Source organism: Mobula birostris, chromosome 18, assembly GCF_030028105.1.
Source record: "Mobula birostris isolate sMobBir1 chromosome 18, sMobBir1.hap1, whole genome shotgun sequence".
Taxonomy (NCBI): Eukaryota; Metazoa; Chordata; class Chondrichthyes; order Myliobatiformes; family Myliobatidae; genus Mobula; species Mobula birostris.
Genome location: NC_092387.1, coordinates 7,514,114 through 7,789,113, shown reverse-complemented (window position 1 = coordinate 7,789,113; position 275,000 = coordinate 7,514,114). Strand labels below are relative to the sequence as shown.

The window sequence follows — 275,000 nt, the reverse complement described above, 5'->3', positions numbered from 1 at the left end:
TTTTTAAAGAGCTCTTCATGCACCAACTGCCTGATCCAGTTCACTAATGCACCAGTGAAGGACCATAGGAGGCTTGCCAAAGTGGCTGATAGTCCGCACTCAGCCAGGCACTGGTGCATCACTTCTCCACCTTGGGTCAGCAAGGCCCCAACGTAAGCACAAGAATAGTCGTACCACCAGCTCCTTAGTCTTTTTCACATTACTAACTACGGCCGGCCTGTGTTTCCCCGTATTCGCTTTGGTACAAACACCAGGAAGTGCCGATCACCTTGCAGCTTTAACACTACCTGCACTGGGACATCAGAGGTCTGTGAATACCATGGGTTCCAGCTGCCAGGGTTGCCTGCTGTTCATTATGGACACTCTTCACACCTATTCCTACCTCCCACCACGGCGGACAGCACTCCCGCATTCCTGTTGACCTACGTTCCACCTCGTTTGTTTTCATCCTCCAACATCCCCTTAGGCCCTCTTTCGATGGCCTGTTCCGTGCTTTGGAACGGGGGGAAAAGTCGTATATCATAGATAAGGAGGGGTAGATCTGAATGTGTTTCAGTAGATCACCTTAAGCTGGCCCACCAAGATTTGGAGGATCCACAACCATGCCCCTGGCGTCACGATGTGACCATGGTCGTGTGAAGGCACCTGCGGACGAGCCAGAGGCCTCTGCTGTTCCAGCACCCGTGGAACACAGGAACCGAGCCGAGCTCTGGGTACGCTCCAACTGTTGGCTTCAGTGAATCAGGGGAGTGGGGGCGCTGTAATTGAGTGGATGTAGGGTGATGTAATTGGTAGAAGTGTACATAATACACAAACACCAACATTAAGTTGGGGTTCACTTTAAGAGGCTGGTCTGACATGATGAAATAATTACATTAAGGGTTTCTTAGTACACTTTGTGTTCAGGTTTCAGAGTTCAATAAAATGTGTTACAGTTTTTCTTAAACATAAAATGCCTCGCTTCATTTTATTTGCGAAAACCTACAATACCATTGACCATTGTACCAGTGTCAGACAAATCTGTGACAGTCGTACCAGTGTCAGTCAAACCCATGACAGTCATACCACTGTCAGACAAATCTGTGACAGTTGTACCACTGTCAGTCAAACCCGTGACTATTGTACCAGTGTCAGTCAAACTTGTGACCATCATAACAATGTCAGACAAACCTGTGACAGTCGTACCAGTGTTAGTCAAACCCATGACAGTTGTACCAGTGTCAGACAAACACGTGACAGTCGTGCCAGTGTCAGTCAAATCTGAGATCATCGTACCAGTGTCAGTCAGATTCAAAACCATCATACCAGTGTCAGTGAAACCCGTGACCATCGTCCTGGTGTCAGTCAAACCCGTGATCATTGTATCAATGTCAGACAAACCGTGACCATCGTACCCATGGCAGTCATACCAGTGACATTCAAAACCGTGACTGTCGTACCAGTGTCATTCAAACACATAATATTCGTTTCAGTGTCAGTCAAACCCGAAACAGTCGTACCAGTGTCAGTCAAACCCATGACATTCAAAACCATGACAGTCGTACCAGTGTCAGTGTCAATCATATGTCATTGATGTCTGATTTGAAACAAGAATCACCGCTTTAAAACACACACAAGAGGGAGGGAGGACAAACAGTAGATATTAAAGATAGGAATAAATCCAAGACTTGACCAGAAGGTCACTCAAATAAACAGAAAACCTAAAACAGGGATTGTTTTGGAACAGGGTGATAGAGAACTAAGATAAAGGTAAAAAGGGCAGAAAGGTAGGAGAGTAAACTGCGAGTGAGCTGGAGGAAGAGTATGTAAGAACTACAATGGTCATGGAGAAAGGGAAAAGTCTAGTGAGGGCTTTCTGCCGCACTGGACAGGCTGTCTGGCCCATGATTCAAAGGATTCAAGTGTTCAAAGCATATTTATTATCGAAGTATGTATCCAGCGTACAATTCTAAGATTTATCTTCCCCAGACAGCTGTGAAAGAAAGAAGAATCATGGAACTCATTCAAAGAAAAAGAACATCAACCCGCCCCCCCAATGCAAGAGAAAACAAATCGCACAAACAGCAACGAAGAACAAAAAAATGATTGAAAACACAGGATATAAAACACAAAATCAAACGGAATTGGACAGGCCATTTTGCAGGTGGTGTGGATGTAGGCAGAGTGGACAGAGTGAGTATCGACAGAGCGGACATTGACAGAGTGGACACTGATGGAGTGGACGGAGTGAGTAAACAAATATTTAGTTTTCATGTACAGAGACACACCAAACCTTAGAAACATACAGGACCAAGGCCTGTATGAAGCAGGGAGGAACTGAAATCTGTCTTAGAAAAGTTACTGAATCTGAAATTTGAGCAATCACTAGGACCTGTTGATCTACCTCAAAGTTCAAAGTTCAAAATAAATTTATAATTGAAGTACATACAGTATATGTCACTATATACTACCCTGAGATTCAATTTTTAGCGAGCATACGGGAGGGGACTCGGGAAAACTCAGAGAGCTTTGAAGAAAGTAGCTGCAGATGTTCTGGTTACCATCTTCCAAACTCCCATAGATCCTGGAATGGCTTTTGTGAACTGCAAGGGAAGGTATAGAACCATGTGATTTACAGAAGGAGAGAGAGATTTGTTGCCTCATGTTGATAGTTGAGAAGGTGCTGGAAGGGAGTGAAAATAATAAGGAACTGACAGATTTATGAAGAGGAACTCATGTTTGACTGAGCTATCAGGGTCGTGTCAGGATGTATCCAGTAGTGGGAGAGAGGGAAGCAGTGATGCGGTGTATTTGGATTTTCAGAAGGCTTTTGATGCTGAACAAGATTAAAGCACATGGCACTGGAGATAAGACACTCGTGTGAATGGAGAGCTCATTGACAGATAGATGACAAAGAGTAGGAACCATAAGACCAGAAAACATAGGAGCAAAAGTCGGTCATTCAGTCCATGGAGCCTGCTCTGCCATTCCATCATAGTGATTGCATCATACTGACCTCTGCTCTGCCATTCCATCATACTGATTGCATCATACTGATCTCTGCTCTGCCATTCCATCATACTGATTGCATCATACTGACCTCTGCTCTGCCATTCCATCATACTGATTGCATCATACTGACCTTTGCTCTGCCATTCCATCATACTGATTGCATCATACTGACCTCTGCTCTGCCATTCCATCATACTAATTCCATCATACTGATCTCTGCTCTGCCATTCCATCATACTAATTCCATCATACTGATCTCTGCTCTGCCATTCCATCATACTGATTTACCATCCCTCCCACTCCCATTCTTTTGCTTTCTTCCTGAAACCTTTCATGTCCTGACTAATCAAGAACCTATCAACCTCCACTTTAAGTATCCTCAATGACTTGGCCTCCACAGCCACCTGTGGCAATGAATTCCACAGATTCACCTCTCTGTAGCTAAAGAAATTCCTCTTCATCCCTGTTCTGAAGGGAGGTCCCTCTATTCTGAGGCTGTGCCCTATGGGGAACTCAATCAGCATTTGGCTGAAGGAAGCTGAACACATCATTTCTACATTTGCTGATGACACAAAAATGAAGTGGGAATGAGAGGGGGTGATAAGAGAATGTAGACTGACACGGAAATGTGTGGTTTAACCACTTCCGTGGAAATGACCGAAATTCTAAGTATTTCTGTGATGATGTCAGACCAGGAATCAAGACGAAGACTTCATAACCCTCGCCATTTTCATTGGGCCCCTGCATGCTACTATTTATGCATATTTTATTCCATCTCTGCACCTCTGACTTTACGTTACGTAATTATTTAGAGATAGTCCAGAACAGGCACTGCCAGCCCACTGAGCTGCACTGCCCAACAACTCACTGATTTAACACTAGCTTAATAACCACGAGACAATTTACAGTGACGAATTCGCCTACCTGCTGGTACGCCTTTGGACTGTGGGAAGAAACTGGAGCACCTGGAGGAAACCCACGCGCTTCACAGGAAGGAAGTACAAACTTCCTGGAAGAGGGCGCCAGAATTGAACTCTGAACTCTGACGGCGTGCTAACCAGTGCGTTACCGTGGTGCAATTCTGTATAATTGTCGAATGGCGTGTGTTTTTGTTCCATGACCAAGACACCGCAGCAAATTCCTAAGATGGGTAACTGCATTCGGCGAATAGAGCTGATCCTTCGTCCTTGTCTCCTGGTTATCCTGACGGGTTGCACCATAACCTGGTGTGGAAACAACAGGGCCCAGGCTGGGAGAAGCCCACAAACAGCGGCGGTACTCCCCTGTCCACACAGAAAAAGCTCTCCCCACCACTGAGCACACCTACAAGCAGAACTGCCACAAGGAAGCAGAATCCATCATCGAGGAGCCCCACAGCCCTCCATCATCCAGACCCTAGAACACAGAGCGTAGAAATCTACAGCACATTACAGGCCCTTCAGCCCACAATGTTGTGCCAACCCTGTAACCTACTCTAGAAACTGTCTAGAATTTCCCTATCGCATAGCCCTCTATTTTTCTAAGCTCATGTACCTATCTAAGAGGCTCTTAAAAGGCCCTATTGTATTCACTTCCACCATCGCCGCCGGCAGTGCATTCCACACACCCGCCACTCTCTGTGTGAAAAACTTACCCCTGACATCTCCTCAGTATCCATTCCCAGGCACCTTAAAACTTTGTCAGCCATTTCAGCCCTGGGAAAAAGCCTCTGACTATCCCCACAATCAATGCCTCTCATCATCTTATACACCTCTATCAGGTCACCTCTCATCCTCCATCACTCCAGGGAGAAAAGGCCGAGTTCATTCAACCTATTCTCGTAAGGCATGCTCCCCAATCCAGGCAACATCCTTGTAAATCTCCTCTGCACCATTTCTATAGTTTCCACATCCTTCCTGCAGTGAGGCGACCAGAACTGAGCACAATACTCCAAGTGGGGTCTGACCGAGGTCTTATAGAGCTGTAACATTACCTCACGGTTCTTGAACTCAGTCCCACAGTTGACGAAGGCCAACACACCATACGCCTTCATAACAACACTGTGAACCTGCACAGCAGCTTTGAGTGTCCTATCAACATGGACCCCAAGATCTCTCAGATCCTCCACACTGCCAAGAGTCTGACCATTAATATTATATTCTGTCTTTAAATTTGACCTACCAAAATGAACCACTTCACACTTGAACAACACACATCAAAGTTGCTGGTGAATGCAGCAGGCCAGGCAGCATCTCTAGGAAGAGGTGCAGTCGACGTTTCAGGCCGAGACCCTTCATCAGGACTAACTGAAGGAAGAGTGAGTAAGGGATTTGAAAGTTGGAGGGGGAGGAGGAGATCCAAAATGATAGGAGAAGACAGGAGGGGGAGGGATGGAGCCAAGAGCTGGACAGGTGATTGGCAAAAGGGATATGAGAGGATCATGGGACAGGAGGTCCGGGAAGAAAGACGGGGGTGGGGGGAACCCAGAGGATGGGCAAGGGGTATATTCAGAGGGACAGAGGGAGAAAAAGGAGAGTGAGAGAAAGAATGTGTGTATAAAAATAAGTAACAGATGGGGTACGAGGGGGAGGTGGGGCATTAGCGGAAGTTAGAGAAGTCGATGTTCATGCCATCAGGTTGGAGGCTACCCAGACGGAATATAAAGTATTGTTCCTCCAACCTGAGTGTGGCTTCATCTTTACAGTAGAGGAGGCCGTGGATAGACATGTCAGAATGGGAATGGGATGTGGAATTAAAATGTGTGGCCACTGGGAGATCCTGCTTTCTCTGGCGGACAGAGCGTAGGTATTCAGCAAAGCGGTCTCCCAATCTGCGTCGGGTCTCACCAATATATAGAAGGCCACATCGGGAGCACCAGACGCAGTATATCACCCCAGCCGACTCACAGGTGAAGTGTTGCCTCACCTGGAAGGACTGTTTGGGGCCCTGAATGGTGGTGAGGGAGGAAGTGTAAGGGCATGTGTAGCACTTGTTCCGCTTACACGGATAAGTGCCAGGAGGGAGATCAGTGGGGAGGGATGGGGGGGACGAATGGACAAAGGAGTTGTGTAGGGAGCGATCCCTGCGGAATGCAGAGAGAGGGGGGGAGGGAAAGATGTGCTTAGTGGTGGGATCCCGTTGGAGGTGGCGGAAGTTACGGAGAATAATATGTTGGACCCGGAGGCTGGTGGGGTGGTAGGTGAGGACCAGGGGAATCCTGTTCCTAGTGGGGTGGCGGGAGGATGGAGTGAGAGCAGATGTACGTGAAATGGGGGAGATGCATTTAAGAGCAGAGTTGATAGTGGAGGAAGGGAAGCCCCTTTCTTTAAAAAAGGGAGACATCTCCCTCGTCCAAGAATAAAAAGCCTCATCCTGAGAGCAGATGCGGCGGAGACGGAGGAATTGCGAGAAGGGGATGGCGTTTGCACTTCACGCTTGTGTGGGTTGAAGTCCATCTGCCACTTCTCAGCTCAGTTCTGCATCCTATCGATGTCCTGCTGTAACCTCTGACAACCCTCCAGACTGTCCACAACACCCCCAACCTTGGTGTCATCAGCAAATTTACTAACCCACTCTTCTACTTCTTCATCCAGGTCATTTATAAAAATCACAAAGAGGAGGGGTCCCAGAACAGATCCCTGAGGCACACCACTGGTCAATATCCTCCATGCTGAATAGGAACCATCTACAACCACCCTTTGCCTTCTGTGGGCAAGTCAATTCTGGATCCACAAAGCAAGGTCTCCTTGAATCCCATGCCTCCTTACTTTCTGAAGGAGCCTGGCATGGGGAACCTTATCAAATGCCTTGCGGAAATCCTTATACACTGCATCCACTGCTCTACCTTCATCAATATGTTTTGTTACATCCTCAAGGAATTCAATCAGCTCATAAGGCACAACCGGCCCTTGACAAAGCCATGCTGACTATCTCTATGTCTTTCCAAATGCTCATAAATTCTGCCTCTCAGGATCTTCTCCAACAAGTTTCCCACTCACTGGTCTATAATTTCCTGGGTTATCTGTACCCACTTTCTTGAACAAGGGAACAACATTTGCAATCCCCCAATCCTCCAGTACTTCTCCCATCCCTATTGATGACTTAAAGATCATCACCAGAGGCTCAACAATCTCCTCCCTCACTTCCACATTAGCCTTCACTTCAGTTTTGCCTTAAGTTAATCTACAATTATTTCAACTTATGTGTTATTTATGAGAATTTTTGCAATTTAAAAAGAGTTTGAAATATCTTGAGTGTTTTGAATGGCTCCAGAAACCAGGCAGTGACCTTGTCCGGGCATAATGCAGAGGCCTTATAAGGCACTGCTCAGACCATGGTTGAATACTGTGAACAATGTTGGGCCCCTTATCTAGGAAAGAATGTGCTGTCATGATGTAATGATGCAGCTCTATAAAACTCTGGTTAGGCCACACTTGGAGTACTGTGTCTAGTTCTGGTCGCCTCACTATAGGAAGGATGTGGAAGCATTGGAAAGGGTACAGAGGAGATTTAACAGGATGCTGCCTGGTTTAGAAAGTATGCATTATGATCAGAGATTAAGGGAGCTAGGGCTTTACTCTTTGGAGAGAAGGAGGATGAGAGGAGACATGATAGAGGTGTACAAGATTATAAGAGGAATAGATAGAGTGGATAGCCAGCGCCTCTTCCCCAGGGCACCACTGCTCAGTACAAGAGGATATGGCTTTAAGGTAAGGGGTGGGAAGTTCAAGGGGGATATTAGAGGAAGGTTCTTTACTCAGAGAGTGGTTGGTGCGTGGAATGCACTGTCTGAGTCAGTGGTGGAGGCAGATACACTAGTGAAATTTAAGAGACTACCAGACAGGTATATGGAGGAATTTAAGGTGAGGGGTTATATAGGAGGCAGGGTTTGAGGGTCAGCACAACATTGTGGGCTGAAGAGCCTGTAATGTGCTGTACTATTCTATGTTCTATGTCATTGCAGAGGGTCCTGAGGAGGTTGACAAGAATGATCCCAGGAGTGAAAGGGTTAATGTAGGAGGAGTGTTTGATGGTCTGGGCCTGTACCCGCTGGAGCATAGAATGAGAAGGGATCTCATTGAACCCTATCGAATATTGAAAGGCCGGGACAGAGCGGACATGGAGAGGATGTTCCCTATAGTGGGGTGGGGGTGGGGTGGGAGGGGACTCTTGGCCCACAGGGCATAGCTTTAGAATAGAAGGACGTCCATTTAGCATAGAGATGAGGAGCAATTTCCTTAGCCAAAGGGTGATGAATGTGCGGAATTCATTGCCACAGATGGTCATGGAGGCCAAGTCATTGAGTATATTTAGAGTGGAAGTTGACAGGCTTTTGATTAGTAAGAGTGTCAAACAAAGTAAATCAACTCTGATTGAATGGCAGAGCAGATGGGCTGAATGGTCTTATGGGCGGTGCTGCTGTTTCAGAAGCATTTACCCCCTGTGGCTGGCCCTGCCCCACAGAGGGGCAGCAAAAACACAGCAGATAAGAATAGCTGCAGGGTGTGAATGTGAATGTAACTGTGAGTATAACTATGAGTGTGTGTAAGTGTGAGAGACTATGTGTATGTGAGAGTGAGTGTGTGTGTCTGAGTATGAGTGTGTGTAAATGTGAGAGTATGTGTGTATGTGAGTGTGAGTATGAATGTGCGTGTGTGTGAGAGAGAGAGACATTGTGGGTGTATGAGTGTTTGAAAGTGTGAGAGAGATTGTGTGTGAGTGTGAGTGTGTGAGATTGTAAGTGTATGAGTGTGTGAGAGATTGTGAGTGTATGAGTGTGTGTGTGTGTTAGAGGGAGTGAGTGTGAGAGAGAGATTGTTAGTGTGCGTGTGTGTGTTAGAGGGAGTGAGTGTGTGAGAGATTGTGAGTGTATATGTGTGTGTGTGAGAGAGAGATTGTGAGTGTGTGTGTGTGTGAGAGAGATTGTGAGTGTGTGTGTGTGAGAGAGATTGTGAGTGTGTGTGTGTTAGAGGGTGTCTGACTATCAGTGTATGAGAGTGTGTGTGTGAGAGAGATTGTGAGTGTGTGTGTGTGTGTTAGAGGGAATGAGTGTGTGAGAGAGATTGTGAGTGTAAATGTGTGTGTGTGAGAGAAGTTGTGAGTGTGTGTGTGTGTGTGTGTGTGTGTGTGTTGGGGTGTGGGATCACCACAGCTGACCACGGAGAGAAACAACCCAGCCAGTTCACGCTGGCCGACCAGCCTGCAGTACCAAGCAGAGGTTCCCTCATTCTCACCACATGAGCAGGGCAAAGTGCGGCCGGATTGTGATGTCTTGTGCCCTCTCCTGGTGATGCCTGGTACTGCAGGGCTTGCTGGGCTCTCAGCCACAGTTTCCTCATTGGCAACATTCTGGATTAACAGCTGGATTTAAAAACCTAAACCCCAGACATGATCACATAGAGACAGAGAACATTGAACAGTACAGTACAGGCCCAATGGCCAAAAGTGCTGTGCAGACTTTTTTAACCTACTCTACGATCGCTCTAACTGCTCCCACCCACAAGGTGCCACTGCAACGCACAATCACCTCGGGGAATTCCAGACCGGTGTTTAATCCCAGCATCATCTGTAAGGAGTTTCTGTACGTCCTCCCTGTGGAATGCGTAGCTTTTCCTCAGGTGCTCCAGTTCCCTTCCACAGTCCAAAGATGTACTGTGTAGGTTAATTAGTCATTACAAACTGTCCCGTGATTAGGTTAGGGTTAATCGGGTTTGTTGGTAGTCGCTGGAGTGATATGACCTGAAGGGGTTGAAGGGCTCACTCTGCTCTGTATTGCTAAATAAATAAAAATGTACTTGGGTCACCCAGGACGTGCCCTCTTCTCATTGCTACCATCAGGGAGGAGGTACAGAAGCCTGAAACACAAACGCTCAACCTTTCAGGAACAGCTTCTTCCCCGCCACCATCAGATTTCTAAATGGACAATGAACTCATCGACACTACCTTGCTATCTGCACTCTTTTCTGCACCACTTATTTAATTTATTTTTTAGATATATTTCTGTTGCATTTGTTACTGAGGGAGAGTGCAGAGCACACCAGTAAGGCATCGTGCAGGCTATTCGAAACTGTGAACTCCTCCCATGGGGCGGTGGCTACCTGAGTGACACTATTAACTACCACAACATCTCCCCTCCTTGAAAAAAACAGGTATGCATTGAAACTTGAGTCACTGAAATTGAATGATTCAGTTCACTTTACCCAGAGCACGTAACTTGTGCTGCTTACATAAACATAAAAAGAATTGCCAACATTACTTTTTCTTTGTTTCTAATGGCCTCCCTCTTTCTTTTCCTCCTTCTTTCTCCACCAATTCCTTTATTCAAAGAGCAGACTCATTTTATGAAATCTTTTAAAAAATCTAATGGAGGTCAGGGTGGACTGCCTGAACACTTGGGCAAAGAGAGAGGATTATTTTGCCTCTTTAGTCACTTGCCCTAAGCTATTAGGCTATGGAGTATATGTCTGTGGTGGGACAGGTAAATGAGCATATCAGGTGTAGGTTTCTGGACATGTTGGAGTGGATGGGGGACCTGGAACAGGTGTGTCCACCTCAGGTAGGTGGTGCTGGTCACTCTAGTTCTTCCTTTACCTTTTGTGGACTTTGAAGGCACACGAGTACACGCGTGTTCCACCTGATTTCACCTCGTGATGTTCTGACACAAACGATCATGCTACTGGACTGTTGTTCCTTTGATGGATTGGTCTGAAACCCAGACAGCTTCGCCACTCCCGAGCGGCAACAAAGACTTTGCTCAGTGTCTGAGATCATGCATGCTCTTTGTTTTCTCACGCCGTTTGTCTCAGATTTTCCCACTTTGTCTAAATCTGGTGAGTGAGGCTGGGGAAGGGGAGGAAGAAAGGGCAGGCTTGTGCTCAGTCTCCAGCCCACCACCAGCTCTGATGGACTGTAACATTTCGCAAGAGGTGTAGAGCATTGAGCTGGCAGCGTTTTGTAGGAGTCTTCTGCCTTCAGTAGGGGACTTTTAACAGTCTGCACCCTTCTTTCTGCTTCTCCACCTGCCTGTGGGTACTGTGGACTGCTTGTCTGGAGTTTGAACTCATCGTCCTTAGCACAGGCTTCAAATTTTGAGCAGCTGAACAGTGGACCGTTGTCTGACACAAGTGTCTCTGGTATTCCATGGTGAACAAATACGGCTTTCAGGTGCTGTATATCTCCTGCTAACATTGTAGAGGACAGCTTGGACACATCAACATTCCATGAATTGTAATCCACAGTGAGAAGATATTTGTCTCTTTTCAGCTCGAAAATGTCTGTTCCTGGAATTTTCCATGAAAGTCTGTGAATTCTGTGGGAATTCAGCATGAATTTTGTGCAATTTTCTGCATGCTTCACATTGTTTTACACAATCTCCCAGCTGTGAGCTCAGACCAGGTCACCACATGGATTGCCTTGCTCTTAGACAACATTTTTCAGTGCCTTGATATCCTTGGTGGATTTGACTGATGACGTTAGCTGTGCATAGAAGCTGGAATGACGAGTCTGGAACCCTTTAGCAGCAAACCATCAAGTATGGTGAGTGTGTCTCTTTCGAGCCAGTAAGGTCTGATTCATGGGCTCCTTTTGGAACAGCTGGCCATCCATGCTCACAGTATTTCATGACCTTGCTGCAGATTTAGTCCTTTTTCAGTTCAGCATGAGTTTCATCCAGTTTACTCTGTGATGCAGAAAAGCTTTCATGTATCTGAGCTAAGTAGGTGTTGGTGTCTTCCACTTCCATCCACGGACTTTTCCATGGCATCCTCGACAGTGTCCGGTGTTGGGAAAAATTTGCCAGGGACATGTTCAATGTCATAGCAGAATTGCATAAACCTCATTCTGAATCTTTGCAGACGTGGAGGTAAGTCATCCAAGTGTTTTGAGCAGAGGAGGCTGACAAGTAGTTTGTGGTCTGTTTCAAATGGGAAATTATCGCCTATCAAGTAGCAGCTGAAGTTTTCACAAGCCCCCAGCGTCTCCTTCTCGATTTGGATGTAACACTGTTCAGTAGGACTCGGTGGTCTTGATACATATGCTACCGGTTTCCACATACCACTGTAGTCTTGCATGAGCACTCCCAAACTCCTGCCAATTTGTCAGCTGAGACCTTGGTTGCTTTGTTCAGATCAAAGAATGCCTTCAAATAACTTCTGCGTCTCAGATCTAAGAGAAGGTAACGTAGTGGCTTTGTTTTCTCTGCCAAATCTGGAATGAACTTTGCCAGCTGGTTTACTCTGCCAAGGAAACTGGGATCTCTGATACATTCATAGGTTGTTCCATGTTTCAAACTCCTGCCAGTTTGTCTGAATCTGGTTGCACTCCCTCTGAGGACGGTTTGTGACCTGAGAACTTCACCTCCAACTTTGCAAATTCACATTTCTTTTTGCTCAGGGAGATCCCAGCTTGTTTCAGTTTCTCCAAGGCAGCTTCCACTCTTTTGTCATGTTCTTCACTTCAACCTCCGAAGATGAGTATATTGTCCATGGGGCAGACCATTCCCTCCAAAATTTGATCATCCTCACCTGAAAGAGTTCAGGGGCCCATGAGGTGCCAAAAGGGAGTCTCTTGAAGGCTTAATGTCCATATGGTGTGATAAAGGTTGTGAGCTTCTGTGACTCTGGAACTAAACAGATCTGCCAGAACTCTGAGTTTGCATCTAGTTTGGAGAAGAACTTTGCTCCACCCAGCATACCCAATATGTGCTCAACAGAGGGCAGAATAAACCTCTCCCAACTCACTGCTTTATTCAGTTTTGTTATATCAGTACAAATCCTCACTGTGTCATCTGGTTTGGGAACAGAAACAATGCCCAGACATCAGTCAGTAGGTCCATTCACTCTAGTTGAGATGTCAAGCACCTCCACTCTCTCAAATTCAGCTTTGACTTTGCTCATCAATGGGAATGGTATGTGTCTCGTTGTGGTCAGAGAGTAGGACGACACTCCTGGCCTCAGTTGGATAAGGTACTCTTCTTTCAGTACCCCCAGGCCTGTGAGAAACTCTGGGTATTTCTGCTGATGAACATTGTTTAGCAAATCCGATCTTGCAGTGAGGTTCAGCTTCTCAGTGGCATGTCATCCCAGTAGTGGTGAAAAGAGATTTTGAGCAACATGGCCATCATCTTTGAACTATTTCTCATTTTTACGGATGGAAGTAGTAAACCTTCCTTTCACTCTGAGCTTGTGTTTCCCTGGGCCCGTGAGCACTTTCTTTGTTGGGTTTAACCTGTTTCCTTTGTCAGTTTTGTGAACAAACATTCGGGGATGACTGAGACATCTATCCCAGTGTCCATTTTGAACATCACTGCCTTATTTTGCAACTGAACCGTAGTACACCTGCCCTGTCTATTTAATCGAGAGCCCCAAGGAGAGCTCACTCTTTGTCTGAAGCACGGTCTTCTTCAACTGCCTTAAGAATTGTTTTTGAGTGACACCATTTTTTATAATGGCACTGGTGGTATTTTGCTTCTTTTGCTGAACAGAGCTGTTTGACATGGAATGGAGACTTGCTGCATCTCCTGCAGTTGGATATCTTACCTGCTCTTTGTTTCACTTGTCTGTTTTGTTTGAGCTGAACTCTACTGTCACCTCTTTCTGCAGTCTTTATGACTGCACCTTGCTTGTACCCTTCCTTTTGTACCGCCTCTAGCTTTAACTGCTCATATGTCACAGATCACTTTCCTGTGGAATAGTCTTTGAATTTGTCCTGCTCTCTTGTACTCCTTTTTCTGAGCATCTGCCAGTCCTAATCTACCCGTGATGTCATCTGTTTTGTCACCTATGCAGTATATCAGTGTACTTACTTCTGAAGCCTGAGTGAGATTGCCTAAATCTCCCAAAACCTCTTCGTTTAGAGAAATCAAATGTCTCGGGGGGAGGGCCTTTATTAGGTAAGTAGATGAAGGGAGTGCAGATATTTGCACCATTTTCTTGTTTGTTTGTTCATTATTTTATTTATTTGGACTACAAAAGTCTTCTTTCTCTCCATGAGAGTTTGACTGACTCCTCTGACTTCTCTGCTGTGTCTGTGCACTCCCCGAGGCCAGTGGCCCACAGATTATTACAATGTATCCACTCTTGGGTGTAGCTGAAAGGTGTTACCTAGCAACTCTGGCTAGGTCTCAGCTCAGCCTCGGTGCGTACAGTTAGCAATGAGCATAGACAGTCCAGGCCGACAAGTTCCTGGACACCTCCCACAGATATATGCGAACAAGAACAGAGGCTGCAAACTCAGTCTTGTTAAGAGTCTCCTTCAGTCTGTAGCACCGATTCATCAACAATCAACCACTTCTGACACCATGTTGTGTTTGATATTGAAGGAGAGTGCAGAGGACACACCAGTGCATCAGCAGGCAGGCAGGCTATTCAACTGCACTTTATTGACAACACTGAATGTACAATATGTGAACGCCTCCCATGTGGGCATGTCTGACAGAGTGACATAGGAATAACCCATTTACAACCACAGTCCCCTTCCTTCTCCCTCTCCCTCACCTCATCCTCATCCCCACACCTTCTCCCTCTTCCTCACCACATCCTCACACCCTCTCCCTCACCCTCATCCCCCCTCCCTCACCTCATCCTCACATCCTCTCCCTCATGCTCATGCCCTCGTCCTCTCCCTTACATCCCTCCCTCTCCTTCACCCTCACACCCTCTCCCTCACCCTCATCCTCACCTCATCCTCACATCCTCTCCCTCCCTCACCTCATCCTCACCCCCTTTCCCTCTCCCTCACCCTCTCCCTCCATCACCTCTTCTTCAAGTCCTCCCCCTCCCTCACCCTCATCCTCACGCCTTCATCCTCTCCCTCACATCCTCATGCCCTATCCCTTCCTCAGCTCATCATCATACCCTCTCCCTCTCCTCATCCTCACCCCCAAGCCTTCTACATCTCCCACATCTCCCTCACCTCATCCTCACATCTTCTCCCTCACCCTCACACTCTCATGCCTCTCTCACTCACATCCTCACGCCCCCTCCCTCTCCCTCATTCTCATTTCCACACCTCCTCACCCTCATCTTCACCCCTCACTCATCCCATACTCACTGCACCATCAAAAACTCGAGCCCTTCACCCTGTCACCCTCAGTCACCCAACCTCATCCCTTCCCTCATCCTCTCTCCCTCAGCCTCTCAACCTCACGCTCTTTCTTTTACCCTCACGCCCCACTCCTCCATGTCAGTGTCACACACACCCTAATCTTCCCCCTCATCTTGTCACCCACTCTCCCCTCCCTCTCCCTCACCTCTCCCCTCACTCTCCGTCATTCCTCTCTATTCCCTCACCCTCACTTCTCCCTCTGTCTCCCACTCTCCCCTCCCTCTCTGCCACCCAGTCACTGAGGCCTCTGCAAACTAGTCATGGCTGCTTGAGGACAGGGCCAGCCTGGGGCCTGGGCCCGGGCCTGGCTAGGTGGCCTGGACCACTCGGCGCCTCTCACTGGACACACAGCAGGGCGGGCAGAGCAGCAACATCAAGTAGAGGAGCAGGCAGAGCCAACACGAACAGCTCTTCACCCAGAACGTGGACCAGCTGCCGTGGGCAAACACCGTTTCCAGGGTGGCCGACTCGTAACTGCACCGAGGGAGAAAGTGTTAGTAGTGAGACTGGGACAGGTGCACTGTAGAAGAGCCCAGACACCCTTGGGGAGGCTTGAGGAATCCCACCCACCAGAGCTCCCTGACGTTCAGTGAAGACTGGGACAACAACTGCTCTCCCACCAGCCTGTCCCACTGACGTGCATCGTCCTCAGCTCAGGGCGGCCTTTTGGCCCATCCCTCCATGCTGGTCATGTTCCACCCCTCACTGATGACCCAGCTGCCACCCTTTCCCAGTCTCTTGCTGACCGGCACCAGGGGTAAGGGTCGTTGAACTGTGGCCGCTGGCTATGACTTTAGCTGTTTCTCCCCCGCACAGACCTGCCTGATCCCGGGGACCCTATCAGAGCAGCAGCTCTTTCTCCCAAGCCATGCATCCTTGGCCTCAAAACCAGAGGGGTAACACCCACCCTGGTTCAGTGGTCAAACGGGAGACTGTTCTCCGACCCCCTTGGGGGTTCGACACAGCTTCGCAGTGGGACGGCTCGAGGTTATGTCAGCACAGAGTGTGTCCTCTGCGTCAGGTGTCTCACACTCACAGACAGACACACTCACGCTCACACACACACACACACACACACAAACACACACTGATACACGGATAAACACCCACACGGATACGCACACACACACACACACACACACACACACACACACACACACACACACAAACACACACTGATACATGGATAAACACCCACACGGATACGCACACACAGATACACGGACACACACGCAAACACACATGGATACATAGATACTGTACAAGGACACACACACACACACACACACACACACACACACACAGGTACACGGACAAACACACATACACAGATACATGTACACACACACAGGTACACAGACAGACACACACACAGATACATGGACAAACTCACACTGATAAACACGCACACACTTCTTCTTCGGTTGTCCATCGAAATCCGATGACGACGTCCACTCCTTTAATGGTGAGATCTTTGATGACTATACAGTCCTATCCTGGACCCACAAGCTCTATTGCAGGTGGGACATGTATATGTAGTAATGGTGGCAACCATGGCTGCATTTCTCCTGGCTCTCCTCTGCTGTCTTCTGGTTGTTCTTTCCATCTCCAGCATACGAACCCCGTCCATACACAACTGTCGCCAAGTGGTACGGTCAGCAGCAACATCCTCCAGATCCTCGGGTCTGATCTTGCACTTCCTTAAAGCATTCTTCATCTGATCCTTATAGCGCTTCTTCGGCCCTCCAGCTGAGCGTCGACCATGATGTAGCTGGCCGTATAACACACTGTGGGGTTGCCGACATGGGGGCATCCTTATCACGTGCCCCAGCCACTGTAGCTGATGCTGGGTGATCATGGCCTCAATATTCCTGCAGTTGGTCTTTACAGGTATTTCAGTGTGAGGCACCTGCTCACGCCAGGTAATTCCCAGGATGCGCTGGGAGCAGCTTATGTGGAAGCGCTCCAAGGATTTGATGTGACGGCTATAGGTTACCCAAGCTTCACAGCTATAGAGGAGGGTGGTGACACAGACCGCTTGGTATATGGCGGCCTTTGTGGAGGGACGAAGGCTCCTGTTCTGAAAGACTCTGTGCCGAAGTCTCCCAAAGGCAGCTGATGCCTGTTTAATGTGGCTCTGAATGTCGTTGACAATGCCACTATCCTCAGAGAGAATGCTCCCCAGATATTTGAAAGATGGCACTGCTGACAGCTTTTCATCACCAACAGTGAAGGCAGGTAGAGTGGGTGGGACACTGGTACTCCATTGGCAAACCACTTCTGTCTTGGTGGTATTGACAGTCAGCCCCACATCCTGCTGTACACCCCCACTGCCACAGCAAGGACAGTCTGAAGATCCTCCGGAGTGTGGGCCACAAGAGCACAGTCGTCTGCATACTGCAGCTCCAGGACCCGCTCTCTACAGAGTTTGGTGGTTGCGTGGAGCCTCCTGATGTCAAAGAGGTTGCCATCTAATCTGACGTCCACTGCCACACTGCTGCTGTCTTCAGTCTCATTGTGGAGAAGCTTGGTAACACACACGAGGAAGATGTTAAAGAGCACTGGCGCTGGCACACACCCCTGCCTCACCCCCTGTGTGTACAAGGAAGGGCTCGGACTCCTGTCCTCCTATGGTCACCCGAGCAGTCATCCCATCGTGGAACTGGCGGAGGATGTTAACAAGTTTATTGGTACAGCCAAACCTGAAGATGACATCCCGTAAGAGCTCTCTTTGCACAGAGTCAAATGCCTTGGAGACGTCAACAAAGGTCAGAAACAGGTCCTAATGTTGCTCCCGGCACTTTTCTTGAAGCTGCCGGGCTGTGAAGATCATGTCGATCGTACTCCTGTTCTTCCTAAGTCCACACTGCGATTCAGGCAGCATTGACTCGGTGATGTTGCTGATGAGTCTCTGAAGCATCACCTTAGCCAGGACCTTTCCAGCAACAGAAAGGAGTGATATGCCCCTTCTATTGCCGCAGATGGCCTTGACATCCTTTGTTCTTATAAGTGACAATGATGTTTGCATTTCTCCATTGCTGTGGGATGTGCTCATCAGTCCAGGCCTGGGTGATGTACTGGTAGAGGGTGCGCATACACATGTACCCTCTGTTCTTCAGTAACTCAGCAGGGATATTGTCAGTGCCAGGGGACCTGTTGTTCTTAAGGGAATCGACGGACAGACAGACAAACGCACGCACACACACACACACACACACACACACACACACACTTGCACACAGACACACACACGCGCACACACACAGGTACACACTCATACACACACACACACACAGACACACACACTCGCACACACACACACAGACACACACACACACTCACACACAGACACACACACACACTGACACACGCACGCGCGCACACACACACACACACACACACTCATACACACACACAGACACACACACACACTCACACACAGACACACACACACACTGACACACGCACGCGCACACACACACACACAGATACACACTCATACACACACACAGACACACACACACACACACACACTGACACACACACGCGCGCGCGCACACACACACACGTGCACACACACACACAGATACACACTCATACACAGTCACACACACACTCGCACACCACACACAGACACACACACACACACACAGATACACACTGACACACACACACAGATATACACTCATACACACACAGACACACGCACACACACTCACACACACACACACACAGATACACACTCATACACACACACACTCACACACACACAGACACACACACACACAGACAGACACACACTGACACACACACACACAGATACACACTCACACACACACAGACACACACACAGACACACACACACAGACACACACACAGACACAGACAGACAGACACACACACACACACACACACACAGACACACACACACACACACAGAGACACACACACACTCTCATACACAATTTCGGTGCTGGGAACATGGTGACACTTGCTGGCTGCCCTCAGTGCATCCTCAGACTGTTGGTCGTGGACACATCTCACTGTATGTTTCGATGTACATGTGGCAAATAAAACTCATCTTTAAACCTGTGTTTAAAACTCAGCTTTGAGTTTGAGACGCGACTTACTTGAACCAGTTGGTGAGGGTCATCATGACGTAGAGAGAGGCCAGGAAGAAGACGAAGTGGAAGGAGGAGTAGCTGTAGGTGACGTGCTCACATTCATTGTGGATCACTGCCTGTCCTCCTCTGTTCTCCACCTCGAGGCTGGGCTCTGCTCCCTCAGCGTGGCGGCAGACAGGGGCAACACATACATTCATTCCCAACACTTCACTCTCCCGCACATCAAGAAACCTCTACGCTCTGCGTCAGGTGGCGTGACAGTGAGCAGCTAGCACAATGCTTTACTGCACTGCCAATCGCGGAATCAATTCCTGCCGCTGTCTGTAACGGGTTTTATATTCTCCCCGTGACGTGTGGGTTTCCGCCGGGGGATCTGGTTTCCTATTATGTCCCAGGGAGAATCAGTACATCAGGGACTGTACCTCTGGGGAGAGTCAGTACATCAGGGACTGTACCCCGGGGAGAGTCAGTACATCAGGGACTGTACCCTGGGGAGAGTCAGTACATCAGGGACAGTACCCCGGGGGGAGAGTCGGTACATCAGGGACTGTACCCGGGGGAGAGTCGGTACATCGGGGACTGTACCCCGGGGAGAGTCGGTACATCAGGGACTGTACCCCGGGGGGAGAGTCGGTACATCAGGGACTGTACCCGGGGGAGAGTCGGCACATCGGGGACTGTACCCCGGGGAGAGTCGGTACATCAGGGACTGTACCCCGGGGGGAGAGTCGGTACATCAGAGACTGTACCCCAGGGAGAGTCGATACATCGGGGACAGTACCCCGGGGAGAGTCAGTACATGAGTGATTGTGTGTTGGGGAGAGTCAGTACATCAGAGACTGTACCCCAGGGAGAGTCGGTACATCAGGGACTGTACCCTGGGGAGAGTCAGTACATCAGGGACTGTACCCCGGGGAGAGTCAGTACATCGGGGACTGTACCCCGGGGGGAGAGTCGGTACATTAGAGACTGTACCCCGGGGAGAGTCGGTACATCGGGGACTGTACCCCGGGGAGAGTCGGTACATCGGGGACTGTACCCCGGGGAGAGTCAGTACATTGGGGACTGTACCCCGGGGAGAGTCAGTACATCAGGGACTGTACCCTGGGGAGAGTCAGTATATCAGGGACTGTACGCTGGGAAGAGTCAGTACGTTGGGGACTGTACCCCAGGGGGAGGCAGTTACTTTGAGCAGAGTTTTCGCAAAATGGATTCACTCACCCTCTTCATCGAGGCAGCAGAAAGAACAGGAAGCTCTCTGGAATGGGGAAGAGAGTCACAGTGAGAGGGGTGGGGTATTGTGGTGGACTTCATCAGGAGTGTATACACTGGGACTAAAGACCATAAGAATTCAGAGCAGAACTAGGCCATTCAGCCCATCGAGTCTGCTCCACCATTCCATCATGGCCGACTTATTATCCCGCTCAACCCCAGTCTCCTGCCGTCTCTCCTTAACTTTTGATCCCCTGACTAATCAAGAATCTATCAACTTCTGCTTTTAATATACCCAATGACTTGCCCTCGCAGACGTCTCGCGCAAACCAGAACAGCAGCAGGGAGCGGGATGTTTGGGACAAGTAGAATGAAAATTTCAATGATGTTAAGAAATATTCTGCATGATTAATTTTGAATGTGGTAGCGGTGAGTGGGAACGATGGATCTGAAAGCAGAGCAGCTGAATAGTGATCAGCTGTGGCCACATGGGACAGGGCAAAGGGACCATGTGGAAGGAGAATGCAATCTGTGCAGCTCTGAGGGTGTAGGCAAGAGGGCTGGTGGTGTGGAGGGGTGGCTGCGGAGGTGGAATGGACTCTGAACTTCAATGTACTTCTGATTTGTTTTAATTGTGTTATTTCTTGTAAAAACTGTGTATAATTGATGTTTCAACTTTACATTTCTGTGAATGCTGCTAATATGGTACTAGACACCTGCAGTTACGTACTCCAAGGAAAGGAAAAGGTCCCGGGGAGGTTCATGAGAACGATCCCAGAATGAAAGGGTTAAAATACAAGGGGCATTTGATGGCTCTGGGCCTGTACTCAGAATGAAGCTGGATCTCTTTGAAACCTGTTGAATATTGAAAATCCTATATATTAAAAGAGGTTCCTTAGGGACGTTATTCAGGAGGTGGGATGGTGGGAAAAGTGGGATAAGCTCCCACCACCTATTAAACGCTCCCAATGACGTGTGTCTCAAATAGCTTCTGACAACTAAGCCCAGCTCCTGGCCTTCAGGTGTGGTTTAGCTACTAAACCTGGTGGAGCGGGTTACTGGAGCTGTAAAACCAGGTGCTCCATCAGCTGAGGTTGGCAGCTCATCTCGGAGAAGGAAAACTCTGATCTCGAACTTCCGCTGCCTTGTGGCTGTACCCACCCATGGGGAAAGCTTCGGGAGCAAACCCTGTGGAAAATTCAGAAGCTGCAGTCCTTAAAGCAACCTTACATTGAGTTCAACGCTGACTGGCAACTCCTGCAAGGCCTCTGGTGCCTCTGCCAATGCTTTGAGTTCTTCAGCTGTGTGGAGAGGGGGAGCAACAACTTGCTCTCCATATCGTCCTGCCGTGGCTTGTCTATCAACCTGGACGGCTAGGTCGCACATCCACGGTCGACACCGACCAACGGAGGCCCCTCATTAGATAGAGTGAATGTCAAAACCATGCTTCCTTTAGTGAGGAGTCTCGGACCAGGGGGCAAAGCCTTCTAATAGAAGAGCATCCCGTTAGAACAGGGATAAGGAGGAATTTCTGTGAGCAGGTGGTGAACCGATGGAATTCATTGCCACAGGTGGCAGAGCCCAAGTCATTGAGTTTATTTAAAGTGGAGGGGTGTGACTTCCTGTCAAGATGGCGCCAGCAAACAGTGATTTCTAGGGCTACAACTTTCAGATAGCTAATCTCTTCAATTATTTCACCTTCTCTACATCTTCTGCTTGTTCTTTTTGTGTTTCAGAAACTGTAGGAGCCTGTGACATGCAGTTTGGAACCCAGTCAAATGACCTTACACCCTGCTGTCTGCGGAGAGGACTGAGAGCACTAGCTGCCTGGTGGACGAGACCAGAGACAGGGCCTGGCATTCTGATCGACCCCATTTCAAAGTGTCCAGAAAGACCGAAGCTCAGAGGTGAATACAGAGGAGGCCAGCTGGAGGCCACGGGGCTGACTGGTTGGTAGCTGGGTTGGCGGTCATTCTTCACAGATGGACTGAGTTTGTCCTCAAAGCTGACAGAAGGATGTTTTCAGAAGTTTATATTCAGTTTTCAGTGCTTTCTTTCTTGTTGCCGATTGGCGAGTGGACGATGTGTTACTTTATATGTGAGAGAGGGGTTGAGGACTTGGGGGTTTGAAAGTTTGTTTTATATTCTAGCTGCCGTTTTGGATGGTCAATCTGTTACTTTTGTATGGGGGGGGTGGGGGGTTTGTGAGTTTTGTTTCTTTTTTGTGTGAGGGGTGGGTCGGTTAGAGTTTCTTTTCTTTCAACAACTTCCGTAGTTTTTCTATATTTCATGGCTATTTGGAGAAGACAAATACCGGCGTTGGACTGTACATGCACTAATGACAATAAAATTAACCTTTGATAGATTCTTGATTAGTCAGGGTGTCAAAGGTTACGGACAGAAGGCAGGAGAATGGACTTGAGAAGGATAATAAATCAGCCATGATGGAATGGCAGAGCAGACTCGATGGGCCAAATGGCCTACTTCTGTTCCCATGTTTTACAGTCCATATTCCATTGTACCTTTACATACATGTACTTATGCATATGACAATAAACTCGACTTTGGTAATGGATATCTTTTTCGATACTTCACTGGGTGAACACCAACCTCCTCACTCTCAGCCCCCGTTCCCCCATTCCCTCCTACGCAAGTGGTTCTGCCCCCAGGGGTGTAGATGGTTTCCCTCCTCTGGTCCTGCCCTTTTCACTGGCATTGATGTCGGAGTCATGGAGAACTGCACAGGGGAAGCTCCAAACAGGTTCAAAGGTCTGTGCTGGCCTTTCTGCTCATCTACACTAATCTCCTTTCTCACATTAGATCCAAATCCTCTATGCTTTGCTTGGTTAGGGAAATGTCTCTGAAACATAGTGATTGTCTCTGATGCCACCTCCTCAGGCAGCACATTCCAGATATCAACCATTCTCTCTGTAAAACAGCCTCTCCAATTCCTTTTAAAACTCTTACCTCAAACCAAGACCCCCTTGTTTCTAATACCCTTCCCATCAGAAAAGATCCTTTCTATCTATCCTATCTCTGCCTTTTGAAATATTTTATATTTTTATTCAGCCCCCCTCAGTCCAAGGAAACAAGCCTAGTCAATCTGAACAATAAAATGGCCTCTTGACCTTGAATGCGGTGGCACAGTACTCTGTTCCTTGGTCTTATGCTCTAAAGTTCTCTCAAACCAGGCAGCATCCTGAGAATCTTCTCTGCAATCTCTCTAATCCTCCTCCAGTCTGGCTTCCCAAAGAACATGATCTCAAACTTGTTGGAATTAAATATCAAGGCAAATGGACTTGCTGTGTTGTCGAGAGACATTTCACCCCTCATCCAAGAAGCTTCTTCAGTTCTGACCCATGGTGGGTAGTTTCTCGGCGCTTAAACTCTGTGAGTTGTTTAAAGGTTTGGCAATCACACGAGGGTCGTTAAGAGTCGTAGAGATAAGGAGGGGGTCATTAGTCTTACTTTGCATGAATGGAGGTGAGAACTGTTGTGGAGACGCTGGAGTAGAAGAGATGGGGCTGCACTGACAGGTGGTGTCGTACCCCACCCCTCTGTTCAGGGATGGGGTTTCCAGTTTGACAAAGATGCCTTCTTTAACCCCTCTTTCAAACCACCTGTCCTCCCTGTCCAAAATGTGCACGTTGTTATCAAAGGAGTGTCCCTCATCCTTTAGGTGTAGATATACAGCAGTCTTAACCTGAAGTGTTAACCCTTCTATATTGGGCTGTCCGTTTGCGAAGTGGTTGTTTTGTCTCGCAGGTATACAGATCTGTGCTGTTCTCATTGCATTGGATAGCTTATTGCTCTGTTGCTTGGGTGTAGGATCCTTGCGGTGGACGGGTTTCTGACTGAGTGTGTTTGTAGTTTTTGGGATTTGGTGCTTGTTGAAAATCCTTACGAGTTTCTCTGAAACTCCAGCTGTATACGGGATGGCTATGTTTTTCCATCTGCTTTGCTCCTTACGGCTGTCTGTTGGGCTGATGTCCCTGCTGGTGTTTGTCGCTGTCTTGGTGAAGGCCCAGTCAGGGTAGCCACAAACTTTCAAGGCTTCTCTCAAACACACGATTTAGCTGTATGTTGGCGGGCACATTCTCAGCACAGCGATGTGGTGTTCTGATAACCCCCAGTGTGTGTTCTAATGCATGATGAGAGTCAAACCATAGATACTGATCTGTGTGGGTTGCTTTCCTGTAAACTTCAATATCAAGATGTCCATTTTCTTTGACGTACAGTCTAAAGGTGGGGTATGACATCAGCTACTTACAATTCAGTCCTAACATCTCTACCTCGGCATCTCCATAGCAGCTCACACCTCCTTTCATGCAAAGATAAGACCAATGACCCTCATTATCTCTACAGCTCTTAACGATCCTCATGAGATTGCTATACCTATAAACAACTCAGAGTTTCTAAACCAGAAGAGTACCCACTATGGGTCAGGATGGAAGAAGCCTTTGGGATGAGGGGTGAAACGTCTTCCAAACAACACAAGTCCAGTTGCCTTGATTTACTACTGCTTGATATACAATGACCTGGATGAAAGAGGACCTTCATAGGCAATGTGTTGGAATGAAGTTCTGCCCATGAACACCCCTCCCTATCTCCCAATTGATCCATATCCCACTGTAGCCTGCGATAATCTTCTTCACTATCCACACCAATGGAAGTGGGAGGTCAGGGCGAGGTGCCAGAGGGAGTGAGGATAACACCAGAGGGAGGAGCACCAACCTTGAACTCGTATCTGTAAACGCGCAGCATCCAGGAGGGGCCAAAGACCTTGGCCAGGTAGGAAGCTTCGTTACTGGGGAGAGGGGGAGAGTAGACAGAGTGAGCGAGCACAGCTCGGGCAGCCAGTGGGGCTCTCCCGATCACAGCGGCCCTGTCCTGTTGGAGGCCCAGCATTCCAGCAATCACCCACCTCTCAATCTCCCTCCCACCGTGTGCCACTCCAGCCCTGGCCCTGTTGCGTGACCCACTCCCCCGTGACCACAGCCGGACCATGGCGGGCCGTGACCGAGGACATAGACTGATCATTACCCCTCAGGACTGAGAACAAAAATCCTACACTCAGTGTCCACGTTATCAGCTGCACCTTCTCATTAATGCAAGTATCTAATCAGCCAATCATCTGGCAGCAACTCAATGCATAAAAGCATGCAGACGTGGTCGAGAGGTTCAGTTATTCAGACCAAGCGTTAGAATGGGGAGGAAGTGTGATCTAAGTGACTTTGACCGTGGAATGATTGTTGGTGCCAGACAGGGTGGTTTATCTCAGAAACTGCTGATCTCCTGAGATTTTCACACACAACAGTCTCGAGAGTTTACAGAGAGTGGTGTGACACAGAAAAAAAAATCCAGTGAGTGGCAGTTCTGTGGGTGAAAGTACCTTGTTAATGAGAGAGGTCAGAGGAGAATGGACAGACTGGTTCAAGCTGACAGGAAGGTGACAGTAACTCAAATAACCATGCATTACAACAGTGGTGTGCAGAAGAGCATCTCGAAACACACAACACGTCGAACCGTGAAGTGGATGGGCTGCAGTAGCAGAAAACCACACCAGGTTCCACTCCTGTACCTAATAAAGTGGCTGCTGAGTGTAGAACAGTACTGCATAATACAGGCTTTTCCACTCACAATATTGTGCCGACATCTTAACCCGGTCCAAGATCAATCTAACCCTGCCCTCCCACATAGCCTCCATTTCTCTATCATCCACGTGCCTATCCAAGAGATTCCTAAATGTTCCTAATGTACCTGCCTCTACCACCACCCATGACAGTGCGTCCCACACACCCACCGCTCTCCGTGTGACCTCTGACCACCTTAAAATTATACCCTCTCGTATCAGCCATTTCCTCTCTGGCTGTCCACTCTGTCAAATGCTGCTTATCATCTTGTATACCTCTATCAAGACACTTTCTATCCTCCTTCGCTCCAGAGAGGAAAGCCTCAGCTCACTCAACCTCTCCTCATAAGAAATGTTCTCCAGTCCAGGCAGCATCCTGGTAAATCCCCTCTGCGCCCTCTCTAAAGCTTCCACGTGCTTCCCATAACCAGCAAGCAGTCTTACCAGGCAAACAGCACACAGCAGTACATGACTGCAGCTCCAGCGACGGTGATCAGCTTGCCCTCCGCCTGTTCCCCATCCTGGCCAACGACTGGGACGCAGATGGTGATATTCTGTCCCTGGTATTCCACTAAGAGAATGAGAGAAACATCACACACTCCCCACTCCCCTCTCAGCTAGCCTGTTCCAACACAGAACCACGGTTGTAGAAGGTTGAAGCCTATCGAATGTTGAAAGACCAAGGTAGAGTGGACTTAGAGAGGATATTTACCATAAAGGGGAAATCTACAGCCTCAGATTAGAGCAGAACAGAGATGAGGAAGAATTTCTTCAGCCAGAGGGTGGTGAATCAGGTCATTGGATATGTTAAAAGCGGAGGTTGATAGATTCTTGATTAGTCAGGACATCAAAGGTTACAGGGAGAAGGCAGGAGAATGGGGTTGAGAGGGATAATAAATCAGCCATGATGGAATGGCAGAACAGACTTGACAGATTGAATGCTCTAATTGTGCCTTAAGGTTTTATGGCCAGAATTTCAGCAGAGGGTTTATTGCAGATTTCCAGGGAGTCACTCAGCGAGGAGACAGGTCCCTTGACCCTCGTCTCTGCTGACCATCAAACATATCCCCCCCACACATCCTCTCACACAGCCACCCCCCCCCTCAGATTCTACCTCATCCACACAGTGGGAACTCTGCCAGGGACAATCCCAAGCCCGGCTGCGAAACCAGGAGGGCTGGGCATGGGCTAGTGACCCCGTACCATAAAAAACCCAGAGCTACAGAAGCTCCAGAGACCTCATCCCTGGGACAGGAAGGATCTTCACCCAGGAGACACAGGAAGCCATGTGGTGAAAGCGGGGTTGATCCACCCCCTGTTGGCCCAGGACAGAGGAATCCGGCGAGCTGCAGTCGGCGGCCTCTGTCCAGGTAGGGGATGTCACACAGGGGGAGATTTACATCAACCCGCAGGTGGGTGGGATGAGGAGGGGACCGCATCCCCAGGGGGGAACCCGTGCAGTCACAGGGAGAAAATCACAGGGAGTACAGAGGCCTGAAGACACACATCCAATGTTTCAGCAACAGCTTTTTCTCCTCCGCCATCAGATTTCTGAACAGTCCGCAAACCCATGCTTTCAGAAATCTAAGCAACACACACAAAATGCTGGTGAATGCAGCAGGCCAGATAGCATCTCTAGGAAGAGGTACAGTCGACATTTTGGGCCGAGACCCTTCGTCAGGACTAACTGAGAGAAGAGATAGTAAGAGATTTGAAAGTGGGAGGGGGAGGGGGAGATCCGAAATGATAGGAGAAGACAGGAGGGGGAGGGATGGAGCCAAGAGCTGGACAGGTGATTGGCAAAAGGGATACGAGAGGATCATGGGAGGTCCGCGAAGAAAGAAAGGGGGGGGACCCAGTGGAAGATGGAGAGCAGGCAAGGAATTATAGTGAGAGGGACAGAGAGAGAAAAAAAAGGGGGAAATAAAAATAAATAACAGATGGGGTACGAGGAGGAGGTGGGGCATTAACAGAAGTTAGAGAAGTCAATGTTCATGCCATCAGGTTCGAGGCTACCCAGACGGAATATAAGGTGTTGTTCCTCCAACCTGAGTGTGGCTTCATCTTTACAGTAGAGGAGGCCGTGGATAGACATGTCAGAATGGGAATGGGATGTGGAATTAAAATGTGTGGCCACTGGGAGATCCTGCTTTCTCTGGCGGACAGAACGTAGGTGTTCAGTGAAACGGTCTCCCAGTCTGCGTCGGGTCTCGCCAATATGTACAAGGCCACATTGGGAGCACCGGACGCAGTATATCACCCCAGCCGACTCACAGGTGAAGTGTCGCCTCACCTGGAAGGACTGTCTGGGGCCCTGAATGGTGGTAAGGGAGGAAGTGTAAGGGCATGTGTAGCACTTGTTCCGCTTACGAGGATAAGTGCCAGGTGAGAGATTGGTGGGAAGGGATGGAGGGGGGGGAATGAATGGACAAGGGAGTTGCGTAGGGAGCGATCCCTGCGGAATGCAGAGAGAGGGGGGGAGGGAAAGATGTGCTTAGTGGTGGGATCCCGTTGGAGGTGGCGGAAGTTACGGAGGATAATATGTTGGACCCGGAGGCTGGTGGGGTGGTAGGTGAGGACCAGGGGAACCCTGTTCCTAGTGGGGTGGCGGGAGGATGGGGTGAGAGCAGATGTGCGTGAAATGGGGGAGATGCATTTGAGAGAAGGGAAGAAGGGAAGCCCCTTTCTTTAAAAGAGGAGGACATCGGGCCGGCGGGTGGCACAATGACATCAGCACCGGACCCGGGAGCGGAGGTCCCCGGGTTCGAACCCAGTCGGGTCCGCTTCCGAGTACGCTTTCCATCTGTGCCGGGTTGAGTGTCGAGTTCACAACTCAACCTCGCAAAATAAAGGGAAAAATACTGCAAAATGTCTGTGTGAGGAGCGGCGCCACACAGTCTCTCCCTCTCGCTCTGCGCCTTGTAAAGGCATGAAAGAGACATCATCACAGATGCACGCACATACACACACGCAGATGCACACATGCACACGCAGACACACACGCAGGCATACAGCAAAAAAAAGGAAGGCATCTCCTTCGTCCTGGAATGAAAAGCCTCGTCCTGAGAGCAGATGCGGCAGAGACGGAGGAATTGCGAGAAGGGGATGACGTTTTTGCAAGAGACAGGGTGAGAAGAGGAATAGTCCAGATAGCTGTGAGAGTCAGTAGGCTTATAGTAGACATCAGTAGATAAGCTGTCTCCAGAGATAGAGATAGAAAGGTCTAGAAAGGGGAGGGAGGTGTCGGAAATAGACAAGGTAAATCTCACTACTTTGCTGAGTTTTCGCACTATTTATTTATTTTACACATTCTTGTTGTAACTTACAGTAATTTTTATGTATTGCGTTGTACTGCCACCATAAAACGACAAATTTCACGGAATATATCGGTGATAATAAACCTGCTTCTGATTCGGATTCCAGACAGATAACGGCAGAGGTGGGGATCGAACCTGGGCAGCTGGTGTCGTGAGGCAGAAGCTCTGAAATCCCCTCCCTCCCCTCGCCCCGGGCACCCCCAGGTGTCTATCACCTGTCAGAGCCAGTCACACTTGCATGTGGTGAGAGGCAGGCCTTTGGGAGAAGGAGGAGGGGAGCAGGGAAACTCAGCAGAGTGAGGGCAGATCTCTGGGATTCAGGAATGGGGGTTGTAACTTTCATTAACCCGGCACACACCAAGGTGGGACTTTGCGTCCAGGCCTGTGGTGTTTGAGAGGGTGGTGAGCCTTGGTCAACCTCTATCGCAGGCCACCCTCCCAAAGTGGCCGGTGGAATCAGTGACACCCCCCACCACCCCACCGCGTGTCCCAAGAGCCCCAGGACGCTGGGGTTAAGCTTGCCCCATGGTGCTGGGCTCCTGCTGTGCACTGACCTGTCTCAGGAGGCCGGCTGGAGAGGGCGGAGAAGGTCAAGTACATGACGTAGCAGCTGATGATGGAGGCCTGGAGTAGGCCGGTGTGGGGCTGCTCTGAAACCAGAAACAGGAGGCCAGTTCAGCATGGAGCAGGCAGCTGGGCCCAGGCCGACACCGACCCAGGCACAGACACAAAGTTCTGCTGACAGATTTTGTAACTTCAAACATTAAACTAACTCGGGAGTCTGAAATGTGAGCCTAACTTTGTGTTTACTCTAAGTGAGGCTCGCACATATCATGTGGTAGTATGATGATGTGTGTAATTCACATATTTATACAAATAACCAGTAATGAATTACTGAAACAAACAAGAATGCTTCATCAAAAAATGTATGTACAGGTTTTCTGAAACATTACTGAAATATTAAATACAAAACACTCCTCCCCACTTAGCTATCAACTCAAATTCAATACAGAGTGCATCTGAACTATATACACAGTAGACTATATGATACAGACATAGACAGCATAGTCAGTTTTAAATTGTCCCATTCAGTCTTTTGGGACAACGTGACTCCTGACTGGGGCGGGGAGGGTCACTGCTTGGCAGGTGAGGCTGGTGGCTGAGGAACGATCTCTGTTTCGGGGGCCTCCTCCTTGGGGGTTGTCGGAGTTGACTCTGGGTCTGCAGCAAGTGGTTCTGTCAGTGGTAGCCACATTTCTTCTTCTCCTTCCTTTTTCTTCTTCCAGTTTGTGCACCTTGATCTTGGGCAGGTCCATTTAGTTCACTGGAGTATTCACTTACTAATCCTTCTACTGCTCCTTTTGCAATCTGATCTTTCCTCTTGGTTTCCTCATAATCAACATCATCTGATGAATCCTCTGCTTTCTATTTCCATTCATTCCTTTCTTTTTGACCTTCCATCCATCCAGCCGGGCTCTGGTCTTTGTATCTACTTTTCTCCAACTTGAAGTTCATCCAGTAACCCTAATGCATGCAGAATAGATTCTGGTTCTTTATACTCACAAAAGCCAAATGCTTGCAACTTTGCTGAGACTGCTCGAACTCCAGGTTAAAACCAAGCCACATGTCGCAAGCAGCTGCCTGCTCATATTTCTCAGACATGTTGCCTACAAGAACTGTTGTAGTCAGACAACTGCTTTCGTCACTTTCACGCTTCCTCTGGGCAGCATGGTCCTTCTTTGGTCCAATATGCTTTCCAGCTAGAGGCACGGAGATTGGCACCAGCACCTGTTTGTCCTCCGTTGGGCAACGGTTCATGGCATTTGGCTTGGAGACAGTTGAGGCATTATCCAGTAGCTTTTAAAATTTTCTTTCAGTTGACTCTATTGCAGGGATGTGGCATTCAAATGGTGGATGGATCACCAATCAAGTTGTAGTTGTCTCAGCCACTCACACCCCCACAACGCTGGTCCTCCTGTTTTTACCGCACACAAGCTCAATGTGGCTTGTTGGTTGTTGTATTTCACTGTTACAGAGGTCATTCTCACAGGAGTTATCTCTTCTCTAGTGTAAGCTCTTAGTTGGATACCTGCAGGCTTCAGTTTAGTATAAATACATGAAAGTCTGCAGAGGCTGGAAATCCAGAGCAACACACACAACATGCTGGAGGAACTCAGCAGGTTGACAGCATCGATGGAAATGAATAAACAGCCAACGTTTGAGGCTGAGATTGTTCTTCTGGGCTGATAAGGAAGGGGGAAAATGCCAGAATAAAAAGGCGGGGGAGGGTATGGAGGATAGCTGGAAGGGGATAGGTGAAGAAAGGTAAAGGGCTGGAAACATTTGTTTGGTTTGGTGCATGAGAGCCCTGCCACAACAGTAGCACAATTTGTTTGGCCAGGCTTGTTTCTGTTTAGACACTGCAATTCTTTTCACACTCACTTTCGTTCTTGAGTGCAACTCAATGACATCTCTGCAGTTTCCATTGCAACAGCGATTTCAACTGCTCTTTTAAATGTGAGTGTACTTCAGTTAGGAGCTGTTTTTGAATGCTTTCTCTTAAGATTCAACAAACTAAACCATCTCTTAGTATTTCATTAAGGCCATTACCAAACTGACTATGCTCAGCCAATCTCTTCAATTCAGCCACGTATGCTGAAATGGACTCCACTTCTTTCTGATTCAACTTATGAAACCTAAAGCATTCTGCAATATTGGCTTCAGTTCTCCTTGTTCCTGAATTACTTTTACAATAGCAGCAAAGCTCATTTCTGCTAGTTTGGTTGGAGCAGTCATACTTTGAAGCAAGCTGTATGTCATTAAACCCAATGAACTCAGCAAAATTGCTACTTGGTTCTCATTGGCTATTACGTTTACTTCAAAATATTGCTGAATTAGCTCAGTATACATATTGCAATTATTTTTTGAAATCAAATTCGTCAATCTTCCCAGAGCAGCCAGCCATTTCTGCCCTTTGTTTTATAATTATCACCCAGTACTCACTGTTCATGAACCTGTGAATCCCTCTGTTTTCTGTCTTTTAAAAAAATTTGCTCATGTCTTCCCTTCTGAAGAACATGTGCTGCACTGCTTTCTAACAACTCGACAGTCCCCGAACGTGCTGGGCTATTTTTTGTAATTCGACTGTCTCTTGCTGCAAATTTTTTTCATTCAAACGTCTAGCTGGTTTGTGTCTCTGTTTCAATGTAACGTTTTATCATCCCAATTTTTGCAGGAATTTTCATTCTTTCAGTAGAATGTACAATCTTTCCATCTCCAAATTTGAATGCTTTGTAACTGGGTGTATTTGTGTTCACTTCTTTCTGGTTTAGTTCACTTTTTAGCTTTCAGGCCATTTTTCTCCACACTCTGTGCACATGCATGCTGTATCAACAGTAGATCCTAGAGACTCCATCATCAAAATCTCTGCATTAGTAAGTGATTCCTTTGCAATGTTGTACGGCACTCTTCTACATCTTCAGATTTGTTACTTTCTTCAGTTACCTTAACTTGTTTGGTTCTGTGTGGATGGTTATTTGTCCAGTGGTTAGTACTTTGACAAACAGAACATTTCGATCTCCTGCGATACTTGTTTAGTGGATTTGTGCCAGGTAATAGTGCCCTCTTCTGGTCACTCTGGGAACTATGTTTGCTACTCTCTCATTTCTGTTCAGTAAAGTCTGCCATTTCCCGACTCAAACTAAGTCCAACTGTTGTCTTGGCGACATTTTCTCCAAAAATCCTCTTCAGTGCCAATTTCATAGATGCAACTCTAAGTTCTGTACATGAAGTTAACGGTAGCTGATTGCCCTTTACGTCTAAACACGCAGTATCCAACAATTTGAAAGCTAATACAGTGGCAGGAAGTTCCATTTTGTAATTACGCATGTGACTACTTTTGTTCAAAATCAATAATATAATCAGCCATATTTGTAGAACTGTTTCTAGAAATTTTGTCCAAGTCTGAATATGCCTCATTTTTTGGACCCTTTTCTTCCTTCAGAAAATACTGAGTCAAGTTCATACCGTCATCTTTGTTCAAATCTTTCACCGAGATTCCTGACCTGGTCTCTTGCTCTTCCTGGAAGTGACAGTACAATGACAAGAGTCTGCTTCTTCTTCTTGAGCTCAGTGACACAAGTCCATGTTACAATTTCATTTTTCCAGCTTACTCTCTTTGAATGCTGGCAGGGTCCTAGAATTGGAAACCACTGATGATGTTCAAACAACAAGGACAAGTTTGTTTTTGTTTTAAAATTTTTACTTTCTCTGTTCATGTTTAGTGCACCAGGCTGCCATTTTCTTAGCCAACATTTCCCCCCGCCCCCAACCACCCTCACGTGCATGCCCGTAACAGGGAAAGTGAACATCCCAACTAGCCCAAATGAACAGAACTCAACATAAACCAGTGAACTAGACTTGCAGTATGTTACGCTACCAATATCCAACAGGACCTTGCAGTCACAAGACAGTCACTTGTTGGACTGCCTCTGCTGCCTTCTTCCTTGGGTGGTTGAACCAGCTGCAACAAAGTCCAGCTCAGCTGGCATTCATAGCGAGAGGATTTGAGTACAGGAGCAGGGAGGTACTACTGCAGTTGTACAAGGCCTTGGTGAGACCACACCTGGAGTATTGTGTGCAGTTTTGGTCCCCTAATCTGAGGAAAGACATTCTTGCCATAGAGGGAGTACAAAGAAGGTTCACCAGATTGATTCCTGGGATGGCAGGACTTTCAAATGAAGAAAGACTGGATGAACTGGGCTTATACTCGTTGGAATTTAGAAGATTGAGGGGGGATCTGATTGAAACGTATAAAATCCTAAAGGGATTGGACAGGCTAGATGCAGGAAGATTGTTCCCGATGTTGGGGAAGTCCAGAACGAGGGGTCACAGTTTGAGGATAAAGGGGAAGCCTTTTAGGACCGAGATGAGGAAAAACTTCTTCACACAGAGAGTGGTGAATCTGTGGAATTCTCTGCCACAGGAAACAGTTGAGGCTAGTTCATTGGCTATATTTAAGAGGGAGTTAGATATGGCCCTTGTGGCTAAAGGGATCAGGGGGTATGGAGAGAAGGCAGGTACAGGGTTCTGAGTTGGATGATCAGCCATGATCGTACTGAATGGCGGTGCAGGTTCGAAGGGCCGAATGGCCTACTCCTGCACCTATTTTTTATGTTTCTATGTTTCTATGTTTCACTGCTATCAAGCAACTGTCTCGTGTGGTGGGCCTGCAGTAGTTAATGTCTTTAGCAACCAGCAGTGTCTTGCGATCGTAAAAGAGATGAAGGATGGACAATTACACCTTTGGTTGGATATGGAGAGACAACTCCACCTGAGTGCAAATGGGAAACCCAGGTAACGTAACTTCCTTTAATATTCTATCCTCTGCACTGGCCCTGCGTCCTCCTTCCTCAGCCACTCTATTCTGTCAAGATACTCCTCAAACACAGTTGCCACCCACACCAACCCACTTGTCCCTCACTCCCTGAAGCTTTAGGTCTTCATGTCCAAGAACTGCAGAAGCTGCCATGGACTCTTTCTGAGGATTTGCTCCAGGGAGGAGCTTTGGGACCATGTTCCCGATGCCTCTGAAATGCAGGAGGATGGGGTACATACCAGTACCCCGCATGCACAACCCTCCCCACCATCGCTACTGCCGCATTTACAAGAAGGTTATGTATATCGTCAACGACTTATTTTATCTTTTTCTTGTAATTTAATTTTCCTCTGCTTGCTTGAGTTTTTTAAAAATATAATCAGCTACAACCATGTCATTGTTCAGTGAATTTTCCAGTAATTGTAGTAGAGCTGCTTCTGTATTTTTCTGGAAGTTTCTTCAAGTTTCTGCAGCAGGCGTCTTGAATCTGGCTATTTTATGGGTTAATTGTCCAGTCCTCACTGGAAGGTTATGTCTTCAGTCAGAGCTGCAGTAGATTTTATATGACACAGCTGGTTTCAGTAACGCTTAATAAAACAACCATAAGCAACAAGTCTTACCCCTTACTCTTGACTTCCAAACTGGGGACCACAAGACCACCAGAATCCAACGATCCCACTGTTCGGGCCATGGCATCCTCTCACAGCTACCACCGGGCAGGAGATACAGAAGCCTGAAGTCCCACACCACCAGGTTCAGGAACAGTTACTTCCCCTCAACCAGCCTGGTCTGGAACAAACTGGCATGACCCTAATCACTACAGCTCAGCAACGCAAAAATGGAGGTTTTTTGTTGTAATTTTGTTCCATCTTGCAAAAACTGTGTGCAGTTGATGTTTACTTTTGTCAATTAATTTAATGATGCCGTGCTCCAGCCAGTCATTGTGGGCGTGCTAGGCAGATGCCGCAATGCACGGCGGCACTCGCAGGCTGCCCTCAGTACACCCCTGAGCACGTTGGTTGTTAACGCAAAGGACACATTTTACTGGGCCTGATGAGTGAATGTTAAATGCCGCTGCGAGTCAGAGTTTCACTGCAGCTGTGTCACACATGTACCTGCGTGTGTGAATAAACCGGTCTGTGAAAGTGAATGAGACTCACTATGCTGTGTGTAGGAGGTGGGAAAGTGAATGAGACTGCCTTGCTGTGTGTAGGAGGTGTGAAAGTGAACGAGGTTGCCTTGCTGTATGTAGGAGGTGAACGAGACTTACTGTGCTGTATGTAGGAGGTGCTGGAGAGGATGGACACCACGATGCAGAGGCTGACGTTCAGGATCAGCAGTGCCTTGTTGAGCTCACAGCCGGCTGGGTGGGTGTAAAACTTGTACATCAGGGAGAAGGCGCTCACTGCCATGATGTAGAAGAGCAGGGTGACAACAAACACAGCGAGACTCCACACCTTCCGGTCTGCCGCTCCCGTCATCCTGTGAGCAAAACACACACCAAGTGGCTGCAACGGTCCCCCAACACACAACTAACCCAACCCCAGACAGCCTCCTCCTCTCATCAGCCTGGGACCTGAGGTGTTGGGGGGAGTGGTAAAGAGCTGGGAATAGATGGGGTAAACTTCCATCTACACTGTCCCGTTACACAGGCAGGGATCGAATAAACCTCCCTCTACACTGTCCCGTTACACAGGAAGGGATTTGAATAAACCTCCCTCTACACTGTCCCGTTACACAGGAAGGGATTTGAATAAAACTCCCTCTACACTGTCCCGTTACACAGGAAGGGATTTGAATAAACCTCCCTCTACACTGTCCCGTTACACAGGCAGGGATCGAATAAACCTCCCTCTACACTGTCCCGTTACACAGGAAGGGATTTGAATAAAACTCCCTCTACACTGTCCCGTTACACAGGAAGGGATTTGAATAAACCTCCCTCTACACTGTCCCGTTACACAGGCAGGGATCGAATAAACCTCCCTCTACACTGTCCCGTTACACAGGAAGGGATTTGAATAAAACTCTCTCTACGCTGTCCCGTTACACAGGAAGGGATTAAATAAACATTCCTCTACACTGTCCCATTGCACAGGAAGGGATTGAATAAACCTCCCTCTACACTGTCCTGTTACACAGGCTGGGATTGAATAAAATCAGGATGTCAGGCAGCACCTATGGACGGGAACAGTCGTTCTGGGCCGAGACCCTTCATCGGGACTGAAAAGGAAGGGGGAAGAAGGCCCACTCACCTTCCCCCTCACTAGTCTCAACTATCACACTTCAGCTCCCTCCCGTACCTTCTTATTCTGCTGTCTTCCCCCTTCTTTTCCAGTCCTGATGACGGGTCTCGGCCCAAACGCCAACTGTTTATTCTGCCTGACCTGCTGAGTTCCCCCGTCATTTTGTGCGTGTGTTACTCAAGACTGAGCTCTTGGCCCGTGGGGGAGGTCAACAGCGAATCTGTTGGCGCAGGAATCTCACCAGTTCTTGTTCCAGAAATGCGCAAAGACGGTGATGAGGGAGAGTTGTACAAGGATGAAGAGGAGAGCTCCGGCCACGCCAACATATCGCCACACTGCGCGCATAGCAACAGTTCCACAGGGTAACACCGTCACACGGCAGCAGTCCGAGGAATAACACCATCACATGGTACAACATACCAGGTGCAAGGGCGGGAGGGGTAAGGAAAGAAAATTGGAAAGTTATAATGTGTAAAATATGATGTGATCCCTTATGTTTAAGCACTGGGGGGGAGCACTGAGGGAGATCTCCCTCCTGGCACATCCTTGCAAGCAGAACAAATGTTACACCTGCCCCTACACCTCCTCCCTCACTACCATTCAGGGCATCCAACAGTCCTTCCAGGTGAGGTGACACTTCACCTGTGAGTCTGTTGAGGTCAGTAACTGTATCCACTGCTCCCGGTGAGGCCTCCTGTATATTGGTGAGACCCGACGTAGATTGCTAGATGGCTTTGCCGAGCATCTGTGCTCCGTCCGCCAGAGAATGCAGGATCTCCCAGTGGCCACGCATTTCGAGATGTCAATCCATGGTCTCTGTTGTCGAAATGAATCCACACTCAGGTTGGAGGAACAACACCTTATATTCCTTCTGTGTAGCCTCCAACCTGACGGCATGAACATCGATTTCTCGACCTTCTGGTAATGGTTCCCCCACCCTCTTCTTCACCACTCCCCATCCCCTTTTCCCTCTCTCACCTTATCTCCGTGCCTGCCTATCACCTCCCTCCGGTGCTTCACCACCATTTCTTTCTTCCATGGCCTTCTGTTCTTTCCTCTCAGATTCCCCCTTCTCCATCCCTGGATCTCTTTCACCGATCAACTTCCCAGCTCTTTACTTTATCCCTCCCCCTCCATCACCTTTTAAATCTGCTCCTCATCATTTTTTTCTCTCCAGTCCTGCCGAAGGGACCCGGCTCGAAACATTGACTGTACTCTTCCATAGGTGCTGCCTGGCCTGGTGAGTTCTTCCAGCGATCTCTCTTGGGGCGCTAGATGGAGTAGGTGGCATTTTGGCTTTGCTCTGTACATTTTTCAATCTTTTTACCACCCTTTTACTATCTATATCAAAGTGTTTATAACACTTTTATATGCTTGAATTTTGATTTTTAATTGATGGAAATGACTACCAGAGGAAAAAATGCATTAGCTGAAGGCAAGGAAGCCGGTAATGGAAATGGAGAGAAAGAAGGTGTTTTTGAACAGCTTAAACAGTCTCAACTTACTTTGGAGGCAATCTCGAAGCTCCTGGATGATAAATTTGATAAAAGATTTGCTACTTTGGAAGTATTGTTAAAGGAGATCGAAGGTAGATTGGCAGTACTTAAGCGGGAGAGTGAAAAATAACAACAACAAATTTCTGAACTCGTTGAAGCTGGGAGACAGAGGGATCGCAGGCTGGATCTATTGGAAAAGAAATTAGCTTTGACCACTCAAACACTGGAATAGTATGGTCAAGACTATTGACTTGGAGACTCATTTGGAGACAGAATTTGCTAATAATAGGACTCAGTGAAGACGTTGAGAGCGGTGACCTTACTAAATTTTTTTCTCAATTTTTAATGGAGGTGTTCGGTTCTGATGTTTTTTTCTTCTCCCCCTATACTCGATCATGCCCACCGGTCTTTAAGAGTTAAACCCCCTAAGGAGTTGAAACCCCGACCTGTGATACTCTGATTTCATTATGTGCATTCTAAGGAGCATTTGATTCGAATTGCGCATCACAAAGGGGTTATTGTGCATGGAGATCTCAAGTTTTGTCTGGTTGAAGACTACAGTCCTGAGGTAATGCAAGAAAGATCGCTTTTTAAACCGGTGATGCCTGAGTTATATCAAAGAAATTTCCGACCAGCTGTGCTATTTCCAGCTCGCCTAAGGGTTGTTCTGCCTGATAAATCACATAAATGGTTTAAATCCGTGGACGAAGCATATCAATTTGTTGAGGATCAAAGTCTGAGCTCAGATGTCTAATAAGTTTGCTGTTTCTTCATGTTTGTATTCATTTGATTTATAAGCTAGTAATGTCCAAGCCCTATTAAAGAAAGTTCCAACCAGTTCTGCTATTTCCAGCTCGCCTAAGGGTAGTTCTCTCTGATAAGTCATGTAAATGGTTTAAATTTGTGGACAAAACTCATCAATTCCTTGAGGATCAACGTTCGATCTCAGCTGTCTAATAAATTTACTGTTTTTTCATGTCTGTATCCATTTGTTTATAAGTTAATAACCAGTTTATAGATTTAGACTTTTAAAGTTTGAAGAATTTTGCCCTTGGTTTGATAATGCTCATACTTTGTTATGGAGTATGGATATTTATCATGCTTTTATGTTAAAGTTCCTTTTTCTTTCTCTCCCTTTAATATTTTATTCTATTATTTTCCATTGTTTGTTTTTGAAAATAATTAAGATATGATTTGGTGATTGATTTTTTTCTTGAAATATTGTTTCACTTTCCAAGACCTTGCCTTTCAAAATGTTTTGCAATTGGCTATTTTTTTTTAACATTTGTTGGTGTGTTTTTATGGCATTCTCTTCTCAATGTTTTGACTGCGGGTGGGGTTATGAATTCCTTTGTCATTGGAGACTTGCCTTCAAGAGAAATGGGGGTAGGTGTCTAGATAGTTTTATGGCTGTCTATTGGCCAGTTTTCGGACTTTTTTGGGTGGGGAGGTGGGGCTATTTTTAGTTTGATTTTTTCCATCTGGGCTGATTGGAAACTACAAATATGTCTGAATTGTTGTAACTTCCAGTTCCTCTTTAAACCTTTTTCCCTCTTCCTGATTCATGAGTTTCCTATGCAGTAAGGTTAACCCTTACATGCCATATGGTTTATTCAAATACAATGGATAGTATTATTAACTTTGTTTCATGGAATACGAATGGTTTGAATCATCCAATTAAATGGAAGAAGATTTTTAAAGTTTTCCATAGATTGAATGCTCAGATTATCTTTGCCCAGGAGACTCATGTAAGGAAGGAGGATAATCAGCATTCTTTTAGGTTTTGGAAGGATACACAATTTCACTCTAATTCACAGGATAAGGTGAAAGGAGTCTCTATTTTTATAGATTCCTTGATTTCATTTGTTCACTATGAAACAACTTCAGACCCGAATAGTAGATTTCTGTTAATTACTGGTTTACTTTATAACCAAAAAGTTGTTATGGTTAATATCTATGCACCAAATACCGATTATCCTGAATTCTTTAAGCATTTATTTGCATCTCTTCCTAATTTAAATGAATATACAGGTTTCCCCCGCCATCCGAAGGTAGAGCGTTCCTATGAAACGGTTTGCAAGCCGAAGTGTCGTAAAGCGAAGAAGCAATTACCATTTATTTATATGGGAAAAATTTGTGAACGCTCGCTGACCCAAAAATAACCTACCAAATCATGCCAAATAACACATAAAACCTAAAATAACAGTAACATATAGTAAAAGCAGGAATGATATGATAAATACACAGCCTATATAAAGTAGAAATACTTTTCCACAATCATTACTGCACTGTTCTCCGTAGCGAAAATCTCACACAAGCGCCGTCGGCAGAAAATCTCACGCAAGCGCTGTTGGCAAAAACACGGCGCAAGTGCTCTTCAGTAACATTTAAGCTATGAAGCTGCCAAATCATACCAAGTAACATGTAAAAATACACAGCCTATATAAAGTAGGAATAATGTATGTACAGTGCAGTATCACTTACCGGAATTGGTGCAGCGCCGAGCACACTGATGATGGTGTGTTAGACTGAGTCGTCACAGGTTGGATGGTGCAGTGGCCCCCACCCTCCAGGCCGCCGACCGATACATCGCTGCGAAGCATGCAGGGGTGCAGCAGTAGCCGGGAGGCACCCAGCACGTCTTTAAGAAAAAAGCTGAAATAAACATGCTAATTAATTAGGTGACGACCGGCACGTAATTGTCGGCCCAGATCAGTGCCGATTTCCGATTGCATCGTCTCTGATCTGGGCCGACATTTAGGTGTCGGGCAGCACCTAATTAATTAGCTTGTTTATTTCAACTTTTTTCTTAAAGATGTGCTGGGTGCCTCCCGGCTACCGCTGCATTCTCCGCGAATCGTGGGGTGGTGGGACACTGGGGTGTCATTTCATCGTCTGTTTCCATAAGAGCAGGCAGCTCATCTTCTCCTATGACTGCCCACCTCAATGTCGAAGGTCGAGGTTCATCGTCTGCCGTGGCTGGTGAGGAAGGCTTGCTTGACTGCTGAGCCTCGCGCATTTTTCTATCATACAGTTCTTTGTAAGGACTCAAACCATCCTGCAAATATCCCCTAAACCTAAGTACCCTTTCAAAATTAAAGTCGTACTTTATCATTGCAGTGAAAATCTCATGCAGTTGTTTCATGTTCAGTTCCTGGACGACTTTACTTTCGGTCTGCTCGCTACTGCATTCAGTTTCAATTGTTATCCTTTCCTCTTCCAATTGCATCAGCTCTTCCTCTATCAGTTCTTGGTCATAGGATGCCAAAACCTCTTCAACATCATGTTCGTCAGCTTCCACAAGCCAAACTCACTTAGTCCTTACTTCGTTCATTATGATTGAAACGCTTAATTATGTCTAGTTTTATGCTAAGTGTAACACCCTTACGAGCTCTTTTAGGATTTTCCGATACCATAGAACTCATCTTGCAAACGGCTGCTCACAGGCACGTGTTTAAGCAATGCTGGCAAGAATGCCGTTCCGAATCCGGGGGAGAGCGGCTGCTCGGGGCGCGCACTGCCTTTTATCGCGCGCTGATTTTTCCCGCGCGCTGCTTTTTTTCGTAACAGTGAAAACACCTTCTGAAAGCGAAAACAGGGTACTAATGTAGATCTTTCGTCACAGTGAGGTTTTGTACAGCGAACGTTCGAAAAGCAGGGGACACCTGTACACGGTGATAAATCGGGTAAATTACTGACCAACCAATTGAAAGCTGCTTCGGCTAAACGTCAGATTATTAAAGTTCATAAATGGGATGGTACTTTGACAGTTGATCATGATGAAATTAATAAATCTTTTCGAGAATTCTATACCTCTTTATACCAATCAGAATTTCCTGATAATTCTACCATAATGCATGAATTTTTAAGAAAATTGATTTTTCTGAAATTACCATTTAATGAATGCTTAACATTCGATGCACCCATTACGGAAAAAGAAATAAAGAAAGCAATTTCTTTGATGAATTCTGGTAAAGCACCTGGCCTGGATGGGTGTACAGTAGAATTTCAAAAATCTTTTTCAAGTCTACTTTCTCCTTGGTTATGTAGAATTTTTAAGGATGCCTTATTTGTAGGTAAATTACCACAATCTTTTTATGAAGCATCTATTTCTTTAATTCCTAAAAAAGATAAAGACCCCACTGAATGTGTATCATATAGACCTATATCCTTGTTAAATGTGGACTCCAAAATTTTTTCCAAAATATCAGCAATTAGATTGGAAAATGTATTGCCACAAATTGTTTCTGACGACCAGGCAGGATTTATTAAAAATTGTTATCGTATTTTAAAGTTAGGGGGGCTGATGAACATTATATGTAACTTCATCTAAAACTCCAAAATGTGTGATTTCACTTGAAGCCAAGAAGGCGTTTGATAGAGTTGAATGGGAATATTTATTTAACATCCTTGAGAAATTTAATTTTAGCCCAAAATTCATATCTTGGATTAAATTGGTATGTCATATACCCTTGGCTTCTGTACTTACTAATAATCAGAGATCCCCCTTTTTTAGGCTTTTTCGAGGTACTAGACAGGGCTGTCCTTTCAGCCCTTTACTACTTGATATTGCCCTGGAGCCCTTGGCAATCGTTCTTTGTGATTCACCTAATATATTTGGCATTATTCGTGGGAATGAGACGCATAAGGTATCATTATATGCAGATGACCTGTTACTATATATCTCTAATCCAGAGAAATCCATCCCTGCAGTAATATTATTACTTGCTCAGTTTAGTAGTTTTTCTGGTTATAAATTGATTCTTAATAAGAGTGAGCTTTTTCCATTAAGTATGCAATTTCCAATCTATTGACAATCACCATTTAGACTGGTTACTGATTATTTTACTTATTTGGGTGTTAAAATTACTAAGAAGCATAAGGATCTATTTAAAGTTAACTTTTTACCCTCAATTGATTATGTTAAACAACTGCTTAGTAAATGGTCCCCATTGTCTCTAGCATTGATTGGTTGAATCAATGCTATTAAGATGATTATTTTACCTAATTTTCTCTATCTGTTTCAGGCTTCATCTTCATCTCTAAATCTTTTTTTGATATTATTGATTCTAAAATTTCTTTATATATATGGCAGAATGAAAATCCTAGATTAAGTAAGAAATACTTACAGAAATCAAAAAAGGATGGCGGTTTGGCGTTGCCAAACTTTAGATTCTATTATTGGGCAATTAATATTCGATACCTAATGTTCTGGACACAAGATTTGGATGAAATTCAATGTCCACGATGGGTAAACCTTGAGTGCAAGTCTGTACAAGGGTTCTCATTGGCTTCTATTTTAGGGGCTTCGCTTCCCTTTGCACTTACTAAACTGAATAAACAAATGATTAATCCAATAATTAAACGTACAATGCGAATATAGTTTCAATTTCGTAAATTTTTTGGATCGAATAAATTTATCCTATCAAGTTCTATTATATCCAACTTTTTCTTCCAAACATCCAGAACTGATCAAGCTTTTCTTTTATGGAAAAGGAAGGGAATAATACGTTTTTGTGATTTCATTCGTAAGGCCAATGATGTTGTGGGGATGGAACTGGACTCTCTCACGGTGGTGTCTGAAAAGAGGAGGCTGTCCAAGTTGCATGCCATCTTGGTCAATGTCTCCCATCCACTACATAATGGACTGGTTGGGCACAGGAGTACATTCAGCCAGAGACTCATTCCACTGAGATGCAACACTGAGCATCATCATAGGAAGTCATTGCTGCCTGTGGCCATCAAACTTTACAACTCCTCCCTTGGAGGGTCAGACACCCTGAGCCAATAGACTGGTCCTGGACTTATTTCCTGCCATAATTTACATATTACTATTTAACTACTTACGGTTCTATTACTAGTTATTATTTATGGAGCAACTGTAACGAAAACCAATTTCCCCCGGGATTAATAAAGTATGACTATGACTATGTATTCATGGATAATTGTCTCATGTCCTTTGAACAGTTGTCTAATAAATATAATTTGCCTAGATCACATTTTTTTCAGATATCTACAGATTAGAAACTTTTTGAAGGTTATTATACCTACTTTTCCATTATCACATCAAACTGAAATTACAGGAAAACTTTTAGGTTTAAACCCCTATCAGAAGAGTTTGATAGCAATTGTTTATGATTTAATCACGAAAATACGATTAGGTATGTCTGATCAAATTAAGAATGAATGGGAAAGAAAACTTCAGGTATCTTTACCCACAGAGAAATGGGAGAAAATTCTCCAACTAGGTAACACTTCTTCAATGTGTGCTAGACACACTTTGATACAACTTAAGGTGGTTCATAGGGCCCATATGTCTAAGGATAAGTTAGCTCGTTTTTATGGTCATATAAATCCTGTCAGTGACAGGTGTAATTCTGAGTGAGCTTCCTTGACGCATATGTTCTGGTCTTGCCCTCTTTTGGAAAAATATCGGAAAGACATTTTTGATATTATTTCAGTAGCTTTACGTATTGATTTACAACTTCGTCTTATTACTGCAATTTTTGGATTGCCAATGATAGACTTTATTCATTTATCTCCTTCAGCTTGTCGTTTGATTGCATTTGTTACATTAATAGCCAGAAGATCCATTTTATTTAAATGGAAAGATTCTAATCCCCCTACTACATTTCAATGGTTTTCCCAAACTATAACATGTTTAAATTTGGAAAAAATTAGGAGTGGTACCACTGATCCTTCGGTTAAATTTGAAGAAACTTGGAGGCCATTTATTCAACATTTTCATATAATGTAAGTTGACCTTTTCCGAATCCTTTTTAATAACTTTTTGATTGTGTATAGTGGAGCGGAGTTAATGACAAATAATGATTTCAACTGGTGAAATATGGCAGCCCAGTTTTGTTTTGTTCTGTGTTTTTTTTAGTGTGGGGTAAAACTTTTTAAAAAATCTTTTTCATGTTCAGTTATTAAAAGATTGGGAGGTTTAAATTAAATATGTTGCTCGGAGTCTGTGTCTGTATACGTTAACTTTTATTAATGTAATCCCCATCTCTTTGTATCATTATCATTGTTATGTTTATCAATTTGAAACTCAATAAAAAAGATTGAAAAAGAGAGAGTTCTTTCAGCATTTTGTGTGTGTTGCTTGTCATCATTTATATTATATTGAGACTCAGAGTAGAAAAGGATTTTCCAGCCCTTCAAGCCACACAGCCCACCTATTTAACCCTAGCCTAATCACGGGACAATTCACCTACTGACCAAGACATGTTTTTGAATTATGGGAGGAAACTCTTGAACACATGGGAAGAACAGGCAAACTTTTTTTTACAGAGGATGCCGGATTCGAACTCACAACTCTGATGCCCCCAGCTGTAATTGCACCGCACTAACCGCTACACTATCATGGCACCCGACTGTTGTCTGTGGGATCCTGCTGTGAGAGCAGGTTGTCGCATGCATTACTGCAGAAGCCCCACTGCTGCTCTGGTGCAATCTTCATTCTGTAAACGGGCTGGGCGTAGGAGAGCAGCTCAGCAGCTCAGCGTCCTGCCGGTCAGGATGACCCACCCACCCTCCGACAGAGAGGCTGGTCAGGGCTCTGGGACCTGGGACCCTCCCTCCAACAGACAGGCTGGTCAGGGCTGTGGGACCCGGGACCCTCCCTCTGACAGAGAAGCTGGTCAGGGCTGTGGGACCTGGGACCCTCCCTCCAACAGACAGGCTGGTCAGGGCTGTGGGACCCGGGACCCTCCCTCCAACAGAGAGACTGGTCAGGGCTGTGGGACCCGGGACCCTCCCTCCAACAGAGAGGCTGGTCAGGGCTGTGGGACCCGGGACCCTCCCTCCAACAGAGAGACTGGTCAGGGCTGTGGGACCCGGGACCCTCCCTCCAACAGAGAGACTGGTCAGGGCTGTGGGATCCGGGACCCTCCCTCCGACAGACAGGCTGGTCAGGGCTGTGGGACCCGGGACCCTCCCTCCAACAGAGAGACTGGTCAGGGCTGTGGGATGGGACCCTCCCTCCAACAGAGAGACTGGCTTTGGCAGAGGAGGAGGAGGAAAAGGCCTCAGTCTCACCCACCGTGGAGAAATGACTCGTCCGGAATGAAAAAGGCAGCAGTAGAAATGCCGACAAGAATCAGGAACTTCAGAAACCAGAACCTGCAGTTGGAGGGAGGGGGAGTGGAGAGAGGGGGAGGGGAGAGGGAGGGTGGGGGAGGGGGGAGAGGGAGAGTGGGGGAGGGGAGTGTGGGGGAGGGGAGGGGAGAGTGGGAGAGGGAGAGTGGGGGAGGGGAGAGTGGGTGGAGGGGGAGAGGGAAAGGGAGAGAAAGAGGGAGGGAGGTGAGGGAGAAGAGAGGTGGGACAAGGGAGGGAGAGAGATGTGGGGAAGGGAGAGGGAGTGAGGGAGAGGGGTATGGGGAGGGGGAAGGAGAGGGAGAGAGGTATCGGGGAGAGGGGTATGGGGAGAAGGAGTGAGGGGGTGTGGGGGAGGGGGAGGGGTGGGGAGAGGGGTGTGGGGGAAAGGGTGGGGAGGGGGAGGGAGAGGGGTGTGGGGGAGGGGAGGGTGGGTGAGAGTAGTGTGGGGGAAGGGTGGGAGAGGGGTGGAGGGAGGGAGAGGGAGAGGGGTGTGGGGGAGAGTGGTGTGGGAGAAGGGTGGGAAAGGGGTGGAGGAGGGGGAGGAGAGGGGTTTGGGGGTGGGGAGGAGTGTGGGGAGAGAGGGGTGTAGGGGTGGGAGAGGTGTGTGGGAGAGGGAGAGAAATAGTGAACACAAACATTGAAATCACCAGGATAAGGAGGTACAGACGCCAGGATGAGGGGGTACAGGTGCTGAGCTGAGGGGTACAGGCACCAGGATGAGGTGGTACAGGCACCGGGAAGAAGGGGTACAGGCACTAGGATGAAGTGGTACAGGGGCCGGAAGAAGGGCTACAGGCGCTAGGGTGAAGGGGTACAGGCGCTGAGGTGAAGGGGTACAGGCACTAGGATGAAGGGATACAGGCGCTGGGGTGAAGGGGTACAGGCACTAGGATGAAGGGGTACAGGCGCTGGGGTGAAGGGGTACAGGCACTAGGATGAAGGGGTACAGGCACCAGGATGCAGGGGTACAGGTTCCGGGAAACAGTGAGACAGAGAAACACGTAGAACTGTTACCCATTGTGAATGAGAGCCCGGAAATCGCGACTGGATTTTACATTGACCAGGGTGACGCAGAGTAGCAGGTAGAAGCACGCCGTCCCGAAGCACACCCTGTAGACTGCTGAGTATCCAAGCAGCTGGTTACAGTCTGAGCCGGGCTGCAGGTGATCACAGAGAACTCTGAAGAAAGGCACCTAGGCCAGAGGAAGAAATCACAGTCTGCAGGCGTTGGACACAGGCAAGTCTGTCCCCCACCATATCCTCAGCCCCTGTCTGTAGCCCCACCCTGCCTCTGCCACTGCTCCTGAACCTGCTGATATTAATCGACAGGGTTTTGGCAGCCAAGAATGAGACATAAATCCTCACTCATTTATTTATTTACTTGTTTAATTTTTTAGAGATACAGCGTGGAATCGGCCGCCCCAGCCCTTCGAGCCACGCCGCCCAGAAACCCTTGGTTTAACCCAAGCCTGATCACAGGGCAGTTTACAATGACCAATTAACCCACGAACCAGTACGTCTTTGGACTGTGGGAGGAACCCAGAGCCCCCAGAGGAAACCCACCATGCACATTTCTAACAGAACGGGTTTACAGGGTGGGGAGGCCTTTTGGGGCAGCGAGTGTTGCAGAGGCAGGGAGGGCTATAGGGGTAGAAGGGATTTACAGAGAAGGGGAGGGGTGTACTAGCCAGGGGTGTTTATGAGATGAGGAGGGGTGTAGATGCTAGAGGAGGTTACAGAGATGGGGAGGGGTGGAGGGGTTGGAGGGGGTTACAGAGATGGGGAGGGGTGAAGGGGGTTACAGAGATGGGGAGGGGTTGGAGGGGGTTACAGAGATGGGGAGGGGTGGAGGGGGTGGAGGGGGTTACAGAGATGGGGAAGGGTTGGAGGAGGTTACAGAGATGGGGAGGGGTGGAGGGGGTTACAGAGATGGGGAGGGGTGGAGGGGGTTACAGATATGGGGAGGGTAGGAGGGGGTTACAGAGATGGGGAGGGGTGGAGGGGTTTACAGAGATGGGGAGGGGTGGAGGGGGTTACAGATATGGGGAGGGTTGGAGAGGGTTACAGAGATGGGGAGGGGTGGAGGGAGTTACAGAGATGGGGAGGGGTGGAGGGGGTTACAGAGATGGGGAGGGGTGGAGGGGTGGAGGGGGTTACAGATATGGGGAGGGTAGGAGGGGGTTACAGAGATGGGGAGGGGTGGAGGGGTGGAGGGGGTTACAGATATGGGGAGGGTAGGAGGGGGTTACAGAGATGGGGAGGGGTGGAGGGGTTTACAGAGATGGGGAGGGGTGGAGGGGGTTACAGATATGGGGAGGGTTGGAGAGGGTTACAGAGATGGGGAGGGGTGGAGGGAGTTACAGAGATGGGGAGGGGTGGATGGGTGGAGGGGGTTACAGAGATGGGGAGGGGTGGATGGGTGGAGGGGGTTACAGAGATGGGGAGGGCTGGTGGGGGTTACAGAGATGGGGAGGGTGGAGGGGGTTACAGAGATGGGGAGGAGTGGATGGGTGGAGGGGGATACTGGAATGGGGAGGGGTGGGAATAGGAAGATGAATGGAGTGAAACTGATTGGCTGGTTGGATTGTCAATCTGAGCACGGTGATTCCACTCACTTTCTCACGCACAGATTCGGTTACGGTTCGGGACATGAGCAGGCAGCAGCCCGTGGAGCTGACGATGTGATAAAACGTGTACATCAGGCGTGTCCCAGACGACACCTTAATCCCAGGGAGGAACGGGCAGCAGAGTGAACAGGGGGCAGGGCCACAGCAGCAGCAGATCTGGAGGGGGAGCAGAACAGAAAGGGTTAACTGTACAAGTACCGACAGTTATCACAACCACCGCCTCCCACTGCCCCACACACTTCTTTCCCGTCACTTTCACCTGGACTGTCACCAGGACAGGGACAGACACAGAGTGAATCTCTCTCCACGCCGTCCCATCACACACTCCTGGGTCAGACACAGGGTGATGCTTCCTCCACACCATCCCATCACACACTCCCAAGGGTCAGACACAGGGTGAAGTTCCCTCTTCACTGTCCCATCACACACTCCCTGGGTCATATACAGTGTGAAACTCCCTCCACACTGTCCCATCACACACTCCTGAGTCAGACACAGGGTGATGCTTCCTCCACACCATCCCATCACACACTCCCAAGGGTCAGACACAGGGTGAAGTTCCCTCTTCACTGTCCCATCACACACTCCCTGGGTCATATACAGTGTGAAACTCCCTCCACTCCATTCCAGCACACACTCCTGAGTCAGATACAGAGTAAAGCTCCCTCTACACTCCCCTATGACACACACTCCTGAGTCAGACCCAGAGTGAAGCTCCCTCCACACCGTCCCATCACACACTTCCAAGGGTGAGACACAGGGTGAAGTTCCCTCTTCACTGTCCCATCACACACTCCCTGGGTCATATACAGTGTGAAACTCCCTCCACACTGTCCCATCACACACTCCTGAGTCAGACACAGGGTGATGCTTCCTCCACACCATCCCATCACACACTCCCAAGGGTCAGACACAGGGTGAAGTTCCCTCTTCACTGTCCCATCACACACTCCTGGGATCAGACACAGAGTGAAACTCCCTCTACGCTCCCCTTTGACACAATCCCTGGGTCATATACATTGTGACTCTCCCTCCACACTGTCCCATCACACATTCTCAGGGAAGAAACCATGAAACTCCCTCCACAGCGTCCCATCACACACCCTGGGGTCAGATACACAGTGAAGCTCCCTCTGCACTGTCCCATCACACACTCCTGGTGAGGCCTCCCATGTCATCAGTCCTGGGGGGCAGGATAGCATTAGGTGGCTATTTCAGTCGCAAGCTTTGACTACCTGGAGGAGGACAGGGACTGAGTGAGTACTGTCTGTCTGTTTTCCTTTCTCTGTCTCTCGTGTTCTCTCCCTTTCTCTAATTTTCTCCCTCTCTTTCTCATTCTCTCTCTCACTTTCTCTCTTTTACTCTTTTTCTTCATTCATTTCTTTTTCTTTCTTCTTTCCTTTTTATTTTCTTAATTCAAGAAAGCAGTTACTTCACCCGAGCAGTAAGGCTGATCAGCACCTCCAAACACCACTAGTTTATAATTTCCTGTCATTCACCTTATGTACAGACACTCCTGTGACTAGTGTCACTTTATGTACATACAGTCAATCTATTTATACAATGCCTATAAAAATTATTCAACCCCCCCGGAGGTTTTCATGTTTTATTGTTTTACAACATTGAATCACAGTGGATTTAACTTGGCTTTTTTTGACACTGATCAACAGAAAAAGACTCTTCCATGTCAAAGTGAAAATAGATCTCTACAAAGTGATCTAAGTTAATTACAAATATAAAACACAAAATAACTGTTTGCATAAGTATTCACTCCCCTTTAATATGACATGTCAAGTCATCACTGGAGCAGCCAATTGGTTTTCGAAGTCACATAATTGGTTAAGTGGAGATCTCCTGTGTGCAGTTGAGGTGTTTCAATTGATTGTAGTAAAAATACACCTGTATATTGAAAGTCCAACTGGAGTGGGCTGGGGCGGTGGGCGGCTGGCTAGCTTGCTATCTGGCTATTCTGTGAGAATATTGATCGATGGCCTGTATGGGTCTGGAATGATACTCGTACACGGTTCCTTGCAAACTCTGATAGGATGGCGGGGAGGGAGACTGATGGTGACAGCAACAGCATGGAGTGTGGGTGGGGAGAGGGACTGAGAACAGGAAGGTGAAGGGTCAGAAGAGCAAGAAAGGAGGTGGGTCTAGTGTAGGTGGATCGGAAAGTGAGGGAAGAGAAGTTGAGGAGAAGGGCCCGAGGGCAAAATTGCTAAATGTAGTGGTAAGATTTGAGGGGGAAGGGGGAGTAAAGAAAATCAATCCGCTTAAGCTAACAAAAATCATCAGAGGACAAGTAGGGGAAGTGAGCCATGCGAGAATTTTAGGAAATGGAAACCTGCTGATAGGATGTAAAACTGAAGAGCAGATGGAAAAGGCATTGAAAGTGACTAATGTTGGGAAAGTCAAAGTGTCCAGGGTTGTAAGAGTTGGAGCACAAAGGGTCAATGGTTGCAAGGGGGTGATCTCCAGGGTTCCCCTCAGTGTTAATATGAAGGAGCTAGTGGAGAACTTGAGGGTGAGGAATAGTTCAGTGAAGAGTGTGAAAAGAATGACAAGGGGAGCAGAGAAAAGGGAGACTGAAACCGTTCTGGTAGAATTTGAGGATAAGGTGCCTCCAAAGGAGTTATATTTTGGATTTCTAAGATACAGTGTAAGAGAATATATACCAAAACCTATGAGGTGTTTCAATTGCCAGGAGTTTGGGCATGTGGCCAAAGTGTGCAAAGGAAAGAGAAGATGTGCAAGGTGAGGAGGGGTACATGAATATGTAAAATGTGGAGAGGGAGTGAGACCAAAGTGCTGTAATTGTGGGGGTAACCATAGCGTAGTGGACTGGGGGTGTGAAGTGTTGAAAAAAGAGGTGGGGGTACAGCAGATAAGGGTGAAGGAAAAAGTCTCATATGCTGAGGCAGTCAAGTTGGCAGGACAGAAGAAAATGAATGAGGGAGGATGTAGCAAAGAGCAAGCGGCAGCTAAAGAAAGACAAGATAAGAGGAATGAATGGATAGAGAAGAAGAAATTGGTGACCTTTATAACAGGGGTGGTAAATGCAACTTATGAGATCAAATCTAAAACTGAAAGGATTCAGATTATTGTGAAAGCTGCAGAGCACCATTTGGATATGATAGGATTAAAACGGGAAGAAGTAAACGATGAACTCAGGGTACAGTCAAGTCAAGAGACAGTAAGTGTGGGTTGATGGAATGCAAGAAACCTGATTGCTAATGGACAAGATTTCAAGCAGTTTATAGCTAGTAGGAGAGAAAAGCCAGATATTGTGTTATCCAGGAGACCTGGTTAAAACCTAATTTTTTTTGATTTATATGGTTATGTGGCAGTAAGGTGAGACGGGGGGGGGGGCGGAGGAGGAGGTGGATGTGCAACTTATGTAAAGTAAGGTACTCCTTATCTATATACTACTAAAACTCTCATGCTCTGTTTGTCTGATTGTGACCTTTAATTAGCACAAACGGTGCATTACAGCAGCACAATTTTTGGCTAAATCGACTTAAAATGCGCGAACTTACAGAATGCAGACAAATTTCAGGGTTATGTATTCACATAAAATTGCTCACTCGCCAAAATCAACAGCCCCACTTTCACTCGAGAGCCGATGTCAGCCATGATGGAAACCATGACGCGTCGAGACACCACAACGCATTCGCACGGCCAGCCTCTGAAGCGACTCACGATGCTCACAGCAGTGAAACCAACCAGAGCAAAAGGGCAAGGCAGTTCTATTTCAAGGGGTCACATTCTGCTAATCACCATCAGCATGTGCAGGATTAGGACAGATCTCACTGCCACCCATCAATAAGAGATAATTAAATCTTATCGTAATGTCGTACTTCGAGACACCCATCAAACCCTTTGCTGCAGTCAAAGGACAGCAGTGACAGTATCACGTCCATTTAGGAGAGCGCCAACCACATCATCAAGAATAATCAGCATCCTGGAGGCGTTGGTGTTATTGCTTCGTATCATCTATCCAGCATTAGGGTAAAAAAAATATGGTCAGTCTAATTATGCCACGTGGAAAGAGAAGGGGACATTATGGTCAAGAGATGACGCCAAGCGATGTCGGGAAGTGGAAAGGAGAGGGAGAGAACAAGAATCGGATGAGGCCAGGGCCGCATGACTCCAGGATCAAAGAGTCAGGACAAAAAAGATGAGAGAAGAAGAGATAGAGGAGGAGAGGCATGCACATCTCCAAAATGACAACAACTGGCACAGAAGGAGAGAGGAAGAGACAAAGGAGTTGAGAAATGCACGTCTCCAGGATCAGAGACAAAGAACAAACAGCAGAAGAGATAAAGAGACGGGGAATGAAAGGGCTGCACGTCTCCAGAATGACAAAAATAGGCACAGGAGGAGCAGAGAGGAAGAGACAAAGGAGCAGAGAAATGCACGTCTCCAAGATCAGAGACAAAGAATAAACAGCAGAAGAGATGGCGGATGAAAGGACTGCCATCAAAAGTGTCCTTCTTTAAATGAGGAGCTATATTTGCCTTGCTACGCATCGTTCTTCTTTAATAAACTGAGGTTTTCTTCTTCAATCTCCAAAGCAAAGCATTCAGGAAAATTTAATGTTCATTCTGGTCACATCAGACTGCACTACCCTTCTCTCAAAAGGTACCCCAACGGGTCACCCTGTTGTCTAGTAGAATACTAGGTATAGGAAGTGAACAAGAGTATGTGGTAGTAAAAGTATGGGCTGAAAGGAAAGAGTTGGTGATTGTGAATTATTATAATCCATGCAAAAGACTAGAGTTAAACAAGCTTGAGGAGATAGAAGGACAGAATAGTAGTAACTTTGTTTGGTGTGGTGATTTTAATGGGCATAATGTATTATGGGGGAGTGACAACAGACATCAATGGTCAGGTAATAGAGGAGTTGCCAGATGAGAAGTATTTAGTGTGCCTAAATGATGGCAGTAGTACTAGAATTGATGTTAATACAGGTAAAGAACCTGTGCTTGATCTTACATTAGTATCAAACTCCATTGCATCAGTGTGTGATTGGTTAGTGCACCAAGAAGGAACTGTAGGGAGTGATCATTATCCAATCTGGTACAAGATAAATATTTCTGCTTCATTGGTCACAGAGAATACAGGTGGGAAATGGATCGTGAGAAAGCCAATTGGGAGAAGTTTCTGGAAAAAGTGATAGATATCTAAATCAGGTCAGTGATGGAATGGATATAGGAACACTTGACAGCATATTAAAACATGGTATAATATCAGCTGCATTAGGACCCATTCCTAAAAGTAAAGGAAGAGCAAAGAAGAGAGTAATACCATGGTGGGATGATAATTGTAAGGAAGCAGTGAGAAATAGAAATAAGGCATTTAAGCTGGTCAAAAGAACTCATAACTTCCAACATATAATTCAGTACAAACAAGCTCAGGCAGTAGTAAGGGGGACAGCAGTAAAGTTGTTCTCTGGCAAGGATGTGATCAGTAGGTGGGAAGCCTTCAAAGGAGAAATTTTGAGAGTGCAGAGTTTGTATGTTCCTGTCAGGATTAAAGGCAAAGTGAATAGGAATAAGGAACCTTGGTTCTCAAGGGATATTGCAACTCTGATAAAGAAGAAGAGGGAGTTGTATGACATGTATAGGAAGCAGGGAGTAAATAAGGTGCTTGAGGAGTATAAGAAGTGCAAGAAAATACTTAAGAAAGAAATCAGGAGGGCTAAAAGAAGAAATGAGGTTGCCTTGGCAGTCAAAGTGAAGGATAATCCAAAGAGCTTTTACAGATATATTAAGAGCAAAAGGATTGTAAGGGATAAAATTGGTCCTCTTGAAGATCAGAGTGGTCGGCTATGTGCGGAACCAAAGAAAATGGGGGAGATCTTAAATAGGTTTTTTGTGTCTGTGTTTACTAAGGAAACTGGCATGAAGTCTATGGAGTTAAGGGAAACAAGTAGTGAGATCATGGAAACTGTACAGATTGAAAAGGAGGAGGTGCTTGCTGTCTTGAGGAAAATTAAAGTGGATAAATCCCCGGGACCTGACAGGGTGTTCCCTCGGACCTTGAAGGAGACTAGTGTTGAAATTGCAGGGGCCCTGGCAGAAATATTTAAAATGTCGCTGTCTACAGTTGAGGTGCTGGAGGATTGGAGAGTGGCTCATGTTGTTCCGTTGTTTAAAAAAGGATCGAAAAGTAATCCGGGAAATTATAGGCCAGTAAATTTAACGTCAGTAGTGAGTAAGTTATTGGAGGGAGTACTAAGAGACAGAATCTACAAGCATTTGGATAGACAGGGACTTATCAGGGAGAGTCAACATGGCTTTGTGCGTGGTAGGTCATGTTTGATCAATCTATTGGAGTTTTTCGAGGAGGTTACCAGGAAAGTGGATGAAGGGAAGGCAGTGGATATGTTCTACATGGATTTCAGAAAGGCCGTTGACAAGGTCCCGCATGGGAGGTTAGTTAGGAAAATTCAGTGGCTAGGTATACATGGAGAGGTGGTAAATTGGATTTGACATTGGCTCAATGGAAGAAGCCGAAGAGTGGTAGTAGAGAATTGCTTCTCTGAGTGGAGGCCTGTGACTAGTGGTGTGCCACAGGGATCAGTGCTGGGTCCATTGTTATTTGTCATCTATATCAATGATCTGGATGATAATGTGGTAAATTGTATCAGCAAGTTTGCTGATGATACAAAGATTGGAGGTGTAATAGACAGTGAGGAAGGTTTTCAGAGCCTGCAGAGGGACTTGGACCAGCTGGAAAAATGGGCTGAAAAATGGCAGATGGAGTGCATACAGACAAGTGTGAGGTATTGCACGTTGGAAGGACAAACCAAGGTAGAACATACAGGGTTAATGGTAAGGCACTGAGAAGTGCAGTGGAACAGAGGGATCTGGGAATACAGATACAAAATTCCCTAAAAGTGTCGTCACAGGTAGATAGGGTCGTAAGGAGAGCTTTTGGTACATTGGGCCTTTACTAATCAAAGTATTGAGTATAAGAGCTGGAATGTTATGATGAGGTTGTATAAGGCATTGGTGAGGCCGAATCTGGAGTATTGTGTTCAGTTTTGGTCACCAAATTACAGTAAGGATACAAATAAGGTTGAAAGAGGGCAGAGAAGGTTTACAAGGATGTTGCCAGGACTTGAGAAACTCAGTTACAGAGAAAGGTTGAATAGGTTAGGACTTTATTCCCTGGAGCGTAGAAGAATGAGGGGAGATTTGATAGAGGCAGATAAAATTATGATGGGTATAGATAGAGTGAATGCAAGCAGGCTTTTTCCACTGAGGCAAGGGGAGAAAAAAACCAGAGGACATGGGTTAAGGTGAGGGGAGAAAAGTTTAAAGGGAACATTAGGGGGGGCTTCTTCACACAGAGAGTGGTGGCAGTATGGAATGAGCTGCCAGACGAGGTGGTAAATGCAGGTTCTTTTTTAACATTTAAGAATAAATTGGACAGATACATGGATGGGAGGTGTATGGAGGGATATGGTCCGTGTGCAGGTCAGTGGGACTAGGCAGAAAATGGTTCGGCACAGCCAAGAAGGGCCAAAAGGCCTGTTTCTGTGCTGTAGTTTCTATGGTTTCTATGCACAATAAGACATGCTAAAAGGACGCACTGGAGAAAGTATTGTGATTTAATCGGAAACACAACTCAAGTAGGAGAGGTGTGGGGGACGATAAAAAGGATGAGAGGGGACAGGAGAGAGTGGAGGTACCCAGTTCTGGTTGATGGAAATGTGACCGCAGTAACAAATAAGGAAAAGGCAGAGTTGTTGGCGAACACTTTTGTTATGGTACATAGTTCTGATAATTTGTCTGAGAAGAGAATAAGAAGTAGAGAGAGAACAAAAGCTGAAAATATGGAGGCTTTATGTAGGAAAACTAACCTTGACAGTGTGCAAGGTGTCCCTTTCAGCATGGAGAATTAAGAGAGGCACTTGATAAAACAGGAAAGACTGCACCAGGTAAAGATGAAATATGTTATAGTATGATCAAACACTTGAGTGAAGGAAGTCTGGAGAAACTACTGCTTCTGTATAACAAAGTCCGGGATGAAGGGAGAATACCAGGGAGCTGGAAAGAGGCAATAATTATTCCAATAAGGAAACCTGGGAAAGGTGCCAGCAGGCCAGGAAACTACAGGCCAATTGCCTTGACGTCACATGTATGTAAACTTATGGAACGTATGATAAATGAAAGGTTAGTGTACTTCTTGGAAAGTAGAGGTATGGTGGCTATGTATCAAAGTGGGTTCAGGAAAGGAAGGAAGACTATGGATCCAGTGTTGTGTCTAGAGGATGAAATAAGAAAAAAGCTCAAATAAATAGAGACAGTGATAGCAGTTTTTTTGATGTTGAGAAAGCTTATGATATGTTATGGAAAGAGGGGCTCCTAATCAAGCTACATTTAATGGGAATCGGGGGGGCAATGTTCAATTGGGTTAAGGACTTTTTAAATGGGAGAACTATTCAGGTGAAGATAGGATCAGAGCTATCAAGCCAGTATGTTGTAGAAAATGGGATGTCTCAGGGGAGTGTAGTGAGTCCAACTTTATTCTCCATTTTGATAAATGATATATTTGTAAATATTCCAACCGAAGTGGGGAGGTCATTGTTTGCTGATGACGGGGCTTTGTGAAAAAGAGGGAGAAATATTGAACATATAGTTACGAAAATGCGAGAAGGAATTAATCAAGTTGAAGAGTCGGGGACAAAGTGGGGTGTTAAATTTTCAGTGGAGAAGGCAAAAGCCATGTTCTTTACAAGGGAAAAAACTCAGGGGACTTAATTTGAATCTGTATGGAAGTAACCTGGAGAGAGTTGAAAGCTTTCGGTTTTTGGGAGTGCACTTTGACTTGAGATTAACATGGAGAGAACATGTTAGATATGTAGTTAGTAAATGCAAAAATGTGATAAATGTCATGAGGTGTCTTGCTGGATTGGAATGGGGTGCTGATTTTGCATCACTGAAGTGTATTTATGTAGCATTAATAAGATCAAGATTAGACTATGGAAGTATCGTATATGGGTCAGCAGCAAAATCTGTGCTGGCAGAACTGGATATCGTGCAAGCTCGGGCTCTCAGGGTGTGCTTGGGAGCGGTTAGAACTTTCCAAGTGTGTGCACTCCAAGTTGAAGCAAATGAAATGCCACTGGGGCTGCGGCGTAAACAGCTGGAGGCCAATTACTGGATTAATTTAAGGGGGCATGGTGATAGCCATCCTACAAAAAGGGTGTTGCAGACATGCTGGGAGAAAGACAGGACACAAAAAGAAAGTTTTGGCTGGACAGGAGAGCAAACAGCAAAAGATATGGGTGTATATGGTAAAGAGTTTTGTCCAAGTGTGGTGTGGCCTGTCAGATCTTTCTGGGTTTAGAAAATCCCTCTGTAGATTGGAATTGCTTAAGATTAAACACAGTAATAAGACAGCTGATATACTCAGTGAATATCATAGTTACAGGGAATGTAAATATAAAGGCATACAGATTTTTACGGATGGATCAAAGGATCCACAAACAGGTGCAACAGGGTCTGCAATTGTTGTGCCAAGTTATCAAGTGGAGATTAGCAAGAGAACACCCGATTGCTTGAGTGTATATGCAGTTGAAATGTTTTCCATATTGTTAGCACTAGAATGGAGTGAGCAGGTTGATTGTAATAATATTGTGATATGTAGTGATTCTGTGTTGGCCCTTGCAAGCATTAAGGCAGGCACAGCTAGAGGTCACCAGGATCTGCTTTATGAAATCCTGTTTGCAAATTCAAGACTGGGTAGACAAGGCAAAAATATCGCATTCATGTGGGTTCCAGCACATTCGGGTACAGTATTATGGGAAATGAGACCGCAGATAGGCTGGCAAAAGCGGCAGTCAAAAAAGGATCTATAGAGGTCGATATTAAACTATCAAAGTCAGAGGGGAAGAGCATAGTGTGGAGAAGGATAAATCAACAGTGGCAGCAGCATTGGGATAGAGCAATAAAAGGAAGACATTTACATTCAATTCAGAACAGAGTAGATATGGGAAGAAGTAGGGGAGTAAAGTGGAAGGAACAAGTAATTATAAGTAGACTGAGAATTGGGCACAGCAACCTTAATGGTACTCTGGCCATCATAAATAAGCATCCAACAGGTTTTTGCGATCTATGTCAGGAGACTGAAACAGTAGAGCATATCCTTATTTCATGCAGGAAATCTACACAGGAAAGACAACAAATGTTACAACAATTACGCAAAATAGGACTGGTAGAGAACAGTGTTAAAGGATTATTGGAATGTGGGAAGAGTGATCAGGGGAGGAAATGGTTGTTTAGTTTTTTAAGGGCGACGGGACTGGAAAGAAGATTTTCAAGTGAATGGACAATGAGGGACAATAAATCCTGAAGATGGCGGTAATGCAACAGTGTGGATGCCAACTGCCGTCAAAACTCAAGGAGGAAGAAGAGGGAGGTCCAACTGCTGGTGAGTCAGTATCCTGGCAAAAACTACACCATGAAGACAAAAGAACATTCCAAGCAACTCTGTGAAAAGGTTAATGAAAAACAAAATTCAGGAGATGGATACAAGAGAATTTCCAAGACACTGAATATCTCTTGGAGTACAGTTAAGTCAATCATCAAGAAATAGAAAGAATATGGTACAGCTGTAAATCTGCCTAGAGCAGGCCATCCTCAAAAACTGAGTGACCCTGCAAGAAGGGGACTCGTGAGGGAGGCCACCAAGAGACACATGACAACTCTGGAGGAGTTACAAGCTTCAGTGGCTGAGATGGGAGAGACTGGACATACAACAACTGTTGCCCGGGTGTTTCACCAGTCACAGCTAGAGTTTGCCAGAAGACATGTGGGAGACTCTGAAGTCAGCTGGAAGAAGTTTCTATGGTTTGATAAAACCAGAATTGAACTTTTTTGGCCAACAGACTGAACACTATGTTTGGTGTAAGCCAAACACCACACATCATCAAAAACACACCATCCCTACCGTGAAGCATGGTGGTGGCTGCATCATGCTGTGGGGATGCTTCACTGCCACAGGCCCTGGTATATTTGTGAAGATAGAGAGTAAAATGAATGCAGCAAAATACAGGGAAATCCTGGAGGAAAACCTGATGCAGTCTGCAAGAGAACTGCAACTTGGGAGAGGATTTGTTTTCCAGAAAGACAATGACCCTAAGCATAAAGCCAAAGCTACACATGAGTGTCTTAAAAACAACAAAGTTCATGTCCTGGAATGGCCAAGTCGGAGTCCAGACCTCAATCCAATTGAGAATTTGTGACAGGACTTGAAAAGGTTCTGAACTGGAAGAAGGCCAAATTTGAAGAAATGAATAAAAAGCATGGATTGGGACAGGTTGTTCTCTGGCAAGGATGTGATTGGTAGGTGGGAAGCCTTCAAAGGGGAAATTTTGAGAGTGCAGAGTTTGTATGTTCCTGTCAGGATTAAAGGCAAATTGAATAGGAATAAGGAACCTTGGTTCTCAAGGGATATTGCAACTCTGATAAAGAAGAAGAGGGAGTTGTATGAAATGTATAGGAAACAGGGGGTAAATCAGGTGCTTTAGGAGTATAAGAAGTGTAAGAAAATACTTAAGAAAGAAATCAGGAGGGCAAAAAGAAGACATGAGGTTGCCTTGGCAGTCAAAGTGAAGGATAATCCAAAGAGCTTTTACAAGTATATTAAGAGCAAAAGGATTGTAAGGGATAAAATTGGTCCTCTTGAAGATCAGAGTGGTCGGCTTTGTGCGGAACCAAAGGAAATTGGGGAGATCTTAAATAGGTTTTTTGCGTCTGTATTTACTAAGGAAGCTGGCATGAAATCTATGGAATTGAGGGAATCAAGTAGTGAGACCATGGAAACTGTACAGATTGAAAAGGAGGAGGTGCTTGCTGTCTTGAGGAAAATTAAAGTGGATAAATCCCCGGGACCTGACAGAGTGTTCCCTCGGACCTTGAAGGAGACTAGTGTTGAAATTGCGGGGGCCCTGGCAGAAATACTTAAAATGTCGCTGTCTACGGGTAAAGTGCCGGAGGATTGGAGAGTGGCTCATGTTGTTCTGTTGCTTAAAAAAGGATCGAAAAGTAATCCGAGAAATTATAGGCCGGTGAGCTTAATGTCAGTAGTAGGTAAGTTATTGGAGGAAGTACTAAGAGACAGAATCTACAAGCATTTGGATAGACAGGGGCTTATTAGGGAGAGTCAACATGGCTTTGTGCGTGGTTGGTCATGTTTGACCAATCTGTTGGAGTTTTTCGAGGAGGTTACCAGGAAAGTGGATGAAGGGAAGGCAGTGGATATTGTCTACATGGACTTCAGTAAGGCCTTTGACAAGGTCCCGCATGGGAGGTTAGTTAGGAAAATTCAGTGGCTAGGTATACATGGAGAGGTGGTAAATTGGATTTGACATTGGCTCGATGGAAGAAGCCAGAGAGTGGTGGTAGAGAATTGCTTCTCTGAGTGGAGGCCTGTGACTAGTGGTGTGCCACAGGGATCAGTGCTGGGTCCATTGTTATTTGTCATCTATATCAATGATCTGGATGATAATGTGGTAAATTGGATCAGCAAGTTTGCTGATGATACAAAGATTGGAGGTTTAGTAGACAGTGAGGAAGGTTTTCAGAGCCTGCAGAGGGACTTGGACCAGCTGGAAAAATGGCAGATGGAGTTTAATACTGACAAGTGTGAGGTATTGCACATTGGAAGGACAAACCAAGGTAGAACATACAGGGTTAATGGTAAGGCACTGAGGAGTGCAGTGGAACAGAGGGATCTGGGAATACAGATACAAAATTCCCTAAAAGTGTCGTCACAGGTAGATAGGGTCGTAAAGAGAGCTTTTGGTACATTGGCCTTTATTAATCGAAGTATTGAGTATAAGAGCTGGAATGTTATGATGAGGTTGTATAAGGCATTGGTGAGGCTGAATCTGGAGTATTGTGTTCAGTTTTGGTCACCAAATTACAGTAAGGATATAAATAAGGTTGAAAGAGTGCAGAGAAGGTTTACAAGGATGTTGCCGGGTCTTGAGAAACTCAGTTACAGAGAAAGGTTGAATAGGTTAGGATTTTATTCCTTGGAGCGTAGAAGAATGAGGGGAGATTTGATAGAGGTATATAAAATTATGATGAGTATAGATAGAGTGAATGCAAGCAGGCTTTTTCCACTGAGGCAAGGGGAGAAAAAAACCAGCGGACATGGGTTAAGGGTGAGGGGGGGGGGAAAGTTTAAAGGGAACATTAGGGGGAGCTTTTTCACACAGAGAGTGGTGGGAGTATGGAATGAGCTGCCAGACGAGGTGGTAAATGCGGGTTCTTTTTTAACATTTAAGAATAAATTGGACAGATACATGGATGGGAGGTGTATGGAGGGATATGGTCCGTGTGCAGGTCAGTGGGACTAGGCAGAAAATGGTTTGGCACAGCCAAGAAGGGCCAAAGGGCCTGTTTCTATGCTGTAGCTTCTATGGTTCTATGGTTCTATGGCTGTTCACTCATGATCCCCATACAGTCTGACAGAGCTTGGGCAGTTTTGTGAAGAATGGGGAAAAGTTGATGTGTCCAGTTGTTCAAAGCTGATAGAGACCTATCCACGCACTCAACTAAATACTGATTTGAAGGGGGTGAATACTTGTGCGATCAATTATATTGTGTTTTATATCTGTAGTTAATTTAGATCACTTAGTAGAGACCCGTTTTCACTTTGATGCAAAAGACTTCCTTATTGATCAGTGTCAAAAAAAGCCAATTTAAATCCACTGTGATTCAATATTGTTAAACAATAAAACATGAAGACTTCCAAGGGGGATGAATAATTTTTATGGGCACTGTATAAACGATCTTATGTACTTATATTTATTCTGTTTTTTTATTACTGTGTTGATTATCTCATTGTGTTTTTTTGTGCTGCATTGGATCCAGAGTAACAATGATTTTGTTCTCCTTTACACTCATGAACTGAAGAATAACAATAAACAATCTTGAATCTTAATTTCAAAATTAGACTTTATTCATGATGAAAAAGGAGAAACTGTGCAAATAAAACTTTCTCCGTTCATGGTCAGTGCTTTCAGTAGTGTAAACCTTCGAGCCACGTCATCTTCTTCCTTTCCTTGTTATTGGGGCTTCGCGGATACCCTCATTTCAAAGTTTCTTTTTAATCCCACTGGGGAACTCCCGGTGTTCTTGGAAAAGCCCAGGGGTGGCCACAGCAAAGTCAAGGCAGCTGTTGATCAGGAACAATGTCACTCCTGTCGTCGGAGGTTCTTTCAGGTTGTTGTAGGCCTTGTGGCTATACCCACTCCGGGAGAAAGCTTTGGGAGTAAATCGAGGAAAAATCCGGAGCTGGCGTCCCTAAGGCAGTCCTACATTGAATTCAATGCTGACCGGGAACTCCTGTGACACCACTGGTGCCAAACTGTATTGGTCTCTGCCGTTGCTTTGAAGAGTCAATTGCATGAAGAGAGGAAGCAACAACTCTCTCTCTCTCTATATATCACACTTGCGTACTGACTTGTATATGGACTGTGTACAGCGAGGACGCAACATCTAATGTTGACCCCGGCCAGTGGAGGACTTTGTGCGATCTGTGTGTCAGGCTGAAGGTCAACATTATCAGCTCAAGTGCCTCTCAGCAGGCTGCTCAATCAAAATCAGGTCCATTATCACTGACATATGTCAGAAAATCTGTTGTTTTGCGGCAGCAGTACAGTGCAATCTGACAGAGTGAGGTAGGTATTCACGGACCATTCAGAAATCTGATGGTGGAGGAAAGACGCTGTTTCTAAAACATTGAGTGTCTCTCTTCAGGCTCCTGTACCTCTTCCCTGTTAGTAGTATTGAGAAGAGGGCATGTCCTGGCTGGTGAGGGCTCTTTATGATGGATACCGCCTCACTGAGGCGTTACATTTTGAGGAAGACCTTGGTGGTGGGAAGGCTAGTGCCCATGATGGAGCTGTCTGAGTTTAGAACCCTCTGCAGCTGTGTTTGAACCTGTGCAATGGTCCCTCCATACCAGACAGTGATGAAACCAGTTAGAATGATCAGGGTGGGGAGGGCGATTGGTCTCCTTGGAGTTATCACTTTGGAGGATCTGTCCTGACTCCAGCGCATAACTGTCATTACAAAGAAGGCACGGCAGCACCTCTACTTTCTGAGAAGTTTGTGAAGATTCGGTATGTTGTCTAAAACTTTGCCAAACCTCTGTCGATTCATGGTGGAGAGTATATCATTGCCTGCTATAGAAACACCAGTGCCCTTGATTGGAAAAGCCTATAGCCCAGATCATCACAGGAAAACAGCATCTATGATCAGGGATCCCCATCACCCAGGCCAAGCTCTCTTCTCACTACTGCTATCAGAAAGAAGGTACAGGAGATTCAATGCCTTCACCATCAGGTTTGGGAACAGTTATTACCCCTCAACCATCAGGATCCTGAACCAGCGTGGATACCTTCACTCAACCCAACCATGAACGGATTCCACAACCGATGGACTCACTTTCAAGGGCTTGTTCGCTCATGCTCTCAGTATTATTGCTTATTTATTTATTTGTTTATTTTTATTTCTGTATTTGCATGTGGGTTGTTTGTCTGTCTTGTGTTTTTCATTGATTCTGCAGTGTTTCTTTGTAATTATTGTGAATGTGGCAAGAAATTGGACTTCAAAGTTGTTTGTGGTGACATATGTACTTTGATAATAAATTTACATGGAACTTTGAGGAATGGGCCTTTCTGCCCATCAACTCCATAAACACATCCCATATTTATTCTCTTCTTCACCTACGCACTCAGGAGGGTTTATAGCAGCAGACAAACCTTTCAGACTGCATGTCTTTGGGATGTGGGAGGAAACTGGGCCTCTGGGGAAAGTCGTGCTGTCACAAGAAGACTAGACTCCAAGCAGACAGCAGGGGAGATCAGCATAGAACTTGGGTCTCTGGGGCCACAAGACAGCAGCTCCTGTTATGTCGTTCTTACAGCTATGATTCATTTGTTGACATGATTGGATTAAAGTGTTCTGTGATTGTTAGCTGGTTGCTGTCACCCTCTGACTGGGGTTAAAGTGCTCTGTGACTGTGTTTTGCAGATGGGTTGTGTGTCCGTCTTTGTGTGTAGTTTTTCATTGATTCTATTGTGTTTCTTTGTGAATGCCTGCAAGGAAATGAACCTCAGGGTTGTATATAGATAGGTAGATACTTTATTGATCCCAAAGGAAATTAGTCTCACAGTAGCATTTTAAATTCACAGATATAAATATTAGAAGTAGAAAGAATAAAGAATAAGTTACCTCAAACAGGAGGGGGTCATCACTTCCCCAGCTATAGGTTGACTCATTATAGAGCCTGATGGCTCAGGGTAAGAATGACCTCATATAACATTCTTTGGAAAGTGCAGATGTCTTAGTCTATTACTACAAGTGCTCCTCTGTTCAGTCAAGGTGGCATGCAGAGGGTGAGAAACATTGTCCAGAACTGCCAGGATTTTCCGTAGCAACACACATAAAAGTTGCTGGTGAATGCCAGGCAGCATCTCTAGGAAGAGGTGCAGTCGACGTTTTGGGCCGAGACCCTTCGTCAGGACTAACTGAAGGAAGAGTGAGTAAGGGATTTGAAAGTTGGAGGGGGAGGGGGAGATCCAAAATGATAGGAGAAGACAGGAGGAGGGGGATGGAGCCAAGAGCTGGACAGGCAATTGGCAAAAGGGATATGAGAGGATCATGGGACGGGAGGTCCGGGAAGAAAGACAAGGGGGGAGGGGAACCAGAGGATGGGCAAGGGGTATAGTCAGAGGGACAGAGGGAGGAAAAAGGAGAGAGAGAAAAAGAATATATATATATATATATATATACACAGTATATATAATAAATAAATAAATAAATAACAGATGGGGTACGAGTGGGAAGAGGGGCATTAACGGAAGTTAGAGAAGTTCATGCCATCAGATTGGAGGCTACCCAGATGGAATATAAGGTGTTGTTCCTCCAACCTGAGTGTGGCTTCATCTTGACAGTAGAGGAGGCCGCGGATAGACATATCAGAATGGGAATGGGATGTGGAATTAAAATGTGTGGCCACTGGGAGATCCTGCTTTCTCTGGCAGACAGAGCATAGGTGTTCAGCAAAGCGGTCTCCCAGTCTGCGTTGGGTCTCGCCAATATATAAAAGGCCACATTGGGAGCACCGGACGCAGTATATCACCCCAGCCGACTCACAGGTGAAGTATCGCCTCACCTGGAAGGACTGTTTGGGGCCCTGAATGGTGGTAAGGGAGGAAGTGTAAGGGCATATGTAGCACTTGTTCTGCTTACACGGATAAGTGCCGGGAGGGAGATCGGTGGGGAGGGATGGGGGGAACGAATGGACAAGGGAGTCGCGTAGGGGTCGATCCCTGTGGAAAGCGGGGGGGGGGGTGGAGGGAAAGATGTGCTTAGTGTCTGTTGCTTGAAATTCCAGAATCTGTTGATTTCCTCGTGTTTAAGGATTTTCCGCAGGGTCCCTTGTTCTATCGCAGCCTCCAGAGTGTCCAGTTTGACTGGTATAACAAGGCTAGCCTTTCTAATCAGTTTATTGAGCCTGTTGATGCCATTGTCTCAGCACACCACTGCATAGAAGATTGTATTGATTATGGCGTCAAATGTATTTTGATAATAATTTTACTTTGAACTTTCGATTTACTTGGGTGCACGGGAACACATCAACAACAGTGGGGGCTGGCGGGGGGGGGGGAGAACAGGGGGTCTCTCCATAGAGTTCACCACCTCTCTGTCCTCAGGAGCAAGGTAGAACTGGAGGAACAGCAGGTGAACAAGCCAAACACAAACAGTCTTTCTGCGCACATGAACCTTAGACATTTCTTAAGGAGGAGATCGTGAGGGGACGTGAGCGAGGTATTTAAAACCATGAGGGGTATAGAAAGGGCAAACAGCAGGAAAAAAATTTGTCCTGTCAGAGGTCCAAAGTTCAAATTAAATTTATAATCAAAGTATATAATTGTCACCATATAAAGCCCTGAGATTTGTTTTCTTCTGGACATTCGCAGTAAATCTGTGAAGCACAATAGAATCAATGGAAGACTACACCCAGCAGGACAGACAAACAACTAATGTACAAATAAAAAAGAAAAAATAAATTATTATAATAATAATAATAAACAATAGGTAATAAATATCAAGAACAAAAGTTCTTTAAAATGAATCCATTAATTGTGGGAATAGTTCAGTGATGGGCCAAGTGAAGGTGAGTGAAATTATCCCCTCTGGTTCAAGAGCCTGATGGTTGAGGGGTAATAACTGTTCCTGAACCCGGTGGTGTGGGTCCTGAGGCTTCTGCACCTTCTTCCTGATGGCAGCAGTGAGAAGACAGCATGGCCTGTGTAGTGGGGTCGCTGATGATGGATGCTGTTCCATGCTGAATGGTAGTGAGGGCTTTACCCGTGATGGACTAGGCCTTATCCACTACTTTTTGTAGAATTTTCTGTTTCCCTCCAGGCTGTGATGCAGCCAGTCAATATACTCTTCACTACACAAATTTAAGGCAAGGAGTAAGAGACTTAGAGAGGATTCTTCACCCAGAGACTATTCTGTAGTGGCTGATCACATGGAGATACCACAGCCGGTGCAGAGAAAAGCTACACATAGAATGGGTATTCTGTCCTCGCTCGAGAGTTTCCCATTTTTTTACACTAGACTGATTGGTAAACTTCAGTCATGCATAGTTGCAGTTTGAAGGCAATTTTATTATTCGCTAGTGTGTTACAGTACACAACGAGCTGATGTAAAAAGAAGGTAGATTCAAATATTGATTGAAAGTCCTTTGTCTTCCAACTACCAAATGAAATGTATAAATGATATAAAATGGTGGAACTGTTGATGAAAGCTAATTGCTTAACAGCATAATGAGTAACCAACAACACTGTGAACTTACAATTAAGCAACGAGATCATTGGAAATAAAATAACAAACCATATCAGGAAGGACATAATGCTCCTCACCTGATATCTGTCATAGATGCCACCAACTAAACTCATGGCGTTCACAAAAAAACAATATTAGAGTCAATGCTCCTGATCAATTGATTAGCACAGGCAAATACTGAAGAATAATAAGACCATCAACTGGATTCAAAATACAGGAGTAAAATTCTGTCCTTCAAGAGGGATCACTCTCCAAACTTCGAAATAAGCCAGTTAGTTCATATCAAATATACAACTGAGAACCCAAAACAAATCTAAAATCTGTACATTGACTTTGTTTTTACAGATTTGTAAGCAGAGCTGAGGTTTCAATCATTTTCCGACAGTCTATTTTTCCATTTATACTGTTGGTTTTCTTCCTGACTAAGTTCAGGACGTTTCTTGAGCCTGTGTGTCAGCCAGGAAAGTGGCTGCTTGCTGGCTCGCGGTTGTTGGGGAGGCGTTCTTGGAGTCTACGAAAGGGTAGCTGTGCCACCAGCTGTTTGAGCTGACTTGATGGAACCCATTATCCATCACCCTCAGGAAAGTGAGGTCATTCACTGAAGGAGCTGGTTTGCAGTCATCCTTTGTAAGGACAGAGGCAGATTCTCCCATGCTTGCTGTGTTGCTTGTCAAACACCTTTGTTGTGAGGTCAAGGTGGGAGAGACAGGAGGCTGGCAGGACTGGCCACAGCTCTCCTCGACGTGGATGCTGCTAAGGCAGGAGGTCACAAGACTGGGGTGCCCATTTACTAGGACAATAGTTCAGGTGAGCACTTATGTGCACTCCCTAGGCAAAGTCTCCTACTGGGACCCAGCCTAGTGCAAAGGGAGCATTTGGAGACCCATACCTTGTGTACCTGCATGATGACTCTTCCTAACAGGAGCAGGATCTCAGCCTTTGGGTTGAGTGACGGTATCTCGTTAGCTAGGGACTTGAGGTGAGGGTTGCAAGTCGCTGTTTCTGGAGTGGCGATTTCCTTCTTGTTGCCTGGACCTTCGTCACACTTAATAAGTGTGAGGAGAGCTAAACGAGTCTTTCTATCAACAGACTCAACAATGAAGCCTTTTGCTCTTCATCCAACCATCTGTGACACGCCTGCACGTCTTAAGTACGTAACATGAGGTGCCATTGGTTATGTTGAAGATACTGAAGAAAGATGATTTAGCTAGTGACTGATTGTTCTGATCATCCAAGACAATATTCATTCTCATCCTCTTCTGACAGTGGCATTGACGAGGCAGATCTTTGAACATGACTGACTGGTGGAGCTTTCCCCATGGGCTTCAGTACAGGAAAAGGTGGCTCCCCGCCCCGTCATGCTGTGAGGAGGCACAGTAATTGTGTTGGTCGTCACAGACCAGGGAGGTGGGCCAGCATGAAGAGCTGTGGTGTGTTTGTTGCCGTCACATTCAGAGCACAGGATGACAGCATTACAGTCCCTCGCCCGGTGACTGGTTGAAGAACAGCAGCAGAAACATATGGAGTGCTCTTTAAGGAAGGCCCTTTGCTCCTCTAGAGGGTTCTCCCTGAAGCCTCCACACTTCCAGAGAGGGTGTGGTTTCCGATGCAGAGAGCACTGTTTGTTAGGATCTTCTGACGTTTCAGAATCATCCCTTTGGACAGCATTGTCCACCTCAGTTCTGTGCACCATGACAGGGTCTCTAGCAGGTTTCTCTAATCTAAGTGGTGTCGAGCTGGAGGTGGTCACGATAAAGCTAGGGTCATTCCTCACTTCAGCTTCATCCCAGATGAAACTAGAAAAGAAGCAGAAGGGTGGGAAGCTGGCTCCACTTTCCAGTTTGTTTCCACTGGTTCTCTCTAACAACTATTTCCCCTGTAGGCTAAAAGGGAAGTTTCTCCAAGATGGGACTAATTCTTTGTGCGGTGTCGAGGTAAGATAAGCCAGGTAAGTAGCAAGTAGCCTCTAACTCCAATAGCAGGCCTCCTAGCTCTCGCAGACGGTGGCGCTCCCTGCTAGAAATCTTGGGGAAGGACTTGATTTTGTTGAAGAGAGGAGGTTCCATTGCCTCCACGGCTCCGTAGTGCTCTTCCACTCTTTGCCAGACCAAACTGAGAGCAGCACTGGATGTTTGATGTGAACTCACCTTAACCCGCTCAGCAGACTTGGGTCTGAGCCACTGCACCAGAAGGTTGAGTTCTTCACTAGGCTTAAGGTTGAGGTCTTCAGTGGAACTGGAGAATGTGGACTTCCAAGCCCAGTAATTTTCTGTCTTATCATCAAATTTAGTGAGTCCAGCCATCAGCAGGTCACGACGAGCTAGGAATCTGGCAAGATCTGACACATTGTGATTAGGTTGGAGTTCATTTGGGGTGTGGTGCACCTTACCAGGTGGCCGAGCAGCATCACCACTTGTGTTATTCCACGGTACGTAGAAGCCCTGGAGTGAGCGACTTCATGGTTGCACGTCTCCTTTGTATCCATGGGCGAGTCAGTGACTGGTCATTGGGTACTTTGAGATAGCTGCCCGTTCAGGTGAGCATGCAAGGGAGGTAGTCTCTGTTCTGACTCATTTGGGTAAAAGGTGTCGAGTTGCGGGGCGTTATCCTGAGGAAGAGGAGTTCCCTTTCAGTTTTTAGTCGCTGGCTGAAGCCTTTGTGTCTGCTGGTGGCTGGGTATAAGCTTAAACAGACAGGCCTTGGTCATACATCATAGTCCCCTCAGCCGAATGACATGATGAGATTAATCTAACATCGTCATTGTCAGCCAGCTGCTTGCTGCCCACCTCAAAGACTTCGACTTCGGCCAAAGTACGTTTATGTTACCATATGCTACCTTGAGATTCATTTTCTTGCAGACGTTTACAGGAAAATTAAAGTAGTACAATAGAATTATGAACTTTATGTAAACAAACACTGACAAACATCCAATGCGTAAAAGAAACTGTGCATATAAACATAATACTGACAATGTTAGCTGCCGAGTTCTTGAAAGTGAGTCTGTACATCATTGAATCCATTCGGTGTTGAGGTGAGTGAAGTTATCCACGCTGGTTCAGGAGCCTGGAGGGTCATAACTATGCCTGAACCTGATGGTGAGAGTCCTGATGAAGAGAGCATGACCTGGGTGGTGGGGGGCTTGGTGATGGGTGCTGCTGCCTTGTGGCAGTGCCCTCGTAGATGTGTTCAGTGATGGGGGGGTTTTGCCTGTGCATTTACATGGAGTGCTGGCACAAGAATCCAGGGAGATGTGCTGGAAAACCACATAAAGATACAGGCAGGATTTCCCATTCTTGTGTCCACCCACCTCCTTCAGAAGGGTGTGCAACAAAATAGCCAGAGAGCTCCCATCGAATGTCACATCCGAAGACAAAGCTTGTAATGTGGAGTGACATCTCCCCATAGCTGCATGAAGGTGGAAAGACATTTACACAGGGAATAAATGTGATCCTGCACGGTTCCCTAACGTCGGTCACTGCACGTCATCTCACCTGAGCTACAATCCCTGATTACGTCACCTGGCAACTCACCACCCACCACACACACACAAAATCGGTACTGGTTGTCCATTATATCCAACGGTGACAGGAAACTTGTGGAGGGGAGATTTTAAAAGTGGAAAAGCTGTTGCAGTGGGACAGTTCCGCTCTCTCCACCTCAGAAGTCTGGGTCCAGTGGTACAAGTAGCTGTCACAACTGGGGTTTTCCTTGGTTGCAGAGGATAATCATAACTGTTGTACCTCGAAATGCCCTTCGCTCTCCACAGAGCATTGAAGAGCCGTCATCCTAGTCATTGGATCTCGTCCCCTCAGTCCGCCAGAGCTGACTTTGCAAGCTAGGACAGGCACGTCCCTATCTCACCAGGGTATGAAGCCCGCCAGCTACCCTCACCTGGCTTAGCCAGACTATTGAAGTGGTGTACCACAGTCTGGCTGCTGTTGTGTTCTTATATTTATATGTACCATGGGTTACCAATAAACAATCATATTCTGGAAGAATTAGAACTTTTATTCACAGCAACAAAACCAAACCACACTTTTACCAAACCATGTTCCAGATCATTCTATCATTTCTGCGCATGCTCAGAACTCTCTCCATTCATGTTCTCACACGTGATATCACCACATCTTCCCTTCCCTAAAAAGAAAAACAATTAGCAACATTAACCAGAACAAATGCATAATTTAACATGTCTCTATCAGTCTCTCTGGGGGTTTACAGACACGAATAGACCTTCTGAGTGGTTCACACAGTTCTTGTGTTTCGTTGTTATTTCCATGTTTTGTCTGGTCTGCATCAGTTAACTGAAACTCTGAAGTTGGCTCTTTCTTGAGGTTTTTGCAATTTCTTCTTAACACTGCTCCTTCTTCTGTTTGGACCATGTATGATCTGGGTTGTACTTCTTCAACTACCGTAGCTTTCTTAGTCCCTTCCACTTCCATTTGTAATGAAATACGAATCTTCTTTTCTTCATCCAATTCATTCATTAACTGCGTAATCTCTTTTTTATGCTGAGACTTCATCATTTCAATAAAACTTCTCAATTCCTTCACTTGTGCTTTCACTTCTTCAATTGGATCCTGATTCTTGTCACTCTTTGGCTTCAGATCACTATTGTACTGTACCGGCAAGTTTGGCCCCTGTCCTCTTGCAGAGGTGAGATTGTGATGGAATGCATGGTCCATTGATGCATGTGCGTTACTTTCAGAGGGTAAATTTGCAACTCCTGGTTTTGGTGGCAATGCTTTGTCAGATGCTGGTAACAAAGGGATGGGAGTGGGAGGTTTCTTTGTGACTTCTAGCCATTCCATTCTGTCAAGCTCTGCTTTTAGTTGACAATGTAATGCAAAAGGTACTTTTCTACATGGATGTATTACAGGTTGCACTGTGTTGTCAATTTTAATCATGTGCTCTCCTGGAAGACAAACAAGCCCTTTGAACATGTCTTCATACTCTTTCAGCATAATTGTGTAAGGGCTAAGAGAGTTGTAAAAGAGCGCCTGAAGGCTTTGTGTGTCAATGCAAGGAGCATTCGTAATAAGGTGGATGAATTGAAAGTGCAGATTGTTATTAATGATTATGATATAGTTGGGATCACAGAGACATGGCTCCAGGGTGACCAGGGATGGGAGCTCAACGTTCAGGGATATTCAATATTCAGGAGGGATAGACATGAAGGAAGGGGAGGTGGGGTGGCGTTGCTGGTTAAAGAAGAGATTAACACAATAGAAAGGAAGGACATAAGCCGGGAAGATGTGGAATTGATATGGGTAGAGCTGCGTAACACTAAGGGGCAGAAGACGCTGGTGGGAGTTGTGTACAGGCCACCTAACAGTAGTAGTGAGGTCAGAGATGGTATTAAACAGGAAATTAGAAATGTGTGCAATAAAGGAACAGCAGTTATAATGGGTGACTTCAATCTACATGTAGATTGGGTGAACCAAATTGGTAAAGGTGCTGAGGAAGAGGATTTCTTGGAATGTATGCGGGATGGTTTTTTGAACCAACATGTCGAGGAACCGACTAGAGAGCAGGCTATTCTGGACTGGGTTTTGAGCAATGAGGAAGGGTTAATTAGCAATCTTGTCGTGAGAGGCCCCTTGGGTAAGAGTGACCATAATATGGTGGAATTCTTCATTAAGATGGAGAGTGACATAGTTAATTCAGAAACAAAGGTTCTGAACTTAAAGAGGGGTAACTTTGAAGGTATGAGACATGAATTAGCTAAGATAGACTGGCAAATGACACTTAAAGGATTGACGGTGGATATGCAATGGCAAGCATTTAAGGATTGCATGGATGAACTACAACAATTGTTCATCCCAGTTTGGCAGAAGAATAAATCAAGGAAGGTAGTGCACCCGTGGCTGACAAGAGCAATTAGGGATAGTATCAATTCCAAAGAAGAAGCATACATATTAGCCAGAGAAAGTGGCTCACCTGAGGACTGGGAGAAATTCAGAGTTCAGCAGAGGAGGACAAAGGGCTTAATTAGGAAGGGGAAAAAAGATTATGAGAGAAAACTGGCAGGGAACATAAAAACTGACTGTAAAAGCTTTTATAGATATGTAAAAAGGAAAAGACTGGTAAAGACAAATGTAGGTCCCCTGCAGACAGAAACAGGTGAATTGATTATGGGGAGCAAGGACATGGCAGACCAATTGAATAATTACTTTGGGGTCACAGTTTGAGGATAGAGGGGAAGCCTTTTAGGACCGAGATTAGGAAAAACTTCTTCACACAGAGAGTGGTGAGTCTGTGGAATTCTTTGCCACAGGAAACAGTTGAGGCCAGTTCATTGGCTATATTTAAGAGGGAGTTAGATATGGCCCCTGTGGCTACGGGGGTCAGGGGGTATGGAGGGAAGGCTGGGGCGGTGTTCTGAGTTGGATGATCAGCCATGATCATAATAAATGGCGGTGCAGGCTCGAAGGGCCGATTGGCCTACTCCTGCACCTATTTTCTATGTTTCTATGTTTCATCAAGTCACTGTATTTTGACTCTGTGTCCCTGTCCAGGACTAGTTCTCTTTTCACCAAATTCAGTCTTTCACAGTCAGATAAACCCAGTATTGATTGTACATTCCTTGGCACCACCACAAATGAAAGTGTGTGCACAATATTTTTGTGTGATACTTTTGCTACACATGTTCCTTTAACTGGAATATCTGCACCTGAATACCCAGTCACTTTTATATTTGTCTTATGTAACTTTGGTTTTAGCTTCAATGCATTAAACTCAGATTCTGAAAGAACATTTACTTGTGCTCCTGTATCAAGTTTAAAGAGTATTGTTTTGGTTCACTTGCAATGGAATGGTCCAGTCATTCTTACTCTGTTTGTTTTCACAAAGCACATCTATATAAAACTCCTCAAGTTCATTTTCAAGCACTGCATTTACTTGTTTTATTTTCTTTCTACTTCCGCAACAACGTGAAAAATGATTACTCTTACTGCAGTCGTTGCACATTTTCCTATACGCTGGAAACTGTTTTGGCTGATGCTGCCACCCACAGTGATCACATAGCTTTTTTCTCTCAGATGACATCTTGCTCTCTGTTGGTTTTGTCGTCATTTTATTATTTTTTCTAACATGTTCGCACTTTTCCACAGCATCTACGTGGCAGCTCTCAATGAAAAGTTCTTTAGCCTGCGATGTCACTGTTTCCGAAGCTTTGCAAAGCACCAAAACTTTTTCCAAGTCTAAATCTTGTTCTCTTAACAGTCTTTTCTCTCAGACCATTATCCCGAATGCTACAAACAATTCTGTCTTTAATGAGAGAGTCTGTCAATTCTGCAAACTCGTATGTTTTGCTCCGGTGCCTCAATTCAGTAACATATTGATCAATTGTTTCACCAACTCTCTGTGCACGTGTAAAAAATTTATGCCTTTCGAATGTCACATTATGCTTCAGTATACAAAATGCTTCAAATTTGTCCATTATCGATTCCACCTTTAAATTACCTCAATTTTCAAAAATAAAATGATTTTATACCTCAATTGCGTGGTCACCTATTATGTGGAGTAGAAGTGCAGCTTTCGTTTTTTCCGGTTTTTCATCAGCTCCGATCGCTGATAAATATATTTCAAAATGCTGCTTGAATTTTCTCCAGTTCTCAGCTACGTTCCCAGTCAGCTGAAGTGTCAGTGGAGGCTGCAAACCTTCCATTTTTAAAACTGTTAGCAAACACCGAAATAGTTCAAACTCCTTTTTCTTTGATTATCTTCACTTCTCCTGTGTTAGCGAATGTATTATTCTTCCAGACCGACTTCTGACGCCATGTTGTGTACTTTATATGTACCGTGGGTTACTAATAAAGAATCATATTCTGGAAGAATTACAGTAGAACTTTTACTTACAGCAACAAAACCAAACCACGTTTTTCCCAAGCCATGTTCCAGATCATTCTAACATTTCTGCACATGCTCAGAACTCTCTCCAATCACATTCTTACACGTGATATCACCACAGCTGCTGTCTCATGCAAACAGCTACTTGGAGCCACAGGTGAGAGCTGAGTGTCCGGTGGAGACCAAAGGTGAGTGAGCTGCCCTAAATTAGACATGACAGCCCCTTCACCAGAGGTTCTACCTCTCCCTGGACAGCACACCCCACACCTTAATGAAACACAGACATCCATGACAGTCACTCACATTTAACTTCATTGACTATGAGAACCCACTTACTCAGGTGAGATGATGGGCCGTACTTGTCACACTTTCTCCATTAGTCTATGAGAACCCTGCGACCCTCAAGACAGGAAGTTGCAGCAGGGACGTCAGCTCTTCCACAGACAGAAGTCAGAGTCATACAACACAGACCTTTCGGCCCACTGATACTGTGCTGACCACCAAGGACCCATTTCAAAGATTCAAGTACATTATCAAAGAATGTGCCAATCGTACAACCTTGAGATTTGTCTGCTTACGGGCAGCCACAAAGCAAGAAACTTCAAAAAAAAACAATTCAAAAAAAATAAAGACCAACCCCCAATGCAGAGAGAGGAAAAAAAACACAAATCACGCAAACAACAGAAGCGAGCAACAGCATTCCAAACTAAATTGATTCCTTAGATCTGAATCCCCAGAGTAGGCCCAAAGCCTCGGTATCAGTTCATATTCACGGGGCAAATCGCTGCGAAACTTACAGGCACAAAGTACAGCACCCAGGGGCAATCTCACAGCCACGGAGAGAGAAGTGAACATTGCGAGTGAAATTGGCCCACTCTCGCCTCGGATCCCGACACCCTGCCTTTCCGGTCTATCTGGACCATTGTTTAAATTATCCAAACAGTGGACTGCACTTTGTATTAGGGCATGTGCCACAACACAGCGAAATGCACCAGACCTAGACCACGTGGCCCAGCGTTTCACTCTGGGTCTAGATTCCGCCACTCAGGCTGAAGCTGTTCTCGACCTCTCCAAATAGATGTGGTGCTTAGAGCAATCCAATCTTGCCTCCAGGTTAGTTGGATGGGCTGCAAAACTCCTCTGCCTCAACTTCTCTCTCCAAATCGCTCACCCTATCTGCGTGGATTTTACAATGTAACAGCATGGCTCAAATCTCAAATTCGCTTTGCCTTCCTTGGATCTTCCTTGTTTGCAGCGAAAGTTGACTACAATTTACTTCAGAAAAGATGTTATTAGTAATCCTGGGGTAGGAGACCTGTCTCTGTGTGTGAGTGGATGGGAGGGAGGGGTCTGTCCTAGAGTTGGAGACCTGCTGGTGTGTGAGTGAGTGGGAGAGGTCTGTCTGTGGTTGGGGACCTGTTGGTGTATGTCTGTGAGTAGGAAGTTTGTCGGTGTCTGTGGGTGAATTGGTGGGAGGAGTCTGCCCTGGGGTTGGAGATTTGTCTGTGTGTGTCTGTGGATGGATGGGTGAGAGGGGTCTGTCCTGGCATTTGCAGTCTGATCGAGCACATCACTTCACTGAACGTTTCCATGTACATGTGATAAATAAATGAATTGGAATCTAATTCCTCTGCTCTCAAAGCTGAGAGATCCCTTGGTCACCTGCCCTTGCCCAACTGACCTCTCTTGTACTCTCATAACTTTGGAGTGGGTAACACAGCAGCCCATCACCCCTGGGGCAGTGGCCATTTACAGCAGAGTACCAGTTCTCTATCCTGGGCCAGTCTTTCAAGTTGTCCCCTGGTGTAGCCCATCTTCAAAGATCCTTCCTCTCCCAGGGATGTGGTCTTGGGTGTTTCTGTAGCTCTGGGTTTTTAATGGGATGAGGTTTCTGGCCCATGCCAACCCTCCTCCTTTTGCAGTTGGGCTTGGGACTGCCCTTGGCAGAGTTCACAACCTTGGTGTTCTGCTGTTCCAGAACACTATTGAGCTTCCAACACACAGGTGTGATGATGTGCAGTGTTTGTCACAAGCTCAGCACTGGGACGTCTCGAGACTGCAAGAGGGGGCAAAGGTGTAGGCTCCTCTGTGTGTGTTAACCCGCCCTTCACCCCGGTGTCCTTACCTGGGCTCGAAAGCTACGTTCGCACATCACTGCACAGGAGTTTCTATGTCATGCCATCTACATGACTGGCACACCCTGGGTAAGTCCTTGGTTCCCTTGCAGTGGCTCACACCGCCACCGGGATCCAAGCACCATGCTGCAGAGAGGGGCTGTGCCCTCTTGTTCCAACTCCAGCAGTGGGTGCACAGCTCACTCCGTGATGTTCTGCTTCCCAACAGTTTTCCGTTATGTCCGCAGATTCTGATTTCTCTGCTGGAATGTCAAACCAGCATTAAAAAGCGATTATCTGCAAATCCCTTCTTAAACCGTCTTAACGGATGAAAATAGACCTTGCAGTGCATGCTTTAAAACCTCAAGCACCAATCCGACCCACAGCAAGGGAAGAAACAACACAGAAATCCCTCCAGCTCTGACCCGATCCCCACCTTCGGAGAGATGCCGAGCTGTGGTGCCTTCCACCAACTGGTTTGGGATAAGCTGTTCATCCCTGGGAGGGATCATCACACAAAAATAAACCTGGCATTTTTACAGACCACGGCCATAGGAACAGAACTGAACCCTTTGGCCCATTGAGTCTGCTCCACCATTGCATTATGGCAGATCTATTTTCTCTCTCGACCCTATTCCCCCACCTTCCCCCCATAACCTTTGACACCCTAATGGAGAACTTTTCAACCTGTTTTAAACATATCAAAGGACTTGGCCTCAACAGCCGCCTGTGGCAATGAATCCTCAGATTCACCACCCTCTAGCAAAAAAATCCTCACTTTATTCTTAAGAGATATCCATTCTGAGGCTGTGGTCTCTGGTTCGAGGCTCCCCCACTATCTAGACCATTCAATCTTTGATATTATTCTAAACTGCAGTGAGTACAGGCTCAGAGCCAGCAAAACCTCTCACCATTAATGACCAGACACGGCAGTCCAACGTTTTAAAAAGGTTTAATGTTCAGAATGTGGCATCACTGCTAAGAGTGATGTTCAATGCCCACACTGAACTCCCATTTAAGTGTTAGTTGAGGTCAATTTCTTAAACCACTGCAGTTACACTTGTTGATTTATTTAGATATTTAGAGACAGCACAGAACAGGCCCTTCTGCCCCACCGAGCCACTCTGCCCAGCAACCAGATATAACCCCAGCTGAATCACAGGGCAATTTACAATGACCAATTAACCTACTAACTGGTATGTCTTTGGACTATGGGAGGAAACCAGAGCACCCGGAGGAAATCCACGCACACACGGGAAGGACAGACAAACTTTCTTACAGAGGACACCGGAATTGAACTCCACTGCTGAGCTGTAATAGCATTGCATCCTCATGCCACACATATTCTAGAATCTTTCAATGGGCTTCATCCATACTAGGCTGAAAACACCCGATTTCAAAAGTTCAAAGTAAATTTATCATCAAAGCACATGTATTTCACCATATACTATCGAGATTCATTTTCTTGCAGGTTTTACAGTAGAACAAAGAAATAGAACAGAACTAACGAAGAACTACAAAGACTGACAAGCAGCAAAAGACAACAAACTGCAAATGCAAATTAAAAAATAAATATTATTGAGAACATGGGTTGTCAAGTCCTTGAAAGTGAGTCTATAGGTTCTGTTCAGTGTTAACTTGTCTGCTCTCAGAATCTAAGCAGGCTCATTCATGCCTGTTTTGTACATCGATGGGAGGTTGCCTGGGAATAGCAGTTGCTGTAAGCTTATATTTTGGCAGTGGAATGTGTGGCGACATGTGCAACATTTCAGGTGAATGATCTATAATCAAAGGCTTGGGGAATTGAAGGACTGTACATGGTAGTGTGAAAGGCTGAACTCCTCCCCATGGTGAGGAGGTACTGCTCTTGGCCGGTTGGTGGTGTAGTGGCACCAGCACTGGACTTCCAGGCGAATGGTCCCTCGCTCGAATCTAGCTGGCTCCTTGCACGCTTTCCATCCGTGTTGGGCTGTGCTAGCAATAAAAACAGACAAATGCTATGGAAGCGGCAAAATGCTGCCTGATGCACAAAAAAGAAATTATCAGCTCAGATATAACAGAATGAAAAATGAACACAAACAAGGCATACTTGAGAGTGCGTTTGTAATTTATTGGTTCAAGTTTTGAGTCCTATTGATCTTTTCCAACTGGAGGGTGAAGTCCACCTTTAGGAATCAGCAATGGTGACAAGCAGCACTTGTATATCACACCATCTGACTGGACCCCTTCCAACCCTGTCTGCAACAGTGGATAGTATTTAAACAAATGGACCTGTCCCGAGGTCCAACCTTGTTCACGTCGTTTCCCCTCTCTGTGGAATTCCCACGATCCTCCCAAGCATGTCCAGGGCAACCGCAGACAACGCTCCTGGCCTCAGTCTGTGAGAGCAATCAAGGCCTCTACGACATTTCCCAAATGCTCCCGCAAGCTGCGCTCAGCTGCAGTCCGAGAGATCTCCATCTCGTTCATCTGTGATAGAAAGGCAGCATCCATCATTAAGGAACCCATCACCCAGGACATGCCCTCTTCTCATTGCTACCATCACTGAAGTGGTACAGGAGCCCGAAGACACACACCTGACATTTCAGGGACAAGCTTCTTCCCCTCTGCCATCAGACTTTTGCACCACTTATTTCATTTTATATATATATAATTTCTTATATAGTTTTTAAATTACATATAGCACTGCACTGTGCCTGCGAAATAAGAAATGACATGAGATATGCCAGTGATATTAAATCAGATTCTGATGCTTCGTTGCTTGAAAACACTGCTGTTGTCTGTGAGTTGGAGGGTACACTATACGCTAAGTGATCCTGAACCAGCAAAGCATCAAAGGGCCAGCTCGATGCTCTCCGGAAGTGGGAGCACTGCCGAGGAACCAACTGGGGTCCCCCTTACCAGCAATTTGAATGTCCGAGGCAGCACCTGGGACTCAGACCATAAGACATAGAAGCAGAATCAGGCTGTTCAGCCCGTCGAGTCTAGTCCACCATCCCATCATGGCTGACTTATTTTCCCTCTCAACCCCACTCACCTGCCCTCTCCCCATAACCTTTGACACCCTTACTAATCAAGAACCTATCACCTCTGCTTTAAATATACCCAATGACTTGGCCTCCACAGCCATCTGTGGCAATGAATTCCACACATTCACCACCCTCTGGCTAAAGAAACTTCTCCTAATCTCTGTTCTAATAGGATGCCCTCCTATTCTGGGGCTGTGCCCTCTGGTCCTAAACCTCCCTCTCCATTATAGGAAATATCACCTTCACATTCACTCTAACAAGGGCTTTCAACATCTGATAGGTTTCAATGAGATACCTTTGCCTTCATCTAAACTCTACTAAGAACAGGCCTAGAGCCATCAAATGTTCCTCAGGTTAACCATTTCATTCCCAGAATCATTCTCGTGAACCTCCTCTGGATCCTCTCAAAAGCCAGCACATCCTTTCTCAGATAAGGGGCTCCAAACTGCTCACAATACTCCAATGACAGTCTGACCATTGCCTTATAACACCTCAGCATTATATCCTTTCTTTTATATTAGGAGTCTTCTCAAAATGAATGTCAACACTGCATCCGCTTTCCTTACCACCATCTCAACCTGCAAGTTATTAACGTTTAAGAAATTCTGCATGAGAACTCAAAAAGTCCATTTTTGCAGCTTTGATCTCTGATTTTGCTCCATTTAGACCAGCTCAACAATGCTCAATACAAAACATCTTTGATAAAGGTGGGCTTGGGTCCTTAAAATCACTTGTCTCACATGAGCACCAGTTGAATATTACAGTACTCACAATGCTACAGAAAACTGTGCACCGCAGGAACTGCTGAATGAAACCTCATGAGAAACTACCTCCTTTGGTACAATTGGGAGGTTTCTGGTCGCCAAGCAACTGTCTTTGGGTTCACACAGGAGGAATAAAACAGGTTGTTCTTTATGGCAGCGTCGCAGTGGTGGCAGCGCATGCTGTGTTAGTCTCAGTGGCTCAAGAAGCTGAAGGACTTTGAGCGTACAGGAGGCAAACAACTGAAGAAAATTCTCACCCTTGATCTATACATTTATACAGCAGCTTTAACAGAGAAAACATGACAATTGCAAAACTGATTTGACAGGAAGCCAGGGAGGCACAGCCAAGACAAACTGCTCAAAGCTAGAGTTTGCTTTCGTAGAGAGGGTAGGAATTTGGAAGGGAAAGCTGCCTGCAATGGAACAAACAGAACAAGAGGGGCTGGGAAAGGCTACTCAGAAAGCGAAGGTTAAGATTGTAGAGTGCCATTAACAGCACTGCTGGTCCAGATTAGGGCTCAGGACCTGGGATGCTGCTTGGAGAACCTCTGGTGCACACAAAATCCATCACCGTATCTTGTGTTACTTCCCAGTAATGAGGGTTGAATGAGACCGGAAAGCACTGCTTCCAATCTGGTCCAAACTGCAATCCTCTACATCCTCAAAGTCATTGTGGACCAACTGCATACTGCACATTATACACCAATGTAGAACTCACAACGTGCAGTTTGACAACTGGGCTTCTACAAGCTGCTCACAGCCTTTGGCCTAGTTCCACTACTAATGGCCAATTCCTGTACTGCGTGTATATTTTGTGTGTTCTACTCTGCTGCAACTCTGAACCACATCTGCCCATAAGGAAGCTCCTAGCAGGACCTCCAGAGAAAAGAATCTCTGCAAAACCAAAGCTGATCTTGACACGGGGCAAAATGAGGGGAAGTTTAAGACCTTACACGTGACTTACTATGAGTTCAACGTCTTCTTTCTTGATGATGACTTTTGCCAGCTCCTTCTCCCTGCAAATCAAAAACAGAATGGTCACTCTACATTCTTCACCGGTTCGTAACATTTCCTGGGGTGATAAGCAGCATCGACAGCAATGAGAAACTGAACTGGATTGCAAAGGGGAAGATCAGGCTAAAGAAACTTCTCATCGCTGTTCTCAAGGGACATCCTTTTACTTCCAGGCTGTGTCCTCTGGTCGTAGACTCCCCCACCATAAGAAACATCCTCTCCACATCCACTCTGTCAAGGTCTTTCAATATTTCATAGGTTTCAATGAAATTCTCCCCCCTGCCCCCATTCTCCAGTGAGCATCAAATACTACTCATACATTAACCCTTCTATTTCCAGAACAGTGGTCATTAGCAGAGCAAGGTGGTTAACTGGGTGAGTGTTGGGGCGTGGAAGAGGGCTGTTTGTTGGAATATCCTGGGCATTGAGGAGTGTGCTCATGAGGTGGAGTGATCCCAAGCACAGGTTCACAGTAGCTGAAGTTGTTGCACTGACAGAGAGGTGGGAAGCACAGAAAGATTCAGAAGCATTCTTGCAGTCTAGGACTTAAGGTCACAGGGCTCGAGCAGCAGAAGCCCAGGCAGGGATTCGATGAGCAGAAACCACTGTCCTTGGAGCCAGGAGTTGTTGGAGAACAGAAAACGCATGATGGAGGGCACGAGGACAGAATGCTGATCTTAAATCAGTGCGAGACAGTGAGGGAAGGAGGCAGCCCGCTTGAGGGGTGGGAATCTGATGACAGGAAATGGATCAAGGTTACAGATCAGAGACTGCACTTTGTGAGAACAAGAATTGTTTCCAGGCTGAGACTTGCATTCCATTGCCCAAAACCATTCCTCTCTTTCCCACAACCTGGAGATCAGCAGAAGACTCCTCCACACAAGCTACTTATAGTGCAGACCAATCACAGTGACAACTGCCCGACCTTTACCATAGTCACAGGCAGGTAAACAGCAGATTATGTAAAAAGTCAGCACATTATGGGCTGAAGGGCCTGCACTGTGCTTTTCTGTTCTGTTTCTAACAACGTTCTACAGGAGCACCATCCAGTGTTGTGTCTGGCTGCATTTTGAGGAACAGACGCTGCAAGGCATCGGACCACAAAACCTGAGAGCAGGCATTCCTAATTTGGAGTCCATAAACCCTTTGCTTAATGGTGTTGGCCGAAGACATGGAAAAGGTACAAACCCCTGCCCTAGAGGACAGTAAAAACCTCCAAGCATCACAGCTGTTTTCACCCCCCCCCCCCCGCCCACTGGTGACATTTACAGGGAACGTTATACACGAAGGGTCCAAAGCACTGATGATTCCTGCCACCCATCCCACAATCTCTTTGATCCACTGGGAGGCACAGGAGCATCAAGGCTAGGACTGCCAGACTGTGCAAGTTTCTTCTCTCAGGCTGAGACTAAAGAATCCGCTGCCACCACCGAGGACAGTAAGCTGTTCACTGTTTACCGGTGCTGCCCACTACACGCTCCCTGAATGATAGCTTATTAACTTATTTCTGATCATATTTCAGTTCATGAACTATGTTGTGTGGTCCTGAGGAACGCTATTTCATTTGGTTGTATACATGTACAGTTAGATGATAATAAAGTTGAACTTGATGTTCATGAATTCAACCGCTGATTCCAACCTTTCTTGTTTGGCTTTCTGTTCCCGGGATCTCCTGTCTCCAATGACGGACATTGCCTGAAGAAAAACAAGATCACAACTGATAATTACTTCCACATCCCACCTGGCTTCCCCTTCCATAGTCTCCCACCTCATCTCACATCCACCACCTTCCCCAGCAGAGCTTCTCTGCAGACCAAGCCTGCTCCACCATTCAGCAAAAATTTACCTTCACGCCAGTCGGAAATTGTCCGGTTAAACAGACGACAGTGACAGGGAAGGGGGGGGAAGGATGGAGTGAACAGTGACGGGGAGGGGAGGGATGGAGTGGACAGTGACGGGGAAGGGAGGGATGGAGTGGACCGTGACGGGGAGGGGAGGGTTGGAGAGCACAGTGACGGAGAGGGGAGGGATGGAGTGGACAGTGATGGGGAGGGGAGGGATGGAATGAGTGGACATTGACGGGGAGGAGAGGAATGGAAGAGTGGACAATGACAGGGAGGAGAGGGGAGGGATGGAGTGGACAGTGATGAGGAGGGGAGGGATGGAGAGGACAGTGATGGGGAGGAGAGGGGATGGAATGAGTGGACAGTGATATGGAGGGGAGGGATGGAAACAACAGTGATGGGGAGGGGAAGGATGGAATGAGTTGTGAGTTGTGCTAAAAGAAGGCAATAGCTGGGAGCTTAATATCAAAGGATATACTTTGTATCAAAAGGCATTGCAAGGGTTAAAAAACCATTATGGGAATCATATATAGGCCTCCAAATAGTAGCCAAGAGATGGGGTTGAGATGGCAAAGGAAGCTGGAAAAGGCAGGTAATAACGATAATGACACAATTGTTATGCGGTCTTCAATATGCTCGGGGATGGGAAAATCAGGTTGGTGTAAGATCACAAGAACAGAATTTGTAGAATGCCTACCAGATGGGTTTTTAGAGCAGCTTGTGCTTGAGCCTACTTGGGGAAAGGCTATTTTAGATTGGGTGTTGTGTAACAACCCATATCATATTAGGGAGCTTAATGTAAAAGAACCCTGAGGAGACAGTAATCATAATACAATTGAATTCATACTGCAATACGAGAGGGAGAAGCATAAATCACAAGTATCAGTATAACAATGGACTAAGGGGAATTACAGAGGCATGAGAGAGGAGCTTGCCCAGGTCGATTGAAGGAGGATACTGGCAGAGGTGGTGGGACAGCAGGGACGGCTGGAGCTTCTGGGAATAGTTCACAAGGCACAGGATAGGTATGTCCCACAGGAGCAGCTCTCAAACGGCAGGAGTAGGCAACTGTGGCTGACAAGGGAAGTTACGGACTTGATAAAAGCCAAGGAAAGGGCATATTAGATAACAAAAGGAGTGGGAAGTTGGATAATTGGTAAGCTTTTAAAATTCAACAAAAGGCAACTAAACAAGCTATAAGAAGGGAAAAGATGAAATATGAGGGCAAACTAGCCAATAATATAAACAACACACATCAAAGTTGCTGGTGAATGCAGCAGGCCAGGCAGCATCTGTAGGAGGAGGTGCAGTCGATGATTCAGGCCGAGACCCTTCGTCAGGACTAACTGAAGGAAGAGTGAGTAAGGGATCTGAAAGTGGGAGGGGGAGGGGGAGATTGGAAATGATAGGAGAAGACAGGAGGGGGAGGGATGGAGCCAAGAGCTGGACAGGTGATAGGCAAGAGGGATACGAGAGGATCATGGGACAGGAGGTCCGGGAAGAAAGACAGGGTGGGGGGGGGGGGGGGGACCCAGAGGATGGGCAAGAGGTATTTTCAGAGGGACAGAGGGAGAAAAAGGAGAGTGAGAGAAAGAATGTGTGCATAAAAATAAGTAACAGATGGGGTACGAGGGGGAGGTGGGGCCTTAGCGGAAGTTAGAGAAGTCGATGTTCATGCCATCAGGTTGGAGGCTACCCAGACGGAATATAAGGTGTTGTTCCTCCAACCTGAGTGTGGCTTCATCTTGACAGTAGAGGAGGCCGTGGATAGACATGTCAGAATGGGAATGGGATGTGGAATTAAAATGTGTGGCCACTGGGAGACCCTGCTTTCTCTAGCGGACAGAGCGCAGATGTTCAGCAAAGCAGTCTCCCAGTCTGCGTTGGGTCTCGCCAATATATAAAAGGCCACATCGGGAGCACCGGACACAGTACATCACCCCAGTCGACTCACAGGTGAAGTGTTGCCTCACCTGGAAGGACTGTTTAATATAAAGCAGGATACTAAAAGCTTTTTTTGAGTTATATAAAATGTAAAAGGGATGTGAGAGTTGATATTAGACTACTGGAAAATGATGCTGGTGAGGTAGTAATGGGGGTCAAAGATATGGCAGCTGAACTTTATGGGTACTTTGCATCTGCCTTCACTGTAGGGAGCATCAGCAGTGTGCCAGAGGTCTGTGAGTGTCAGGGAGCAGGAGTGAGTGCCATTGCTATTACAAAGGAAAAAGTGCGAGGCCAACTCAAAGGTCTTAAGGTGGATAAGTCACCTGGACCAGATGGACTACATTTCAGTCCCGACAGAAGTTACTGAAGAGATAACAGATGCATGTGGTCATGATAGAAACATAGAAAATAGGTGCAGGAGTAGGCCATTCAGCCCTTCGAGCCTGTACCACCATTCAGTACGATCATGGCTGATCATTCAACTCAGAACCCTGTACCTGCCTTCTCTCCATACCCCCTGATCCCTTTAGTCACAAGGGCCATATCTAACTCCCTCTTAAATATAGCCAATGAACTGGCCTCAACTGTTTCCTGTGGCAGAGAATTCCACAGATTCACCACTCTCTGTATGAAGTTTTTCCTCATCTTGGTCCTAAAAGGCTTCCCCTTTATCCTCAAACTGTGACTCCTCGTTCTGGACTTCCCCAACATCGGGAACAATCTTCCTGCAACTAGCCTGTCCAATCCCTTTAGGATTTTATATGTTTCAATCAGATCCCCCCTCAATCTTCTAAATTCCAGGGAGTATAATGATCTTTTCAAGAATCACTTGATTCTGGCATGGTCCCAGAGGAATAGAAAATTGCAAATGTCACTCCACTCTTTAAGGAGGGAGGAATGCAAAAGAAAGAAAATTATAGGCCAGTTTGCCCAACCTCAGCGTTTCGAAAAGTGTTGGAGTCTATTATTAAGGATGAGGTTTCGGGGTACCTGGAGACTAATGATAAAGTCAAAGTCAGCATGGTTTCTGGATAGGGAAATCTTGCCTGCCAAACCTGTTAAGAGTTCTTCGAGAAGTAACAAGCAGGGCGGACAAAGGAGAGGCAGTGGATATCATTTACTTGGATTTTCAGAAGGCATTTGATAAGGTGCCACACATGAGGCTGCTAAACAAGATAAAATCCTATAGCATTACAAGAAAGATACTGGCGTGGATAGAGGAATGGCTGAGGGTAGGAGGCAGTGAGTGGGAATAAAAGAGGCTTTTTCTGGTTGGCTGCAGTGACTAGCAGTGTTCCTCTGGGGTCAGTATTGGGACTGCTACTTTTCACATTGTTTGTCAATGATTTAGATAATGGAATTGATGGCTTTGTGACAAAGTTTGTGGATGATACGAAGGTAGATGAAGGGGTAGGTAGTGCTGAGGAAGCAATGTGATTGCAGCAGGACTTCGACAAATTGGAAGAATGGGCAAAAAAGTGGCAAAAGGAATCCAGTGGTGGGAAATGTATGACAATATATTTTGGTAAAAGGAACAATATTGCAGACTATTATCTAAACGGTGAGAAGGTTCAAACATCAGAGGTGAAAAGGGACTTAGAATGTCTCGTGTAAGAGTCTCAGATGGTTAATTTACAGGTTGAATCTGTGGTAAAGGCGGCAAATGCAAGGTTGGCATTTATTTCAAGGGGAATAGAATATAAAAACAAGGAGATATTGCTGATGCTTTAAGATACTACTCAGGCCACACCTGGGGTATTGTCAACAGTTTTCAGCCCTGTATCTCAGAAAGGATGCGTTGTCATTGGAGAGTCCAGAGGAGGTTCACGAGGATGATTACAGGATTAACATATGAGGAGTGTTTGGCAGCTTTGGGCCTGTACTCACTGGAATTTAGAAGAATGTGGGTGGGGGGGGGGTCTCATTGGAACTACCCAACGTTGAAAGGACTAGACAAGATGGATGTGGAGAGGATGATCCTGGGGGGGTGGTATCTAGAACTAGAGGACACAGGCTCAAAATTGAGGGTGACCTTTCAGAACGGAGCTAAGGAGGAATTTTTTTTACCCCTCCCCCAATACCCCTGAACAAGCAAGGAGAGTGGTGAATCTGTGGAATGTTCTGCCAGACTGCGATGGAGGCCAAGACCGTGCATATATTTAAGGTGGAAGTTGATGCCGTTAAAGGATATGGTGAGAAAGCAGGTGTACGGGGTCGAGTGTGATCCGATATCAACCAAGAATGGAACGGTGGAGTAGACTCAATAGGCTGAATAGCCCAATTCAGCTCGCATGTCTTATGGCCTTATGAGGGGACAGTGACGGGGAGGAGAGAAATGGAGAGACGGAGGGGACAGTGACAAGGAGGAGAGGGATGGAGGGACAGAGGGGACAGTGACGGGGAGGAGAGGGATGGAGGGACGGAGGGGACAGTGACGGGGAGGAGAGGGATGGAGGGACGGAGGGGACAGTGACAGGGAGGAGAGGGATGGAGGGACAGACGGGGCAGTGATGGGGAGGAGAGGGATGGAGGGACGGAGGGGACAGTGACGGGGAAGAGAGGGATGGAGGGACGGAGGAGACAGTGACGGGGAGGGATGGAAAGATGGAGTGGACAGTGACGGGGAGGGGAGGGATGGAGGGACGATGTGGACAGTGACGGGAGGGATGGAGGGACAGAGTGAACAGCGACAGTGAGGGACAGAGTGGACAGTGCCGGGGAGGAACGGAGGGACGGAGTGGACAGTGACGGGAAGGGATGGAGTGGGCAGTTTCGGGGAGGGACGGACAGAGGGGACAGTGACGGGGAGGGATGGAGGGGACAGTGACGGGGAGGGACGGAGGGGGCAGTTTCGGGGAGGGATGGAGGGGCAGAGTGGACAGTGCCAGGGAGGGACGGAGGGGACATTGATGGGGAGGGGCAGAGTGGACAGTGACAGGGAGGGACGGAGGGACAGAGTGGGCAGTGACGGAGGGACGGAGTGGACATTGACGGGGAGGGACGGAGGGACAGAGTGGACAGTGACAGGGAGGGACGGAGTGGACATTGACGGGGAGGGACGGAGGGACAGAGTGGGCAGTGACGGAGGGACGGAGTGGACATTGACGGGGAGGGACGGAGGGACAGAGTGGACAGTGCCGGGGAGGGATGGAGGGGCAGAGTGGACAGTGACGGGGAGGGACGGAGGGACAGAGTGGACAGTGACGGGGAGGGACGGAGGGGCAGAGTGGACAGTGACGGGGAGGGACGGAGGGGCAGAGTGGACAGTGACGGGGAGGGACGGAGGGACAGAGTGGGCAGTGACGGAGGGACGGAGGGACAGAGTGGGCAGTGACGGAGGGACGGAGTGGACATTGACGGGGAGGGATGGAGGGGCAGAGTGGACAGTGATGGGGAGGGACTGAGGGGCAGAGTGGACAGTGACGGGGAGGGACGGAGGGGCAGAGTGGACAGTGACGGGGAGGGACGGAGGGGATAGTAATGGGGCCATCAACCTCCCACCCTCCACACCATTCCCCGGGCCTCACAGTCTCCAGGTCCGAGCTGAGGATCTCCTTCTCCTCGGCATAGTCGGTCACCCGCTCGAGGTCTGCGGCGCCGCTGTCATGTTTCCGCGGTTTCTCCGCCGGCCGCTCCGTCTCCTCATTCTCCAGGTCCAGGTCGCCGTCTGCCTCCGCCATCAGCCACGCCGCCGGAAAGGCCTGTCTTCGCGCCGGCACGCCGCCGGAAGGACGTCAGCACGTACGCACCCGCCCTCACCGGCCGCTAGGTGGCTCTGCGGTGGCGGGAGGCGGCTCGGCGGTCGTTGTCGCGTTGCTAGTTCCGCCATTGCACTCAACCTTTACATTTTCTTCCTGATTTGAAGAAATCCCTTGCCCTATCACCACTGAGAGAATGGATGAAGGGACAGTACTCAGATCCTTTGCTCCCCCCTTATTGAGTCCATGTGGAGGACTGGACTCAGCACCACTTAGTCTGCTATCCACTTGGCCATTCTATCGGCCGCCATCTGCTCTGTATGTAGAAAAATATTTAGGTCCCACAATGGTCTTATTAGTCTCCTCAAGGGTCCTCATTGCTCTTGAACTCATTACCACTTTTCTGCACTGACAGCAGCATTCCTCCATTCTCTTAGTACAAACCTTTGTACTAATAAATGTATTTGCCTTGAATACAACAGAGTTTTCATGGACGAATTGTTCTGAAGATACACCACCATCCAGCTGTAGAAAATTCAGTTTGTCAGGCCACATTAGACTTTTGTATGTTTGATGAAAGCTCTGGCTTCTCACAAAACCTAACATCCTTGGAAACGTTTACTGTATTCCCTCTATTGCAAGAATATACTTCCTTCAGAAGGCCAGAGTTGAACACAATATTCTAGCTGCCAAGTAACCATGGCCCCACATAACTAGTTCATGCCTTGCCATTTTTGTACTCAAATTCTTTTGCAACGTCCAATAACAACTTCTTAATTCTTTTACCACTTACCTAAGGGTGGCATTTACTTATAATGGCGAAACAACACAGAAAACTTGACCACCAAGGTTGGGACTGAACCCTCCCAACTGAAATTAGGCAGGAATGCTGATGACTTGTACTATATTCTGTTTAACTCCCCAATTTCTTCCTATACTTCTAAACTTTCATTGATCTGAGATCCAAGGACACTCAGAACATCAACATCTTTCGCCCTGGAAAAGATACAAAACTGGATGATCTCGTATTTTCCCCAAACTATAATTCACCTCGACTCCTTTGTCTATTTACTGAACCAGAGACACTTCACATCCTCCTGATATCCCAAACTGACACAAAGGAATGTATATCTTGAGCGAATAATAAACACAAGATTCTTTAGATACCAGAAATCTTGAGCAACCTACACAAAATACCAGAGTCCCTCTAGCGATTTGTGTGTTTCAAGGAAACTGGGTACGTATACATGATCCTTCCCATCAATCATTGATTGAGACTGAGTAGCTGAGGCCTCTATCTCCCCATGGCACCCCTCCTTTCACAAATTACTGATTTTGTCTTTCCTTAAATTTCACATCTATTGACAGATTCTCAAATCTTGCAAGTACATGACCACCAATATAATGTACTCCAGTTAAATAATTTTGAGTGGCACCTGGCAGATCTTTTTCGAAACCCAGAGCACTAATTAACTGGTTTTCCTTGTCTGTCTAGAGGTGGAAGTTAGAGAAGTCAATGTTCATGTCGACTTCTCTAACTTCTGCTAATGCCCCACCTCCCCCTCGTACCCCATCTGTTATTTATTTATATACACACTTTCTTTCCCTCTCTCTCCTTTTTCTCCCTCTGACTATACCCCTTGCCCATCCTCTGGGTTCCCCCCCACCTTTTCCTTCTCCCTGGGCCTCCTGTCCCATGATCCTCTCATATCCCCTTTGCCAATCACCTGTTCAGCTCTTGGCTCCATCCCTCCCCCTCCTGTCTTCTCCTATCATTTCCGATCTCCCCCTCCCCCTCCCACTTTCAAATTCCTTACTCACTCTTCCTTCAGTTAGTCCTGACGAAGGGTCTTGGCCTGAAACGTCGACTGTACCTCTTCCTAGGGATGCTGCCTGGCCTGCTGCGTTCACCAGCAACTTTGGTGTGTGTTGCTTGAATTTCCAGCATCTGCAGAATTCCTCTGGTTTCCATCTGTAATAGCGTCGGTTAGCACAACATTATTACAGCTCATGGCATTCTGTAGCTTGGAGTTCAATTCCGGCACTGTTCTGTAGGTGGTCTGTATATCCTCCCTGTGGAATGCATTGAGGACTCTGGGTGCTCTGGTTTCCACCCACAGTCCAAAGACACACCGATTCGTAGGTTAATTGGTCGTCGTAAATTGTCCCATGATTAGGCTCATGTTAAATCGGGTGCTGCTGGGCGGCATAGCTTTAAATGCCCCAGAAGGACTTACTCCACACTGTACTTGAACAAATAAATAATTATTCTGACCAACAAGGCTACACCAAGAAGAATATCTGCTCCTTAACTTGGAAATCAAATGGTTTAACAGCCCATCCAAATCTGGGAATGACACAGGCCATTTTATAGAGTTGTCTAATTTGCCCCAGGGCATTTCAACATCTCATGTTGTTATCTCACCTCCCCAGAAGTTTAAACTTGTACCAAGTTCTCTTTGGAGGATTACTACTCTATCTCCTTCAACAGGCTTCGAAAATCACCACTTACTCTAATTTTCCTCACACTTTTTACATTATGTTGTAATTTACAAAACTTATGGGAGCAGGGACAAAGCCAAAGCCAAAGCTGAATTCTGGGTTCAGGGTTGCAATCTGTCATGCAGAACTGAGATTCATCTCCCTCAGAACATGGTAAAATGAGATTATATTAACAATCTGTGAACTTGTAATTTTTATCCAAGCAACACAACAGAAAGGAAAAAGAATACATGATTTACACAGTTATAAACATTTTAGAAAATAAGCTTTCTTTAAAAAAACAAGTTTAAATTATGGGTAACCAGCAAATTCACTGGACGGACAGTACCACAATAGTCTCTAAAAGTTTTAAGCTCCTCAAACTGCAGGCACAATACTAGGCGTGTGGGACACAAGGTGGAACAGTTGCATGAGGGTTCTTGTGCTGGATGTTGAATGCACAGTCCGCGTGGCCAGAGCACATCCCACAAGCAGTTACGTGGTTTTCCTCTTCTTGGCCGAAGGCCTTTCAAAAACATCCCGCACGCCAGCTGCTCGTTGCTTGAAGAACTTGCTATTCTGAGCCGATTCCTGAGCCCAGGCAGAGTCAAATGAGGTGGTATCTTGGTCAACCAGATGAGTGTATTTGGTCCGTCCTGAACGACCAAAGTTCTTGACCTGATTGTTTGAGATAGATAGAAACGAAGCCAAATTCAGTTTCAAGAGGGAATCACTTTATTCCAAAAACACCCAGTTGAACTTCACCCAAGCCAGATATACACAATGCATTGAATCTCACACCAGAAATTTGAATCTATTACAGGTCAACTTAACAAGTCTGTTGACGACACTTTGAATTATTGGAATGCATAACTATAATCAAGCAGCCATCTGTGCTTGGGGTCCTGGCCTGAAATGTCGACTATTTATTATCCTCCATAGATGCTACCTGACCTGCTCAGTTCCTCCAGCATTTTGTGTGTTAATCCCACTTCGTTCTCTCCAAAATCCCATCATTTATTTATTTACTGTATCTCGTAGTAATTTTTTTTTCAGACAGGTGGGGCTCGTCAGCCTTGGACGGCAGCCCACCTAGGAGAAGGAAAACTCTGATTTTAAACCTCCACTGCCTTGCGGCCATACCCACCCATGGGAAGGGCTTTGGGAGTAAACCCCCAGGAAGAAATCCGGAGCCGGGGTCCCTAAGGCAGTTTGACGTTGTTTACAACTTCAGTCTGGCAACCTCTGCGACAACACTGGTGTCAAGCCGTATCGGCATTTACCCTTCCCTTGGACTACACCAGTGACGTGGAGAGGGGACACCCACTCCATGGACAACAGCCAGTTCTTCAAATCTTCCCGCCCAGGCTTGCACCCTGGAGAGGACACCGTCCACCAGAGGCGCAAACCCATGATCCCCTGGGATCGCGGCTGCCCGCTACTTAGTATTTTTTATGTCTTGCACTGTACTGCTACCTCAAAACAACAAATTTCATGACACATACTCAGTGGCCACTTTATTAGGTACACCTGTTCATTAATACAAATATCTAATCAGCCAATCTTGTGGCAGCAACTCAATGTATAAAAGCATGCAGACATATCAAGAGGTTGAACTGTTGTTCAGACCAAACATCGGAATGGAGAAGAAATGTGATCTAAGTGACTTTGACTTTGGAATGATGTTGGTGCCAGACAGGGTGGTCTGAGTATCTCACAAATTGTTGATCTCCTGGGCTTTGGAGATCATAACTGTCTCTGGAGTTTACAGAGGACGGTTCAGAAAGCAAAAAAAAAAACATCCAGTGAGTGACAGTTCTACGGGCGAAAACACTTTGTGTCAGAGGAGAATGGCCAGACTGGTTTAAGCTGACAGGAAGGCTCAAATGCATTTCAACAGTGGTGTGCAGAAGAGCATCTCTGAACAAACACCACATCGAACCTTGAAGTTATGGGCTACAGCAGAAGACGACCATGAACATACACACCGTGGTCACTTTATTAGGTACAGAGGTATTGCACCTAATCACCATATACTGTATATAGTGATAATAAACCTGATTCTGATTCTCCTTCACAAAAGGCATAGGACAACCTACAGTTGTCAGTTAAGTTGCATGTCCTTAGGCTCTGGGAGAATGTGCAGACTCTCACAAGATGGAACGGTGGCCAAGTTTCAATAAGTTGCATCACTATGCCCCCTCCTTTGGGCAAACATTCCCCATGATGGTAATTCAACTTGGAAAACTTCTGAATAATGCTTTTCTCCTCAGTGAATTTGCTAAATATCCCAGAAATAAATAACCCAGAGTTGCACGGTTATAGCGCACTGCTTTACAGTGCCAGCATCCAGGGTTCAATTCCCGCCACTGCCCGTAAGTGGTACGTATGTCCTCCCCGTGACCGCGTGGGCTTCCTCCCACAGTCCAAAGACGTGCTGATGTAGGTTCATTGGTCACATGGGTGTAATTGGATGGTGCGGGCTCATTGGGCCAGAAGTGCCTGTCATCGTGCTGTATTTCTAAATTACATTTTTAAAAATAAGCAACCTCAGACATATCCACATTTTTGCCATTCATTGAGAAAGGTGACATCCTGATAAAGGGTGTCTCGGAGAAATCATCCCCCCCTTACTTGACCTACACTCTCTCTTTCTTGGCCACACAGCTGCAACAAAGCAAGCAAGGCTGAATCCTGAACCCGCCCTTTGATTTGATTTCCTATGGAAAACTCAGCAATTCATTCAATAACAATTCTATTCTCACATCTCCCATCACCCGCCATACTCCCACTCCCCATACCCCAGACACACGCAGTAATATCTCAACGTGCTTTTCCTGCACTGGAAGGCAAAAACCCTCTGGAATCACCAGAAGTTCTTCCAAGCTTCGTATTACTCATTGCTTCCTGTTATCCCAAAACAGCATCACAGGAATCCAGGCACACCATACCTGCATGACTTTTGGCAAAATGGTCTTGTTGAAATGGTCCTCCAAGGTGGGGGAGCTGAAGTCCCGTTTATACAGATCCTCCTCTTCATCCTGTTAACAGAAAATGTCATGGCTCAGTTAGTCTGATGCACTCAAAGGAGATTCAAGACTGTTTCATGTCATTTCCTGTACACAAGGATAAAAGAGATGAAATAACTGTTATTCTGGTTCCATTGCAGCACAAAAATAAACACAAGAAGAACACAATAAACAAAAAGAAACAACAAATATAAATACCTAAGATAATTTACATGCATAGATTGAGTGCATTTGAATACAGTGACTCTAGGCACAGGAGTGACTGCACATAAAATGACTGACAGGAGATGATAAAGTAGTAACACACACAAAATGCTGGAGCAACTCAGCAGGTCAGGCAGCATCTATGAAGAGAAATAAACACCCAACCTTGCGAGCTGAGACCCTTCATCAGGATTGAAAAGGAAGGGGGTAGACACCAGAGTAAAAAGGTGGGGTGGGGGGAAAGGAGGAGAGGTTAGGTGATAGGATCTTGTGTCTGGGCAGTCAGGGATGTAAAGGGGTCAAGACTGTTATTTCCTGTACACAAGTATAAAGGAGAACAAAATAATTGTTACTCCAGATCTGAACCAGCATAAAAAAAACACACAATAACTTTAACAAAAACATAATAAATATAAAATACATAAGATGGCTTATATGCATGGATTGATTGTATGTCCATAAAGTGACACTAGGCAAGGTGACTAACAGGAAATGATAAAGTTGTGGTGGTTGGGGGTGTGGAGGGGTGGGTTAGTGGGTGGAGGTTTTGATCAGCCTCACTGCTTGGATTCGAAGAAGGAAGTCTGAGAGTCGGAGCAGGAGTGCGGAGAAAGACATTTTTGAAATTTTCATTTTTTTTTCTCCAACGGCGTTCAGAGAGGCGGGACTGCCCAGGCGTGTGACGTCGGACAGTGCAGCGCGGCAGATTTAAAAGGGCAGAAATCCTGCTTCGGGTTTGATTCGAAGAAGGAAGTCTGAGAGTCGGAGCGGGAGTGCAGAGAAAGACATTTTTGAGATTTTCGTTTTTCTTTCTCCAACGGCGTTCAGAGAGGCGGGACCGCGCAGGCGTGTGACGTCGGACAGTGCAGCGCGGCAGATTTAAAAGGGCAGAAATCTTGCTTCGGGTTTGATTCGAAGAAGGAAGTCTGAGAGTCGGAGCGGGAGTGCGGAGAAAGACATTTTTGAAATTTTCGTTTTTTTTTCTCCAACGGCGTTCAGAGAGGCGGGACTGTGCAGGCGTGTGACGTCGGGCAGTGCAGCGCGGCAGATTTAAAAGGAACAGAGCCTCATACAGTGGGCGGCGGAGTGAGCTGGGAGCAGAGTGAAGGCTTAAGGGCTTTGGCTCAACGGGCTTAGACGGAAACGGGCGAGGCGAGGAAGGTTTGGTATTCATTTTCTGTTGTTATTTGAGGAGAGGGGCAGTATGAGTGTGAGGGCAGTTTGTTGTTCTCGGTGTCGGATGTGGGAGGCCCTGGAGTCTCTAAGTCTCCCGGATGTCTACATCTGCGCCAAGTGCATCGAGATGCAGCTCCTAAGGAACCGCGTTACGGAACTGGAGCTGCAGCTCGATGGCCTTCGTCCGGTCAGGGAGAGTGAGGAGTTGATAGAGAGGAGTTATAGGCAGGTGGTCACACCTGGGCCACGGGAGGCAGACAAGTGGGTCACAGTTAGGAGGGGGAAGGGGAAGAGTCAGGGAATAGAGGGTACCCCGGTGGCTGTGCCCCTTAACAATAGGTACTCCTGTTTGAGTACTGTTGGGGGGGACAGCTTACCCGGGGGAAGCGACAGTGGCCGTGCCTCCGGCACAGAGTCCGGCCCTGTAGCTCAGAAGGGTAGGGAAAGGAAGAGAAGGGCAGTTGTGATAGGGGACTCGATAGTAAGGGGGTCAGATAGGCGATTCTGTGGACGCAGTCCAGAGACCCGGATGGTAGTTTGCCTCCCTGGTGCCAGGGTCCGGGATATTTCTGATCGTGTTCAAGATATCCTGAAGTGGGAGGGGGAGGAGCCAGAGGTCGTGGTACATATAGGTACCAATGACATAGGTAGGAAAAGGGAAGAGGTCCTGAAAGGAGAATATAGGGAGCTAGGAAGGGAGTTGAGAAAAAGGACCGCAAAGGTAGTAATCTCGGGATTACTGCTTGTGCCACGCGTCAGTGAGGGTAGGAATGCGATGAGGTGGAGGATAAATGCGTGGCTGAGGGATTGGAGCAGGAGGCAGGGATTCAAGTTTTTGGATCATTGGGACCTCTTTTGGCGCAGGCGTGACCTGTACAAAAAGGATGGGTTACACTTGAATTCTAGGGGGACCAATATCCTGGCAGGGAGATTAGCGAGGGCTACTGAGGTGACTTTAAACTAGAATGGTTGGGGGGTGGGAATCAAATTAAAGAGGCTAGGCGAGAGGAGGTTAGTTCACAACAAGGGGATGGGAACCAGTGCAGAGAGACAGAGGGGTGTAAAGTGAGGGTAGAAGCAAAAAGTAGTAAGGAGAAAAGTAAAAGTGGCAGGCCGACAAATCCAGGGCAAGCATCAAAAAGGACCACTTTTCAACATAATTGTATAAGGGCTAAGAGAACTGTAAAAGACCGCCTGAAGGCTTTGTGTGTCAATGCAAGGAGCATTTGTAACAAGGTGGATGAATTGAAAGTGCAGATTGTTATTAATGATTATGATATAGTTGGGATCACAGAGACATGGCTCCAGGGTGACCAAGGATGGGAGCTCAACGTTCAGGGATATTCAATATTCAGGAGGGATAGGCATGAAAGAAAAGGAGGTGGGGTGGCGTTGCTGGTTAAAGATGAGATTAACGCAATAGAAAGGAAGGACATAAGCCGGGAAGATGTGGAATCGATATGGGTAGAGCTGCGTAACACTAAGGGGGAGAAAACGCTGGTGGGAGTTGTGTACAGGCCACCTAACAGTAGTAGTGAGGTCGGAGATGGTATTAAACAGGAAATTAGAAATGTGTGCAATAAAGGAACAGCAGTTATAATGGGTGACTTCAATCTACATGTAGATTGGGTGAACCAAATTGGTAAAGGTGCTGAGGAAGAGGATTTCTTGGAATGTATGCGGGATGGTTTTTTGAACCAACATGTCGAGGAACCAACTAGAGAGCAGGCTATTCTGGACTGGGTTTTGAGCAATGAGGAAGGGTTAATTAGCAATCTTGTCGTGAGAGGCCCCTTGGGTAAGAGTGACCATAATATGGTGGAATTCTTCATTAAGATGGAGAGTTACATAGTTAATTCAGAAACAAAGGTTCTGAACTTAAAGAGGGGTAACTTTGAAGGTATGAGACGTGAATTAGCTAAGATAGACTGGCAAATGACACTTAAAAGGATTGACGGTGGATATGCAATGGCAAGCATTTAAGGATTGCATGCATGAACTACAACAATTGTTCATCCCAGTTTGGCAAAAGAATAAATCAAGGAAGGTAGTGCACCCGTGGCTGACAAGAGAAATTAGGGATAGTATCAATTCCAAAGAAGAAGCATACAAATTAGCCAGAAAAAGTGGCTCACCTGAGGACTGGGAGAAATTCAGAGTTCAGCAGAGGAGGACAAAGGGCTTAATTAGGAAGGGGAAAAAAGATTATGAGAGAAAACTGGCAGGGAACATAAAAAACTGACTGTAAAAGCTTTTATAGATATGTAAAAAGGAAAAGACTGGTAAAGACAAATGTAGGTCCCCTACAGACAGAAACAGGTTGAATTGATTATGCGGAGCAAGGACATGGCAGACCAATTGAATAATTACTTTGGTTCTGTCTTCACTAAGGAGGACATAAATAATCTTCCAGAAATAGTAGGGGACAGAGGGTCCAGTGAGTTGGAGAAACTGATAGAAATACATGTTAGTAGGGAAGTGGTGTTGGGTAAATTGAAGGGATTAAAGGCAGATAAATCCCCAGGGACAGATGGTCTTCATCCCAGAGTGCTTAAGGAAGTAGCCCAAGAAATAGTGGATGCATTAGTGATAATTTTTCAAAACTCGTTAGATTCTGGACTAGTTCCTGAGGATTGGAGGGTGGCTAATGTAACCCCACTCTTTAAAAAAGGAGGGAGAGAGAAACCGGGGAATTATAGACCGGTTAGCCTAACGTCGGTGGTGGGGAAACTGCTGGAGTCAGTTATCAAAGATGTGATAACAGCACATTTGGAAAGCGGTGAAATCATCGGACAAAGTCAGCATGGATTTGTGAAAGGAAAATCATGTCTGATGAATCTCATAGAATTTTTTGAGGATGTAACTAGTAGAGTGGATAGGGGAGAACCAGTGGATGTGGTATATTTGAATTTTCAAAAGGCTTTTGACAAGGTCCCACACAGGAGATTAGTGTGCAAACTTAAAGCACACGGTATTGGGGGTAAGGTATTGATGTGGATAGAGAATTGGTTAGCAGACAGGAAGCAAAGAGTGGGATAAACGGGACCTTTTCAGAATGGCAGGCAGTGACTAGTGGGGTACCGCAAGGCTCAGTGCTGGGACCCCAGTTGTTTACAATATATATTAATGACTTGGATGAGGGAATTAAATGCAGCATCTCCAAGTTTGCGGATGACACGAAGCTGGGTGGCAGTGTTAGCTGTGAGGAGGATGCTAAGAGGATGCAGGGTGACTTGGATAGGTTGGGTGAGTGGGCAAATTCATGGCAGATGCAACTTAATGTGGATAAATGTGAAGTTATCCACTTTGGTGGCAAAAGTAGGAAAACAGATTATTATCTGAATGGTGGCTGATTAGGAAAAGGGAAGGTGCAATGAGACCTGGGTGTCATTATACACCAGTCATTGAAAGTGGGCATGCAGGTACAGCAGGCGGTGAAAAAGGCGAATGGTATGCTGGCATTTATAGCGAGAGGATTCGAGTACAGGAGCAGGGAGGTACTACTGCAGTTGTACAAGGCCTTGGTGAGACCACACCTCGAGTATTGTGTGCAGTTCTGGTCCCCTAATCTGAGGAAAGACATCCTTGCCATAGAGGAGTACAAAGAAGGTTCACCAGATTGATTCCTGGGATGGCAGGACTTTCATATGAAGAAAGACTGGATGAACTGGGCTTGTACTCGTTGGAATTTAGAAGATTGAGGGGGGATCTGATTGAAATGTATAAAATCCTAAAGGGATCGGACAGGCTAGATGCAGGAAGATTGTTCCCGATGTTGGGGAAGTCCAGAACGAGGGGTCACAGTTTGAGGTTAAAGGGGGAGCCTTTTAGGACCGAGATTAGGAAAAACTTCTTCACACAGAGAGTGGTGAATCTGTGGAATTCTCTGCCACAGGAAACAGTTGAGGCCAGTTCATTGGCTATATTTAAGAGGGAGTTAGATATGGCCCTTGTGGCTACAGGGATCAGGGGGTATGGAGGGAAGGCTGGTGCAGGGTTCTGAGTTGGATGATCAGCCATGATCATGATAAATGGCGGTGCAGGCTCAAAGGGCCAAATGGCCTAGTCCTGCACCTATTTTCTATGTTTCTATGTCACTGTTTCTGAATCCGATGGTCCTGGCATGGATGCTGTGTAGCCTCCTCCGTGATGGGAGTGGGACAAGCTGTGAGGAGCACTGTTAGGCAAACTGTCAGCTTAATATGACTCGTCAGGCAGCATGAGTGGAAAGCTGAACAGTCTGATCTAGTTTGCTCGGCACGGATACAGGGTATTTTCAGCATTCGGATTATCAGCACTCATGCAAGCGTATAGTGCCAGTGATCGGGGTTCAATTCCTGTCACTGTCTGTCAGGAGCTTGTACAATTCCCCCCATGACCATATGGGTTTCCTCCGGGTGCTCCAGTTTCCATCCACGTTGCAAAGACATACAGGTTAGGATTAGTAAGATGTGGGCATGCTACGCTGGCACCAGACACATGGCAACACTTTTGGCCTGTCCCCAGCACATCCTCAGACAGTGTTGGTCATTGACACATAGAAAGCATTTCGCTGTGTTTTGATGTGCATACAATAAATAAATCTCATCTTTATAAAAAAACTTAGCTTAATTGCATGCTGAACAAGAAAACAGAGGAAGCAACCCCAATTTCAGCCAAAGTCAGCCTGTCCCCTCCACCTCCCGAGCTGCCATTATAACAATCCACTCCCACCCTGACAGCAGGAAGTCAGCTTGTCCCCTCCACCCCTCCAAGCCTCCATTTTCACCATCCGCTCCCCCCCCCACCCCAGAGGCAGGAAGTCAGCCTGTCCCCCCTCCAGCTCCCCCTATCGGCATTCACTCCCCCCACCCTGCCGTTCAGAGGCACGCAGTCAACTGACTCTGCTATTGAACACAGAGCCAGAGCTACTCCTGCTTCCACCCACACCACCGAACTGACAAAGTAAGCACTTTTAGTTTAGTGTTCAGTTCATTATTGGAAGGGTATGGAAGGTCAGAGAGGGAGCAGAGGTTTACCAGAAAGTTGCCTGGATCACAGAACAAGATCTATGAGGAAAGGTTGAGCGTACGAGGGCTTTTCTCTTTGGAGTAAAGGAGGATAAGAGATTACTTGATCGAGGTGTCAAAGATAAGAGACACAGTTAATGGGCAGCCAGAGACTTTTTCCCACAGCAGAAATACAAAAGAGCATAATTTTATGGTAACTGCAGGAAAGTATACAGAGGACTGTTAGAGGAAGCTTCTTAAAAAAAGTGGTAGGTGCCAGGTATGCCCTGAAAGGGGTAGAGGCAGATACGTTAGGGGCACTTAAGGAACTCTTACGACAGGCACATAGATGATAGAAAAATGGAGGGCTAGGTTAGATTGGTCTTGGAGTAGGTTCCAAGATAGGCACAACATTGTAGGCTGAAGGGCCTGTAGTGTTCCAACAACCAGCTGTTGCATCTGAATTCCCTGGAAACCCACAGAATTGAGACATTTAAAGCATCGGAACTCACCATGAAAAAGGATCCTCTATGATAATACTTCTGCAGGAACTTGTACTTTCCTTTGCTGGCTTTGTTGGTGATGGATTTGCTATTGGCCCGAAGCTCTGCTCGCCTCTCCTCCTCAGTCAGGTTGTGCATCCTGTCAATCTCAGCCTTCTCCTTCTCCATTCTGCACAATAGAGAGAGAATCCAATGAAAAAAACCATTGCTTCACCCACACAGGAGACAACCCAGAAGAGAGAACTCAATTATCTACATTGGTGATACCCAACGCAGATTGGGTGTCTGTCTACTGCAGAATGCGGGATCTCCTGGTGGCCGACCATCTCAATTCGATTTCCCATTCCCACTCCAACCTATAGGTCCATGTCTTCCTCTACTGCCAAAATGAGGCCAAACTCAGGACGGAGGAGCAAAGCCTCTTATTCCACCTGGGTAACCTCTAGCCTAATGGCATGAATATCAATTTCTCCAGCTCCCAGTAATTTCTCCACCCTCCCCCACCCCTCTTTTCCATTCCCCATTTTGGTTCCCCTTTGACCCCCTTTCTTCTCACTTGCCCATCACCTTCCTTGGCTTTGCCTCCTTCCCTTTCTTCCATGGTCCACTCTCCTCTCCTATCAGATTCCTTCTTCAACCCTTTACCTATTCCACCTACCCCTTTTAGCTTGTTAATGCAACCACCCTCCCCCGCCCACACATCTTTCCCCTCGCCTAGTCTCACCAACCACCACCAGCTTGCACTCCTTCCCCTCTCCCCACCTTTTCTGCCCCTTTCATTTCCAGTCCTGATGAAGGGTTTCTGCTCGAAATGTCAGCTGTTTATTCCCCTATAGATGCTGCCTGACTTGCTGAGTTTCTCCGGCATTTTGTGTGTTACCACCATTTTGCTCGTCAAAATTCCATACAGTCTCATACTGTGGACATACTGGACAATATCATGGACCAACTCTGGCCAAAAGCTCTGAAGTGTTGCAATGGAATGCACTTGTCTGGGTGAGAGTTGGCTCAGTGTTAACATCTCACTGGATGATAGTTCTGCTTTGCTCGATACGAGGCAGTAAATGAAAGTCACACGTGAAGTTAGTGGTTAGTAGAGTTTTTCTGGGGTAGGGGTGGTTGCAACACGCTGAGGATGGATACTCACGATTCCCGCTCCTCCCGGTCCCTTTTGATACGTTTAAGTTCCCGTACTTTCCACGACTCGTACTCCTCTTCATCATTCTCATCATCAGTGTTGAGCGCATCAAGTGCAGACAGTGTTCTCCGCGACTCCTCAAACTCCCGCTTGGCCTCCTCCTCCACAATCTGCAAAATAGCATCAGTGGTTTTGATCAATGTCAGGGTCCCTCTCAGCATCCTTCATCGTCATCGTCACCTTCCCCTCTCCTGGCAATGGGGCAGGACCCCTGATTAGTCCTGCTGCTCTTGGACCCCCCTCTTCACCACTGGGAGAAAACCTACCACCCTCCTTCACCACTGGGACAGGCTGTACCGTCCACCCCACTGTCCCACCACCCTGTCGCTTCACCACTGGGACAAGCCGTACCGTCCACCCCGCTGTCCCACCACCCTGTCGCTTCACCACTGGGACAGGCCGCACCGTCCACCCCACTGTCCCACCACCCTGTCGCTTCACCACTGGGACAGGCCGCACCGTCCACCCCGCTGTCCCACCACCCTGTCGCTTCACCACTGGGACAAGCCGTACCGTCCACCCCGCTGTCCCACCACCCTGTCGCTTCACCACTGGGACAGGCCGCACCGTCCACCCCGCTGTCCCACCACCCTGTCGCTTCACCACTGGGACAGGCCGTACCGTCCACCCCGCTGTTTCACCACCCTGTCGCTTCACCACTGGGACAGGCCGTACCGTCCACCCCGCTGTCCCACCACCCTGTCGCTTCACCACTGGGACAGGCCGTACCGTCCACCCCGCTGTCTCACCACTGGGACAGGTTCCACCGTCCTCCTGCTGTCCCACCACCCTGTCGCTTCACCACTGGGACAAGCCGTACCGTCCACCCCACTGTCCCACCACCCTGTCGCTTCACCACTGGGACAGGCTCCACCGTCCTCCTGCTGTCCCACCACCTTGTCGCTTCACCGCTGGGACAGGCCGTACCATCCACCCCGCTGTCTCACCACCCTGTCGCTTCACCACTGGGACAGGACCCACCACCCCCATGCTGTTTCCCCAACCCTCTCCCATCAGGACAGGCCCCTCTGCCCCCTAATATTCTCCCTCCCTCCCTGGGAGAGGCCCCACCATACCCCTAGAGTTCTCCCTCCCTCCCCCCTTGGAACAGGCCCCACCATCACCCTGATGTTCTTTCATCCTCCCCTTTCATTCACCACTGCCAGTCCTCCTCCTCCTCCTACTGCGCTGCCTCTAGAAATGAGTCAAACATACTAACTCCTTATAGATAGGTGTGGGATTAAACCTGGGTCACTGATTCTGTATTAGCGCTAACCATTATGATATCCTGCCACCCCAAATCTAACTGGGTCTCCTTCAATACTCTGGAGGTAAAGACACTGTAAGACCATAAGGCATAGGAGCAGAATTGGGCCATTTGGCTCATCTCTTCTGCCATTCCATTATGGCTGATCTATTATCCCTCTCAATCCCATTCTTTCTTGCCTTCTCCCTGTAACTTCTGATGCTTTGACTTATCAAGAACCTATCAACCTACCAGCTCAGTCATGGCCTCCACAGCAGCCTGTGGCAATGAATTCCATAGGCCTTTCAATATTTGGTAGGTTTCAATGAGAACCCTCCCCCGCTCCCCCTCATTTTTCTGAACTCCAGCGAGTACTGGACCAGAGCCAAATGCCCATCATACGTTAAGTATTTTATTCTCAGGATCTTTCTCATGAACCTTTTCCGGACCACCCCCATTGCCAACACATCCACGAGGGGCCCAAAGCTGCTGACAATACTCCAGATGAGCACTGCGTTGGGGAACGGCTGTACACATCGGCCCTGCTGCCCACAACCAGATGGGCACTGCGTTTGGGAACGGCTGTGCACATCGGCCCTGCTGCCCACAACCAGATGAGCACTGCGTTTGGGAACGGCGGTGCACATCGGCTCTGTTGCCCACAACCAGATGGGCACTGTGCTGGGGAACGGCGGTGCACATCGGCCCTGCTGCCCACAACCAGATGGGCACTGCGTTCGGGAACGGCGGTGCACATCGGCCCTACTGCCCACAACCAGACGGGTACTGCGTTCGGGAACGGCGGTGCTCATCGGCCCTGCTGCCCACCTTCAGTGTATACTTGCGCTGCTCCTCGCTCAGGCGCTTCGCCTCCTGCTCCAGCTCCTTCTGTTTCAGGGCTTCGGCCTCTCGCTCCTGCACAGTGACCCGGTCCTTCCTGACGACGGCAGACATGGAGGTTAGACAAAACAGCAGCTAGTTTTCAGGGAGGAAATTCAAAAATCAGAGGTGCAAAGGGACTTGGGCGCCCACGTGCAGGTTGACTTGCAGGTTGGGTCGGTGGTGAGGAACACAAATACAATGTTAGCACTCATCTCTGGAGGACTAGAATACAAAAGCAAGAATGTAATGCTGAGGCTTTATAAGGCATTAGTCAGTCAGTACTTGGACTATTGTGAGCAGTTTTGTGCCCGTTATCTAAGAAAGGCAGTGCTGGATTGGAGAGGGACCAGAGGAAGTTCACGAGATTGATTCTGAAGAAGGGTTTACATACAAGGAGCATCTGATGGCTTCGGGCTTGTACTCACTGGAGGTTTAAGAATGGGGGGGGGGTGGTAATCTCATTGAAACCTATAGATTATTGAAAGGCCAAGAGGGAGTGGATGGGGAGATGACGTTTCCTACAGTGGTGGTGTCTAGAAGCAGAGGGCACAGCCTCTGAATAGACGGACATCTATTTGGATGAGGAAGAAGTTTTTGAGCCAGAGGAAGGTAAATCTGTGGAATTCACTGCCACAAACAGCCGTGGAGGTCAGGTCATTGGGTATATTTAAAGCCGATGTTGATAGATTCTTGACTATTCAGGGTATTAGAAGTTCAATGGGGTTGCAAGGGATGATAAATCAGCCATGATGGAATGGTCTAGCAGATCTGATGGGCCAAACGGCCAAATCCTGCTTCTACGTCTTATCGCCTCGGAGTTAAAGAAATAAAACTGTAGAACAGGGAACAGCGCAGTACAGCCCTTCAGCCCACATTGTGATACTGACTTCCTAACCTACCCTATCAACCTAGCCCTTCCCTCCTGTGTCACCCTTCAGCTTTTTATTGTTCACATACCCATCCAGAAAAATGCCCCTGATATATCTGCCTCTACCACTACCCCTGACAACGCCTTCCAGGCACCCACCACACTGTGTAAAAGAATTTACCTCTGACATCACCCCAATACTTTCCTCCAATCACCTTGAAATTATGCCCCATCATATTAGCCATTTCCACTCTGGGAAAAAGTCTCTGGCTGTCCACTGTATCAATGGCTCTGATCATCTTGCACACCTCGATCAACTCAAGGGATTCTGCAAATGCTCGATATCTTGAGCAAAACACACACACACGCGCACGCACGCGCACACAAGATGCTGGGGGAATTCAGCAGATCAGACAGCACCTATGAAGGGAAGTAAACGGTCAATGTTTTGGGACCTGATCTTGGCCGGAAATGTCGACTCCTCTCCATAGATGGCGCCTGACTAGCTGAGTTCCTCCATCATTTTGTGTATGTGTACGTTGAATGTGCCTCCTCACGACATCTCAACACCCTTCCCAGCTGTGGAAAAGCAACACTCACAACACGCTGGAGGAACTCAGCAGGTTGGGCAGCATCCCTGGAAACGATCAGTCAGCTGTGGAAAAGTCTGCCAATCTGTAGACCTTGTGGCCAAAGGCAGATAACAGCCTTTGATAAGGGCAGAAGCCACCTGGACATTCACTCCAGGGTGGACACAAGGACCCTGTCTCTAATGGGGGTGCTGGGGTTCCTGCACAGATCAGGACTTGTCCAGTGGACCTCCTGCGTGGAATGCTGCAGTCACTGAGGCAGTTCTGACACGGAGGCAAACAGCACAAGCTGCCTTTTGTGCTGACAACCGCACTCAGTTAACACAGCACTCCTCATCCTCCAACAGTTCCGGCTCCTCATAACGCTTCTACAGTGCCAGCAAGCTGGGTTCAATTCCTGCCGCTGTCTGGACAGAGTCTGTACGATTCCCCGTGACTAGGTGCTCCAGTTTCCTCCCACATTCCAAAGCCGTGTGGGTTAGTGCTGACATGGGTGTAATTTGGGTGAAGGGCCTGTAATCTTGCCGTGGTGTATCTCTAAATGAATAAATGTTCTTTAATTCACAAAGAGAATCCTGGTAATACTCAACAGGTCAGGCAGTATCCGTAGAAATGGAAACACGGTTAATGTTTCAGATCAATGAGCCTCTCAGTATCTGCAATACCTCCAGATCTTATTCTCTACAATACTTCTCCTTTCCGATCCAGGCAGCCAGTGACCTATTTCTGTCCAACTTCACAGTTGTATCCAGAAACACCAGGCCACGTGCTCTCCTGGTTTAACAACTTTCAGGAGCAAGGCCATGCTTAGGCAGCTCGGCAAATGAGCCGTACCTTCTGATAAAAACAGGCTTCAGCCGGGGTTCGGTTTCATCCTCGCTGTCCGTATATTCCTCATACTCAGACTCCTCCTCGGACTCTTCCCCAGACCTCCCTTCGTCCTCCAGCTCCAGCAGCTCCAGCTCCTCGTTCTCTCTCTCCTGGGCCCGCTGCCTCATCATAGCACGGCGACGCTCGATTTCCTGTGGGAGAACGGGAGAGGTACACTGATTATAAAGCCAGACAAAGCCGAATGAAAGGGAGGTGCGGCATCTCATGGGAAGGTGTGGACAACACTGAGCTGAATAGACTGTCTCCATCCCATGCCTTCCTCATTATCCAGCTTACCAGAGTACTCGTCCTTCCTCCATCCTGACTACCCTACGCATTGATGGCCTTGTATACATGCTGCTATTCTGAGTTAATTCCCTCTCAGTGTGCTTGTGAATAAAAGAATCCTAGAATGAGGAGAGATTTGATATATTTACTAGGGGGATACATGGGGTAAATGAAAGCAGACTTTTTCCACTGAGGGTGTGGGCGACTAGGATTGGAGGTGTTAAGTTATGGGTGAAAGGTAAAATGTTTAAGGGGAATCTGAGGAGGGTCTTTTTCACTCAGAATGTGGAACGAGCTGCCAGAAGTGGTGGATGTGGGTTCAATTGCATGGACGGGAGGGATATGGAGGGCCATGGTCTGGGGGCAGACTGATGGGGCCAGCAGGGCCATAGGGCTGTTACTGTGCTGTAGTGCTCAACACCTTCAGTAGCAGCAGCTCATGACCGGCAGAGGTCTGGGAGGATTCTCTCTTCATCTTTTCCAGGGGCTTGCATTTAAATCCATCAACAGAATCTGCCTGTTTCACGGGAAACAGCGGGCGAAGTTACAGAAGAGCTGGGGAAAGCTCAGACTGCTCAGCATGTCAAAGTGAAGACATGTTAAAATTCAAGATGGTTTAATGGGTTCTCCAGTACAGAAATGTAAAGGAGAATAAAATAACTGCTACTCCATATCTCAGATGCAGCTCAAAAATAAATAACGACACTAAGAACGAAAAATACAATATAAATACACACGTATACAGAGATTGATTATATGGCCGTAAAGTGACTGTACGCAAGGTGACTGACAGGAAATGATAAAATAGTGGAAGGTTAGTGGGTGGAGGTGCTGATCAGCCTTACTGCTTGGGGAAAGTAACTGCTTAGTAGTCCTGGCATGGATGCGACATTAGCCTCCTCCCTGATGGGAGTGGGACAGACAGTCCGCGAGCAGGGTGGGTGGAACCTTTCATGTTACTGGCCCTTTACCAGCACCTTTCTGTGTATACATGGCAGGTAAGTTTCTTAAACAGATTGAGCACTGGTAATTTTTAACTTCTCCAAATCCCTTAACTGCCCCAGACACGGGCATTTCCAGGTTAAAGCTCCCAACACTCATCACAGCCATTGAAAGCCCCTCAGAGCAGGATCGTACTCACCTCATCATCCACTTCCTCCTCCTCCTCCTCACTGCTGTCCTCACGGTCCACGTGCCACGCCTCGCCCTCCTCCTCAGACTCTGCCTCCATCACCACCTCAGGCTCAACGATCATCCGGTGCCGAGCCAGCCTGCAGGAGGGAGAAACACGGGTCTTTAAAGCAACAACGATGCTTCACAAACTCCAGAGCAAAAGCAGCAAGGGACTGACGAGCCAGCCTGTTCCCCTGTCTGATTGCTCAGGAAGAGCTCCATTGCTCTGCTTGGATATTATCTGTGGGACTTTTGACCCAAAGACACTTGGGTTCCTGGTTGACGATTTCATCTGAAAGATGGCATTTAACAGTCGTACAGCAGGCAAACAGACCCTTCAGCCCAACAGGTCCAAGGTTCCCATCTCTGCTGGTGTCATCTGTCCGTGTTTGGCCCCCATTTCTCTAAACATTTTTCTCATTAAATTCTCTCACCTTTCCTCGACATCCTCAGTCAGTCGGTTCTGGAGTCGCTTGAGACGTGGGTCATTCGCCAGCTCTTCTTTCACCTCAGGTTCCACCTCTGCCTCCTTTGGTTTCTTAATGAACTGGAAATCCTCCTCCTCCTCGTCTGAGGACTCCATTGGAGCGTAATCTGGTCGTTTACCGGACACATAGCGCTTCACCTTCACCTTTTCCATGGACACCTCACCTGGACAAAGGAGGAAGCTGTGTTCAGATAAATGCCTATACAACACACTCAAAGGCCTAAACCTCAGCACTACCAACAAATGGGCTGGGCTCAAGTACATGCAGTTTATTTAAGAACAAAATGGGCATCCAAACTGGTTTATTATTGTCACTTGTGATTAAAAACAGTAAAAAGATTTTGCTTGTCCGCCATCCAGACAGATTGCTCTGAACATGCACTCAGTGACCACTTTATTAAGTACAGGAGTGGAATCTGGTGTAGTTTTCTGCTGCTGTAGCCTACCCACTTTAAAGTTTGACATGTTTTGTGTTCAGAGATGCTCTTCTGCACACCACTGTTGTAATGTGTAGATATTTGAGTTATTGTTGTCTTCCTGTCAGCTTAACAAGTGTGGCCATTCCCCTCAGACCTCGCTCATTAACCAGGTGCTTTCACCTAAAGAACTGCTGCTTACTGGATGCTATTTTTGTTTGTCACACCATTCTCTGTAAATTTAGAGATCGTTACGCATGAAAATCCCAGGAGATCAGCAGTTTCTGAGATATACCTCGTCTGGCACCAACAAACATTCCACAGTCAAAGTCACTTACATCACGTTCTTCCCCATTCTAATGTTTGATCTGAACAACAAGTAAACGTCCTGACCATGTCTGCATGCTTTTATGCATTGAGCTGCTGCCACATGATTGGCTGGTTGGATATATGCATTTACAAGGGGTACATGTGTACCTCGTACAGTGGCCACTGAGTGCAACTACATTAGGATAGTACAAAAAAAAACACAAAGCCTGCAGGAAATCCATTGGCTCTTGATACCTCTTGCTGCTTTGGTAAAGCAGCCAACATTATCAAAGACCCCCACCTACCCCGGGCATGAGCTACAAACGCCTGACAGCATGTACCACCGCATGGACAACTGACAGTAAGATAGACTCTTGATCTCACAAGAGAGACTGCAGATGCTGGAAATCTGGAGCAACACACAAAATGCTGGAGGCACTCTGCAGTTCAACTTACTGACCATCTCCCTTCATTCTTTCCAGTCCTGATGAACAGCCTCGACCCAAAATGTCAACTATTCATTTCCCTACTCAGTTCCTCCAGCATTTTGTGTTGTTCCTAACCTCACCATCTACCTCTTTATGTCCTTGTATCTTATTGCACTTCCTCTGCAGCTATTAACATTATATTAGAACATAGAAATCTACAGCACAATACAGGCCCTTCGGCCCACAATGTTGTGCCGACCATGTAATCTACTCTAGAAACTGCCTAGAATTTCCCCACCGCATATTCTTCTAAGCTCCATGTACTTATCTAAGAGGCTTTTAAAAGACCCTATTGTATCCACCTCCACCACCGTCACTGGCAGTGCATTCCACACTCACCACTCTCTGTGTGAAAAACTTACCCCTGACATCCCCTCTGTACCTACTTCCAAGCACCTTACAACTATGCCCCCTCATGTTAGCCATTTCAGCCCTGGGAAAAAGTCTCTGGCTACCCACACGATCAATGCCTCTCATCATCTTATACACCTCTATCAGGTCACCTCTCATCCTCCATTTCTCCAAGGAGAAAAGGCCAAGTTCACTCAACCTATTCTCACAAGGTACGCTCTCTAATCCAGGCAACATCTTTGTAAATCTCTGCACTCTTTCCACATCCCTCCTGTAGTGAGGTGACCGGAACCTAACACAGTTCTCCAGGTGGGGTCTGACCAAGGTCTTCTATAGCTGTAACATTACCTCATGGCTTTGGAACTCAATCCCATGGTTGATGAATGCCATCACACCATACGCCTTCTTAACAACACTGTCAATCTGCGCAGCAGCTTTGAGTGTCCTATGGACACGGACCCCAAGATCTCTCTGATCCTCCATACTGCCAAGTGTCTTGCCATTAATATAATATTCTGTCTTCAAATTTGACCTACCAAAATGAACCACTCCACACTTATCTGGGTTGAACTCCATCTGCCACTTCTCAGCCCTGTTCTGCATCCTATCAATGTCCCACTAATAACCCTCCAAACTATCCACAACACCCCCAACCTTTGTCAGCAAACTTACTAACCCACCCTTCTACTTCTTCATCCAGGTCACTTATAAAAATCACAAAGAGGAGGGGGTCCCAGAACAGATATCTGCGGAACACCACTGGTCTCTAACCTCCATGCAGAATATGACCCATCTACAACCACCCTTTGCCTTTTCTGGGCAAGCCAATTCTGGATGCAGAAAGCAAGGTCTCCCTGGATCCCATGCCTTCTTACTTTCTAAATGAGCCTTGCATGGGGAACTTTATCAAATACCTCAGAGGATCTTCTCCAACAACTTGTCCACCACTGAAGTTAGACTCACTGGTCTATAATTTCCTGAGTTATCTCTACTCCCTTTCTTGAACAAGGGAACAACATTTGCAACCCTCCAATCCTCCAATACTTCTCCCATCCCTATTGATGATGCAAAGATCATCGCCAGAGGCTCAGCAATCTCCTCCCTCACTTCTCACTGTAACCTGAGGTATATCTCATCCGGTCCCGGTGACCTATCTAACTTAATGCTTTTCAAAAGCTCCAGTACATCCTCTTCCTTAATATTGATATGCTCAAGTGTTTCAGTCCACTGTAAGTCATCCCCACAATTGCCAAGGTCCTTTTCCCTATTGAATACTGAAGCAAAGTATTCATTAGGTACCTCCGCTACCTCCTCCGACTCCATGCACACATTTCCACTATCGCACCTGATTGGTCCTATTCTCACACGGCTCATCCTCTTGCTCTTCATATACTTGTAGAATGCATCAGGGTTTTCCTTAATCCTGCTTGCTAAGGCCTTTTCATAGTCCCATCTAGCTCTCCTAATTTCATTCTTAAGCTCCTTCCTAGCAACCTTGTAATTTTCTAGAACTCTAACAGTACCTAGTTTCTTCAACCTTTCGTAAGCTTTTCTTTTCTTCTTAAATAGATTTTCCACATCTTTTGTACACCATGGTTCTTTAACCCTACCATCCTTTCCCTGCCTCAATGGAAAACACCTATGCAGAACTCCATGCAAAGGTTCCCTGAACATTTGCCACATTCCTGCCATGTGTTTCCCTGAGAACATCTGCTCCCAAGTTCCTGCCTAATAGCATCATATTTCCCCCTACCCCAATTAAATGTTTTCACAGATTGTCTGTTCCTAACCCTCTTCAGCACTGTGGTAAAGGAGATAAGTCTTGTGATCACTACCTCCAAAATGCTCTCCCACCAGCAGATCTGACACCTGACCAGGTTCATTTCCTAACACCAGATCAAGTAGAACCTCTCCTTAGTTGGGTTATCTTCATATAGCATCAGAAAACCTCCTGAACATACCTAACAAACTCCACCCCATCTAAACCCCTTGTTCTAAGGAGTTGCCAGTCAGTATTAGGAAAGTTAAAATCTCCCATCACCCTATCTGCTCCTCAATGTCTCTGTTACTACTGGGGGGGGGGGGGTCTATAAAAAACACCCAGTAGAGTTACTGTCCCCTGATTTACCTGGTACTAACTCAATGGCGCCAGAAGCTGTGGCAACCCTTGCGGACTACACAAACATATCCTCAGACTTTGTTGACCGTTCATACAAACAACTGCACAGGTTCAGAAAAAAAGTTGCAAACTAGCCAGCTGCATCTTGGGCACTAGCCTCACCAGCAACGAGAACACCTTCAAAAGGCAATATCCACTCCTGTCACCCAGGACAGGTCCTCTACTCATTGCTACCATCAGGGAAGAGATGCAGGAGCCTGAAGACGCACACTCAACATTTCAGAAACAGCTTCTTCCCCCTCCACAAACAGATTTTTGAATGGACAATGAACCCATGTACACTACCTCAACATCTTTTTGCTTTCTTTTTGCACTAAGTTTTTAAAATGCTTATTGCAACAGCTTTTTAAATTATGTATTGCAATGTACTGCTGCCACAACACATTTCATGACATATACCATATACCTGATGCCAATGAAGCATTTTACTATATGTTTTGATGTACATACGATTAATAAATCAATCTAATAAATGAATGAATGCATCGTATAATGAACTGATCAATCCGAACAGACAAGCTGTTTACTGTATCAGTAGATGTGACATCAATAAACAAACGAATAATCATCACTGCCTGCCTGTACTACACTTTCTTTGTAACTACAAAACTTTATTCTGCATTTTTTTTCTCTTGTACTATCTCAATGCACTGATGTAGTGACACGATCTGTCTGGACCTCAGTTTATCTAATAATAATAAACCAATTAATCCATTAACTCGCAAGAAAACATCACGGTCCCACCCTCAAACCCTTCCCTGCATTCAGAAACACCCGGGCAGAGATCAGCTATGCCAAACAACCCTGGACATGGGGACAGTGCAATCACGGCCCCAAAAATGGAGCCCGGGGCTCGGGTCGCGAATAGGCCGCAAAACTCGGCTTTGCCTACAGTTCCCACCCGCCCTCGACTTACCCTTTTCATTGAGGACGGGCACGGCCCCCGCCGTGGACTGGATCGGGGGCTGCTTGGCGCTGAGGCTCAGCGGAGCCGCCATCCTGTCAATATTGGAGTCGGTGCAACCGCCACAACAAGATGGAGACGGAGACGGAGTCGGAGTCCAAACAGGCGCAATTTGATGTCGTCACCACTCGGATACAGGCCCCGCCCCTCCACTTAGTTTCTATTGGCTGAAGGTCCGCGAAGGGGAGGGGCGGGGCTAAGGAAGGCCGAATTCGTCGCCGACTAGAGCGGAGCGGTAAGGAGGGAGCGCCGCGCTGCGGGCCGGTGACGACCGAGGGAGCGCCGCGCTGCGGGCCGGTGACGACCGAGGGAGCGCCGCGCTGCGGGCCAGTGACGACCGAGGGAGCGCCGCGCTGCGGGCCGGTGACGACCGAGGGTGTCACTGGGGAGAGGCTGTGATGGGAGATGTAAAAATAGCACGAAGTTGAGGCTGTCTGCACTGTGGGAGGAGTGTATTGAGTTCTCAACTTGGGTGTTTCTGAGGGAGCGATGCACTGGTGGGGTGATAGGAGAGAGCCGCACTGGGGGGGGCAGTGATAGGAGAGAGCCGCACTGGGGGGGGGAGTGATAGGAGAGAGCCGCACTGGGGGGGGGGAGTAATAGGAGAGAGCCGCACTGGGGGGGGCAGTGATAGGAGAGAGCCGCACTGGGGGGGGCAGTGATAGGAGAGAGCCACACTGGGGGGGGGGGTGATAGGAGAGAGCCACACTGGGGGCAGTGATAGGAGAGAGCCGCACTGGGGGGAAGTGATAGGAGAGAGCCGCACTGGGGGGGGGGGAGTGATAGGAGAGAGCCGCACTGGGGGGGCAGTGATAGGAGAGAGCCGCACTGGGGGGGGGAGTGATAGGGTGATAGGAGAGAGCCGCACTGGGGGGGGCAGTGATAGGAGAGAGCCGCACTGGGGGGGGGAGTGATAGGAGAGAGCCGCACTGGGGGGGGGGTGATAGGAGAGAGCCACACTGGGGGGGGGAGTGATAGGAGAGAGCCACACTGGGGGGGGGGGCAGTGATAGGAGAGAGCCGCACTGGGGGGGGGAGTGATAGGAGAGAGCCACACTGGGGGCAGTGATAGGAGAGAGCCGCACTGGGGGGAAGTGATAGGAGAGAGCCGCACTGGGGGGGGGAGTGATAGGGTGATAGGAGAGAGCCGCACTGGGGGGGGGTGATAGGAGAGAGCCGCACTGGGGGGGCAGTGATAGGAGAGAGCCGCACTGGGGGGGGGAGTGATAGGAGAGAGCCGCACTGGGGGGGGGTGTGATAGGAGAGAGCCACACTGGGGGGGGGAGTGATAGGAGAGAGCCACACTGGGGGGGGGAGTGATAGGAGAGAGCCACACTGGGGGCAGTGATAGGAGAGAGCCACACTGGGGGGGGGAGTGATAGGAGAGAGCCGCACTGGGGGGGGGGAGTGATAGGAGAGAGCCACACTGGGGGCAGTGATAGGAGAGAGCCGCACTGGGGGGAAGTGATAGGAGAGAGCCGCACTGGCGGGGGGGAGTGATAGGAGAGAGCCGCACTGGGGGGGCAGTGATAGGAGAGAGCCGCACTGGGGGGGGGGGAGTGATAGGGTGATAGGAGAGAGCCGCACTGGGGGGGGGAGTGATAGGAGAGAGCCGCACTGGGGGGGGGGTGATAGGAGAGAGCCACACTGGGGGGGGGAGTGATAGGAGAGAGCCACACTGGGGGGGGGGGAATGATAGGAGAGAGCCACACTGGGGGCAGTGATAGGAGAGAGCCACACTGGGGGGGGGAGTGATAGGAGAGAGCCACACTGGGGGCAGTGATAGGAGAGAGCCACACTGGGGGGGGGGAGTGATAGGAGAGAGCCACACTGGGGGGAGTGATAGGAGAGAGCCGCACTGGGGGGGGGAGTGATAGGAGAGAGCCGCACTGGTGGGGGGGAGTGATAGGAGAGAGCCGCACTGGGGGGGGGGGAGTGATAGGAGAGAGCCGCACTGGGGGGGGGGAGTGATAGGAGAGAGCCGCACTGGGGGGGGGGAGTGATAGGAGAGAGCCACACTGGGGGGGGGGAGTGATAGGAGAGAGCCGCACTGGGGGGGGGGGAGTGATAGGAGAGAGCCACACTGGGGGGGGGGAGTGATAGGAGAGAGCCGCACTGGGGGGGGCAGTGATAGGAGAGAGCCGCACTGGGGGGGGGGGGTGATAGGAGAGAGCCACACTGGGGGGGGCAGTGATAGGAGAGAGCCGCACTGGGGGGGGGGAGTGATAGGAGAGAGCCGCACTGGGGGGGGCAGTGATAGGAGAGAGCCGCACTGGGGGGGGGAGTGATAGGAGAGAGCCGCACTGGGGGGGGGGGGGATAGGAGAGAGCCGCACTGGGGGGGGGAGTGATAGGAGAGAGCCGCACTGGGGGGGGAGTAATAGGAGAGAGCCGCACTGGGGGGGGGGCAGTGATAGGAGAGAGCCGCACTGGGGGGGGCAGTGATAGGAGAGAGCCGCACTGGGGGGGGAGTGATAGGAGAGAGCCACACTGGGGGCAGTGATAGGAGAGAGCCGCACTGGGGGGAAGTGATAGGAGAGAGCCGCACTGGGGGGGGGGGAGTGATAGGAGAGAGCCGCACTGGGGGGGGGGGTGATAGGAGAGAGCCGCACTGGGGGGGCAGTGATAGGAGAGAGCCGCACTGGGGGGGGGAGTGATAGGGTGATAGGAGAGAGCCGCACTGGGGGGGGGGTGATAGGAGAGAGCCGCACTGGGGGGGGGGGAGTGATAGGGTGATAGGAGAGAGCCGCACTGGGGGGGGGGTGATAGGAGAGAGCCGCACTGGGGGGGGCAGTGATAGGAGAGAGCCGCACTGGGGGGGGGAGTGATAGGAGAGAGCCGCACTGGGGGGGGAGTGATAGGAGAGAGCCGCACTGGGGGGGGGGAGTGATAGGAGAGAGCCACACTGGGGGGGGGGAGTGATAGGAGAGAGCCGCACTGGGGGGGGGAGTGATAGGAGAGAGCCGCACTGGCGGGGGGGGGGGAGTGATAGGAGAGAGCCGCACTGGGGGGGGGCAGTGATAGGAGAGAGCAGCACTGGGGGACAGTGATAGGAGAGAGCAGCACTGGGAGACAGTGATAGGAGAGAACCTCACGGGGGCGGGAGTGATAGGAGAGAGATGCACTGGGGGTGGGGAGTGATAGGAGAGAGCCGCACTGGGGGGGGGACAGTGATAGGAGAGAGCCGCACTGGGGGGGCAGTGATGGGACAGAGCCGCACTGGGGGTGGGGAGATGATAAGAGAGAGCCGCACTGGGAGGCAGTGGTAGGAGAGAGCCACACTGGGGGGGGCAGTGATAGGAGAGAGCCGCACTGGGGGGGGGGACAGTGATAGGAGAGAGCCGCACTGGGGGCAGTGATGGGGGAAGAGACGCAATGCGACAGATTTCAGGCAGTTTGTATTGTGAGAGAGGGCAAGGAAGGAGGAGCACCGCAGTGTGTGTGTGGGGGGAATGTGCATTGTTTTGGATGTGGCTAGGGGATGACACGCTGTGGGAGGAGCAGTCCACGGGATCAAGGACTTTACTCCACTCTGGTTGAGGGTGACTTATGTGACAGGCTGAGCCCGTTAGTGAGTCAGTGTTCAGAACTGAACAAGAAAGTTGGAATCCTCTGAGTCAGAGATTCCCCAATGTTTAGACCTAGAACAGTACTGGCACCAGGCGGGACATGGGAGCGAGGAGCCTCTCAAAATCAAACTCGACCATGGCAGCTTGGCACACCCAGAACCCTCCTGCGACAGGCTGACCAATGCAAGTTTGCGTTCAGAGCCTTTCGCTGGGCGTTTTGGTGAAGTCTCAGCATCGTTCAACTTTGAATCCCTCCTGAATGTTCCCAAGATGGGGTCAGTGAGATTAGATTCCTGCAATAGTTCGTCCACAGGGATCAGGGCCTTTTGAACTGTTCCATTGAGCTGGGAACTTCAGTTCAAGTAATTGAAGAATTCTGGAATAAAAAATGCTGGTTGCAAATGAGAAATTTGTTATGAGACCATATCCGGTTCACTGGTGTTGTTTGTGTAGGAAATCTGTTGTTATTTCCTGACCTGGTCTGTAAGTGACTCTGGATCCACACCATATGGTTAACTCGTAACGGTGTCCTCAATTCCTGGACAAGATGAGCCAAACAATAGTGAATGCTGAGATTGCCAGCCACGTCTGTGTCCTGTGAATGATGACAAAAACACTATCTGAATAAACACTGTTTCCATGATGTGGTCTCTCACCGATGTGTACACTTGGAAAACAGAAATAAAGACCCACAGAGCCCCTGTACTTTAGAACCGCAATCTGGTTTATTACCACTGTCGTATTTCTTGAAATGTGTAGTTTTGCCTTTGAGGTACATGCAAGACATAAAAATTACAAAAATTTAAAAAAAACAGATATAAGGTGAATAATAAACTGTTAATAATGGACTGTTCAGAAATCTGGCAGCAGAGGGAGGGAAAAGGTTCCTAAATCATTTAGTGTGTGTCTTCAGGCTCCTGAACCTCAAGGTAGAAATGAGCAGAGGACACATCCTGGCTGGTGAGGGTCCTTACTGATGGATGCTGCCTTCTTGAAGGTGTCCTTGATGGTGGGGAGGGTTGAGTTGGACCAAGAGTGGGGAATGGTGGGTGTGTGGAATGCACTGCCGGTGGCGGAAGTGGGTACGATAGGGTCTTAAGAGCCTCTTAGATAGGTGCATGGAGCTTAGAAAAATAGAGAGCTGTGCGGTAGAGAAATTCTAGGCAGTTTCCAGAGTAGGTTACATGGTTGTTGCGAAGGGCCCGTAATGTACAGTAGATTTCTATGGTCTTCATTAGTCCTGATGAAGGGCTTCACCCCAAAAATTCAGCTGCTTATTCCCCTTCACAGATGCTGCCTGGCCTGCTGAGTTCCTCCAGCATTTTGTGTGTGTTGCTGTGGATTTCCAGCACCTGCAGAATCTCTTCATTGAATGTTGCTTCATTATGATGTGTTCCTGTTGGGCCGTACTAAATGCACCCGGCTGTATCATTCTCAGCCCGATAGGTTGAGTTACAACAGGCTGGGAGAGAGACTGGCCACCAACATTCCTGATACACGTGCTGCTGCTGTGTGATTGACTTTTCCCCAGTGTTTCCCTTTACATTTCTGTGCAATTTCTTGAAAACTCTACACACCTTATCTCCTTGTGTTGTCGCAACACGAACTAAGAACACCAGAGCGACTTCGAGTTTCGTTTTAAGAGTTTATCAACATGATCTCTTGGAGAGTCTGCAGCAGTCTCCACCACCCCCAGAACTCCGATATTTGGTTATACCGAGCTCATATTTATACAGCAAGGCAAACAACTTCACATAACTTTGTTTAGCATACCACAGTCGGTACATGATCAATGGTTTAAAAGACATGTCAATTATCACTCAGCACAAGTGTAACAGTCCTCTTTATTCCCTGTAATCAGGGCTCGTAATTTACCCCCAGACGCACCCTCCCTCCTGGTTCCAGGGGCCAAGTATCTTGTTTATTGGAGTTCGTGGTACTGCACTTAGCATCCAAGGTTATTCTCAACACACATCAGCAGTCTTAAGTCCAGCTGCTCCAGAATGGTCAAGTATCCCATCACACACTAGTTTTAACCATTTCTACCACCCCACACCTTGGGTTCGGGCAGCTACGGCCTTTGAGGATCAACTGCTTTTGCTCAGCAGCGGTGACCCAGAGCTTCTGGCTGCCTGTCATTTCAGTGCTCCATCCCATCTCACTGAAACGTGATCTCCCACATCAACAGCCAACACAAACCTGATCTTCCAAGAAGAGACGTTGTTCTTCTGAGGGGCTGGGTCCTGTGGGACATCTCCACAAGCAAGAGGAGGGTGGATTATTGTCTAAAGAGGCGATGTGAGTAACTCTGGCCTTCCTACACAGAATGTGCGTGCTTGATGGTGCTACATCTGAATAGACCTGACAGCATGAACATACAGACACCTTGAATGTCATAAAAACTAGCAACTGTTTTTGTATTTTTATTTATTTTGAGAACCAGAGCATAAAAAGCCATTTCGGCCTTTCGAGCTGCACCACCCTGCTAATCTCCAATTTAATTGTGGCTTAATCACAGGACAGTTTAGTGACCAATTAACCGACTAACCGGTACATCTTTCATTGTGGAAGGGAACCGGAACACCCAGGGGAAACCCGTAATTCCATGTAGTAGTACAAAGTCTTTATGGAGGATGCCAGCATTGAAGTCAGAACTCCAATAGCATTGTGCTAACCACTACACTGGTTTCTAAGGTTGTCATACTAGTGGAATAAGCTCCCACTACCTATAAAGTGCTCCAAGTGGCATGCGTCACTAACAGCCTCTGACAACCAAGTCCAACTGCTGGCCTTCACGTGTGGCTTAGCTACTAGGCCGGTGGAACTGTTTCTACTGACAGAAGGGGCGAAGGTGGACCACTGGTGCCTCAAAACCAGTTTCTTCAGGCAGGTGGGGCTCATCAGCCTTGGGTGGCAGCCCGCCTAGGAGAAGGAAAACTGATTTCAAATCTCTGCTGCCTTGCGGCCATACCCACCCATGGGAAAGGCATTGGGGAGTAGTCCCCGAGGAAGAAATCTGGAGCCAGGGTCCCTAAGGTAGTTTGATGTTGTTTACAACTTCACTCTGGCCATCTCTGCGACTGCACTTGCCCTGCCCTTCAACTACATCAGTGACATGGAGAGGGGGAATCCGCTGCATGGGCAACAGCCGGTTCTTCAAATCTTCCCACCCTGGCTTGTGTCCTGCAGAGGACACAGTCCACCAGAGGCACAAACCCATGATCTCCTGGGATCAACAGCTGCCTACTACTAACCACTACACTACTGTAAAAACCATTATTTTTAATGAGTAAAATTGATTTCTTAAATTAAAGCAAAACTGTTATTCTGCTCTGATGAATGTTTATTGCATTTTCTGTATTTTTATCGGGAGCTTGAGAAAACTGCCCTGTCAACTACAGAGGCCAGAGTCCTCACACCCCCCCCCCCACTGTGCAGACAGGTCACCAGAGGAGGGGAGCATCTCTTGTTCAGAGATAGAGAAACCCCCAGTCTAACCCATGGGAGTCCTCTGGCCCACAGCTTAGTGTCCAGGGTTAATCACAACAGCCTTGGCAGCTCAGGCCTCAAAGGATGCCAGTGAGATGTCACAGGCTGACTACAACTAGTTGTGGCTACACTATCCACAACTCCACCAGACTTCAGGGGAAACAGGAATGGTTAGCACCAGTAACAAAGTCGGTTGTTGATGCCCTGCCTCATACCCCTACCTTGTCTTTCTTGTGAGACAACGCGCGGCACAACCTTTCCACTCTATATTCCTGTATTAATATTTTCTATATTAAGAGTTTGAGAAGAATTGGTACGTCACAAAATACTCTCAGAAAATTCTACAGATGTACTGTGGGGAGCATTCTTTCTGGTTGCATGCACCGTCTGGTATGGAGGGGCCTCCGCACAGGATTGGAAAAAGCTGCAGAAAGTTGTAAACTCAGCCTGCTCCATATTGGGCACTGGCCTCCCCAGCGTTGAGGACATCCTCAAAGTGTGATGCCTCAAAAAAGTGGCATCCATCACCCCCATCACCCATGACGTGCCCTTTCCTCATTGCTACCACCAGGAAGGAGGGAGCCTGAAGACACTCACTCAACATTTCAGGAACAGCTTCTCCCCCTCTGCCGTCAGATTTCGGAATGGACAACGAACCCATGTACACCACCTCACTACTTTTTTTCTTATTTTGATCTCTTTTTACGTTGTATTTATTTTTAAAAATATATTTCTTATTGTAATTTATAGTTTTTAAAATTATGTATTGCACTATACTGCTGCCACAAAACAACACATTTCATGACGCATGTCAGTGATATTAATTTCGATTCAGACTGCTTCCTGGGATCTTCCTATTCAGTATGCGACAGCCGGGTGGGGGAATAGAGCCGGAGGGTGAGGGCGAATAAGGAATAGATGAGAAGGGATGGAACAGAAATCAAACTGCAGGAGGAATTCAGCGGGTTGGGTGGTGGAGGAAGAGAAATAATGGTCCCTGTGTCAGAAGGGGTGGAAGGCAAGTGTGGGGGGCACGGAGGGAGAGAGGGTAGGCATTAAAACCTGGACGTTCTTGCAGAGCTTACAGCCCAGAATCAGCAAGGACACTTCCCTGACAGCCTACAATCGGGTGAGTCTCAGAAAGAAAGCACAAAGGTCTGAGACAAGAAGTTCTCCACCCCAGGAGGTTAGAGGCTTCCTGGCTGTAGCCATTGACAAAAGTTGGAGAGATTGGGATAAGGGAGCAGGTCATCAGTCTTGAACCACGGACCAGCTCTTGCATGTTTTGTTCTCTCAATACTATTACTCCACCTTCCATTTACTGTGAAAACCAGATTCTTGTTCACACACACTGGTTTCTCTCTCTCTCTCACACACAGCTCAAGCCCATCAACAGCCCTAAACAAAGGTAGGAAAAGGGATAGGAGCTTTTCCCAGTGGCTCTTGAAAGAGCTTTTATTGAGCCGAGGGCCAGGGAGGCTTGGAGCTAGAGATTTCCAAGCATGATGGGGGTCTGCACCGCTTGGCCCAAAGGAACACAGGTGGTTTTCAGGGCCTGGCCTGGTTGAGAGTGCTGGTCTCCTGTGGGGCCTCGGGGGCTGCTTTTCAGAAGCATCAACTTGACCTGAAGTGCTGAGGCGCCTCCGGTTCCTGGGTGGGTTTCTAGTGGTGACGGGGGCTCATTGGGCCAGAAGGGCCTGTTACCACACTGTATCATTAAATAAAATAATAAAACCCTACAGCCCTCTTCTTAATCCCATCACCTCGACTGGGGCATTGGCCGCCAACAGCAGCTCGCCAGAGTCCTCTGTGCTGGGCCAATAGAAATTTGATCAGTCTTCTGTTTTCACCACACCACTTCACATGTCTCCTAGGTGAAGATCCTTCCTCTCCTCGGGATGAGGTCTGTGAGTTTCTGTAGCTCTGGGATTGCTTGCCCCATGGCCACCCCTCCTCCTTTCACACCACGGCTTGGGACCATCCAGATGAGTTCTGCAGCCCTCACCAACCTAAGAATGACCCACATGTTCCCACTACCCTTTCGTCTGTCCATTGATCTGAATCCACAGCAGTGGATTTTCCCCAATACTCCACGTCTTAGTTTAAGTCAACCAAATCTTTGTGAGTATAGCTTTTCATTGATTCTATTGTATTGCTTTGTACTGTGAATGTCTGCAAGAAAATGAACCTCAGGGAGACATATATGTTCTTTGATAATAAATTCAGTTTGAACTTCATTCAAATAATATCTGAGCTTGTGACCAGAGGCTGAGGCCTCGTGTTCGGTAATTGCCACATCCAAGGGTTGAAGCCTGGAAGTCGAGGCCCGTTGGCAGGTGCTGCGTCTGTGAATCTGAGAAAGTCGAAGATCAACGTCTGGAGCCCTGGGTCCTTGTCCACTGCAGGCCAAAGAAGACTGCCTGTCCCGGGGTTAAGGAGCTTGTGTGTGGATGGGAGGGAGGAATGGTGTTTGTTGTGTCTGTGTTCTGCCGAAGATGGTGGGTGCAGTAGGTGGCACAGGAAGGTGTGGTGACACTTGTGGCCTGCCTCCAGCACATTCCTCAAGTGTACTGGTTTGAGTGCAAATGGCTTATGTATGTTTCAATGTACCCATGATAAATAAACTTCAATATTAAACTTCGATTTAATGTATTTTATTTGAAAGACAATGCAAAAATGACACTTTACTAAAGGTAACACTATCCCATTGATAAGTCCTATTTAAATATCATCTGTACACTTCACAATAACTGAATTCATAAGGTTAGCACAGGAACAGAAATTTACTAGTTAATATTAATAAAATTAGCAGTACTTTAAAAAATGGATCAAGTAGTAATACAGAAATGGGAAACTGGGGCTGATAGTTCTAGAAGTTGGAATAAATTAAAATAACTTTTCATTCAAAATGAACATTGACAAAATTCAACAGCAAGAGGGAAAACTGAAGAGCTTAACAAGCCAGCCATGATGTAACGACTCGAAGGATGGTTCACCATAGGTGCCAAGAAGGCCATTTCCAGTTACTGCAATCAGCTCACACCTCTTGTCAAAGTCTTGGACTCTCATATTGTTGGTGGCGAAGTACTGCCTACCCTACACGAGCAGCCATGTTCGCTTAAGGCTGCACCACGCAGTCAGGGGCACACTGACCTATGAGCAGCTGACCCACACTTGCTTGTTTACAGTCTCTTTCACCAGGGAACCTTTAACCAGTTGGATCAATTCTCCTTCCCGTGAACAATGGAGAGCATTAAAAACTCCAGCAAACTTCTACAGATGTACTGTGGACAGCACCCAGACTGGTCTGGTACGGATGCACCAATGCGCAGGATGGGAAGAGGCTGCTGAGGGTTGTAAACTCAGCCAGCTCCATTGTCGGTACAACCCTCCCCAGCATCAAAGACATCTTCAAAAGGTGATGCCTCAAAAGGGCAACACCATCATTAAGGACATACCCTCTTCTCCTTGCTCCCATCAAGATGGTGGTACACACACTCAATGTTTCAGGGACAGCTTCCTTCCCTCCACCATCAAATTCCTGAATGGACAATGAACTCATCAACACTTGCTCACTATCTTGCAGGATTTTTTTTTCCAGATATTCTTGTTGTTATAGTAATTTTTAAGTACCGGTGCCACGAAACAACCAATTTCATGACAGATGTCAGTGATAATAATCAATTCAGTGGAGTGTGCAAAGTGTCAAGCCCAGGCCCGTTGCCCCAGGCGCACCGCGTTAGGGTGAGGTTTACTACGTTTCTGTGGCCTAGCGCTGGGACTACGGCTTGCTGTGGGGGCAGGGGTTGTCTGTGTGAGGATGGTCAAGTACGTTGCAGCTGAAATTCCTAATCATTTCTGCATAGGATGAAATATCCTATAGAAACATCATGTGAGACAATTGGTGATACAGCATAACTGGAAATGAGAGAACACTGCAAGGATTCGTGGCCCTGAGTTATAGAGAGAGGGTGGCAGATTAGGACTTTGTTCCCTGGAAAGTAGGAGATTGAGGGGTGACCCTCCTGCTACTGTCTGTGAGGAATTTGTATGTTCTTCCTGTGACAGTGTGGGTTTCCTCCCACATTCCAAAGGCGCAGGAGATGAGGAGGAATTTCTTTAGCCAGAGGATGGTCAACCTGCGGAATTTGTTGCCACAGGCAGCTGTGGAGTCCAAGTCACCGGGTATGTTTAAAGCAGAGGTTGATAGATTCTTCATGGGTCAGAGTGTGAAAGGTTACACAGAGGAGAAAGCAGGAGAACGGGGTTGAGGGGGAAATAGATCAGCCATGATGAAATGGCAGAGCAGACTCGTTGGGCCAAACAGCCTAATTCTGCTCCTGTGCCTTATGGAGTTAAGGTCAGTAAGACGTGGGCACACTTTGTTGGTAAATGAGTTGGCAATTGTGGGCTGTCCCTAGCACGTCCTCGGACTGTGTTGGTTGTTGTTTCACTGTGTTTTGTGATATACATGTGTCAAATAAAGGTAATCTAGTCCTATAGAGGTGTATGAGAGGCACAGATAGAGTCTTTTTCCCAGGGAAGGAGAACTGAAAACTCGACAGCATTAAGTTTAATATGAGAGGAGAAAAATTTATCAGAAACTTGTGGGGAAACCTCTTCATGCAGAGGGTGCTGTGTATATGGAATGGGCTGCCTGGGGAAGTGGTTGGGGCAGATGGGGGTCATCAGTGGTGGTTGGCATCACATCGAGCAGAAGGAAACCTCCACTGCCTTGCGGCTATACCCACCCATGGGAAAGGCCTCGGGAGTAAACCTCAAGGTACAGTCCACGGCTGGAGTCCCTGAAGCAGTCCTACGTTGAGTTGAATGCTGACTGTCAAACTGTGCGGTTCCTTTGGATCCATCAGCTGCATGGGGAGAGGGAAGCCTGTCACAGAGGCAGCAGCTTGCTCTCTGTATCACACTGCCCTGACCCGCTTATCACATAGACAGCTCAGACGTGACATCTATGGTCAACACTGACTGATGGAGGGGCTTGAAACACAACTCTGAGGGACTTCACTCTGTGTGAAATTGGACTAGGCTAATGTGGATGTACTTTTAAACAGCAAGCGGCTGGTGAGTTAGCAGTTCAGGGGCAATGGGGCGATGCTCCTACTGATCAGTCAGCCTGAGACCAGTCTTCTCAACAGGCGCAACCCCCACTCCTCTCCTTCTGCTTCTGTCTGCAGACTAGGGAGCCACACCAGCGAATAAGGTACAGGAGCCTTAGGACCCACACCAACAGGTTCAGGAATATTACCCCTCAACCATCAGGTTCTTTCAGGGTTCTTCATCTCATGTTCTTGATATTTGTTGTATATTTTTTTTCCTTCTTTCTTTTTGTATTTGCAGTTTGTTGTCTTTTACACATTGGTCGTTTGTCTCCCTGTGGGTGTGCTCTTTCATTGATTCTGTTGTATTTCTTGTATTTACTATGAGTGGACACAATAAAACAAAACTCAGGGTTGTAAATGTATATTGATAATAAATTTACTGAACTTTTCATTAAAAGTATGTAAATATCCAAATTGTTCAAGAGAGAAGGAGAATTCTGATCCAACCACCTGCTCATTGTCACCCTCTTCACTTCACAGATCACTGCAGCCTGGCACAATGTCTGTCACAGATGCTCATACCACCAGGACCCATGGAGGCACAACGTCTGTCATACAAACTGCACCCAGCCACAGGCAACGTACAATACTGTCCCACCTAGCCCACAGACACAGGCCTGGACTCTGGCCCAGCCTGTTCAGAGAGGGAGAGAGGAAAGAGAGTAGTGCACAGCATGGGAAGAGAGAGAAGGGGGAGGCAGCACGTGAGCACAAGAGCAAGATAGGAATGATAGTGAGAGTGCAAGAGAGGGGGGGGCGGGGATGAGGGCGAGGGGCGGATGAGAGCGAGGGGTGGGGATGAGGGCGAGGGGTGGGGACGAGGGCGAGGGGTGGGGACGAGGGCGAGGGGTGGGGACGAGGGCGAGGCTTGGTTGCACAATGGTAAAGAATGGCTCTGGTTATGAACTGGGAGATACAGTCTGCCTCTCCATTCTAAAAGCACTGAATGGGAACATTTGTGTAGCTTGGTTCTTCGTTGCCAGGTGAGTGGACGGACAGATTTAGAGCTGGTGCTTGTCTGGCAGAGCAGTGAATGACCACAACAGTGTGAGCATTGCCGTCATTCCTGTAAACACAACCCGACTGGGCAGCGCAGCGCAACTGGAAAGTGGCCCTTCTGAAAACCATCCATCCTACCAACATTCTGAAAATAACAGGCTTCAAGAGGCAAATTGCAAAGACTACCAAGGCAAGTTTGTAATGAGCTTATTTTACAGAAGAGTAAACACATGGTGCCAAAGGCAGCGGGCTCCGGGAAGAGTTCCGTGCCCATGTGATGAAAGACATCACTCTCGAGCTCCACTTTGGGCCAAGGTTTGACGTAGGACAAAACATATGTAACAACACCCACAAATACTTCAAAAAATAGTTATTCAGTACTCCTATCGAAGGGATGTGTTGCTGCAGTCTGTAAATCGTGTTGGCACATCTCAAACACAAAGCCAAGGCAGCAGAATGACATTCAAGGTCTGTGGGAAAAGCTTCGATACTCTTTGTACACTTTTGAATCATACTGTTGGCAAACATGCAGACTTCAACCTTCCTCAAACAAACTGGAAGCAGCTTTTAAGGCATTCAGACTCTTAACCTATACAGTATAGTGATTTAAAAATATAGAACATAGTTTTCCAACAATCTTGATATCAGTAATGCTGATATTTTATTTAAATTCCTCCCTATACAATCGAGGAATTATCTTGCAGTTAAAGAGATATAAATTTTATACACATCGTAAAGGGGAGTCAGTCCCCACTGACACACTTGCCAGAAGAATTGGAGTTACTCCTAATAATATTATTTTAAAATCATCCATTTCATAATTAAAAATAACATTGGAAACTCATTACCATGTAATCTGTAGGCATTTATTTGGGAGAACAAAACAGCTCCTCTCTCAAGGTCGTTGTTAACAAACCAGTGTTCAGTGACCTCCACTGGCTTCAGTTTCTAGCGTCTGCCCACTGGCTTCAATGCCCAGTGGTCACCCTATCAGTCTCCAGTGCTCAATGAGTGCCCATCTGAGGTCCAGCCGTCACTCTATGGCCCCAGTGTCCAGCAGTCTGGCCCGTATCCAGTGGTCACACTTTCTGGCCCCAGTACATAGTGGATACTCTCTGGCCCCAGTGTCCATCGGCAATCCTGCTGACCGTGGTATCCAACCATCCAGGGCCCAGTATCCATTGGTCAACCAGGGCTGGCCCAGTGTCCAGTGGCCACTTTCTCTGTCACCTTGTCCAGTCTGGCCCCAGTGTCCAGCCACTCTGGCCCCATGTACCATGTCTCCCCTTCTGCTCCTACACAATCTCGATTAAATGGCCCAGTCTCCGGTGGCCACTTTCTCTGTCACCTTGTCCAGTCTGGCCCCATGTACCGTATCTCCCCTTCTGCTCCTACACGATCTCAATTAATTTCCTTCAATCAATGAAAGGACCAAGTCCCCATTTGCAAAGGAAGCCAAGCAGCCAGTTGTGCCCACAGTGTCAGACCCTCACCTGCCGCAGGGCTGTTGGTGCCAGAACAGGCTCTGCGTTCTTTGTGGGCGAGGCTGTGCGGTGAATATTGAAAAGACATTGGTCAGGACGGGTTATTGTGTTCCAGAGTTAAACCGTCCTCACATTCTGACCAGGTTTCCAGCCCAGGACACTGTCCTCTTTCTCTCCTCACCCACAGACTCCGAGGCAGATGGAAGCCACCCAGCTGCACCCGGCGTGGGGATGGTATAGGTTGGCACACAGTCTCAAAGCCATGGCCAGCAGCGAATTCTACAGATTTCCATCAGTGGCTTAGGATGACGTAAATTTAGACAAACAGTTTACAGAACACTGATTTTTCTGGTGTTGATGTGCTGGGACTGGCCTTCTTCCTGACGACAATCAGTTTAAACAGAAATACATATCAACCGTAATCCAGATAAACATATGCATAAATGCACAGAGTTAAAAACCAAAACGGAAGCAATGGCTAGTGCTTTAACGATTAAAAAATTAAGTCGAGCTCCAAATGTGCCATTCTGTAAATGTTATTCTTCACTCTTTAGTGTCCAGAAATATTCTCACCCCATCCCACCAGAAGTAAGTTGCACCGATTAGATTCTGTCTGTCCTGAATGTGTCTTCGATCGACGGGTCGGCCAGAATGAGGTCAGGGTCAGTGAGCATGCTCAGTCCATCCAGGCTCAGCGGCTCGATCTTCAGCTCATCATCCAACTGGAACTGGCTATCGGCGTCAAAGGTCGACTCCGGGACTCCAGCAAGAGCACTGCTGATGTCCTTGGACAAGCTTGGCAGAGAGTCCCCTAGGGTGCAACAGACTCAGAATGAAATAACATCCACTTTAACCAATTTTTACAGGAGCACTATTGAGAGTGTCCTGACCAGCTGCATCACCATCTGGTACGGGAATTGCAAGGCATCTGACTGCAAGTCCCTACAAAGGATTGGGAGGAACACCAAGAGGATCATTGGGGTCTTTCTTCCACCAGTTAGACACATTTATCAGAAGCACTGTGGACGCAGGGCCTTTAGCGTTCTCAGTGATTCCCTCCATCCATCCAATAATTTCCTACCATTAGGCAGGAGGTACCATAGCATCAGGACAAGGACTGTTAGGATGGAAAGCAGCTTCTTCCCCCAAGACAAAAGGCTACTGAACTTCCTGCCACCATCCAGGTCTCATCACATGTGAAGCGCCAACAGTGTTATACAGTTCATTTTTTTTAAACTTGTGGTAATATTACCTTATGTGAGTTATGTACATGTTGATTATTTATTTTTTGAGGTACAGCAGAGTTTAGGTTCTTCTGGCCCTTTCAGCCCTGTCACACACCAATCTCTGAATTTAACTCACCAACCGGAGTGGACTGTGGGAGGAAAGTAGAAAACCCTGAGGAAATCCACGCCATCATGGACAGAATGTACTAACCCCTGACAGGTAGCGACGGGCACCTTGTTCCGGGGCATCGTTGTCTCTATTGACTGTGTACAGTTGAATGACGATAAGCTTGAACTTGGCATCATCCAGAACATCCCACTTCTCATTACTACTATCAGAGAGGAGATACAGGAGCCCGAAGACCCACCAGCAACGTTTCAGGAACTGTTTCTTTCCCTCTGCCATCAGATTTCTAAATAGACCATGAACCCACAAATACACTATTTTACTCTCTTTCTACAATATTCATTTTTAAATATATCATTGCAATTTATAGCAATTTTTATGTATTGCGCTGTGCTGTAGCCACAAAACAACACATTTCACGACATACACTATGTCAAGTGATGAAAACCCTGATTCTAATGCCCGGGGTCTCTGTGTGCTAGGCTGAAGATGTCATCATAATTGCTTTACAGCACAAGACTGGGGTTCAGTTCCCACCGTTGTCTGTAAGGAGTTTGTATGTTCTCCCCATAGCCACGTGGGCTTCCGCCGGGAGCTCTGGCTTCTTCCCACAGTCCGAAGGTGTACTGGTTGGTGGGTTAATTGGTCACGTGGGTGTAATTGGATGGTGCAGGGCCTTTTGACGGAAGGGCTTATTGCTGTATTGTATCTCTAAATTAAAATTTAAAAAATAACACAATTCTGCTGATCCTGATCTCCTTTCATGCATCACTCTCATCAATCCTGACCCCCAGCGGAAGTTCTAAGGATACAGGTCATTTTTGGATACCCTTGACCTCAGTCAGGACAGCACTGGCGAGAGGACATGTTACATGCAATGTTCATGGCTGAGGCCATTTGGTTCCTCTGCTTTTTTGCATCTCCATCTGTCTGAACCTTCTCTCCCATTTGGACAGCACCGTGGTGGCAGTGGGTAGAGCCTCTGTCTCACAGCTCCAAGGACCTGTGTTCGATCCTGACCTTGAGCGCTGCCTATGTGGGGTTTGCATGTTCTCTGTGATCACGTGGCTCCAATGTGCCAAAAGCCCTCTTTATGACCCTATCTACCTGTGATGCCACTTTCAAGTATTCCCAGATCTCTAACGCACTCCACAGTGCCTTACAGGGCTCACTGTGCGAGTCCCACCCTGGTTTGTACACAGCTCACACATTAAAGTGCAACATCTAGTCAAGATCCTGCAACAAACTTTGATAACCTTCCTCGTGTGGGCTGGTAGGTCGATGGGCAGCTGTAAATGGACTCTGGTGTGTGATGGGCAGATTCTGGAAGGATGTTTGTGGGAATGTGGACAGAATATAACTGGATGTGGGAGATTGGTGAAGGATAGGCGCTCAATGTTCAGAATGTAGGACCTGTTTCTCAGGGCGGCACGGTTTAGTGTAACACTATTACAGTGCCAGTAATGCAGGTTCAATTCCCACTGCTGTCTGTTATACGTTTTCCCTGTGACTGCATGGGTTTCCTCTGGGTGCTCTGGTTTCCTCCACATTCCAAAAAGACACGTGGGTTAATAGGGTAATTGGCCACGTGGGTGTAATTGGGTGATGTGGGCCAGAAGGGCCTGTTACCACACTGTATCTTTAAATAAAAAAATTGAACCTGCCACCTGCTTCGGTCTGCTTACCTGTTAGCACGATGTTGGGGATGTTTCCAGTGCAGGTGGAGTACTGAAGGTTGGGTTTCAGCTGCGGCGACTGTTCCCGCAGATTTCCATGACTCCCGGTTGAGCCCCCTACGGTGGCCTGGGAAAAGTGAAGACTGGAGCCCAGGTTGTAGAGGCTGCTGCTGCTGCTCATTGGCAAGCCACTGGGCAGCCGGTCCAACATGTTGAATTGGTTCAGCTGGGGGGGGGGGGTGAAGGGAAATAGAGTCATAAAGCACTAAAGTACCAAAACAGGCCCTTTGGCCCATCTAGTCTGTACTGAAGTGTTATTCCAGCTAGTCCCATCGACCCGCACCAGGATCATAACACTCAATGCAGCTCCCATCCACACACTTATCCAAAATTCTCGCAAATGCTGAAATCAAACTTGCATCCACTATTTCTTCTGGCAGCTCATTATACACTTGTACCACCCTCTGAGTGAAGAAGCTCCCCCTCAAACATTAACCAATGACCTCTACTTTTAGTCTCACCCAACCTCAGTGGAAAAAGCCTGCTTGCATTGACCCTGTGTGTACCCCTACATGCTCCTACACCTCAGGGAATAAAATCCTACACTATTCAACCTTTCCCTAAAACTCAGGTCCTGGCCACATCCTTGTAAATTTTCTCTGCACTCTTTCAGTCTTATTGATATGTGGGTAGGTGACCAGAACTGTACACGATACTCTGGGTTAGGCTTCAACAAAATAACATTTCAACTCCTGTACTCACCACTGTGATTTATGAAGGCCAATGTGCTAAACGCTCTCTTTACCATCCTATCTACCTGTAACACCACTATCTAGGAATTATGGATCTGTATTCCCAGATCCCTCTGTTCTCCAGTACTCATTGTGTGAATCTTACCCTGGTGAAGGGAAGACCATATTCTACACTGAAACTTCAGAAAGATCAGCTAGGATGTGGTAGGTGGACACTGCTCACGAACCGACAGATGGGCAGATGTAAACACACAGGAGCATCACTGGTACTGGTGAGGATGATGAATGAAGGACATCAAGCTGACTTCACACAGTGATCACTGAGAAATACCACTGTGTAAAACGATTAGCATACCATAACCCGATCATACTCTGATATCCCCAGACAGCTGCCGATCTCCATAGGTCTGCTGATGGCAAACCTCCATACCTGGTGTGACAGAGGCTTGGACTGACTGCCCAGCAACTGCTGCTCAAAGTACGCATCACTGAAGAAATTGTCCACGGTGTCATTCTGTCAAATGAAATATAGAGGGTCAGCATCAAACCATAGGTAATATTCAACCGATCCATTGCAATCTTCACATTGTCTTGCTTTAGGTAGGAACTTTGGCAGAACTGATTGCTGACAACGTGAAATTCTTATTCAAGGTTAAATCTACTTGGCTATCTACCATGGCTGCCACGTTAGCGTGACACTTTCACAGCTCAGGGCGTCAGAGTTCTGAGGTCAATTCTAACAGCAACTGTAGAGTCTGTACACCCTCCCTGTGAATGTGAGGGTTTCCTCCCACAATCCAAAGTAGTCCACTCAGTAAGCTAACTGGTCATTGTAAATAGTCCTGTGACTAGACTGAGGTTAATGGGGTAATGGGGGGGGGGGAGAGGGGAGATAAACTTCCACTACCTACCTATTAAATGCTCCCAATGGTGTGCATCTCAAGCAGCCTCTGACAACCACCTCTGGCCCCTGGTCATCACGTGTGGCTTAGCTACTAAGCCTGGTGGAACCTTTTCTACTCACAGGAGAAGGGACAAAGGCAGGTTACCGGCGCCTTAAAACAAGCCGCTTCGAGCAGATGAGGCTTGTCAGCCACGGTTGACAAGGAGAGAGAAAACTCTGATCTCAAACCTTTGCTGCCTTGTGGCTATACCCACTAATGGGGAAGGCTTTGGGAGTAAACCCTGAGGAAAAATCCAGAGCTGGAGTTCCTAAGGGGGTCCTACGTTGAGTTCAACACTGACTGGTAATTCCTGTGACACTGCGTGGAGAAGGGGAGCCTGCTACTCTCCAAATTGTACTGCCCTGGCTTGTGTTTCTTGTGGGCAGCCAGGACGCAACCTCCATGGTTGATCTTGACCAACGGAGGGCTTCGGGCCTCAGCAGCAATAACCAGATCACAAAAGCCGATGGAATAAAAGAGCGATAATATGTGAACACTTACGTTGGGAGAGTGTAGCTGCGGCGGCAATGGTTGAGGGAGCTGATGAACAGGAGAGATTGACGACTGTTGCTGTGTCTGGTGCATTAGCTGCTGGGCCTGCTGCATGGACTGGAGGTGCAGGTAGTGTGGATAAGGTGGCAGATGTTCCATTGCCATATTGCTGGTATCCAAGGCAACCCCCTGCAAAACCAAGCCCAGAGTCACACTGTGTGCTGAGGGTGGATTCTTTCCCCCAGTCTCAAACTGAAGGCTCTTTTAATCTCTGCCCCTTCCTCAACCACCTGATGGCACTTGAAGAGAGGCCCATGTTTCCACGGATTTATTTCCGACCTTAGCGGGGTGAAACGGCAGCGAAGCTGTTTTTGTAATGCTTTGCAGAGCCAGCAACCCGGGTTCAATCCCACTGCTCTCTGTACGTTCCCCGTGACCACGTGGGTTTTTTCTGGCTGCATTCCAAATACATGCTTACGTACACTGCAGGAAAAACTGGTTTCCTCCGCACACACAAACGCAGGTTGAAATTCATTCAGAGTCAGTGTATCACATGTGCATGAAAACATAAAGGAAGAGCTGGGTGTCGGCACACATTCCAGTGCCAACAAAACATGCCCACAATGCTTGGCAGAAAAAGACAGGCAACAAAACAAACCCCTTTCCTCCCTCTCACCCACCAAACAAGGCAGATTAGATATTAACCTGTCATATAAACCACGATACCAAGTCCACCCTCCTCTTCGACGAGCTCCCCATCCAGAGATGCCTCACAGTTATCAGGAGCAGGAAGCCAGCGATATACATACACATTCAGCCAGCTGTGAATCTCTGGAATTCTCTTCTCAATAAAAGGCCTGGATAGAGTGGATATGGAGAGGACAGTTCCTACATTGGGAGAGTCAAGGACCAGCCTCAGAATACAAGGATATCCCTTTAGGACAGAGATGAGAAGGATTTTTTTTTTAGCAGGAAGGTGGTGAATTTCTGGAATTCTCTGCCACAGATGCTGTGGAGACCAGGTCACTGGTATATTTAAAGCAGAGTTGATGATAGGTTCTTAATTATTAAGGGCATCAAAGGTTACAGGGAGAAGGCAGGAGAATGGGGTTGAGAGGGAAAATAAATCGGCCATGATCAAACGGTGGAGTAGCCCAATGGCCTAATTGTGCTCCGATGTCTTATGGTCTTATGCAGTACATTCAAGTGATTTTTGCACAAAAGAAACTGCGAGATCAGGGACTTGGTGAAGTGAATGAGGCAGACTCCACCTTGCTGACAGCTGGAGAACCTCTGACACCTGCACACTCTCCTATTTCTGAGAGTCTTACTAAAAGTGACCATGCCAACTCACATCTGATGGATTTTGAACTGAGCTCACTCAGCCCATCTTATGTGAGACATTGCACCGTTACACTGGGACTGTGCAGCTTCTCGACAAAATACAACCCACACCGAAGAGAGGTTACACTCACTTGTGCAATGGACGACAGCGTCGGTGACATTGTTGGTGAGAACTGCTTGTTCAGAGACCTTCGAGACTCCATCCCAGGTGAGAGGGTCAGTGGACTGACTGGCGTCTGCCGGCGGCGGGGGGAGCTGTTCAGTGTGGTTGGGATAGACGGGTTGCTTAGCGACGGCCGTAGAGAGGACTGGATAGGGGTATTGCCGAGGGAGTGGTTGCTCAAAGGAGAGGGCACCATGGAATTGTTGAGTGAAGCCTGTATGGATGGGTTACTCAGCGAGCTGTGCAAAGACGATGACAGACCTAGGCATGGACAGAAAACACACAGCGGATTTAACATTCCACTTAGATAAGGATTACAGTTTCAATATACATTTCCACAGCATCTTTACTTCACTACTTTTTTTACATAGGATCATTGGCAAAGAATAGCACTGGGACACAGCTGGAGATGACAAAACACCTGGTTAAGGGGTGAGATTACAAGAAGAACGAGGTTGGGAGACCAAATCCACAGTATTTGGTACTGAGAAGAATCTAACAGGTTTGACTGTGTGGGACAAGTGTGCCAATTCTGTTCCTGTCTCAGCCTGGACTGGCTCATTCAATTGTGGTGATGTTCAACCATGACAGACATACAACACTATGGTACAGAAACAAGCCCTCCAGCTCATCTAGTCTATGTTGAACTGTTAATCTGCCTAGTCCCATCATCTTGCACCTAGATCATCGCCCTCCGTACTCCTCCCATCCAAACTTCTCTTAAATGTTGAAGTTGAACCTAGATCCACCACTTCCGCTGGCAGCTAGTTCCACACTCTCACCATCCTGAGTGAAGTTATTTCCTCTCATGTTCCCCTTAAATATTCTACTTTTCACTCTTAACCTATGACCTCCAGTTCGAGCCTCACCCAACCTCACGGAAGATGCCTGCTTACATTTACCCTTTTCAGTACATCGACGACTACATTGGTGCTGCTTCCTGCACCCATGCTGAGCTCCTCAATTTCATCGACTTTAACTTCCACCCAGCCCTCAAATTCACTTGGTCTATCTCGGACACTTCTCTCCCCTTTCTTGATCTCTTGGACTCCATCTCTGGAGACAGACTGTCCACTGACATCTTCTACAAGCCCACTGACTCTCATAACTACCTCGACTATACCTCTTCCCACCCCGCCATATGCAAAAAATGCCATTCCCTATTCCCAGTTCCTCCCTCTCTGCCGCATCTGCTCCCAGGATGAGGCTTTCCGTTCCAGGACATCTCAAATGTCCTCTTTCTTTAAAGATCGTAGTTTCCCTTCTGCTGTCATCAATGATGCCCTCACCTGCATCTCCTCCATTTCCCGCACTTCGGCTCTCACCCCATCCTTCCACCACCACAACAGGGACAGAATTCCCCTTGTCCTCACCTACCACCCCACGAGCCTCCGGATCCAGCACATTATCCTCCGCAACTTCCGCCACCTTCAACAGGACCCCACCACTAAGCACATCTTTCCCTCTCCACCCCTTTCTGCTTTCCGCAGGGATTGGTCCCTCCGCGACTCCCTTATCCACACGTCCATCCCCACGGATCTCCCACCTGGCACTTATCCCTGTAAGCGCAAGTGCTACACCTGTCCCTACACCTCCTCTTTTGCCATCATTCAGGGCCCCAAACAGTCCTTCCAAGTGAGGCAACACTTCACTTGTGAGCCTGTTGGGGTCATCTATTGCATCCAGTGCTCCAAGTGTGGCCTCCTCTAAATCGGTGAAACCCGACGCAGATTGGGGGACCGCTTCGTTGAGCACCTCTGCTCCGTCCGCCAAAACAGACAGGATCTCCCGGTAGCCACCCACTTCAACTCTGCTTCCCACTCCCATTCAGATATGTCCATACATGGCCTCCTTTACTGCCATGATGAGGCTACACTCAGGTTGGAGAAGCAACACCTCATATACCGTCTAGGTAGTCTCCAGCCCCTTGGTATGAACATAGAATTCTCCAACTTCCGATAATTCCCTCCCCCTTCCTTCCTCTATCCCTATTTCACTCTGCCCCCTCCCCCAGCTGCCTATCACCGTTGTCTTTCAAATTACTGGTTTTTCAACTGAACCTACCAGTCTTCTCCTTCCAACCCTCCCCCACCTTCTTTCTTCAGTCCTGACGGGTTCCGGCCCAAACGTTTCCACTGATGCTGCCCGACCTGCTGAGTTCCTCCAGCGTGTTGTGAGTGTTGCTTTGACCCCAGCATCTGCAGATTATTTTTTGTTTGCATTTACCCTATCTATGCTGCTCATAATTTTGTATACAACTGTCAAATCTCCTCTCATTTTCCTAGACTGCCCTCACCTTGGGAACTGCTAATGCCCAGGTGTGTCATGGTGGCCGCCAGGTTGCCAGTGCTGCTGCCGCCACTGATGTTGGGGAAGGAGCCATCCTCGGGGTCCAGGGGAGTCGGAAGAGGTGATGGGAAGTGGAGATTCGTGAGGTCGGGCAGAGAGCCTCCTGTGTTCAGTGACCCTTGGAAATGCGACAACCCGGCATTCTGATCCGGGGAAGGATAGATACTGAGAAACAGGAAACAAAAAATGTTCAGTTCAAAACAGAACGTTGGAAATATCTGAGATCTGAATCACTGATTCAGCAAAGCATTCATCTAACATCTTGACCTTTTGTACAATATGGACAATATGAGCAATATCTTGCTTGTATTGTCCATATAGCAAGATCCAGGGTCACCAGCAAAACACAGAGTTCACCATATGAGACAGAACTGGTGATGCAGCAGAGCACAACTCATTGTGATTTTTGAAGAGTTTGATATCACTGCAACTACTTACTTATTATTTAAAGACTCAGCAGAATAGCAGGCCTTTCCAGCCCAGTGAGCCCGCACTGCCCAATTAACCAACTAACACACAGGTCTTCGGCATGTCAGAGGAAACCTGACCACCTGGTCACGGGGAGAACGTACAAACTCACTGCAGACAGTGGTAGGAATTGAACCCCGACCTTACAGGCTGGTGCTGTAAAGTGATTGCGGTAACTGCTATGCTGCATAAATTAAATAATATAAGAATGAATATAATTAGAACAAAAATAAAAGTCTATTGTAGAGCAAAGCAGTTAAAATGGACATAATGTGGATACCACGGCAGTGTAGCTTTTTGTACAACACTTTTCCAACTCGGGGCATTGGGAGTTCAGAAGTTCAGTGCTGGCGTCCTCTGTAAGGAGCCTCTGTATGCCCTCCCCATGGAATGTATGGATTTTCCCATGGTGATCCGGTTTCCTCCCACAAGTCCAAAGGTATATGGGATCAGTTAACTGGTCATTGTAAATTGTCCCGTGACTAGGTTAGTGTTAAGATTGGGGTTGTCGAAAGGCCGGAAGGGCATACTCCGTGTTACATCTCTAAATAAGTAAACAAACAAATAATAAATAAATACTGAGGTAGTAATTAGTGTTGTGTAGGTTGGTTCAAGAACTGAAAGGTTGAAGGGAATTAAGTAGTGGGGGGACAGTAAGAGGGAATTCCAGAGTAGCTGGGGACACCACTGCCAACAATGAAGATGAAATTTGAAGTGCACAGGAGGTGAGAAATAGAGTTCAGAAATTGCAAGCAGATACAGAGTGGAGGGGACCACACAGACCAGAAGTGGTAAGACCATTGAAAAAGCTGCTGTTAAGTGTGGGTCCTTCCCTTATGGGAACCAAGTGTGGGTCAGTGGGAACAGGGAGCAGGATGGAATGTGGTCAGGAAAGTGTTGGAACAGGCAGACTGGGGGAAGAGGAAGCACAGTCATGCGACGGAAGGAGGTCAGAATGTGGATTACACGGCTCCGTGGATAGAAGTGGACAGACCATGAACATGAGAAAATCTGCGGATAATGGAAATCCAAAGCAACACACACAAGATGTCTGAGGAACTCGGGTCAGTCAGTATCTACGGAGAAGAGTAAACAGTCGAGGTTTCGGGCCGAGACTCTTCTTCAAGAAGTGGACTGATAATGGGTTTGGAACACACTCACCCCCATGTGGAAAGACTGGCATTCATGTTGTTTCAAACTTAGAGCTGAGTTACCTCATGGTAGCATAGTGGTATGTGTAATCACTTTACAGCATGCATGAAAGGTACAATGGTTCAATTTCCATCACTGTTGGTAAGGAGTTTGTACGTTCTGTTCATGACCACCTGGGTTTCCTCTAGGCATTTCCTCCCACTGCCCCAAGACCGAGGGTTAGGGTTAGGGTTTGTGAGCTGTGGGCATAGTATGTTGGTGCCAAAGCAACACTCACAACACGCTGGAGGAACTCAGCAGGTCAGACAGCATACGTGGAAAAGATCGGTCGACGTTTCGGGCCGGAACCCTTCGTCAGGACTGTAGAGGGAAGGGGCAGAGGCCCTATAAAGAAGGTGGGGGGAGGGTGGGAAGGAGAAGGTTGGTAGGTTCCAGGTGAAAAACCAGTAAGGGGAAGGATAAAGGGGTGGGGGAGGGGAAGCAGGGAGGTGATAGGCAGGAAAGGTGAAGAAGGAATAGGGGAAAGCACAATGGGTAGTAGAAGGAGCCAGAACCATGGGGGAGGTATGAACAAAGAATTCTCCAACTTCCAGTAATTCCCTCTTCCTCCCTTCCCTTATCCCTATGTAACTCTACCCCCTCCCCCAGCTGCCTATCACCTCCCTCATGGTTCCGCCTCCTTCTACTACCCATTGTGTTTTCCCCTATTCCTTCTTCACCTTTCCTGTCTATCCCCTCCCTGCTTCCCCTCCGCCACCCCTTTATCTTTCCCCTTACTGGTTTTTCACCTGGAACCTACTAGCCTTCTCCTTCCCACCCTCCCCCCACCTTCTTTATAGGGCCTCTGCCCCTTCCCTCTACAGTCCTGACGAAGGGTTCCGGCCCGAAACGTCGATCGATCTTTTCCATGGATGCTGCCCGACCTGCTGAGTTCCTCCAGCGTGTTTGGAGTGTTGCTTTGACCCCAGCATCTGCAGATTATTTTGTGTGTTGGTGCCAGACACATGGCGACACTTGTGGGCTGCCCCTGGCAGTTCCTCGGACCCTGTTGGTCACTGACACAAATGATACATTTCACCACATATGACTAATAAAGCTAACTTTGTCTTGCAGTGAAGTGACCATTTTATTTTGTCATACACTAACCACTTCCACAGTCATCAACAACTGACTGGGTCAGTGGGCACAACAAGAGAACAAACCGACTCACCTGATACCAGGGACTTCACAGGACTTGGGACGTAATAACGACTGAACCTGAGGAAAACAAAAAGTGAAAAGGTAAAATCTCTGTGTGCCCTAAGTTTGCCTGAGCAACATGGGCAGCTTGACATTTTAGTAGCAATAGATAAGAAGCCAACATCTGCACAGGGAAAGTTCTGAACAACTTGCTTTCCAGCAGACTTTAGCCAGCCAACCAGTACAAGTAACACTTTAGATCCTTGATGAAGTCTCACCATGTCTCCCTCAAAATATTCTTTAGTTCAAAGGTAATATCACTGGAGGGAATTCAAGGGGGTTCGTAAGGGAAGGAGAGTTCCCACATATGTGCACACCTACACAGACACAGACACACGCACACACACACATGCAGTTTGTATCTGCACAAAGAAGCTCTCCTTTGTCAGACCCCTAGTCCCAATTGTCCATCTTATCACTTTCAGGCAGCTGTAAACTCTTCAAAATCTAACATTTGATTCAACTGCTTAAGGTACAAATGAAGAGCCATCTGTCCAAACACTTCCGGCACCCTCACGTGATTCCGAATTCCTACAAAGCTGGAATTCTAACATCAAAACACAACCAACATCTCCATTAAAGAACACCAAGTGTGGCCAATACATCTATTAGCTACCACAACACAGCCAGCTTACCCATTAGCCAACATCAGAGTGCTGGGACCACAACACACCCAACACATCCTTTAGCCAAGTCCCCGATCGCTGGCTCCACAACATGCCCAACACATCCTTTAGTCAATGTCTGAGTGTTGGCATCATAACACAGCAAAGGCACCCATTAGCCATTAGACCCAGGTGCTGCCAGCACAAGACAGCAACACATCCACCAATGAACAGCAATTCCTTGGGTGACATCTGTCAGATAGCCAATCTCTTCCATTATTTCACTTATTCTTCTTCTTGTTCTTTTTGTCTTGATTGTGTTTCAGATATTGTTGGAGCCTGTGATGTGCTGTTTGGAGCTTGATCGAATAATCTCGCGCTCTGCTGTCTCCAGATATAATGACCAGAGAAGGGGTGCAGGGCCGTGATCGACTCCATTTTGAAGCACAAAGGCGAATGCGGAGGAGGTCAGCGGTCGCTCTCCACGGAGGTCGTGGGTAGATGGCATTTGGCACGTCAGCAGTGTTCACAAGCCTGCCTGCTGGTGGCGCGGCAGCCACTCTTCACAGAATGACTGAGTTCAAGTGGCTGCACTCAGTTCTGACAGGAGGATGCTTTCAAAATTCTAACGTTTATGTGATTATTGGACAGTAGTTTATATTGCTCTCCTTCAGTTTTCTGTTTTTTTTGTTCTTGATGCCGATTGGTGGGTTGAGTTCTGTGTGGGCGATGTGATTGTTTTTGTGTGACAGAGGGGTTGGGAATGCGGGGTCTGATGTTCTTGTTGGTTTTTCTGTGTGGGTGACCTGTTGGTATTTGTGTGCGAGAGAGGGTGTTGGGTGTTTGATGTTATTGTTGTTTTGCAAGGGAGGGAGTTGGGGGTTCAGGAATTTTGATGTTCCAGCTGTCTTTCCCTGGATGGGCCATCAGTGAGCTTTTGTACGAGGGAGGAGGGATGGGGGCTTAGGGTTTAATGTTCCAGCTGCCGTTTTCACATGTGTGAGGTCTGTTTGGTTTTTTTGTGCGAGGGAGGGGGTGTGGGGTTTGCGAGTTTTGTTTGTCCTTCCTTTTCATACAGGTAGAGAGGTTGATTTTCTTCCTTTCAACAAGACCCATGGCTTTTCTGTATTTCATGGCTATCTGGAGAAGATGAATATCTGAGTTGTATTGTACATGCATACTTTTACAGTAAAATGAAACACTGAACCTTTGAACCTCCAGTGCTGCCACCAGAACACACCCACAACATACATTAGACACCATAGCAAGGCCAACACATCCGTCAGCAAACACGCAAAGTGCTGCCACCAGAACCTCCCGAGTGCAGTTACCACATCACAGGCAACACATCTATTAGCAAACACCACGAGTGCTGCTACCACACAACCAAAACATCCATTAGCCAACATTCCCAGGTGCTGCTTCTACAACACATCCTTAAGGCAACACCGTGTAGGCTGCCATTCAAACGCAGACATCACATCCACGACCCAACACTGTGAACGCCTGCACTGCACAACACAGCCAGCAGATCCATTAGCCAGCATCCTGAGTGCTACCACAAATCAGCCAACGCTCTGAGTGCTGATACCAGAACACAGCCAAAACATCCATTTAAAAGTTCAAAGTAAAATTTATCACCAGAGTACATACATGTCACCACATACAACCTGACATTCTTTTTCTGTGGGTATCCTGAGCAAATCTATAGAACAGTAACTGTAAACAGGATCTGTAAACTGTAAACAAACTGTGCAAATGCAGGTAATAAATAAATAGCAATAAATAGCGAGCATGAAATAGCAAGATAAAAAGAGTCCTTGAATGAGTGTAGTTATCCTCTTTTGAATACAAGAGCCTGATGGTTGAGGGGTAGTTCTTGATCCTGGTGGTGCGAGTCCTGAGGCTTCTGTACCTCCTTCCTGATGGCAGCAGCAAAGAAGGGGCACGGCCTGGGTGCTGAGGATCTTTGATGACGGATGCCGCTTTTCTACGACAACGTATCATTGTAGTTGTGCTCAATGGTTGGCAGGGTTTTACCTGTGATGTACCTTTTGTAGGATTTTCCAGTCCAAGGCATTGGTGTTCCTATACCTGGCTGTAATACAGCCAGTCAGCACACTTTCCACCACATATCGACAGAAGTTTGCCAAGGTTTTTAATGACATGCCACATCTCCACAACCTCCTGAGGAAATAAAGGGGTGGTCGTGATTTCTTCACAATTATATTTATATAATGGGTCCAGGACAGGTCCTCTGAGATAGTGATACACCGGAATTTAAAGTTATTGACCCTCTCCTCCTCTGATTCCCCAATGAGTACTAGGTCATGGACTTCTGGTTTCCCTCTTCTGAAGTCTACTATCAGATCCTTGGTCTTATTGACATTGAGTGAGAGGATGCTGTTGTTACACCACTCAGCCAAGTTTTCAATATCCCTCCTGTATGCTGATTCATCACCAAACTTGGATATAGTGTTGGAGCTGTGCTTAGCCACACAGCCATAGGTGTAAAGCGAGTAGAGCAGGGGGACTAAGTTCACATCCCTGCGGTGCTCCTGTGCTGATGGAGATCATGGAGGAGATGTTTTTGCCAATACGAACTGGCTGGGATCTACAAGTGAGGAAATCCAGGATCCAACTGCACAAGGGGGTATTGAGACCCAGATCTTGGAGTTTACCGATCAGTTTAGAGGGGATGATGGTGTTAAATGCCTAGGTGTAATTGATAAAGAGCATCCTGATGTATGCATCTTTGCTGTCCAGGGTTGTGTGAAGAGTCAATGAGATGGCACCTGCTGTAGACCTGTTGCTTCAGTAGGTGAACTGGAGCGGATCCAAGTCACCATTCAGACAGGAGCTGATATGCTTCAACACCAGCCTCTCAAAACACTTCTTCACTGTGGATGTAAGTGCCACATTTAGACAGGTTACCATGCTCTTCATGGGAGCCTGCTTGAATCAGGTAGGTACCACGCTCTGCCGGAGTGAGAGAACGAAGACATCTGTGAATACACCAGCCAGTTAGTCAGCACAAGTCTTTAGTACTTGGTCAGATACTCCAGCAGGACCGGATGCTTTCCATGGATTCACTTTCTTGAAGGCAGACTGCACATCACCCATCACCTTTAGAAACTGAGACCAAAGCATCATAGGGAGATATGGGGGTGCACGATGTTTCCTTCCTATTCTGGTGGTCAAAGTGAGTATAGAAAGCATTGAGCTCAAATGGAAGCAACGCTAAGTACAACTAATAGTTTTGTAGGTGGTTTATGGCATTCAAACTCTGCCACAGCTGTCGAGCATCCGTGTTGATTCCGATCTCGTCCGGAATCTTCTCCACCCGAGAGAGATCATACCTGCACCTTTTGTAGCATTCTTGATCTGCAGACATGAATGCCTCTGATCTGGCTCTCGGCAGGTTCAGAATTTCATTGTTCATCCAGAGCTTCTGACTGGGGAGAACCCTGAATGATTTTGTGGGGACACACTTATCCCCAGCTGCTTTAATAGAGTCCATAACAACCCTGATGTAGTCATCCAGGTCCTCAGGTGAGTTCATGAACACGGTCCAGTCCACTGACTCAAGGCTATCCTGTAACCATTTCCTCAGCCTCCTGCGACACCTCTTCATTGTCTTGACCCTGGCTCTTTAGGCTCTGTTTGTATGCAGCTAGCAGGAGTTACAGCCAAGTGGTCTGATTTACCAAAATGCGGTGTTGGGAAGGAACGATAGGCATTCCTTATCATAGTGAGGCAGTGGCCTAGTGTGTTGGGATCTCCGGTGCAACAGGTTATGTACTGGTGATAATTAGGCAGGATTTTCTTCCAACAGGTCCGGTTAAAGTCGACAACTATATTTGGAAATGTGTCGGGATGGGCTGTTTCTTGCTACAGATACCAAGCAGTTTCGCACTTGCTTGCTTACAATCAGCTGCTGGTGGTATATAAACTGTGGTCATGATCATGGATAAGAATCGCCAAGGCAAATAAAACAACTAACAATTAAATGCAGAACATTCTAAGTTGGGGAACAAGAAGTTGACAGAACCCCAACAACCGTGCACTAATGAGAATTGAGTAAAAAGCGTACACCACCACCTCTTTGCTTACCAGAGTACACGGTTCAATCCATCCTGAAAATCATAAAACTCTCCGGTCGTATCACCGCATCTGGTGTATCCACATTTAATCAAGTTTCAGTGCAACAATTAGCCATCATTCCCGAGTAGTACCACCAGAACACAGACAACAGATCCATAAGCCAACATCCCGAGTTCCACACAGACAACAGATCCGTTAGCCAACACCCCTAGCTCTCCAGCCTTCACTTCAACAGAAATCAATCCTGGCCGATCTGTATAAAAACAGAAAGTGCAGGAAAAGGCAGCAGGCGTAGAGAGAGAGAATCAAACAAGTCAGGTCAGACTTTGTATCCAGTCTGGCCCACTAAAGATTTCCAGCTTTTTCTGTTTTTCTTCTACATTTTCAGCTTCCAGTTCTTGATACTCATGTTTGACCTAAATCCAATTCCAATCCGTGGTGCCTTTTCTTTGCAAAAAGCTGGCCAGTAAATTGGCTGTAAGCAATCCCCATAGAGGAGGCTGAAAGATGTGATCAGATAAATGGGATAGCAGGGAAAGTGACTTTATTCATTTGATAAATAGAAAAATGTAGATTTTGTTTAAATGGACGAGGAATTTGTAAGTGTGAAGAGGAAAATGGACACGTGATAATTCTGCTGCTGTATGTAATGAATACGTATATTCTCAGTGTGACTGCATAGGTTTCATCCCACATTACAAAGATGCACAGTTTGGTAAGTTAATTAGTCGGATGTAACTGGGCAGCGTGTGCTCATTGGGCTGGGAGGGCCTGTTACAGTCTTGTATCTCTAAACAATTTTTTTAAAATTATGAGATGCAGAAAGTAATTTAGAAGCTGTTGGTCTGAAATGCAAGAGGAGAGAAGAATGAATTCACTTCCTGGGATAAATTAATCCAAGGAGCAGAGAAAGGATTTGATGTAAAGGGCAGTTTTCAAATTTACAGGCAATGCAAAACATGGAAGCCCAATGAACTTCAAAAAAATCTATTCAGGATGGTGGAGTGGATGGAAAGCCAGCAGATAAAATTTACTTCTGAGAAATGCAAAGAGTTTCACTGAGAAATGTAGCTCCTATGAGGTGCCAAGGAAACACCAATTGCTGAATTGAGATCTTTGGGTCAGACACAGCTTTGCATGGAACATCTGTTAGGATATCACCACCATAATAATGTATACAAGTATGTATTTGACCTTCTGAAAAGCATTAGACTTTTCAACATTATTTGAGTGTTGTTTGGAGGGTGGGGATTTACAGACGTAAGCTTCCTGTCCCTTTGCTCCACACTTCAACTCAGTAGGTGGCGTATTGCACCTTACATTGGTCTGCCGACTGCCATAAAGCTTACAAGAAGAACAAAGTGTTTCATTTCAGTTGGAACAATGAGTAGGCAAAATAATGAAATGGGCACAACTGTAAAAGGGGTGAAAGAAAAGACAGAGGGGGTAACACTGGGATGAAAGAGGAACAGATTAGAGGTGTAACACTGGGATGATAGAGGAACAAACAGAGCGGGTAACATGATGAAAGAAGAAAAGGCAGAGAGGGGGATAACACTGGGATGAAAGAGGAACAGAGAGGGGGCAACACTGGATGATAGAAGAACAGGCAGAGGGGGATAACACTGGGATGATAGAGGGACAGAGGGGGAGTAAGACTGGATGAAAGAGGAAAAATAGGATCAGTGTAAAGATAAGTCACTGAAAATTGTGTCTCCTGTGTAGACGAATGATAAAGACAAGATGGAGAGAAGGAATTGATGGAAAAGTGGGAGCACAAAATGGGATGAGTGTAAATGGGTGCTTGATCAGCATGCAATCAGTGGGCCGAATGGCCTGATAGTTTGCTGTGTGATTCTTTAGTTGTGATTCTAACACTTGTTTGGATACCAAAGGGTTCAGAGGAAAGTGGATGGGTGCCAGCTGAGAGTGACCTTCAGGACTGAGGAATTACATCACCCACTGCTGCTTACATTTCTTTTTAATTCCAGCTCCGAACCTCTGCCTTCATCTGTCCGTTTAACCAATAATTGCAAAGCTCCTCTTCTCTGTCACCACCCTCCAGCCCACGTCCACCCTATCTCCAGCCTGTTGCACCGTATTCTCTCAAACTCCCTCGTCTTGCCACTTTTAGACTGAGACTGGCATAACATCTTCGATTTTCACCTTCCCAAGCATCTAGCTCTCAAATCTCAAGCAGGAAGACTCCAGTTTTTCATCCAACATCAATAGACCAGGTATGTAATCCTTAAGTGTGCAATTAATACTGACAGTCTAATAAACTTGCAGTTTAATTTGATTTAAGTTGTATGAACTCAGTCATTATTACAGTTGAGGAGCTGGCATTGAGTGAGAATGGTGTGAGAAGGCTTCACCAAAGGGTTATGGATTCCAAAAGAAAGGTGCAGAAACTCAAACAGTGGAGATGTTTGCTGAAGCAATCTGCCACTCACCTTCTTCGCTTCCCACAGCTGTTTTGGCAAAGGTTTGTTCAGCTTTAACAGATTATCTTCCGTCGTTGGAACCGGGAATGAAAAGACTGAATAAAAAGCAGTAATCTATTAATAATGCAATGAAGATGGAGAAAATAATAGACTGGAAAGAAACAAAATCCTTTAAAGGAAAATAAAATTAAATGATTAGGATAACATGAAACAATTTCATAATCGAACTTCAAATCGATTACTGAAATAATTAATCGATATCTGAATCGATTAATGGGAAACCCCTCTGCCTGAAGACACAATGACATAGTGTTCTGATGACTTAGGGGGTTTTAACCTCTGAGGAAACTACACAAAGTATCAGCTCCCCAACAACAAATGATCTTCCAACTCTTCTGAAGGGTTTCTTGGTTATAAACTTTTCAAGAACCTCAACTAGAGCAAGGGCAATAATTTTGGCAAGAAACCACAATAAGATTCCAGCGGTAGGAATCTGATAGATCTCGGCAGCAGTTTGCTATGAAAATGACTGGGACGTGTAGATAACTCTCATTGAAAGTGTTCACCTTCTCCTCCATTGCAGAATATGGTTCTTCAACATGATGATCATTTCACGGACTTTCCTGCCTCTCCTGACACTCCAGCCATTTCATGTTGAAGATAAACAGATGCCAACATTATTCCAATAATTTTACATTGTCCCTATACTACCAGGATTACTTAGTCCATTAGGTTACAACTCCACATGAACCTTCTCCCACTCATCGCCATATCCTCTGATCTTCCCCCATCCCCATTCAACAATAAATTTGCCTTTAAAGTTTGATATCTTCTCCATGAGTATAAAAGTTTCTCCTGAACTTTCTACTGGATTTTTAAATAATCTTCTTATACTCCACTGACACCTTGTTCAGGTCTTGTCCACAAGGACTATCTCAAAGTCTACTCTCTGGACCACCTCAATGTTGAAGACCTACATTTGTTTACTCCTCAATATACCCTTGTCTAGGTTGCTACACGGTGCTCCAACGAACGTTTCACCAAGACTACACACTACTGAGTACAGGACCACAGGAGGCTGACCATGACCCTCCAGAATAATCTGCTTATTGTTGAGAAAGAGGAAGCCTGAACAATCTTGTCCCACTCTGACCCGGATCTGAGAGCTTGGCAAAGGTGGACCACTGCACTGCCAGTTCTGGGTGGATTCTCTGCATGCTGGGAATGGAGCTCTGGGTATTCCTAGGAGGCACACTGATATCTGGAAGATAGTTAGACAGGTAGTTATACATGGAGGGTACAATTACATTTGAGGACTCAGTTATGCCCTGAGTTTCTGGGGAGTTCTTTAAACAAATATAATATTCAAATGAATGCCAGATTTAACATAGTAGTACTCAAAGTGAAAGTTAATGAGAGGATGTTTTAAAAGACTGTAAGAGGCTTGAAGGGAGAAGTACAATTCATTTGGTGACTACATCTTGTATTTATTTAACACTGTTCATATCTCAAGGGATGTTGGTTTACAGACTAGCAGCTACTTCTATTATGACATTTCTTGAGCAATAGCAATTTCCTGGTCACAATTATACCCTCAACTTATATGAGCTCACAGCTTAATCAGTAGTGATAAGATTGCAAGCAAGCTAAGAGCTGGGACCCAACCAGGGAACGGTCTCAGGTGTTGGTGGTTAGTTACTCTCAACCTTTCAGGCTGCACACGAGCTTGACACGAAACGATGCCAACCGGAACTCACCTTCCCCCTGAATGTCCATTTCATCGTAATAGTTCACTGCAAAAGGAGAAGACAATCACATTGCAGAGGGTGACAGCAACCAGCTAACAATCACAGAACACTTTAATCCAATCATGTCAACAAATGAATCATAGCTGTAAGAACGACATAACAGGAGCTGCTGTCTTGTGGCCCCAGAGACCCAAGTTCTATGCTGATCTCCCCTGCTGTCTGCTTGGAGTCTAGTCTTCTTGTGACAGCACGACTTTCCCCAGAGGCCCAGTTTCCTCCCACATCCCAAAGACATGCAGTCTGAAAGGTTTGCCTGCTGCTATAAACCCTCCTGAGTGTGTAGGTGAAGATTAGAACCTGGTGGGAGAGGTACAGAATAAATATGGGATGTGTTTATGGAGTTGATGGGCAGAAAGGCCCATCCCTCAAAGTTCAGTGTAAATTTATTATCAAAGTACATATGTCACCACAAACAACTTTGAAGTCCAATTTTTTGTGCACATTCACAATAGATACAAAGAAACACTACAGAATCAATGAAAAATACAAGACAGACAAACAACCCACATGCAAGTACAGAAATAAAAATAAACAAATAAATAAATAAGCAATAAGTATCAAGAACATGAGATGAACACTCCTTGAAAGTGAGTCCATCGGTTGTGGAAATAGTTCAACCTTTGAGTAAGTGAAGTTATCTCATCTGGCTCAAAGGCCTGATGGTTGAGGGGTAGGAACTATATATAACCATAGAACAATTACAGCACGGAAACAGGCCATCTCGGCCCTTCTAGTCCGTGCCAAACTCTTACCCTATCCTAGTCCCACCGACCTACACTCAGCCCATAACCCTCCATTCCTTTCCTGTCCATATATCTATCCAGTTTAACTTTAAATGACAACATAGAGCCTGCCTCAACCACTTCTGCTGGAAGCTCATCAAACTGTTTCTGAACCTGGTGGTGTGGGCACTGAGGCTCCTGTACCTTCTTCCTGATGGCAGCGGGGAGAAAAGAGCATGGTCTGGGTGGTGGGACTCTCTGATGATGGTGCTGATTTCCTGCGACACTGCTGTGCTGTAAGAATCCATTATTCAATGCATCAACTTTGATTTGGAGATAAATGAACACCACAGTTTATTGGGTGAAATGTCCCATTTCCAACGCACTGGGAAACCAGGTGAGTACACAACCTCCTCTTGGTTCTTTTCTCTCCTGACAACACTCTAGCCGGGCAGACTTTACTTAGCGCAAGTGGCCAACAGGTAGTTCTGCTATCCTGTTCTACCTACCTAACCTGGGCCAAATAATTTGACGCAATTACAAAGAGGGCACACCAGTGGCAATATTTCATTAAGAGTTTTAGGAGAGTTGGTATTATCACCAAAGACTCATGCAAATTTGTGCAGATGTACCGTAGAGAGCATTCTAACTGGTTGTATCAGTGGTTTGGAGGGGCCATTGCACAGGACCAGGAAAAGGCTGTGGAGAATTGTAAACTTAGCCAGCTCCACCATGGGCATCCGCTTCCCCAGTAGAGGGAGGAGGCACAGGGCCCTCAATGCTTTAGGAACAGCTTCTTCCCCCTCCGCCATCAGATTTCCGAATGGTCTATGAACACTATCTCACTTCTTTTCTCTCTCTTTTTGCACTAATTATCTATTTTAATATACACAGTAGTTACTATTCTAATGTATAGCATATTTTATGTATTGCACTATACTGCTGCCATAAAACAACAAATTATGTCAGCGATTATAAACATGGTTCTGATTCTCCAGCACCCCAATCCGGAGCCAGAGCTCAGTGTTCACAGTGAATAACGATGCTGGCAGATTCATGCACTGTAAAAAGCAGTCAAGCCCAATGGTGCTGTCAACCAATGACCACATACCTGACTCTTCCTACAATTCCAGAGCACAGCCCCGGACTGTTAAAGAAGCCGCAGCCCTTAAGTTTGCCTCCCCCTGACAATAAAATCAGGACTGACTCTGCACCTCAGATCCACATTCCAACCTGATCACATAGAGGCCCTCATTGGTCAGGGACAACCACAGATTTTGTGTCTTGGCTGTCTACATTCAATACGTAAGCCATCATGCAAGCCAGGGCAGTACGACATGGAGAATAAGCTGTTGCTCATGCAGCAGGCCCCCCCTCTCCACGCAGCTGATGAATCCACATAATGGCAGGAACTGATACAGTCTGACACCAGCAGCATTACACAACTCAATGTTGGATTGCCTTAGGGGACTCCAGCTCCAAATATTTCTTCAGAGGTTATTCCCAAAGTCTTCCCTGTGAGTGGGTATAACTGCAAGGCGGCAGAGGTTTGAGATCAGAGTTTTCAATCTCCAAGACAAGCTGCCAACCATGGCTGACCAGCCCCATCTGCCCGAAGTGACTGGTTTCAATGCACCAGAAACCTGCCTTTGCCCCTTTTCCTGTCTGTCGATAGGCTTCACTGAGGTCACCTCTCAGTCTCTTGAACTCTAGTGAGTATGGGCCCAGAGCCATCAAATGCTCTTCAGATAATTAGCTTCTCAATCCTAGGATCCTCTCCCTCAATGTTGTAAAAACAAAGGAGCTGGTTGTGGACTACTACAGGAGGAATGGAGACAGGCTAGCCCCTATAGGGGTGGGGTGGGGGGTGGCAGGGTAGCCTGGCGTGGGGGTAGAGAGGAGAGGGGGGCAGGAGATTCCTCGATTATCTTAGAAGGGTATTAACTGACTGATTACCCAGGCTCCCTGCACTGGAGAATCTGAATTGTTCAGCACAGAAACAGGCACTTCGGCCCATCACCTTCACTCTGAGCATTTTGCCCATTCACATTAATCCCATTGGCCAGCAACAGGATCGATATATCAGTGCCTTGCCTATCGCAATTCCAATGATTCACAGTCTGAGCAAGGACATTTCACTCCCCACTGTCCATCTTTCCTGAGGATTCAAGATGGTTTCATGGCATTTCTTGAAAACAAGTGTGAAGAACAACAAACGAGTTGTTACTCTGGGATCTGATGCAGTACAAAAAAGCCCACGAATGATAAGGAACACAATAATAATAAAAAAACACAACAAATATAAATAAATAGGATAGCTCACATACACAGATTGATTGTATCTCCATAATGTGTACATAAGGTGAATGACAGTAAATGATAAAGCAGTGATGGTTGGGTATATGGAGGGGTGGGTTCATGGGTGGAGGAGCTGATCAGCCTTACTGTTTGGGGAAAGTAACTGTTTTTGAGTCTGGTGGTCCTGGTGTGAATGCTATGTAGCTTCCTCCCTGATGGGAGTGGGACAAACAGTCTATGAGCAGGGTGGGTGGGATCCTTCATGATGTTACTGGCCTTTTGCCGGCACCTTTCTGTGTGTATGTTATTGATGGTGAGTAGGCTGGTGCTTGTGACGTGTTGAGCACCAACACTTGGATTGACTCTCCAGACCATCTCAGAATCTTATCCACTGTAATCCCACACCGGGGTACACAGACCACCCTGCTCTCCCTTGCCATTCCAGGGATTAAGCTGTAATGTGGAAATTTCCCCTCATCTCACCATGCCGCCGATCTTGCTGTGGGAACGACTGGCTCTCCCCCACGAAGGCATCCTGCGGACTGGGATTGAGAGCGCTGGTGTGCAGGGCAGAGTCGGAATTGGTCCTATAGAGGCAAAGTGGAGAGAGAGGGTAAGAGGGGGATGATCCACTGAGCGGCAGCAGACAGCAGGCACAAGAAACCAGCTGACACGATGCACGCATCCTTCCCCCCCAAAGGTTTTGGTGACCAAGTCAAAGGCAACTTGGAAGACCCTTCCAATATACACTGTTCTTGCAAAATAATCCCCCACATTCTTCTTCACTGTTTGTTTATTTTTATTTATTTGGAGATACTATGCGGAACAGTCCTTCCAGCTCTTTAAGCAAACCGCACCCACCCCCCACCCAGCAACCTACCAATTTTACCTTAACCTAATCACAGGACAATTAATCTACGAACCAGTGGGTCCTCGGACTGCACGAGGAAACCGGAGCACCCGGAGGACACCCATGCATTCACGGGGAGAACGTACAAACTCCTTGCAGAGGATGCCGGAATTGAACTCTGAACTCCAACACCCTGAGCTGTAACAGGGTTGCGCTAACCACTACACTGCCGTGGTGCCCCAGTTTGTGAATGGTGGGAGAGGGGGGCATGGGAAAGACGAGTTTCTTTGAGTGGAACTGACTTATTCTAATCAAGATATTGTACCAACAGATTTCACCTGGGGTCTTTTTAACCTACAACTCCGAACCCCGCGTTGAAGTGCTCTCTCATCGAGTCCCACACAGGATAATGTGCTGCTGCCAGGTCCGCCATTCATGGTCCCTCTGGGCAGCTGCAGTGGAGGGAGAACAGCAGACTTCCTCCCTGAACGACATGGGTCTCTCCAACTATCCAATGGTTCTCTGGTTTCCTTTACCAGAAGTGAACGTTATTAAAAACTATGTTTTATTTCCCCAACTCATGTGCTGGGTTTCAAGCTCGTCTCTGGATCAAGAGCCTTGGCCGGAGCTACCACACTCTTACTGTGCACACAATGTGCTCTTTGCACTACTGACAGGTCAGTGCCACGACACCCCCTCATCCTGTCCGTCCAACCCTCCTTACTCCGTGCTGCCGAATTTCCAATGTTACTAAAAATACTCAAAATCCTTGAACTTCCCACCTGAGTGTAGGATCAGATCGTCATTTGGGACTTTGTCAACACACAATTTATTTCCACAATTTACAGGGTTTCCATTCGCATGCTCTCTCTCTCTCTCTGTTTGCCTGATCCCATGTAGTGTCCAAATCCCCGGTAAACAGAACTCTGCCCGAGGCCACCACAGGCTCCTGGATCCTGAACTGTCACAGCCTCGGAGCAGGTTGGAAGTCAGTGGGTGGCCGGACGAGGAGGAGGGGCAGTGAGCAACAACACTGGTTCACAAGTCCGTCATAAACTGAACTGGAACAGCAGGAATCAATCCTACAGAGGAAAACGCAGGTTGCAATTGTAAAGGCCTCAGCTGCTGAGGAGGAAGATTGTGAAAACACATCACCTGCTGAGTGCCGAGATCAGTCTCAATCGAGGTGGCTTCTCCTCACTGCCCCAGGGTGGGATTCTCCTTCACAAAGCAGAAACACAAGCTTTCAAAGAGAGGTCTCCATTGTTAGTGTGTGTGTGCATGTATCAGAGAGACTCAGAGAGTGAAGGGAGAGAGTGAGGGTGGGGTGGAGAGTGAGGGTGGGAGTGGGAGAGAGTGAGGGTGGGAGTGGGAGAGGGTGGGGGGAGAGTGAGGGTGGGAGTGGGGAGAGTGAGGGTGGGAGTGGGGGAGGTTGGGGGTGAGAGAGTCAAGAGACAGAGACAGAGTAATAGAATTTACTCTGTGGAAGGATGTGTTATAAGCAGATGTGCCCAGGCACAAGACATGTAATTCCCAGTAATGCCATCACCCTGAGTGTATTTCAAACGACACAGTTCCTCCCCTTGCAAAGGGCAAAGGCGTTTGTTACACACAATTCTGTGAGAAGTGCTGATCTGCAGAAGCTTGTGAAAGTTTCAAATGAGCCCATGTTAAAGGTGAGGAAACAGAACTGTACTAGTGAGATATGAGAATTTTATAATTATTAGTTTAGTTTATAATAGCCTTATCATCAGTCAACATAACCCCAGATAACCCTCCCCTTAACCAATCACTGAAATGCCTCATGAGGGTAAACTACAACCCTAACGTAAAGCACGTAAACAATGAGCTCCTCAATCCCAGCACTATTTAATCTCTGCACATCTCACTACAACTCCTAGAGCTAAACCCACACTTTTCCCACAACACGCTGGAGGAACTCAGAAGGTCGGGCAGCATCCGTGGAAATGATCAGTCAACGCTTCGGGCTGGAACCCTTTGTCAGGACTGAAGGGGGAAGGGGCAGAGGCCCTATAAAGAAGGTGGGGGGAGGGTGGGAAAGAGAAGGCTGATAGGTTCCAGGTGAAAAACCTATACAGGCGTCCCCCGCTTTTCGAATGTTCGCTTTATGAAACCTCACTGTTATGAAAGACCTACATTAGTTCCCTGTTTTCGCTAACAGAAGGTGTTTCACTGTTATGAAAAAAGGCAGTGCGCGACAAAAAATCAGCGCGCGCCCCGAGCAGCCGCTCTCCCCCGGATTCGGAACGGCATTCTCGCCAGCTTTGCTTAAACACGTGCCTGTGAGCAGCCGTTTGCAAGTTGAGTTCTAAGGTATCGGAAAAGCCTGAACGAGCTCGTAAGGGTGTTACACTTAGCGTAAAACTAGACATAATTAGGCGTTTCAATCGTGGTGAACAAGGTAAGGACAAAGTGAGTTTGGCTTGTGGAAGTTGACAAAGATGATGTTGAAGAGGTTTTGGCATCCCATGACCATGAACTGATAGATGAGCTGATGCAATTGGAAGAGGAAAGGATAACAATCGAAACCGAATGAGTAATGATAAAGTACAACTTTAATTTTGAAAGGGTCCATTGGTTTAGGGCCTATTTGCAAGATGGTTTGGTCCTTACAAAGAACTGTATGATAGAAAAATCCACGAGGCTCAGCAGTCAAGCATACTGTACTGTCGTTTTTCAAGCCTTCCACATCAGACGACGAACCTCGAGCTTTGACATCGAGGTAGGCAGTCATAGGAGAAGATGAGCTGCCCACCCTAATGGAAACAGACGACGATGAGATGACACCCCAGAGTCCCACCACCCCACCCCCCAGGCCGCGAACCGATACCGATCCGCGAAGCATGCTGGGGTACAGTAGTGCCCGGGAGGTACACAGCACATCTTTAAGAAAACAGCCAAAACAAACATGCTTGCGCCACATTTCTGTGGAGAGCGCTTGCGTGAGATTTTCGCTACGGAGAACAGTTCAGGCAATGATTGTGGAAAAGTATTTCTACTTTACATAGGCTGTGTATTTATCATATCATTCCTGCTTTTACTATATGTTACTGTTATTTTAGGTTTTATGTGTTATTTGGCATGATTTGGTAGGTTATTTTTGGGTCTGTGAACGCTCACAAAATTTTCCCATATTAATAAATGGTAATTGCTTCTTCGCTTTACGACATTCCGGCTTATGAACCGTTTCATGGGAATGCTCTACCTTCGGATGGCGGGGGAAACCTGTAAGGGGAAAGATAAAAGGAGGGGAAGCAAGGAGAGGATAGGCAGGAAAGGTGAAGAAGGAATAGGGGAAAACACAATGCGTAGTAGAAGGAGGCAGAACCATGAGGGAGGTGATAGGCAGCTGGGGGAGGGGGCAGAGTGAAATAGGGATAGAATAAGGGAGGGGGAGGGAATTACTGGAAGTTGGAGAATTCCATGTTCATACCAAGACTGATCGTTTCCATGGATGCTGCCCGACCTGCTGAGTTCCTCCAGTGTGTTGTGAGTGTTGCTTTGACCCCAGCATCTGCAGAGTATTTTGTGTTTACCCGCACTTTTCCCACTGTTCCATTTTTAATTTCTCACGTTGCAAAGACAGTTTTATCACTAACAGCATCCTGAATGGTCCCACAGACAACAGAGTTATATAGTCAGCAAAGGCTGGCAGCTGGATTGGATCACATCATGAACCAGTATCCATCAAACATGACCTGTTTCATCCAGCATACGTAAAGAGAACTGCCATGGGGAACAGACCCAGTAGACGGAGTTTTACTCTGTACCTCAGCTGGAAGAGAGCTCCTGTAATGACAATGTACAGCAATTTTCACTCTAACCCTTGTACTTATTTAGAGACACAGCATGGAACAGGCCCAGCAACCCATCAATATTAACCCTAGCCAAATCACAGGACAATTTACAACGACCAATGACCTATTAACTGCTATGCTATATAGCACCCAAGGTAAAGTAAAGAGAGCTACCACTGAAAATGGACCCAGTAGAGGGTACCTCAGCTGGAGTACCCCTGTAATGGGAGCATGCAACGGAACAGTGTGCAGCAATCTTTACTCTGTGTAACTCCTGTCCTGGGAGTGTTTGAGAATGTTGAGGAAACTCTTCTACAAATGGAACAGACAGAGATCCAGGTCCTGAAGAGTACCTCTGAAACTGGTTGTTTGAATGTAGATTTCCTCAGCTTCAAATGGACGGGTGTCCTCATGCAGGACTCTCTAAAGGCTAATCTGCAGGCTGAGTCGGTGGTAAGGAAGGCAAATGCAATGTTAGCATTCGTTTCCAAAGGACGACAAAAAAAGAGCAAGGATGTAATGCTGAGGCTGTATAAGACAAGGGTCCCCAACCTTTTTTGCACTGTGGACTGGCCGGCCTGGGGGGGGGGTCAACTTTCTCACTCCCAAATTAGGGACAAAAGTAGCAGTCAAATACGAGACACTTGTGTTTACCCTAAGAAAGATTACCATGACCATGAAGCCTTGCATGCGTGATGTGCGCATACGGTGTACGTGCCAATTTTTTTTCTACAAATCAGTTTTGGCTTAATCTTCCCGATTCTGTTAAGTGAAACTACACCGTACATACATCATTCCTACTTTACGTAGGCTGTGTATTTATCATATCATTCCTACTTTTACTCTACGTTAGTGTTATTTTAGGTTTTGTGTGTTATTTGGTATGATTTGGTAGGTCAGTTTTTGGGTCTGGGAACGCTCAAAAATTTTTCCCGTATAAATTAATGGTAACTGCTTCTTCGCTTTACGCCATTTCGGCTTACAAATGGTTTCATAGGAACGCTCTACCTTAGCAGGGGAAATACGGGACAAGGGTGGTTCCGTATGGGACAAACTAATTTAGCCCAATATACAGGTTGTCCTGGCTAATACGGGACAGTTGGCAACCCTATGTTCAAGTTCAACAGTGCGTGACAGGGAATGAGGAAAGGTGCAGCTGACTCATATTGTTTCATATCGCCAAATCATATCGTTTCCTCGTGGCCCGGTAGCACATGCTTTGCGGCCCGGTGGTTGGGGACCACTGATACAAGACATTGGTGAGGAGGCCTCACTTGAAGTACTGTGAGCAGTTTTAGGTCCCTTATCTGGCAGTTGAGAGAAGAGGTTCACAAGAACGATTCTGGGAACAAAAGGGTTAACATACACAGAGTGTTTGTTGGTTCTGGGCCTACACTCATTGGAGTTTAGAAGAATGGGGGAGGGGGGTGGGATGGGGAGGGAACTCATAGAAACCTGTCAAATACTGAAAGGCTGAGATAGAGTGGAGAGGATGTTTGCTATCGTGGGTGAGTCCAGGACCAGAGGGCACAGCCTCAAGATAGAGGGATGTCCATTTTGAACAGAGACGAGGAAGAATTTCTTTAGCTCAAAGGTGTGGGATTTAAACCTGTGGAATACATTGGCACTGACAGTTGTGGAGGACAAGTCATTGAGTATATTTAAAGCAGAAATTGATAGGTTCTTAAGTCAGGGCATCAAAGGTTACAGGGAGAAGGCAGAAGTAAGGGGTTGAGAGATATAGCAAATCAGCCATGATGGAATGGCAAAGCAGACTCGATGGGCTGAGTGGCCTAATTCTGCTCCTATATTTTATGGTCTATTTCTGCAGTTTCTGTGATCTATCTCTAGGTGGCTGTGCAGTTGTTAAGTGGTACACTAACTGCTGCGGAACGCATCAAGAGATTGGTGCACGAGAAGACAACATAACAAAACTCCACTGCCAGAAATCCTTGGACAAACATCACTGTTCAGGCTTTCCCCAGGGCACTATCCTTCAATTCGCATGCCTCTCATACTAACTGCTTCAATAGAAAAGCGAATATTTTTCTAGCAAATAGTTTTAGGGATATTTTAGATTATCTGCCAACACTTTCCACGAACTCACACAGAATTTGGGGCCTCTACTGTGGGAGCTGAGAACTTTCAAATGAAAAGCCAACTGGAGTTCTTGTAACTTTCGAATCTCCTGCCAGTCTCTGTCTGGGCTGGATTTGAACAATGTTTCAGGGAACAAATGAATGTTTTTTTTTCCTCTGTGCCCTTTAAAGGGAGGATAGTTAAAACTTGGGAAACAGGTTTTGGGATGGAGTGATAGAGCAAATACCTTTGCCTTACGAACAAAGGTAACAGGGCACTGAGTAACAACAACTATGGACATGGTGAGGAAGTCAAGTTTGTAAATAGCAGTTAGCACAGCTCATGACTAAATAGCAGGGAATATCCAGAAAGACACCCTGGTTAGTAGAATGAGTTGGTAGCCAGCACCATCTGTATTATTTGAGGAATTTAAAAGGATGTTGAGTAAAATTAAACATAAAGTTTAACATCTTGAAAAATAATGCACATTTTGCATCAGAGCTAAAGGTCTATAAGAGCAACAGATTCCATATTCCACAAGGAATAGTTGGTGTCCAAAACAACTTGGCAGATGTACAAACAGATGGACCTCTGCTTCCAGTAAGTTTTCTTTGATTGCTTGTTCCTGGAGCAGCTCGATTTGGACATTACGAATCCCTGAGAAGAACCACATTGCCAGTTCCCACGAGTGTATTACTGGACTTGGCCACTTCCAGCAATATGGACGTCCAAACATTACAGCCAGCCCAACGAGCGGTTCACTGCACATGGTTGAAACTGGGCCAAGTTTCCAGCACCACATCCCCTGCCCAACACACTTTTCTCCCTCTCTGCACATGGTGGATACAGGAACCACGTTAACGAACCCCTACCACAGTTAATTAACCACCATTCCCAAGTGACAGAGGCGAGCTAATGGTAGGGGTAGCTCTCTGTACCGAATCCATTCCTTTATTCTACTAAGCCGTTCCTAATGTCAGAAGCACTAAAGATTTTAGGGAGCTCGAGGCTTTAAAACTATAGAGGTAATTTTGTCAGAGATTTTATATACCCTGACCATTGGGCTTGGTTGAAGTGCAGACTAGGCCTCAAGCTGCGGGGTTGCCTGTAGCAGCCACCCCGGGGGGAAGAAGAGACGCTGAAGGCAGTGTGGGAGAGAGAATAATGCAGCAGGCATGCTGGAGTTCATGCTGATTGGGGGCTGGCCCCTCCAGAGCTTGCAAAATGGAAAACAATCTGGGTTGCATTCACTTGTGGTCTGCAGTGGGCTTGCTCTAAGATCCAGGCATGATTAGTCTACAGGACGTGGGCTATGTTATACTTTATGTGTGTGTGACTGCATGTTTACTGCTGTCTTTCCTGGGCTGTACGTGCCTTCTACTGCGTGTGACTGTCTGTACTGTGTTTTGCACCATGGCCCCAGAGGAAAGCTGTTTTCGTTCGGCTGTATTCATGTAAGGCTGAATGATAATTAAACTTGAATTTGAATATCCATGACATCCCCAATTTCTAACAAATAGATGGGATGGAAATATGTGCTTTACTGAATTTGAAGCAGCAAGATGTCTGGGAACCACCAATCTCACAGCTGCCAGGTAATAAATGAGTTCTGAGCAACACAAAGAACATTGGACCCTCTGAAAATGGCCCAGCTCCTGAGATCAGATTAAAAGGCACTTTGTAGTAATCGAGACAACTTTAATGCATCTCAGTGATGCAAGTCTATTACTCTTTTGTGGACGCTGTTGGAAATAAGAAGGTTTTCTGAAAGAAAAAGGCAGATCAGGGCAACTGACCTTTCCTCCATGTTAATTGTTAAACACAACACCCAAGTTTCATTCCATCCTTCTGAACGGGTACAAGATATTTTACAAACCCTCCCAGGAGGGCTGGAACCTGGAACTGCCCTTCAGAATGCAGCCACACCAATGGGCAGAAATCAAATCATTTGAGGACAAAATGATGAATGGCAGCTTGAACCCAGTGAACTTTTGTTTATGGAAGAGATTCATCAATTTAGAGGACACAGTGGAGACAGACATTACACAAAGTCAACTCTGCATTTCTGTATCTTGACATAGTGTGTTCAGTTCTGGTCACCTCATTAAAGGAAGGACATGGAAACTGTCGAAACGGTGCAGAGCAGATTTACCAGGATGCTGCATGTCCTATGAGGACAGGCTAAGTGAGCTAGGGCCTTTCACTTTGGAGTGCAGGAGAACGAAAGGTGACTTGATAGAGGTGTACAAGATGATCAGAGTGGACAACTAGAGACCTTTTCTTCAGAGTTGATATGGCTAATACGGGAGGGCATGATTTTAAGATGATTGACAGAAAGTATAGGGGATGTCAGAGATCTTTTTTTTTTAAAATGCAAAATGCATGGAACGTTCTGCCAGGGGTGGTGATGAAGGCTGATAAATTAGGGACACTTAAGATGCTCTTAAATAGGCACATGGAGGAAAGAAACATGAAGGGCGTGCGGGAGGGATTTTCTTTCATCCATGTGCCTATCTTAAATGTCTCTACCATCACTCCTGGCAGCACATTCCACGCACCCATCACTCTCTGTGTAAAGAAAAAAAAACTCCCTTGAACAATCTCTCTATACTTTCCTCTAGTCACTTTCAAACTATGCTCCTCACAGAAGCCATTTCTTCCCTGGGAGAAAAAAAGGTGCTGGCTATCCACCCTATCAATGTCTCTTATGATCTTATACCCTATCTTACTTAAGTCTTCTCTCATCCTTCTTCACCCCAAGATCAACCTATCCTCAAAAGATATGTTCTCGAATCAAGACAGTAACATGGCAAATCTCCTCTGCATCCTCTTTAAAGATCCTACATCTAATAATGAGGTGATCAGAAATGAATATAATCTTGAAAATGTGGTCTAACCGGAGTTATATAGAGCTGTAAAATTACCTCACAGCTCTTGAATTCAATCTCCCGACTAATGTAGGCCAACACACTAAACACCGTAACAACCTTATCAACTTGCGCGAAGAGTTTGAGGGATTGAGGGACGCAAACCCCAAGATTCTTCTGTTCCTCCACACTGCCTAAGAGTCCCACCATTATCCTTGTACTCTGCCTTTAAATTAAGACTTTCCAAAGTGAATCACTTCACACTTTTTCAGATTGAACTCCAGCTCTGCATCCTATCAATGTCCCAGTGTAACCTTTGACAATTGACACTATCCACATCACCATCGACCTTCATATCATCTTCCATTTTACTATCCCACCCTTCCATTTCCTCATCATCAATATAACATGAAACCGGAAAGAATGATCTGCTGAAGTCTCTTGGAATCAGTGGACAGTTCAGCACGATAATAACTGGACACAATGCAAGAGACTTAAATAAAATCACTAACATTACACGGGGTACGTCCAACCACACACTGTCTTACCGTCTCCAGCTGGTATCTGGCGGTGGCGAAAGATAAATTGACCCGTACGGGGAACTGTCAAAGTGCATACGTTAAGGAAAAACTGAATTTTAACATTTGTTACGAATAGTTTCATCATCATACACTTCACACAATACAGAACAAAAATGGCAATCTAGAACTAAAGTTATTCCTCCCCATCTCTGTTCTAAAGGGACGTCCTTCTTTTCTGAGGCTGTGCTCTCTGGTCCTAGACTGACCCACATCCTCTCCGTGTCCACTCTAAAAAAACATTCAAAAATTCAAAGTAAATTTATGAGAACAAAGTGCGTATATGTCACCCATATACAACCCTGAGATTAATTTTCTTGTGGACATAATAAATCCATAATAGAATAATCATACAGGCACTCTTTCTTGGCATTTTAATATTTGACAGGTTTCAATGAGATAACCCCCAGCCCAAATTGGGAACCTAATGATTGGACATATGTAAAGGGGGTATGTTAGAGGTAGATGATAATGAAGGGTTAACTTACAAGGAGAGGATACACAATGTAGGGTATATTTAATGGATATTTGATTACAGATTACAAGATATTAGGAAGAAAACAGTAAGATAGATGGAGAGAAAATATCCACACGAAACAAGATTAGGATTTGGAGATATGGGTGGAAGTTAAAGACAGGCCCTTCAATTTTGGAGCAGTATGGTGATGCTTGCTGTTCACTTGCTTGGCCTGTGCTTCCCTGCAGATTAAAATTCTTAAATTTAAGGCAGAAAGGTACCTGTTACATGAAGTGAGAGAGGATGGAGGTTAGCACTCGGTCAGAGATGAACCATGAGGCCATACAATATAGGAAAAGAATTAGGCCATTTGGCCCATCGAGTCTGCTCCACCATTTCATCATGGCTGATCCATTTCCCTCTCAGCCCCAGTCTCCTGCCCTCTCCCAGTAACCCTTCATGCCCTGACTAATCTAGAACCAACAGTATCTGCCTTATATATACCAATGACATGAAGCATGATCCTGTAAAACAGCAGGACAGCCTTAGGGGTAGAATGAGCTCCCCAAGTTCCTAAAACCTTTGTAGGTAAACAACAAAATATTTTTGCTGGAAATGATTAAAGTGACTGTGTAGAGGGAGCTTTATTCTGTACCCAGTTGATTCTGGTCTACATTGGGAGCATTTGACAGAATGGTGTAGAGCAAAATTTAATCTGCGTCCAATCCATTCTGAATGCCCTGGTGACACTTGCTGGAAGGACATTGAGGGAGCTTTATTCTACACTCAGTAACTACGTTATTAGGTACATCTGTACACCAACAATGCAAATATCTAATCAGCCAATCATGTGACAGCAACTCAATGCATAAAAGCATGCTGACATGGTCAAGAGGTTCAGTTGTTGTTCAGACCAAACATGTGGAAGAAATGTGATCTAGGTGACTTTGACCATGGACTAATTATGGTTCCAGACGGGGTGGTTTGAGTATTATTCTTTATTCTGTGTCCAGTCCATTCCATTCTGACTGCCTTGGAAATAATGCTAGAAAGATGTTGTGGGAGCTTTATTCGATACGCAGTATTGTAACTGCCCTGTCTGGGTTTGGATTTACTTCAGGAGCAGAGGTACCACTGAGAGCATTACAACTGGTTTGTACCACAGTCTGGTATGGAGGTGTGACTGCACAGGATTGGAAAAAAGCTACAGAGGGTTGTAAACTCTGTCAGCTCTATCGTGGGCACTAGGCTCCCCAGCATTGAGGATACTTTCAAAAGGTGAAGTCTTAAAAAGGCAGCACCCATCATCAAGGACCCCCATCAGCCAGAACATGCCCTCTTCTCATTTCTATGGAGGAAGCCCAGGAGTCTGTAGACACACACTCAATGATTCAGGAACAGCTTCTTTCCCTCCGCCATCAGATTTCTGAATGGACAAGTCCATGAATACTACCTCACAACTTCTTTTCTTTTTTTCTCTCTTTTTGTACTACTTAATTTTATATATTAATAAATAAATAACAACAAATTTCACAACGTATGCCAGTGATGTTAAACCTGATTCCGGTTCTGTTTTGCTCAAGCACAAACCTTTTTCTTGCTGACCCAGCATCTATATCTACTCAGGAACACAAGGAATTACCAAAATCCAAGCCCAGGGAGGGCTTGTACATAGCCCCAATTCCAGATACAAGCCCAGGGAGGGCTTGTACACAGCCCCAATTCCAGATACAAGCCCAGGCTTGTGTACTGCAGGTGTTGGAAATCTAGAGCAACATACAAAAAATGCTGGAGGAACTTAGCAGGTCAGGCAGCTTCTTTGGAGAGGAAAAAACAGTCAACGTTTCGGACCAAGACCCTTCATGACACTTACGAGTCCTAATGAAGGGTTTCAGTATAAAACGTTGGCTGTTTATTTCTCTCCATAGATGCTGCCTGACCTGCTGAGTTTCTCTAGCATTTTGTGAGCCTTGATGTAACATCTCTTCCAGAAAGTAGTTACTTACAGACCAGAGTGTCTCACTATCCTGGATCTGAGCTAGCAGGCAGACAACTCGTCAACAAAGGGCAGAGCAGGACTGACACTTTACCAAGCAGAAGGTGGCTTCATAAACACCTGGTGTTTGACTAGGAATCAGAGTACCTAATTGTGGGGACTTTCTGTGTTATTGGCTCTACTCTTGAGGCCACCTGTTGTTCCGGGTCAACCACAGATGCTACATTGTGGCTGTCCACATTCCATATGGAGGATAAGCAGTTGCCCATGCAACAGGCTCCCTTTCTCCACACAACTGATGAATCCAAAGGAAGGGCAGAAACAGATACAGTTCGGCACCAGCAACATCAGAGAAGTTGCCCGTTAATGTTGATCCCAACATAGGACTGTCTTAGGGACTCCAACTCCAGATTTTTCCTCAGGATTTTCTCCCAAAGACTTCCCCAGTGGATATAGCCATAAGGTCGTGGAGGTTAGAACATAGAACATGGAATAGTACAGCACAGTACAGGCCCTTCGGCCCACAATGTTGTGCCAACCCTCAAACCCTGCCTCCCATATAAGCCCCCACCTTAGATTCCTCCATATACCTATCTAGTAGTTTCTTAAACTTCACTAGTGTATCTGCCTCCACCACTGACTCAGGCAGTGCATTCCACACACCAACCACTCTCTGAGTAAAAAAACCTTCCTCTGATATCCCCCTTGAACTTCCCACCCCTTACCTTAAAGCCATGTCCTCTTGTTTTGAGCAGTGGTGCCCTGGGGAAGAGGCGCTGGCTATCCACTCTATCTATTCCTCTTATTATCTTGTACACCTCTATCATGTCTCCTCTCATCCTCCTTCTCTCCAAAGAGTAAAGCCCTAGCTCCCTTAACATCTGATCATAATGCATACTCTTTAAACCAGACAACATCCTGGTAAATCTCCTCTGTACCCTTTCCAATGCTTCCACATCCTTCCTATAGTGAGGTGACCAGAACTGGACACAGTACTCCAAGTGTGGCCTAACCAGAGTTTTATAGAGCTGCATCATTACATCGCGACTTTTAAACTCTATCCCTCGACTTATGAAAGCTAACAGCCCATAAGCTTTCTTAACTACCCTATCCACCTGTGAGGCAACTTTCAGGGATCTGTGGACATGTACCCCGAGATCCCTCTGCTCCTCCACACTACCAAGTATCCTGCCATTTACTTTGTTTGAGGTCAGAGTTTTTCTTCTCCTGGATAAGCTGCCAACCACGGCTGACGAACTCCATCCACCTGAAGTGACCGGTTTTAAGGTGCAAATAACCTGCCTTTGCCCCTTCTCTTGTTTTTGGAAATGGTTCTGCTGGGTTTAGTAGCTAAGTCACATGTAAAGTCCAGAAGCTGGACTTGGCTGTCAGAGGCCATTTGAGATGCATGGCCGTTGGGGGGGCATTTAATAGATAGTGGGGGCTTATCCTCAGTACTCCAACACCCCACAACCCCAGCAATAACAACCTGATCACGACCCTCCAAACACCCCACCACCACGACCCTTGCCACCAACTGGATATGACAATCTTTAAGGAAACATCCTGTGAAAAGGCTAACTATCTACTCATTCTATGCCTCTCTAACTTACATTCTTCTTTCAGGCTGCCCCTCAAATTTTGACACTCTGGGGAAAACAGCACCAGTCTGTCAAATTTCCAATCAAGGCAACATCCTGCTGAAACTCTTCTGCACCTTCTCCAAAGCCTCCATATCCTTCCTATGGTGTGTGGACCCGATCTATACACAATACTCAAAATGTGGACAAATCAAAGTTTTATACAGCTGCAATGCAAGTAGTTTCAGCAATTGAATATTTTAGAATCCTCCAGGATCCAAGTAAAACATTATGTTTCTAAGACCATCAATTAAATGGAAGTGTGGGAAGAGACAGGAAAATGGTCAAGGATATTTGGCGTCCATGTTTATCCATTGGCGACTGACGGCGGTGAGGAGACATTAAGTGACTTCGATCACGTTGAACCCTCTCCACCAAACCATGATGTCGTGTTCCTCGTGCAGAATCTAGTGCTGGATGCAACAAACCCTGAGGGAAAGAGAGAAAAAATAAGTTTTAAATGTTGCCCAGCATCATTCTATCCAAAGATCAGAAGATCTAAGACATAGAAGCAGAATTAGGCCATTTGGTCCATCAAGTCTGCTCCGTCATTCAATGATGGCTAATTTATTTTCCCCTCTCAACTCCATTCTCCTGCCTTCTCCCTGTAACATTTGACACTCATCCTAATCAAGAACCTATCAACCTCTACTTTAAATATACTCAATGACTTGGCTTTCATAGCCATTTGTAGCCGTGAATTCCACAGATTCATAACCCTGTGGCTAAAGAAATTCCTCCTCATTTCTGTTCTAAGGGGATGACCTTCTATTCTGAGGCTGTTCCCTCTGGCCCTAGACTTCCCCACTATTTGAAACATCCTCTACCTGTTCACTCTATCTAGGCCTTTCAATAATCAATAGATTTCAATGAGATACCTCCTGCCCTCAAACCCTCGATTTTCTGAACTCCATCAAGTACGGGCCCAGAACCATTAAGTGAATGGTTAACTCTTTCATTCACGGGATCATTCTCGTAAACCTCCTCTGGACCCTCTCCAACGCCATCACATCCTTTTTGAATGTGTCCGATCAATAGGTCACCATCAATCCACACTGCAATACCAGTTTCATCAGACGACAAACTCAATGCACTGACAACATGACAGCTACTTCAGTGCAGATGGACAAACCTCAGTGATACACGACTCAGTCAGGCACAGGATCAGATACCTGTACTTATACAGCAACTGAAACAGGAACACAAATCGACATAATTTTACTTCAAAAGTCAGGTATCTGGATCGAGGATCAAACAGAACAATTTTAAGGAGCATCTTAAAGGAAGGAAGTAATGCAGAAGGATTGAGAGAGGAAATGAGAGACTCTAGGATGGGTGCAAACAGTGGAATGAGCAAAATACTAGAAACACTCAGCAGGTCCGACAGCATCTTTGGAAAGAAAATTGGAGTCAATGCTCCAGGTCCATGTTCATTGTCATTCTTGGGAATGAGAAAATCAAGTTAGCTTCCAGCAGCACTGAAGGCCAGGGAAGGGTGAGTAGAACAAATAAGAGGAAACACACCCCAGTCCTCATCGAGTGATCTGAAGTAGAAAGAGTTAACAATTTCAAGTTCCCGGGTGTCAATATCTCTGAGGATATACCCTGGGCCCAACATATTGAAACAGTTACAAAGAATGATTGACAGCGGCTATGTTTCATAAGGAGTTTGAGGAGATTTGGTACATCACCAAAGACGTTCACAGAATTTCTATAGATGTAAAGCATTCTAACAGGCTAGTTTGGTATGGCGGGGGGGGGGCATTCCACGGGATTGAAAGAAGCTGCAGAAAGTGGTAAACTCAGTCAGCTCCATTATGGGCACTGCCACACTCCCCACCCCAGCATCCAGGATATCTTCAAGGAGCAATACCTCAAAAAGGTGGCATCCATCATTAAAGATTCCCATCACCTAGGACAGGGGTCCCCAACCTTTTTCGCACCGCAGACCGGTTTAATATTGACAATATTCTTGCGGACTGGCCGACCGGTGGGGGGGGAGGGGGAGGTGTTAATCACGACCGGAATATAGGTGATAAGTCAATTATAAGTCACTTATCAGTGGCTAATACACTTAATTTTGTTTCTAAAAGGGTGTATCTAACAAATTTAATATTAAACACACAGCGCATATTTTCCTCGCATGAATATAGTGATAAGTCAATTATGTCATAAGGGGGTTCCTTATGTCCAGTCTATTCCGCAATTTAGTTTTCGTTGCATTCACTGCAGAAAACTCCGCTTCGCAGAGATATGATGTTGGAAATGGAAGCAACGTTTTCAGTGCTTTCGTGGCTATCTCAGGATATTCAGCCTTGACTTTGATCCAGAATGCCGGCAGAGATGTTATGTCAAACATACTTTTCAGCCCGCCGTCATTTGCAAGCTTGAGTTGATCTTCTTCCCGCGCTGACATGGATGATTCACCGGGGACATTCACAAATGGGTCACGGACCCATTCCTTTGCAGGACTTGGGTCATTTGCGGTTGGGAAGTAACGCTCGAATTCTGTCGACAGCGAAGACAGGTGTTCGTGCACCAGCTGTGAGCCTCAGTCTCTCCCAAAATCCCAGTTAATGTTGGGAACATGTCAAATATGCCCCTATCCACTCGCTGACCCTCCAGTTCCAGTTTGGCTGTGAAAGCAGACACTTTATCTGCCAACTTGAAGACAGTTGTCATTCTCCCCCGAAGTGACAAATTGAGTTCATTGAGCAGGTTGAAGATGTCAGACAGATAAGCGAGTTTTGCTATCCACTCCTCGTCACTAAAGAGTACTGCCAGTGGTGACTTTCTTCTTGAAAGAAATCTCTGTAGCTGGTCTCTTAACTCAAAAACCCTGGCCAGGGCTCTCCCCCTTGATAGCCACCTGACTTCAGTGTGTAAAAGAAGGCCTTTGTGCTCTGCATCCATTTCCTCACAAAGCTGCTCAAACAGACGTGAGTTAAGGGCTTTTGCTTTGATGTGATTGATAACTTCAACAACGCACTCAATACGTTGTTAAGATCAGGTGACATTTTTCAGCTAGCCAGCATTTCCCAGTGTGTGACACAGTGCGTAGACTGGCATTCAGGAGCAACCTCTTTGACTCGGGTAGTAAAACCAGACTCGTTAAGCCGTTCCAACAGCTGTGCTTCGATGTCCTCCGCTATTTAACCAATTTCCCCCGGGATCAATAAAGTATGACTATGACTATGACTATGTCATTGATTCTCCTTGAAACCGTGGCAGCTGAGAGAGAAACCTGTGTCATCTTGTTAGCTGCAGCTTCTCCCAACAGTTCACGGCACATGTCCTTGGCAGCAGGCAGAATCAATGCTTCACCAACAGTGAAAGGCTCTTTAGCCTTAGCAATACGGCCAGCCACTAAGTACGATGCTCTCAGAGCAGCAGCATTTGTGGATGTGGTGGCTCTCAGCACTTGCTTGCTCACGTTTTTTCCACTCAGAAAACTCAACGGGTTTGCCTTTAAGTGCAGGGTGCTTGGACTCAGGGTTCCGAAGCAGTTTTAGGGGCTTGTCTCCACATATGACACATAGGGGACTTGGAGTGTGCGAGTAACCAGTCGCAATAAAACCATATATTATGTACGACTCGCCGTATTTTCTGTCGAAGGAAGCTTTCTTTTTTTTTCCAGCCTCGGCCTCAGCTGTCTCTGCATTATTGTCATCCTTAGGCCTTTTATGTCCCCTACCATCTCTTCCAAAGAAACTCTCAAGCAACGTTTGTTTTTACTCATCGAGTACTTGCAGGTTAATGACCGACTGATGACTTCGTGTGCGTTCAAGTTCAACAGTGGACATGACAGGGAATGAGAAAAGGTGCAGTTGACTCATATCGTTTCCCCGCGGCCCGGTGGTTGGGGACCGCTGACCTAGGACATGCCCTCTTCTCATTGCTACCGACAGGGAGGAAGCATAGGAGCCTGAAAGCACACACTCAAAGATTCAGGAATAGCTTCTTCCCTTCTGCTGTCAGATTGCCAGGGATGCTGTTGCAGTTCACTGAGCTCTCCCTGGCATCTTAATCACACACACACACTTTACTGTAATTTACAGTTTTTATTTTGTATTGCAATGTACTGCTGCCGCATCACCACATAGGCTGGCAACATTAAACCCGATTCTTATTCTGATTCTGAAAGGGGGTATCTGTGATAAGGCAAAACCAAATGAGTCAAAATGGAAGGAAGAATTAGTTTGTGTCCTTTTGTGTTGGGAAAAGTAGGTCAGTGGAAGATGCCCACAAAGGCAGTCTCTACTATCAGAAAACGAAAAACTGAGCCCAAATCATAGAAAGGTGTTATAAGGAGAAGTTGTACAGATGCTGGAAAACTTGGCAGCTTGGCTCACTGGAGAAACCCAGCAGTTCAGGCAGCATCTATGGAGGATAATAAACAGTTGATGTTTTGGGTTGAGACCCTTCATCAGGACTGGAAATGAAGAGAGAAGAAGCCAAATAAGAAAGCAGGGGGTGAAGGAGGAGTACAAGCTGACAGCTGATAGGTGAGAACAAGTGAAGGGCAAGGTGGGTGAGTGAGGGAAAGGGAATGAAGAGAGAAGATAGGAAATGATAGCTGGAAAGGGTAAAGTGCTGAAGAGATATCAATAGATGAGAGGCCATAGATTTACAGAAAGAGAGAATTGCTTGAATTTAAAACGATGAAACTTAATTCTGATGGAGGATCTTGTCCAGACACATTAGTGAGTGTCATGATTTTCATTGTGATTAGAATCAGAGATGGAGCTCTGTCAGGAAATGGAGTTCATGAACACAAGGAACAATAGATGAATGTCACATGACACAGTCTATTGTTGCACTAACCTCTCCATAGTGAGCAAAAGGAGGGTGGTAAATCCGGGGATGCTGTTGCAGTTCACTGAGCTCTCCCTGGCATCTTATTGTTCTGAAATGAAAGACTGTCGTCACTACAGTCCTTCAGCTCACAGCTGGGGGGGGGGGGGCAGCCAAGAGCCTCAGCCAACCTGTCCGGGAATGTGTGTCCTCACTTAACACTGACATTCAGCAGTTACAACACTGGCCGACTCCAGCTACTGTTTCCGTCAAGTGATTGAAAGAATCCTCACTGATGCTTGGACTGAACACGTTGGTGTCACTTAAGGCTGATTTATACCTGTGCGTCAAATCGACGCCGTAGCCGCAAACCCTACGCAGTGCCTATACGGATCCCTATGCCGTAGCCTGACGCGAACCTCTCCCAAAATGTAACTACACGTCGCGGCAACGCAGACCGCAAAACTGTGATTGGTCTGCTTGGTAGCATCGCATTTCCTCCTACGCTGCAATAGCTTCCAATTGGGCGACTGAAGGGCAGGGAAGGAACACTGGCTGCAATGCTTTCCATAAAGCTTTACAGACCTCCAAAATTATGGAGGACATATTTCGCTTTAATGAAAAAAGACACTAACTTTAAACTTGTTTACCCCGAGAAAGACTACCATGACCGTGAAGCCTTGCAAGGGCAGCTGTGTGTGCATGCATGACGTGCGCGAATTGCAGAGCGACACAGACACACCAATGCACAAGTATAAATGCTCACAATGGCGTAGCCCACTTGCGTAGGTTACGGTGTAAGCTGGTACACACAAGTATAAATCAGCCTTTAGGCCAAAGGCTCAGAATCAGAATGAAATCAGTGTCAGGTTTAATATCACTGGTATATGTTGTGAAATGAGTTGTTTGTTGCAGCAGTACTGCACAATACATGACAAAAAAATTACATTCAGAAATTCATGGGTTCATTGTCCATTGAGAAATCTGATGGCAGACGGGAAGAAGCTTTTCCTGAAGCTGAGTGTGTCTTCAGCCGCTGGTATCCCCCCGTTGATGGTAGCAATAAGAAGGCATGTCCTGGATGATGGGGTCCTCTCTGAGGCAGCACCTTTTGGGGTCCTGGTCTTCATGTACCACCCTTTCACAATCAGTTTTACACTTCTGTCATTAAGGACCCACACCACCCAGGACATGCTTTCTTTCCACTGCGTCTATCAAGGTGGAGGTACAGCAGCCTGAAGACACACAATCAACATTTTAGGAACAGCTTCTTCCCCTCAGCCATCAGATTTCTGAATGGACAATGAACCCATGACACTAGCTCACTATTTGCACGTCCTATTACTTTTTAATTTCTTTTAGTAATTTTATCATGTATTGCACTATACTACTGCTGCAAAGCAACAAAGTTCATGATACAGTATATGGTGGTGCTATAAAGTATAGAATTTTCTCTATTTCTACATAAATATGACCCAAAATGTGATCAGATCTTCATGCAAGTCCTAGAAATAGAGAGAGAACCCAATTAAATAAATAACACAAAAATCATTTATAATGAGAGAAAAATGATCCAATATTACATGTATTTGTTGGAAAAAGTATGTGAACTCTGGGGTAATCCATTCAACAAAAGTTATTTGGAGTCAGGTGTTCCACTCAATGATTTGCAATTGGAGGTGAGGGTTGTAGAGGTGCCCTGCTCTATATAAAAAAAACACACAAAGTTAGGTTACTGACAGAGCTTGCTCTTCTTAAGAAAGATCTGTTTATGTGCACAACGTCTCAATCAAAACAACTCAGAGGACCTTAGAAGAAGAATTGTAGAGATGCTCAAAGCTGGAAAAGGCTACAAAAGCCTTTCTAAAAACCTGAGTGTTCATTACTCCATGGCAAGAGAAATTGCTTACAAATGGAGCAAACTCAGTACTGTTGCTACTCCCCTTATGAGTGGACATCCTGCAAAGATCACACCAAGAACACAATTGCTAACTTGCTGAAGTCTCTGTTCATGTGTCCACCATTAAAAAAAAACACAACACGAATGGTGTTCGTGGAAGGACACCACAGAGGAAACCACTGCTCTCCAAAGCAAGCAAGCAAACAAACAAACATTTCGGTATGTCTCAAGTTTGCAAAAGACCACTTGGATGGTCTACAATGCTTCTGGGACAATGTTCTGCAGACAAATGAAACAAGCAAACTTTTTGGCAGAAATGTACATTGCTATGTTTGGAGGAAAAAGGGCACTGCACTGCACACCAACACCAAAACCACATCAAAACTGTGAAGCAAGGTGTAAAGAGCATCGTGGTTTGGGGCTGCTTTGCTGCTCACGGCCTGGACAGCTTGCAATTGTCGACGGGACAATGAATTCAAAACTCTATCAAGACATTTTACAGGAGAATGTCAGGGTAACAGTCCATCACCTGAAGCTTAATAGAAGTTGGATAACGCATGATCTAAAAGACAAAAGTAATTCAACAACAGAATGATTTAAAAAGAAGAAAATTTGTGTTTTGGGATGGCCAAGTCAAAGTCCTGACCTTAATTTTATAGAAATGTTGTGGAAGGAACTGAAGCGAGCAGCTCATGCAAGGATGCCCACCAACATCCCAGAGTTGAAGCAGTTTTATAAGGAGGAATGGCCTAAAATTCCTCCAAGTCAATGTGCAGGACTGATCAACATTTATTGGAAATGTTTGGTTGAAGTTATTGCTATACAAGGGGGTCACACTAGTTACTGAAAGCAGAGGTTCACATACTTCTTCCAACAAATACATGTAATATTGGATCATTTTTCTCAATAAGTGAATGAACAAGTATAATGTTTTTTGTGTTATTTATTTATTTAATTGGGTTCCCTGTAGTTTTAGGACTTATGTAAAAATCTGATCCCATTCTAGGTCGTATTTATGCAGAAATAGAGAAAATTCTAGAGGGTTCACAAACTTTCTAATACCACTGTACCATACAGTCGATGATAAACTTAATTCTGATTCAAATTGTGACTCAGTTACATAAGTAAATGCCCACAACTTGCAACAATCTGGCGTTAACCTGTTAACCCGGCTGTAGTGCTACAGCTAGTTGGTATGTTATCATCCCACCAAGCTCCCAACCCTGTGAGATCTGTTGCAACACATAAAAAATTGGAGGAACTCAACAAGTCAGGCAGCACCTATGGAGGGAAATTTACATGTTTCAGGTTGAAACCATTTACCTGGTCTGAAAGATAGAGAGAAAAAGCCAGTATGAAGAGGCGGTGAAGAGACTGGCAGTCTCTTGCTGTCTCTCTCTTGGGACCCAAGTCCATCTTGGGGTTACATATTCTCTCTGATTATGGTCCAAGAGAAAGACAAACAGCAACTGAGACCACATCCCTTGCATTATACAAGTGAACTATCACACTTCAATTATTTTGATCATGAGAATTTTGTGCACAACTTGTAATATACACCTACCCCACTTCCCTTTCTCCCATGATCTACTCTCTTCTATCAGATCTCTTCTTCTTCTTCAGCCCTTTACCTCTTTCACCTATCACCTCGCAACTTCTCACTTCATCCCGCTCCCCCACCTACCTACCCCCTCACCTGGTCTCATCCATTACCTGCCAGCTTGTACTCATTCCCCTCCCATCTCCTTTCCAGAACTAATAAAGAGTCTCAACCAAAAATATCGGTTGTTCATTTCCCTCCATAGATGCTGCCTGACCTACTGAGTTCCTCCAGCATTTTGTGTGCGTTGCTTCGAATTTCCAGGATTTGCAGAATATTGTGTTTAATATTACATGACAATGCAAAAATAAGATGCTATCCCTAACTGTCAATGAGCTAGTGACGAGGTTCTTTCTAAGACCTACAGCATAACAAACCATGTCAATCTCAACAGGAACTAACTTTGGCCCACCTAGTCCATGCTAAACTATTAATCTGCCTAGTCCCATTGACTCGCACCTGGACCATAGTCCTCCATTCCCCTCCCATCCATGTACCTATCCAAATTTGTCTTAAATATTGAAATCAAACCCGCAACTACCATTTCCACTGGCAGCTCATTCCACACTCCCACTACCCTGAGTGAAGATGTTCCTCATGTTCCCTTTAAACATTTCACTTTTCATCTTTAACCCATGACCTCCAGATCTAGTCACACCCAACCTCGTTGGAAAAAGCCTGCTTGCATTTTTCCTATCTCTACCCCTCTTAGTTTTATGCCCCTCTGTTGAGTCTCTCCACATTCCCAGGAGTGTAGGGGAATGAAGTCTTAACCTATTGAAGCTTTCCCTATAACTCAAGTCAAGTCCTGGCAACGTCTTTGTAAATTTTCTGTGCACTCTTTCAATCTTACTAATCAATTACAAACCAAATGAGTGCAGACAATGCTGTCTCTGACAGCTCAGAATTCCCAGTGAGATGCTCCCTGTGGCTCAGATTGAATGGGTAGTAAATATGAAGCTTTCTCCAGCTGACAACACTGATGTCCATTAGGACAGCACAGCAACAACTGGAGATATTGAAGTGATCAACCCTTATAATGTCAGCCCCTCCTCATTGGGCACAGAATGCACGAGGCTCAGTAACTTCTGAAAGCGCAGATAACATTTAGAGCAACACCAATCGAAGAGAATCCTTGACTAAATGCCACATCACAATAGATTCTCAAAGGAATGGAACTTTTACCTTAAAAGCCAGCATCTTTGGAATATGTTTGAAAGAGAATAAATCATTGCATCTAGTTCATCAGCGCAGCTTCAGAACAGAAGGGCATCCCTTATGAACAGATATGAGGAGGAATTTCTTAAGACTGAGAGTAGTGAATCTGTGGAATTCATTGCTACAGATAGTTGTGGAGGCCAAGTAATTGGGTATATTTAAAGTGGAGGTTGATAGGCTCTTGATTAGTCAGGGCATCAAAGGTTATGGGAGGAAGGCAGGAGAATGGGGCTGAGAGGGATAATAAATCAGTTATGACAGAATAGTGGAACAGACTCAATGGGCTGACTGGCCTAATTCTGCTCTTATATCTTCTGGTTTTATCAGTCATACCTCAGCCGGTATTTTCTGTGGTTCAGTCATGGCCTCAGACTAAATGTCACAAAGGTTTAGGTGGGATGACACTGATCACGTTGGCAAAGAATTACCAACAGAGAGCAAATTCCATTTCCTAGAGGACACTGAAACAACAATATTGGGTGAGACTAGAACAGGAAGTCATAAGTTGAAAGGTGAAATGTTTACAGGAAAATCCCAGAGGGTGGTGCGAGTATAGAACAAGCTGCCTGAGGAAGCGGTAGATGTTCATTCAAAGGGGCCCGTGGAGGGAGGGGCCTGGGGAGGGACGCGGGGCAAGAGGTACGTTCTCCAATGACTGCATGGATTTGTTTTGTTGTTCCAGTTTCCCCCCACATTTCAAATACGTACAGGTTAGTAAATTGTGGTCATGCTAAGTCAGCGTTGGAAGCAAGGTAACACTTGCAGACAGCCTCAGCTCATCCTCAGACCGTGTTAATGCAAACAACATATTTCACTGTATGTTTTAATTAATGTACATGTGACAAATAAAGCTAATCTGTTCTATTACTTTACACAAATCCCAAGGTCTATTTCTTGTACTAAAACATATTCTAAAAGGTCATGTCCTTCCCATTCACTTACCCAGCAAATGACTCACAGTCAACTATAGCATCTATCTCTCTGTCATGAGCAAACTTACTCCCCTCATTCAGATCACTGATGGGGCCCCAGCTTCAATGCCTGTAGAGCACTCTACTGGTCACAGACTTAAACTAAAAACAAGCCATTTTATCCCTGGTTCACCTTCCCCCTGTTAACCCATTTTCAATGCATGTTGGGATATTAAAGCTGCAACAACATCAGCCCTCTCAAAAAGTAAAACATTTGCAGGAACTCAGTGGACCAGGCAACATCTGTGGGAGGAGATGGACAATCAATGACTCAGGTCGAGACCCTCAGAACCAGAGGGGATAACTTCACTCACCCAAACACTAAACTGCTCCTACAAACTATGGACTCACTTTCAAGGCTCTTCATCTCATGTTCTCGATATTTATTGTTTATTTATTTATTTTTTTTTGTATTTGCACAGTTTGTTGTCTTTTGCACTCTGGTTATTTGTCTGTCCTGCTGGAGGCAGTCTTTCATTGATTCTACTGTGGTTCTTGTATTTACTATAAATGCCTGCAAGAAAATTAATCTCAGGGTTGTGTATGGTGACATACGCATACTCGATTAATAAAGTTACTTTGAACTTCACCTGCAGTTTTCAGGACATCTACTCACTTCTGCAGCTGGAGATTCCCACCTGCTTCAAAAGGGCATCAGCCAGTATCCAAGAAGAGCAGGAAAAGCAGGGTGGTGGCCAGCCGCACTCTCATCTACTGTGAGAGGTTGGTCATGGTGGGAATCAACTCCTGCCTTGGCAAGGCCCTGGACCTACTGCAATTTGTCTATTGTCACAATAGGTCCACAGCAGATGTAACCCCATTGCCTCGCCACTCGGCCTTCAATCACTTGGACATAGCAACATCTGCATTCGGTTGCTGTCTATTGCCTACACCTTGGTGTTCAACACCATTATACTAAACAATAAGCTTTGGGTGGCAAGGTAACGTGGTGGTCAGTGTAATACTGTTACGGCGCCAGCAGAACCGGTTCAATTTCCACCACTGTCTGTGTTCTCCCCACGACCATGTGGGTTTCCTCCAGGTGCTCCAGTTTTCTTCCACATTCCAAATACATACTCGTTGGCAGCTTATTTGATGAACAGTCCTAATGAAGGGACTTTGCCCGAAACATTGGCTCTTTACTCCTCTCCAAAGATGCTGCCTGACCTGCTGAGTTCCTCCAGCATTTTGTGTGTGTTACTCTGGATTTCCAGCAACTGCAGAATCTTGTGTTTATTATTAGTATGTTAATTGATCACATGGTGCGGATTCAATGGGCCGATAGGGCCCGTCAACATGGTGCATCTCTAAATAAATAAAAACCTGGGCTTCTATACCCCCAGCTGCAACTGGAGCCCTGCTTTCCTCATTGAGAGACCACAGCTGGTGAGGATCTTTAACAACATCTCCTCCTTGCTGACAATCAACACAGGCATACCTCAAGGTTGTGTGCTTAGCCCTCTGCTCTACTCTGTCTGTACTCATCACTGTGTGCCTGCCAGCACCACTGTTGGCACAGTCTCAGATGGCACTGAGGTGGTATACAGGAGCAAGACAGATCGGTTGCTTGAGTGTAGACGCAACAACAATCTTGCTCTCATGTCAGTAAGACCAAGATATTGATTGCGGACTTCAGGAAGGGGAAGTCTGTAGAACACACACCAGATCTCACTGAGGTGTCAGTGGTGAAAAAAAATCCAAGTTCCTTGTCGTCAACAGCTCAGAGGATCAATCCTACAGTAAACATTCACATGCCAATGGCTATACTTCACTAGGAGAGTAGCTGTGCCACCGGAGACTCTAGCAGATTTCTACAGATGTACTGATTCTGACTGGCTGAATCACCGCACAGGATTGAAAGAGACTCCAGAGGACTGGATACTCAGCCACAACCACCCCACGCCCTGCCACTGAGGACATCTTCAAAAGGTGAGACCTCAAGAAGGTGGCATTCATCACTGAGGACCCTCCCCACCCAGAACATGCTCTCTTCTCATCAGGGAGGAGGTACAGACGACTAAAGTCTCGCACTCAATGTTTAAAGATGAAAGATAAGCTTTGTTTGTCACATGTACATCAAAATGTCAAAACATACAGGTGAAATGTGTCATTTGCGTAACAACCAACATGGTCTGACGATGTGCTGGGGGGCAGGCCACGAGTGTTGTCTTGCTTCCGGCACCAACATAACAAGCCCACAATGAACTCACCCTAACCTATATGGCTTTGGAATGTGGGAAGAAACCAGAGCACCCGGGAGAAATCCATGTGGTCACGGGGAGAATGTACAAACTCCTTACCGACAGTGGTGGGAATTGAACCCCAGTCATTGGCATTGGTAATAGCGTTACACGAGCCCCCACTATGCTGCCCCTCCAACCTCTTCCCCTCTGCTATCATACTTCTAAATGGTCCATAAACCCCACCTTGCCAATCCTCTTTTGTACTATTTCTTACTGTAATTTATAGCAATTTTATGTCTTGCACTGTAATGCTGCCACAAAAATAACAAATTTCACAACATATGATTCAACAGATAACTTTAATAATTTGTGTGACACATTATCAAAGGCCTTTTGAAAGTCAAAATACACATCAATGGCTCACCCTTATGTATTCTGCTTGCTATACAAGAACATTTTTGAATAGATTTATTAAACACGATTTCCCTTTTAGCGACAATTCTATTAGCATTCTCCAACAGCGCTGCCTCTAATTCCTTAATAATAGATACCAGCATTTTTCCAGCAGGGATGAAAGTGTAGCTGAAACCAAGATCACGACTGTGGTGAATGGTGGAAGATACTCAAGATACCGTGATTTGCTCCCGCTGCTTGTGCACCCAAATGTAGAAGACCATGAACAGCCCTGATCCTGATCGTGTCATTTATTCAATGGACTATCGGAATTTAGAGAAATAAAGTCACTCACAACCTCAGGGTGTACTAACGTGTGATGCAGCCAATCACTTATGCTTGAAGTTATCATTATTTGATGTATGGACCTTGGCAGCCAAAAACTATTGAAGCTAAAATACAGAACGTAGAACAGCACAGCACAGGAAAGGTCATTCAGCCCACAACGTTGTGCTAATCTTGATGTCAATTCATGCTAAAAGTCCTCTTCCTCTGCATCATCCATATTCCTTCATTTCTTACACAATAACATATCTATTGAAAAGCCTCAAACTCCACCAAACTGCCTGATTCCTGGTAACGCATTCCAAGCACTATCACTCTTTGCCCCTCACTTCACCTTTAAACCTCACCCCCACCCAATCCACCTTAAAAGCAGGTCATCTGTTGTTTGACATTTCTACCCTGAAGAAAAGAATATAAATGGATACAAATCGGAACGAAAAGAAAACTAAAAATGCTCAGCAGGTTGGTCGGCATCTGCACAGAGAGAAGCAGCTAAATCTTCAGCTCAGTGATCTTTCAATGCCATCCAAACTCCTGAATGCTTCAGATGTTTCCTCCTTCTCCTTCACGGGCTCTCAGTCATCCACCAGAGTAGCTCGGTGTGTTGGTAAGCTCATCTCGGCAGAGGAAAGATGTGGGGCACAGTTTACAATCCCAAGAAAAAGCTCCCTCCAACAAACTGCAGGATTCTGGATATCAGATCAGGTACTCGACTTCCTGAGTGGGATTAACAAGAGAGTAAGGAACAGGAACAGGAACTGGAACCTGGACACAATGTTGTACTGAAACATTTAAATTAGTTATCAAATATCCAACTAAACTAATCCTTTCTGCCTACACCTCTTTCTGTATTCCTGGATGGTCATGTGCCTCTTGAATGCATCTATTATATCTGCCTCCACCACCAACCCGGCAACATATTCTAAGCACCCACCACTCTGTAAACATAACTTGCACACCTCCTTTGAACCTAAATGCATGCCCTCTGGTTTTAGACATTTTGATCCCTGTCTTATCTACTCTGCCCGTGCCCCTCATTACCGTATGAACCTCTGTCAGGTCTCCCCTCAGCCTCTGCCGCTCGAGAGAGAATGACCTACATTTGCTCAACCTCTTCATCCAGGCAATATCCTGGTATTTCTCTTTTGCACTGTCCTCAAAGACTCGACATCCTGCCTGGAGTGGGGTGACCAGAACTGAATGCAATTCTCCAGCTGTGGCCTAGCAAGAGTTTTATAAAGCTGCAGATGTAACTTCCCTGAATTCCTCGAGTAATAAAGGCAAGCTTGCCGTACGCCCTCTTTAAAAGTTGAATGGCAACTTCCTATTGCCAAACGAATGAGATCACTGGGGGGAGGCAACCTGGCCTCGGTAAACAACAGTAAACAAAAAGCCATCAGCTTCCAGTGCCTTTAAGGGCAGAGGCTGGAGTGTTGAAATCCCAGCAGCCGATGCTTGCAGATATTTCGATAATTAACTACCTACCCTGACAGAGAGACATGACGTGGGGATACAGAACACAAACAGAAAGACCTTGAACAGAACAAGCGGGCGGGCAGGCAGGGAGGACAGTAAACACAGATAAAGATGACACAGCTTGATCCCACTTACCTTCTCAAGGACAGCAGCTTCTGACTTAAAACCCAACAGCATTATCCTGTCAATTAAATTCCGCCAATGTCCCCTTACACAGAGAGTCGGTACATAATGAGCTTTCTTCACCCAGTGCCCACATAGTGCAGACTTAATGGCATTTCTTTGAGAATATGCTGGCTGTTTGTCAAGCAAAAACTCAATGATTTCCTGACCAGTTCTACTGCTGTCTGGCCCTGATCTGTTGTTAAGGAGTGAACTGCGTAGATAAATGGTACCCACCTAGAGGACAAATCATCCTCTTGTTCAGCTCAAACTTCTGAGCTGGAAATGTCAACACAGCTAACTATGTTGTTAGATTACCTTTATTTGTCATGTACATCAAAACAGAACTGTGAAATGAGTTGCTTGCATTAACAGCTAACACAGTCTGAGGATGCGCTGGGGGCAGCCCGCAAGTGCTGCCATGCTACCAGCTCCAACATTGCATGCCCACAATTTACATACGTCTTTGGAATGTGGGAGGAAACCAGAGCATGTGGAGGAAACCCACAAGGTTACAGGGAGAACATACAACCTCTTTACAAACAGCATAATAAAATCACTCAACAATGGTTTAGTGAGTATACCCTCCAAGCTAAGCAGTCACTTTAAAAGCAACATAAAGGCACTTGCTCCAAGGCCACCTCTTCAGTCAATGGAAGTGGCAAACAGTCAGTAAAGTTTCTAAGAGAGAAGCTTCTCCTCAGTGGGCTGCTGCACCAAGTGCTGTGGCCAAATCCAACCAGTCTGCCCTCATCTCTCAGCAGAGCTCCTTGTTATAGTGCATGTTCATTGAACAATTCATTACAGCTCACTGTATCTGCATCTTCCACCAACTGAAGTGCCATGGTTTTGTTGATGAATATAAAAACAGGTTCTGCAGATGCTGGAAATATTCAGCAACACAAACCGTGAAGGAACCAGCAGGTCAGGCGGTTTGGCATCCAGGAGGGGAATAAGCAGCTGATGTTTTGGGCCAAGACCCTTTATAAGGTCCTGAAGGGTGTTGGCCAAAATAGTCTGCCTCCATCGATGCTGCCTGACCTGCTGAGTTCCTCCAGCACTTTACGCATGTTTCACCAGTTAACGCCGTCACAACACAAATGTACAAATTCCTGCCCAAACACCATCTTGTTTGACACTCGCTCCATCTGAAATATTAATTAAATCACACAGAGCAGGAACACAATGTCAGTGATACAATAAAACTTGTTTCATATTTAATCTAAATTGTCTACCTACCCTCTGGTGCTCCCACCTATATTCGCCGTGACACAGCAGGGTGGGCAGTACCCAGTGGAACTTCATGGTTTCTGCCTTCAGGTACAAACCCCAATTGAGAGGGTCAGCGAGTCACTTTATTGTCACACACTAAACCAGCTTATCTACGGCATCCTTCAGTACAGAAAATCACTGACAAAGCTTCACAGAAGCAACAGTAAAATAAAGTTTGACACAAAAGCAAATTAGGGTACATGACCAAACAGGCTGTTCAGAGGGGTATATTTTAAAAAAGGTGTTTTGAAATCAGAAAAAAAAAAATGGAGACTTGATGGAAAATTCCAAACATGACATGCATGCAGAGTGCCTTGGGACTGTGACTTAAACACAGGACATTTCTCCTGTGTACAGCTTGCAAGGCAGCGGCAATCTCCCAGCTCCACACTTGCGAACAACATCCTCAGCTCTCACTGCCCCACTCTCCAATCCCAGCTCAGGTATTCCGTGCCCTGCAACTTTGTGCCAGCTCGATTTTTCAGATTCAGATTCATTTATTCAGCACATTCACAAAGACACAGGGTGTGTATGGGGTGTCCAGGGAAGAGTAACACCTCTGGTGAAGGGGCTTGTCATGTCCATTCAGGGGCAGCTCACTCACCTTTGGTCCCCACCAGACACTCAGCTCTCACCTGTGGCTCCAAGTTGCTGTTTGCCTGGGACAGCGGCCACACCCCGGTAAATCTCTTCAACAGGCATCACACCTCAGCGAGATAGGGACACGTAAAGTCACGTGTACAATGAAACAGGGTGTATGGGGATGTCCAGGAATGTGAAGTCAGTTCCAGCAGATCTACAGCGAGATCCAACAGCCAGGAAGGCATTTCTGCAACACACCGTGGAGAGCGAAGGGCACGACAAGGCACAGAAGTAATCATGGTTGTCCACTGCAAGCAAGGAAGACACCAGCTTGTGACGACTACTTTTACTACTGCACCCAGATTTGGGAGGTCAAGAGATTGGAACTGCCTCAGCGCAAAGGCTTTTCCACTTTAAAAACTCTCCCATACAGGTCTTCTGTCATCATTGGATATCATGCTCACAATGTCTGGCAGAACAACACAAGCAACAACAAAGCATCAGGAAACCAGGCCCTTTTCCCACTCACCCACACAGGCAGGCCTCCAACACCAACACAGGCCCCTTTCCCACACTCCCACCCATACAGACAGGCCTCTAAACTCAGCACGGGCCCTAGACTCTCAGTCACGAAGACTCACAGACCTCACACACCAACCCAGGGTCTTCGACCCCCGGTTTTCGCAGACCTCTGGTTATCGACCCCTGGACTTTGACCCATGGGACACAACTCCGTGACTTGCCGATCTGGGGGTGGGTGTTCACTGGACCTTCTGCCTCATGCCCAAACTTAGCCCTGGTCGTGGGATTTGCCAGTCTGGGGGGGAAATCACCAATGCTCATCCACGAGGCCCACCAACCTCAGTCACTGATTATGGGGATCATTGGTTTTAGTCTCATTTGTGACTCATTACCAAGCTTCATGAGCTACACATTGCCCAAAGTGAACACAGAACCGTATAGCACAGGGAAAGGCCCTCCAGCATGTAATGTCTACGCTAACCAAGATGGCAAATTAAACTAAATCTATTAGCCTGTACATTATCCATATCCCACTCTTCCCTGAACGTCCATGTGGCCACTCTGAGGTCTCTTAAATACTACTGTTGCATCTGCTTCCACAACCAACCGTGGCAGTATGTCCCAGACACCTACGCCTTCCTGTGAAAAACTAAATTAACCTCCTCACCTCCTAGCACTGGGCACTTCTGACCTATCAGGTCATCTCTCAGTCCTGATGTTCTAGAGTAACAATACAATTTTGTCCAATCTCTCCTCATAAAGAATACTCTCCAGCCTAGGCAGCATCCTGGGGTGACCCTCATAGGCACCCTCTCCAAAGGCTCCACATCTTTCCGGTAACGCAAGGACCGGAACTGCATATAATACTCCAAGTACAATGTAACCAAAGTTCTATACAGCTGCAACTTAACTTCCTAACTCATCTATTCAATGGCTCGATCAATGAAGACGAGCAGCCCATACACCTTCCTTACCACCTTATTTACTGCCTTGCTGCTTTCAGACTGCTTTGGTCTTGAACCACAAGATCCCACTGTACATCAGTGTTCCTCAGGGTCCTGCTATTTACTGTAACTTTCTCCTCACATTTGACCTCCCAAAATGCAGTACCTCACACTTGGCTGATTAAACTCCATCTGCCACTTCTCTGCCCATGAGTGCAACGAATCTATATTATGCTATATTCTTTTTCACAATCCCTCCAATTTTTGTGTAATTCACAAACTTACTAATCAGCCCATCTACATTTTCAACCAATTAATTTACATCTTACATCAGAAATACTATCAGAAATCAGATGTATTATGCTAAGTATCAGAACGGTATGGTAGCATAAGAGCTAGCATAATGCTTTACAGCACCAGTGATCAGGGTTCAATTCCCAACACTGTCTGTAAGGACTTTGTACATTCTCTCTGTGATTGCGTGGGTTTCCTTCCACACTCCAAAGATGTACAGGTTCGTGAGTTGTGAGCATACTATGTTGGTGCCAGAAACATGGTGACAATTGCGGGCTGCCTCAGCAGATTCTCAGACTGTGCTGGTCGTTGATGCAAACCAACATCTCATTGTATGTTTCGATGTACATGTGACAAATAGAACTAATCTGTTGAAGGTCTTTAATCTTCAACAAAGGCCCCAGCACCAATCCCTGGAAAACATCATTGGTGAGAGACCTCCAGTCAAAACAATAGCCCACGACCTCTACCCTGTCTCCTATGGCCAAGCTAATTCCGAATATGATTTACTAAGTCACCAGTGATCTCAAGCACCTTAATCTTCTGGATCAGCAGACCACAAAAGACCTTGTCACACACTTTACAAAACAACTCTGAAGCTTTTCAGCAATAGAGGTTGTTGGCTTTCAATGTTTCCCTCCAGAACCATACTACAAACACTTCTAGAAGGAGCGTTGCTGCAAGAAAGCAGCATCATGCAGGTTGTGCTCTCTTCTCGCTACTACCATGGGGCAGGAGGTACAGGAGCCTCAGAGCCTACACACACAGGTTCAACCATCAGCCTACTGACTAGCACGGACAACTTAACTCACCTCAACACTGAACTGTTCCACAATCTATGGACTGTACAACTCATGTTCTCAGTATTATTTATTTTTAAGTAGGCAGAATTTGTCTTTTTTTGCACATTGGTTGCTTGTCAGTCTTTATGTATATGTATTTTTCATAACTGCAATTGCATTCCTTTATTTTCTTGTAAATATCTGCAAGAAAATGAATTTCAAGGTAGTATATGGTGACCTCTACAAAGTATATTCAAGATTGTTTAATGTCATTTCCAGAATACAAGTGTCAAGGAGAATGAAATTATTGTTACTCCAGATACGATGCAGCACAAAAAACACAATAAGATACAGAACACAATAATAAAAATAACACTAGGCACAGGAGTGTCTGTACTTGAGGTGACTGACAGGAAATGATAAAGTAGTAGTGGCTGGTGGTGTGGAGGGGTGGAGGTGTTGATCAGCCTTACTCCCTGGAGAAAGTAATGATTTTTGAGTCCAGTGGTCCTGACATGGAAGCTCTGTAGGTTCCTCCCTGATGGGAGTGGGACAAACAGTCCTCGAGCAGGGTGGGTGGGATTCTTCAAGATATTACTGGCTAAGTAAACTTACTTTGACTTCTGAGAAATGAATGAAACTGTGGAGATTACAGCAGCACGATTAAGAACTGACAAGGCATCTTCTGGAATGGTTGGAGGGCTTTAATGTCACATAGTGAAGGTTTCCCAATCAGTGTCAAACAGATCTACAGCTCTGGTGGCAAAGTCAAAGGTAGCAAAGCTGCTTAAAAGAAGGTTCAGTGGGTCAGGAAAACTGTGGGCTATGCTACAGTCTGAGAAATGGGGAAGTGAAGACGTGGGGGAACAAGAAAGAGATAGAATAAACACAATCAGACTAACAATTAGCTACACATACAATAGACACTTCTGAATAGATTTCCTGTGAGCTAGCACAATGTCCGAGGTTAGTGAAAAGTATTGGGATTACTAAGTCGGATGAATATACATTTCACTGAAATTTCATCCACTGTGCTGTGTTTCAGCCAGTGCTCACAAATATGGATCATAGCTCCTCGTTTAAATGAACATTTTTTCTTGCAAAATCTAACAATTGTAGGGTGCAGATTTTAACTGCAGACAGAACTGTGGAGGCCTGACATGGTTAGAGCAAGTAACCTAAACCAGGTAAACCTCAACCCCCAGAGAGAAAGTAAAGTAGTTCAGAATTTACATTTGATCCACAAAATGAGATTACAATCTTAAAATGGGACAAATATTCATACAAGTAAAAGGATTAAAACATTTGTTTAGATTCATTGCATCCTTATTACAATGCAGAAAGGTGGAATAATATAGCTGTAATGATAGACGATAAACACAAGAGATTCTGTAGATGCTGGAAATCCTGAACAACAAAATGCTAGAGGAACTCAACAGGTCAAGCAGCATCTATGGAGGGGGATAAACAGTTGATGTTTCGGGCCAAGACCCTTCATCAGGACTGGAAAGGAAGGGGGAAGAAACTTGTATCTCCTTCCCCTCCCCACACACTATTCTGGCTTCATTAGTCAGGAGACTGATTTCAAGGCGTGTGAGCTCTATAAAAGCCTGGTTAGACCAGATTTTGAGTATTACGTTCAGTTCTGGTCTCTGCACTATAGGAAGAATTTAGAAGCTTTAAAGGTGGTGCAGAGGAGATTTACCAGGATACTGCCTGGATTAGAGAGCGGACATCCCACCCTGCAAAAACACATTTCAGGGAGGTAGCACCATCAATTTGCGGGAGACTCCCGGGAGAGGTGGGATGTCTGCAATAGAGTAGCTCCTTAGCAGTTGGCCCCCTAGTTTAAATAACGTTAGCTATGCTAATGAACGAATGACATCTGTTAAACTCACCTCAACATGTCTTTTACAGTCTTAACCCACCGTGGGCAATAGAAAAGTCACTGTTGTAAACAGTGCAGCGAGCAACACTGTCATTATTTTGACCCCTATTGGGCAGGGGTACACTTTAGTGTAGTCTGGGGTGATGTACATTTTATTTTTTTTTTGGAACACTCTGCCATGGCGCGCTCTCGCTCGCTCATGCTCTCTCTCTCTCTGTCACTCGCGTGCTCTCAAGCGCTCTCGCTTGCTTTCTCACTCGCTTGCCTTCGCTCTCGCACTCTCTTGCTTGCTTTCTCACTCGCTCGCTCTCTCCCCCTCTCTCGCTTGCTTTCTCTCTCTCTCTCTCGCTTTTCTCTCGCACGCTCTCAAAAAAATTGATTTCCATGATATTGTATATAATTTGCGGGCATCAGGGAGCCATTACTAATATGCAGGAGACTCCCGGAAGTTCCGGGAGAGGTGGGATGTCTGAGAGAGTATGTCTCATGAGCATAGGTCATAGGTTGAGTGAGCTTGAGCTTTTCCCTCTGGAGTGAAGGAGGATGAAAGGTGACTTGATAGAGATGTACAAGATGATAAGAGGCATAGATACAGCCAGAGATATTTTCCCAAGGTGGAAATGGATAATATGAAGGTGCATAATTTTAAGATGATTGGAAGAAAGTACTGTGTGATGTCAGAGAGAAACAGTTTTTTTTTTACACACAGTAAGTGGTGAATGTTTGGAATGCTGTGCCAGGGGTGGTGATAGGACAGGTACATTAGGGACATTAAAAAAACTCCTAGATAGGCACATGGATGGTAGAAAAATGGGGGGCGATGTAGGAGGAAAAGGTTAGATTTATTTTGGAGTTGGCACAACATCATGGGCTGAAGGGTCTGTAAACATACAGTGGCATGCAAAAGTTTGGGCACCCCTGGTCAAAATTTCTGTTACTGTGAATAGCTAAGCGAGTAAAAGATGAACTGATTTCCAAAAGGCATAAAATTAAAGATGACACATTTCTTTAATATTTTAAGCAAGAAAACCTTTTTATTTCCATCTTTTAGTTTCAAAATAACAAAAAAGAAAAAGGGCCCAAAGCAAAAGTTTGGGCATCCTGCATGGCAGTACATAGTAACACCCCCTTTGGCAAGTATCACAGCTTGTAAATGCTTTTTGTAGCCAGCTAAGAGTCTTTCAATTCTTGTTTGGGGGATTTTTGCTCATTCTTCCTTGCAAAAGACTTCCAGTTCTGTGAGATTCTTGGGCCGTCTTGCATGCACTGCTCTTTTGAGGTTTATCCACAGATTCTCGATGATGTTTAGGTCAGGGGACTGAGGGCCATGGCAAAACCTTCAGCTTGCGCCTTTTGAGGTAGTCTATTGTGGATTTTGAGATGTATTTAGGTTTATTATCCGGTTGTAAGAGCATCTTCTTTTCGTCTCCGACTTTTTCTACAGACGGTGTGATGTTTGTTTCCAGAATTTGCTGGTATTTTATTGAATTCATTCTTTCCTCCACCAGTAAATGTTCCCCGTGCCACCGGCTGCAACACAAGCCCAAAGCATGATCCATCCACCCTCGCGCTTAACAGTTGGAGAGGTGTTCTTTTCATGAAATTCTGCACCCTTTTTTTCTACAAACATACCTTTGCTCATTGCAGCCAAAAAGTTCTATTTTAACTTTATCAGTCCACAGGACTTGTTTCCAAAATGCATCAGGCTTGTTTAGATATTCCTTTGAACCTTTTGAATAGAACTTTTTGGCCGCAATGACCAAAGGTATGTTTGGAGAAAAAAGGGTGCAGAATTTCATGAAAAGACCACCTCTCCAACTGTTAAGCACGAGGGTGGATCGATCATGCTTTGGGTTTGTGTTGCAGCAAGTGGCACGGGGAACATTTCACTGGTAGAGGAAAGAATGAATTCAATAAAATACCAGCAAATTCTGGAAACAAACATCACACCGTCTGTAGAAAACGCCGAAGATGAAAAGAGGATGGCTTCTACAACAGGATAATGATCCTAAACACACCTCAAAATCCACAATGGACTACCTCAAGAGGCGCAAGCTGAAGGTTTTAGTCATAGTCATACTTTATTAATCCCGGGGGAAATTGGTTTTCGTTACAGTTGCTCCATAAATATTAAATAGTAATAGAACCATAAATGGTTAAATAGTAATATGTAAATTATGCCAGTAAATTATGAAATAAGTCCAGGACCAGCCTATTGGCTCAGGGTGTCTGACCCTCCAAGGGAGGATTTGTAAAGTTTGATGGCCACAGGCAGGAATGACCTCCTATGACGCTCAATGCTGCATCTCGGTGGAATGAGTCTCTGGCTGAATGTACTCCTGTGCCCATCCAGTACATTATGTAGTGGATGGGAGACATTGACCAAGATGGCATGCAACTTAGACAGCATCCTCTTTTCAGACACCACCGTGAGAGAGTCCAGTTCCATCCCCACAACGTCATTTTGCCATGGCCCTCACAGTCCCCTGAGCTAAACATCATCGAGAATCTGTGGATAGACCTCAAAAGAGCAGTGCATGCAAGACAGCCCAAGAATCTCATAGAACTAGAAGCCTTTTGCAAGGAAGAATGGGCGAAAATCCCCCAAACAAGAATTGAAAGGCTCTTAGCAACACACATTCAAGTTGCCGGTGAACGCAGCAGGCCAGGCAGCATCTCTAGAAAGAAGTACAGTCAACGTTAGCTGGCTACAGAAAGTGTTTACAAGCTGTGATACTTGCCAAAGGGGGTGTTACTACGTACTGCCATGCAGGGTTCCCAAACTTTTGCTTCGGGCCCTTTTCCTTTTTTTGCTATTTTGAAACTGTAAAAGGTGGAAATAAAAAAGTTTACTTGCTTAAAATATTAAAGAAATGTGTCATCTTTAACTTTATGCCTTTTGGAAATCAGTTCATCTTTTATTTGCTTAGCTATTCACAGTAACAGAAATTTTGACCAGGGGTGCCCAAACTTTTGCATACCACTGTAGGTATAGAAGACTATAGCAATCTTAAGTTTGGCAGTCTACATTTCCGACTTGAGACAGGCTGTATCCTCTAAAGCACTAATGCAAACTCAGATTTGGAGAGTTTACATCTGAGTTGAAAAGCCAGTGTTAAAACTGTCAGTGGGTAAGATATAGGTTCACATGCAACAGCTGCAGCGCAAGGAATGAAAACCAGAGGGTAAGAGAAACAAACATACTATCAGGCCAATAAGCAGCTACGTGTACAAATGGCAGTACTGGCGAGATTACAGAGAAATCACTCCACCTGTAACTTCTACCAATCTCACTAAATAATAATTTAGTTATACAATGTTAAAACCAGAAACATCTTCACTCATAAGACCATTAAGACACAGGAGCAGAATTAGGCCATTTGGCCCATTGCATCTGTTCGTCATTCCATCACAGCTGATTTATTTTCCCTCACAACCCCACTCTCCTACCTTCTCCCCATAACCTTTGATGCCCTAACTAGTCAAAAAATGTCACAAATGTAAAGGAGCAACTCAAAGAGTGAGGAGTAGAAATAGGGAAATAGGGATGGAGAAGTTGAGAGGTTAAGTGAGAGGGATGGGAAGACCAGCAGGTCTGGATGAGTGAAAAGCAGAGCCCACCACAGAAATCTGGGAGGAAGCTGCAAGAATGCAGAACTGTCCTTCAATGCCTACCTGGAAGTCAGTTGTGTTGTTACCAATCTGATTGACATTGGGTAGCGATCCTCCATAATACTGAGCTCGAGTCTGTGCCAAACGCAAGTGATGCAGCTTGTGCAACTGGACCTAGGAATGAGTAGAAAATTATGTCAGGCTTGAGTAACAACAGCAATTCATTCAAAGAGCTTGCTAGTTGATCTAACTATTCAGACTAAAGGGCATTTGCCCTACTAGTCCATGAGCAGCCACGCTCCATCCAAACCTCCTTCACTTTACTCAACACAAACATTTGTCCTTCTACACTTATCCAGCTTTCCATTCACTGAAGGTGCTTTAAATGTATCACATCAGTTTGTGTGGGTCCATAGTTCAAGGTTAACACATCTGCTTGTAGTTTGGATACCACTGTGCGGAAGGAAATTTGCAAATAACCTTTTGTCTTGCAGATTACTCATAGAGGCCTATGGCACTGAAACAGACCCTTCAGCCCACCTAGCCCATGCCGAACTATTATTCTGCCCAGTCCCATACCTGTACGAATCCAAAATTCTCTTCAATGTTGAAAGTATTAGCAGCTTGTTTCACTCTCACCACTGTCTGAGTGAAGAAGTTCCCCATCATGTTTCCCTTAAACATTTATTTATGGAGATTTGGAGATCACTGGCAAGGCTGTCACTGAGGATGAAGATGGGAAGGAATTTCTTCTCAAGTACTGTGAAGCTTTGGAATGCTTAACCCCAGACAGCAAAGTCAGTGAAGCAGTAGTAGACAAAATTTCGGGGAATTCTAGGTTCATGTGAACAGAACTAAGCCCAGATCAGGTGAGCTATGATTGGATCGAGGGCCAACCTTTGCTCCAAACTCAAGTTCACATTGCCCACCCCCAAAAGACTGACATGTTTCAGACAACTAAATTAGCTTTATTTGTCACGGTACATCGTGACATCCAATCATTCAGTGAAATGCATAAACACAAGGAACTCTGCAGATGATAGAAATCCAAAGCAACGTACACAAAATGCTGGAGGAACTCAGCAGGTCAGGCAGCGACTATGAAAGTGAATAAACAGTTGACGCTCTGGGCAGAGACCCTTCTTTAGGGCTGAAAAAGAAGGGGGAAGACAACAGAATAAAAAGTTGGAGGGAGGGGAAGAAGGATAGTTAGAAGGTGACGGGTGAAGCCAGGTGGGTAGGAAAGGTAGAGGACTGGAGCAGAAGGAATCTGATAACAGAAGAGTGGACCACAGGAGAAAGGGAAGGAGGATGAGACCCAAGGGGAGGTGAGAGGAAGATGAGAAGAGGTAAGAAACCAGAGTGAAATGTGTTGTTTACATCAAATCAGCGGGGATTGTGCTGGGCAAATATCACCATGCTTCCAGCACTAACATAGCATGCCACTACTTACTAACCCTAATCTGTCTTTGGAAAGTGGGAGGAAACTGGAGCACCCAGAGGAAACTCATATGGTCATGGGGAGAATGTACAAACTCCTTACAGACAGCAGTGGGAATTGAACCCTGATTGCTGATCATTGGTGCTGTTGAGCACTATACTAACCATTACTCTACCTTGCCACCCATTAAGACTCCAGCCTGATATTTAGTTGATTAAGAGTTAATGACATGTCAGTCTGGAGTCACAAACAGACCTGACCAGGTAGGTATCCTACCACAAAAGGTGAATGTGTGTATAATATAAAGGTCATCGTCAAAGAGAAATGAGAATGATGGGCAAAATTCCAACTGCTGAGTTTTAACTGAAGGTCAATAATTTCATTGTTGCCAGATCTATTTAATTACCTGAATTTGAAATTATCCAGCTGCTAGAGCAGGATTTGAACTGATGGACCGAGATCAATGTTTCAGACTTCTGGATACAGACCAACAGCTACACCAGTACTCTGCCAGACCCTTCATTCAACACTTCAGACTTCCACCTGTCTCCCATCCCAAAGAAAAAGCTCAATCCAAATTCCATAATGTTCATTCCCGGAGAGACCAAGCACCCTGCATACCCCGAGACCCCAAATTAACATCACAGCCATTCATTCAATTCTTTTAGTGGAATTCTGTGCTGCATAACAAAATGACTGCTGCATTTGTCTTGTCTACGGGGTTGTAGGTCAGTGCATACATTCCATGTACAATAGAGCTTGCAGCAGCAAGACCACAAATGCAATAATGTGGGACAGCAGCAAGCAACAATGCAACTTGTTTAATATCAGTCAATGCCTGTTCAATAGTCGTTATCGATACAAGAGGCAAGAATGTTGTCAAGCATCCTGACAAGGAATCAAAAACTAATTTGAGAAATTGAGCAAATTAAATTTTTCAACTGAATGCATCTTTCACTGGTGCAGTAACCCTTGAAGACAGTAAATATTTGTCAAACATTGGCTTCCTTCAAAAACAGACAATCAGCTCATTCTCTCATGTTAACGGGCTATGATACCACAAGAAATAGATGTCCTCCTGTAACCTCATTCAACCGGGCATCAAGGAGGCATCACTCCCAAATCAGCCCCACACTCCCATGGGTGACTGCATTGTAGCAGAATGGGTGAAGTTCTATGATCAGAAAAAACACAAACCAAACACTCTTTCCCAGGAAATTCAAGGCCAGTTTCAGCACCATTTCAAGATCTGATTTTGCAGCTATTCACTGTATCTGACAGCTCAAGGCAAGAGCATTTGGCATCAACTCTCAAAAAGATCTATCCAATTATTCTACTCTTGCCCATTTCCCTCACACTTTCTTTTAATTGCAAATTCCCCTGGGAACTTACAACTAAATTTTCTTTTACAAAGTGAATTCCAAATTAGAAAAACCTGCAACATGCAACAAATTCTCATTTCTTCACATTCTGCCAATAGGGTTATTGTCTGAGTCTTTTGATTTCCAACCCAGCAGCCAGCGAAGTTTCTCCACATTTACTCTTTGAAAGCCACGGTTAATAATGAACATCCCTAACAAATCTTCCATTTGGTGATGAGCAACTCCTCCTTTTCCAGGCACACTCAGATGGATTTGACAGGCAGGATTAAAGATAATCTCAAGAGGTTCTTCAGTTACTTTAACAGTCATAGGTGAGACCAGGCCTGCTTAAAGACCATTAAAGGTGCCCATACGTGAGGCCGCAGGAGCGGACGAAGACTAGAGACCTAGGACCAGAGTATTCCAGGAGTCAGTGTCGGAACCTTCGTTATTCATTATGTCCTGTATGTAAATAATTTGCATGTGAATAAGCAGTACATGGAATAATTAGCATGTTTGCTGATGATTCAAATTAGGAGGTGTTGTTGATAGTGAAGCAGGTTACAATGAATTGCAAAGAGATTTTGATCAGTTAGGGAGACGGACTGAGGAATGGCAAATGGATTTCAACTTAGGCTACGTCCACACTAGACCAGATCATTTTGAAAACGCTGGTTTCGCGTAAAAACGATAGGCGTTTTTTATAAAAAAAACTTAAAAGGAATTGCTGTTGGCTCTCGCACAGGACTTAAAACTTCAAAAAAAAACAAACACTGGAGAGCATGGAGGCAACCGACAGGGAGTTCACGGACAGTATGACCCGGCTGATGACGAACATTGAAAAACTGACTAACTCTGTTGCATTAATAAAGCACCTTCTTAAATGTATAAAACATGTCTGCATCGGTGTTATCTTGTATTTCCATACAATGTTACATTAGGCTGTTACACATCTGTTGTCAGAGAAGTACTTGCATAAATAGGTAAACCACCTTCACACAAGCAAGGACAGAAAATGGGGCAAAGTCAGTATACTTATTTATTTAGTAAGCTACGGGTCAAAGTATTTGGTGAGTACATTTCTAACTCTTCTGGCTTCAGTCTCGTTGCTGTCTGTTCTGAAATTGTTAGGTTGTGTGTGGGGGGGGGGGTTGCGTTCAAGAAAACAATGAAATGCCGCCCTGCCGCCATCTGTTCCGGCACGTCATGACAGCGTTTTTTAAAATATCTGTTTACCCTGTCCACACTGCTACTCTGCACAATCGGCGTTTTCAAATTTACACACCCTGGAGGGCGTTTTAGAAAATCTCCCAGCTTCGGGTACAGATTTATCCGGTCCAGTGTGGACGTAGCCTTAGAAATGGAGTAAGGTTATGCACTGGACATTCAAACCAGGCTAGGATATATACAGTGAATGGCAGGGCATTGATTATAGTGGACCTGAGGGCCGTGGGAGTACAAGTGGATAGTTTGCTGAGCTGACAAGGTGGTGAAGTAGGATTTTGCATGCTGACCTTCACCAGTCAGGGTATTAACTTTAGGAGTTGGGACTCTATGTTGCAATTTTCTAAATTGTTAGTGAGACCCCATTTGAAGCATTGTGTAGAGTTTTGGTCACACTGTTACAGGAAAGACATCAAGAAGCTAGAGTAGGTGCAGAAGAGATTTAAGAGGACGCTGCCTAGACTGGAGAGCCTGAGTTGTTGGGAGAGGTTGGCCACACTGTATCTTTATTCCCTGGAGCACAGGAAAATGAGGGGTAACCTCAGAGGTTTATAAAATCATGAAAGGCACAGATAAGGTGGACGGTCATAGTCTTTTCCCCCAGGGATGGGGAATAGAAAACTAGAGGACACAGAAACACAACAAGAGGGAAGAGACTTAAATGAGACCTGAGAGGTAACTTCTTTACACGGAGGGCAGTGAGTACCTGAAATGAGCCGCCAGAGGAGGTAGTCAAAAGTGAGTACAAATGTCGCATTTAAGAAGAATATGGACAGGTACTTTGAGGGGAGAGGCTTGAAGGATTACAACCAAACATAAGCAACTAGGGCTTGCAGGGAGGATGCTATGGGCTGAAGGCCTTGCTTCTATAACTCTAATGACTGAAACTGCACATCCCCCTATCCAAGGGAGCCTCTGACCTCATGGCAGGGGACCAGAACAGCAGAATGTGCTACTGTGCACAACACTGAAGTTCTCAGCGCCTTTTAATGGTCAACATTTGTGCCTGTGGACCCCCAGATTCCTGTCCCTGCACCCACTTTAAAAGGATATCTTTCAGCTTATACCACCCTTGGTTGCGGAACACACTCACCACCTCCCTTCAGGTTCAGTTATAGACACTGGTCTTCTTCAGCAAAACCCATCGACCACAAATGAATTATAAAGGGGAAGTGCAATGAGTAAATAAATACTTAGAGACCACATCGAAGAAAGGAATATTTTTATAAACTGTGAGATTTCCCGAGCTTTGTTACTCAATAATACATCAGGCATGGCCTGGGAAAGGGATAACTGCAGCGTTAGACTGAGAATAATGGGCAACCAATTCACCCATAAAGCAATCTAACCAGCGTTAAGGTTCTGCAGACCGAGCAAGCAATAGATTGCAGGTAAAATCAGAAACCAATCCCAGTTCTTTGAAAAGATTTCACAAAAGTGCAGTTGGTGCTTTGTTTTCATATTAAATGTGACCTTTTGCAATCTGGTAACTTGCCAAGGAGCATTTCAGCCTCAAGATCGTCATGTTTGCGTAATCCCTCGGCTTTCTCAACTGATCAGTTCCATTCAGACATGTGATGCCAAACAAGCCAGAGACAACAATCAACCTCACTCCAGCACAGTTTCAACAATATACTTGCAGCCCTGCATTCACACTGCACGAGTCAAGAGATGGAGACGTCCCAGTCCAAGGAACCCAAGGGAGAGCAGTCAACCCCGCGGGAATGCTGCACTGTCTAAGGTACTTTCCTTGGGAACCTGATTGTGTCAACCAGCAGCCCAGCCCCACTGTAGCCATCACCACCACTGCTGCAGTGAACCAAGTTCTCTCTGCAAGCCTCCTACTGACTCACCCATTCACTTTGATGCCTTGTTACAGAACTGAGAATCCCACACAATATCCTCTTGATCAGAAGGTGCCTGGGTCAAAGTGACCTCACCCTGTGTTTCAGTCATGTCCTACTCCAGGGATTTAAGTACAAACAATATAACGGTTTGTGCTACATGGAAAGAATGCTGAACTATCAGAGATTCAGAAGCATCACAAAAAATGCTTGAGGAACTCAGCATGTCAGGCAACATCTACAGAAATGAATAAACCTTCAACGATTCGGGCCGAGACCATTCTACAGGACAGGAAAGGAAGGGGAAAGATACCAGAATAAAAGTGTGTGTGTAGGGGTCTCTCTCATCAGGATCAGAGATTCTGCCTTTCTGATAGTATATTGAACTCTAAATGTGTTAATACAAAAGGCTTCATGACACAGAGTAACCTGCCCATTATTTGTGCCTCTACCAAGTCTACTTACATAGATAAAGACCATGAGACATAGGTGTAGAATAAGGCCATTCAGACTATTGATTCTGCTCAGTTATTTCATCATAGCTGATTTATTTTCTCTCTCATCATTCACTTGCATTCCTCCCATAACTTTTGACACACTGATTAATCAAAAACCTATCAACCACTGCTTTAAATATACCCAATGAGTGGCCTCTACAGTCATCTGTGGCAATGAATTCCACAGATTCACCACCCTCTGGCTAAAGAAATTCCTCTTTATCTACTCTGAAAGGATTCTCAGTCCACTGATTACCAATTGGCTCCTGTCTGATCCCTCCCCTCTTCATACTAGCTACCTTCCCTCTCTGCTCTCAGTTCTGATTCAGAGTCTCGACCTGAAACATCAGCAGTTCCTCTCCCCCCCCCCATAGAAACAGCTCAGCCCATTGAGTTCCTCCAGCAAATTGTTTCTCGCTCTTCATTCCAGCATCTGCAATCTCCTGTCTCCAAAATACCTGGAGCGTCTGCTGATTCCCTTATCAGGTGGGTCCAAAGGTGCTGCTGGGAATTTCTAACAGGTGAGTGATGATGGTGCCCTGGATAAAATCTGTGATCAAACACAGAGTCAAAAGAAGCACTGGCACCAATCTATCCTCAAACTCAGCAGAGCAGATCGTGCACACAACGCACCAGCACCAGGACCTGAACACATCTCTGTATCTGAAGTTGTATGGAGGCCTTCATTGTTAGGCAAAAGGGTACAAGACCATAAGACTATAACAACCACATATAGAAGCAGAATTAGGCCATTCAGCCCATTGAGGCTGCTCTGCCATTTAATCGTAGCTGATTTCTTTTCCCTCTCAATCCTATTCTCCTGCTATCTCATCATAATCTTTGAGATCTACTAATGAAAAGTTATCAACCTCTGCTTTAAGTATACCTACTGACTTGATCCCCCACCGCTGTCTGGTGTTCTACTACAGTGGTGCTTGTTGGAGCTTTCAATGTGCAAACATTACAGCGACAAAAGCCCTTCACAAATACTTGACTGATTGCAGAGGCTGTGAATGAACTGAGGCTGTGAAAAACACCAAGGAGGTAATTTCCATCCAGAGGAACACACACAAAATGCTGGGGGACCCTGCATGGCAGGCAGCATCGATGGAAGGAAATAAACAGGCCAAATCTCCATCAGGACTGGAAAGGAAGGGGGACGAAGCCAGAATCAGAGGAAGGAAACTCTGCCATAGATGGTCCCAAGACCGGCTGTGAAAGGAGAGGTGGAACTAGGGCAAGCAACCCCATCCTGTTAAAAAAAAACAATGTTACAGAAGACCTCATCGCTGGAAGAGGAAGGGTGCACCAAGAGGCTGGGCCAGACCTGGGAAAAGACTGGTCCAGGACAGAGCTGCTGTCGGTGCCCTATGCCCCAGAAGGGGTGATGGGCTTAGGGAGGAGGAGGGGTACAAGCTGGCAGTAAGGAGGAAGGGTAGTTGGTGGGAGAGGGTGGCATGAAAGGGAATGATGTGAGAAGCTGGGAAGGGAAAAGTGAAGAGAAAGTACAACAGATGGGTGAAAGGGGCAGAGAAGGAGGAATTTGATAGGAGAGGAGAGTGGACCATGGAATAAAGGAAACCAGAGGGCAGCATGTTGAATGGGATGTGCAAGATGTGAAGGGAAGAGAAAGAATGAGAGGGCCACCTGATTGTAGGGTTTGGGTTTGGAGAAGTGGTTACCGGAAGTCAAAGAAATCAACATTCATGCCGGCAGATCAGAAACTGTGTGAACAGAATATGTGGCGTTGCTCCTGTAAACCTGCGCCTGGCCTCATTGTGGCAGAACAAGAGGCCATAGAAGGAACGGAAAGTGGAATTAAAAATCGCTGGCCAACATCTACGGAAATAAATAAACCTTCAACGATTCAGGCCGAGACCATTCTACATAAATAGCTGTTATGGCGGACAGAGTAAAGGTGTTTGATAAAGCGATTCCCCAGTTTGCGTCAGTTCTCACTGAGGTAAATAAAGGACAGCAAATCAGGGAAGAAAAGATGTGCCTAGTGGTGAGAACCCATTGGTGATGGTTGAAGTGCAGAGAATGAGACGTTGGATATGGAGGATCGTGACAACGGGGACCCCATCTTGGTTATGTACAGAGGGGTGAGGGAGAATGGGGTGACAGCAGACACGCCCTCTACAATGGAGGAAATACAGCAGAAGGCAGCATTGATAATAGTGGAAGGAAAACCCAGTTTCTGGGGGGGGGAGAAATGGGGTCTTCTCAGATGTCCTGCAATGGAAATCCTCATTCTGAGACCAGGTGTAATGGAGGTAAAGATTTAAGATTAAAATTAAAGTAAATTTATTATCAAAGTACATATATGTCGCCATATACAATCCTGAGGTTCATTTTCTTGAGGGCATACTCAATAAATCCATAGAATAATAGCCATAACAGAATCAATGAAAGACCACACAAATTTGTGCATTCAACCAGTGTACAATTGACAACAAACTGCAAATACAAAAGTGGCTGGTGGTTGGTGAGTTGATGGAGAAGATCCTGAGAGGCAGGACTTATGAACATTTAGAGAGGTATAGTCTGATTAGGAATAGTCAGCATGGCTTTGTCAAAGGCAGGTCGTGCCTTACGAACCTGATTGAATTTTTTGAGGATGTGACTAAACACATTGATGAAGGCAGAGCAGTAGATGCAGTGTATAAGGATTTCAGCAAGGCATTTGATAAGGTATTCCATGCAAGGCTTATTGAGAAAGTAAGGAGGCATGGGATCCAAGGGGACCTTGCTTTGTGGATCCAGAATTGGCTTGCCCGGAGAGCAAAGAGTGGTCATAGATGGGTCATATTTTGCATGGAGTTCAGTGACCAGAGGTGTGCCTCAGGGATCTGTTCTAGGACCCCTTCTCTTTGTGATTTTTATAAATGACCTGGATGGGGAAGTGGAGGGATGGGTTAGTAAATTTGCTGATGACACAAAGGTTGGGAGTGCTGTGGATAGTGTGGAGGGCTGTCAGAGGTTATAGCAGGACATTGATAGGATGCAAAACTGGGCTGAGAAACGGCAGATGGAATTCAACCCAGGTAAGTGTGAGGTGGTTCATTTTGGAAAGTCAAATATGATGGCAGAATATAGTATTAATGGTAAGATTCTTGTCAGTATGGAGGATCAGGGGGATCTTGGGGTCCAAGTCCATAGGACACTCAAAGCTGCTGCACAGGTTGACTCTGTGGTTAGGAAGGTATATGGTGTATTGGCCTTCATCAACCGTGGGATTGAGTTTAAGAGCTGAGAGGTAATATTGTGGCTATATAGGACCCTGGTCAGACCCCTCTTGGAGTACTGTGCTCATTTATGGTCGCCTCACTACAGGAAGAATGTGGAAACTATAGAAAGGTTGCAGAGGAGATTTACAAGCATGTTGCCTGGATTGGGGCGCATGCCTTATGAGAATAGGTTGAGCGAACTCGTCCTTTTCTCCTTGGAGCGGCAGAGGATGAGAGGTGACCTGATAGAGGTGTACAAGATGATGAGAGGCATTGATCATGTAGATAGACAGAGGCTTTTTCCCAGGGCTGAAATGGCTAGCGTGAGAAGGCACAGTTTTAAGGTGCTTGGAAGTAGGTACAGAGGAGATGTCAGAGGTAAGTTGTTGTTTTTTTTTTAAACAAAGAGTGGTGAGTGTGTGGAATGGGCTGCTGGCGGTGATGATGGAAGCAGAAACGATAGGGTCTTTTAAGAGACTCCTGGATAGGTACATGGAGCTTAGAAAAATAGAGGGCTAGGGGTAACCCTAGGTAATTTCTAAATTAAGTACGTGTTCAGCTCAGCATTGTGGGCCGTAGGGCCTGTACTGTGCTGTAGGTTTTCTATGTTTCTATGAAACAAATAATAATAATAAATGAGCAATAAATATGGAGAACATGAGATGAAGAGTCCTTGAAAGTGAGTCCACAGGTTGTGGGAACAGTTCAGTGATGGGGTGAGTGAAGCTGACTGAAGCCTTTGGTTCGAGATCCTGATGGTTGAGGAGAAATGGTTGAATCTGGTGGTGTGGATCTTGAGGCTTCTGTACCTTCTTCCTGATGGCAGCAGCAAGAAGACAGCATGTCTTGGGCTGCGGGGGTCCCTGATGACGGATGCAGCTTTTTTGTGTAGATGTGCTCAATGGTGTGGACGGCTTTACCCGTAATGTACTGAGCTTTATTTGTCACGTGTACATTTGCAATAAAAAAAAATTGGTAAACCCTTTGCACTTACCTGGTTTTCTACATTAAATACTCATAAAATGCAGTCTGATCTTCATCTAGGTCACAATAATAGACAAACACAATCTGCCTAAACTTTTAACACACAATTGTAGTTCTTCTCGTCAATACGGAGTACACCTTTAAACAACCACAGTCTAGGTTCAAAAAAGTATCTGAACCTCTGGGGTAATGCTTTCTACAAAAGTTATTTGGGGTCAAGTGTTCCAATCAATGAGATGAGATTGGAGGTGTGGGTTGTAGAGGTGCCCTGTCCTATAAAAAAGACAAAGTCACGTTACTGACAGAGCCTTCTCAAGAAAGATATGCTTATGTGCATCATGCATCAATCAAAACAACTTTCAGAGAACCTTAGAAGAAAAATTATAGAGATGCATGAAACTAGAAAAGGCTACAAAAGCATTTCTAAAGACCTGAGTGTACAGTGCTGCACAGTAAGAGATACTGTCTACAAATGGAGGAAAATCACTACTGTTGCTACTCTTGGAGTGAGCATCCTGCAAAGATCAAACCAAGAGCACAATGTGCAATGCAAGAGGTGAAAAAGAACCCAAGGGTAACAGCAAAATACCTGCAGAAATCTCTAGAACTTGCTAAAGTCTCTGTTCATGTGTTCATTATAAGAAAATCACTGAACAAGAATGATGTTCATGGAAGGACACCACAGAGGAAACAACTACTCTCCAAAGAAAAATTGCTGCACGTCTCAAGCTTGTAAAAGTCTACCTGGATGTTCCACAATGCTTCTCAGTCAATGTTCTGTGGACAGATGAGACAAATCTTGAACTTTCTGGCAGAAATGTATACCACTATGCTTGGAGGACAAAGGGCACAGCACAGCGCGCCAAAACCTCATCCAACTGTGAAGCATGGTGGAAGGAGCATCATGGTTTGGGGCTGCTTTGCTGCCTCAGGGCCTGGACAGCTCACAATTATTGAAGGAACAGTGAACTCAAAATTGTATCAAGGCATTTTATTATCTGGGTAGTGGTCCGTCACCTGAAGTTTAATAGAAGTTGGATGATGCAACAACACAATGATCCAAAACCAAGAGTAAATCAACAACAGAAAGGTTTAAAAAGAAGAAATACGTGTTTTGGAATGGCCAAGTCAGAGTCCAGACCTTAACCCAATGGAGATGACCTGAAGAGGGTATCCCAGAAATATCAATGAACTGAAACAGTTTAAAATGGAGAAATGGTCTAAAATTCCTTCAACACACATGAAAAACGCTGGTGAACGCAGCAGGCCAGGCAGCATCTCTAGGAAGAGGTACAGTCGACACTTCCGGCCGAGACCCTTCGTCAGAACTAACTGAGACAAGAGATAATAAGAGATTTGAAAGTGGGAGGGGGAGGGGGAGATCCGAAATGATAGGAGAAGACAGGAGGGGGAGGGATGGAGCCAAGAGCTGGAAAGTTGTTTGGCAAAAGGGATACAAGGCTGGAGAAGGGAGAGGCTCATGGGACAGGAGGCCTAGGGATAAAGAAAGGGGGAGTGGGGGGAAGCCCAGAGGATGGGCAAGGAGTTATAGTGAGAGGGACAGAGGGAGAAAAAAAGAGGGAGAAGAAAATAATAAATAAATAAATAAATAAGGGATGGGGTACGAAGGGGAGGTGGGGCATTAACGGAAGTTAGAGAAGTCAATGTTCATGCCATCAGGTTGGGGGCTACCCAGACGGAATATAAGGCGTTGTTCCTCCAACCTGAGTGTGGCTTCATCTTGACAGTAGAGGAGACCGTGGACAGACATATCTGAATGGGAATGGGATGTGGAATTAAAATGTGTGGCCACTGGGAGATCCTGCTTTCTCTGGCGGACAGAGCGTAGGTGTTCAGCGAAACGGTCTCCCAAATATATAGAAGGCCACATCAGGAGCACCAGACGCAGTATATCACCCCAGCCGACTCACAGGTGAAGTGTCGCCTCACCTGGAAGGACAGTCTGGGGCCCTGAATGGTGGTGAGGGAGGAAGTATAAGGGCATGTGTAGCACTTGTTCTGCTTACAAGGATAAGTGCTGGGAGGGAGATCGGTGGGGAGGGATGGGGAGGGGGGGACGAATGGACAAGGGAGTTGCATAGGGAGCAATCCCTGCGGAGAGCAGGGGCGGGGGGAGGGAAAGATGTGCTTGGTGGTGGGATCCCGTTGGAGGTGGCGGAAGTCACGGAGAATTATATGTTGGACACAGAGGCTGGTGGGGTGGTAGGTGAGGACAAGGGGAACCCTATTCCTAGTGGGGTGGCGGGAGGATGGGGTGAGAGAAGATATGCATGAAATGGGAGAGATGCGTTTGAGAGCAGAGTTGATGGTGGAGGAAGGGAAGCCCCTTTCTTTAAAAAAGGACATCTCCTTTGTCCTGGAATGAAAAGCCTCATCCTGAGAGCAAATGCGGCGGAGATGGAGGAATTGCGAGAAGGGGATGGCATTTTTGCAAGAGAGTGTGGGAAGAGGAATAGTCCAGGTATGCAAGAGACAGGGCAAGTCTGATCATCAGCTACAGAAAATATTTGGTGGAGGTTATTGCTGCTAAAGGAGGTTATACCAGTTATCAAGCACAAGGGTTCACATACTTTTTCCAGCCTGGACTGTGAATAATTAAACAATGTGTTCAATAAAGACATGAAAAGTACAATTGTTTGTGTGTTATTAGTTTAGGCAGATAGTGTTTGTCTATTATTGTGACTCAGATGAAGAACAGACCACATTTTATGAGTAATTACTGCAGGAAACCAGGTAATTACAAAAGGTTCACAAACGTTTTCCTGCGACTACATATCAAAACGTAGAGTGAAATGTGTCGTTTGTGATGTGCTGGAGGCAGTCTGCATGTGTCACACAGCACGCCCACAACTTACTAATCCTACACATATGTCTTTGGACTGCGGGAGGAAATTGGAACACCCAGAGGAAACCACGAAGTCACCGGGAGAACGTACATACTCCTGACAGACAGCAGCAGGAATCAAACCCGATTTTCTGGTTGCTCTCGTTGCAATAGTGTTACAATAACCACTACACTACTGTGCCAATGAAAGAAGGTTATTGCATTCTTACAGGTAAGTCTGGGAAATGGTACTGTCAAGGTAACTACAGGAATCAGGAGGTCTGGAAACGATCATTCTGACATCCTTTCTCACCCATGCGCACAGGTCAAAGGGCGGTAAGAGTGGTCTACTGGTCCTCTACAAGAGGGGGTTCAGCTCAGGGTTAACAACCCTGACTGGTCAAACAAAATTACAGAAACAGCAATGAAGAATCCTTCTACATCTAAGTGTGATGGCATTCCCGAGCCTCCACCCAGGACTTGCATGGCTAACAGTAGTGAAAACTGAGAGGAAGCTATTGGCGTGATGAAGGAAGCCTTGAACACTGCCAGAGATGGAGGAGCTTCATTGCTGCCCTGAACACCAGCAGCATAACGGGCAGTAAATCTCATTATTGAATCAGTTTGAACAAGATTTTTTAAAAAAGATACAGCACTGCAACAGGGCCTTTTCAACCCAATAAGCCTTCACTGCCCAGTGACACCCATGTGACCAAATAACCGACTAACCTGTACGTTTCTGGAATGGAGGAGGAAGGTGGAACACCCAGAGGAAACCCATGCAGTCACAGGGAGAATGATAAACTCCTTACAGACAGCGGTGGAATTGAGCCTGGGTCACTGGCAGTGTAAAGGTGTTACAGTGTGCAAGGGGCTACTTAGATAGGAGTAGAATTGAGCAGGAGGTGTAGAACTGACCAGATCTGTGGTAAGGCTTCTCATATAGGAGCTCACCACACCCCACACTAGCTTCCTCAACCAACTGAATATCACCATTCAAGTTACAATTGATTTTAGAATGCAAACACTATCAAAACTATTGCTGGTTCAACCCAGATTCCTTCTCTACATTCAACAAGCAAAATTGAGACTGTCCAAACTGACCAACACAAAACAGGCTTCAGGAAGGAGAATCTCATCCAGCATCCTAAACAGTCCAGTGGCCATGAAGCAAAGTATCCGTGTGTGGGCACATCCGGTCAGGATCAGAATACAATCCTCCAATTGCCAAAAATCTGTCGAGATGAGGGTCTCAGCCCAAAACATCGACTCTTTATTCCTTTCCATTGATGCTGCCCGCCCAGCTGAGTTCCTCCTGTATTTTGCGTGTTAGCCAAAAATCTATTTCCAATAGTCACCTGTGGACCAAAACCCCATTTGTGTTGTGAAGATAGAGTGAGAAAACAAATTTGTAACACCCCCATCTCAATTAGCTTCCTACTTCACAAAAAGTTTCAAAGACAAATAAAATGTAAGTACTTGGTAGCTGGGAGATGAAACCTCAAATTCAAATTCATTCTGGCTTTGCCACTCTCTTTCCAGTTCTGACGAAGTATCTTGGCCTGAACTTTGAATGTTTATTCCCCTTCATAAATGCTGCCTGACTTGCTGCGTTCCTCTAGCGTTTTGTGTGTACTGCTCAAATTCAAGTTGTCACTCTCTCCTGAGTAATTGTTGACACTAATGGGTCCAATTTACAGTCTCACTTTCCTTTTACGACACAAAACCCAAATCTGTCATGAAGCAAGCAAGGCATCAGGGTACAATCAGAAATGCCTTTCTATTAACTGATACACAAACACAAAGTTCTGTGAGGCACACTAGAACAAAGGTTCAAAGTTGACACAGACTGACGGCATGAAAGACACCATTGAGAAAACAGCTGTATGAGTTTACTGCATTTTAAGAATTGGTAACAATGCACAGTGACTGCACATCTGAATACTGTACAATCCTGTTTATGTTCTTAGTACAAAATGTTTTCTCAGACACATTCCTGTGGGAGCAGAATAGGCCATTTGGCCCATTGAATCTGCTTCGCTATTCCACCATGTCAGATTTATTTTCCCTCTCAACCCTGTTCTCCTGCCTCCTCCCCATGACACCCTTACTAATCATGAACCTAACGACCTCCACATTAAATATACCCAATATCTTGGCTTCCACAGCCATCTGTGGTAATGAATTCCATAGATTCACCACCCGCTGGCCAAAGAAATTCCTTCTCATCTCGATCCTAAAAGGACGTCTTTCTATACCGAGGATGTGGCCTCTGGTCCTAGACTTCAGGAAGGATGCAAAGGTTTCACAGAGGAAAGAAGAAATGTCAGAGTGCAATACATAAACATACTCTAATTAGAGCACAGGACATCTTCTCTCCCCGTACCGTACCCTCCCCCCGGCATCTCACCCGCTCACGTTTGGGCACCATGGCTGCATTGTGGTTAGTACTCACTGCGTCCGAGTTCAGAGTTCAATTCTGCTATCCTCTGAAAGCTGTCTGTACATTCCTTCCCGTGAACGCCATGTGTTTCCTCTGGTTGCTCTGGTTTCCTCACACAGTTTGAAGACGTACCAGTTGGCAGGTTAATTGGACATTGTAAATTGCCCTGTGATTAGGCTAGTGGTAAATAGCTAAGTTGCTGGCAGCATGACTCAAATGTCCTTTCTCCTCACCTGTTCGCACTCTCCTCTCTCCCACCCTCTGTCCCCTCCCTCCTGCCCTGGCCCCTCTCTTTCCACCACCTGGTGTGCTATCTCCCCCACCCTATTAGAGGAAGGTTTTTTACTCAGAGAGTGGTTGGTGCGTGGAATGCACTGCCTGAGTCAGTGGTGGAGGCAGATACACTACTGAAGTTCAGGAGACTACTAGACAGGTATATGGAGGAATTTAAGGTGGGGGCTTATATGGGAGGCAGGGTTTAAGGGTCGGCACAACATTGTGGGCCGAAGGGCCTGTACTGTGCTGTACTATTCTATGTTCTATGACTCCCTCCTATACCATCTGTCCAATCTTGTCCCACCCTGTGACTACTCTCCTGCCCCCTCCCCCAGTTCATTGATTCCCAAGTACAGTGGATTCCGATTAATTGAGACACATCGGACCAGTACATTTTGGCTCAATTTTCGGCAAAGCAGCTGCTCCAATTAACTAAAATTTCATGGAAGTAGTTAAAAAGGTATATAAAAAACAAAATGAGTAACAAATTATGTATTTGAATGAAATACTGAACAAATGAGAACACTACCAATACTACCACAGTACTATAAAACTGAGTATTAGTTCCTAATAATTATTGATGGACGAATTCATTTGTGTCGCATCTTTTGACTGTAAATGAACAAAATTAGCACAGACATCCCGTGTAGATAATGGAATGCCTTCTAAAATTGAAAGATAATGATGGCATCCTCCAAATCTTCATTTTCATTATAACATTCAAAATTCAAATATTGATTGTCAATACCTTCAAATTCTTCATAGACTTGAACTTGTCAAAGTAGTGAAATTGTTTCACTTTCGCTATCAACTGTTTCTCACTTCTTCAAGCCTGAATGCTTGAAACCGGAAAGAACAAAACAGTTTTGAATTGTCCTACTGCTTATTACTCGCCAACTATCAGTGACAAAATCACTGCTTTATGAACATACCAATTGATGCTAGTTGGAAACTGATCTGCAATTTTCTCAATTTATTTTTCTAAGAGTTGTCTCAAATAAGTGGCTGCCCCGATTAACAACAGCCCAATTAACAGGAATCCAGTGTATATTTTACATATGTACAATTATAATTAAATTAGTGCAAAAAAGAGCAAATATAGGCATGAAGCACTCATGGGTTAGCTCATTGTCCATTCAGAAATCTGATGATGGAAGGGAAGAAACTGTTTCTAAAACATTTAGTGTGTGTCTTCGGGCTCCCATACCTCCTCCACGATCGTAGCAATAACAAAATAACATGTCCTGTGTTATGGGCATCAATCAGGATATTTAAAAAAGGTGGTGGGAAGATTGCACAGCTACTTTCATTAAAGGATGAATACTTTCAGCAGTGCAGAAGTGCATAAAAATAGGGGAATGGCAGCAACAGGTCTAACTGGATGAGCTAGTGCAGACACACTGAACCAACAGGCCTCCCCCTCCCTTCCTAGGGCAGTCTGTCGTCACACCTGGACAGTTATTGCTGAGTTCTAAGTATTGTTTATCTGAAATGCAAGGCATCAATCTCCATTGTCTGATATCACTGCAAGTATCTGAACAACAAGGGAATTATCAATAACATTTTCCGCAGTAATGGCATCCAATAAGCCACACCTGTGTATGGTAGAAATTATTTCAGAAAGGCTTGGAGCAGAGTTCCAGGTTACGCTCATCTCCCTCTCAACCTTCACCCCTCAGTCCAACTATCACCAAATGGGCTCCCGTCTCACTCCTTCTTCTTTATACCGGTTACCTTCTATCTCCACTCTTAGTCCTGATTCAGGGTCTCCTTCCAGAATATCAGCAGTTCCTCTCTCCCTACAGAAACTGCTCAACCCATTGAGTTCCTCTAGCAGATTGTTTCGTGTTCCTCATTCCACCATTTGCAATCTCCTTTGACTCCAAAACGCTTGGAGCATCTGCCAATTCCCACTCCGGGTGGGCCCAAAGGTGCCACTGGAAATTTCTAACAGGTGAGTGATGATGGAGCTCTGGATACAATCCGTGATCACACACAGAGTCAAGGAGCAGGCTGGCACCAATCTACTCTCAAACTCAGCAGACTGAGTGCACAAACCACACATACCAAGACCTGAACACATCTCTGTCTCTGAAGATAACAGAAGCCTTCGTCATGAGGCAAAAGTCTACAAGGTGGTAAGCCTATGACACGAACACACTGAGCCATTGGCTTGTCGAATTTGCTCTGCTATTCCACCATGGTTGACTTATTTCCCCTCTCAACCCCATTCTCCTGCCTTCTCTTCGTAACCTTTGACATCCCTACTAATTAAGAACCTATCAACCTCTGCTTTAAATATACCCAATGATCTGGCCTCCATAATCATTTGTGGCAATGAACTCCATAGATTTACCATCTTCTGGCTAAAGAAATTCCTCCTCATCTCTGTTCTATAGGGATGTCCTTGTAATCTGAGGCTGTGCACTCTAGTCCTATACACTCCCACTATTGGAAACATCCTCTCCAATGTCCACTCGATCTAGACCTTTCGGTATTTGGTAGATATCGAAAGGCACTGATATCCGGGAAAATATGTCTCCCTTCATCACAACACTAGTCTTTCACACCAGAATTCAACTTCTCCTTCATCACCACAAAGTAATGAACACATCTATGTCATGTTAATAAATTGGAGGTAGTTCGGGCATTCTTAAGTTATTATCTGGGACTTGTGGGCTTCAATACATAAAGAGGCACTGTTACAAAGATTCCAGGAGATCCATGGGACAATAGTGTGTGAACATGACTCAGCAAAGTTGTCTTGTGTCTGGGGTAGTGCAGCTTATCTCTATTACGAAACCTGGTTAAACAGCACAAAATTCAACTGCAGCTGGCGGAGATTTTAAAAAATCCACAAAGGTTGAAGGCTGAATGAAATACTCAAAAGTACTGATAGATGTGCCGATCATTTAATATTAATTTGACTCATGGCTTGTGAAGTTGAGTGCGGTGGCACTTTTGGCAACAAAGAACCGAGCTTTTCCTTCCAGTCCTCCCACACACCTCACATCTCCATCACACCATTAACAAAAAAAAAATCCCCCTCCCCCAGATTGCTTCACTGGAGTGTAACTGGAAAACAGTCAAAGTAAACCTGTTATCAAAATATGTATACATCACCATATACAACTCCCGGATACATTTTCTTTCAGGCATTTACCAGGAAATAAATAAAACAGAACATATGAAAAACTGTACATAACAAAGACTGAGAAATAGCTAATCTGCAAGAGAAAACAAATCATGCAAATAATAAAAAAGTAAATAAATAACAGTAAGCACGTGAGCTCTCTGAGAACAGGTGAGAGTGTCGGGGGCAGAAGTGAGCACCATTGCTATTACTAAGGAGAAGGTGCTTGGGAAGCTGAGAAGTCTGAAGCTAGATAAGTCATCTGGACCACGTGGTGTACACCCCAGGATTTGAAAGAGGTGGCTGAAGAGATTGTGTTGGCACTAGTGATGATTGTTCAAGAATCACTAGATTCTGGAATGGTTTCTGAGGGCTGGAAACTTGTAAATGTCGCAGAAGGAAGGAAGGAAATTACAGGCCAATTAGCCTGACTTCAGTGTTGGAAAGATGTTGGAATCTATTATTAAGGATGAGGTTTCAGGGTACTTGGAGGCACATGATAAAATAGGCCCAAGTCAGCATTGTTTTCTGAAGGGAGCATCTGCCTGACAAATCTCATGGAATTCTTTGCAGAACTAACACAGGATAGACAAAGGAGACAGAGGGTGTTGTTTATTTGGATTTTCAGAAGGCCTTTGACAAGGTACCACACATGAGATTGCTTAACAAAATAAGAGCCCATGGTATTTCAGAAAGGTTCTAGAATGGATAGAATATTGGTTGCCTGTCAGGACGCAAAGGGTGGGAATAAAGGGAGCCTTGTCTGGTTGGCTGCTGGTGACTAGTGGTGTTCCACAGGGGTCGGTGTAGGGACTGCTTCTCTTCACATTGTATGTCAACGATTTGGATGAAGGAGTTGATGGCTTTGTGGCCAAGTTTGTAAATAAATCAAAGATAGGTGGAAGGGCAGGTGGTGTTGAGGAAGCAGGGTGTCTGCAGAAGGACTTAGATAGATTGGGAGAATGGGCCAAGAAGTAGCAGATGGAATATAGTGTAGGGAAGTGCATGTTCAGGCACTATGGCAGAAGGAATAATGGTGTAGACTATTTTGTAAATGGGGAGAAAATTCAAAAGTCCAAGATGCAAAGGGACTTGGAAGCCCTCGTGCAGGATTTCCTAAAGGTCAACTTGCAGGTTGAGTCGGTGGTAAGGAAAGTAAATGCAATGTTACCATTCATTTCCAGAGGACCAGAAGACAAGAGCAAGGATAAAATGCTGAGGCTTTATAAGGCATTGGTCAGACCACACTTGGAATATTTTTGGACCCCTTATCTAAGAAAGGATGTGTTGGCATTGGACAGGGTCCAGAGGAGGTTCACCGCAAGGAATGAAATGTTAACATATGAGGAGTGTTTGACGGCTCTGGGCCCGAACTCACTGAAGTTTAGAAGAATCTCACTGAAACCGATCAAATATTGAAAAGTCTGAATAGAGTGGATGTTTCCTATAGTGGAGGGAACCTATGACTAGAGGGCACAGCCTCAGAATTGAGGGGTGTCAATTTCGAACAGAGATGGGGAAAAAATCGTTTAGCTAGAGGGTGGTGAACCTGTGGAACTTTTTGTTACAGACAGCTGTGCATGCCAAGTCATTGGATATATTTAGGGCAGAGGTTGATAGGCTCTTTATTAATCAGGGCAATAGAGGTTACGGGGTGAAAGCAGGAAAACGGGTAGAGAGGGAGAATATAACAGCCATGATGAAACAGCACAGCAGAGCAGAGCAGACTCAGTGGGGCAAATGGCCTAATTCTGCTCCTATGTCTTATGGTTTTATGAGATGACGGTTAAATCAGGGGTTGTTGTTGAAGAGCAAAAGAGGCCAATTCCATGCTGTATCCCTAAATAAGTAAAAGAATGAATAAAGAGCTGCATAACAGAACTTCAGAAGGCAGGGTAGCCACCAACAGAGAGACAAGAGATGGCAGACACTCGAACTGCTGAAAGAACTCAGGGGGTCGAGCAGCATTTGCATTGAAACCCTTCACTGGGATGACCTGACAAACCATCTGTTTATTTACTTCCACAGGTGCTTCCTGACCCATCAAGTTTCTCCAGAAGCTTGTTTATTTACAGGAGGTAAAGAGATCTAGGGATGCACAAACACTGATAAATGCAGATGTTTTGTTGGGCTGAAGAGAGAGAGGGCCAAGAGTCTGGAGCAATTTGAACTCAGGGCTCAGCATTGAGGATGGGAAGCAAGAACCAGCCCAGGCCTGAGTCAGGTACAGAATTGGTGCGTAGTACATTGGCCAACCAGGAGAGGTTCAGTGTTCAATCTGCACATTGGTGCTCAGACCACAGGAGTAAAGGGGCAGAATCAGGCCATTCGGCCCAATGAGTCTGTTCTACCATTCCATCATGGCTGATTTATTTTCTCCCTCCTCATCCCATCCTCCTGCCTCTCCTCATAACCTCTAACACTTCTACTAATCAAGAACCTCTCAATCTCCGCTTCAAATATACCCAATGATTTGGGCTCTACAGCTATCTGTGGAAATGAATTCCACAGATTCACCACTCTCAGGCTAAGAAAGTTCCTTCTCATCTCTGTTCTAAATGGACATTCTTGTTTTCTGAGGCTGTCCCCTCTGGTACTAGACTCCCTCCACTATTGGGAACATCCTCTCCACATCCATGCTATCTAGGCCTTTCAGTATTGCCCCCCGCCCACCCCCACCGTCTAAACTCCAGCAAGTACAGGCCCAAAGCCATCAAATGCTCCTTAAATGTTAACCCTTTCATTCACATGAGCATATTTTGGACCCTTTCCAATGCCTAAAAAACAATGCAAGCATTGCATTTGTCTTCCTTACTACCCACTCAATCTGCAAGTTAACGTTTAGGAAGTTCTGCACAAGTCCCATTGCACAGAATTCTGAATTCACTCCCCGTTTGGAAAATAGATTATGCCTTTAGTTCTTCTACTGAAGTGCATGACCATATGCTTCCCTGAACAGCATTTCACCTGTTATTTCTTTGCCCATTCTCCTAATCCAAGTCATTCTGCAGACACCTTGCTTCCTCAACACTACCTACCCCTCCACCTACCTTCGTATTGTCTGCAAACCTGGCCACAGAACCATTAATTCCTTCATCCAAATCATTAATGTTGCACTTTAAGATGCTTCAAAGCTCTCACTGCAAACACAGTTAATAAAACAACAGCTGCACACAATGGCATTCCTCCATCTAGAACAACAGGAAGCAATAACAGAGGGTCGATGGTTAGAACTGGAGCTATTTGAGATCAACACTGCTTTTCCTGCAATACATTAGTGACCTGGGTCTTGGGTGCACAGAGCACAGAGCACAGAGCTCCACTTCAAAACAAGGAGGGTAGTATTCAAACACAAGAGACTGGCACTGTAGGCAGATGTTCCATATGTAGAGCTCATGGTGAGTAGTGACATAAAGGGCACAGCACTAAGTGGGGTGCCAGAACACAGACCCCAATGAGCATCATCTCAATCTTCGAAGGAGGCGGGACTGGGTGAGAAGGCAACTTTTTAAAAAATCCAACACCATGGACTTTGTCAACAGGGGCAGGGTGGTTTAGGTAAGAACATAAAACACGGAACCAGAATTAGGCCACTTGGCCCATTGAATCTACTCTGCCATTCAATCATGGCTGATTTATTTCCCCTCTCAACTTCATCCTCTCTTGTAAGCTTTGATGCCCTTACCCAATCAAGAACATACCAACTTCCACTTTAAATACTATATATCCAATAAACAGGTCTCCACAGCCGTCTGAGGCAATGAATTCCACAGATTCAGCACCCTCCATCTGTAGAAATTTCCCTTCGTCTCTGTTCTAAAGGGAGATCCTTCTGTTCTGAGACTCTTCCCTCTTCCAAGAGTCCAGCTGACAGATCCCAATCATTACCTTTGGCATTTGTCTATCACTTAATGGCCTATTCCTATCCAAGGATTATTTTTATTAATCTGTATTTTTTTTACTATTTTGATTTGCTCCTTAATCATTCAATTTCATAGTTCTTCACTGCTTTCCCAATCATTTATCATGACCTCACAGATATAATTCCATGTACCAACTGTGTAAAATAAACTTACCTCTATACTTTACTCCAACCACCTTAAAATTATGTCCACTCATATTAGCCATTTCTGCCCTGGGGGAAAAAGTCTCTGGTTGTCCATCAATGCCTCTATTATCTTGTATTTGGCGTGCAAGGTTCACCCACCCCACTCTGGAACACCATCGAGAGTGCCTTGCCTGTCAGCATCGTGTGGTACAGCAGCTGCAAGGCATTGGACTCCAAGACCAGACAAAGTTTTATTTCATCTGCTGTTAGTGAGATATGCTTTGTGCGTTCACCAGTCTAGAGAAACGTCTTCTTATCCATTGGTGCTCTGATCATGCTCTCCACAGCTGTCTATGTATGTAAAGAAACTCTTGCCCTCAATTGTTCCTAAGTCTTTTAATTCATCCATAAAGACTCATTGCTGTTTAATTTGTCCTTTCCATTTTACCACAATATATACTCAGTGGCCACTTTATTAGACACAGGAGTGGAACCCAGCTGCTGTAGCCCATCTATCTCGTTTAATGCTCTGTGTGAGATCATCAGTTTCTGAGTTAGTCAAACCACCCTGTCTGGCACCAACAATCATTCCAGTCATAGTCACTTAGATCACATTTCTTCCTTATTCGGATGTTTGGTCTAACAACTGAACCTCTTGACTGTGTCTGCATGCTTTAATGCTTAAGAGTTGCTGCCACGATTGGCTGATTAGATATTTGCATTAATAAGTGGTGTACAGGGGTACATAATAAAGTGGCCAGAGTGTATTTTTCCTGTACAGCAGCTTAAATGCTCCCAATGTCTGACAATATTGTTTATTTTATCTACACAAGATAAACTTTGAAACCAGTTTTTGTCAATCACGTATTTTAGACTTCAAAATTTTTAAATCCTTTTCTACTTTCTTCATAAAAGATGTGATAACATAGTCACTATTGTCTGTCTTTCTAATCCACTTGGTGTCATTTCCCAAGATTCAATACCAAATCTTTCCTTGTTGGGCTTTGGGCTTTCATATCTCGGCATAGGAAGTAGTAAAAGATACATAGTAAGAAAAAGATTGCTTGAAGATCAAGAAATCTACAGAGTAATGGAGTCATAGAGCAAACAGAAGCCCATCGGCCCAAACAGTGCCTGCAGACCACCCTCTCCCAATTAAAGATAAAAGATGTGATCACACAAGCGTTTGCCCCACTGAACTTGTGTCCTCATACCTGGATTCCATTTTATCCCCCTTGGTTTGACCCCTTCCCACCCACATCCATATGCAACATTTCTCGTTCCCTTGTTCTCCCCAGTAACTTTCAATTCCCTGGCCATGACTGCCTCATTTTCACCATGGATGTTCAATCATCACACCTATGCCCAATCAAGAAGACCTCAAAGCTCTCCACTTCTTCTTGACAGAAGAACCAACCAATATTTCCCCACCACCACCAATCCTCCTCCTCCTCCGTCTGGCAGAACAGATCCTCACCCTCAACAATTTTTCCTTCAGCCATGCCCACTTTCTTCATGCGCCCCAGCTATGCCAGCATCTCCGTTGGCAACGCAGAACAGTCTATAGCTGAACGCTTTCCCAGTAATACTTCCCAACTCTTCCTGCACTACACTGATGCTCTCTCATGATACATTGGTGCTGTCTCATGCACCCATGCTGAGCTTGTCAATATCATCGACTTTGCCTCTAACTTCCACCCTGTCCTTAAATTCACTTGGTCCATCTCTGACACCTCCCTCCCCTTTCTCGATCTCTCTGTCTCCATCTCTGGAGACAAACTGTCAACCAATGTCTTTTATAAACTTACAGATTCCCAAGGTTATCTTGACAATACCTTTTCACACCCTACCTCCTGTAAAAATGCTATTCCCTTTTCTCAGGTCCTTCACCTCCACTGCATGTTCTCAGGACGTGGCTTTCCATTCTAGGACATCAGAGGTGTCTTCCTTCTACTGTTGATGATGCCCTCACCCCCATCCCCTCCATTTCCCGTACATCCATGCTCACCCGATCTTCCTACCATCTTAACAGAGTTCCTCTTGTCTTTACCTACCACCCCATCAGTCTCTGCATCCAACACATCATCCTCTGCAACTTCAGCCTTCTCCGAAGGGATCCCACCATTAAAAATCTTTACCTCCCTAACTCTCTCTCTGCAGGGAATCGGACCCCTCCCAATGTCCATTTGTCCATCCCCACTAGTCTCCCTCCTAGCAAGCAGCTTAAGTTGAGGAGCAACACCTTATATTCTGTCTGGGTAGCCTTCAGCCTGATGGCATGAATATCCATTTCTCCTTCCAGTAAAAAAATTCCACCCCCACCATTCCTGACTGTGACCTTTTACCTTTTCTCACTTGCCCCTGGGTTCCTCTTCCTTCTTTTTCTCCTCTAGTCCACTCTCCTCTCCAGCCCTTGACCTCCCCCCCCCCTCACTTGTCTTCACCTATCACATTCCACCTAGCCTCCTTCCCCTTCCCCCACCTGTTGATTCTGGCATCATCCCCCTTCCTTCTCAGTCCTGAAGAAGGGCCTCAACCCAAAATGTCGACTGTTTATTCATTTCCAAAGATGCTGCCTGACCTGCTAAGTTTCTCCAGCATCTTGTATGTGTTACTTTTGATTTCCAGCATCTGCAGACTTTCTCCTGTTTATTCTCTCCCCCCCCCCTCACTTATACTTTCCTCTAATCACTTTAAAATTATGCCCCTTGTATTAGTTATTTCCTCCCTGGGGAGAAGTCTCTGGCTATCCACTTGACCTATAGCTCTTATCATGTTACACATCTCTATCAAGTCGCCTCTCATTCTCCTAAAAGAAAAGCCCTGGCTCACTCAGCCTTTCCTCTTAAGACGTGCTCTTGGGACCGGGCAGCATCCTGGTAAATCCTCTGTGCCCTCCTTCTAAAGCTTCTACATCCTCCTAAAATTACACAACTAGATCTGAGCACAATATTACAAGTGTGTCTATCCAGGGTTTTATGAAGCTGCAAATTATAGACATCCCACCCTGCAAAAACTCATTTCAGGGAGGTAGCACCATCAATTTGCGGGGGACTCCTGGAACTTCCGGGAGAGGTAGGATGTCTGCAATAGAGTAGCAGCTAGCCAGCTAGATTAAATAATGTTAGCTATGCTAATGAATGAATGACACCTGTTAAACTCACCTCAACATGTCTTTTACAGTCTTAACCCACCATGGGCAATAGAAAAGTCACTTTTGCAAACAGCGCAGTGAGCAACACTGTCATTATTTTTGATCCCTATTAGGCAGGGGTACACTTTAGTGTAGTCTGGGGTGATGTACGTTTTATATTTTCTTTTTTTGGAACACTCTGCCATGGCGCGCGCGTGCTCTCTCTATCGCTCTCAAAAAATTGATTTCTGTGATATCGTATATAAATTGCGGGCATCAGGGAGCCACTATCGATATGCGGGAGACTCCCGGAACTTCCGGGAGAGGTGGGAGGTCTGAAATTATCTCACGGCTCTTGAACTCAATATCCCAACTAATGAAGGCCAACATACTAAACGCCTTCTTAACAATCCTATCAACCTTTCGTTATACGCTGACGATGTCCTTTTATATATCTCCAGCCCACAAACATCAATACCCGCCCTTCTGACACTAATTAATAATTTTGGTAGTTTCTCAGGTTTCTCTATTAATTGGGATAAGAGTGAACTAATGCCAGTCACTGCAGTGGTTAATACAGCGTATTTACAGTCCATTCTCTTTAAAATAACTTATGATAATTTTTCTTATCTTGGTGTGAATATTGCAAAAAATCCAGATGACCTTTTGCAAGTGAATTGGCGAAACAAAGTTGAGCAGGTTAAATGCAATATTGACTTTTGGAAAACCCTTCCAATTTCTTTGGTGGGGAGGGTTAACGCAATCAAGATGATTGTACTGCCACGATTTCTTCATCGTTTCCAGTCAATTCCATGTTTTATTCCTCTGTCATATTTTAAGCAATTGGATTCAATTATTATACCCTTCATTTGGAATTACTGTATAAAGCCATTAGAATTACTAAAAATCACTTGTCAAAGCCCAAGGAAGCAGGTGGTTTTGCCCTACCGAACATTAAAATGTATTACTGGGCTGCCCACCTATCCATCCTTGCATGGTGGAAAAAAGGCCCACCCTCTACCTCAGACTCATGCCCAGCATGGTTACTCATAGAGCGAATGCTTTGTAAGAAGACTTCCTTACCAGCTCTCCTTAATAGGCCCCACTGCAGTTAATAAGTCACATTTTATTAACAGCTTCGTGGTTGGCAGCACTATAAGAATTTGGAAGCAGATTCAACTACACATTAAGGCCCCAAAAACTTATACTGGCACTCCGATTTGTGACAATCATTCCTTTTTGCCTGGCCTGAATGATACTGTTTTTTCTACCTGGAAACAGAGAGGCATCTGTAGTGTAGATGACCAATATATTAATGGAAACTTTGCCTCATTTGCGCAGTTACAAGCAGTTTACAATATCCCTACATCTAGTTTCTTTAGATATTTACAAATTCGAGATTATGTTAGGAAATATATACCTAATTTCAAAGTTTTAGACAAACGTGAGTCCCTGGAGGCAATAAATAAATTTGATCCTGTTACTCGTGGTGCGGTATCCTATTTTTATCAGATCCTACATAATGGAGCTCCGGTGAATACTGCAGGTCTTAAACAGGCATGGGTGGATGAATTGTGTATAGAACTGACAGAGGTGGCCTGGGATGATTGTTTAAAGAGTATACATGATTGTTCGGTCAACATCAGACACAGACTTATACAGTTTAAAACAATACATAGACTCCATTATTCCAAAGAAAAAGTTGCACAGTTTCTACCCTGATGTTTCACCAGTTTATAACAGATGTAAATCTGTGAACAGTAACATGTCACATTCATTCTGGTCATGTTGTAAGCATACTGGAAAAGTATTTTTCACTGTTTCTCTGAGGCTTTTGGGAAGCGGTGGGAACCAAACCCGCTCATAGCCATCCTTGGAGCAACAAGCTCCCTAACTTCAGCCAATACGTATGAAAAAATGGCTGTATTATTTGGAATGGCGGTTGCTAAGAAGTTAATCCTGCAAATGCGGAAAATGGACTCTGTGCCTACGTACGATCTGTGGCTGAGAGAACTGGCAAATACTTTACATTTGGAGAGGCTGAGACTATGTAATGAGGACAGAGGGGACATCTTTGAAAGGATATGGGGCCCTGTATTGGACTTTCTTACGGAGTGAGGACTGAGGTTTTTTGGTGCGGTGCACCTCTGCTGGGCACGTTTACTTTTGCCTTTATATTTTTCTCCCTTTTGCTGCTCAATATTTAATTTGATTTTGTTATGGTTGTGGTTTTTGTGAATGTGCTGTATTTTTTTTTGTTTGTAATAAATAAAAAAAAATAATTTTTGAAAAAACAATCCTATCAACTTTCATAGCAAATTTGAGGGATCTGTCTCTTTCCTCCAACTGCTAAGAATTCTCCATTAACTCTATAACTCTACCTTCAAACTTGACCTTTCAAAGTTAATCTCTTCACTGAAAGTCGCAACAGACTTTATCTACTTTTTCACATAAATTCTGTCAGATCTAATTTTATTTTGTATTTCAATTTTTTAAGTATTGATCTGTGAACCTGCAAGCTTGAATTTTATTTATTTGGAGATAATTCACAGCAATAGGCCCTTCCGGCCCAATGTGTGTGCACCACCTGCCTCTTCTCACCCAGCTCTGCATCCTGTCTATACCCTGCCAGAACCTATGACAACCTTCTACACTATCAACACCACCACCAAGCTTCGTCTCATTTCCAAACATACTACCCAACCTTTCCACTTCCTCATCCAAGTCATTTATAAACATCACAAAGAGCAGAGGTCCTAGAGCAGATCCCTGTGCTCTGTTCCTGCCTGAACCTAGATCAAAACTCATGATCTTTCAGGCATCAATGCTCCCTGCTGTCTGATATGCCTGAGACTTGGAACACCTACAGCAGGTATTTGAGGGTAATGGAGATACACCACTAACACTGTCTCTTCACTAGCAGGAGAAGTGAACCAGTATCAGTGGCCTTTCCCAGGGCAACATCACCAGTGCTGAAACCCTAATTATACTCAGTCAGCTCCTTTGGGGAGTCAGTTCTCTCACATGCCAGACAGTAAACTTCCAAAAAACACATTTTCCCTGGGGTTTTCTTTTCTCCCAAAGAAAGATACAACAAAAACCATAAGATACAGGAGCAGAAGTAGGCCATTTGACCCATCGAGTCTGCTCTGCCACTCAATCATGGGCTGATCCAATTCTTCCAGTCATCCCCACTCCCCTGCCTTCTCCCCATACTCTTTGATGCCCTGGCTAATCAGGAAACTATCTATCTCTGCCTTAAATACACCCAATGACTTGGCTTCCACAGCCGCTCGTGGCAACAAATTCCACAGATTTACCACCCTCTGACTAAAAAAATTTCTCCGCATCTCTGTTCAAAATGGATGTCCTTCAATCCTGAAGTTGTGTCCGCTTGTCCTAGACTCCCCTACCATGAGAAATAGCTTTGCCATATCTGATCTGTTCAGACCTTTTAACATTCGGAATGTTTCTATGAGATCCCCCCTCATTCTCCTGAACTCCAGGGAATACAGCCCAAGAGCTGCCAGATGTTCCTCATACAGAAACCCTTTCATTCCTGAATCATTCTGGTGAATCTTCTCTGAATCCTCTCCAATGTCAGTATATCTTTTCTAAGATAAGAAGCCCAAAACTGCACACAATACTCCAAGTGTGGTCTCACAAGTGCCTTATAGAGCCTCAACATCACATCCCTGCTCTTATATTCTAACCTCTAAAAATGATTGCCAACATTGCACTCGCCTTCTTCACCACCAACTCAACCTGGAGGTTAACCTTTAGGGCATTCTGCACAAGGACTCCCAAGTCCCTTTGCACCTCTGCATTTTGAATTCCCTCTCCATCTCAATAATACAAGGGGTGATTGACAAGTTCGTGGCCTAAGGTGGAAGGAGATGAGTTATACAGCTCTTGGTACTTGCATGTGCAGTTCAACTCTTTAGAGTGATTATGCAGAAAGTTTGAAGTTAATAACTCATCTCCTTCTACCTTAGGCCACGAATGTATCAATCACCCCTGCTGTGGACCACTTTCTGGAGGTCCAAGACACCGACTTCTACAAAGAAGGGATCCCTATGCTCCACGACCGCTGGACTAAGTGTGTAAATGTAGGAGGGGACTATGTTGAAAAATAAGTGTGCCAGGTCTTCTAAAATTGACTCCTTCTACCTTAGGCCACAAACTTATCAATCACCCCTCGTAGTCTGTCCATTTATTTCTTCCACCAAAGTGCATGACCATACACTTTCCAACATTGTATTTCACTTGCCACTTTTTTGCCCATTCCCCTAAACTATCTAAGTCCTTCATAGTCCAAATCATGGACATATATCATAAAAAGCAGCGGTCCCTGAGGAACTCCACTGGTAACCGGCAGCCAGCCAGAATAGGATCCTTTATTTCCACTCTCTGTTTTCTGCCGATCAGCCAATGCTCCACCCATGCAAGTAACTTCCCTGTAATTCCGTGGGCTCTTATCTTGCTTAGCAGCACCTTGTCAAAGGCCTTCTGAAAATCCAAGTACACCACATCTACTGCATCTCCTTTGTCTATCCTGTTTGTAATTTCCTCAAAAAATTTCAGGTCTGTCAGGCAGGATTTTCCTTTCAGGAAACCATGCTGGCTTTGGCCTGTCTTGTCATGTGCCAGGTCCTTCTGACCCGATGAACCTGTGCAGCCCAATTACACCAAATGTGATCAATTAACCAACTATTTCATATGCCTTTGGAATGTGGGAGGAAAGTGGAGCACCTGGAAAGTGAAGTCACGAGAAGGTACAGAAGTCCCTTACAGACAATGGTGGGAATTGAACCTGGGTCACAATACACTAATTGCTAAACTACTGTGCCATTACTTGGGGGGGGAGGTGGTCGGGGTAAGATTATCAGCAAAAAACATCTGTGATTTATTCTTGCTCCATCCCTGCCATGCCTGGATTGCACCATGTCCATAAAAGTCTGCATCACAGGTGCACATCGGCCCAGTTGAAAAACTACAACAAAAATAAAGACCGGTGTTTCCAAGTAGAATTGCATAAAACCCAGCCTCATCAATGAGAATAAATGGGAGTGTGCAGAATCTCATATGCAAATGAACTCACAGAATCAAAGGCAGGAAATCTCTTCAACCATCATCCAGATTTGATGTGGTCACAGGTGAGTGAATTTGCTGGCAGACTACACCATAAATTTGGGTTGGCAGGGTTTGTGCTGTGAGTGAGTGAGGTTAGCCTTCCCCGAGAAAGCTGCAAGATGATTTAGCCTATTTAATATTTGGCAGAAGATCAAAGAGCAAACATTACTTCTGGGGACTTATTCAGCAGAAGAACAATACATCCAGAGCTGCTTTCTAACTGTCAGTTCACCACACAGAAAATTTCTCCCACATTCCACAGACGTACAGGTTAGTAGGTTAATTTAGTCACATGGGTATAATTGGATGCTGCACACACGTCGGGCCGGAAGAGCCTGTTACCATGAAGTATCGCTAAATAAATAAAATTCATGCTTGCAGATTCACAGATTAATACTCAGAAAATTGAGATATGAAATAAAATTAGATCTGACAGAATATATGTGAAAAAGTAAATAAAATCTTTTACAACTTGCATGGTTTGAAGCATGTGTGGATAACACAGCTTTGTGTTCTGAAAAGCGCAGTACTGAGGGTTTTCTAAGAACGTGAAACACCATCCTGTAAAACATATATAAAGTTCAGTGTTTACTAAACAGCAGTTAGTGTCCCCACGACCGAGTGCCATCACTCAAGGCGAGTAAGAGGGTCTCTTTCGGGGGTCTCTTGGTGGGCCCTCGGGTGGCTGCAGAGGCCGATCTGGGATCCACAGATTCTGGGCGGTGTGGGTAAGAGTCAGTGGTGGCTGTGGTTAGTGGTTGGGTCTTGAAGTTGTTCGGTCTCTCCTCTTGCAGCTGCTGCTTGTTCTCTGTGGCACAGAGGAGGTCGCTCTCATGTAGCGTGTCTCCTTCTTGAACAGATCTCCTCCAGGAGCTTCTATTGAGTCCAATGTCTTCCCAGTTTTTTGATGTAATGTTGAATTACAACACCACATCACACAACCACAAAGGGGGAAATCACCACAGATGCTGGTAAAATTGAACAGCTCAGGCAACGTTTGTTGATGTTGAGATAACAGAGATAATCAGAGATAACATGCTGGACCGTACTTGATCTGGTCCATCCTCTCCACTCACCCCACTGTTGCAGCATCCCGATGAACAAATTTCCCTCGGGATTAATAAAGTATATCTATCTATCTATCAAAGTCTCCGATGCATGAAACTAACAATCAAATTCATGTATCTATCACAACTACATCAAAACATACAGTGAAATGCGTCATCTGCATCACACCCAGGGACGTATCTCCATATTTGCACCAACATAATATGCCCACAAGGCTCGGCAGAACGGAGAACACAACAAGCAATGAAACAGGAACTGCAAAAACAAGCTCTTTTCCTCCCTCCCTCCCACCCCACCAACCACACACAGACAGACCTCAAACCCCAGGTAAAAATAACACCAGGACTCCCATTGTTTTATTCTCCACAATTAAATTTACCCCGTCTCCATTGCTTTAGAGAGACAACTTGCACAGAGACACAGAATCAGAAACAGGAACTTCGGCAAAACCCCATTTGCGAACATTTGCCCACTTCCCTGTAATCCTTCCTATCCAAGTACCTGTGCAAATGACTTTTAAACAAAGTCATTGTTTAACATTGGAGAAAATCTCTCCTTATTACTACTGCCCTCCAAACCTGCCAACTTTTTTCCTCTGCAAGCTCCTATGCAATCTAGGTTCAAAGTAAATTTATTATCAAAGTGCATATTTTTTTATATATATATATATATAAATAAAAACAATGTTGACATACATGTACTTTGATAAAAAAAAATCATTTTCTTGCAAGCATTTACGGTAAATACAAGAAACACAATAGAATCAAGAAAGACCACACGGGCAAACAACCAATGTGCAAAGATAACAAACATACAAAATGAAATAAATAAATAAATAAATCAATCAAAATAAATATTGAGAACATGTTGTAGAATGTGAGTCCATAGGTTGTGGGGATAGTTCAGTGACGGGGTGTGTGAAGTTACCCATGCTGGTTCAGGGGTAACAACTGCTCCTGAACTCATTGGTGTGGGTTCTTGATGATAGATGCTGCTTTCCTGTGACAGCATTCCCTGTCGATGTGCTCAGATCTTTTGTGTGGAAACCAGGATATTTAATTTTCCAGCTATGGCTCAACACGTCTTTCTTGCAGCCCTGCACACAACTTCGCTCCTCCTCCACTCTGTCTGTAGAGAGTTAACTGCACGGGCTTCCTCCAGCTGCTCTGGTTTTCTCCCATGTTCTAATGTCATACTGTACAGGTTAAGGTCAGCAAGCTGTGGGTATGCCACGTTGGCGCTGGAAGCAGGGCAACACTTCTGGCCTGCCCACAGCACATCCTCGGACTGAGTTGGTCGTTGGCGCAAAAAATGCATTTCATTGTGTGTTCCAGTTTTGATGTAATGTGACAAATAAAGCTAATCTTTAAAAAAAAACAAGATTTAAGGATCTTTAAATCTTTCTACCCTTATCCAATAAATGCAAGTATCCTTCTCAACCAAGTTAGCCACTATCCAACCAGTTCATCAGCCACTTCTTTGTCTTGTTTATCGCCTTGCACTTCGTCAGATTGAATTCCATTTGCCACTTTTGTCTCCAACTAACCAGTCCACCGATACTTATTTATTTATTGAGATACAGCAGAATAGACCCATCTGGCCCTTTGAGCTGCACCACCCAGCAGCCCCCGATTTAAACCTAGCCTAATCACAGCACAATTTACAATGACCAATTGATCTACTAACTAGTACATTAGGAGGAAACCAGAGTGCCCAGAGAAAACCCACGCGTTCCACAGGGAGGATGTAGAGACTCCTTACAGAGGATGCCAGAATTGAACTCGAAACTCTGGTGCCCCAACCTGATTCCAGCAGTTGAATAATTGTGAAGTTTACTGCAGCTATGGAAAGGGACTTGGATCTCTGCACAGTAAAAAAATAGTCAACTGGAGTCAAGCCAACTCCGGCTGGATGAGAACAAATCTGGCCTGGGGAAATTGGAAGCAGTGCTTGGCAGGCAGAGCCATCACTGAACAAAGGGAGGCTATTGAAGTGGAGATGTTTCTACTGTTCCCCAGGTACATTCCCATGTAGGGCAGGGAAGTTAAAGCCAGAACTTCAAGGATGAATAAATAGGGAACAGAACAGAGCAGATAAAGAGTCAGGCTGCAACCACAAATGAGGACCAGGCTGATTAGCGAAACGTCAGAGGGGAGGTTAAAAAAAGGATAGTGGAGAGGCGAAAAAAGAGGATGAAAAATGACTGGATCTCAATTTAAAAAGGGAATGCAAGGAATTCCTATTGGCATATTAATAGGATATGGTAGTATAGTTGTTAGCACGACACTATTACAGCTCAGGGTGTCGGAGTTAAGAGTTCAATTCCGGCACCGTACGGAGTCCGTACGTTCTCCCTGTGACTGCATTAGTTTCCTCCGAGTGCTCCTGTTTCCTCCCAAAATCCAAAAACGTACCAGTTAGTAGGTTAATTGTCCCGTGAGTAGGCTAGAGTTAAGTCAGGGGTTGCTGGGTCAGAAGGGCCTGTTCTGCATTATCTCCAGATAAATAAAATAAAGAATTGCTGTCGCAGTAGGGAGGTTGATCAGACATAAAAAGGAAATTACTTGTCAGAGCAGGCCAAGGCTCAAGGAAGCATCAGCAAAATAGTAAAGAAAATTCCGGGCAGGCAAAAATTTGATAAAGAGGAGGTTGAAGAAAAGATCACTGTACTTAAAGTGGATAAATCACCTGGGGTAGATTAGATTCACTGGAAGTTGCTGAAGGATGCAGAGTCTCTGGCTATAATCGTGCAAACTTCAAAGTAAATTTATTATCAAAATATGACTATGTCACCATATACAATCCTGAGATTCATTTTCTTGCAGACATTCACAGTAGAAATACAATAGAATCAATGAAAAAACAAAGATTGACAAACAACCAATGTGCAAAAGACGACAAACTGTGCAAATAGATAATCAGTTCATTAATCAAATAACCAATTATTAATAACCAGATAGATGGATAGATGAATGGATTAACTGAACTGAAAACATGAGTTATGGAGTCCCTGAAAGTGAGTCAATATTTGTACACCCTCGAAGCCGGTAATGATTGATCAGTCTATTTAATCTCAGTGGTGGATAAAGATTCAGAAATAGTAATCAGGACAGGACCAATAACCAATTAGGGAAGGGCACATTACTTCTAGAAAGCCAATACCGATTTGTAAAAGGTAAATTTAAGTAAGATTTTGGAGCTCTCCTAGTGAGCAAACAGAACAGATGCAGTAGATGTGGTAGATATGGACTCCCATATGTACAAGGTGGTAAAATATCAGTTCGAAAGCACGACTGAAGCTTATGGAAAGAGGACCTACCACAGCATGAAGAGAAAATTGGCTAAATAACAAGAGACAGAGTAGCAGTGAGATTTTCCTAAATGTCCATATTTGCAGATGGCACAAAATCATGAGACATAATAGACCAATTTCAGAGCACCTGCTTCCCCCGTCCATTTTCTGTCATCCTGATCTACCCAGTTTCTCCTCCTCTCACTCACACATTTTTCCTTCTCTCTCACACACACAAAGCACCTTCCTCTCCAACACCGTCACCCAGTTTCATTCCTTGTTCTACGCACGCCATCTGCATATCATCCACCTACTTGTCCCATCAGGTCCCCTCCAACCACCACCCCACCTCCACTGTTGCCATCTACCACCCCACCTCCCCTACTTTGTTCCATGCTCCACCTTCCTTTCCCATCAGATTTCAGTACCTGCAGCCCTTTGCTGCCTCCATCTCCCGGCCTCTTTCACCATCTCCACTTTTCCTTTTTCAGTCTGCCATCACCCCTACTCACCTGGATCACCTGTCACCTGCTAGCTCTTGCTCCAACCCTTGCCCTCGACTCTATACTGCACTTCTCTCCTCTGCTCTTTCTGTCTCGATGAAGGTTCTCAGCTTGAAACACTGAAAGTTCATTTCCCTCCGCAGATGCTGCCTGACCCACAGAGTTCTTCCACAAGTTGTTTTTTTGTTCCAGATCCCCACATCTGTAGTCTCTCAGCACTTGGTCCACTTGGCATTTAAAGTGCACATCTAAATACTAAATTGCGAGAGAACCTGTCTCCTCACCTTCTCAGGCAATGCCTTCCAGATTTCAACCACCATCTGCAATAAAAATTTCATCCTCAAGTTCTCTGTAAATCGCCCACCCCTAATCTTAAACCTTTGATTTCCAGTTAGAGATAATTTTGGTTCATTAAGGCTGTGATAGCTGGGGAGGCGGCGGAGGTTAGTGGTGACAAGCTCACACTACCTATTAAATGCTCCCAATGGCATGCATCTCAAGTAGCCTTGACAACTAAATCCAGCTCCTGGCCTTCACATGTGACTTAGCTACTAAGCCCGGAGGAACCATTTTTACTGACAGAAGGGGCAAAGCTGGGTTACTGGCACCTTTAAACATGTTACTTCGGGCAGATGGAACTCATCAGCAGACACTGGCAGCTCATCTAGGGAAAGGAAAACCCTGATCGCAAACCTCTGCTGCCTTGCAGCTATTCCCATTCACGGGGGAGGCTTTGGGAATAAATTCCGAAGAAAAGTCCAGAGCTGGCAGTCCGATGTTGAGTTCAACCCTGACTGGCAACTCCTGCGATGCTGCTGGTATCAAACTATATTGGTCTCAGCTGTTCCTTTTGATTCATCAACTGTGTGGAGAATGGGAGCCTGCTGTATGGGCAACAACTTGCTCACCGTATCATACTACACTGGCTTGTGCATCATGTCGACAGCCAGGATGAAACATCCATGGTTGACCCTGACCAACAGCGGGCCAGAAATAATTTTACTAAGGGGAAAAGTTTCTCATTTTTTTACCCCATCTATGCCCTTTATAATTTTGCACACCACAAGCAGAAACCTCCTCAGCCTTCGCAGGGCCACAGAAAATAAACCCTTCCAATCAGATCTCTCCTCACAGCTGAAGTTCTCCATTCCAGACAATGTCCAGATTGTCTTCCCGTTGCCAATGGTGTTTGCACACAACCAGCCCGTAATGTCTTCCTGACCGAGAAGTTTATCCTCCCCATCAAACACACTGCCAATATTGGTGCCATCATCAAACACTTTAGCCAAAGTCACTACACTTAAGTCCAAATTCCACAAGAATCAACTAACCAAATGGGCAGATATATGGTTTTTGAGGATTAACCAGACAAAGGCAAAGGAGCTATTCCTCAGTGTAGACAGGTTGGACTCGGAGTAGGAACACACTTGGGATAATGGGGTAGCTGTTTAGGTCAGTGATGAGGAATTTCTTCACTCAGGGGTTGTGAACCTCTTTTGGACCCGAAGGCCGGAGGCCAAATCACTGAATCAAGGATCAGGTCTGACGCGAGGCCATCGCTGAGTCCTAGGGTCAGCGAGCCTGCGGCCACTGGCCAGACAGGGAACTGGTCTGCAAAGGAAACCTGGACAATACAGGAGAATCGACAGAACCAAAACCAGAGAAGACAATCCAAACACAACAGGAACATAATGAAACGTTTCATTAGGAATCTGTTACTTCTTCAGTTACAGCCAATAAAAAAAATTCCACATCTATTTAGTTAAATACACTTCAAAAATTTTGGTTGTACTTCAGCTGTTTTAACTTTAATACCTTTGACAACGTTATCACATTCAAAACCATAATATTTGTAATTAGAACTGATATCAACATTTGCCGTAAATTATTCTATAAAGTATTCACGGAAGAGTTATATTCGCCTGATATTACCGATGGTGGATTAATTTAGCTGTGTTTTGCTAAGCTGCACAGGCCGCGAAACCTGGCGCTCTCGTGATTGCGGCGCCCGGCAGGGCTGCGCTTCCTGATGCCACTTACCCGCGATACGCTGAGATCCTTCATCACCTCCTCAAAGGCAGCCGTCTCCTCGGCCTGTTTCTGGTTGTGCAGCGCGATCTTCTCGCTGAACTTACGGGGGTTGGAGGCGGTCGAGCCGCCACTGGAAGGGCCAGGCCCGGGCCCGGGACTGGAGGCCGACGCCGAGCCGCCCGACGAGCCTCCGGCGCCGGGCCCGGGACTGCAGCTACTCCCCGCCATTTTCGGAGCAGCAAGGGTGAGTCCGCGGTGAATCTCCTCACTAAATAACACTGATCAACAAAACTTCTCCTGAAATAATACCACCCACTTCAAATAAAACACTAAAACCTGACCCAATACTCCGTAATAACCAATAACTGCCCAAAATACCCAGTCTCTTCAAAATACGCGAAAACAAAAAACTTATCCCCAAATGCTGCCTAACCTTGCCCCTTGACGCCAAAAACACTCAACTCTGCGTTCACAGCCAGCCTTAACATCTAAAGGTGCCCCTAAAATACTCCCCAAAATCTCCCTAAAACTAAAATCTGATCGCCAAAATCAACCCGAAGCCCAGCTGCGGTCACAGTAGCAACACACAACCATCCTGCAGCAGTATTCAGCAGGCTTGCCGCTCAGAGGGCACCTCTTCTCCACTGGAAAAAATACGGTTGTCTTCCTTCAACAGCTGGGTGAGTGGCATTCAATACAGTCAGCTCCTTGTCTATTGAGGCACTGTTCCCTCGGTAAGACTCGCCGTCTTCTATCCTCCAAATACCAGCCCTGGGTCTCCTGGCATCGCCAAAACACTCAGACACACACGGAGAAAGGGAAGAAAAACAAAATGAGAGGAGGTAAATTGAATGTTCCTTCTCAACTTCGCCACTAGAGGAGACAAGAGGGTAGCTGACAGAACAAATTATACGAAGGATGGACTGAACTCATTGGGCTGTCTTTATCCCCTCCTCTAATGGATGAGATGGGCATTTTTCAGATGATACAAAACAACAAATTTAACATATGCTAACCTCAAAACTTTATATCAAGGAAAATCATATGAAATCATAAGCTTCAATATGAGGAAAAAGTTCTTTATTTGACGAATAATTGCAATTGCATTTACATCACACATTCAGATGTTTACCCCAGGGCACCATGAAACAAAATTGATCCAAGCTGATGTCAGGCAAGTTGGGCAAAAGAACAAGAGATTGGTCAAAAAAGTTGGTGTTTAAGAGTATCTGAAAACAGGAAAGGGACGTGGAGACACTGAGGCTGGGGATTCCACCCCTTAGGGCTTTGGGGACTGACGACATGGTTGGCAATGATGGAGTAATTACATTTGAAAACAATCACGGGAACAGAAATCTGAGCTTTGCAAGGTGAGAGAAGGTCACAGGGTTATGGAAAGGCAGATATTCTTAATGTGAGAATTTTAAAATGAAGGTATTGCTTCAAAGGAAGACACTGCATGCCATTGAAATCGGGGTTAATATCTCACAGGCAAGTGGTTAACCCAGCTCCGCTGTGGATGGTCTTAAGCCCGGCCGCAAAAGGAGGAATGTTGGGTAAAGGGCTAGCAAACCCATCCTGTAAAAACCCAGAGCTACAGAAGCTCCAAAGAGTGCATACCTGGGAGAGGAGGGGGCTTCACCTCGAAGATGAATGAAGTCATATGGTGAAAGTGGAAGCCACAGGGCTGATCAGTCTCCTATCGGCCCAGGACAGACTCTGGCAAGCTGCTGTCGATGGGCTTAGGCAGAAGAAGAAATAGTCAACTTCCAGATTACAGGAACAGCAGTCTGTCTACAGTCTATGGGCTTCCCTGAAGTCGCCATAATTTGATCTCCAGAGAGGCTCAAGGACAGTCAAGATCTGTTTGGTCAGAATGACTTGGAAACTCAGCTGATCAGACTTCTGAAATGCTCATGAACCCATGAACACTATTTTGTTATTGCTTTTCCTTATTATAACAAGATTTATTTACACTCAGTGACCACTTGACTAGATACCTCCCGTGCCTAATGAAGTGACCACGGAGTGGATGTGTGTTGTTGTCTGCTGCTGCAGCCCATCCACTGCAGGGTCCCACATGTTGTGCATTCAGAGTTGCACTTCTGCACACCACTGCTGTAATGTGTGGTTATATAGCACTTACCACGACGCTGGAAACGGAAAACTGACCTCCAACCTCCGCTGCCTTGCAGCTATAGCCACTCATGGGGAGGGCTTTGGGAGTAAACAGAGAAAAAATCCGGAGCTGGAGTTGCGACAGCGATCCTGCATCGAGTTCAACGCAGACTGGCACCTCCTGTAACTCTACTGGTGCCAAACTGTATCAGTATCAGTCTATACCACTCCTTTAGATGCATCTGCCGTGTGGAGAGGGGGAGCCTGCTGCACGGGCAACAGCTTCCTCTCCTTGCCTGGCTTGTGGATCACATAGACAGCTAGAACGTAATATCCATGGTTGACCCCGACTAACAGGTCCCTTCAGTGCGACCCTATTACCGGCTTGGGGCATTAGAGTAGAGGGTTCAATTCTGGCGCTGTCAGTAAGGAGTTTATACTTTCTGCCCGTGACCATGTGGGTTTCCTCCCACAGTCCAAAGATGTACCAGTTAGTAGGTTAATCAGTTATTGTAAATTGTCCTGTGATTAGGCCAGGGTTAAGTCAGTGGGCTGCTGGGCACCACAGCTCATTGGGCTGGAAGGGCCTGTTCACACAGTATCACAAAATAAACAAATAAATGCAATGAATCTCAGGGTAGGTGTATGGTGACATATACAGTGCCTATAAAAAATATTCACCCCCCCCCCCAGAAGTTTTCATGTTTTATTGTTTTGCAACACTGAATCACAGTGTATTTAATTTGGCTATTTTTGACAGAAAAAGGAAATAGAAAAAGACTCTTTCGTGTCAAAGTGAAAACAGATTTCTACAAAGTGATCTAAATTACTTACAAATATAAAACACAAAATAATTGATTGCATAGGTATTCACTCCCTTTAATATGACACACCAAATCATCACTGTTGGTTTCAGAAGACACATAATTAGTTAAATGGAAATCACTGTCCAGTCAAGGTGTTTCAATTGATTGTAGTTAAAAATACACCCATATCTGGAAGGTCGAACTGCTGGTGAGTCAGTATCCTGGCAAAAACTACACCGTGAAGACCAAAGAACACTCTAAGCAACTCATTGAAAAGATTATTGAAAAGCACAAGTCAGGAGTTTGATACAAGAAAATTTCCAAGTCAGTGAATATCCCTTGGAGTACAGTTAAGTCAATCATTAAGAAATGGAAAGAATGTGGCACAGCTGTAAATCTGCCTAGAGCAGGACATCCTCAAAAACTGAGAGACCGTGCAAGAAGGGGACTAGTGAAGGAGGCCACCAAGTGACACATGACAACTCTGGAGGAGTTCCAAGCTTCAGTGGCTGAGATGGAAGAGTCTTGCCTATACAGCAGCTATTGCCCGGGTGCTTTACCAGTCACAGCTTTATGGGAGAGTGGCAAAGAGAAAGCCACTGTTGAAAAAACTCAATGAAATCTCAGCTAGAGTTTGCCAGAGGCTTGTAGGAGACTCTGAAGTCAGCTGGAAGAAGGTTCTATGGTCTGATTAAACCAAAATTGAGCTTTTTAGCCATTAGACTAAATGCTACGTTTGGCGCAACCCAAATTCCATACATCAACAAAAATACACCACCCCTATCGTGAAGCACAGTGGTAGCTGCATCATGCTGTGGGGATGCTTTACGCAGCATGCCCTAGAAGGCTTGTGAAGGTAGGGGGTAAAATGAATGCAGCAAAATACAGGGAAATCCTGGAGAAAATCTAATGCAATCTGCAAGAGAATTGCGACTTGGAAGAAGATTTGTTTTCCAGCAAGACAATGATCCCAAGCATAAAGCCAAAGCTACACGGGAATGGGTTAAAAACAACAAAGTTAATGTCCTGGGGTGGTCAAGTCAGAGTCCAGACTTCAATCCAATTGAGAATTTGTAGCCAGACTTGAAAAGGGCTGTTCACTCATGACCCCCATGCAATCTGACAGAGCTTGAGCAGTTTTGTAAAGGAGAATGGGGAAAAATTCCTTTGTCCAGATGTGCAAAGCTGATAGAGACCTATCCACACAGACTCAAGCTGTAATTGCTGCCAAAGGTGCATCTACAGATACTCACTGGAAGGAGGTGAATATTTGTGTAATCAATTATTTTGTGTTTTATATTTGTAATTAATTTAGATCACTTTGTAGAAATCTGTTTTCACAAAAGTTGATCAGTGTCAAAAAAGCCAAATTAAATCCACTATGAATCAATGTTGTAAAACAATAAAACATGAAAACTTCCAAGGGAGATAAAAACGAGGAAATCTGGAGATGCTGGAATTTCAAGCAACACACATAAAAATTGCTGGTGAACACAGCAGGCCAGGCAGCATCTATAGGAAGAGGTACAGTTGATGTTTTGGGCCGAGACCCTTCGTCAGGACTAACTGAAAGAAGAGATAGTAAGAGATTTGAAAGTGGGAGGGAGAGGGGGAGATCCGAAATGATAGGAAAAGACAGGAGGGAGAAGGGATGGAGCTAAGAGCTGGAAAATTGATAGACAAAAGGGATATGAGAGGATCATGGGACAAGAGGCCCAGGGAGAAAGAAAGGGGGAGGGGGGGGGAACCCAGAGGATGGCAAGGAGTATAGTGAGAGGGACAGATGGAGAAAAAGGAGAGAGAGAAAAAATAATAATAATAAAAAATAAATTAATAACGGATGGGGTATGAAGGGGAGGTGAGGCATTAACGGAAATTAGAGAAGTCAATGTTCATGCCATCAGAATGGAGGCTACCCAGATGGAATATAAGGTGTTGTTCCTCCAACCTGAGTGTGGCTTCATCTTGACAGTAGAGGAGGCCATGGATAGACATATCAGAATGAGAATGGGATGTGGAATTAAAATGTGTGGCCACTGGGAGATTCTGCTTTCTCTGGCAGACAGAGCGTAGGTGTTCAGTGAAACGGTCTCCCAGCCTGCGTCGGGTCTCGTCAATATATAGAAGGCCGCATCGGGAGCACTGGATGCAGTATATCACCCCAGCCGACTCACAGGTGAAGTGTTGCCTCACCTGGAAGGACTGCCTGGGGCCCTGAATGGTAGTGAGGGAGGAAGTGTAAGGGCATGTGTAGCACTTGTTCCGCTTACAAGGATACGTGCCAGGAGGGAGATCGGTGGGAAGGGATGGGGGGAGGAGGAACGAATGGACAAGGGAGTTGCGTAGGGAGTGGTCCCTGTGGAAAGCGGGGGGGGGGTTTATAAATACTTTTTATAGGCACTGGATGTACATACTTTGATAAAAAATTTATTTTGAACTTTGCTTTGAGCACCACCTGAAAGCAGCTGCTTTGAGCCAACCTTGTAGCTGGTCCTGACTGATGAGTATTCATGCCACAAGGTCTCAGGAGCTAATGCTTTCCCGACCAAACTCCTACAAGTCAGCTGCAAACACCTTCACCAGTGAATCCACAATCACATCATCCAGATCTGGGAAGAAAAGAAAGAATCATGGCTCATCGAAGATTCTGTAATTTTGAGGCCCTTAGTTAGTCAAGGTCATCCAAGGATGCTATGTGATAGCTGTTGTGCAGTATGTAAGCCAGGGCAATACGATACGGAGAACAAACTGTTGCTCTTGCAGCAAGCTCCCCCTCTACGTGCAGCTGATGAGTCCAAAGGAACTGCAGAGACCAATACAGTTTGGCACCAGCAGCATCGCAGTAGTTGCCAGTCAGTGTTGATCTCAACATAGAACTCCCAGTTCTGGATTTACCCTCAGGGATTACTCCTGAAGCCTTCCCCATGCAAGGCAGCAGAGGTTTGAGATCAGAGTTTTCCTTCTCAATGAGCTGCCAACCACGGCTGATGAGCCCCATCTGCCTGATGTCATTATAACCTTCTTCAATACCAGAGATGGAAATAGGTGAGGAATCCGTAGAGAGGTCTCCCTGCTGCCTGCCAGAAGGAAAGTCATCACCAGGGTCCTTCTCATCCTCTCCTTCTGAAGAAATTACTCCCCAAATAATGAATTGAATTCTGTCCGCCTGGAGGCAAAGTGTCACCACATCCAAGCTCCAAGAGGAATACAGCAATTAGTTTCAGTCACAATACATGGCTCTGCCAATCTCACTGAATCCTTTCATTCCCTCGGCTGGGAGGGACTAGACCACATGAGATAGAATTAGACCATTCAGACCATTTAGTCTGCTTTCCCACTCCAACATGGCTGATTGAAAATCCCCCTCAATCCTTTTCTCCTGCCTACTTTCCGCAACCTTGGGCACCCTTTCTAATCAAGAACCTGTTAACCTCCGCCTTAAATATACCCAATGTTTTGACCACCACAGCCACCTGTGACAAGGAATTCCACTGATTCACCATCCTCTGACTAAAGAATTTCCTCCTCATCTCTATTCTAAAGGATCGTCCTTCTATTCTGAGGCTGTGCCCTCTGGTCCTAGATTCTCCCAGTGTTGGAAACATCCTCTCCATGTCCATTCTGTCTAGGCCTTTCAACATTTAATCTGTTTCAACGAGAGCCCTCTCAGTCTCCTAAACCCTAGTGAGTACAGACCCAGAGCCATCAACCGCTGCTCAAACATTAACCACTTCATTCTTGGGATCATTTTTGTAAACCTCTTCTGGACCCTCCCCAATGCCATCCTTTCTTAGATGTAGGGCCCAGAACTAGAACACAGAACATAGAAATCTACAGCACAAATCAGGCCCTTCGGCCCACAAAGTTGTGCCGACCACGTAACCTACAGTAGAAACTGCCTAGAATTTCCCTAGCGCATACCCTCTATTTTTCTAAGCTCCATGTACCTATCTAAGAGTCTCTCTAAAGACCCTATTGTATCTGCCCCCACCACTGTCGCCAGCGGAGCATTCCACGCTCCCACCACTCTCTGGGTAAAAAAACTTACCCCTGATATCCCCTTGGTACCTATTTCCAAGCACTTTAAAACTATGCCCTCTCGTGCCAGCCATTTTAGCCCTGGGAAAAAGCCTCTGACTATCCATACGATCAATGCCTCTCATCATCTTATACACCTCTATCAGGTCACTTCTCGTCCTCTGTCCCTCCAAGGAGAAAAGGCCAAGTACACTCAACCTATTCTCATAAGGCAGGCTCCCCAATCCAGCCAACATCCTTGTAAATCCCCTCAGCACTCTTTCTATAGTATCCACATCCTTCCTGTAGTGAGGTGACCAGAACTGAACACAGTACTTCAAGTGGGGTCTAACCAAGGTCTTATATAGCTGTAACATTACCTCACGGCTCTTGAACTCAGTCCCCTGATTGATGAATGCCAACACACTATACGCCTTCTTAACAACACAGCAGCTTTGAGTGTCCCATGGACATGTACCCCAAGATCTCGCTGATCCTTCACACTGCCAAGAGTCTTACCATTTATATTATATTCTGTCTTCAAATTTGACCATCAAAGTGAACCACTTCACACTTATCTGGTTTGAACTCCATTTGCCACTTCTCAGCCCAGTTCTGCATCAATGTTGCTCTGTAATCTCTGACAATCCTCCAGATAATCCACAGCACCCCCAACCTTTGTGTCATCAGCAAACTTACTAACCCACCTTCCTACTTCTTCATCCAGGTCATTTATAAAAATCACAAAGAGGAGGGGTCCCAGAACAGATCCCTATGGAACACCACTGGTCGCCGACCTCCATGCAAAATACGAACCATCTACAACCACCTTCTGTGAGCAAGCCAATTCTAGAGCCACAAAGCAAGGTCTCCTTGGATCCCATGCCTCCTTACTTTCTGAAGGAGCCTTGCATGGGATACCTTATCAAATGCCTTACTGAAATCCATGTACACTACATCCACTGCTCTACCTTCATCAATGTGTTTTGTTACATCCTCAAAGAATTCAATCAGGTTCATAAGGCACGACCGGCCCTTGACAAAGCTATGCTGACTATCCCTAATCAGATTATGTCTCTCCAAATGCTCATAAATCCTGGCTCTCAGGATCTTCTCCAACAACTTGCTCACCACTGAAGTAAGACTCACTAGTCTATAATCTCCTGGGTCATCTCTGCTCCCTTTCTTGAGCAAGGGAACAACGTTTGCAACCTTCTGACCCTCTGGTGCTTCTCCCATCCCTACTGATGATGCAAAGATCATCACTAGAGGTTCGGCAATCTCCTCCCTCGCTTCCCACAGTAGCCTGGCGTATATCTCATCCAGTCCTGGCGACTTAGCTAACTTAATACCTTTCAAAAGTTCCAGTGCATCCTCTTTCTTAATGTCTATGTAAGGGGGTTTCGACTTTTATATTACTGCGGAGGCTAATTAAAATGGCGTCTTTGTTATGTTAATCTGGGGAATGCGGCTTTGTTGTGTTAAAAGCTGAGAAAGTTTGCGCTAGCAGCTTGTTTTTCTTCGGAGTGTGATAGGAGAGTGCTATTAACCAATTGGGATAGTTGTTATGGTTTTGGTGTATTTGAAGACACTGTATGTGCGAGGTTTTGGGGCAGAAGGCGGGAGAGCGAGACAGAGGATGGACGATGTGCTGTGATGTCCGCTAACGGGGTCGGACCCCGAGGAGGGCGTTCGGCGAGGAGATGGAGACGGACTCGTGTGGAGCGTCTAGTCGACCACCGTTGGTGGTCCCAGGTGGCTGGTCGAGGTGGTCCGAGAGGTCGCAGGGTGAAGAAGAAGGTCCTTGACCTCCAACGGTTTGGTGCACGAAGAGATTGAACTTTGATAAGTGTGGCGCCTTTTATTTTCCTTTTATATTTTATTCTCTCTTAATTATATAGTTCCAGTAATATCTATAAACCGTAAATCATTTAATCGTATCTGGTGCATTGTCTGTTATTTGGGCGGGGTGGGGTACCTCACACAGCATCCACACAAACGATTACCCAGTTTGGCGGGGCCAAGGCTGTTTCCCTAGACAACAGCGAACCGAGCGACCCTGAGGGTGGCCGGGGGGGGGGGGGGCTACATCTATACACTCAAGCATTTCAGTCCACTGTAAGTCATCCTCTCAAATGCCAAGGTCCTTTTCCCTGGTGAATACTGAAGCAAAGTATTCATTAAGTACCCCCATTACTTCCTCCAGCTCCATGCACATGTTTCCACTATCGCTCCTGATTGGTCCTATTCTCACACGGCTCATCCTCTTGATCTTCACATACTTGTAGAATGCCTTGGGGTTTTCCTTAATCCTGCTTGCTAAGGCCTTCTCATGGCCCCTTCTAGCTCTCCTAATTTCATTCTTGAACACCTTCCTGCCACCCTTGTACTTTTCTAGAGCTCTAACAGTACCTAGTTTCTTGAACCTTTTGTAAGCTTTTCTTTTCTTCTTAACTAGATTTTCTACATACTTTGTACACCATGGTTCTTTAGCCCGACCATCCTTTCCCTGCCTCAATGGAATATCTATGTAGAACACCATGCAAATGTTCCCTGAGCGGTTGCCACATCTCTGCCGTGTACTTCCCTGAGAACATCTGCTCCCAATTCATGCTCCCAAATTACATATTTCCCCCTACCCCAATTAAGTATTTCTCAAATTGTCTGTTCCTATCCCGCTCCAGCACCATGGTAAAGGAGATCACTACCCCCAACATGCTCTCCCACTGAGAGATCTGACACCTGTCCAGGTTCATTTCCCAATGCCAGATCAAGTACAGCCTCTCCTCTAGTTGGCTTATCTCCATATTGCATCAGGAAACCTTCCTGAATACACCTAACAAACTCCACCCCATCGAAACCCCTTGCACGAAGGAGATGTCAGTCAATATTAGGAAAGTTAAAATCACCCATCACAACATCCAATTATTACTCCATCGTTTCAGAATCTGCCTCCCTATCTACACCTTGATAACCCTGTTACTATTGGGGGGGATCTATAAAAAGACACGCAGTAGAGTTATTGGCCTTTCCTGTTTTTGACATCCACACTGACTCAGTAGACCATCCCTCCATGGCTTCGTCCTTTTCTGCAGCTGTGACACTATCCCACACCCCCACCTCTTTTGTCTCCCTCCCTGTCCTTTTTGAAACATCTAAAGCCTGGCACACTCAGCAGTCATTCCTGCCCCTGAGATATCCAAGTCTCTGTAACAGCCACAACATCATAGTTCCATGTATTGATTCACGCTCTAAGTTCATCTGGCTTGCTGATGATACTCATTGCATTAAAATAGATACATCTCAAATCAAATGGCTGAGTGCATCGTTGCTCTATCATCTGCTTTTCCTTCCTTGCAAACTCCCTACAAGCTGCCTCTACTTGTATGCCAAATGCCTCTTCACTTTGGTTCCCACTCTCCTGCAAAACTGATCACAATCCTCCAAATGTGGTCTGACCAATGCCTTATAAAGGCTCAGCATTACATCCTTGTTATTGCATTCTAGTCCTCTCAAGATGAATGTTAACATTGCGTTTGCCTTCCTTACCATCAACTCAACTTGCAAGTTAACCTATAGGGAATACTTCACAAGCACTCCCAAGTACCTCCGCACCTCTGAACCTACTCCCCGTTGAGAGGAGGTTCAACATTTTCCCCCAGGTGTTCTGGTTTCCTCCAAAATCCCAATAATGCAGGTTGACTGGCACTAAAAAAAGTTATTTCTTGTGGAAACTGTGAGGAGTTGGTTGGAATGTGAGTATTACCATGGAATGGTTTCAGTGGATGACTAAGGGTCAGCGTGGTTGTACCAAAGGAACTAGTTCCGTACTGCGTGACTTTAAGCCTTGCAAGGTTCAAAGAAACAATTTCTCATTCAAACAAATTCCAATGTGTTTCACCATTGCTTCTAAACTTGCTCTATGCCCTGGATCCTAAAATGGGTCAGACAACTATTGCTCCATCCCCTTGTCCCAGAGATCAGAAACCTGCTGCTCCATCTCCATGTCCCAGAGATCAGACACCTGCTGCTCCATTGTTGTCCCAGAGATCAGAGACCGGAGGCTCCATCCCCTTGTCCCAGAGATCAGACACCTGCTGCCCCAACATCTTCTCCCCGAGATCAGACACCTGGCGCTCCATCTCCTTGTCCCAGAGATTAGACAACTGCTGCTCCATCCCCTTGTCCCAGAGATCAGACACCTGCTGCTCCATCCCCTTGTCGCAGAGTTCAGACACCTGCTGCTCCATCTCAATGTCCCAGAGATCAGACACCTGTTGCTCCATCCCCTTGTCCCAGAGATCAGACACCTGAAGCTCGATCGCCTTGTCCCAGAAATCAGACAACTGCTGCTCCATTGTCATCCCAGAAATCGGACACCTGCTGCACCATCCCCTTGTCCCAGAGGTAACACACGTGCTGCTCCATCGACTTGTCCCAGAGATCAGACACCTGCTGCTCCATCTACTTGTCCCAGAGATCAGACACCTGCAGCTCCATCTCCTTGATGCAGAGATCCGACACCTGCTACTCCATCGCCTTCCCAGATATCATACACCTGCTGCACCATCCCCTTGTCCCAGAGATCAGACACCTGCTGCTCCATTGTCATCCCAGAGATCAGAAACCGGCTGCTCGATCTCCTTGTCCCAGAGATCAGACACCTGCTGCTCCATCCCCTTGTCCCAGAGATCAGACACCTGCTGCTCCATTGTCATCCCAGAGATCAGACACCTGCTGCACCATCCCCTTGTCCCAGAGATAACACACGTGCTGCTCCATCATCTTCTCCCAGAGATCAGACACCTGCCGCTCCATCGACTTGTCCCAGAGATCAGACACCTGCTGCTCCATTGTCATCCCAGAGATCAGAAACCGGCTGCTCGATCTCCTTGTCCCAGAGATCAGACACCTGCTGCTCCATCCCCTTGTCCCAGAGATCAGACACCTGCTGCTCCATTGTCATCCCAGAGATCAGACACCTGCTGCACCATCCCCTTGTCCCAGAGATAACACACGTGCTGCTCCATCGTCTTCTCCCAGAGATCAGACACCTGCCGCTCCATCGACTTGTCCCAGAGATCAGACACCTGCTGCTCCATCCCCTTGTCCCAGAGATCAGACACCTGCAGCTCCATCTCCTTGACGCAGAGATCCGACACCTGCTGCTCCATCATCTTCCCAGAGATCAGACACCTGCTGCTCCACCCCCTTGTCCCAGAGATCAGACACCTGCTGCTGCATCCCCTTGTCCCAGAGATGAGACACCTGCTGCTCCATCGTCTTTTCTCAGAGATCAGACACCTGCTGCTCCATCGTAGTCCCAGAGATTAGAAACCTGCTGCTCCATTGTCATCCCAGAGATCAGACACCTGCTGCTTCATCTCCTTGTCCCAGAGATCAGACCCTTGCTGCTCCATCCCTTGTCCCAGAGATCAGACACCTGTTGCTCCATCTCGTTGTACCAGAGATCAGACACCTGCTGTTTGATCGCATTGCACCAGAAAGCAGACACCTGCTGCTCCATCCCCTTGTCCCAGAAAACAGACACCTTCTGCTCCATCTCCTTGTCCCAGAGATCAGAAACCTGCTGCTCCATCTCCATGTCCCAGAGATCAGACACCTGCTGCTCCATTGTTGTCCCAGAGATCAGACACCTGCTGCTGCATCTCGTTGTACCAGAGATCAGAAACCTGCTGTTCGATCGCGTTGCACCAGAAATCAGACACCTGCTGTTCCATCCCCTTGTCCCAGAGATCAGACAACTGCTGCTCCATCGTCATCCCAGAGATCAGACACCTGCTGCTCCATTATCTTCTCCCAGAGATCAGACACCTGGCGCTCCATCTCCTTGTCCCAGAGATCAGACACCTGCTGCTCCACCCTCGACCTAGAGATGATACACCTACTGCTCCATCCCCCTGTCCCAGAGATCAGACACCTGCTGCTCCATCCCCTTCTCCCGGACATCAGAGAACTGCTGCTCCATCCCTTTGACCCAGAGATCGGACACCATGTGCTCCATCCCCTTGCCCCGGAGATCAGATACCTGCTACACCATCCCCTTGTCCCAGAGATCAGACACCTGCTGCTTCCTCTCCTTGTCTCAGTGTTCAGACACCTGCTGCCCCATCCATTGTCCCAGAGATCAGACACCTGCTGCTCCTTCTCCTTGTCTCAGTGATCTGACACCTGTTGCTGCACCCCATTCCCCCAGAGATGAGACACCTGCTGCTCCATTGTCGTCCCAGAGATCAGACACATGCTGCTCCATCATCTTCCCAGAGGTCAGACACCTGCTGCTCCATCCCCTTTTCCCAGAGATCAGACACCTGCAGCTCCATCCACTTCTCCCAGATATCAGACGACTGTTGTTCCATCCCCTTGACCCAGAGATCTGACAGTGGCTGATCCATTGTTGTCCCAGCGATCAGTTGCCTGCTGCTCCATCCCTTTGTACCAGAGATCAGACACTGGTTGCTCCATCGTCGTCCCAGAGTTCAGCGACTTATTGCTCCATCCCCTTCTCCCAGACATCAGACAACTGTTGTTCCATCCCCTTGACCCAGAGATCAGACACCTGCTGCTCCATGCCCTTGTCGCAGAGTTCACACACCCGCTGCTCCATCCCCCTGTCCCAGAGATCAGACACCTGTTGCTCCAACCCTTGTCCCAGAGTTCAGACACCTGAAGCTCGATTGCCTTATCCCAGAAATCAGACAACTGCTGCTCCATCGTCGTCCCAGAGATCAGACACCTGGCGCTCCATCTCCTTGTCCCAGAGATCAGACACCTGCTGCTCCATCTGCTTGTCCCAGAGATCAGACACCTGCAGCTCCATCTCCTTGACGCAGAGATCCGACACCTGCTGCTCCATCGCCTTCCCAGAGATCAGACACCTGCTGCAGCATCCCCTTGTCCCAGAGATCAGACAGCTGCTGCTCCATCCACTTGTCCGAGAGATCAGACACCTGCTGGTCCATCGCCTTGTCCCAGAGATCAGACACCTGCTGCTCCATTGCCTTGTCCCAGAGATCAGACATGTGCTACTCCATCGCCTCATCCCAGAGATCAGACACCTGCCGCTCCATCCCATTGTCCCAGAGATCAGATACGAGCTGCTCAATCCCCTTGTCCCAGCGATCAGACATCTGCTGCTCCATCTCCTTGACCCAGAGATCAGACACCTGGTGCTCATCCCCTTGACCTAGAGATCAGACACCTGCTGCTCCATCCCCATGTCCCAGAGATAAGACACCTTCTGCTCCATCTCCTTGTCCCAGAAATCAGAAACCTGCTGCTCCATCTCCATGTCCCAGAGATCAGACACCTGCTGCTGCATTGTTGTCCCAGAGATCAGACACCTATTGCTCCATCCTTTTGTCCAGGAGATCCGACACATGCTGGTTCATTGCCTGGTCCCAGAGATCAGACACCGAAGGCTCCATTCCCTTGTCCCAGAGAACAGACACCTGCTGCCCCATCATCTTCTCCCCGAGATCACACACCTGCTGCTCCATCTCAATGGCCCAGAGATCAGATACCTGCTGCTCCATCCCCTTGTCACAGAGTTCCGACACCTGCTGCTCCATCCCCTTGTCCCAGAGATCAGACACCTGTTGCTCCATCCCCTTGTCCCAGAGATCAGACAACTGAAGCTCGATCGCCTTGTCCCAGAAATCAGACAACTGCTGCTCCATCGTCATCCCAGAGATCAGACCCCTGCTGCTCCATCATCTTCTCCCAGAGATCAGACACCTGGCGCTCCATCTCCTTGTCCCAGAGATTAGACAGCTGCTGCTCCACCTTCGACCTAGAGATGATACACCTACTGCTCCATCCACCTGTCCCAGAGATCAGACACCTGCCGCTCTATCCCCTTCTCCCAGACATCAGAGAACTGCTGCTCCATCCCTTTGACCCAGAGATCAGACCCCTTGTGCTCCATCCCCCTGTCCCGGAGATCAGATACCTGCTACACCATTCCCTTGTCCCAGAGATCAGACACCTGCTGCTCCCTCTCCTTGTCTCAGTGTTCAGACACCTGCTGCCCCATCCATGTCAAGAGATCAGACACCTGCTGCTCCTTTTCCTTGTCTTAGTGATCAGACACCTGTTGCATCATCCCATTCACCCAGAGATGAGATACCTGCTGCACCATCGTCGTCCCAGAGATCAGACACATGCTGCTCCATCATCTTCCCAGAGGTCAGACACCTGCTGCTCCATCCCCTTTTCCCAGAGATCAGACACCTGCAGCTCCATCCCCTTCTCCCAGACATCAGACAAATGTTGTTCCATCCCCTTGACCCAGAGATCTGACAGCGGCTGATCCATTGTTGTCCCAGCGATCAGATGCCTGCTGCTCCATCCCTTTGTACCAGAGATCTGACAGCTGCTGCTCCATCGACTTGTCCCAGAGATCAGGCACCTGCTGGTCAATCGCCTTGTCCCAGAGAACAGAAACTGGTTGCTCCATCGTCGTCCCAGAGATCAGCGATTTATTGCTCCATCACCATGTCCCAGAGATCAGACACCTCCTGCTCCATCGTCCTCCCAGAGATCAGACACCATTAAGTCCATCCCTTTGCCCCAGAGATCAGACACAGTCTGCTCCATCCCCTTGTCCCTGAGATCAGACACCTGAAGCTCGACCCCCTTGTCCCAGAAATCAGACAACTGCTGCTCCATCGTCGTCCCAGAGATCAGACACCTGCTGCTCCATCATCTTCTTCCAGAAATCAGACACACTGCTCTTGGATCTCCTTGTGCCAGAGATCAGACACCATTAAGTCTATCCCCTTGTCCCAGAGATCAGACACAGTCTGCTCCATCCCCTTGTCCCTGAGATCAGACACCTGCTGCTCCATCTCCTTGTCTCAGAGATCAGAAACGTGTTGCTGCATCCCCTTCCCCCAGAGATGAGACACCTGCTGCTCCATCTCCTAGTCGCTGAGATCAGGCAACTGCTGCTCCATCTCCTTGTCCCAGAGATCATACACCTACTGCTCCATCCCCCTGTCCCGGAGATCAGATACCTGCTACTCCACCCTCGACCTAGAGATCATACACCTACTGCTCCAACCCCCTGTCCCGGAGATCAGATACCTGCTACACCATCCCCTTGTCCCAGAGATCAGACACCTGCTGCTCCCTCTCCTTGTCTCAGTGTTCAGACACCTGCTGCCCCATCCATTGTCAAGAGATCAGACACCTGCTGCTCCTTCTCCTGGTCTCAGTGATCAGAAACCTGTTGCTGCATCCCATTCACCCAGAGATGAGACACCTGCTGCTCCATCGTCGTCCCAGAGATCAGACACATGCTGCTCCATCATCTTCCCAGAGGTCAGACACCTGCTGCTCCATCCCCTTTTCCCAGAGATCAGACAACTGTTGTTCCACCCCCTTGACCCAGAGATCAGACACCTACTGCTCCATCGTCCTCCCAGAGATCAGACACCTGCTCTTCGATCTCCTTGTGCCAGAGATCAGACACCATTAAGTCCATCCCTTTGCCCCAGAGATAAGACACAGTCTGCTCCATCCCCTTGTCCCTGAGATCAGACACCTGCTGCTCCATCTCCTTGTCTCAGAGATCAGAAACGTATTGCTGCATCCCCTTCTCCGAAAGATGAGACACCTGCTGCTCCATCTCCTAGTCGCTGAGATCAGGCAACTGCTGCTCCATCTCCATGTTCCAGAGATCATACACCTACTGCTCCATCCCCCTTTCCCAGAGATCAGACACCTGCTGCTCCATCATCTTCTCCCAGAGATCAGACACCTGGCGCTCCATCTCCTTGTCCCAGAGATCAGACAGCTGCTGCTCCACCTTCGACCTAGAGATGATACACCGACTGCTCCATCCCCCGTCCCAGAGATCAGACACCTGCCGCTCTATCCCCTTCTCCCAGACATCAGAGAACTGCTGCTCCATCCCTTTGACCCAGAGATCAGACACCTACCGCTCCATCGTCCTACCAGAGATCAGACACCATTAAGTCCATCCCTTTGCCCCAGAGATCAGACACAGTCTGCTCCATCCCCTTGTCCCTGAGATCAGACACCTGCTGCTCCATCTCCTTGTCTCAGAGATCAGAAACGTATTGCTGCATCCCCTTCTCCGAGAGATGAGACACCTGCTGCTCCATCTCCTAGTCGCTGAGATTAGGCAACTGCTGCTCCATCTCCATGTTCCAGAGATCATACACCTACTGGTCCATCCCCCTGTCCCAGAGATCAGACACCTGCTGCTCCATCCCCTTCTCCCGGACATCAGAGAACTGCTGCTCCATCCCTTTGACCCAGAGATCGGACACCATGTGCTCCATCCTCTTGCCCCGGAGATCAGATACCTGCTACACCATCCCCTTGCCCCAGAGATCAGACACCTGCTGCTTCCTCTCCTTGTCTCAGTGTTCAGACACCTGCTGCCCCATCCATTGTCCCAGAGATCAGACACCTGCTGCTCCTTCTCCTTGTCTCAGTGATCTGACACCTGTTGCTGCACCCCATTCCCCCAGAGATGAGACACCTGCTGCTCCATTGTCGTCCCAGAGATCAGACACATGCTGCTACATCATCTTCCCAGAGGTCAGACACCTGCTGCTCCATCCCCTTTTCCCAGAGTTCAGACACCTGCAGCTCCATCCACTTCTCCCAGATATCAGACAACTGTTGTTCCATCCCCTTGACCCAGAGATCTGACAGTGGCTGATCCATTGTTGTCCTAGCGATCAGATGCCTGCTGCTCCATCCCTTTGTACCAGAGATCAGACACTGGTTGCTCCATCGTCGTCCCAGAGTTCAGCGACTTATTGCTCCATCCCCTTCTCCCAGATATCAGACAACTGTTGTTCCATCCCCTTGACCCAGAGATCAGACACCTGCTGCTCCATCGCTTTGTACCAGAGATCTGACAGCTGCTGCTCCATCGCCTTGTCCCAGAGATCAGACACCTGCTGGTCAATCGCCTTGTCCCAGAGATCAGACACTGGTTGCTCCATCGTCGTCTCAGAGTTCAGCGACTTATTGCTCCATCACCTTGTCCCAGAGATCAGACACCTACTACTCCATCGTCCTCCCAGAGATCAGACACCTGCTCTTCGATCTCTTTGTGCCAGAGATCAGACATCATTAAGTCCATCCCCTTGTCCCAGAGATCAGACACAGTATGCTCCATCTCCTTGTCTCGCAGATCAGAAACGTGTTGCTGCATCCCCTTCCCCCAGAAATGAGACACCTGCTGCTCCATCTCTAGTCGCTGAGATCAGGCAACTGCTGCTCCATCTCCTTGTCCCAGAGATCATACACCTACTGCTCCATCCCCCTGTCCCAGAGATCAGACACCTGCCGCTCCATCCCCTTCTCCCAGACATCAGAGAACTGCTGCTCCAGCCCTTTGACCCAGAGATCAGACACCTTTGTGCTCCATCCCCTTGTCCCGGAGATCAGATACCTGCTGCTCCACCCTCGACCTAGAGATCATACACCTACTGCTCCATACCCCTGTCCCAGAGATTAGAGACCTGCCGCTCCATCCCCTTCTTCCAGACATCAGAGAACTGCTGCTCCATCTCTTTGTCCCAGAGATCAGAAACGTGTTGCTGCATCCCTTTCTCCGAGAGATGAGACACCTGTTGCTCCATCTCCTAGTCGCTGAGATCAGGCAACTGCTGCTCCATCTTCATGTTCCAGAGATCATACGCCTACTGCTCCATCCCCCTTTCCCAGAGATCAGACACCTGCTGCTCCATCATCTTCTCCCAGAGATCAGACACCTGGCGCTCCATCTCCTTGTGCCAGAGATCAGACAGCTGCTGCTCCACCTTCGACCTAGAGATGATACACCTACTGCTCCATCCCCTGTCCCAGAGATCAGACACCTGCCGCTCTATCCCCTTCTCCCAGACATCAGAGAACTGCTGCTCCATCCCTTTGACCCAGAGATCTGACACCTACTGCTCCATCGTCCTCCCAGAGATCAGACACCATTAAGTCCATCCCTTTGCCCCAGAGATCAGACACAGTCTGCTCCATCCCCTTGTCCCTGAGATCAGACACCTGCTGCTCCATCTCCTTGTCTCAGAGATCAGAAACGTGTTGCTCCATCCCCTTGTCGCAGAGATCAGACACCTGAAGCTCGATCCCCTTGTCCCAGAAATCAGACAACTGCTGCTCCATCGTCGTCCCAGAGATCAGACACCTGCTGCTGCATCTTCTTCTTCCAGAGATCAGACACCTGGCGCTCCATCTCCTCGTCCCAGAGATCAGACACCTGCTGCTCCACCCTCGACCTAGAGATGATACACCTACTGCTCCATCCCCCTGTCCGAGAGATCAGACACCTGCCGCTCCATCCCCTTCAGAGAACTGCTGCTCCATCCCTTTGACCCAGAGATCGGACTCCATGTGCTCCATCTCCTTGCCCCGGAGATCAGATACCTGCTACACCATTCCCTTGTCCCAGAGATCAGACACCTGCTGCTCCTTCTCTCTGCCTCAGTGATCTGACACCTGTTGCTGCATCCCATTCCCCCAGAGATTAGACACCTGCTGCTCCATTGTCGTCCCAGAGATCAGACACATGCTGCTCCATCATCTTCCCAGAGGTCAGACACCTGCTGCTCCATCCCCTTTTCCCAGAGATCAGACACCTGCAGCTCCATCCACTTCTCCCAGATATCAGACAACTGTTGTTCCATCCCCTTGACCCAGAGATCTGACAGTGGCTGATCCATTGTTGTCCCAGCAATCAGATGCCTGCTGCTCCATCCCTTTGTACCAGAGATCTGACAGCTGCTGCTCCATCGCCTTGTCCCAGAGATCAGACACCTGCCGCTCCATCCCCTTCTCCCAGACATCAGAGAACTGCTGCTCCATCGTCGTCCCAGAGATCAGCGACTTATTGCTCCATCACCTTGTCCCAGAGATCAGACACCTACTGCTCCATCCTCGACCTAGAGATCATACACCTACTGCTCCATCCCTCTATCCCGGAGAGCAGATACCTGCTACACCATCCCCTTGTCCCAGAGATCAGACACCTGCTGCTCCCTCTCCTTGTCTCAGTGTTCAGACACCTGCTGCCCCATCCATTGTCAAGAGATCAGACACCTGCTGCTCCTTCTCCTTGTCTTAGTGATCAGAAACCTGTTGCTACATCCCATTCACCCAGAGATGAGACACCTGCTGCTCCATCGTCGTCCCAGAGATCAGACACATGCTGCTCCATCCCCTTTTCCCAGATATCAGACAACTGTTGTTCCATCCCCTTGACCCAGAGATCTGACAGTGGCTGATCCATTGTTGTCCCAGCAATCAGATGCCTGCTGCTCCATCCCTTTGTACCAGAGATCTGACAGCTGCTGCTCCATCGCCTAGTCCCAGAGATCAGACACCTGCCGCTCCATCCCCTTCTCCCAGACATCAGAGAACTGCTGCTCCATCGTCGTCCCAGAGATCAGCGACTTATTGCTCCATCACCTTGTCCCAGAGATCAGACACCTACTGCTCCATCCTCGACCTAGAGATCATACACCTACTGCTCCATCCCTCTATCCCGGAGAGCAGATACCTGCTACACCATCCCCTTGTCCCAGAGATCAGACACCAGCTGCTCCCTCTCCTTGTCTCAGTGTTCAGACACCTGCTGCCCCATCCATTGTCAAGAGATCAGACACCTGCTGCTCCTTCTCCTTGTCTTAGTGATCAGAAACCTGTTGCTACATCCCATTCACCCAGAGATGAGACACCTGCTGCTCCATCGTCGTCCCAGAGGTCAGACACCTGCTGCTCCATCCCCTTTTCCCAGAGATCAGACACCTGCAGCTCCATCCCCTTCCCCCAGACATCAGACAACTGTTGTTCCATCCCCTTGACCCAGAAATCTGACAGCGGCTGATCCATTGTTGTCCCAGCGATCAGATTCCTGCTGCTCCATCCCTTTGTACCAGATATCTGACAGCTGCTGCTCCATTGCCTTGTCCCAGAGATCAGACACCTGCTGGTCAATCGCCTTGTCCCAGAGATCAGACACTGGTTGCTCCATCGTCGTCCCAGAGATCAGCGACTTATTGCTCCATCACCTTGTCCCAGAGATCAGACACCTCCTGCTCCATCGTCCTCCCAGAGATCAGACACCTGCTCTTCGATCTCCTTGTGCCAGAGATCAGACACCATTAAGTCCATCCCCTTGTCCCAGAGATCAGACACAATCTGCTCCATCCCCTGGTCCCTGAGATCAGACACCTGCTGCTCCATCTCCTTGTCTCAGAGATCAGAAACGTGTTGCTGCATCCCCTTCTCCGAGAGATGAGACACCTGTTGCTCCATCTCCTAGTCGCTGAGATCAGGCAACTGCTGCTCCATCTCCATGTTCCAGAGATCATACACCTACTGGTCCATCCCCCTGTCCCAGGGATCAGACACCTGCAGCTCCATCTCCTTTTCCCAGAGATCAGACACCTGCTGCTCCATCCTCTTGTCCCAGAGATGAGACACCTGCTGATCCATTGTCATCCCAGAGATCAAAAACCGGCTGCTCGATCAGACACATGCTACCCCATCGCCTCGTCCCAGAGATCAGACACCTGCTGCTCCATCCCCTTGTCCCAGAGATCTGACACCTATTGTTCCATCGTCTTGTCCCAGAGAAATCAGACACCTGCTGCTCCATCCCCTTGTCCCAGAGATCAGACACCTGCTGCTCCATCTGCTTGTCCCAGAGATCAGACACCTGCAGCTCCATCTCCTTGACGCAGAGATCCGACACCTGCTGCTCCATCGCCTTCCCAGAGATCAGACACCTGCTGCACCATCCCCTTGTCCCAGAGATCAGACACCTGCTGCTCCATCGCCTTGTCCCAGAGATCAGACACCTGCCGCTCCATCCCATTGTCCCAGAGATCAGATACTAGCTGCTCAATCCCCTTGTCCCAGCGATCAGACATCTGCTGCTCCATCTCCTTGACGCAGAAATCCGACACCTGCTGCTCCATTGCCTTCCCAGAGATCAGACACCTGCTGCACCATCCCCTTGACCCAGAGATCAGACAGCTGCTGCTCCATTCACTTGTCCGAGAGATCAGACACCTGCTGGTCCATCGCCTTGTCCCAGAGATCAGACACCTGCTGCTCCATCGCCTTGTCCCAGAGATCAGACACATGCCACTCCATCGCCTCGTCCCAGAGATCAGACACCTGCAGCTCCATCCACTTCTCCCAGATATCAGACAACTGTTGTTCCATCCCCTTGACCCAGAGATCTGACAGTGGCTGATCCATTGTTGTCCTAGCGATCAGACACCTGCTGCTCCATCGCTTTGTACCAGAGATCTGATAGCTGCTGCTCCATCGCCTTGTCCCAGAGATCAGACACCTGCTGGTCAATCGCCTTGTCCCAGAGATCAGACACTGGTTGCTCCATCGTCGTCTCAGAGTTCAGCGACTTATTGCTCCATCACCTTGTCCCAGAGATCAGACACCTACTACTCCATCGTCCTCCCAGAGATCAGACACCTGCTCTTCGATCTCTTTGTGCCAGAGATCAGACATCATTAAGTCCATCCCCTTGTCCCAGAGATCAGACACAGTATGCTCCATCTCCTTGTCTCGCAGATCAGAAACGTGTTGCTGCATCCCCTTCCCCCAGAAATGAGACACCTGCTGCTCCATCTCCTAGTCGCTGAGATCAGGCAACTGCTGCTCCATCTCCTTGTCCCAGAGATCATACACCTACTGCTCCATCCCCCTGTCCCAGAGATCAGACACCTGCCGCTCCATCCCCTTCTCCCAGACATCAGAGAACTGCTGCTCCAGCCCTTTGACCCAGAGATCAGACACCTTTGTGCTCCATCCCCTTGTCCCGGAGATCAGATACCTGCTGCTCCACCCTCGACCTAGAGATCATACACCTACTGCTCCATACCCCTGTCCCAGAGATTAGAGACCTGCCGCTCCATCCCCTTCTTCCAGACATCAGAGAACTGCTGCTCCATCTCTTTGTCCCAGAGATCAGAAACGTGTTGCTGCATCCCTTTCTCCGAGAGATGAGACACCTGTTGCTCCATCTCCTAGTCGCTGAGATCAGGCAACTGCTGCTCCATCTTCATGTTCCAGAGATCATACACCTACTGCTCCATCCCCCTTTCCCAGAGATCAGACACCTGCTGCTCCATCATCTTCTCCCAGAGATCAGACACCTGGCGCTCCATCTCCTTGTGCCAGAGATCAGACAGCTGCTGCTCCACCTTCGACCTAGAGATGATACACCTACTGCTCCATCCCCTGTCCCAGAGATCAGACACCTGCCGCTCTATCCCCTTCTCCCAGACATCAGAGAACTGCTGCTCCATCCCTTTGACCCAGAGATCTGACACCTACTGCTCCATCGTCCTCCCAGAGATCAGACACCATTAAGTCCATCCCTTTGCCCCAGAGATCAGACACAGTCTGCTCCATCCCCTTGTCCCTGAGATCAGACACCTGCTGCTCCATCTCCTTGTCTCAGAGATCAGAAACGTGTTGCTCCATCCCCTTGTCGCAGAGATCAGACACCTGAAGCTCGATCCCCTTGTCCCAGAAATCAGAAACCTGCTGCTCCATCTCCATGTCCCAGAGATCAGACACCTGCTGCTGCATTGTTGTCCCAGAGATCAGACACCTATTGCTCCATCCTTTTGTCCAGGAGATCCGACACATGCTGGTTCATTGCCTGGTCCCAGAGATCAGACACCGAAGGCTCCATTCCCTTGTCCCAGAGAACAGACACCTGCTGCCCCATCATCTTCTCCCCGAGATCACACACCTGCTGCTCCATCTCAATGGCCCAGAGATCAGATACCTGCTGCTCCATCCCCTTGTCACAGAGTTCCGACACCTGCTGCTCCATCCCCTTGTCCCAGAGATCAGACACCTGTTGCTCCATCCCCTTGTCCCAGAGATCAGACAACTGAAGCTCGATCGCCTTGTCCCAGAAATCAGACAACTGCTGCTCCATCGTCATCCCAGAGATCAGACCCCTGCTGCTCCATCATCTTCTCCCAGAGATCAGACACCTGGCGCTCCATCTCCTTGTCCCAGAGATTAGACAGCTGCTGCTCCACCTTCGACCTAGAGATGATACACCTACTGCTCCATCCACCTGTCCCAGAGATCAGACACCTGCCGCTCTATCCCCTTCTCCCAGACATCAGAGAACTGCTGCTCCATCCCTTTGACCCAGAGATCAGACCCCTTGTGCTCCATCCCCCTGTCCCGGAGATCAGATACCTGCTACACCATTCCCTTGTCCCAGAGATCAGACACCTGCTGCTCCCTCTCCTTGTCTCAGTGTTCAGACACCTGCTGCCCCATCCATGTCAAGAGATCAGACACCTGCTGCTCCTTTTCCTTGTCTTAGTGATCAGACACCTGTTGCATCATCCCATTCACCCAGAGATGAGATACCTGCTGCACCATCGTCGTCCCAGAGATCAGACACATGCTGCTCCATCATCTTCCCAGAGGTCAGACACCTGCTGCTCCATCCCCTTTTCCCAGAGATCAGACACCTGCAGCTCCATCCCCTTCTCCCAGACATCAGACAAATGTTGTTCCATCCCCTTGACCCAGAGATCTGACAGCGGCTGATCCATTGTTGTCCCAGCGATCAGATGCCTGCTGCTCCATCCCTTTGTACCAGAGATCTGACAGCTGCTGCTCCATCGACTTGTCCCAGAGATCAGGCACCTGCTGGTCAATCGCCTTGTCCCAGAGAACAGAAACTGGTTGCTCCATCGTCGTCCCAGAGATCAGCGATTTATTGCTCCATCACCATGTCCCAGAGATCAGACACCTCCTGCTCCATCGTCCTCCCAGAGATCAGACACCATTAAGTCCATCCCTTTGCCCCAGAGATCAGACACAGTCTGCTCCATCCCCTTGTCCCTGAGATCAGACACCTGAAGCTCGACCCCCTTGTCCCAGAAATCAGACAACTGCTGCTCCATCGTCGTCCCAGAGATCAGACACCTGCTGCTCCATCATCTTCTTCCAGAAATCAGACACACTGCTCTTGGATCTCCTTGTGCCAGAGATCAGACACCATTAAGTCTATCTCCTTGTCCCAGAGATCATACACCTACTGCTCCATCCCCCTGTCCCGGAGATCAGATACCTGCTACTCCACCCTCGACCTAGAGATCATACACCTACTGCTCCAACCCCCTGTCCCGGAGATCAGATACCTGCTACACCATCCCCTTGTCCCAGAGATCAGACACCTGCTGCTCCCTCTCCTTGTCTCAGTGTTCAGACACCTGCTGCCCCATCCATTGTCAAGAGATCAGACACCTGCTGCTCCTTCTCCTGGTCTCAGTGATCAGAAACCTGTTGCTGCATCCCATTCACCCAGAGATGAGACACCTGCTGCTCCATCGTCGTCCCAGAGATCAGACACATGCTGCTCCATCATCTTCCCAGAGGTCAGACACCTGCTGCTCCATCCCCTTTTCCCAGAGATCAGACAACTGTTGTTCCACCCCCTTGACCCAGAGATCAGACACCTACTGCTCCATCGTCCTCCCAGAGATCAGACACCTGCTCTTCGATCTCCTTGTGCCAGAGATCAGACACCATTAAGTCCATCCCTTTGCCCCAGAGATAAGACACAGTCTGCTCCATCCCCTTGTCCCTGAGATCAGACACCTGCTGCTCCATCTCCTTGTCTCAGAGATCAGAAACGTATTGCTGCATCCCCTTCTCCGAAAGATGAGACACCTGCTGCTCCATCTCCTAGTCGCTGAGATCAGGCAACTGCTGCTCCATCTCCATGTTCCAGAGATCATACACCTACTGCTCCATCCCCCTTTCCCAGAGATCAGACACCTGCTGCTCCATCATCTTCTCCCAGAGATCAGACACCTGGCGCTCCATCTCCTTGTCCCAGAGATCAGACAGCTGCTGCTCCACCTTCGACCTAGAGATGATACACCGACTGCTCCATCCCCCGTCCCAGAGATCAGACACCTGCCGCTCTATCCCCTTCTCCCAGACATCAGAGAACTGCTGCTCCATCCCTTTGACCCAGAGATCAGACACCTACCGCTCCATCGTCCTACCAGAGATCAGACACCATTAAGTCCATCCCTTTGCCCCAGAGATCAGACACAGTCTGCTCCATCCCCTTGTCCCTGAGATCAGACACCTGCTGCTCCATCTCCTTGTCTCAGAGATCAGAAACGTATTGCTGCATCCCCTTCTCCGAGAGATGAGACACCTGCTGCTCCATCTCCTAGTCGCTGAGATTAGGCAACTGCTGCTCCATCTCCATGTTCCAGAGATCATACACCTACTGGTCCATCCCCCTGTCCCAGAGATCAGACACCTGCTGCTCCATCCCCTTCTCCCGGACATCAGAGAACTGCTGCTCCATCCCTTTGACCCAGAGATCGGACACCATGTGCTCCATCCTCTTGCCCCGGAGATCAGATACCTGTTACACCATCCCCTTGCCCCAGAGATCAGACACCTGCTGCTTCCTCTCCTTGTCTCAGTGTTCAGACACCTGCTGCCCCATCCATTGTCCCAGAGATCAGACACCTGCTGCTCCTTCTCCTTGTCTCAGTGATCTGACACCTGTTGCTGCACCCCATTCCCCCAGAGATGAGACACCTGCTGCTCCATTGTCGTCCCAGAGATCAGACACATGCTGCTACATCATCTTCCCAGAGGTCAGACACCTGCTGCTCCATCCCCTTTTCCCAGAGTTCAGACACCTGCAGCTCCATCCACTTCTCCCAGATATCAGACAACTGTTGTTCCATCCCCTTGACCCAGAGATCTGACAGTGGCTGATCCATTGTTGTCCTAGCGATCAGATGCCTGCTGCTCCATCCCTTTGTACCAGAGATCAGACACTGGTTGCTCCATCGTCGTCCCAGAGTTCAGCGACTTATTGCTCCATCCCCTTCTCCCAGATATCAGACAACTGTTGTTCCATCCCCTTGACCCAGAGATCAGACACCTGCTGCTCCATCGCTTTGTACCAGAGATCTGACAGCTGCTGCTCCATCGCCTTGTCCCAGAGATCAGACACCTGCTGGTCAATCGCCTTGTCCCAGAGATCAGACACTGGTTGCTCCATCGTCGTCTCAGAGTTCAGCGACTTATTGCTCCATCACCTTGTCCCAGAGATCAGACACCTACTACTCCATCGTCCTCCCAGAGATCAGACACCTGCTCTTCGATCTCTTTGTGCCAGAGATCAGACATCATTAAGTCCATCCCCTTGTCCCAGAGATCAGACACAGTATGCTCCATCTCCTTGTCTCGCAGATCAGAAACGTGTTGCTGCATCCCCTTCCCCCAGAAATGAGACACCTGCTGCTCCATCTCTAGTCGCTGAGATCAGGCAACTGCTGCTCCATCTCCTTGTCCCAGAGATCATACACCTACTGCTCCATCCCCCTGTCCCAGAGATCAGACACCTGCCGCTCCATCCCCTTCTCCCAGACATCAGAGAACTGCTGCTCCAGCCCTTTGACCCAGAGATCAGACACCTTTGTGCTCCATCCCCTTGTCCCGGAGATCAGATACCTGCTGCTCCACCCTCGACCTAGAGATCATACACCTACTGCTCCATACCCCTGTCCCAGAGATTAGAGACCTGCCGCTCCATCCCCTTCTTCCAGACATCAGAGAACTGCTGCTCCATCTCTTTGTCCCAGAGATCAGAAACGTGTTGCTGCATCCCTTTCTCCGAGAGATGAGACACCTGTTGCTCCATCTCCTAGTCGCTGAGATCAGGCAACTGCTGCTCCATCTTCATGTTCCAGAGATCATACGCCTACTGCTCCATCCCCCTTTCCCAGAGATCAGACACCTGCTGCTCCATCATCTTCTCCCAGAGATCAGACACCTGGCGCTCCATCTCCTTGTGCCAGAGATCAGACAGCTGCTGCTCCACCTTCGACCTAGAGATGATACACCTACTGCTCCATCCCCTGTCCCAGAGATCAGACACCTGCCGCTCTATCCCCTTCTCCCAGACATCAGAGAACTGCTGCTCCATCCCTTTGACCCAGAGATCTGACACCTACTGCTCCATCGTCCTCCCAGAGATCAGACACCATTAAGTCCATCCCTTTGCCCCAGAGATCAGACACAGTCTGCTCCATCCCCTTGTCCCTGAGATCAGACACCTGCTGCTCCATCTCCTTGTCTCAGAGATCAGAAACGTGTTGCTCCATCCCCTTGTCGCAGAGATCAGACACCTGAAGCTCGATCCCCTTGTCCCAGAAATCAGACAACTGCTGCTCCATCGTCGTCCCAGAGATCAGACACCTGCTGCTGCATCTTCTTCTTCCAGAGATCAGACACCTGGCGCTCCATCTCCTCGTCCCAGAGATCAGACACCTGCTGCTCCACCCTCGACCTAGAGATGATACACCTACTGCTCCATCCCCCTGTCCGAGAGATCAGACACCTGCCGCTCCATCCCCTTCAGAGAACTGCTGCTCCATCCCTTTGACCCAGAGATCGGACTCCATGTGCTCCATCTCCTTGCCCCGGAGATCAGATACCTGCTACACCATTCCCTTGTCCCAGAGATCAGACACCTGCTGCTCCTTCTCTCTGCCTCAGTGATCTGACACCTGTTGCTGCATCCCATTCCCCCAGAGATTAGACACCTGCTGCTCCATTGTCGTCCCAGAGATCAGACACATGCTGCTCCATCATCTTCCCAGAGGTCAGACACCTGCTGCTCCATCCCCTTTTCCCAGAGATCAGACACCTGCAGCTCCATCCACTTCTCCCAGATATCAGACAACTGTTGTTCCATCCCCTTGACCCAGAGATCTGACAGTGGCTGATCCATTGTTGTCCCAGCAATCAGATGCCTGCTGCTCCATCCCTTTGTACCAGAGATCTGACAGCTGCTGCTCCATCGCCTTGTCCCAGAGATCAGACACCTGCCGCTCCATCCCCTTCTCCCAGACATCAGAGAACTGCTGCTCCATCGTCGTCCCAGAGATCAGCGACTTATTGCTCCATCACCTTGTCCCAGAGATCAGACACCTACTGCTCCATCCTCGACCTAGAGATCATACACCTACTGCTCCATCCCTCTATCCCGGAGAGCAGATACCTGCTACACCATCCCCTTGTCCCAGAGATCAGACACCTGCTGCTCCCTCTCCTTGTCTCAGTGTTCAGACACCTGCTGCCCCATCCATTGTCAAGAGATCAGACACCTGCTGCTCCTTCTCCTTGTCTTAGTGATCAGAAACCTGTTGCTACATCCCATTCACCCAGAGATGAGACACCTGCTGCTCCATCGTCGTCCCAGAGATCAGACACATGCTGCTCCATCCCCTTTTCCCAGATATCAGACAACTGTTGTTCCATCCCCTTGACCCAGAGATCTGACAGTGGCTGATCCATTGTTGTCCCAGCAATCAGATGCCTGCTGCTCCATCCCTTTGTACCAGAGATCTGACAGCTGCTGCTCCATCGCCTAGTCCCAGAGATCAGACACCTGCCGCTCCATCCCCTTCTCCCAGACATCAGAGAACTGCTGCTCCATCGTCGTCCCAGAGATCAGCGACTTATTGCTCCATCACCTTGTCCCAGAGATCAGACACCTACTGCTCCATCCTCGACCTAGAGATCATACACCTACTGCTCCATCCCTCTATCCCGGAGAGCAGATACCTGCTACACCATCCCCTTGTCCCAGAGATCAGACACCAGCTGCTCCCTCTCCTTGTCTCAGTGTTCAGACACCTGCTGCCCCATCCATTGTCAAGAGATCAGACACCTGCTGCTCCTTCTCCTTGTCTTAGTGATCAGAAACCTGTTGCTACATCCCATTCACCCAGAGATGAGACACCTGCTGCTCCATCGTCGTCCCAGAGATCAGACACATGCTGCTCCATCATCTTCCCAGAGGTCAGACACCTGCTGCTCCATCCCCTTTTCCCAGAGATCAGACACCTGCAGCTCCATCCCCTTCCCCCAGACATCAGACAACTGTTGTTCCATCCCCTTGACCCAGAAATCTGACAGCGGCTGATCCATTGTTGTCCCAGCGATCAGATTCCTGCTGCTCCATCCCTTTGTACCAGATATCTGACAGCTGCTGCTCCATTGCCTTGTCCCAGAGATCAGACACCTGCTGGTCAATCGCCTTGTCCCAGAGATCAGACACTGGTTGCTCCATCGTCGTCCCAGAGATCAGCGACTTATTGCTCCATCACCTTGTCCCAGAGATCAGACACCTCCTGCTCCATCGTCCTCCCAGAGATCAGACACCTGCTCTTCGATCTCCTTGTGCCAGAGATCAGACACCATTAAGTCCATCCCCTTGTCCCAGAGATCAGACACAATCTGCTCCATCCCCTGGTCCCTGAGATCAGACACCTGCTGCTCCATCGCCTTGACTCAGAGATCAGAAACGTGTTGCTGCATCCCCTTCTCCGAGAGATGAGACACCTGTTGCTCCATCTCCTAGTCGCTGAGATCAGGCAACTGCTGCTCCATCTCCATGTTCCAGAGATCATACACCTACTGGTCCATCCCCCTGTCCCAGGGGTCAGACACCTGCAGCTCCATCTCCTTTTCCCAGAGATCAGACACCTGCTGCTCCATCCTCTTGTCCCAGAGATGAGACACCTGCTGATCCATTGTCATCCCAGAGATCAAAAACCGGCTGCTCGATCAGACACATGCTACTCCATCGCCTCGTCCCAGAGATCAGACACCTGCTGCTCCATCCCCTTGTCCCAGAGATCTGACACCTATTGTTCCATCGTCTTGTCCCAGAGAAATCAGACACCTGCTGCTCCATCCCCTTGTCCCAGAGATCAGACACCTGCTGCTCCACCTGCTTGTCCCAGAGATCAGACACCTGCAGCTCCATCTCCTTGACGCAGAGATCCGACACCTGCTGCTCCATCGCCTTCCCAGAGATCAGACACCTGCCGCTCCATCCCATTGTCCCAGAGATCAGATACTAGCTGCTCAATCCCCTTGTCCCAGCGATCAGACATCTGCTGCTCCATCTCCTTGACGCAGAGATCCGACACCTGCTGCTCCATTGCCTTCCCAGAGATCAGACACCTGCTGCACCATCCCCTTGACCCAGAGATCAGACAGCTGCTGCTCCATTCACTTGTCCGAGAGATCAGACACCTGCTGGTCCATCGCCTTGTCCCAGAGATCAGACACCTGCTGCTCCATCGCCTTGTCCCAGAGATCAGACACATGCTACTCCATCGCCTCGTCCCAGAGATCAGACACCTGCAGCTCCATCCACTTCTCCCAGATATCAGACAACTGTTGTTCCATCCCCTTGACCCAGAGATCTGACAGTGGCTGATCCATTGTTGTCCTAGCGATCAGACACCTGCTGCTCCATCGCTTTGTACCAGAGATCTGATAGCTGCTGCTCCATCGCCTTGTCCCAGAGATCAGACACCTGCTGGTCAATCGCCTTGTCCCAGAGATCAGACACTGGTTGCTCCATCGTCGTCTCAGAGTTCAGCGACTTATTGCTCCATCACCTTGTCCCAGAGATCAGACAAATACTACTCCATCGTCCTCCCAGAGATCAGACACCTGCTCTTCGATCTCTTTGTGCCAGAGATCAGACATCATTAAGTCCATCCCCTTGTCCCAGAGATCAGACACAGTATGCTCCATCCCCTTGTCCCTGAGATCAGACACCTGCTGCTCCATCTCCTTGTCTCGCAGATCAGAAACGTGTTGCTGCATCCCCTTCCCCAAGAGATGAGACACCTGCTGCTCCATCTCCTAGTCGCTGAGATCAGGCAACTGCTGCTCCATCTCCTTGTCCCAGAGATCATACACCTACTGCTCCATCCCCCTGTCCCAGAGATCAGACACCTGCCGCTCCATCCCCTTCTCCCAGACATCAGAGAACTGCTGCTCCATCCCTTTGACCCAGAGATCAGACACCTTTGTGCTCCATCCCCCTGTCCCAGAGATCAGACACCTGCTGCCCCATCATCTTCTCCCCGAGAGCACACACCTGGTGCTCCATCTCCTTGTCCCAGAGATCAGACACCTGCTGCTCCATCTCAATGGCACAGAGATCAGACACCTGCTGCTCCATGCCCTTGTCGCAGAGTTCACACACCCGCTGCTCCATCCCCCTGTCCCAGAGATCAGACACCTGTTGCTCCAACCCTTGTCCCAGAGTTCAGACACCTGAAGCTCGATCGCCTTATCCCAGAAATCAGACAACTGCTGCTCCATCGTCGTCCCAGAGATTAGACACCTGGCGCTCCATCTCCTTGTCCCAGAGATCAGACACCTGCTGCTCCATCTGCTTGTCCCAGAGATCAGACACCTGCAGCTCCATCTCCTTGACGCAGAGATCCGACACCTGCTGCTCCATCGCCTTCCCAGAGATCAGACACCTGCTGCAGCATCCCCTTGTCCCAGAGATCAGACAGCTGCTGCTCCATCCACTTGTCCGAGAGATCAGACACCTGCTGGTCCATCGCCTTGTCCCAGAGATCAGACACCTGCTGCTCCATTGCCTTGTCCCAGAGATCAGACATGTGCTACTCCATCGCCTCATCCCGGAGATCAGACACCTGCCGCTCCATCCCATTGTCCCAGAGATCAGATACTAGCTGCTCAATCCCCTTGTCCCAGCGATCAGACATCTGCTGCTCCATCTCCTTGACCCAGAGATCAGACACCTGGTGCTCATCCCCTTGACCTAGAGATCAGACACCTGCTGCTCCATCCCCATGTCCCAGAGATAAGACACCTTCTGCTCCATCTCCTTGTCCCAGAAATCAGAAACCTGCTGCTCCATCTCCATGTCCCAGAGATCAGACACCTGCTGCTCCATTGTTGTCCCAGAGATCAGACACCTATTGCTCCATCCTTTTGTCCAGGAGATCCGACACATGCAGGTTCATTGCCTGGTCCCAGAGATCAGACACCGAAGGCTCCATTCCCTTGTCCCAGAGATCAGACACCTGCTGCCCCATCATCTTCTCCCCGAGATCACACACCTGCTGCTCCATCTCAATGGCCCAGAGATCAGATACCTGCTGCTCCATCCCCTTGTCGCAGAGTTCCGACACCTGCTGCTCCATCCCCTTGTCCCAGAGATCAGACACCTGTTGCTCCATCCCCTTGTCCCAGAGATCAGACAACTGAAGCTCGATCGCCTTGTCCCAGAAATCAGACAACTGCTGCTCCATCGTCATCCCAGAGATCAGACCCCTGCTGCTCCATCATCTTCTTCCAGAAATCAGACACACTGCTCTTGGATCTCCTTGTGCCAGAGATCAGATCCCATTAAGTCCATCCCCTTGTCCCAGAGATCAGACACAGTCTGCTCCATCCCCTTGTCCCTGAGATCAGACACCTGCTGCTCCATCTCCTTGTCTCAGAGATCAGAAACGTGTTGCTGCATCCCCTTCCCCCAGAGATGAGACACCTGCTGCTCCATCTCCTAGTCGCTGAGATCAGGCAACTGCTGCTCCATCTCCTTGTCCCAGAGATCATACACCTACTGCTCCATCCCCCTGTCCCGGAGATCAGATACCTGCTACTCCACCCTCGACCTAGAGATCATACACCTACTGCTCCATCCCCCTGTCCCGGAGATCAGATACCTGCTACACCATCCCCTTGTCCCAGAGATCAGACACCTGCTGCTCCCTCTCCTTGTCTCAGTGTTCAGACACCTGCTGCCCCATCCATTGTCAAGAGATCAGACACCTGCTGCTCCTTCTCCTGGTCTCAGTGATCAGAAACCTGTTGCTGCATCCCATTCACCCAGAGATGAGACACCTGCTGCTCCATCGTCGTCCCAGAGATCAGACACATGCTGCTCCATCATCTTCCCAGAGGTCAGACACCTGCTGCTCCATCCCCTTTTCCCAGAGATCAGACAACTGTTGTTCCACCCCCTTGACCCAGAGATCTGACAGCGGGTGATCCATTGTTGTCCCAGCGATCAGATGCCTGCTGCTCCATCCCTTTGTACCAGAGATCTGACAGCTGCTGCTCCATCGCCTTGTCCCAGAGATCAGACACCTGCTGGTCAATCGCCTTGTCCCAGAGATCAGACACTGGTTGCTCCATCGTCGTCCCAGAGATCAGCGACTTATTGCTCCATCACCTTGTCCAGAGATCAGACACCTACTGCTCCATCGTCCTCCCAGAGATCAGACACCTGCTCTTCGATCTCCTTGTGCCAGAGATCAGACACCATTAAGTCCATCCCTTTGCCCCAGAGATAAGACACAGTATGCTCCATCCCCTTGTCCCTGAGATCAGACACCTGCTGCTCCATCTCCTTGTCTCAGAGATCAGAAACGTGTTGCTGCATCCCCTTCTCCGAGAGATGAGACACCTGCTGCTCCATCTCCTAGTCGCTGAGATCAGGCAACCGCTGCTCCATCTCCATGTTCCAGAGATCATACACCTACTGCTCCACCCCCCTTTCCCAGAGATCAGACACCTGCTGCTCCATCATCTTCTCCCAGAGATCAGACACCTGGCGCTCCATCTCCTTGTCCCAGAGATCAGACAGCTGCTGCTCCACCTTTGACCTAGAGATGATACACCTACTGCTCCATCCCCCGTCCCAGAGATCAGACACCTGCCGCTCTATCCCCTTCTCCCAGACATCAGAGAACTGCTGCTCCATCCCTTTGACCCAGAGATCAGACACCTACCGCTCCATCGTCCTACCAGAGATCAGACACCATTAAGTCCATCCCTTTGCCCCAGAGATAAGACACAGTCTGCTCCATCCCCTTGTCCCTGAGATCAGACACCTGCTGCTCCATCTCCTTGTCTCAGAGATCAGAAACGTGTTGCTGCATCCCCTTCTCCGAGAGATGAGACACCTGCTGCTCCATCTCCTAGTCGCTGAGATTAGGCAACTGCTGCTCCATCTCCATGTTCCAGAGATCATACACCTACTGGTCCATCCCCCTGTCCCAGAGATCAGACACCTGCTGCTCCATCCCCTTCTCCCGGACATCAGAGAACTGCTGCTCCATCCCTTTGACCCAGAGATCGGACACCATGTGCTCCATCCCCTTGCCCCGGAGATCAGATACCTGCTACACCATCCCCTTGTCCCAGAGATCAGACACCTGCTGCTTCCTCTCCTTGTCTCAGTGTTCAGACACCTGCTGCCCCATCCATTGTCCCAGAGATCAGACACCTGCTGCTCCTTCTCCTTGTCTCAGTGATCTGACACCTGTTGCTGCACCCCATTCCCCCAGAGATGAGACACCTGCTGCTCCATTGTCGTCCCAGAGATCAGACACATGCTGCTCCATCATCTTCCCAGAGGTCAGACACCTGCTGCTCCATCCCCTTTTCCCAGAGTTCAGACACCTGCAGCTCCATCCACTTCTCCCAGATATCAGACAACTGTTGTTCCATCCCCTTGACCCAGAGATCTGACAGTGGCTGATCCATTGTTGTCCTAGCGATCAGATGCCTGCTGCTCCATCCCTTTGTACCAGAGATCAGACACTGGTTGCTCCATCGTCGTCCCAGAGTTCAGCGACTTATTGCTCCATCCCCTTCTCCCAGACATCAGACAACTGTTGTTCCATCCCCTTGACCCGGAGATAAGACACCTGCTGCTCCATCGCTTTGTACCAGAGATCTGACAGCTGCTGCTCCATCGCCTTGTCCCAGAGATCAGACACCTGCTGGTCAATCGCCTTGTCCCAGAGATCAGACACTGGTTGCTCCATCGTCGTCTCAGAGTTCAGCGACTTATTGCTCCATCACCTTGTCCCAGAGATCAGACACCTACTACTCCATCGTCCTCCCAGAGATCAGACACCTGCTCTTCGATCTCTTTGTGCCAGAGATCAGACATCATTAAGTCCATCCCCTTGTCCCAGAGATCAGACACAGTATGCTCCATCCCGTTGTCCCTGAGATCAGACACCTGCTGCTCCATCTTCTTGTCTCGCAGATCAGAAACGTGTTGCTGCATCCCCTTCCCCCAGAGGTGAGACACCTGCTGCTCCATCTCCTAGTCGCTGAGATCAGGCAACTGCTGCTCCATCTCCTTGTCCCAGAGATCATACACCTACTGCTCCATCCCCCTGTCCCAGAGATCAGACACCTACCGCTCCATCCCCTTCTCCCAGACATCAGAGAACTGCTGCTCCATCCCTTTGACCCAGAGATCAGACACCTTTGTGCTCCATCCCCTTGTCCCGGAGATCAGATACCTGCTGCTCCACCCTCGACCTAGAGATCATACACCTACTGCTCCATCCCCCTGTCCCAGAGATTAGAGACCTGCCGCTCCATCCCCTTCTTCCAGACATCAGAGAACTGCTGCTCCATCTCTTTGTCCCAGAGATCAGAAACGTGTTGCTGCATCCCTTTCTCCGAGAGATGAGACACCTGCTGCTCCATCTCCTAGTCGCTGAGATCAGGCAACTGCTGCTCCATCTTCATGTTCCAGAGATCATACACCTACTGCTCCTTCCCCCTTTCCCAGAGATCAGACACCTGCTGCTCCATCATCTTCTCCCAGAGATCAGACACCTGGCGCTCCATCTCCTTGTGCCAGAGATCAGACAGCTGCTGCTCCACCTTCGACCTAGAGATGATAAACCTACTGCTCCATCCCCTGTCCCAGAGATCAGACACCTGCCGCTCTATCCCCTTCTACCAGACATCAGAGAACTGCTGCTCCATCCCTTTGACCCAGAGATCTGACACCTACTGCTCCATCGTCCTCCCAGAGATCAGACACCATTAAGTCCATCCCTTTGCCCCAGAGATCAGACACAGTCTGCTCCATCCCCTTGTCCCTGAGATCAGACACCTGCTGCTCCATCATCTTCTCCCAGAGATCAGACACCTGGCGCTCCATCTCCTTGTGCCAGAGATCAGACAGCTGCTGCTCCACCTTCGACCTAGAGATGATACACCTACTGCTCCATCCCCTGTCCCAGAGATCAGACACCTGCCGCTCTATCCCCTTCTCCCAGACATCAGAGAACTGCTGCTCCATCCCTTTGACCCAGAGATCTGACACCTACTGCTCCATCGTCCTCCCAGAGATCAGACACCATTAAGTCCATCCCTTTGCCCCAGAGATCAGACACAGTGTGCTCCATCCCCTTGTCCCTGAGATCAGACACCTGCTGCTCCATCTCCTTGTCTCAGAGATCAGAAACGTGTTGCTCCATCCCCTTGTCGCAGAGATCAGACACCTGAAGCTCGATCCCCTTGTCCCAGAAATCAGACAACTGCTGCTCCATCGTCGTCCCAGAGATCAGACACCTGCTGGTGCATCATCTTCTTCCAGAGATCAGACACCTGGCGCTCCATCTCCTCGTCCCAGAGATCAGACACCTGCTGCTCCACCCTCGACCTAGAGATGATACACCTACTGCTCCATCCCCCTGTCCGAGAGATCAGACACCTGCCGCTCCATCCCCTTCAGAGAACTGCTGCTCCATCCCTTTGACCCAGAGATCGGACTCCATGTGCTCCATCTCCTTGCCCCGGAGATCAGATACCTGCTACACCATTCCCTTGTCCCAGAGATCAGACACCTGCTGCTCCTTCTCTCTGCCTCAGTGATCTGACACCTGTTGCTGCATCCCATTCCCCCAGAGATTAGACACCTGCTGCTCCATTGTCGTCCCAGAGATCAGACACATGCTGCTCCATCATCTTCCCAGAGGTCAGACACCTACTGCTCCACCCCCCTTTCCCAGAGATCAGACACCTGCTGCTCCATCATCTTCTGCCAGAGATCAGACACCTGGCGCTCCATCTCCTTGTCCCAGAGATCAGACAGCTGCTGCTCCACCTTCGACCTAGAGATGATACACCTACTGCTCCATCCCCCGTCCCAGAGATCAGACACCTGCCGCTCTATCCCCTTCTCCCAGACATCAGAGAACTGCTGCTCCATCCCTTTGACCCAGAGATCAGACACCTACCGCTCCATCGTCCTACCAGAGATCAGACACCATTAAGTCCATCCCTTTGCCCCAGAGATAAGACACAGTCTGCTCCATCCCCTTGTCCCTGAGATCAGACACCTGCTGCTCCATCTCCTTGTCTCAGAGATCAGAAACGTGTTGCTGCATCCCCTTCTCCGAGAGATGAGACACCTGCTGCTCCATCTCCTAGTCGCTGAGATTAGGCAACTGCTGCTCCATCTCCATGTTCCAGAGATCATACACCTACTGGTCCATCCCCCTGTCCCAGAGATCAGACACCTGCTGCTCCATCCCCTTCTCCCGGACATCAGAGAACTGCTGCTCCATCCCTTTGACCCAGAGATCGGACACCATGTGCTCCATCCCCTTGCCCCGGAGATCAGATACCTGCTACACCATCCCCTTGTCCCAGCGATCAGACACCTGCTGCTTCCTCTCCTTGTCTCAGTGTTCAGACACCTGCTGCCCCATCCATTGTCCCAGAGATCAGACACCTGCTGCTCCTTCTCCTTGTCTCAGTGATCTGACACCTGTTGCTGCACCCCATTCCCCCAGAGATGAGACACCTGCTGCTCCATTGTCGTCCCAGAGATCAGACACATGCTGCTCCATCATCTTCCCAGAGGTCAGACACCTGCTGCTCCATCCCCTTTTCCCAGAGTTCAGACACCTGCAGCTCCATCCACTTCTCCCAGATATCAGACAACTGTTGTTCCATCCCCTTGACCCAGAGATCTGACAGCGGCTGATCCATTGTTGTCCTAGCGATCAGATGCCTGCTGCTCCATCCCTTTGTACCAGAGATCAGACACTGGTTGCTCCATCGTCGTCCCAGAGTTCAGCGACTTATTGCTCCATCCCCTTCTCCCAGACATCAGACAACTGTTGTTCCATCCCCTTGACCCGGAGATAAGACACCTGCTGCTCCATCGCTTTGTACCAGAGATCTGACAGCTGCTGCTCCATCGCCTTGTCCCAGAGATCAGACACCTGCTGGTCAATCGCCTTGTCCCAGAGATCAGACACTGGTTGCTCCATCGTCGTCTCAGAGTTCAGCGACTTATTGCTCCATCACCTTGTCCCAGAGATCAGACACCTACTACTCCATCGTCCTCCCAGAGATCAGACACCTGCTCTTCGATCTCTTTGTGCCAGAGATCAGACATCATTAAGTCCATCCCCTTGTCCCAGAGATCAGACACAGTATGCTCCATCCCGTTGTCCCTGAGATCAGACACCTGCTGCTCCATCTTCTTGTCTCGCAGATCAGAAACGTGTTGCTGCATCCCCTTCCCCCAGAGGTGAGACACCTGCTGCTCCATCTCCTAGTCGCTGAGATCAGGCAACTGCTGCTCCATCTCCTTGTCCCAGAGATCATACACCTACTGCTCCATCCCCCTGTCCCAGAGATCAGACACCTACCGCTCCATCCCCTTCTCCCAGACATCAGAGAACTGCTGCTCCATCCCTTTGACCCAGAGATCAGACACCTTTGTGCTCCATCCCCTTGTCCCGGAGATCAGATACCTGCTGCTCCACCCTCGACCTAGAGATCATACACCTACTGCTCCATCCCCCTGTCCCAGAGATTAGAGACCTGCCGCTCCATCCCCTTCTTCCAGACATCAGAGAACTGCTGCTCCATCTCTTTGTCCCAGAGATCAGAAACGTGTTGCTGCATCCCTTTCTCCGAGAGATGAGACACCTGCTGCTCCATCTCCTAGTCGCTGAGATCAGGCAACTGCTGCTCCATCTTCATGCTCCAGAGATCATACACCTACTGCTCCTTCCCCCTTTCCCAGAGATCAGACACCTGCTGCTCCATCATCTTCTCCCAGAGATCAGACACCTGGCGCTCCATCTCCTTGTGCCAGAGATCAGACAGCTGCTGCTCCACCTTCGACCTAGAGATGATACACCTACTGCTCCATCCCCTGTCCCAGAGATCAGACACCTGCCGCTCTATCCCCTTCTACCAGACATCAGAGAACTGCTGCTCCATCCCTTTGACCCAGAGATCTGACACCTACTGCTCCATCGTCCTCCCAGAGATCAGACACCATTAAGTCCATCCCTTTGCCCCAGAGATCAGACACAGTCTGCTCCATCCCCTTGTCCCTGAGATCAGACACCTGCTGCTCCATCATCTTCTCCCAGAGATCAGACACCTGGCGCTCCATCTCCTTGTGCCAGAGATCAGACAGCTGCTGCTCCACCTTCGACCTAGAGATGATACACCTACTGCTCCATCCCCTGTCCCAGAGATCAGACACCTGCCGCTCTATCCCCTTCTCCCAGACATCAGAGAACTGCTGCTCCATCCCTTTGACCCAGAGATCTGACACCTACTGCTCCATCGTCCTCCCAGAGATCAGACACCATTAAGTCCATCCCTTTGCCCCAGAGATCAGACACAGTCTGCTCCATCCCCTTGTCCCTGAGATCAGACACCTGCTGCTCCATCTCCTTGTCTCAGAGATCAGAAACGTGTTGCTCCATCCCCTTGTCGCAGAGATCAGACACCTGAAGCTCGATCCCCTTGTCCCAGAAATCAGACAACTGCTGCTCCATCGTCGTCCCAGAGATCAGACACCTGCTGCTGCATCATCTTCTTCCAGAGATCAGACACCTGGCGCTCCATCTCCTCGTCCCAGAGATCAGACACCTGCTGCTCCACCCTCGACCTAGAGATGATACACCTACTGCTCCATCCCCCTGTCCGAGAGATCAGACACCTGCCGCTCCATCCCCTTCAGAGAACTGCTGCTCCATCCCTTTGACCCAGAGATCGGACTCCATGTGCTCCATCTCCTTGCCCCGGAGATCAGATACCTGCTACACCATTCCCTTGTCCCAGAGATCAGACACCTGCTGCTCCTTCTCTCTGCCTCAGTGATCTGACACCTGTTGCTGCATCCCATTCCCCCAGAGATTAGACACCTGCTGCTCCATTGTCGTCCCAGAGATCAGACACATGCTGCTCCATCATCTTCCCAGAGGTCAGACACCTGCTGCTCCATCCCCTTTTCCCAGAGATCAGACACCTGCAGCTCCATCCACTTCTCCCAGATATCAGACCACTGTTGTTCCATCCCCTTGACCCAGAGATCTGACAGCGGCTGATCCATTGTTGTCCCAGCAATCAGATGCCTGCTGCTCCATCCCTTTGTACCAGAGATCTGACAGCTGCTGCTCCATCGCCTTGTCCCAGAGATCAGACACCTGCCGCTCCATCCCCTTCTCCCAGACATCGGAGAACTGCTGCTCCATCGTCGTCCCAGAGATCAGCGACTTATTGCTCCATCACCTTGTCCCAGAGATCAGACACCTACTGCTCCATCCTCGACCTAGAGATCATACACCTACTGCTCCATCCCTCTATCCCGGAGATCAGATACCTGCTACACCATCCCCTTGTCCCTGAGATCAGACACCTGCTGCTTTCTCTCCTTGACTCAGTGTTCAGACATCTGCTGCCCCATCCATTGTCAAGAGATCAGACACCTGCTGCTCCTTCTCCTTGTCTTAGTGATCAGAAACCTGTTGCTACATCCCATTCACCCAGAGATAAGACACCTGCTGCTCCATCGTTGTCCCAGAGATCAGACACATGCTGCTCCATCCCCTTCCCCCAGACATCAGACAACTGTTGTTCCATCCCCTTGACCCAGAAATCTGACAGTGGCTGATCCATTGTTGTCCCAGCGATCAGATTCCTGCTGCTCCATCCCTTTGTACCAGAGATCTGACAGCTGCTGCTCCATTGCCTTGTCCCAGAGATCAGACACCTGCTGGTCAATCGCCTTGTCCCAGAGATCAGACACTGGTTGCTCCATCGTCGTCCCAGAGATCAGCGACTTATTGCTCCATCACCTTGTTCTTAGAGATCAGACACCTCCTGCTCCATCGTCCTCCCAGAGATCAGACACCTGCTCTTCGATCTCCTTGTGCCAGAGATCAGACACCATTAAGTCCATTCCCTGGTCCCTGAGATCAGACACCTGCTGCTCCATCTCCTTGTCTCAGAGATCAGAAACGTGTTGCTGCATCCCCTTCTCCGAGAGATGAGACACCTGTTGCTCCATCTCCTAGTCGCTGAGATTAGGCAACTGCTGCTCCATCTCCATGTTCCAGAGATCATACACCTACTGGTCCATCCCCCTGTCCCAGGGATCAGACACCTGCAGCTCCATCTCCTTTTCCCAGAGATCAGACACCTGCTGCTCCATCCTCTTGTCCCAGAGATGAGACACCTGCTGCTCCATTGTCATCCCAGAGATCAAAAACCGGCTGCTCGATCAGACACATGCTACTCCATCGCCTCGTCCCAGAGATCAGACACCTGCTGCTCCATCCCCTTGTCCCAGAGATCTGACACCTATTGTTCCATCGTCTTGTCCCAGAGAAATCAGACACCTGCTGCTCCATCCCCTTGTCCCAGAGATCAGACACCTGCTGCTCCATCTGCTTGTCCCAGAGATCAGACACCTGCAGCTCCATCTCCTTGACGCAGAGATCCGACACCTGCTGCTCCATCGCCTTCCCAGAGATCAGACACCTGCTGCACCATCCCCTTGTCCCAGAGATCAGACACCTGCTGCTCCATCGCCTTGTCCCAGAGATCAGACACATGCTACTCCATCGCCTCGTCCCAGAGATCAGACACCTGCCGCTCCATCCCATTGTCCCAGAGATCAGATACTAGCTGCTCAATCCCCTTGTCCCAGCGATCAGACATCTGCTGCTCCATCTCCTTGACGCAGAGATCCGACACCTGCTGCTCCATTGCCTTCCCAGAGATCAGACACCTGCTGCACCATCCCCTTGACCCAGAGATCAGACAGCTGCTGCTCCATTCACTTGTCCGAGAGATCAGACACCTGCTGGTCCATCGCCTTGTCCCAGAGATCAGACACCTGCTGCTCCATCGCCTTGTCCCAGAGATCAGACACATGCTACTCCATCGCCTCGTCCCAGAGATCAGACACCTGCTGCTCCATCCCCTTGTACCAGAGATAAGACACCTTCTGCTCCATCCCGTTGGCCCAGAGATCAGACACCTGCTGCTCCATCTCCTTGTCCCAGCGATCAGACACCTGCAGCTCCATCCCTTTGTCCAAGAGATCAGACACCGGCTGCTCCATCTCGTTGCACCAGAAATCAGACACCTGCTGTTCCATCCCCTAGTCAAAGAGAACAGAGACCTGCTGCTCCATCCCATTGTCCCAGAGATCAGATCCTAGCTGCTCAATCCCCTTGTCCCAGCGATTAGAATCTGCTGCTCCACCTCATTGACCCAGAGATCAGACACCTGGTGCTCCATCCCCTTGACCTAGAGATCAGACACCTGCAGCTCCATCCCCTTGTCCCAGAGATAAGACACCTTCTGCTCCATCCTGTTGGCCCAGAGATCAGACACCTGCAGCTCCATCTCCTTGACGCAGAGATCCGACACCTGCTGCTCCATCGTCTTCCCAGAGATCAGGCACCTGCTGCACCATCCCCTTGTCCCAGAGATCAGTCACCTGCTGCTCCATCCCCTTGTCCCAGAGATCAGACACCTACTGCTCCATTGTCATCCCAGAGATCAGACACCCGCTGCACCATCCCCTTGTCCCAGAGATAGCACACGTGCTGCTCCATCGTCTTCTCCCAGAGATCAGACACCTGCCGCTCCATCGACTTGTCCCAGAGATTAGACACCTGCTGCTCCATCCCCTTGTCCCAGAGATCAGACAGCTGCTGCTCCATCCACTT

At 46.9% G+C, this 275,000-nt stretch overlaps 4 protein-coding genes across 7 annotated transcripts; all 4 read right to left on the bottom strand.

Annotated features, from left to right (window-relative positions):
• Nucleotides 1–15,310: 15,310 nt before the first annotated feature.
• On the bottom strand, nucleotides 15,311–49,278 carry serinc4 (serine incorporator 4). Its single transcript, XM_072281934.1, has 11 exons — nucleotides 49,207–49,278; nucleotides 47,594–47,772; nucleotides 46,524–46,603; nucleotides 37,222–37,315; nucleotides 36,005–36,216; nucleotides 29,912–30,007; nucleotides 26,485–26,611; nucleotides 25,143–25,215; nucleotides 20,418–20,454; nucleotides 19,203–19,347; nucleotides 15,311–15,546 (listed from the first exon to the last, which is right to left on the bottom strand). Exons 1-11 carry the CDS (start codon nucleotides 49,276–49,278, stop codon nucleotides 15,381–15,383), a joined length of 1,281 nt encoding a protein of 426 aa, XP_072138035.1. The 3' UTR covers nucleotides 15,311–15,380.
• Nucleotides 49,279–80,147: 30,869 nt separating this feature from the next.
• Nucleotides 80,148–90,373, bottom strand: hypk (huntingtin interacting protein K). Its single transcript, XM_072282135.1, has 4 exons — nucleotides 90,184–90,373; nucleotides 84,505–84,560; nucleotides 82,816–82,867; nucleotides 80,148–80,527 (listed from the first exon to the last, which is right to left on the bottom strand). Exons 1-4 carry the CDS (start codon nucleotides 90,334–90,336, stop codon nucleotides 80,432–80,434), a joined length of 357 nt encoding a protein of 118 aa, XP_072138236.1. The 5' UTR covers nucleotides 90,337–90,373; the 3' UTR covers nucleotides 80,148–80,431.
• A 2,663-nt stretch (nucleotides 90,374–93,036) lies between these two features.
• On the bottom strand, nucleotides 93,037–115,165 carry mfap1 (microfibril associated protein 1). Its single transcript, XM_072282134.1, has 9 exons — nucleotides 114,997–115,165; nucleotides 110,285–110,501; nucleotides 109,819–109,948; nucleotides 108,354–108,541; nucleotides 106,008–106,116; nucleotides 103,883–104,043; nucleotides 102,745–102,904; nucleotides 95,787–95,876; nucleotides 93,037–93,513 (listed from the first exon to the last, which is right to left on the bottom strand). Exons 1-9 carry the CDS (start codon nucleotides 115,076–115,078, stop codon nucleotides 93,331–93,333), a joined length of 1,320 nt encoding a protein of 439 aa, XP_072138235.1. The 5' UTR covers nucleotides 115,079–115,165; the 3' UTR covers nucleotides 93,037–93,330.
• A 9,573-nt stretch (nucleotides 115,166–124,738) lies between these two features.
• crtc3 (CREB regulated transcription coactivator 3) lies at nucleotides 124,739–232,190 on the bottom strand. 4 transcript variants are annotated; one of them, XM_072282130.1, is made up of 15 exons: nucleotides 231,335–232,190; nucleotides 192,903–193,013; nucleotides 168,196–168,330; nucleotides 163,779–163,840; nucleotides 155,622–155,687; nucleotides 154,100–154,203; nucleotides 150,546–150,581; nucleotides 148,798–148,883; nucleotides 141,607–141,653; nucleotides 138,724–138,941; nucleotides 136,396–136,688; nucleotides 134,930–135,109; nucleotides 133,915–133,998; nucleotides 132,742–132,958; nucleotides 124,739–130,514 (listed from the first exon to the last, which is right to left on the bottom strand). In XM_072282130.1, the coding sequence occupies exons 1-15, from the start codon at nucleotides 231,551–231,553 to the stop codon at nucleotides 130,306–130,308; spliced, it is 2,067 nt and encodes a 688-aa protein (XP_072138231.1). In that variant the 5' UTR covers nucleotides 231,554–232,190; the 3' UTR covers nucleotides 124,739–130,305. The 4 variants fall into 4 exon arrangements, with proteins under 4 accessions (XP_072138231.1, XP_072138233.1, XP_072138232.1 ...); XM_072282132.1 differs by lacking the exon at nucleotides 231,335–232,190 and adding an exon at nucleotides 175,919–176,031 and having other exon boundaries at nucleotides 192,903–192,985; XM_072282131.1 differs by lacking the exon at nucleotides 155,622–155,687.
• Between the last annotated feature and the right edge of the window lie 42,810 nt (nucleotides 232,191–275,000).

Bases quoted from the DNA above. Each gene is read 5' to 3' on its own strand.
- hypk (XM_072282135.1), bottom strand. From the start codon at position 90,336: ATGGCGGAGGCAGACGGCGACCTGGACCTGGAGAATGAGGAGACGGAG. The intron at 82,868-84,504 runs GTTGGAATCAGC...TTTGATTTGCAG, and splicing joins CAGAAAGCCAAACAAGAAAG to GGAGAAGGAGCTGGCAAAAG. The intron at 80,528-82,815 runs GTAAGTCACGTG...TTTCTATCACAG, and splicing joins AAGAAGACGTTGAACTCATA to ATGAACGAGATGGAGATCTC.
- mfap1 (XM_072282134.1), bottom strand. From the start codon at position 115,078: ATGGCGGCTCCGCTGAGCCTCAGCGCCAAGCAGCCCCCGATCCAGTCC. The intron at 109,949-110,284 runs GTGAGAGAATTT...TCCCTCCTGCAG, and splicing joins ACTGAGGATGTCGAGGAAAG to GCTGGCTCGGCACCGGATGA. The intron at 93,514-95,786 runs GTATGGTGTGCC...TCAAACAATCAG, and splicing joins TTTTGCCAAAAGTCATGCAG to GTCAAGAACTTTGGTCGTTC.
- crtc3 (XM_072282130.1), bottom strand. From the start codon at position 231,553: ATGGCGGGGAGTAGCTGCAGTCCCGGGCCCGGCGCCGGAGGCTCGTCG. The intron at 193,014-231,334 runs GTAAGTGGCATC...ACTCATTCCTAG, and splicing joins AGGATCTCAGCGTATCGCGG to GTCCAGTTGCACAAGCTGCA. The intron at 136,689-138,723 runs GTGAGGGCAGTC...GTCCATGCCTAG, and splicing joins GGGCATTAGCAGTTCCCAAG to GTCTGTCATCGTCTTTGCAC.
- serinc4 (XM_072281934.1), bottom strand. From the start codon at position 49,278: ATGTACACGTTTTATCACATCGTCAGCTCCACGGGCTGCTGCCTGCTC. The intron at 37,316-46,523 runs GTGGGTGAGACT...CTATGCGCGCAG, and splicing joins GGACGAGTCATTTCTCCACG to TGTGGCGATATGTTGGCGTG. The intron at 36,217-37,221 runs GTGAGATTCCTG...TTTTGCTCACAG, and splicing joins CATTTCTGGAACAAGAACTG to GATGACGGGAGCGGCAGACC.